The sequence below is a fragment of the Moschus berezovskii genome, chromosome 19 (assembly GCF_049115385.1).
Source record: "Moschus berezovskii isolate FMDL1 chromosome 19, NW_MosBer_1.0, whole genome shotgun sequence".
Taxonomy (NCBI): domain Eukaryota; kingdom Metazoa; phylum Chordata; class Mammalia; order Artiodactyla; family Moschidae; genus Moschus; species Moschus berezovskii.
Window position 1 is genome coordinate 56,172,853 of NC_142478.1, and position 230,319 is coordinate 56,403,171.

A 230,319-nucleotide genomic window follows, 5' to 3' on the forward strand; every position below is an offset into this window, starting at 1 on the left:
GCAATTAGCCTGTGCTATTCAAAGGCAGAGATCTAAAGCAGGGCATTATTGTTTGTTCTTATGCTGGTTGTATTTATAGCTGGAAGACATGGAAAATATAACTGGCTGGTTTTCTTGGGAGGTAGTTTTCTAATGCAGCTTTTTTAAAAGATTTTTTTTTTGATGTGGACCATTTTTAAAGTCTTTATTGAATTTGTTACAATGTAATTTCTGTTTTATGTTTTGGATTTTTTGGTCTGGAGGAATGTGGGATCTTAGTTTCCCATCTAGGGACTCAGCCCACACCCCCTGCATTGGTAGGTAATGTCTTAACCACTGGACTGCCAGCGAATCCCTCTAGTGCAGCTTTTTACAGGCATGAGTAGCTGGAAAGTAAAAGCTGTCTGTTGGGAAGAGATTGTACCTTTTCCTCTTGAGCAATACAAGTTGAACATCTTCATTTGCTCTGTTTTCTTCTTTCTTTTTTTTTTGGCTCTGTTTTCTGAAGGAGATATATGTGAATAAATTCACTTAGATAAAATTGGCCTTATGACTCTGTGCATTTAGGTTTAAAGCCTGTGTGTGTGTGTGTGCGTGTGTGTTTTTTTGTTGTTACTGCTGCTCATGTTTGTAATTTTACTGCCAGACCAGAAGCACTGTAAACAGATTATATAATGGGAAAAAACAAACAAATTTTCTTTCGCACTTAAGTTCCTTGAAATAAACACGGGGAGGAGAATTAACATTAGCAGCTTGAAGCCTTGCTCCATAATGACAAAAGGAACATTCTAAACTAAAATTAACTTTCTCACCAAAGATGCCAATTTTTGCTTTTATGGTTTTCACGTAGTTACAAAGTGAAAACACACTGTGGTACAACACATAGGAAACTAACTTCAGATGCCAAAAAGATTCTATAAGCCTTAGGGCTTGGTGGACATACGGGGAAAATGGATGTGAGGTGATAAGTTGTAACATCAACTTATGGTTTTTCAGAGAGTAATGATAATTTATCCCAAGCTTCCCAGATGGTGCTCATGGTAAAGAACCCATCTGTCATTACAGGAGACATAAGAGACACAGGTTTGGTCCCTGGGTTGGGAAGATCCCCTGGAGAAGGAAATAGCAACCTACTCCAATACTCTTGTCTGGGAAATCCCGTGGACAGAGGAGCCTAGCATGTTATACAGTCTATGGGGTCGCAAAGAGTTGGACATGACAGAAACAACTTAGCATGCAATAATAATCTAATAAATGAAAAGAGATTTTTAATAAGCTTGCTGAATTATGGAATCTTTTCTGGAGGATAACAGCATGAGAATCACTGCCATACAATTATCATCCTTAACATTTTGGAAAGGTTGATTACTCTAACCATTTACTGGTGAGATGATTATTCAAATACAGCAGTTGCTCTTATGATAGCTTTGAACTGGAACACTTAAGTCCTAGAAGGGGAAGTGGACGTTTATTACTTCTTGCTGCATAGGATCCAAAAGATATTCCAATTTGGGGAAACGGGGTAGATTCTGAGTGATTATGAAGTGGGTACTTTGGGGGATATAGGGCAATCTAGGGGTGGGGGAATGGGAGGTACAAACTATTGAATGTAACAGGCTCACAAGGAATATAGTCAATATTTTGTAATAACTTTAAATGGAAAGTAACCTTTAAAACTCTATAAAAAAATTATTTTAAAATGAATAATTTTTGGCTGATTCATGTTGAGGTTTGATAGAAAACAACAAAACTCGGTAAAGCAATTATCCTTCAAATAAAAAATAAATAAATTTTTTGAAAATGAATAATTTATATGCTTGGCAATAGTGTTCAACCTGAGGTCAATCTAGGTATGCAGAAAGTTAAATAAAAATATGATAAACTACCTTATCTGGCAAAGTCCAGAACAATGAGATGATCTGTACGTGAAAATTCTACTTGTGCTTGTATTCATATATGGAACATACATTACTTGCATGGATTACACACATTACTCATATGGATTACATACATTACTTATATGTGGACTATATACATTACAGGGCATGCAAGTGTCATCTGAGGACTCTTCACTAAGGAAAAATTCCTATAAGTAACATTTGATTTCCCCTGAGCCCATGTCTACACTGCAGCCAGATTCAGGACGACAGGGCTTTCCCTTAAAAGCCAATTCAAATTCATGAAAATATACATTTTCTTAAAAAACTGGAGTAAAACACAGCTACACACAGCATATAGTAACAATTAAAATCCCCATCAGTCACTTCTGTTTTCTTCACAAAGTTCCTTTTCAAACAAGTCTGTTAGCCCTCAAGTATTTATTTTCTCGTTCTAAGCAGCTCTATTTTTGTTCTTCTCAAATATTTGCCCCAGTTAAACAGTTCTCTTTCTAGGAGAGGAATTCTGTCCTTTCAATCTTTCTGCTCCGACACTTCGGCCTGCTGGCTTTTGTTTCCATGTTCACTACCTCAGGATGGCAACATAGCTGCTTCGGCTCCGGATAGCAAATCTGTATCTGTCTCCATCTATCGGAGAAGCAAAAGCTTTCCCAGAAGCACCTCTAGCCTAATTTGCTAGGAAACATGTAACTGAAGATTAATTGTTGGGCACGTTGCCATGTCAGATATGACTGGGGTTTGACAAGTCACAGGAGGGGAGAGGATCTCCGGCGGGCAATCAACAACGTCAGCCACAGCTGAGCTCTTTGAGGGCAGCAGTCCTAGTTCTGTGTCCGAGTGTTTGTTTGGAGTCTGTTCTAACATATGCTCTTTCTTGGCTCAGTCAGGACTCGGAGCCTTCTCTTGCTGACTCAGCAGTCCCCTCCTGTTACTGGCACGACTGGCACCTCTGAGTCTCTGCCACAGTGGGTCCTAGAACAGGCACAGAAAGCTCCCAACCAGCCATTCGTGCCTAAGGGAGGCCCAGAAGTGCAAACTGGATCTTGGATCTTGGCTATGCCTGACCTTAACGGGAATCTTCTTAACAACGTTGGCATAGAACTACCACCTTGCCTAAGGGTTTTCTTCCAGACTCTCAAATGTGGAGTAGAGACAAACAGCCTTGTTCTGGAGGTCACCCCCCACTTCCCTTCCCCAGATCTCAGCCTGTGGATCTGCGTTCCTCACCTGTTCTCCTGATCTTTTCCCCTATCAACTCCCAAGCGTGGAAGTACAGCATTCTCTATTTCTTTGATACCATATTCTCTTTCTTCCTGATCTCTTCACATGTAATAAAAATAATACTCAGAAAGACACACATACCCACACAGATGGTGAGGCAAGAAATCAGTTAATTTAGTATTAATGATTTAAATAAACTAGTTAATCTAGTATTTTTTGTTTGAAATCAATTAAAAACTAGTATTTCTTGGATGTCAGAATGAAAAGCATACTAAATCTGCCTATTTATTTATTGAATTTTAGCTGTACTGGGTCTTCGTTGCTGTGAGAGGGCTTTCTATACTTAAGAGTGGCTTCTCTTGTTGGGCAGCACAGACTCTAAAGTATAGGCTCACTAGTTCTGGCACACAGGCTTGGTTGCTCCGAGGGATGTGGAATCTTCCCTGACCAGGGATCAAACCCGTGTCTCCTGCATTAGCAGGCAGATTCCCAACCACTGGACCACCAGGAAAGCCCAAATCTGGCTGTTTGGTTTGAGCCTTTCCTTCTACAAGGTATCTAACTGAGATTTAGTCACTTTATTGGAATACAAGCACTGGCAATGGCTGACAATTCCTGGTACTCATTTCCTTAATTTATAGTTCAAATTTAATTTTCGTCTCTTTTGTACAGTTACTTTCATTTAGTTATGTATGTATTTTTATTGAGATACTATTCACATAAGATAAAATTAATCATTAAAAATATTTATATATTTGACTGTACTGAGTCTTAGTTTCAGCATGTGAGATCTAGTTCCCTGACTAGGAATTGAACCCAGACCCCCTGCATTAGGAGCTCAGAGTCTCAGCCCCTGGACCACCAGGGAAGTCCCCCAAATTAATCATTTTAAAGTATAAAATTCAGTAGCATTTAGTATGCCACAACTGCTTCTATCTAGTTCCAGACTTTTTTTTCACCCCAAAAGGAGACATAAACCCATTAAACAGTTGATTCCAACTTGCCTCTCCCCAACTGCTGCTGCTGCTGCTAAGTCGCTTCAGTCGTGTCCGACTCTGTGCGACCCCATAGACAGCAGCCCACCAGGCTTCCCTGTCCCTGGGATTTCCCAGGCAAGAACACTGGAGTGGGTTGCCATTTCCTTCTCCAATGCATGAAAGTGAAAAGTGAAAGTGAAGTCGCTCAGTCATGTCCGACTCTTAGCAACCCCATGGACTGCAGCCCACCAGGCTCCTCTGTCCATGGGATTTCCCAGGCAAGAGTACTGGAGTGGGGTGCCATTGACCCACTAATCCCCCACTAATCTATTTTCTGTCCCTATGGCTTTAGATATTTCTGGCTATCTCATATAAATATCCTTTCTGCATATATCATATAAATGGAGTCGGACAATACGTGACCTCTTGTGTCTGGCTTCTTTCTCTCAGTATAATGTTTTCGACATTCACCCAGCTTATAGGGTGCTATTCAGTTGCTAAGTCATGTCTGACTCTTTGCACACACCTGGCTTCCCTGTCTCTCATTATCTCCCAGAGTTTGTCCAAGATCATGTCCATTGAGTTGGTGATGCTATCCACCCATTTCATCCTCAGCTGCCCTAGTCTCCTTTTGCCTTCCACCTTTCATGTAGCATGTATCAGTACTTCATTTTTTTTGACTGAGTAATACTACATTGTACATATATATCACAATTTGTTTATCCTTTCATCTACTGATGGACATTTGACTTGCTTCCACCTTTTGGCTATTGTTAATAGTGTTTCTGTGAACCTGTGTGTACATGTATTTGTCTGAGTCTGCTTGATTTTTTATTTTTTATTTTTTGCTGCAGACAGAAACAAGTTTTCATGTACTCAGCAAATATTTGTTGCATTAGATTAAAACTGCTGCAACAACCACTGATTTCACAAATGTTTTGCTTCACTGGATAGAAGTCACAGAATTTTTTAAATGTTTGTGATAGGAACTTCATAATTGATCTTGTTCAACCCCCTCATCGTGAAAGTACATGCTCTCAAAGCAGTAGTCTATTTAGAAGGCCCTAAATACAGTTTACATCATGGTGTGTGGTGCCCTACTGATATTGTTCTTTGTTAACTGAATGGGTACAATACGGCTTTTGTAGTCGCAGATGGTTCTCCTTGAGAATTGCTCTCTGAATTTAAATTTAGCAGCTTGTCATTCTTTCATTGTTTTTCTTTACAAAAAATTCCAAAAACCACCACCATCAGCATTATTTGTATAAAGTAGATATGGCAGACAGTCTTAATTGGGTTCAATGATAAAATTAATTTTCAGTCCAAAATAGTCCAAATGCTTCGTTGTGTTGTGGGATTTATTTTTTGGTTTCTCTTCTTTGAGGTTTAAGACACTGTCTTGCTCTGGATTCGTTGTTGTTGGTTTTTTTAAAGATTTTTTTGTCTTTTTTTGACGTGAATTATTTTTAAAGTTTTTATTGAATTTGTTACAATATTACTTCTGTTTTATGTTTTGGTTTTCTGACTACGAGGCATGTGGGATCTTGGCTCCCCAACCAAGGATCAAACTTGGCTGCCTTGGAAGGGGACGTCTTGACCACTGGATAGTCAAAGAAGTCCCTGGATTAGTTATTTTTTGATTAAATGAACCAGAACCTTGGGCTTCCATGGCGGCTCAGATGGTGAAGAATCTGCCTGCAATCGTGGTGGTTCAGATGGTAAAGTATCCACCTGCAATTCAGGAGACCTGGGATCAATCCTTAGGTCAGGAAGATCCCCTGGAGAAGGGAATGGCTACCCACTTCAGTATTCTTGCCTGGAGAATTCCATGGACAGAGGAGCCTCTTGGGCCACAGTCAAAGGGTTCGCAAAGTGTAGGACATAACTGAGTGATTTTCACCTTGGGGCTTCCCAGGTGGTGCTAGTGATAAAGAGCCCACGTGCCAATGCAGGAGAGGTTTGATCCTTGGGTCAGGAAGATCCCCTGGAGGAGGGAATGCAACCCACTCCAGTATTTTTGCCTGGAAAATCCCATGGACAGAGGAATCTGGAGGGTTACAGTCCATAGGGTCGCAAAGAGTTGAACGCGACTGAAGCTACTTAGCACGTAGTACTGTTGCAAGGAAATATTAATATTTCTTTAAACACCAAGGTTAAACTCTTTTTTGTATACGACATTTTAAATCTTTCTATTTTTATCAATTGAATGAAATTGACAGGGGGTATGGTCTGGTGCATTATATCCACTCTGAACATAAAACCAGTGAAATTCATGGAACAGTGATTATCCCACGTTGATTTAGCAAACCACAGAGCAGTAAAAGTCAAGGTTGAAGGGTAGGGACTTAATCTTCACTGCTGTGCTCCCCTAATACCTGGAACAGTGCCTGGACACAGTAGGAAGTCAGTAAATATTTGATGGATGAGTGAATGAAATTAATTTGACTCTGGTTTTTGAAACAATGCTAATAAAAGTAGATGTGATTTAACAAATAGCATAGTGAAAATGAATTCCTGTGTCTTTATAAATATTATTTTAATTATGGACTATCTCTTAGGAGTTACACTTAGAAATTTTTATTGAGGTATAAGTGACATATAATATTAATTTCAAGTATAAAAATGATTCAATATTTGTATATATTATGACATGATCACCATAATAAGTCTAGTTAACATCTGTCACCAGACACAACTGCAAAAAAACCTTTTTTTCCTTGTGATGAAGACTTTCAAGATTTACTCTCTTAGCAACTTTTGAATATACAGTACAGTATTACTAACTGTAGTCACCATATTGTATGTTATATCCTCATGACTTATTTATTTTATAACTGAAGAATTTACATTTTTAATTGATATCTGTTATAGATCAGGAACTTAGAAAAAGGAAAAAAAGAAAGAAAAAAAATTACTTTTAACTAAAAGAGTATTCTTGTTTTGACAGCTTTTGTTTCATTTCAATTTTAAAAGTTATATAAATCCTCACATCTTTCAGAATTTACAAAGTACTCTTCAACCACTATTTTATATTGAGTATTGTTTCTGAATAGCGATAAGGACTATTTGTGCCTTTAGTGAAATATTTAAAATAGACAGTAATGAATGAATTTAGAACCATTGTTTATAGTAATTTTCTCTGGATGTATGGGATTATAACTGCTTTGTTTTCTTCATTTTGCTTGTTTTAATTTAAATAAGAACACCTATTGTTCTTTAAAAAAATAAAGACAAAATACTGGAAAAATTACGTAGCACCTGAAGTCTTACACTAAATCCTTTAAGAAAACAAACTACTATGAACCAAGTACATTCTGGGGATGCAGCCAGAGCAATCAACCAACAATCCTTGCTCTCTTGGAAGTTACATGCTAGGAGGGGTGGAGTAGGACAGGTAATAAACCTGCTCTACAGCAGAAAGCTGTCAGAGAAAGAGTGACTCTAAAGAGCTGTATACAAAGAAACTATTGACACGCATCACTTTGCAGAGAATATTCTCTATTCATTTGTTTGAGGACCTTACACTCTTAAATTCATTTCTCTGAGGACCTTAAATACTTAAAAACAGAAAGAAAGAAATTAAACTAATACATATCTGAGGTTATTGACATTTCTCCCAGCAATCTTGATTCCAGCTCGTGCTTCAACCAGCCCAGTGTTTCTCATGAAGTACTCTGCATATAAGTTAAATAAGCAGGGTGACAATATACAGCCTGGACATTCTTCTTTTCCTATTTGGAAACAGTCTGTTGTTCCATGTCCAGTTCTGACTGTTGCTTCCTGACCTGCATACAGGTTTCTCAAGAGGCAGGTCAGGTGGTCTGGTATTCCCATCTCTTGCAGAATCTTCCACAGTTTATTGTGATCCAGACAGTCAAAGGCTTTGGCATAGTCAATAAAGCAGAAGTAGATGTTTTTCTGGAACTCTCTTGCTTTCTCCATGATCCAGTGGATGTTGGCAATTTGATCTCTGGTTCCTCTGCCTTTCCTAAAACCAGCTTGAACATCTGGAAGTTCATGGTTCATGCATTGCTGAAGCCTGGCTTGAAGAATTTTAAGCATTACTTTACTAGTGTGTGAGATGAGTGCAACTGTGTGGTAGTTTGAGCATTCTTTGGCATTGCCATTCTTTGGGATTGGAATGAAAACTTACCTTTTCCAGTACTGTGGCCACTTCTGGGTTTTCCAAATTTGCTGGCATATTGAGTGCAGCACTTTCACAGCATCATCTTTCAGGATTTGAAATAGCTCAACTGGAAATCCATCACCTCCGCTAGCTTTGTTCATACTGATGCTTCCTAAGGCCCACTTGACTTCACATTCCAGGATGTCTGGCTCTAGGTGAGTGATCACACCATCGTGATTATCTGGGTTGTGAAGATCTTTTTTGTACAGTTCTTCTGTGTATTCTTGCCACCTCTTCTTAATATCTTCTGCTTCTGTTAGGTCCATACCAATTCTGTCCTTTATTGAGCCCATCTTTGCATGAAATATTCCCTTGGTATCTCTAATTTTCTTGAAGAGATCTTTAGTCTTCCCCATTCTATTGTTTTCCTCTATTTCTTTGCATAGATCACTGAGGAAGGCTTTCTTATCTCTCCTTGCTATTCTTTGGAACTCTGCATTCAAATGGGTATACCTTTCCTTTTCTCCTTTGCTTTTCACTTCCCTTCTTTTCACAGCTATTTGTAAGGCCTCCTCAGAAAGCCAATTTTGCTTTTTTGTATTTCTTTTTCTTGGGGATGGTCTTGATTCCTGTCTCCTGTACAATGTCATGAACCTCTGTCCATAGTTCATCAGGCACTCTATCAGATCTGGTCCCTTAAATTTATTTCTCACTTCCACTGTATTATCATAAGGGATTTGATTTAGGTCATACCTGAATGGTCTAGTGGTTTTCTCCACTGTCTTCAATTTAAGTCTGAATTTGGCAATAAGGAGTTCATGATCTGAGCCACAGTCAGCTCCTGGTCTTGTTTTTGCTGACTGTATAGAGCTTCTCCATCTTTGGCTGCAAAGAATATAATCAATCTGATTTCGGTGTTGACCATCTGGTGATGTCCATGTGTAGAGTCTTCTCTTATGTTGTTGGAAGAGGGTGTTTGCTATGACCAGTGCATTCTCTTGGCAGAACTCTATTAGCCTTTGCCCTGCTTCATTCTGTGCTCCAAGGCCAAATTTGCCTGTTACTCCAGGTGTTTCTTGACTTCCTACTTTTGTATTCCAGTCCCCTATAGAGAAAAGGACATCTTTTTGGGGAGTTAGTTCTAGAAGGTCTTGTAGGTCTTCATAGAACTGTTCAACTTCAGCTTCCTCAGCGTTACTGGTTGGGGCATAGACTTGGATTACCATGATATTGAGTGATTTGCCTTGGAAACAAACAGAGATCATTCTGTCATTTTTTTAGCTGGAATCAAGATTGCAGGAAGTATCAACAACCTCAGATATGCAGATAACACCACCCTGATGGCAGAAAGTGAAGAAGAACTAAAGAGCCTGTTGATGAAAGTGAAAGAGGAGAGTGAAAAAGTTGGCTTAAAGGTCAACATTCAGAAAACTAAGATCATGGCATCTGGTCCCATCCCTTCATGGGAAATAGATGGGGAAACAGTGGCTGACTTTATTTTTCTGGGCTCCAAAATCAGTGCAGATGGTGATTGCAGCCATGAAATTAAAAGATGCTTGCTCCTTGGAAGGAAAGTTATGATCAACCTAGACAGCATATTAAAAAGGAGAGACATTACTTTGTCAACAAAGGTCCGTCTAGTCAAGGCTATGGTTTTTCCAGTAGTCATGTATGGATGTGAGAGTTGGACTACAAAGAAAGCTGAGCGCCGAAAAATTGATGCTTTTGAACTGTGGTGTTGGAGAAGACTCTTTAGAGTCCCTTGGACTGCAAGGAGATCCAACCAGTCCATTCTAAAGGAGATCAGTCCTGGGTATTCATTGGTAGGTCTGATGTTGAAGCTGAAACGCCAATACTTTGGCCATCTGATGCGAACAGCTGACTCATTTGAAAAGACCCTGATGCTGGGAAAGATTGAGGGCAGGAGGAGAAGGGAACGACAGAGAATGAGATGGTTGGATGGTAACACTGACTCAATGGACATGGGTTTGAGTGAACTCCGAGAGTTGGTGATGGACAGGGAGGCCTGGCGTGCTGCAGTTCATAGGGTCACAAAGAGCCGGACATGACTGAGCAACTGAACTGAACTGAAAATAATGCGTGCACATTTTAAAAAATAAAGGACATCAGGGTTTTTAATGAAAGGTAACATTGCTCTGCGAATCCCCCCCAACCCTGTTCCACAGACACCATTGATTTTTTGTCTTCAGTTCTTCAGGCAGTAACTTCCATGTATGTAAAAGTAGCCTTATATTGCTATTTATTTAGCATCTATAGACATTATCTACTGACTTTGTGTTATGACTAAAGTGCTACTACCTCTTTCCCTCCACACAGGTCTACCACTATTTGTGGTTATTCTTATGGGATAATTTAATGATATGTGCTTAGTCACTCAGTTGTGTCCTGCTCTTTTCGACCCCATGGATGGTAGCCTGCCAGGCTCCTCTGTCCATAGGGAGTCTCCAGGCAGGAGTACTGGAGTGGGTTGCCATGCCCTCCTCCAGGGGATCTTTGCAACCCAGGAATCGAACCCATGTCTCTGGCATCGGAAGTGTATTCTTTATTGTCTGAGCCACCAGGGAAGCCCTAATGTTATGAGTAAATAACATTATTTTTTATTTTTATTGTTTTTTACCCAAAAAAAGTATTTAATGATTTCCCCACTTGGTAAAATGAAGGTCTGGGAGCTCCTACTGGCTTTCAACTTCTACCATTTCCCTCCATCTTCCAAACAACTGACAAGAGTCATTTGAGTTGTAATGATTTTACAGCAGACATATATTAAAAAAAACTCACTGGCTAAGCTCTGAAATCTCTGAAAGTGGAATGTGAAAGCTTTTTATGAAACAGAATTGAGAAACTTCTTTTATCCTAACACCAGCCAAATCATGGGATTGAACACAGTCAATGCCTAGGTTGCAGGGCTGGGACTAGGCCTTGGTTACAAAATTTAAGGGGCACCAAAAACTCAGTAGTCAAGACAGTTACTATTTTGATGTAATACTTTAAAAACAAAAATTAATGCAAAAAAGTAAAAAAAAACAGTTGAGAATGAAGAAAATAAAGGCATTTAGAAATAAAGCTAGGCTCAGGAGAATAAGTATGGCAAGCCACTCCAGTACTATTGCCTAGAAAATCCCATGGATGGAGGAGCCTGGTAGGCTGCAATCCATGGGGTCGCTAAGGGTCGGACATGACTGAGCAACTTCACTTTCACTTTTCACTTTCACACATTGGAGAAGGAAATGGCAACCCACTCCAGTGTTCTTGCCTGGAGAATCCCAGGGATGGGGGAGCCTGGTGGGTTTCCATCTATGGGGTCACACAGAGTCGGACACGACTGAAGTGACTTAGCAGCAGCAGCAGCAGGAGAATAAGTAGAGAAGAAAAGAGAAAAACATGTTTTGTTTTTTGCTTTCACTGTGCCACGCGGCATGTGGGATCTAGTTTCCTGACCAGGGTTTGAACCTGCACTCCCTGAAAAGGGAGTACAGTCTTAACCACTGGATGGCCAGGGAAGTCCCCCAAAATGTTTATATTTTTACCCCACAATTAACGGTGTTCTGTGCTTCTTTCTCAGAGAAGGCAATGGCAAGCCACTCCAGTACTATTGCCTAGAAAATCCCATGGATGGAGGAGCCTGGTAGGCTGTAGTCCATGGGGTCGCTAAGGGTCGGACACGACTGAGCGACTTCACTTTCACTTTCACACATTGGAGAAGGAAATGGCAACCCACTCCAGTGTTCTTGCCTGGAGAATCCCAGGGACGGGGGAGCCTGGTGGGCTTACGTCTATGGGGTCACACAGAGTCGGACACGACTGAAGTGACTTAGCAGCAGCAGCAGCAGTGCTTCTTTCTATAGCATCTATGATTACATAGGTTGTGTATTAGAGCTGAAAAATGTTCAGATGAGAGGAAGGTGTGCCTTCCAGATTAGGAATGTGTATTTTGTGTGTGTGTGTTAGTCATTCAGTTGTGTTTGATTCTTTGTGACCCCATGGACTATAACCCACCAGGCTCCTTTATCCATGGAATTTTCCAGGCAACAACACTGGAGTGGGTAGCCATTATTTTCTCCAGGGGATCTTCCCAACCCAGGGATCCTACCCAGGTCTCCTGCATTGCAGGCAGATTCTTTATCATGTGAGCCACCATGGAAGCCACTGCATACTACTGGGGTGCCAGCACACTTTGGCTTCAAGACTTGCAAACTAATGTGATGTTGAATTAAGGGACAGGATTTTTGTGTCTTTAAAGGTGACTGGAGGGGAGGGGCCAGCAGATGAATTTTCTTATTTGTTCACAACTTCATGCATTTTCAATATAGTTTCCTTCCCCTGCTCTGTGCACGCCTGTTGGTCCAGGCAGCACCGGTGCTTTGAATAAGGGTCAGCAAAGGGGTCACCCTCCTGATTATTTCCTTCTAGCAGAGAGGAGGAGGAAGCCCCCGGCCCCCTATCCACCACTGAGTCGCTGCAAAATCCTGGGCTTCCACTGCCAGCTGCAAATTCCTCTCCCAGGAGCCGCCAAGCTTCTGGGGTTGCCATGGTCCATGGGAGTGAAATGCTGGCCGCCCTCCGCTGCACCAGCCCGGAGCAGGCTGCTGCTGCCTTTCCTCCAGTTCCTTTCAAAAGCTTTTAAAGGAGATCCCCGGGGGAAGGGGGGAGGACCAGGACCTCAACCAGGGCTTTAGTGCAAGCGGCGAGGGCGAATTAAAGGCTTTTCTCAAAGTAATGGAGCAAGTGTTGGGCTTCGGTCTTTCCCTGGAGGGAAAGGGAGAGTAGAGATGGTCCTTCCCAAGCTTCACCTGCTGTAGGCAGCGCCTTTCAGCGTTTTCCCCAGGGGTTCCTTATCCCGAGTCTTCCCTGGAGGGCAAGGAGGGCAGAAGAGGGTGCTCCTGAAACTTAGCCAGCTGTTGGCCGCTCCTCCTAGCTTGTTTCAAAGGGTTTCTCACGCTGGGGGTTTGGGGGGGAAAAATCAGCTCTAAAAATCAGCTCTAAACCAACGGGCTGTGTGATCAGGCTGAATGGATCTATCGGGTGTGACTTGCAAATTCTGGGCACACTTTCAGAAAATGGTGAAAGAAGCGAGATGATGAGAAGCCCCTTAGTCCAGGCCTCATGGGTTTCCCCGGTACCTTCCTCCCCGTCCCGGTCGTCTTTGGGATCTGAGGGCGGGACGGCGGGTGCGCCGGGGGTCCCGGGGTTCGCCTCCCGGGAGCCGCGGCGGGTGCAGACAAAGAGGAAGCGGTGCGTGTGCGTGTGGTGGGGAGTTTGGGCCCGACGCGGGCTGCGGGGTGCGGGCCGCGAGGTTCGGGGCGCGGGGCTGGCCGCGGTGGGCGCGGCGGCGGAGCGCGCTGGGAGGAGCCGCCGCGGCGTCTTCTCCCGGCGGCGCGCGCCCTCCCGGCCCCGCGGCGGCGCGTCACGCTCTCCCCCGCCCGGAGCCGACGAGCCGGGAGGCGGGAGGCGGCGGCCGCGCGGCTGCTGCTGCTGCAGTGGGGCAGGTGGTGGCGACTGGCGGCGACCGCGGCGGCGGCGAGCGGTGAGTGGGGCGCGGCGCGGGCCCTCTCCCCGTCCTCGTCCCCGCCTCACCTTCCCCTTCTCTCCCTGCCCGCCCGGCTCGGGGCCGGGGGACCGGGCCCGGCATCCAAGGGGAGGACCGGGTCCCGCGCCCCCGACCATCCCCGTGGGGCCGCGGGGGGCCCCGGAGAGATGGCCCTGGAGGCCAGGGGTCCCTGGGGGTGCTCTCCCCGGAGCCGGAAAGTGGCCGGCCCTGTGAGCGCCGAGCCCGGCCTTCCCTTCCTCCGCCCGCCTCAAGATGGAGCTTGGACTCCTTGCCCCTGCGCCGCCCCAGGCGCCGCTCCCTCCCCGGCGCCCCTCTTCGCTCCCCTCAGTCCTGGGGCGGCGGGCCGGACCCCCGGCGGGCCGAGGCCCAGCGGGACCTGTTGCCCCGGCGGTCACCTAAGCCTTCCTCGGGCCCTTGGCAGCGGTGCCCGCGAGCCGGCATGGAGGGCACCCTGGCCGTGGCCTCCGAGGCGGGCGCCGGCCGGCGGGCTGGCCTGGGGCCCGGCCGGCCGTGGCTTTTGTCCCCCACCCCACCCCCGCGAATGGGACCGTGATTCTTGGAGAAGCTGGATGACAAGATTGACAGGGATTTCCGAAATAACACCGCTGCCCCGCGTAACCCGAACCTTCTGCCTCGTCAGGGGATTGGCTCCGGAGACAGATGACACTTGTTCAGAGGTTATTTTCAAAGCAGAATTTCCTGATTCCCTTCCTTTGGAGATCCTGTGCTTCGGAAATTGTGGTTTTTGATCCGCGGAGAAACCCTGAACTCCGCTGTTGCTCCACTTCATGTGGCTTTTCCATCTGGCAGCGACCGAGCACCACCCCTTCTTCCCTTCCCAGCCCCACCTCTTTGGTATGAAGAAATTACACGTTAAGTCTGTAATCTTTCCTTACCTGTTTTTAGCAAAACCTGGGCGCCAATTAACGTGTTTAAAAAGGAGGGTGGAGAAAAAAAATATGCTTTTTTTGATTGTTGTTGGATTCAGCAGTCTTGCCTTCTTCCTGTTTCATGTTAGGACAGTTCCTGGCCGGTAAGAGCTCAGGACTAGTGTTACTGCTGCTGCTTTTATGGTTGTGGTTCTGGTTGGTGTTTTTTTTTCTTCCTTTAATTACTACTGTTACCTATAGTATGTACAAGTCCAGAGACCAGGTCTGTTAGGATTTGGGGTGTAAGAATCCTCAGGTATATGTTGCTCCTCAGCTTTGGGGCATTTTTCTCTGGAAATATTAATATTTATTGAGGGCTTCCTGTGGTCAAGCTCTGGGCAGGTCTTTTATGTGTTTTGTCTCAATTAACCTAGCCCAATGATGGTGCTATTCAGTGCTATTATCCCATTTTACAGAAGAGGCATAGAAAGGTCAGGAACTTTGTTCAGGGTCACGTAGCCGATAAGTGGTAGTGTCAGGATTTAAGCTCTGGTATTCTGACTCCTGGTGCTTGGTAATTAAATTGGTATAGTGACTCTGCTGCAAGGAGCAAGTCTGCCCTCCTTAAAGCAAAGACAGTGGATGATTACTTGGCCAAGGGCTGGTCCTGAGTTTCAGAGAAAGTGGTAAGGTACAGTTTAGGCTTCTCACTAGGCCTAGTTCAAAAGGGTGAACAACAAACTGGGTGGACCCTGTGAAGGTATTCTGTCTAAAGATAAAGATCGCCCATCCCTCTTTTTTTCCCCCAACAATTGCTTAAGCACTTACTTGTGCTTCAGTGAGAGAGACGTAGGCAGATCTGGTTTCTGTTCTTTGTAAGTTTGGAATTTGGTACTTTTCTCACTTACCTTAAAAATTTTTTTTAACCTATTGTCAAACATTGAGTCTGTCCCATCCCTTGTGATCCTCTTGCTTTTAAGTTCTGTCTCTGTTGGGATTCCAAACCCAAATCATGATGTGTAAGAGGTGGCTTGGTCCTCCTGTGCTCCACAAAAAGGTAGGCACTTTTGAATTTGTCATATATTGGCTGCCTGTTCTTCATTATTTATTACAGATGTATTTCTGTTCTTCCCAGAGTTTGTGTGTATCTATCTTGAACTATTTGTGTGTGTGTGTGTGTATATATATGTGTATGATACATATCTATATGTATATTTCAAGGACCTTGATTTTCAGTTTATAGTACCCTCTACAGAATTCTGCAGAGTACCATGTGTTCAGTCAATATTTATTATTCAGTTAATTGAAAATATGAGGTCCATAAGTTTCAGGATTGTTTTTTATTTTTTAATATTTATTTATTTGGCCGTACCAGGTCTTAGTTGCAGCATGTGGGATCTGGTTCCCTGACCAGGGATCGAACCTGGGTCCCCTGAATTGGGAGCACAGAATTTTAGCCACTGGACCACCAGGGAAGTCCCAGGACTGATTTTATAAAAACCACCAGGGATGTCCCAGGACTGGTTTTATAGAGAAAGACAAAACAAAACTGAAGGTAGTGTAGTAAAGTCATAGGAAGATGGCTTACTATTTGTTAACATGAAGATAAAACTTTACGTACGCAGTGTTAACTAAAATGAGCCTTTCACCTCGTATAATTTTCCACTTTATCTGAATTATCAGCTTCTTTCTCCTCTTCCTTGTACAAATGAGGTGGGATGTCTATTGTTTTTCTCTAATATAAAGAATGGACACTTGTAATCACTGCACACCAATACGTTCTCTTTTTTGGTATTTTTTTGTAGTGTGTGGTAGTCTCCCCAGAGGGAGTTTGTGGGACTGTGGGGCACCTGCACGTGGGCTGTACCGAGGTCTCATTTGGAATTCACTCAGCAGGTATTTATTGAGTGCCTGCTGTGTGCCGGTTGCTGTTCTGGGTGCTGGTGATACAGCAGTAAATAAAACCGAAATCCCGGTTGTTGGAACTCCCTTCAGGCAGGGGAGGCAGACAGTAACCATGTTAATACACTTCACTGTATGTTGGAAAGTGATACACGGTAAGACTAAATACTACAAGTTTTAGAGACAAGAGGTAGGGTAATGGAAATTCTAGATAGGGTGATGAGAGGAGACCTTGCTGAGAAAATGGCTTTTAAATAGAGATCTAGATGAAGTGAGGGAATGTTGATCCCTGAGGGAAGAGCATACCAGAGGAATCAGTTGCAAGGGTCCCGAGGCAGGAGCTTGGGAGGGGCTAGATAATTTAAGACTGTAGGTCATTTAAGGTTGTAGTACTAAATATGTATTAAATACATATGTATTAAAGTATTAGTTTATTTTTAGTATTTGTCTTTGTTTATTTACATATTTGTCTGTGCTGGGTCTTTGTTATGGAATGTGTGATCTAGTTTGCTGACCAGGGCTTGAACCAGGCCCCTGCTCTGCATTGGAAGCTTTGGAGTCTTAGCCACTGGACCACTCGGGAAGTCCCTAAAATATTTTAAAATAGTGAAAGATAAAGAATTTTGTGCCATGATACTAGCGATTTTGTTGAAGAAAAAGTTGAAGATATGGGGGAAGTAAAGCTTAAAGAATTTCACTAACTTGCCTTAAAGGCCACACTGCCAGTGAATAGAGAGCTAGAAATTGAACCTTAGTTTATATTATTTTAAGCAATGCACAGACTATATTGGCAATGAAACCTTAAGTAAGTGGCTGACAGAAAGGCTAGACCAGTACTTGATGTTCAGACTTGCTGTTAAGAATATACTTTCCTGTTTGTATGCAGGATTTTTGCTCAGCCCTGGGAGACCTTGTAACTGACATTTGCATATATTGCTTTTTCCTGGAATTATGCTCCTGGCAGCAAAGCCTTCCTTTTTAGTCTTAAAAGATTCATGATTCAAAACCTGTGTTTGATATAAGCCTTTAAGTGTCTTCAGTCTTAATTGGAAGGCAGTGACGGTATTAGTCTCAATATGAATTTTTTAGATGACTGTTTAGGGAGGTTCTAAACTAATACAGCATCTTATATATGCATTTTAATATACATAATGTATGTTTCCCATGTAAATGGAACTCAAGGAATCCATATTCTTTAAATCAGCACTTGAGTTACAATGCACTTTTAAGGGAAAACATATTGACTGATGGTACTCTACAAGAATTTCAAGAGTGACCTCTTCAGATTTCAAATCGGGAACAGAAGGGCCTTTTTTTTTTTTTTCTGGTGGGTTGGCAGACTGTAATTAACCAACCTTGAATTTGGCTAGGACATCTGGGTTAATATCCTGGCCCTGGCACCAAGTACCAAGGAATCTTGGCCACATTTAGTAAAGAGCTTTTTTTTTTTTTCCAGATCTCCATCTGGCACTTACAGAAAGACAGATTCCACTAGCACTAACTCAATGGGTGGGTCTGTTTTTTTGATTGTCTGTCTTATGGTGTATCAGCAACGCAATCTTAAAAGTAGTCTTTGCAAAATCTTAGAAAAGTAGTAGTCCTATTACAGAATCCCTATTGGGAACCCTTTCCTTTATCTTTCCCTGGGGAAGTGTACTCTCATCTGCCTCTTCTTAGGAATCCTAATGAGACTACAGACAGGCATTTTGCTGCCCTAATGTTTTATATAAGCATAAGGTCTAATATACTTCTGACTTGAATTAAGTAGTTTGGTATTTGTATTCTCCTTTGCTTACTTATGTCTAAGTATAGCTTGGATTAGATCCCAGTTTTAACTCTGCCCATTTTTTACACTTATAATTGCCAAGTGCTTGTTTTACTGTATCTTTTGTGAAGTTAAAGGCCTGAAGATCCAGATGTTCAGGACGTGCAGATCATCCAAAATTTGGGTTTGATGTAAAATGGAAGGCAACTTTAATAGATTTTTTCCCCCTCCCTGGTTCTACAGATCCCTAGTCAAGTAGAACACTAAAATATTTGGCATACTTTTTTTCCCTGTCTTCTCAGGAAAGATGAGATATTAGGGGAATTTTCTTTAAAATATTTCAATCAAATCTTTTGATCTCCTGCCTTCTTTCTTTATCTGGTTTCCTCCATAGAATGATTTCTTACTGGAGACATTACGTTCTAGTAACTTAAGGCAGGAAGGAAGATACATAGACTCTACTTTTCCAGACTATAGACAAATAAACTTTATAGGCAGGGTAATTTTATTTTATTTTTGTACAGCTTGAGTGAAAGAAAACTTTATCGCTAAATGTTTTTTCACACATGGGTGACTGGAAAAAAGTGTATTGCTAATTTCTGTTGTAAGGCATATGTGGCTTGCTTGAGTTTCGACATTGAGAATATGGAATCAGTCAAATTTAGACTTTTAAAAAGCATTTTCTAGTGAAGTGATTACATTTTTGAGGTTCTTGGGTTTATTTTCGCCTTGCATACCAGTTTTACAAGGACCTTTGCATTTTAATAACACATACTAGTCATCCTATGTACTTTCAGTGCATAAGATATAAACACACATATTAAAAGACAGAAAAAAGCAAATTATCCGTAATCCTACTGCCCAGAGAAAATTATTAAAAAAAAAAAATTATTTCAGTGTTTTGGAGTACATCCTTCTAATCTTTTTCTTTATACTTAAAAAATGTCTTTATGGCTGGATCTGTATTTATATATATTTATTTTAATATTCTTATTTATTTAGTTTTGGCTATGCTGAGTCTTTGCTGCTGTGCGGGCTATTCTCCAGTTGTAGTACGCAGACTTCTCATTTTGGTGGCTTCTCTTGTTGTGGAGCACAGGCTCTAGGGTGTGTGGGCTCAGTGGTTGCAGCTCCCCGGGCTCTAGAGCACAGGCTCATTAGTTGTGACACAGGGGCTTAATTGCTCCTCTGCATGTGGGATCTTCCTGGATCAGGGATTGAACCCGTGTCTCCTGCATTGACAGGCAGATTCTTTACCACTGAACCACCAGGGAAGCCCTGTATTTCTGTTTTGATGTAATTAAAAGTGTAATATTTTCATAGGAAATATTCTCAGCGCACCAAGATGGGGGGAATCAGGACTATTTTTAAGTTTGAGGAACTTCCCTGGTGGTCCAGTGGTTAAGAATCCACCTTCAATGCAGGGGATGAGGGTTCTGGCCCTGGTTGGGGAACTAAAATCCCACAAAACTCATAGTGCCAAGTTACTTAGCTATATGCATGCTTTTATATTGGTATAAAGCACTTGCTTTTTCAGTGAAGTTTGAACCTTGGGAATAAAGATTTAAGGAAAAAAAAGATAAGTTTGCGGTCCTGAATTTGCTTCAGCCCCAGCTCTGTGAATCTTGTGAAGTTGGACTAGTTGCTTGACTTATAGTCTCTCATTCTGTAAAGTGGGGGTAACACCTGCCCTGTTCACTTGATGGGGTTTGCTGTCTTAATGTGGGGGTTTGGTGATGATAATAGTGCTAAGGGAGTCACTGGCGCTTTCAAATACCAAAGAGGCCCAGGAAGACAGAGGAAAGACCAGTCTTGTATCATTGATTGACTGTGAGTCACCTGGCATATTTTGCAAATGGCTAGATTTATTATAGTAAAGCTTTACAGATGAGTGTGGCCAATCGAAAGTGTCTTGTGGGGTAGGAGAAAACCCCAGAAATACTGATCTATCAAACATCTCTTGAGAGCTGTGAGGACTCTGTGTTGAGTATAAGCAGCTGTCTCACAGGTGAGGCAGCTAACAGTGGGCCAGTTAGAGGCTAAAGCAGAGGCGTGCTGGGGCCCTGGAAGACAGTCCATTTCACATGGCTTGTTGCTGTTTGGTCCCTAAATCATGTCCAACTCTTTTGTGACTCTATGGACTGTAGCCTGCCAGGCTCCTCTTCCATGGGATTTTTCTGTGTGTGTGTGAGAGAGGATTAAGAAAGCCTCCAACCAGTCAGTCCTTCAGGAAATCAACCCTGAATATTCATTGGAAGGACTGATGCTGAAGCTCCAATACTGTGACCACCTGGTGTGCAGAACTGACTGGGAAAGACCCTGATGCTGGGAAATATTGAGGGCAGGAGGAGAAGGGGGCAACAGGTTGAGATGGTTGGATGGCTTCTTTGACTCAATGGACATGAGTTTGAGCAAACTCTGGGAGATAGTGAAGGACAGGGAAGCCTGGCGTGCTGCAGTCCGTGGGGTTGCAAAGAGCTGGACACGACTGAGCGACTGAACAGTAACAACAAAGTGGGAAGTAGCTCTTGTGTTTGGCGTTGATGGAGATGGAGGGTCTCTAGGCAGGGATGGGTTAGAGAAGACATTCTAGGCTGGATTGGATTGAACAAAGGCATAAAGGGTAGCCTGCTGAGATCATAGCAGATAGATAGTCTCCTGCTCTGTACTTTGAGGGCAGGTAATAGGAAATAAAACTAAGACGTTTGGGTTTGCATCAAGGAGAGGCTTCCCTGCTCTGAGCAGGAGTCCCTTTTATTGGTCTGTAGGTCCATGGGGTTGAAATGAGGCAGACACGACTGAGCACAACACAGCAGCATGGTTTTGTAATCTTTACGTTTTTTTTTTTGCAAGTCTTTCGTATGATGATTGCTCAAAACTATCTGGTTGTAGATGGTAAATAGGAAAACTTCTGGGTATTTGTTGTTATTCAGTCACTCAGTCATGTCTGACTCTTTGTGACTCCATGGACTGCAGCACTCCAGGCCTCCCTGTCCATCACCAACTCCCGGAGCTGTCTCAAATTCATGTCCATCGAGTCGGCGATGCCATCCAACCATCTCATTCTCTGTTGCACCCTCCTCCTCCTGCCCTCAATCTTTCCCAGCATCAGGGTCTTTTCCAATAAGTCAATTCTTCGCATCAGGTGGCCAGAGTATTGGAGTTTCAGCTTCAGCATCAGTCCTTCCAATGAATATTCAGGGTTGATTTCCCTTAGGATTGACTGGTTTGATCTCCTTGCAGTCCTAGGGACTCTGAGGAGTCTTCTCCAGCAGCCAGTCCCAGCTCTGTTATTACTTTGTTACTTTATTCACTTTATGTTAATGCTTTCTGGAAGATCTGGTTCTAACTGATAACCTCTGGAACTTAGTTTTCTCATCTCTGAACTGAGGATAAAAGGAATTTCAAATAGTCGTCATGACGATTAAATGAATGAATATCTGTAAAACAGTATCAAAACTCTTCTTGCCCCTTTGATCCCTTGTGCCTTCCTGCATACCCATTCCTAAAGGAAGTTGGGTTTAGCACCTCAGTTTTCTCTCATGTAAGTTGAATGGGGGAAAACCCACTTCTACTAGTCTGGGAAATGAAAACCTTATTTCCTGCCATGTATGGAAAATTACTTTGAGTCGGAGTGCCTTGCCACTGTCTAAGGGCACATTTTTAGACGGAAGCTTGCACTGATGAACTTTAATTTATGAGGAGCTAAGTATTTCTGGATGGCATCACCGACTCGATGGACATGAGTTTGAGTGAACTCTGGGAGTTGGTGATGGACAGGGAGGCCTGCTGTGATTCATGGGGTCGCAAAGAGTCCGACATGACTGAACGACTGAACTGAACTGAAGTATTTCGCGTGGGGTAGGAACTCGTGCTTCTCATGTCAGAACTTGTGTCTTGCCAAACCTCAGGCCTTTTTTATGTTTGTCAGTTTTATTTCCCCCTGTTTAACTGAAAGGAGTTTCTTTGTAAGATCTGATAGAACTTGCCCTATGTCTGTGTGGAAGATTACCTACAAAGGTAAAAAGTAACCAACAATGAAGCTGGGTTATTAAGATCCAAATGAAACCAATTCCTAGTTTCCATTGACAACATCAGGGGTGGTTGTATGGGAAAAATGTCTCAGGGACATCTGAATAAATTTGACATAGCCAAAAGTGTCCTTCAGGATTGAGCAAACTGAAATTTGGGTATTTTTTCCATTCCCTCTAAAGAAGACCTACAACTATTTTTTTTTCCTTTGGCTTGTGGGATCTTAGTTTCCTGGCCAGGGATTGAAGCCGGGCCCCTATCAGTGAAAGGGTTGAGTCGTAACCACTGAAGTGCCTGGGAATTCCCAGCCTGCAACTATTAAAATTGCTCATTTGCAAAGTAAAAGCCAGAAGGTTTTTATAAAGAGGCAAAAAAAAACACCACAAAACAGTGAGGAAGTCATTGATTCTTCTGTTGTCTGTGTGCCCTTTTCCTATTCAGAACAAACAGTTCGTGAGCGTTTGCATTTGTGTGACTGTTGAAGGGCAAGTGAAAAGTATGCCGATGTTGATTCCTTTGTGAAAGCTGGAGAAGGAAATGAGTTTTAACCTGCCTTGAGATTGACTTACTCATCTCATTGCTGTTTATAACAGACCAGAAAACTTATTCATCTGCATAGATGAAGGTCAGGAGTCTTTAAACTGGAGACTGGGGTTTAAGTCCTGGACCGTTAAGTAACTGTGACCTTGACCAGTGGTTTCACTTTTTAGAATTAGTTTCCTCCATGGTAAAATGAGGAAGTTGAACTAGATTGCAGGTCTCTTCTAAGTCTAAAATTTTATGATGCTATATTAAGCACATTTGCTCCTTTTTACACATTAGTATAATTGACTGCTGCCGACCTATTAAGTAAGTTCTTCTGGGAGATACTAACCAGGCCTAGTCATTTCAGTTCCTTATTTAAGATCTGTCTCTAAGCTGGTGGTATTAGAGATACAGAATTGTAGGAATTTTGTGAAAACTTGTATAAATGAGCAGAATAGCTCAAATTATTCAGCTCTTTGAAAAAAAAAAGTCCTTTGCAGATGGAGGAACTTTGGGAGACTGCTTATTTTCTGCTTATCTAAGTAACAGGAACAGAAAATAAATCTTCGTTCAAACTGAACTGTGCAGAGACACTCATAATTGCAGGCCGATGCGTCATGGCTCAGCGTTCCATCTTAAAAAAATCGTCTAATGCTCCAGCTCTCTTTGCTTGAGTTTTGGCACCCTCCCCCTCCTTTCAAAAACAGCTGTAGACTTTGAAACTCTGGGTATAACTTGTATTTGGTACTGTGTCATATATGCTTCAAAATTTAAAAACATGTAATTTTCGAGCACAGAATAATTTTTCAAGGGGTTATGTCTCTCTGTTGACATCCTGTTCTGACTTTATTTGGCAAGCATCCTTAACTGAGTGTTGAATCATTTAACATTCTACTTCTGACTTTGATGGAAAGATGTAAAACTTTCTGTTTATCTTCAGCATCCTATTGTGTGATATTCTTAAACCAACACTTAAGATTGGTAGACTGACTTTATAGATTGCTCGTTAAGGACTCTACCAGTTGAAGGTACAACTTCCTTGTAGCACCATTTGAATTAAGAGGCCAATTAATTTTCTGATCCTTCCCTGCTTGTGTCAGCCCTTGAGTGTCTAAATGGGTTTTTCACATTGATCCTTTTAGGCAAACAGTGACTACACTATTTTCATCTTCTGTACTTTATCCTTGTCTAGAGATGTGTAGTTTGTGTTTTTAATCTTTGTGTTAATTTTAAGGCTGTTGGAGTCTGACCTGTTTAGAAAATTATATATTGTGTATGAAATATATATATAAATACTTACCTAGATAAGTTTCAGTGAAAATGAATCTTTGTGGTCGTCCAGTACAACAAGGTAGCAAAAGGCTAAAGAAGACCCAGAATTTTGCCTCCTGGACTGTTCATAAACACCAGTATTTCCTCAAGAATCTCCACCCCGGAGTAACCCATCAAAAGTTCCTTGACATCTGGGTGGTCCTGTAGCTGTTGTGACTCTGGATAGCAAGAGTTACTCAGGGGTTGGAAATCTTTGAGGAAATACTGGTGTTTATGAATAATTCTTTTGACAATGGAATTTTAAAAAAAGACATGTCTTTAATACTGGATGAATATTTGTTCAATAATCTACCATGTGAAAGGCACATTGATCTGAAGTCAGCAAGTGAAGACAGTGAGGATCATGTTTTTTATTTTTTTGACAAACCCCCTCCCCGCCCCAGGGATCTTAGTCCTCTGACTAGGGATCGAACCCATACCACCTGCAGTGGGAGCATGGGTTGCCAGGGAAGTCCTGTGAGGACCATGTTTTTGAGGAATAGCTGCTAGTGTACTTATTCAGATACATGTCTGAATATGTATCTGATACATGTCTGGAGTTAGTATAAGTCAACCCTATAAAAACAAGGTGATCAAGTTGGTAGATGTGGGACTGAGTGGAAGTACTGAAAAGCGGCATTACAGTTAAGTTGGTATTTTTTACATTTTAATTTCACTCCTATCTCCCATGTCTCCTTTTCTCTCCCTTTAACTTGCATTATTTGTTTTGTGTCATGCTTTATAATGATTTCTGAAAAGTATAAATTTAGTACTCCATGAATGTAAATTATTACCAGCTCCATCTTCAGCTTGTGGATTAACCATAAACTTATCAAAAGCAGTACCAAAGTAACTTGGATGAACCGTGAGAAAGGCATTAGGCAACTTTAAGTCCTTAGAAGGTTCTGTGTCTTTAGGCAGGTGATCTTTGGAGAATGCTGGTAATCTTCAGGCTAGACTGAGATGCTGTTTTTTCTAATTTATATGAGAAATTAAATGATGAATTGTAGTTTTCTCAATTTCAATTTTTACCTTGTATAGGGCTTCTTAGTTTAAGTCTTAGTCTCCTGCTTCTATTGATGTCTTAAGATGTTTCAGACTCTGTACTGTGTCTCAGTATTTCATGGTATTCTCTTTTAATATTTATTTTGTTTATTATTTATCTGACCATGCTGGGTCTTAGTTACAGCATTTGGGATCTTTGATCTTTGTTGTGGCAAGCAGGATCTTTAGCTGTGGCCTGCAAACTCTTAGTGCTGCATGTGGGATCTAGTTCCTTGACCAGAAATCAAACCTAGGCCCCCTGCATTGGGAGCACAGAGTCTTAGCCACTGGACCACCATGGAAGTCCCTTCATGGAATTCTCTAAGGTGTTTCCAGAGGCTCTGGCCTCCTGAACAATACCAGACACTGCCTCCCCCCACCCCTCGCCCCCACCTTTAGGCATATTGCACGCCAGGACAGTCAGCTCTCTGGAAGATGGATTCTGTCGTTTTTCTCTCATTCTACAAGGGAAAGTGGCAATCTTTCACGTCTTGTGTATGTTTATTTTGGGGAGGGTTGTGTGACTTTTCCCCTGGCTGATCTTCCCCACTAGTCCCTAGTGTTGGAATGCTCTGCTGGAGGTGGTGGAATAAGAAACAGAGGGACCATCCAAATCACCGCCTCTGTCATCACCCAGCCTTAGCAGACTTACCTCTTGCTTTACCATTTAAGTAAGCTAACCACTTAGCTGCTGCTAAAACCAGATGCCTCCAGTTCCCTGCTCACTCTTTATTCTCGTTTATCTCACTTGGTATTGCAGTGATGTGAAGCAGTGGCTCTTTGGTGGCCTGTGCCCTAGACTGTGTCTGGTGACATCACACACATTTTCTCTATGTTCACGGGGCAAGCTTCCAGGAGGCCTGAACCTTAGGATGACCGCAGGTGGCTCCATGACACTCATCACTGTTCCAGCACATAGAACACTTGCCAGATACTCTGTCCCAGAGGAGATGTGCCTCTCTTCATCCCACAAGACATGTTCTGCGTCTTCATTCAGTAGACTGACACGTTTCTCCGGTGTTGATACTTGCCACAGTGCTTTTTCCTCTCTGAGTCTTACATTTTAGCCACTAGACTATCTCTAAATCAAAGCCAACTTACTAAAGTTCACGGGGGAAGAAACAACAGATGAGCAGGAAATGAATAACTGACAGTGCGGTCTCATCCTTCGTCCCTCTTTCTCTCCTATTAGTTTCCCCTCCAGTCTCTGGTCCTTTGTTTCCGCACGTTCTCACTCCACACTTCCCCGAATCTGTGTTGGCTTCCTGCAGTCAGAATGCCAGAAGCAGCTGAGCGTGGAGCCGCCTCAGTAGAAAGATGCTTTCACTCGCCTCTTTGTACTTGAAACGCTGCCTCCTGCTCCATCGCCCTTAAATCTGCCAGGTGCTACCTCTCAGGTTCCCTTCTTGTATCCTGAAACACACTTATTAAATTTTCATCTGTAACTCAGTCTCTGTTCTTTGCTTTGAGTTTTGCGTGGGTGTGTTTTCAAACTGTGTTGAGCCATCAGTTTTACTGGGCAGTGCCTTGTGCTATAAGCAGGGCTTCTTCATGCATCATGTATCCCTGTCAAATAGATATTTCAAAGGTCCTCTTACTGGAAATGTTATTTTTTTTCATCTGTATCTTAAGAACAACTGAATTATTCACAGCTTTACATTCAAGAGCTTATCCATTTTCCCTTTCACACGTGTGTTGTAATGTGATTGTTGTTGCTGTGTTGTGTTAGTTGCTCAGTGGCATTTGACTCTTTGTGACCCTGTGAACTGTAGCCAGTCTCCTATATCCATGGGATTCTCCAGGCAAGAATACTGGAGTGGGTTGCCATTCCCTTCTCCAGGGGATCTTCTGGACCCAGGGATTGAAGCCAGGTCTCCTATATTGCAGGCAGGCTCTTCACTGTGTGATCTACCAGGGAAGCCTGTAATGTGGTAGGAAAGATGAATGTTGCATACCCAGGGTCACTCAGGTATCTGATTGGTAAGTTCATTATCTGTGTCAATGGGGAGAGCATCTTTATAATCTGCCTTACACATAGTTCCAGAGCTGCACTGCCCAGTACAGTAGCCGTAAGCCATGTATGACTGTTGGCAAGTCCAAGTTGAGATGTGAGTATAAAATACATAATTGGACTGTGGAATGTTACTCAGCTGTAAAAAGGGAAAAAAACCTGTCATTTGTAGAGATGTGGATGGACCTAGAGTCTTCATAATAAGTCAGAAAGAAAAAAATACTGTATATTACCGCATACATATGGAATCTAGAAAAATGGTACAGATGAACCTGTTTGCAGGGCAGGAATAGAGACATAGGCATAAAAATGAACTTATGGACGCAGCGGGGAAGGGGAGGGTGGGACAAATTGGAAAAGTGGCATTGACATATATATTCACTACCATGTGTAAAGTAGGTGGCTAGTGGGAAGCTGCTGTATAGCACAGGGAGCTCAGCTTGGTGCTCTGTGATGGCCTAGAGGGGTGGGGTGGGAGAGGGAGGGAGGCTCGAGAGGGAGGGGATATATGTGTACATATAGTTGATTCACAGTGTAAAGCAATTGTCCTCCAGTAATCACATTAGAAAATAACATAGTTGGATTTCGGCCTAATATAAAAAGAATGTATGATTAAAAGTTTTATATTGATTACATTTGAAGTCATATTTTGCATATATTTGGTTAATAAAAATAGGTTATTAATTTCACCTGGTATTTAAAATTTTTAAGTACAATGATTAGAAAGTTCAAAGCTACACATTTGCCTCACATTTTATTTCTGTTGCAAAGAGCGAGTATCTCTGTGTCCACAAAGGAACTCTAATTCGAGACTTCTAGCTCTTACACAGCATTCACTGGGGGTGGTAATTGAATCGTTCGCCTGAAGCCTCACTGGCCTACTTTTTGAAGGTGATCCCAGGGTTGGGAAACCCTCTAATGTTGCTGTCTTCATCAGATGCTTAGAAGGTGAGATACAGGTTGCTTCAGGTTGAAAATCCCAATATTGCATCATTTTAGGGGTTCTTGTTTCATTGAGTCAGTTCAGGACTTTTTAAACTCTTACTGTGTATCAAGTACTTTTTTAGGCTGTTTGGATGCAGAGACCAGTTTCATCCCTAACGAGGAGAAACGTAGTCATCGCACAGTGTACAAACCAAACTGATTCATCACTCAGTTATAGAAGACTCCATGGTGGCTCGGGCAGTCCAGAGAAGGAGGAGACAGGGCAGGACTCACAGTCAGAAGAGACCTCGAGAGGAGATGATGCGTCTGCTTTTATTCTTCTAGAGTCATTTCCTGTGTCCCCTGGAAGTCCTGGCATGAGGGGATGTGCTGTGCGGAGCAGTGGAATATGGGCCTTGGGTGCATGAACTGGCATGACTCTGCATTTGCCATATGAGGACTTTCACCTCAGTTCAGCTGGGTGATGAGAACTGTTTGACTTGGCCCAGGCAACCCCATCAGCTTACTGATTGGGTTTTGATATCCTTCTGTGAAGTTGAAAACACTTGACTTTCCTTGTTTTACTCAGGAATTGAAGAAAATATATAAATGAACTTTAGCTCTAATTGTGTTTTATGTATGTACAGACATATCAGTGTGAGTGAAACTGAAAGATGGAAAAAATTGAGTAACTTTCCTTTCCTTGGTATAAATACGAGTCAATTTGGAAAGTGACTCGAGTGTTGTGTGTTTTCAGTTGGTGAAGCAGGGGAGCTCAGGTTACACAGAGTCTCCCATGGTGGGGGTGGGGGATAGCAAGTGACACAGCAAGCAGCAGACACTTACATAATCATGACTTCAGGGGACAGGATTAGACTGAATGAAGCTCCCAGTCTCCGGAACATGATATTAGAACACAGCTGTGTGAGTTTTTGTCTCTAGCTTGACTTGAAAATCAGCTTCAGAAACATCTTTTCTCTCGACTAGACTTTGCCTTATTCTCAGAACTTCTTTTCCCCTTCCCTTCTAAGTGTATAAACTTTTAACATTTTAGAATTAGATGGGCACTCAGAAGTCTCGGTGTGCAGCTGCCTGCAGCTAAGACACTTAAGCTGCCTGATGCTCCGTCTCTTCCCCAGCACCCAGCAGGACTGAGCAGAAATCCAAGTGCCCAGGTGCCCACTCTGCTGTTGTGGGTGCCTTGTTTTTGGAGGCTCAGTGTTAAACTCCCTCTCCTGGCAGGTTAAATTCATTGCAAATTCTTCAACTCTTCCTTGGCCTCCCAGTAGAATTTCCAAATTTCGTAAATATAGTATTTTTGTTTTGCTGATGGGCTGTGAAGGAGCTGAAGGGAAGTGCAGGAGATCTGATTTGCCTTGGAGGATGCTGGAGAGTGAGAGGAGAGGCAGTGCTTTTCGGAGGCTGATCTTATCAGGTGTGGTTCTTTCTTCCCTGACAGCAGGGTACTCTTAACTCTGGCAAAGTTGAAGTCACGGTAGCTTTCCTTTCACTTTTGAATCCTTGCCCTTTCACTTAGGGAGTTTGTATTTGAATCCAAAACAGTAGAACTACAGAAGGACAGACTTAGAAACTGATCTTATTTAATGAGTTATCCTTAGGAAGTTATCCTTCCAGGAAGGGGTTAAGTGCTAGCTGAAGGTCATCCAGCTGGGACAGAATCCAGCTGTCTCATTTCCCAATCTAACCCTCTTCTCATACTTTTCTTTTTTTAGAGCCACATTTTTTTTTTTTTCACATTGAAAAAAATAACAGTAAACAAAAACAAAACCCACAAAGCAACTGCAAAAGAGGAAACAAGACCTTAGGAAATCAAATAAGAATTATGAAGATGATTATTTCTTTTCACTTGGACTTATAATTTACACCACACTTGTTGTGAGGGACTGCTTGTTTTGAGAAACTTCTCGTTTCTGTAAAGTGCTTAAACTTTTTTTCTTTAGGTTATGAGGGGTGAGGAAAAAGGTAGAGTTTGGATATTACTAAAATATCTTCCATAATAAACACTGTTTACTGTGGACAGTTTCATTCACATTTGTAGACAAGTAGTCCCATCCCCACCCAACTCTTGAACATTTATCATCTCACCATCAGTCTCATCTTACACACAGTCACACTTGTGTTCTTTAAACATATTTCTGCTCCTGCCAGTAACATGTCTTTTTGCTTTTAAATAAACACAGTACTTTTACTTGTCTTTCATATAATCATGCTTTTTATAGTACGAAGCATTTCTGTCTCAGGAGCTTATCCTCAAATTTATTTTGAATTTACTTAGCTGAGATGTTTTCCAAGGTCTCAGCAGGGTTTTGATCTCTTTGTCACTTGGTAAGAAAAGGTAGCTGCTGTCACAAACTCCACTACTTTTAATGACTTAAATGGGTTGAAGTTTATTTTCAGTTATAGAAGAGTCGGGGTTAGGTATTTCATGGTGGGGGAATGAAGAAAAGTGATTCAGGGATTCAGGCTTCTTCGGTGTCCTCCATCGATGCTTTTGAAGTCACCCTGCTCATCTCCGTCAAGCCACGGGAAGGGCCAAGGGTGGGAAGATTTTATGGGGAAGGCCTAAAAGTATACACATTGCAGGCCCTGCTCTCCTTCCATTGGCTGGGACTCAGTCACGTGGTCACACTGAGCTGCAGAGGGAGCTGGGAAATGTGGTCTGTGACTCCGGGAAGAGAAAGAAGTAGGCTTGATGAACACCTAGCCTGTCTGCCTGGGTACCCACTTCTTACTGCTTACACTGGCCTGTTGTGCTGGTTTCTTTTTCCTGTGCACACAGCACACTAGAGTCTGCTTCCTCACTCCCTGGCTGCAACCCATTTTCAGTTCAGTTCAGTTGCTCAGTCGTGTCCAACTCTTTGTGACCCCTTGGACTGTAGCACGCCAGGCTTCCCTGTCCATCACCAACTCCTGGAGTTTATTCAAACTCATGTCCATTGAGGCGGTGATGCCATCCAACCATTTCATCCTCTGTCATCCCCTTCTCCTCCTACCTTCAATCTTTCCCAGCATCAGGGTCTTTTCCAATGAGTCAATTCTTCTAATCAGGTACTGGAATTTCAGCTTCAGTATCAGTCCTTCCAGTGAATATTCAGGACTGATTTCCTTTAGGATGGACTGGTTGGATCTCCTTGCTGTCCACGGGACTCTCAAGAGTCTTCTCCAATACCATAGTTCAAAAGCATCAGTTCTTCGGTGCTCAGCTTTCTTTATAGTCCAACTGTCACATCCATACATGACTACTGGAAAAACCATAGCTTTGACTAGACGGACCTTTGTTGGTGAAGTAGTGTCTGCTTTTTAATATGTTGTCTAGGTTGGTTATAACTTTTCTTCCAACGAGGGCCTTAGGAAGCAATCCGTTTTACTGTGACTCAAAAAAAGTCATTAAAAATCTTTTTCTTGGGACTTCCCTGGTGGTCCAGTGGTTAAGACTCCACACTTCCAGTGGAGAGGGTGTGGGTTCAATCTCTGTTTGAGGAACTAAGATCCCACCTGCTGTGTATCTTGGCCAAAAACACAACAAAAAATTTTTTTTTCCTGCTTAAGTAATTATATCTGTTTATTAAATAAAATTTGATAAATCCAAGAAAATCCAAAGGAGGTATAAATAATTATATTTGTTCATTAAATAAAATTTGAGAAACCCAAGAAAATACAAAGAATGTATTAAAACTACCAGTAATCCCATCACCTGGAGATAATGATTATTAATCCTTTGTTACATTTCCCTCCAATTTAAGAATGTTTAACCACTTAGAAATAACAATAAAATGTCACTAGTTCTTTCTTTGTTCTGGGTTGCAAATTCCAGAATTCCTGGGGTGGTGGGGAACCGCAACAATGACAACAATCTGGCAATTTTGGCTTTTCTTAGCAAAGAGACACTGCAGAACTGTGGTGAGGCTTTGTATTTCTGACATTTTGTTTTCCTTTTTTTTTTTTTTATCTTGTTTATATTAAGGGCTTCCCTGGTGACTCAGATGGTAAAGAATCTGCTTGCAATGTGGGAGACCCGGGTTCGATTCCTGGGTCAGGAAAATCCCCTGGGGAAATTATTTTTAAAAATAATTTTATTTATTTAGGAATTTTTGACTAAGCTGGATCTTCATTGCTGCTCACAAGCTTTCTCTAGTTGCGGCAGGCGTGAGCCACCCTTCCTTGCGGTGCATGGGCTTCTTACTGTGGTGACTTCTCTTGCTGCGGAGCACAGGCTCTAGTGCACTGGCTCGGTTGTTGTGGCATGTGGGCTTAGTTGCTCCTTGACATGTGGAATCATCCTGGACCAGGGATCAAACCCATGCCCCCTGCACTGACAAGCGGATTCTTATTCATTGCACCACCAGGGAAGTCCTGGTGAAATCAACCTGTAGCTTACACATCAGAACCCTCCATCTTCTTAGTAAATAAATATTGGACTTGGTGAAGTTAGTGATATAGTGGAGTGGCGAGACCAAGATGACATTTTAAGTTCATGACTTACTTCCTCCTCGGTTTTCAGAATTCTTAAACATAGCTTAATTTCCCAGGAGAGAATGCTAAGAGAAAGTGTTTGAAACTGAACCGAAATAACAACTTGCAAACTTGAAGTATATAAAAATATGTGCCTGGTAGTGAGCTAAATCCTTAACTTAGGGGGATGTGCTGTTCTCTGCTCACCTGCATTGCCTGTGCTGGTCTGTAGTGGAGAATGAGCTGCTTGATTTTACACAGGACGATACTTTCTTGGGAGAAGGTATGTTTTTTTGAATTATCAGCTCCAGATTCAGGGCTACAGAACCTTCTGGTTTTCCTTTAACATGGTGAGGTGGCATCCTAGAGGCCAACCAGTGTCAGAGTTCCTGTTTGTGATGTCAGCATCATGATCTCACAGCCAGGATTGCTCAAAATATTTGCCCAGCTCCTGCCAAGATATGAGCTGAGGCCTGGCCCGATTCTACAGACACCATGAGGTATCGGTTTGTCTCTTTTTGCTGGATTTGTGTTGACTTTTCTGCAATTTCAGTAGATTAAAAAGTAAAGACATTGATATTGGGCCCTTTCTATTTTATTGAAAAAGAGTGTATAATGGTAAGAAGATCACTGTTTTAAAAGCACTTCTGGCAGGACATTTGAAAACCAAATGCAATAGAAGAGCAGAAATATTTTAACTGTGTGGATGGGTATGTGGTTCACCAGTGGCTCTGTTTGCTATGAAATTTGCTGTCTGCTTTCCCATTCCCTGCAAATAAGCATAACAATTTTTTGTTCTGTGGAAATATAGCTATAGCAGCAGCCAAGTAATAGTTTGAAATGATTAGACTTGTTAGTAGTGTAAATTATTTATGACCCGGAGGCCTGAATTCTGATATATCACAATTGAGAAATTGTCATCATTTGGTTTTGAATGTAAGAATTGTCTTTCTTTAAACAGATAAAAACTTCAGGAACCTGTGTTCCTGTGTGTTGGGTATTAAGCACTTGATAAATTAACCCTTCCTATTTTTTTTAATTGTCTTTTTTTTTTTTTGGTTGCACCCCAGAAATCGAACCTGTGCCCCCTACAGTGGAAGCTCGGAGTCTTAACCACTGGACCTCCAGGGAAGCCCCTCCCCCAGTTATTTTTTATTTAAGTAGAAATTGGACTCTTTCTCTAAGTTTGATTCCATGAGTTTGAATTGAGAGATCATGTGGCCAAAATTCTGCTGCTGTTGTCATTGCTTTTTCTTCCCGCAAAGCATATCAGTATCTGAGAGACTCAACATTCCAGTTTCTGGATTAGACCTCTTTTTAAAGCATTGTTCTCTATTTTTTCCCCCTCTGTCACAGTCACATGGCCCTATTTTCCTAAACACATACGATCTAGAGTCTCAAAACACTTATTCTTTGAGACTAGGAGCCCTTTTTTAGCTTCACTTGATATGTTCCCTTCCAAATGTGCCAGATGAGTCTCTTGGACTGGGATGTCTTTAACACAACTTTTTATTTTTTAATTATTTGACTGATGAATCTTAGTTGTGGCACATGGGATCTAGTTCCCTAATCAGGGATCGAACCCGGGCCTTCTGCATTGGGAACACAAAATCTCAACCACTGGACCACCAGGGAAGTCCCAAGATAGCTTTTTAGAAATGAATTGTCCTGTACATGTAGGTTGTAAACCCCTGAAATCACCAGTTTAAAGTCAGTTTTATCTATATCTATAATATAGAACTCCTGTTTAACTGCTTTAGGTCAGTGTTCATTGTTGAAAAACATTTCTGTGCTTTCAGCATGTATTCTAATGCAGGGAGAACTGAATCTTTAACTATTGAATTTTTGTTTGCTTTGCAAGACCTCTTTCATGGAAGGGTTAACTGGGATGGAGTCTGAATGGTAGTGGGTGTTTGCAGATGGGTGCCAGGGGGTGATCCCAGTGGGTCTTTTTTAAAAATATATTTATTTTTATTTACTTATGGCTGTGCTGGATCTTCGTTGCTGTGTGCAGGCCTTCTCCAGTTGCAGAAAGCAGGGGCTACTTTCTCATTTAGGTGTGAGGGCTTCTCATTGCGGTGGCTTCTCTTGTTGCAGAGCATGGACGCTATGCTCATGGGCTTTGGTAGCTGGGGCGTGTGGACTCAGCAGTTGTGGTGCATGGACCTATCTGTCCCACTACATGTGGGATCTTCCCAAACCAGGGATCGAACCCGTGTCCCCTGTGGCAGTTTCCAGGGACAGTTGGAGCAGTACCAGCTCTCTGTGTCTTGTATAAAGTATTAGATGGCAGCAGAGTCACCTTTAAACTTGGGCTTCATTACTGGGTCTTTTTTGTTTTTTCATTTCCTTTTCAAGGTCCTGATAACTAACCCACTGTCCTTACTATAGTAAAAAAAAAAAATTTATCTGGATGTTTTCAATATTCTTACCTTTACGAGGCAGGTGACAGGTGATTGCTTATTAAATTGCTTACTAAAAGGAAGAACTACAGCAATTCTGTGTTTGGAGAAGGCTATAGTCTTGAACTGTATCTTTAACCTCTGAAAACTTGCTTGTTTAGAATGGAAGACTGATTTGTATGTAATTTCCTGTCCAGTAATGTGCAGTGAGAGAGGTTCTATTTGAGAGGAAAGTGGGGTGCTTGGATTCTTAGAAATAGTAATAGTTGGTATTTGAGATGCTTTCTATGTCCTGGAATTGTTTTCATCTCGTGAAACTTCCACAGTTGCTGATATTTTCCAGTATCTAACACACTAGACAAATGGATAGCAATCCTTGACTTCACAGAGGGTGGAAGACATTTCTTTTTTGTTGGGTGGAAGAACAGTCCTTTGTTCTGAAATCCCACCTTAAGGTAAAGCTGACATTCTCAAGAAATACAATACTACACTTCTTTTTTAGAAATACCAAAGAGGCTAGGTCTTGTAAGGTTATTTGCTTCCCTGAAATAAATATCTTGTCCTTTTGTATTTGTTATCTAGATCAGATCTTGGAGTTAATCACAAACACGCGGTATTAACCTAGTTCAAAATTTTTGCGTATTTCAGGCCTGGCTTTTTTGTCTTCTTAAAGTAAACCTGCAGGTTACACAGAAACAAAACAAAAACTGTTCTTCTGGTGTTGATGTTTGACAAAAAGGATTCCTGTTTTTAGGTGGAAATGTAAGCCTTTCGGTGAGAAGGAGGGAGGCACAAGGGACTGTGCAGCTAAGCCTCCTGTGTCCTGGGGCCCTTCTCCCCGCTGCATAGTTGGTTCTCCGAAGTAGATCTCTCTTCTCTGTCTGGCATTTGAGAAGCATACAAGCAAAACAGTAGCTATTGTTAACTGTTCAGAAGTGAGCTGTTAAGTTCTAGAGACAAACATTTTACAAATGGTTTTTGGCTTGAAAAAATATTAGAACTATGGCATCAGTCAGTGGTATAAATAAAAGGTTCTGGGGGTTGGTGTGTTGTATGTGTTGCAATATTATAGTTTGGAAAGTGGGATAATAAAATAATGTGACAGACTTAAAAATAAATGAAAAAAATACACCAGAACTTCAGTTGTTTCATCTAGGGAGGCGTTGTTCACTTTTTATAGTGATAAGCCGTTCATAAACCCTTTTTGGAACTCTTGGAATTGGCCCATGTGCCTTGGATACATTTTTTTATGTTCAGTAATTGCACATCATTGTATTTTTGAGGTTTTTGGATTCAAGTTTTGGAAACAGCTAGTAGTATTTTTAAGAGCCAAGTCCAGTGAAGAGTATTGAGCCATTGAGATGGTTGCTCACTGTTGCCTTGGGTCACTATCAAGGTGCAACTTAAAAACTGTCTCTGAAGTTATTTCTAAATGAAGAGTTAAAAATATTTTTGACCACAGCAGTATTATTAAAAAAAACTTACCGTTTCCTCAAGTGGTTACTTTGAAGGACACTATTTGGCACATAGATGGTCCCTGGATGGAGGTGGTTTTACAACAGTGCCATCCAGTAGAATTTATATGGCGCTGGAAATTATTCTGTATATTGCATTGAGGCTGTTAAGCACTTGAAATGTGGCTGGCGTGACTGAGGAACTGAATTTTTAACTTGGTTTCATTTTAAAAGAATTTAAACAGTGCAGGTGACTAGTGGCTACTGTACTGGAGAGTGCAGACCTAGAATTTTAGCTTCCTGCTAGACTTATAAACTAGGGTGAATAGCTTATGGTAAGAAACCCAAAGTTATCAAGCCACAGTAGCTTGTGAAATAACTGATCCCCCTCCCCTCCTGCAGTGTGAAGAGTAGTAAAGTCTGGAATTTGTCATTTGTATTCAATGGTATCTAATCTTTATAGCCTCTCCCAAGTTTATCCTGGCTAAGGTGTTATCCGAAGGGTTTTAAATGAGAAGCTTTCTTTGTGTTTGCAGTTTAATCATTGTCTTTTGATGCTCATGGTTCTTCCCTGCTGGTTAAGACCTGTCTCAGCAGCCAGCCCCAATCTGTTACCAGCACCCATGGCTAGAATGAATGAAAATTTGACATGTCCCCGGAAAAGAGGCTGCCAACTGTCAGTTAAAATCTTTGCTTGGTAATGGTGGTTAGGTTAAGATAATGAAAGGAAAAATGAAATAAGTATAAGGCCTGAAGGGAAACTGTAGACATCTTTTCATTTTGGACCAGTAGATTAAAAAAAGAGAATCCCCCACCCACCCACCCCCGCCGCCCACCTTTCCCCACTGCGTGGCTTGTGGGATCTTAGTTCCCCAACCAGGGACTGAACCCAGGCCATAGCAGTGAAATCTCTGAGTCCTAACCACTGGATCACCAAGGAATTCCCTCTAAAACTATTTCAAGTCTCTTTCCTATTTAACTCTCTAAATTGATTTCTTACAAGAATCTTCTAATGGTTGCCATACTGAGCATCTTATTCACATGCTCCATACCTTTCCTCCTCCCTCGTTTCTTTTCTGAAATTTTTTCTCTCTGCATTAAAAAAAAAAAATCCTAACTGCCAACACCTGTCCAACACTGTTGCTGACCCCACCCCCCCAAATTCTGCCTTGCCCCTGAAGTCTTTTCTTTCTGCCTCAGTCCACTCCACCTTTGCATCTTCTAAGACACTTTAAGGACTATCATATCCCATAGTTTGGTATTTCTCATAAGTGGCATTGTATTTTAAATTATTATATATTTGTGGGCCTTTTCTCTCCAACTGCATCATAAATTCTTGAGCTTATGTCTGTGTTATATGTTGTTTTGTCACCGGTAGCAAGCACCAAAGATAGCTTTTTAAAATATTGGGTACATCCCAACTGGTTCGTTAACCCATTTAAACAACTGAGACTAGTTTTCTCATTTTTATGTAGTCAGCTTTGTTTATAAAGTACAACTAGGGATATAAGGATGACTGACATACAGTTTCATCCCCCACCAGGGTGTGTTTAATCTGGTAGAATCTCTAGGGGGCTTCATAGGTGGCTCAGTGGTAAAGAATCCACCTGCCAGTGAAGGAAACGCTGGAGATACAAGTTTGTTGCGTGGTCGGAAAGATCCCCTGGAGTAGGAAATGGCAACCTGCTTCAGTATTCTTGCCTAGAAAATTCCATGGACAGACTCTGGCACCTGTAGTCCATGGGGTCTCAGAGAGTCTAATGACTGAACACACACTCATACACACACAGAATCTATGGCCATATAGACCCAGCTCGGTGTGCCAGGTGATAGGAAAGAGACACAGACTTAGTTCTATGGGAAACTGATGGATGAACACATTTTCATTGGTGAAAGGTTTTGTGAGGCAGCTGCATCCCTAATTGGCCCTTGAGTAGGGTTTCAGCAGATGAAAATAAGTAGGCTTGGAAATGGAGAAAGTAGTGGCAGCCCACTCCAGTGTTCTTGCCTGGGAAATCCCATGGACAGAGGAGCCTAGTGGGCTACGGTCCAAGGGGTTGTTGCAAAGAGTTGGACACCACCTAGCAACTGAACCGCCAAACCGCCAGGCTTGGAAAGGGCTTTCAAGACCGAGTGAAAAAGCTGAAACAAAAACATAGAGTGAAAGCACCAAGACTTCTGTAGGGACGGGTGCCACATCGGTCACGTGGGCGATTCATGTGCGCGTAGTTGAGAAAATGAACCTCTGATCTTATCGGTTGTTCGGCAGTGTTTCTCAAACGTTAGCCTCAGAACTATCTGAAAGGCTGGGAATGCAGATAGCTGGCCCCACCCCTAGAGTTCGTTTCAGTAGGTTTGGGGAAGATCCCAAATAATTTGCATTTCTAGCAAGTTCCCAGGAGATGCTGCTGCTGCTGCGCATTTTGAAAAGTGCTGATAGCTCCGTTCCATCTGATACCTGCCTTCGAGAAATGTCTGTCTTACGTATACAGATAACCCCAATGTCAATGCATCATTGTGTTCACGTTGCTTTCCATACCTACATCTGGTCTTGTATAGATTGTAGGTTCAGGCTTCTTCCATCACTCAGCCCCTTGCACAGTGCTGTAACAATGCAGGTAATACAGTAGTAAACCCTGTACTTGCTAACTTGACTTCCAGATCTAAAAATGATCTGAAACACATGCTTCTGGAAGCCCTTAGGAACTGGGAAGCCCTCTGTGGCTCAAAATGTAAAGCAAAAGTGCTGACAGTAGCAGTTCTCAAATGTTTTTTCCTCAGGACCCCTGTGCATCCTTAAAAATAATTGAGGTCTCCAAAGAATTTTTACTTATCTTTTGACATTTACCATACTAGAAATTGAAACTGAAAATATTTTAAAATATTTATTAATTCATTAGAAATGATAATAATAAGCCCACTGACATGTTATATGTCTTTAATGAAGAATAACTATTTTCTAAAGTAAAAAAAGAATTAATGACTAGATGGCATTGTTTTACGTTCTTGCCAATCTCTCTAAATGACTGGCTTTCACAGAAGAGAAGCTTAGAAAAAGACAACTCCTGCATTTGAACTGTAGTGATACGTTGTTTTGGTTGAAGTCCATGAAGAAAATTGGCCTTACCCAGATTTATAGGAAAGGCAGAGCATTTTCAGATACGTATGGATGTTTTTCTTTTAATACTTCTCCAAAACCTTGATAGGTTGTAGTTTCTTAAAGATGAAATCTCAAACTGTATGAATGAACTTCTATCATTACATAAAAATCCACTGGTCTAATTTGTGCTTTGAATGAATGTGATAAACATTATATATTGTTGGTTGGAAAAAAATTGACTGAGTTATGAGATCTTCCAAATATTGGCACATTTCATTTATACAGTATAATTGTATTTGTTACTATTGTTGCTCTCATGAGAAAAACCTGTAGTATTGAGACACTCTCAGGTTCACAGAGGATGTGTGAATAACTTGAATTTTATTTGTCAACAAATAGTTGTTTTCCTTGAAGTGACAGGCTCACATGATTCATTTTTAAGGAAATAGCTGCGGGATACCAAGTCTGAGTAACCATAGTTCCTGGTTGGGGAACTAGATGCCACGTGCTGCAACAAAGATCCCTCGAGCTGCAACTAAGACCCAGCGCAGCCAAAATAAATAAATTTTTAAAAAAAGAAAATAATTGGGCTTCCCAGGTGCCTCAGCAATAAGGGATCCTCCTGCCCATGCAGGCAATACAGGAGATGAGGGTTTCATCGCTGGTTCAGGAAGACCCCCTGGAGTAGGAAATGGCAACCTGCTCCAGTACTCATGCCTGGAAAATCCCATGTACAGAGGAGCCTCGTGGGCCTGCCGTCCATGGGGTCTCAAAAGAGTGGAACATGACTGAGCACCCTTGCATACACATCATAGTATTATTAGGCTCAACTGGGATAATAAGGATAACATTTGTTTCTAAATGATAATATTCTGGTGTTGTGGTCTTCACATGTTGAGAGGGTGGAGGGGGTCTTACCTTAGATCCAAACTTCTTGATTAAGTGACCATAAGCATCAGAATTTCAAATATTCTCAATGTATTAGTGAGGCAAGTACATCTCTTTTCTTTTTGCATGTGTTTGGAATTGATTCATTTCAATATGACATTGACTGACCTTGAAACATTGTGCAGAGCAGTTATTTCTGGGTCATTACATTTTGTGGGTTCCATGACCAAGAACTTTGATCTTTTGTTTCTCAGTGAATTGATTTTTTTTCCCCCAAAAGCAGGCCTGACATGGCATTCATTAATAATGCATGAAAAAGAAACTTAAATTGGAAGATTTAAAAGCCAACATTGGTGATGTTGCTCCTAATTCTCTTATTGAGACATAGATTTTTCTCCTTCATTAAATCTTGGTCACAGTTCCCATGCTTTGGGATTCAAGTGGCTCAGATGGACTGAGAGCCAGAGGCACAAAGATCAAACAACAGGAGACTTAAAGACCCTGAGTTTATGACCATTCTTAGGTTCCTGATAACAACACGCCTCTGTTTCTTGGGCCGAGGGTTTTAGGGGACAGTGTTTTGTGAGCTTAGAGTGTTGAGCTGCAAGGTTTGAAACTGGCTGAGGCTGACCTAGTCACTTACTGTGGCGGTTTTCAGAATTTCTCTTTAGGGAGGAGCGCTTGACGTGAGCTCAAGAATTCACTGTTGCGCCTGAGTGAAATATTTTAAGGAGTACTTCATCCTCTCTTCTTAACACTATAATAGCTTTTCCAGGACCTTTGTGCCTCCTCCATCTGTTCTGTTGTTTCCTACCTGATCATCATCACTTTATGATGTTGGACCAGGGTGAAGAGTTGGCAAGACATGGACCCCTTGGTACTCTCTGCACTTAGCTTATCCCTATCCTCCTCAAACATTTTTGCACGTGCAAACAACCTTTTTGGCACCAGGGACTGGTTTCACGGAAGAATTTTTCCATGGACCAGGTTGGGGTGGGAGATAGTTTCGGGATGATTTGAGTGCATTATATTTATTGTGCACTTTATTATTATGACATTGTGATATATAATTGAATAATTAGACAGCACACCGTAATGCAGAATCAGTGGGAGCCCTGAGCTTGTTTTCCTAAGCTCAGGAGGTAATATGAACAGTGGGGAGCGGCTGTTAATACAGATGAAGCTTCGCTTGCTCACCAGCTGCTCACCTCCTGTGCAGCCTGGTTCCTGAGAGGAACCAGTCTGTGTCCTGGTGGGTTGGAGACCCCTGGTCTAGAGGAGACTCAGCCAAACCCTTCCATCTGTCTAAGGTGGTAGCAGGAGCAGGTACCTCTGCTTGCATCTGACAGACTGTGGGTGGTGAGGGTCTAGCAGTAAAGCACATGGTTTCAAATCTGAATCAGAACCACCGGACCTGGTGCAGGGACTCCCAGCCCACTGCCACAGTCCTGGCAGTGATGGTGATGGTGGTGAATAGTAAGGAACCCGGGAATTTTGTATTAATAGTCAGAATAGGCAACCACTGTCTTCAGATTCACAGCAGTTCTTTATCTGTTAATCACAGTCTGCTCCCAAACCACACAATTTACCTTTGACTTAAAATAAAAGCCACTTTTGTGACATTTTGAACCCTCTTGAGAACCATGGGAAATCTGCAGAATGAGCCTGATGAAGCTGCTGTCTTGGTTTGATTTCCATTCAGTCTGATTAGCTTTGAATAGAAAAGCGTACGTGGCTGTATTAGTTTCCTGGGTCTGCCATAGCAAGCAACCGCCATCCTGGTGGCTTAGATCTGTTCTGTCACAGCTCTGGAGGCCAAAAGTCTGAAACCATGGTGTCGCCACGGTAGGTTCCTTCTGGAGCTCTGAGGAAGAGTCCATCTCAGGGAATCCATGTCAGGCTTTTCTCTTAGCTTTTGGTGGCTGCTGGCCACCCTTGGCTTAGATACTTGGCTATAATCCCTGCCTCGTCTTCACCTGGCTCTGTCCTCTGTGCTCTTCTCTTCTCATTAGGACACTTGTCCTCAGGTTTAGGGCATGCAGGTCATCCAGGAGGCGCTCACCTCAAGGTCTGTTCACAGATTCCCCATGGATATCTCTTTTGATCTTTAGATTTTTCCTTTTCTTTTTTTTTGCCTCATGGCTTGTGGGATCTTAGTTCCCCAACCAGGGATCAAACCCGGGCCCTCGGCAGTGAGAGCACAGCATCCCACCGTTAATACAGGCTAATATACTTAATATTAGCCTATAGTTAATATAGGCTTGTCCCACTGGACCACCAGGGAATTCCCAGATGGATATATCTTTTGGGGAGGCTGCCATTCAACCCACCACAGAGACCACGGGGCCACATTAGCACCTCTGTCAGCCCTGGCTGTGTTGTTTACTGATGCTCCGCATTGCTTGTAAAAGAGAGAGTGAGGTCTGTGCTTCGTCACACAAACTCGACTAGCAGGAAAAAAAGTAAAAAAGCACAGAATGCAATCTTTTGAGGGAATGTCAGTAAATAGCATTTTTCTCTTTGAATTCTGTTTTTTTTAGGTATTATGTCTAGAAATATTTTTTTCCTATTCCAAAATCCAAAGGTCTTCCTTCTCTCTTAAAGAGCAAATGACAAGGTACAGTTTTGTGTGAGCCCAAAAGTTGCACATTCATACTTGGTCTTGACTAAATCAGATGATTGTGTTTCTGTAAACAGAATAAAGATAATTTTCCTGAAGTTCTTTCTAGATACGGCTTTCTTCTTACAGAGTGCCTTTGAACCCTCTCTCTCATTTAATATATATATGGTTTTATGTTGAGTCATTTTATATTTCTGTGGATTAAGCTATATATATAGTTAATATAGGCTTGTGCTCATAAATCTTAAGTAACATAGAAATGAATGAAGTGAAAACTGAAAGCTAACTCTGTTAAGTCTGGTGGGCATTTTTCTGAACCTCTTTATGGGTTATGTGGTTTTTGGGCAGTGTACTGAACTGGTATTATCAGATGCTATAAAGAAAAGTGAGCATATTGCCAGCCTTAGCTTCTTGTCTTTAGCATAGTAAATTGCTTTTAAACCTATTTCAACAGCATCTTCATTTTTCTAAAAGACTTTAAAAAAATATTTATTCTTGTTTGCCTAGGGATCTTTAGTTGTAGATTGTGAACTCCTAGTTTCAACATGTGAGATCTAGTTCCCTGACCAAGGATTGAACCCACCCCAACCCCTGCATTGAGAGCATGAAGTCTTAGCCACTGAACCACCAGGAAGTTCCAACATCTTCAATCTTTTTGATATATGGAGTTTTCTAGGTTCTTACATTCATTGTGGAGACATAAGGGAGAGTTTAGGTTGTGAAAGCTGCCCATAATTGTTTCTGTTTTCTTTTTCTAAATTCTAAACTCTTTTTCTGTTTATCTCTTTGCAGATTTAACCCAGAGACTGACTTCACTCTAGAATCACCCACAGTTGTATCAATGACTGGGGAAAGATAGTGGCAACAGGCAAAGGAGAAACAGCTCTGACACACAGAAGACAATGAGTATGCTAAAACCAAGTGGGCTTAAGGCCCCCACCAAGATTCTGAAGCCTGGAAGCACAGGCTTGAAGACACCTGCTGCTGGTAATGCTTTATGTTTCTCTTTAACAGCAAGTAAATTTTAATCCTATATGAAGACTTCTATTTGAAAGTCTTGATTTGAAAAATGTAAGAAGACAGTCTTATAGAACTTCATATTCTTGAAAGTACGTGAAAAGGTTTCAATTAAAAGACATAGCATTTTATATCTAGAAGTCTTTTTTAAAAAATATTTATTTGTTTAGTTGTAGTGGGTCTTAGTTGTGGCATGTGGGATCTAGTTCCCTGACCAGGAACTGAACTCCAGCCCCCTGCATTGGGAGCATGGAGTCTTAACCGCTGGACCACCAGGGAAGTCCCAAATTTTCTATCTACAAGTCTTATTCAATGAAGAGTCTATCTTAATTTCATTTCTTCAGTGTGAGGTAGCGGTCCCAACCTTTTTGGCACCAGGGACTGATTTCATGGAGTTTTTCCACACACTTGCGGAGGGGGTGGGTTTGGGGATGATTCAAGTGCATTACGTTTATTGTGCACTTTATTTCTAATTTAATGCTGCTGCTGATCTGACAGGAGGCACTCGTTTATGGCCCAGAGGCTGGAGACCCCTGGTACACCAGTGCTGAAGTAATTGTCGAGTTAACTTCAGTATTTGATCCTGACAGTGTTAAAGTTTTCCTCCCCATGTATCTTCCTGAGCCCATCAGGACCTTTCTCCTCAGGGTTTAGGGATATGTGGAGAAAGCAAAGATTAGTCAGACTTAAAAGATACGATGACAGTCGTTGACCTGAAATTGGCCATTGTCATCGGGGAGCAGGTACTACAGTGACTCAAGTCCGGCTCATGAGAGAAGCCTTTGCCAGTTTATAGATGAACCCGTGCCTTTGATTATCTTTAGCAACCTGTTCCTCATCTGTTCTCCATCTCCTCCTCTACCATTCCCACTTACATCCCATAATGATCAGAGAGGCAGGAGGAGAGGGCATCTGATGCTTGCTTTTGTCATCTTTTTATGTGATTTGTGTACTGCTGCTGCTCAGCTGCTGCTGCTGCTCAGTCACTTCAGTCGTGTCCGACTCTGTGCGACCCCATAGACGGGAGCCCACCAGGCTCCCCCGTCCCTGGAATTCTCCAGGCAAGAACACTGGAGTGGGTTGCCATTTCCTTCTCCAATGTGTGAAAGTGAAAAGTGAAAGTGAAGTCACTCAGTCGTGTCTGACCCTTAGCGACCCCACGGACTGCAGCCTACCAGGCTCCTCCATCCATTGGATTTTCTAGGCAAGAGTACTGGAGTGGTAAATCTAAATCTTAGGTTTTCAGCCATTCTAGACAGGTGCCCACCATAATCTATTAAGCCCAACATTGTTTCTTCAAGTTCTTTCATAAAGACATTCATTGGGCTTCCTTGAGGAAAGGAATCTTTGTGAATCTTTCCACCCCGCCCCCCACTGCTGTATTCCATCTACACACCTAGAAAATTTCCTGGCATGTAACAGGAGCTCAGTAAGTACTGACTGATTAGAGATGGTGAGTTCTTTACATTGTATGTATCAGTATAAAACCTGATTCTTTTCAGAGAGGCCATAAAAAGAAAGCTTTACTAATAAGGCAAAGGATTGTGAAGAAATGGACTTATTTCAGGGCTATTTAGCCTTGTGGAAATCAGTTCTAATTTTGGCATTCCTTTCTTCTCCCCCAAATTTTTCCTCTGTTAAGACCCCTTCAAATGCCAAACCTTCTATGGAGCCATCCACTGTTACACTTAAGCCCTGTTCAGTTCAGTCGCTCAGTCATGTCCGACTCTTTGCAACCACATGAATCACAGCACGCCAGGCCTCCCTATCCATCACCAACTCCCGGAGTTCACTCAAACTCATATCCATCGAGTTGGTGATGCCATCCAGCCATCTCATTCTCTGTCATCCCCTTCTCCTCCCGCCCCCAATCACTCCCAGCATCAGTCTTTTCCAGTGAGTCGACTCGTCGCATGAGGTGGCCAAAGTATTGGAGTTTCAGCTTTAGCATCAGTCCCTCCGATGAACACCCAGGATTTATCTCCTTTAGAATGGACTGGTTGGATCTCCTTGCAGTCCAAGGGACTCTCAAGAGTCTTCTCCAGCACCACAGTTCAAAAGCATCAATTCTTCGGCGATCACCTTTCTTCACAGTCCAACTCTCACATCCATACATGACCACGGGAAAAACCATAGCCTTGACTAGACAGACCTTTGTTGGCAAAGTAATGTCTCTGCTTTTTAATATGCTATCTAGGTTGGTCATAACTTTCTTCTTTTAATTTCATGGCTGCAATCAACATCCGCAGTGATTTTGGAGACCAAAAAAATAAAGTCTGACACGGTTTCCACTGTTTCCCCATCTATTTCCCATGAAGTGATGGGACCAGATGCCATGATCTTTCTTTCTGAATGTTGAGCTTCAAGCCAACCTTTTCACTCTCCTCTTTCACTTTCATCAAGAGGCTTTTGAGTTCCTCTTCACTTTCTGCGATAAGGGTGGTGTCATCTACGTATCTGAGGTTATTGATATTTCTCCCGGCAATCTTGATTCCAGCCTGTGCTTCTTAGAATTGTCTATTTTTTGTGCACACCTTTTAGCATATAGAGTCCTTGAGTCCACGGATCATATGCAATTCAACTTGGTTTCCCCAGCCTTCCTTGGCACACATTATAGATTAAAGTAGCTTATTAAGACTAAAACTTATATGCTTGAAAGGAAGTCATTGCCAAGGAATTCAAGACACTTTTATGAAAATGGTTTTCAGAAATTCATGCTTGCCTCACTCTGAAGAATGATTGTTGACGTGCAAAGTGAAAGTGAAGCCGCTCATTCGTGTCCGACTCTTTGCAACCCCATGGACTGTACCCTACCAGCTCCATGGACACGTTGATGTACAAAGCTAGCACCAACTCTTAAAAAAAAAAAAAAAACTAGTCCCTGTCTTTGGCAGATTATTATCTGTTCTATCTGAGAGCACCCACTGTCTTATTAAAAAAACAACAATAAAAACCCTCCACAAATGGAAACTCCAGTCTCCTTTTCTATGCTGGGTAAAGAGATGCTCAGATGCTCAGCACCCACTCTCAGCCAGCCAGGCCACTCTGCTCCCCAGGCCTTGTGTGATTCACTCCTGCTGATCAGACCTCAGACTAGATGTCACCTCCTCCAGGAGGCCTTCCCTGACTGTTCTACCCAAAGACATTATCTCCTCCACAGTACTTAGACCACCTGAAATGGCTTGGTGTGTCTCTTAACTGTCTGCTTCTCTACCTCTAGACTCTGAGATCTGTGAAGGCATGGATTATACTGTCTTGCTTTGTCTCCCAGTGAAGAACAGTGCCTGGGACTAATTCTGGAGTGGTTGGAACTCAATAAAGATGTATAACATGATAAATACATTATTTCATTTAATTCTCATTTTGGGAGTGGGAGGAACCCATCAAGATAAATATCACTTTCCCCCTTTACAGATTAAAAACAACTCAGGTCATGTAACAGCCTAAGATCAGAATATGCCCGGTAAATGGCAGACATTAAGAATTCAGGCTCTGTTTGCCAGTTCACGCTAAATATTTTATCAGTGGTTGCTGGGTGGGTGTATTTCTAGTGGAAATACCACATTTCTGGCAAAATTTTAACTCTGTCTTTACCATTGGGTAGAGTTTGCAAAGTCATCTTGCTTTCCCAGGGAGTCTGGCTCTCTTTTCTTTCTTGCTGGGACTTCCACCTCTGCTAGCAAAAGAATAGTCTTGGAACAGTGATGGTGGGGACTCCAGCACTAAATCTCCTCCAGTGTCAAGTTAATTGAGAATCTCTGTTGTGACTATTGGCCTAGTCCTGTCATTTTTAGGTGACCTCTCAAATGGGGAAATAGAGTCCATTTCAATGGGTCTGAGTTCACTCATGTTGTGCAAGATACGGGGAAACAATGAAATCAGACCTATGTTATAAATTGTGGGGAAAGGACTACTTCTTTTCCTCCTTGTTTTTGACTTCTTCCAATCTAAATTACAAATAAGGATTAAGTCTTATCAGCTCACTGAGTTTTGATAGAATTGAAAACAGTAGTGATGGATCAAGTATTAATACTTTTTACCTCCTTGTTAAAAAAATAAAAGAAAGATAAACAGAGCATCTCTTGAAGTATTGTGGCTACTTCTTTTGCTTTTGACTCTTCTCTAGTTTATTTTCCTTAACTTAGGAGTTGTCTGCTTAAATATGAAACTGAATCTGCTCTGATCCTTTGTTCTGTTTGCAGTTGCTGCTTCAATAGAAAAAACAATATCCAGTGAAAAAGCATCAAGCACTCCGTCCTCTGAGACACAAGAAGAGTTTGTGGATGACTTTCGAGTTGGGGAGCGAGTTTGGGTGAATGGGAATAAGCCTGGATTTATCCAGTTCCTGGGAGAAACCCAGTTTGCACCAGGCCAGTGGGCTGGGATCGTTTTGGATGAGCCCATAGGCAAGAACGATGGCTCAGTAGCAGGAGTTCGGTACTTTCAGTGTGAGCCTCTAAAGGGGATATTTACCCGACCTTCAAAGTTGACGAGGAAGGTGCAGGCAGACGATGAGGCTGATGGCCCGCAGACAACTCAAGCTTCCAGGGCGACTTCGCCTCTGTCCACCTCGGCAGTCAGCATGGCGTCCTCGTCCCCAGCCACCCCCTCAAATATTTCCCACAAATCGTCCCAACCAACTGCAAAGGAACCGTCAGCTACGTCTCAGATCAGCAACCTTACAAAAACCGCCAGCGAATCTATCTCCAACCTTTCAGAGGCTGGCTCAATCAAGAAAGGAGAGAGAGAACTCAAAATCGGAGACCGAGTATTGGTGAGTGCAGAAACCTTCCAAGGTCGTCGTGTTGACTTGAGAGAGAATCACTGGCAAGGGGATGAAATATGCACGTATGGGCTCAGAACCTGTTCTGTCCACTCATTTCTAGAGAAATTAATCAGGTTTTCTGGTTCTGTTTGTGTCAATATGCCACAGATTAGAAACTGGCTATGTAGTTTGTACATAGTGTAAGCATAGGTTTGCAGTGATCAACCTAGTTTTGTCTTCCAGTTTAGCTAAAAGAATATTGAATTTTTAGCTTGTAAATATTAAGATAGCTTTATTTGACAAACAAGCTGAGAAGTGGACTGAGATGTTTTTTAACAAAGGGTTTTTTTTTTTCCTCTCTGGTTTTTAATTTTTGTTTTAGGAATAGTATGTGGATAAATATGAGATCCTGTCTCCTTGAGTGTCTTGGAAAACTCAGACATCACAGGATGTTATTTCAGAACTTCTGTGCCTTTTAAACTATCAGATTTAGGTCTCGTAAAAGGAAGGAAATTACACTAGGTTCTGTTGTGCTAAAAAAGCAGGAAACAGTGTATAAGGTCTATATGCTGTATATTCGAGAATCCCCGAATTTGACACAATGATTGGTTTATTCTTTTTTTGTTTGTTTTACATAAGAGGCAGTATAGCAGTGCTGAAAACACAAGGTGAGTCTAACTCTGCCTTTATGACATGAGCAAGTTATTTAACTTCTTAGTTTTCTTGTCTGTGAAAACAAGGTTGAATAATAGTGCTATCCTCTAGCATTGTTGTGAGGGTTAAAGTAGATGTTGTTGGTGTTGTTCAGTTGCTAAATCATGTCTGACTCTTTGTGACCCCATGGACTGCAGCATAGTCCCTGATAATCTCCCAGCGTTTGCCCAAGTTCATGTCCATTGAGTCAGTGATGCTGTCCAAACATCTCATCATTAGATGATGCATATATAATTCTTAGCAGTAAACACTCAAGAAGTGGTAGCTCTTTTTCTCACTGAAAATTTAAAGCTTTACTCTCTTACGTTTTCAACACTTTTGTTAAGTTCAAGGCATAATGTTTGTCTAAAGTCTTTGACCCTGTGCTCTTTCAATATCCTTTATATCTGTTCAACTGCTTTAAAAAAAAAAAGGAAAAGAAACATGGCTGTTAGTCTTTGGAGTATCCCATGCATTTCATTTAATGTTTTAGCAGTGGATTCTTTTTTTTTTTGTAATTAAAAAAATTTATTTTTGGCTGGGCTGCACAACCTGTGGGATCTTAGTTCCCTGAACAGGGATCGAACCTGGACCCTCTGCAGGTGAGGAGTCCTAACCGCTGGACCACCAGGGAATTGTGTTTCAGCAGTGAGTGGAGTAGCACCACAGAACTGATGAGAAAATAGGCTTTAAGAAGTATAGTCACTTGCCCAAGTTTGTACAACCTTAAGAGTGATGTTTCTGCAATTCAAGTTTAGGTGTTTTTACTCTTGAACCTGTTATGTAGAGTTGATGACTGATTGCATAATGTCGAAATAGGCAGTTTTTGTGATTATATTGTCCTGCAGACAAGGACATACAGTGCGTTGAAGGCAGGTTTTAGATTTAGAATTCAGGACTTCTGCTTCCCTGTCCTGTAGCATCCACGAGTAGCATCCTGTGAATTCATGAGTCCCCTCGTACTTGTGGCAGCCCTTTATACCTGTTACCTTCAAGGAGTTCCTTCTGGATCTGTTAGTTTCAAGGGTAGTGGTTCCTTCTTCCAGTTATAAAAGTCATGAGTTTTAGCAGTTGATGTTTCAGAATTTAGAGCATCATTTCAGCACATCAGTGCTTACCAAGGCTCAATCTGTAACTTGTTTCACTTCTATGGGGCCTCCCTGGTAGCTCAAATGGTAAAGAATCTGCCTGCAATGTAGGAGGCCCAGATTCGATCCCTGGGTCAGTAAGATCCCCTGGAGGAGGGCATGGCAACCCATTCCAGTATTCTTGCCTGGAGAATCCCATGGACAGAGGAGCCTTGTAGGCTACAATCCATGGGGTCACAAACAATCAGACACAACTGAGTGACTAATACAATTACAGTTCACTTCTATACCTACTTTGAATTTGTCCCAGCTGCAGTTTTGTTGCACTGGAGGTTTTCTGATGCTTGTGTGTTTAGTTGATCAGTGTGTCCAACTCTCTGCGACCCCATGGACTGTAGCTCACCAGGCTCCTCTGTCCATGAAACTTTTCCAGGCAAGAATATTGGAGTGGGTTGTGGTTTCCTGGGGATCTTCCCGACTCAGGTCTCCTGCATAGCAGGCAAATTCTTTATCTGAACCACCAGGGAAGCTCTGGGTTCTCCCTCTGCTGTTAGCAAAAGAGGATTTGGCTCCAAGTTTCCCAAATTCCCCTGCTCAAAAGAGTGGAGCGCCATGATCTGTATGTTTTTAATTTTAGTTATGTGCTGAGCCCATGGATAGGGGCAAATGAGAGTTGGGGCAGTTGGTCAAGGAGGCTGTCTCGAAAATGGTTATGAGTAAGATGAGTCTGCTCCCAAGACCAGAGTCTTTGCTAAACTTTTTTGATCTTAGTGCTCTATAAGAGTGTGATTCTTGCAATTAAATATTCTGCACTTTTATCAATCTCAAGTTCTTCTTCTTTTTTTTTTGGTTCCTATTAAATGTTTAAACAGTTACAAATAGATTTTATTTTTGTTTAAAAAGCATTTATTCATTTGGCTGCACCAGTGCACCAAGTCTTAACTGTGGCCTGTGGCATCTAGTTCCCTGGTCAGGGATCAAACCTGGGCCCCCTGGATTGGGAATGTGGAGTCCTAGTCACTGGACCATCAGGGAAGTCCCTGTCTTTTGTTTTAAAAAGTAAATAAATAAATGCTGTGGGACAGCCACATGGCTGTTTCAGTTTTCTGCGTTGTCAGCCCCTCAGGGAGTCCCTCCCATTCTCGCTGCTCTAACATGTATCCATCACCTCCATCTTAATTTTAAGTTAATCCTCCCTTTTATTTAACTTGTATCTGTTTTGTTCCTTAAGCAGCTGTATGAAGGTGTAACTTATGCATCCAAACATTCAATGATTTTTAATAAATGTACTCAGTTATGCAGTCATTATAATCCAGTTTTAGAATATTTGCATCCCCTGGAAACTTCCTCCTGCCAGTCTGCAAGTCATTCTCCACTGGCACCTCCAGCCCCAGGCAATCAATGATCCATTTTCTGTCTCTGCGCATTTGCCTTTCACGGATATTTCCTATTTTTGGTGTTCAGTCAGTCAGTTGTGTCCAGCTCTTTGCGACCCCCATGGACTGCAGCATGCCAGGCTTCCCTGCCCATCCCCTTCTCTCGGAGCTTGCTCAAACTCAACGTCCACTGAGTCGGTGATGCCATACAACCATCTCATCCCCTGTCGTCCCCTTCTCCTCTTGCCTTCTATCTTTCCCAGGATCAGGGTCTTTTCTAATGAGTCAGCCCTTGGCATCAGGTGACCAAAGTATTGGAGCTTCAGCATCAGTCCTTCTAACGAATATTCAGGATTGATTTCTTTTAGGATCGACTGGTTTGATCTCCTTGCAGTTCAAGGGACTCTCAAGTGTCTTCTCTAACACCACAGCTCAGAACTATCAATTCTTTGGCACTATACAGTCCATGGAATTCTCCAGGCCAAGAATACTGAAATGGGTAGCTGTTCCCTTCTCCATGGGATCTTCCCAACCCAGGGATCAAACCCAGGTCTCCCACATTGCAGGCGGATTCTTTACCAGCTAAGCCACCAGGGAAGCCCAAGAATACTGGAGTGGGTAACCTGTCCCTTCTCCAATGGATCTTCCCATCCCTGGAGTCGAACCAGGGTCTCTTAGATTGTAGGTGGATTCTTTACCAGCTGAGCTACCAGAGAAGCCTATATTTCCTATAAATGCCCCCAAATCTTACGTAGTTTTGTAATGTCTGGTTTCTTTGACTCAGCAGAGTGTTTGAGGTTCATCATGTAGTTCATTGCTTTTTTGGGTTACACCACATCTTATTTATCTCCTCACCTATTTATTTAGTTTTAATTAATTAAAAAATTTTATTGGCGTATAATTGCTTTCCAGTGTAGTGTTAGTTCCTGCTGTACAACAGCGTGACTCAGCCATGTGTATACATATATCCCCTCCCTCTCGAGCCTTCCTCCCATCCCCTGTCCCTCCCCTCTAGGTCATCACAGCACCAAGCTGAGCTCCCTGTGCTAGATAGCAGCTTCCCACTAGCTGTCTCTTTTACACGTGTTAGTGTGTATGTGTCAGTCCTAATCTCCCAGTTCACCCTCCCTTCCTCCTCTGTGTCCACAAGTCTGTTTTATATGTTTGTGTATCTATTTCTGCCCCGCAAATAGACTTGTCTATACCCTTAAACGAATTCTTGCTTATAGTTTAAAATGTCACATTTTTGGTGCTTATAATCTTATATTGAAAAGCAGTTCTGTGCTCACTCTCTGTGGTAACAAGTTAATCTTCTCCCCCTGTACTTCTTTTTTCCTGTTTCTTGATATTTGGGGGGTCCTGAATCCTGAAGGAGTTAATATATTTTTCAGAAGATTAGTTTCAAGAGATAGAAGTGCAAGTCAAGCATAACTTCTAAGTGGTGTCTTCCTCATTGTGCCATCTTTTGCTTACCTGTTTGTTCTAGGGAGAATTAAAGTATAAGAGAATGTCCGTCATCTGCTCTTTTAGTTTTTTAAGAGAACTTCTTCTTCTTCTTAAGTCACTTCAGTCATGTCCGACTCTGTGTGACCCCATAGACGGCAGCCCACCAGGATCCCCCATCCCTGGGATTCTCCAAGCAAGAACACTGGAGTGGGTTGCCATTTCCTTCTCCAATGCATGAGAGTAAAAAGTGAAAGTGAAGTCACTCAGTCGTGTCCGACTCTTAGCGATGGGGCCAGTATTCTGTGTTTTCACATCCCAAGTTCCCTTGGGCTCACTGCAGGGAGCGACCGAAGTCTGCTGGTATTCTTCTTCCTGTGTTCCCTTAGAACACAGGTTCAGGTTGGCAGGCTGCAACTGCTGATGACAATGACAGTCTTATTTACTGATATGGCAGGAAATATTCCATTTCTCATATGGTTATTCTATATGTCACTAGTTTTGTGGCATCTTCTCAGGTGGGTGTGGCTCAACAGTGCTACTTACCGTCATATTTTGTAGATAGGGAGACTCAAAATGATGAAAAGGGAATAGTGAAAGAAAGGGTCTGTTTATTTGGCCTAGAGAAAATAAGATGGCTAAACAGCTGTATTTAACACCCCGCAGTTCATCCAGTGAATACACTGAGTGTCTGCTGTGTGTGTGCCAAGCAGTGTTGTGGGTGCTGTAGACTTAGCAGTGACCAAAACCAGCCCAGTGTTCCCTAATGGATGTCCCACTGCATTAAAATGAGCATCTCAGTCCTTCCAGGGACCCGCAGAGTCTGATGCTGTGGACCCTGCCCACGCTTCCAAGCTAAGCTCTCTCTGCTCGTCTCCTTTTTCACTCCACTCCAGCTTCACTGGCCTCCTGGCTGTCGCTTCAGCACCCTGATTCATTCTCACCTTAGGATTTGCTCTTTCTTCTGTTAGGAATGTTCTGCCCCCAGGTCTTTGCATGACCGGTGTCTCAAAGTCCTTGAGCCTTGACTCAGATGTCACCTCCTTAAGGACCCTTCACAGCACTATCACCTCACCCTGCTGTGTGTTTTTCATAGCCCTCTATGTTATTTGTTCATTGTCCAGTTCCCCAGACCAGAGTTTAGGCTTCGTGAAAGTCTGGAAACTCTGTCTCATTCACTGCTTTATGCTCAGCAGTTTGAACAATGCCTGGCACACAGTAGGTATTCATAAAACTGTCAAAGGAATCAGAGGGTTGGGACTTCCCTGGCAGTCCAGTGGTTAGGACTCCATACTTCCACTGCAAGGGACATGGGTTTGATCCCTGGTCGGGGAACTAAGATCCCACATGTGGCCAAAAAATAGAAAAGAAAAAAAGTGTTTTAAATACTGTTGTCACATGACACCCTTAAAGGGCAGGAGTAACACTGTAAGGTATGATGGGAGATGCAGTTAGGACCCGAGGATGAAGACCGTGCCAGGCGGACCTTACCTTTCTTGTAGGAGTTTGTCGCAGTTGAGCTGCCCAAAGCTGGATTGTTCTCTAGTTGAGGTGACGTAAAATACTGATAGGTCATCTCACAGGTGATTAAGTGTTAAGTCAGGGCTAAATTTGTATTGGTAAATACCAATTAGCCATGTTTACCTTTTTAAATTAAGCTGCTTAACTTAATGACATGGCAGCTGAGCAACCACCTCACAGAATTCTGTTGCTCAGAGCCCTGTGGAACAGTCCTTCGTTGCCACTCATTGGACATTTGATAGCTTTATAAACTGAGGCACAGTGAGGTTAAATGGCTTGTTTGGGACTTGATGATGAATAGATGGGAGGGTTGAAGGAGGATTGAAGGTTTCCCATTTCCTGTTATTGGACCCATTCATTAGCCCTGCAGAATTTATCAAAGTTCTTATTTTTCCTAAGAGTTTACAAGGAGGTTGCCTGTCTCTGGTCCCACAGCATTTTGTAGAAACTTAAAGTACTTATCACTTTTTGCTGGAATTGTTTGTTTGGATTTCTCTCTGTCAGGGTCAACACTTCTTTTGGTTTATTTTGTATCCAAGGGCCCAGGCATGCAAGAAATATATGTTGAATGAATGAATGAGAATTTGAAAATCTGACATTTGCTAAAGCATGAGCACAGGTAGGTTTTCCTTTAGCCAAGTTTCTAGCTTGAGTTAAGAGGTATAGTTTGAATTAATTAGAGGTCTCCAGTGGTGACCTCTAATTTTGACTTAGGTTGACCACAGTATTAGGAGTCATATATATGTGTACATGCAATGTATATGACTCCTAACATGTGTCCATGTGTGTATATATATGTATATATATATGACTCCTAACACACATATATATTCCAAAAGTAAAGAGAATGAATGGTAGTTATTTGTGTTTGCCTATTTTTTCATTTCAGTGTTCTAAAAAAAATTTTTTTTAATAATCTTGTTATCTACCCCTGAAACAGATTTGAAAATTGTGGCTTATGCTTAATGTAAATGCACATACTGTAATACTCTGAGTTCTCTTCAACACATGAGAAATAAAACTTAGCTTTATAAAATCATGTTTAGATTCTTAGAAAAGAAATTATAAAATGATTAAGTAGAAGAGTGAGTGATTAGGTACTTCATGTGACTTTCTGTCTCTGTTGAGGATATTTTGAATAATCACTGAGGATCTTTTATAGGGGAAAGGAAAGCATTTCATCTGTCACTTGAGTCAAGAATTCCAGGTTAGGAAAGAGGGAAAAGGATACGAAAACTGTCCATTCTAGGAACCAGTAATCATCCATTTGAAACAAACTTTGTGGCATTCAGGGTAGACATATAGTCTGTTACCTGCATTTAGAGGAAACATTACTGATGTATTGTTTGTGGTAATTTGCTATAAAGCTTCTGAACTGAGTGAAGCCGTGGTTTGTCTGGAGAGTTTGCTGGTTTGTTTAACAAGCCCACAGCCTGTCCGACGCCTCTCGGAAAAACAGTGGTCATGACAGTAACTTAGACTCACCCCCAAAAAATCCAGCAGATTATCTGGAGAGATTGCCTCATCTTTAACTAATGTGCTGTGTTCCGCTCATGTGATTTTGGTTAGTCTGCTGCTTAGGAAGGTGTGGAATAAGAGGACGGATGAAACATAGGCCAGTTCTATGCAGGTCGCTATTCATACATTCCGTGGTTACCAAGAAGTGTGTTAAAAAGTCCGGTTTGCCAGATCTGGAACTAGTCCTCTCTTTCGCATGGACACACTGGCTGCTAATATATGTCAGACTCCTACCCTATCTGTCAGACATTGCACAAAGCAATTTTATGTGGGTTATTTTATTTAATCCTCACAACAGTCCTATAATTATTCCCATTTTACGTATGAGGAAATTTAAGATTTAGAAATTAAGCGACTTGACTCATCCATAGACAGAGCTGGCATGTGAATCTATCCAACTCGGAGCCCATGCTTACTTAACGTGTGTTAGCATAGCTCTTCCTCTGCTCGCTTCTGAGCCATCAAATTCAACCTCAAGCCACTGCATACCTTTTTCCTTTCATTGGTTTACGTGGGGAAGTGGCCTTTGCTGTGTAGTTCCCTACGGAGAAGTCTCCTTTTATTTCTAAAGCAAGCGTTTGCCGAGCGCTCCTCTGCTGTGCTGTGCGCTGTGGGTGGCAGCGCTGGACACAGCGGCTCCTGCGGGGAGTCTTCTCCAGCCTCGCACTCCCTCTTTCCTCAGTGGCGCCTGTCATGACACCAGGGTGTTTGTGAACTGCCGCCCGCACTCTGTCACTCTTCACACTCCCTGGTATCTTCAACCATAACTGCTTTGGGTCCTCAAATCAGACTCACAAAGAGTTTCTTTTTCAGAGAAAAAGTATACACAAAGGTTAAATAGAGCTGGAAAAAAACGCGTATCATCCCAAACTCTCAGGAAGCTGTGTTTGGAGAAAAACTGGAAACAAATAGCTTTGGTATTAAAAAGCAAATTAGAGAATTCTCTGGTGGTCCAGTGGTTAGGACACTGTGCTTCACTGTCAAGGGTCTGGGTTTGATCCCCCTGGTCAGGGAACTGAGATCCACAAGTCATGGAGTGTAGCCAAAGAAAATTAATTTTTTTTTTTTAAAAAAAGCAAATTAGTATTGATCTTAAGACTTTAGGAAGGGGAGAGTAATAAACCCCAAGGAAGTAAGAAAAAGGAAGTAGTGAGATAAAGAGTGAATTAAATAAAATAAAGAACATTAAAAACAAAAAGGAAAAACTGAAAAACCGGTTCCTTGTGAAGGTTGATTAAATAAGTTATCTTCCCAAGGTAATCTACATTTAACACAGTCCCACTGGACTCTTTTTTTAATTAACCAAAATGACTTTTAAATTTATTAAATAAATAAACCTGCATAACCTAAATGTCTCCCAGTAAGGGCTGATTTAATAAACTGGAGTGAATCCATGCAGTGGGACAACACGCGACTGTAAACACAAGCAGGACGTTCTCTGTGTCTTGATGTGGAATAAAGCAAGGTGCGGGACAGCATGTGTAGTACACTGGCCTTAGTGTAAAAATGAAAGGGAGGAGTAACAATGTGAATTAACATTTGCTTTTAGATCATGAAGAAATGCTGGCCGAAATGCTGGCATGAAGAAATACTGTACATCAATAGCAGAGGTTACCTGTGGTGGGGAGGGGGGACAGGTAGGGGCAGAAATCTAGGAAGAGGTGCATACTTTTAAAAAAATTATTTTTGGCTGCACCCCGAACATGTGGGACCTTAGTTCCCTGACCAGGGATTGAACCTGCGCCCCCTGCATTGGAAGGCAGTCTTAACCACTGGCGCTCCAGGGAAGTCCTGATGTATACTTATTTGAAAGCTTTTGAACCATGAGAATGCATCGTCTATTCAATAATTAATTTACTATAAAGAGTTACTTTTTTAATCAATAAGAAAAAAGGGAATGTCCCAAACAAAAACTTAGTGAAGTCCGTATTGTGATATATCTGTGTTGTGGATACTAAACAGCTACCATAATACAGCGGGAAAGTGAAATGTCAAAATGTCAACAGCAACTGTCCCTGGGTGTTGAGAATACACCAATAACATGTATTTTTTGTTTGTGATGTTCTCAGTGGCCTGCAGTGACTAACCACTTTTATAATTTTTTTTTTTTAATTGAGAAAAAGGTGTCCAGATTCCATCCCTAGTTGGGGAATTAAGATCCTGCAAGCCATGAGGCTCAGCAACAAATTTAGGAAGAAAAAAAGAAGGTTAGTTAAAAGTAAGAAAGATCAGTATTCTGAAGAAGAGTCGTAAGGAAAACCAGCACTAGCAGATACGAAGTATCTGTAATTAAAATGCTATGGCAGTGGCACGGACACCGAATTTCTGAAACTGTGAAAGGCTCAGATCTGTTCTCTGTCTGCGCACATGAGAGAGTGTGTGATGCAAATGAGTGTCTGAAACAAAAATAGTGGCAAAGGAAGGATTAGTAAATGGTGATGGGATAATTTTGGAAATAACGTTTGCATGTTATATCGCCAGCAGCTGGGACAAAGAGACATTTAAAAAGATTCAAAGCTTTGATCAGTTCATGTAAAATAAAATATGAAGAACTGTCATTTTAATAGCTGGGAAGCAATGAAGAGCCTCACAGTAGAAAATATCAATATTTTAAATATTTTGAAGAATTTATATTTCATGTGTGTGGTTGTATGAATATTTGTCCTTAATATGTATATGTCATTGCTTTACAGGGGTAATGATGTAAAGGTAGTTTGAGAAAATGAACACAGCCATTGTTACAGTGGATTATACACAGATTTTGTTTTTCTTTTAGTAATGTAGGGGTTTTATTTTTTTTAGCAGATATTTATTTTGAAGCAGGAAACTCCCTCTGGAGTAACAGTAATTGTGACTATTGGCATGAAGTGATAGTAATAATAGTAATTATTCCCTTTTTCTAAAGAATTCATTATTGGACAATTGCATTATTGGACTATACCAGGTATCAGATCACTCTAGCAACAGAAGTCACCCAGGTGACCTTTGCGGACCTTTGAAGAGAACTCTTTAAACAGTTGGAGAGGAGGTTAAGAGAAGAGCTGCCTACAGAAATGATGGAATACAGTATTAACCATTGGCTCTAACTGCAAAGGATTAAGCTGTGGAATTTTGTTCACCTCTTCCTTTTACTGTTCTCTGCTTCCAGGTTGGTGGCACGAAGGCCGGTGTAGTCCGGTTTCTTGGGGAGACAGACTTTGCCAAGGGAGAGTGGTGTGGCGTGGAGTTGGATGAGCCTCTTGGGAAGAACGACGGGGCTGTTGCTGGAACAAGGTGCGTCTGCTGTTGGAATTTCGTCTCCCTCCTGCGTGTAAAGATGCTCAAGCTAGCCCCACCCAGTGTGTGTAATAAAATGGACATGAGTGTTTTGAAGAGCTGCACTTGTATTTCCTAAGACTCATCTACTGATTTTCCCCTCCACTAGGATTAGTCGTTCTCTCTTAGATGGTCTCTCTTTTTTTTCCCCTTGTTCTATTTTTAAAAATTTCGTGTGTACGTGTGTGCTTTTTAAGAAAACAACTACTTACTTATTTTTTAAATTTTTGGCCACACCCTGCAGCACATGGGATCTGTGGCATGTGGGATCTTGGTTCCTTGACCAGGCATCAAATCCATGCTCCCTCTATTGGAAGGTGGAGCCTTAACCGTTGGGCCACTGGGGAAGTCCCCTGACTCTGGTTTAGTGATATGTGCAGTGCATCTGAGTAGATTCTGAACAAGCATTGGGTTTATGTATCTGTTTATTTTTAAGATTTTATTTTTGTTTTAGACCAATTTTCAGTTCACAGAAGAATTGAGAGGAAGATGCAGATAGCCCTTCTCGATCTCCTGCCCCACCTCATGCACAGGCCTCCCCCCATTGTCAATATCTGGAGGGATGCATTTATTACAGCTGATGATTATAAGTATATAGGTGCTATGCACCAAATACAGTAATAATGCCTTGAGATTTTCAAAAATCTCTTAGTGCTGTGATGATTATGAAGCCATAGCATTTATATTCTTGATATTAAGATGTTAAAATTCACTAGAGTCATAACGTCTCCTAGTGTCAGTCTGATAACTGACTAACCAGCTGATACTTCTCCACCTTTACTTGAGTGAATCTGCCAGCCAGGTGCTTGTTTGATTTCTTTTTCCCTTTGTTTAGCAAGGTTTTATTAAGTGGGATCACTGGGTTGCTGAACTCTTCTTCTGTGTGTTTATCAGATAGTAGAAATGGCTTCCTCTTTACATAGAATCTTAGCAACAGACAAGTGATTCCGTCTCTACATATCACGCTGTTGTTTCCTCGTGTGTCTTTGAAGACATTACTGAAGTTATTTATCAGCCTGCACACCCCGTGAACACTGCAGGCTGGGTGTACTGCCCCAGCCGGTTGGCAGAATTCACAGCAAGCCAGTCACAAGTTAAGAGTCAGGAGAGCCTTTTGGTTATAAGTTTTTCTTTCTTGTCATTAAGCCGCTTTTTGTTCCTGTCCTTAATTGTTGTCCCCTCAAGGTATTTTCAGTGTCAGCCCAAATACGGCCTGTTTGCTCCGGTCCACAAAGTCACCAAGATTGGCTTCCCCTCCACCACGCCAGCCAAAGCCAAGGCTGCCGCAGTGAGGCGAGTGATGGCGACCACGCCCGCCAGCATGAAGCGCAGCCCGTCTGCCTCCTCTCTCAGCTCCATGAGCTCCGTGGCCTCCTCCGTGAGCAGCAAGCCCAGCCGGACAGGACTGGTGAGCCTCCCCTCCCGTCTGTGTGTCTCTGCATCCAAGGCACATCAGATGCCCCCCACCCCCATCAGCCCGCCTGCTTTGCTTTAGGAAAGATTACACCTCCCCTCGCCCTTGTATGAAATGTTCATTCACTTTAGCTTGTGAACGTCCTTACACATTTCGCAACAAGGGAACCCAAACCTCTAGCACGAGTATAAGTTTGAAATAAAGAATTTTTAACAGCTCCTTTCAGACTCCTAAGACTGGGAGATACCACAGTGCTTGGCGAATCGATAGTAACAACTCCCTAGTCTAACATATGGGATAATTGATCATTCAGATATTATTTTGGCATCAGGAAGACAGGAAAATTGGAGGAATACCTTTCCCCACGGACCTGGGTCTCTTTCTCTTTGTTGTCAGACTAGGAACTAAAAGTATTTTGAGCAAAGGCGTGTTCTTAGAATTTTTATGTTGTGTTCATGCAGTCTCGCCCACTGAAAGCAGTTCAGTGGGTGTGGAGTGTTCCTGCCTCAGGCCTGAGGATGCAGAGAAGAACTTAGGCAACTGGAAAAAATGCCTGAAAGGCCCTGTTTTGTGTTGTCTCCTCTCTCCATCTCCCCTTCCCACTCCCTCTCCCTTTCTCCCCCTTTCCTGCTTTGATCAGTAAGATAAAATCATCAGAATCAAAATAGGCAGCATCTTGTTCTGTTTGTTAATGTCATACTTTCTTAGGGCCAAAGCAATGACTTTTTGGCTTTGCTTCCCCACCCCCACCTCCTGCCCTTTAGTTTATTCGCTTGAAGTGAGGCAGATACTGTTCAAATTTGACATGACTGTGTGAGATTACACTCCAGACTGGATTCTGGGTCTCTGGTTCATGACAATGAACTGCAGACAGGAATTAGAATGTGAAGTGGCGCGATCAGGGAGTAAGGCTGCTGGCCCCTGATCTCACTTGGCCTTCTTTCCGTTGACACTGGGCAGGGATGGGACCTTCAGGGACATCTTTCTTTATTGCAGGGGCTACCCTCCTCTGCAGCCATTGGATTTCTTCCCCTTACGTTCAGGTGATACAGGTACCTGCTTGGACTGTGTCATTCTGCATATAAAAGCCTGCATCTATTGAAGATGACAAGTGAACTTGATAAGAAAAGCTTGACAAGAACTCTTAGAATGAATGAGTGAAATGGAGGTGAATGAAACCCTGTATTTGGATGAAGCCTTGTTCAGAGTCAGTCAGCCAGCTCTAATATGGACGTCGAGTTTACATTTCGGGACATGAGTGTACATTTTCAGGACTAATCCAGGACCAGTTCCGTGGACATGTCTACTCTGGATTAGAAATTCTTTCTTGAGTGTTTTTTTTTTTTTTGAAAAGTTTTTATTATGTTACAATTGTGTCCATTTCTTTGGAGATTCCCCAAGCCCTTCCTATCCCCCCAACCTCTCCTCTTACTTTTGAGACCAGTTCTGATTCCTCTTTGAAGAAAACTAGCAAAAGAGAAATGAGTCTCATTGCCTTTTAAAGCAGCTTATTTTTATATCTCTCTATATTGAGTGGTTATGGTTTCTAAACCAGAAATCACCATAAATGAATATGTGAAAAACATGGAATAATCAAATGCATGATTTCCTAAAAATACAGCTCAGCAATATGATCCATTGTACATAAGTAAAAAAAGCTGAAATATTCTTGAATGCAAAATGATCTTCTGACAGTATTTAGCATGGTTCCACAGAACCTTTAGAGTCTTATTTTTTCACAGTGCCCATAGGCCAAAAAAAAAAAGCTAACAGTTCTGTTTATTAAGTATTTCAGTTCAAACAACTTAATATTTATGTCCTCATGGTTTAGTAACTGTTCAAAAAAATGATACTCACTAGCTGAAAGCAAAAATAGTATTTGTAATTCATTCTTAAATAACCGCAATGAGTTACTATTAGGTTGCTCCTCATGGGCATTGCACTTCCTATCAAATCTTGGACTCGCAGTGAACACTGCCACCCGTATTTTCTGTGCTACATTGATTTGGGCTTTTTGTCCTGGCAGTGGCCAAAACCCAGCTTTGGAGAGATATGACTGAAAGGAATGTAGTATCATTGTAAATATAATCCAAGGTTGAAGCTGAATTGCCTGCAGCTAGTAGTTCACATAATGTCCAACAGGTGTCACTGTTTCCCTGCGAGTTAGCTGCAGCACCCTGGGGTGTGTCTCTGTGCAGGGTTTGGGAAGCTCAGATTTAGTGTATTCAGGAAGAAATGTTGGCTAAGACTCTATGCTCCCAATGCAAGGGGCCCAGGGTTCGATTCCTGGTTGGGGAACTAGATCCCATATGCCACAACTAAGGGTTGAAATGCCACGCTAAAGATTCCACGTGCTGAAACAAATGAAGATCCTGCATGCTGCAATGAAGACCTGACACGGCCAAATAAATAATTCTTTTTTTTTAAAGGGAGGAAATATTAGTATGAGAAGTATAACCACATAGTGAAACTGGAAAGTCAAGGTCAGGTGGTTAAAACAGAGAACAGAAAATCTCCCTCCCCCTCATATGTTTAAGTAATTCAAGAAATTTCTCTCAGTAGAAGCAGTGGCATTCTCCTCAAGCCAGCGATCACTCAGTAAATGGCCTTGGACAAACGCTGACCACAAAGGTTTGTAGCCGCTTCTGGAGCCCCTCCCAGCCCCCTAGAGTCCAGCCTGCAAGAGTGTTATTCAGCTTGTCCAAATGACCTCTGAACTCTTTAACAGAAGGTTCTGTTCTCTGTGTTCTCACAGGACAATTAGGCACCTTGAGGAAGTGTCTGCTGTGTGAAACAGCAGAGATGAGAACAGAAACGGGTTTTCTCCACGCCTCCTCCCGCCACTGTCTCTCCCTCAACTCCTGGTCTCCTCCCCCTTCCCCCTCTCATCCGCTTCTACTCTCTCCTTCCTCCCCTAATTCTTTCTCCACAAACTTCTCCTCCCCCCTCCGCCCCGTGCCCTTTTTCTTCCTTTCTCTTACGTGTGTACTTGCACACTCGCCCGTTTATACTTGCTTTGAAGGCACAACACAAGTTTCTTTTTCATCTTATCCTTGTAAATCTTTCTGGGGACTGGAAATCAGGTCCTCATAGCTGGATCCCTGGGTGAAATCACCTCTGCCTTAAATTCTAGAAAAAAGGTGAAGAAAATCTGACAAAGTTCCAAGTATGTAAACTATGTAATCAGTTGAAGGAAGGTTTGTGATTCCGTGGGTGACATTGTGGTCACTTAATGGTATGTAGAAGCTCAAGAAGTTGAAAAAAGTCTCATCCTGAAGTCTGAGGAACAGAAGATTGGCCAAACTGTCTTAATGAGAAAATAACTATTCATGAAGTCCAGGTGGAAATGGAGTCTTGAGAAGCTTGTGACCTGGGTCCTGAGGGATTTTTCCACCCGGCCCCCTCCGCCCAGCTCAGGGCACCTTTGATTTTGAGCCACAAACATCTTCTTAGTATTTCTGTGGCCTCTTTACATCGGTGGGCTCTTTGTGACATTGACAGGCCCGAGGCACATGCCGTCTTGTTTCCACGATGGAAAACCTTTCCTAAGCCTGGGCAAGCCTGCGAGCCAGGGGCAGTGCTTTTACTTTGCCGAGGAGATGCCCACCCTGCATGCACTGCCCCCTCCCTGCATCCCTCTTAGCATTGTCGACCTTCATGTCTTTAACTTTCCTTTGCAGCTGACCGAAACCTCCTCCCGTTACGCCAGGAAGATCTCCGGCACCACCGCCCTCCAGGAGGCCCTGAAGGAGAAGCAGCAGCACATTGAGCAGCTGCTAGCCGAACGGGATCTAGAGAGGGCGGAGGTGGCCAAGGCCACGAGCCACGTGGGGGAGATAGAGCAGGAGCTCGCTCTGGCCCGGGACGGACACGATCAGGTGAAGTCTGGCCCTGATCTTGTTGCAGAGTTGGCGACGGTTTCTAAATTGAGGGAGGAGGCTGGGCAGCATACCTAGCACTCAGAGCCAGGGAGCTGATCTCGAGCATGCTGAAATGAGCATAGATGTGTTTGCTGGGCTTGTTAGAAAGCTGTGCCCTGGGTCCCAGTTTGTATCATCATAAAGATGAAGCTCTGTTCTTCTTGAATCTGCTGCGCTCTTTGGTCTTTACATCCAGGTCTCTTGGCCTGTCTGTTGTCAGATGAACTTATACACTAGGACCTTAGTAGTGGTTGCTGCTGCTGCTGCTGCTAAGTCACTTCAGTCGTGTCCGACTCTGTGTGACCCCATAGACGGAAGCCCACCAGGCTCCCCCGTCCGTGGGATTCTCCAGGCAAGAACATTGGAGTGGGTTGCCATTTCCTTCTCCAATGTGTGAAAGTGAAGTCGCTCAGTCATGTCTGACCCTTAGCGACCCCACGGACTGCAGCCTACCAGGCTCCTCCATCCATGGGATTTTCTAGGCAAGAGTACTGGAGTGGCTTGCCATTGCCTTCTCCTAGTAGTGGTTACAACTCCTGTTTTGTAGATTATGCTTTGTATGAGTTTCAGCTTCAAAAAAGATGAGAGTGGAGACTTCCCTGGTGGCCCAGTGTTTAAGACCTCGCCTTCTAATGCAAGGGGTACAGGTTTAATCCTTTGTTGGGGAGCTAAGATCCTACTTGTGACCGAAAAAAAAAACACACCCAAACCCAAAAAACACCAAAATATAAAATCAATAAAACCAGTATTTTAACAAATTCAATAAAGACTTTAAAAATGGTCCACCTTAAAAAATCTTTTAAAAAGAGATGAGAGTTGTTTTAGCATTACCCCCTTTTGCTTTAATGGTGTGGTTTTTCATCATCTGGCTCCCAGAAGTGCTGCCAAGAATAACCTGTTGTAAGAGATCATAGAAAGCACTTCAACGTGACAAAGTTTTTGACTACTGCCGACCCACAGTTGTACCACTCAGCTGTAGCTCTTTGGAGGCACGTCTGGGCCAGCATCTGGGTCAGGAGGAGGCCACTCACTGACACCCTTGCCTTTCCCAGCACGTCCTAGAATTGGAGGCCAAGATGGACCAGCTGCGAACGATGGTGGAAGCTGCCGACAGGGAGAAGGTGGAACTTCTTAACCAACTTGAAGAGGAGAAAAGGTGATCCCAAAACCTACTTTCCTTTTTAAACCACCTTAGGGAGAGCTTTCCCATCCACAGCCTTGTTGGTGTCAAATCCTTAGAACCAGAGGACTGCCTGTGTGTTCAGTGGAGATGGGATTCCCCATACTGTGTGAGGAGGGTTTGCTTTGACTTGGCTTTCTTGAGAAGTTTGGAACCAGATAAATGTGCCCTGATTAATTGAACAGCTGTTTATTGAGCACCTACTGTGTGCCAGACATCCTCTAGAGGATGGCCCAAGTCAGTTAATTCAAACCCATTTTCCACCTGAGCCATTCCTAGAGAGGGGATTTTTTTTCCCCCTGGGCCCAGTTACCTGGTATTTATGAAACATTGTCCAAGTATCTGAGGAAATTAGGTGTGTTGGGGAGCGGGGTAGTGACAGAGGTGTCTTGACCTTGAGAAACTCACTGCCTTTATAGGAAAACAGAACTCTCAGTTAGAGAACTATCCAGGGCAGGATGAAATCCAGTGCTCAGCTGTGTGAGACAGAGAAAGCAAGCTTGCTTCTCGTAGAAGGTCTTCTGAGGCTGTGAGCAAACAAGATCTCCGGGAAAGGTGTCTACATGGAATCGGTTGACTGTCTCTGGGTTATGGGACGTTTCTCCTCACTTAATGCCATCTGCTGTCATTTCTGATCACAGTGATGTAACTCAGGGGTCTCTGGGATGACCAAGTTCGCAGGAAGGTCTCCACCTGTGGTGGGAGGTACAAGATGGGGGGTCATCCATTCAGTGCTTCACTGAGGAGATGACTAGCCACTGGGGAGAGAAGCACTACAATAGGAAGTTCTCCTTGAATCTCATTCATAAAAACGGCTACAAGTGAACAAGACACACTGATGACCCTTCCAGGCCCTTCTGAGGGCCAAGGCCCATGTACCACTTGCTTGGGTTTTTAAACCAGCTCTTGCTGACCTGACTTCTGGACAGTAGAAATGTTCCCCCAGCTCTTCAGTAAGCTTGAGGGCATCAACCTATGATTATGTTTCTGATTCAACTGAGTAGAATTTTTTTATTCTAAACTTTGTTAGAAATGCTAGTGAAATTTTTTTTTTTTTTTTGCACGTAACTTATGGACTTTGTTCTTCTTTTCACAGTCCGTGCGTTTGCAAAGAGTTGACATGACTGAAGGGACTTAGCATGATGATGGACTTTGTCCTCCTTTTCTTCCTTCTCGTATACCCAATTTTGTAAAGATTCATAGTGTGGGTGTTACCCAGGTTTTGTAAATCTTCCTAATATCTATTTCATTGACTTTGTGATGGCATTGATCAAAACCCACAGCCCTTATCAGAGATGTTTATGATGTGGGTGGGGGGAAAAAGCTCGCGTTTTTAGAAGCAAGAAATAGACTCCTTGATCGCCTCTCTCCCAAATTATTCCCAGCCTTTTTCTCCCAGCTTTGGAACAGGTACGCATGTTGTCCTGGGAATCTCTGTGTGGGTAGCCTGCTGACCTCACCCTGGAATATCTGATGTGGGTGGTATAAAGACAGATTTGTTTTCTGTGCTACTTTCCCCTCTACGTTCTATTACTGGAAAGTGGAAATTATAGACTTCCCTTCTCATACTTGTCTCTCTGGTGGTCAGACCTTTTCCCTCCAGGTAGATCTTGTCTTGATTAGATCCATTTCTGGTGGTTGTGACCTGGTGAACCAGTTGATTTTCTCAACTCTTCCCTTTCTGGGATCCATACCTGGTTAAAACTTTGGCGCATCCTCAGTGGAAAGAGTCTGATGCTAGGAAGGATTGGGGGTGGGAGGAGACGGGGACGACAGAGAATGAGATGGCTGGATGGCATCACCGACTCGATGGACATGAGTTTGAGTGAACTCCGGGAGTTGGTGATGGACAGGGCGGCCTGGCGTGCTGTGATTCATGGGGTCGCAAAGAGTCAGACACGACTGAGCGACTGAACTGAACTGAACTGAAATGGAGAAGAGCTCTTCTCCACTTTGTGGGTTTATAAACCAGAGGCTTGAAAATGCATTTCTTCATTTTCTACGTCTCTAAGGCATTTCTTTCCATCGTCATCTGCTAAATTCATCAGGACATTGATTTTATATATATATTTTGGGGAATAAGGCAGAGGTGTTCCTTAGTTACTTTCTTAAGTATTTTGTTTTTATTTTATTCCACAGGAAGGTTGAGGACCTTCAGTTCCGGGTTGAAGAAGAATCGATTACTAAGGGCGATCTTGAGGTAAAACCCCACCAGCCATCTAAAGCTTCTGCGGGTGTGGTATTCAGAAATTTGGATAAAACCACTGTGGCCAGAACAGACAGCCGAGGGGGTGGCAGGAATCCCCGCCTCTGGGCTGTGGGCTATGGCTGAGGGGCTGCCTGCCCTCCAGCCTGTCACTGTGCATCTCAACTCTGGTAGCCTGGTAAACTTTTCACTACCCTTTCTTCATGCTTCCAAATTCAAAACCTTGCATTGGAGTCAGTCAAGTCATAAATCTGGCAGTGTGTCCTCAGTGGGACTCTACTTAATCCTCCCATGGTCAGAATGGCATTTTAAAGAGCATTTTTTATTTCATCATGATAGTTCAGAACAGTCTCAGCTTTCCTTTTCAATTGAGCAGGATAAATCCTTTATAACCCTATAGAAAATAAACATATGTTATGGTAACTGATTTTTTAAAGTATTAGTAATTACCAGAAAAGAGCAATTTTTATTTCATGACATACTTTAAATTCAGAGATTTTCCTTTAGCATCAAGTTTTCTCATCTCTTAACAGTTATTCAGGACTTCCCAGGAGGTCCAGCAGTAAAGAACACACCTGCCAAAGCAGGAGACACGGGTTCAATCCCTGGGTCTGGAAGATCCTCTGGAGAAGGATGTGGGAACCCACTCCAGTATCATTGCCAGGGAAATCCCATGGACAGAGGAGCCTGGTGGGCTACAGTCCGTGGGGTCTCGAAGAGTCAGACATGAGACTAAACAACAGCAGTGATTCATATGATTTTTTTAATAAGACCCCAGAATTAAGTGGCTTTGACGCTTTTAAAACCACTGCTAGATGTATGACAAATGCAAAGTTAAAAATTTTCAGATTTAGCAGATTTTTGGTACTTTAATCTGTAATATTTTAGTAGAAGTTTCTTGTCTGTGCAGTTCTCAGAATACACATTTTTGCTACCATTGCGATTTTAGAGTCTACTGAATGCCCACACCATGCTTTAATTTCAAAGCCCTTCCAAATAAGAAGGCTGATTTCTTTTGAAATAAATGTATCTTTACAGTCAACAAAGAGTAAGGGAAACATTTTCTGAGGTCTGCTTTTATAAGGCCCAGAATGTAATGGATTATGAGTAATTTTGATAGCTGTCTTCCTCACTCATTTCATATAGAGTCACACTCCTTTAGTTGACTTCTGTGTTGTTCTCATCCATTTTAAAAACACCTCAAAATCTCATTAGAAGTTTCATATCATCATCTAATTCATGTCAAATACAGCCTACAATGTTTTGAGGAGGGGCGAGTTAAAATATTGACATCAGCACTAGATAGGCTAGTGTGTTCGGTAAACTTGAAATTAATCAAAGTTATGCTGAAACCCTAACACATATTGAAACTCTAGTTGAATGTCTCTTTTGTTGTTAATTTTTTTATTTTTTTACTGATAGCAAAAGAGCCAGATTTCTGAAGATCCTGAGAATGTAAGAGGGCACTTAACTGTATGGATACTTCCCTTGTTAACACAGATTGATGACAGATTAAAATGCTTATTGATACACTCAAATACTAACTGCGTAATCTGACCTTGAGACATTGTTCTTAATATTTCTGTGCATGTGGCTTTCAAAGCAGTTACATTTGAATCCTGAAGAAATTGTATGTAATGACTAAATTTTGTAAACCCATTTGTCTAACACACAGGTACATGTTTGTTCTATAAAGAATTTTGGCAAAAAGACAAGAATTATGTCTGGGGGGCCCAACCTACTTCATTTAATTCATAAAGCCTTCTAGTTTTAATAGAATTCTTCCAAAATACATGATAGCTGACCGAAACATAAAACATATTAGATGAAGTTGTTACAGAAATTCTAGGGTAAAATTTCCCCAAGTTTCATTTATTCCCTTAGAATAAAGGAACACGGAGTCCCAGACTGATTGCCTTTTGTGTGAGCGCCCGCTGCCAGCCAATGGCTGCCGGTGCCGCTGACAAGAAATTCAGACTTCAGTTTGTTGGGTCAGTGTTTCTTTCCCCTAGCTGGTGAAGCTGGAGGCAAGCATTCTTCAGTGAAGACATTGTGTATTTTAAATTTATTTTTCTTAAATTAAATGTTTAATTGGAGGATAATTGCTTTACAATGTTGTGCTGGTTTCTGCTGTACAACAAGGTGAATCAGCTCTAAGTATTCATATATCCCCTCCCTCTAAGTTTATTATTCTTGAAGAGAGATTTTTTTTTTCTAGTAGCAGTGCCACAAGGTATGGAGATTTTTTTTTTTCTTCCTACCTCTGTGTAGTATCAAACATCCAATTCAGATCTTACCAGAGTGGCTCAGAAGTGATCTTACCAGAACACTTCAAAGCATGGCTTCATGGCGCACCCTGCCGGCCAAGTTGCCAATTGAAAAAAACCTGAAAGCTTCTTCCTCTTCTGATTTACCACCACAAGAGATTAAAACAGAGGATTTTTCTTCTCAGCAGCTGAAATAGACAACTCAAGACTGAATTTTTTTTCAAAGCCTTCGTTCTGAAGGGTTCCTTTTTGTGCAGCTACTTCAGTGATCTGGGTCTCTTCTCTGCTCCCAAAGCAGGCTCCTTCTGCTGCATCCAGAGTCAGTCTGCATGAGGCCTCCCTCCTGCCTCTCCTGTGCGCTTCTTGCAGAGCCTTGGCTTTCCCTCTCAACTCCCCCACCCTCCATGGCCCCAGGACTCTCCTCTTGGGACACTCTATCCTAGTCTAAGAAAGTAATAATCCTAAAAGCAGGGTGGTCCTATCCAGCCGAGCATTCTGTGACATACAGGGAAGGACAGGGAAGCAGGTTGCTGGTTCCTTTTGCTGATGACTGACCAAGTGCAGTGCAGAGCCCAGATCATCCGTGGGCACTCTCTCACCAGTCAGGAGATAACCAGAGGATCTTGGAATGGGGAGAATATCACGTTCAGTGGGTATTTGCTTTTTATCTGGAAGTAGCAGTGACTTTTTGGATGCGAGAGACCTAGGTTTGATCCCTGGGTCGGGACAATCCCCTGGAGATGGGAACGTTTACCCACTCTGGTATTATTGGGGCTTCCCTAGTGGGAAGTGACCTTTTACCCAGAGGACATTGAACTCCATGTCAAGAGAAGAAAGGTACTGTTGCCTTTGCTTCTTCTTGTTAGTGTTGTATTTCTGTTCTTTCGACTGTGGGACCCCAATTATTAAAAACGTAGATCTGGATGAGTTTCTTTTTTTGTGAAAGCAAGTAAATTGAACAACCTCTATCTAAGGCACATACGGGGCTTCCCAGGTGGCACAGCGGTAAAGAATCCAGCTGCCAGTGCAGGAGATGCAGGTTTGATCCCTGGGTCGGGGAGGTCCTCTGGAGGAGGCAATGGCAACCCACTCCGGTATTCTTACCTGGGAAATCCCATGAACGACTGGTGGGCTCCACATCCATAGGGTCACAAACATTGGAACATGACTCAGCAACAGCATACACACACAAGGCACATATAGATGAAGGGGACTCTCCAAACAATTAAGTTTTTAATTTTTATTTCATTATTTTGTTGAGTGTGAAGAGCTGAAGCACGTGAAGAATTTTTACAGAAATTTTTTTGTTTACTTTTAAAATATTCTATGATGGTTTTTTATACCTGGTTCTTAAGCAAACTGACCCCTTGACTATATTGAAATCCCCAGAGTTCCGCTGGAATGACTAAAGATACTTATAACGTAAAAGATTCTACTTTCTGCTTAAGCTTTGCACTGCTTTCTATCACCTTAGGGTTTGTTGTCTTTTCCCTTAAATTGTCTAGATGGAGAGATCCAACTAGTTAAAACCACAGAATAACCAGAAACTGCCGGGGGCAGCTCTGTCGACAGGTTTTATCTGTTGATTACGTTGCTAACCTCTTTGGTTGGAGAGGTGAGTGGGGAAAGAGGTCCATTCAGAGTGATCTAGATGATTTCACACTGATTAAGATTCTGCCACACTTAAGACTGTTTGAAAGAGATGGCCTTCTGGGTTCTCCATCAGGTTTCATCAAAATCTGAGGTTTTAAAACGTTTGAGGATCTTACTGGCTCTTTTTGCATGGAGTTGAAACTCTTGCCTTTCTGTTGAGTCACCATGTTTCTTGCCTCTGAGCTGAGGCGAAATGATTGTTTTAGGATTAAGAGTATGTTTCCCAGTTCCCGCTAAACTTTTCTCCTGCTTTGAGCTCCAGGGATGGAGGCTCTCAAGCATAACTGTGACTGAATTTTCTCTTTTAGATCTCATCCCCTTCCTCTTGTTCCTGGTGACACTCTTTGGAAAGTCCACTTCAGTGGCTCCTCACCTGTCATGTATGGGATTGTTGCTAAGAATCCCAGACCCTTCTCATTCTTCTCAGCCAGCACCACTGGTGTGGTTTCCTTAGCTCCAGTTCCTAGACTTCCTTCGTTAGGTTTAACACTTGACCCTTGCTCACATCAAATTGTATGCAGAAGTGCAGAGATCTGCGCTAGGAACTTACCAACCAGATGTAGACTTACGACATTAATCTTGTCCATATTTGGGTGATGGATGTTCAGTTTGAGGACCAATCCACTCTTTTAAGTCACTGAGTCAGTTACATACACATTAATGTCAAGTAGCTGTTGCGGGGAGGAGGGAAAATGATAGAGTAGAGGAATATTAACTATTCTAATTTGTGCTGATAAACTTCACTTATCAATATAACTCATACTTGGCTGCATGCATCTGACACTTTTCATCTTGCCTCACATGTTTTCCATTTTTTCTTTCTCAGTAGACTAGCTCATGTCCCCTGCCCACCTCATCCTCTCGTCCATAGTATTCATCATCACCACCACCCCCACCCTCTTTGTCTCAGTCCGCCCTCATCCCTTCTCCATCACCCGTTCTGTTCACCCTTTGGCGGAAGGTACTGGTGGCTCAGCCTGCATGCCGCGCCCTTCTCCTCCTGTGCTGGCATGTCACGGTGGCACTGTTGTGTTTCTTCCTCTTCCTTTTTACTAACAGACGCAGACCAAACTGGAGCATGCCCGCATTAAGGAGCTTGAACAGAGCCTGCTCTTTGAAAAGACCAAAGCTGACAAACTCCAGAGGGAGTTAGAAGACACTAGGGTAATGGTTTTCACTATTTAATGAAGCCGATCCATGTTTGTGAACGATGGACGCCGTGGGTGACGGGCCCTGCAATCGGCCTACAGCCCTGACCCAGTGGTTCGACTTGAGTCTGCTGGTCCTGGTACCGCCCGGGTCCTCATGGGTATAGGCTGATGGGTGGGCCCAGGTGCTTTACGTCGAACCTTTTGTCCAAGGTGAAGATTCATTCCTTTGGTTAACTTAGCCAAAATCATCATCTACACTCTACAGCTATACAGACTGCATGGACATCCACAGCTGCATTTGAGGGTCTTTGTTTGAATACCAGGAAGTAACCCTTCTCCTGTTTGCCACCAGCAGTCAATTGTCCTCTTGTTCTCATATTCCTAGTGGGTTTTCTAAGTAATTTTTTGTTATTGTTTTACTTTAGCTCTCTTTTTCTGCCTTCTTCCCTGACCTCTTGGGTGAAGAGAACGGAAAACATTGGCTCTTTTTCATGAGAGTTAAGGATTTTCACCCCAATTTTTTTTTTACCCTGTGGCACCTGATCTCTTTGTATTTCTGTTACCCAGTAGGTTAAATTCACAGTAGTCAGGAGGGAAAAGTGTGTTGGGAACAGAATGACTTCTGCCAACCCCTAGCTCACAGTGTTTGGCCCTAAGGAGGCAGTGCATTAGTCATGTGTTCACTTGAAAAATGAAAAAAGTGGAATTTATTTATATATTTAAGCACCCATAAGGGCTTTCTTTACACCAGACACTATTCCCAGCATTTTGCAGATGTTGACTTAGTCTCATCACAGTCCCATGAGGGAGGTAGTAGTAGCGTTGTCCCCATTTTACAGATGAGTGACACTGAGGCACCGAGAGGTTAACTAATATGTCCCAGCTCACACAGCTAATAGAGATAGTGGGACCAGGATTTGCATTTGGGCCATTTGACCCCAAAGTCTGTGCTATTAACCACTAGAGGATGGAGTCTGTCTATTACAGAAGTCGTTTTGTGCTAAAAGATTTAAGAACTAATCTGAGTCACATATAAGAAAACATGTATGTATTTATACCTTTTAAATCCTGAATTTGACTGTCAGTAGCTAAATCACTCAGATCCTTAATTTTAAAATTTCAAAAATTATTCTGTCTCTAATCAAATTTGGTATCCTGATTTTTTTTCTTTTGAATTATTAGTGTCTGTAAAAAATTCTCTTCTCAAGAAATCATTAATCTAAAAATATCTAGAAAATCAAGTCATTTTTCTTCTCTAAGTCATGAGTTTTTTATTTTTTAAGAAGAAAAAAAATGTTCTCAGTCGGCCTCAAAACTAAAGATGTCTTCTGTGTATTTGGTAAGGAAAAAAATCCTGGTAATTTGGTGCCATGTCCTTGTTACCTGAGAGTCAGACTTGATCTGGGAAATACAAGGGACTGATAGGAAGACTGAGTTCCTGTGGTGTGGCTGGCTACTGAAGTAAGGATTTTTTTTTTTTTTTTAACTTCTCAAGTGCTCTCCTATACAGCTTTGTCAGCAGTGTTGTTTTTTTTTTTTTAATTTTCTGTGGATAAGAAAGCATCCATTCACAGCACAATTTATTCAAGTATTTCAGATTCAAACTGTTACCTTTCTGTAACAGTCCTGTTGATCCTCACACTCGGTCTGGCAAGTATGGAACTAACGACTGACCCATATAAATTTCCCATCAGCCACATCCCTTTTTGGGAAGTGCTGTAAATTCCTCTAAGCCAGTAAGCCCAGTTTATAAACAGTGTCCTTGGTGTGTTAGAGACACTAGCAAGGATACGAAACAGTAACCTGACTTTTATGGTGGGAAAGGCAGACACATAGATAGTTTCACCTTAGGGCAGATTTGGGGAAATAAAAAATAGAAGTGCTGTGAAAATGCTCCATAATCAAACTATTATTTTCCCTCATTTTTTACTTGGCATTTCCTTAGTTTGACTGTTTTGTTGTGACTGATTAAGAATTAGTGCCATGTTGGGTTGAATTTATTTGTATTATAGACCTCGTAGCAATGGAGTTTAATAATGTACCTTATTTTGTGGTAACAAGCTCTTTGAGTCCTGACCTCCCCACCTCCACCCCAGAAAAAGCTAAGTCAATGAATTACCATCTTTCAAATACCTAAAGTCCTGAAACACAGCAATTAGAGCCAGCTCTGAAATGTTCAGTGACTTGATCATGCTTTATTTATAAACTCTTGGGAGTCCCAAGTGCTTTATTCTCTTGTTCACGGTCAATCCTTTAGTCTTTATCCACCTCATAGCCTGTTGCTGGGCCAAGGGGCTAAAGGAAACATACATCCATTGCCTCCTATCCTGTTAAAGGCAGTAAAGGAGTGAGCCTTCACCCTGCAGGACATTTGATCTGTGAAATTTGGGACTCACTGATGTCTTGAAATCATTCAAGGTCCCCTTCTATTTCCCAGGTTAGCCTAGTAATTAATTTTTATGCCTGAAGCTACTACTTCCCACATTTTTTGTGTAACAAACTGACTGCCTATCAGACAACAGAGGGAAAAAGGTTCCTAGGAATAAAAGGACGGTTAGGAAAATGATTTTCCTCATCCTGGGTTACAAGTTTAAATAACAGTAGATTCACAGGTTCTGTCCCCAAGCTCAGGTAGAATCAGCGTGTGTGGGCCTGCGAACACACATCCCTGGTGACTCATGCGCACACTAAGGTCGGAGAACCACTGGGTTAGGGCAACGACACATGTACGCCAAGATGGTGAACGGTTACAAACTCTAAAAGGGGGAGGGATTCTGTATAAGATTCTTACCTATCATTGCAGGTAAGTAACCATTTTTTCCTTGTCCTTTCTTAAAAAAAAGTCTAGTCAATTTTTTCTTCTTTATCCACTTGAGGCTTTTATTCTCCAGTTGTGGTATTCACTGAAACATTTCCTAGGTATTTTTACGCCGGTGCTACCCAGTAGAATTATGACATGAGCCACAGATGTTTTATCATTTAAAATTTTCTGGTACCCACATTAGCATGCGTAGGTTAAAAGGAACAGGTGAAATTAATAATATTTTATTTAAACCAATCTATCCAAACTATTATCATTTCATCATATAATCAGCATAAGAAATTGTTAACAAGATAATGTTCTATTTTTCCCCAAGTCGTCATTATTTGATGTATATGTGACTCTCACAGCCTCCAAGTGCTGAGTAGCCGTACGTGGCTCATGGCTGCTGTACCGGACAGCACACTTCTGTAAAGTCACTGCCAACAGATAGATAAGTGTTTATACCCCTTGGGTAGAGTAGGCAAAACAGATTCTTCTTCCAGAAGGCAAATATATAAGAACTTTGAAAGGTACTGTTTATATTAACTAACTTAGTTAATGGGTACTCTTCCTGATTTAAGGTTCTTTAGAGAGAAAAGAGCTATTTGGGGGGTGAGTTAAGCTCAATAAAACTCAGTTTTATTTTCCTGTAGCATCTCAAAATGGTGAAAAGTTTGCCAAAGACTGTAACTGGACTATATTTTGAATTGGAGCGTCCAGAACCAGGCTTAAGCCACAGTCACGCCAGGATTGACACATAGACATTCTTGGTGGCCTGACTGCTGCCTGAGATGGGGTAGTCCCTAAAGATCTCCAAGATCTTTTAGAGAAAATCATCAGTGATTCATCATTTAAATGGTCTCTTCTTCTTGACTGCTGCTAACTAGGTGGCCACGGTATCAGAAAAGTCCCGCATCATGGAACTCGAGAAAGACCTCGCGTTGCGAGTGCAGGAGGTAGCTGAGCTGCGGAGGCGGCTGGAGTCCAATAAGCCGGCTGGGGATGTGGACATGTCACTGTCCCTCTTGCAAGAGATCAGCGCTTTGCAGGAGAAGTTAGAAGCCACCCATAGTGACCACCAGAAAGAAGTCGCTTCTCTGAAGGAGCATTTTGGAGCCCGGGAAGAAACGCACCAGAAGGAGTTAAAGGCTCTGCAGGCCGCCACAGAGAAGCTTTCCAAAGAGAATGAATCCCTGAAAAGCAAGCTCGACCACGCCAACAAGGAGAATTCAGACGTGATTGCCCTGTGGAAGTCCAAGCTGGAGACAGCCATCGCGTCCCACCAGCAGGCCATGGAGGAGCTGAAGGTGTCCTTCAGCAAGGGGGTCGGCACCGAGACAGCCGAATTCGCCGAGTTAAAAACGCAGATAGAGAAAATGAGACTGGACTACCAGCAGGAAATAGAAAATCTGCAGAACAAGCAAGACTCAGAAAGGTCCGCTCACACGAAAGAGCTAGAAGCCCTAAGGGCTAAGCTGATGCAAGTCATTAAAGAGAAGGAGAACAGTCTGGAAGCCATCCAGTCGAAGTTGGACAAAGCGGAAGACCAGCACCTCGTGGAAATGGAGGACACCTTAAACAAACTGCAGGAAGCCGAGCTAAAGGTAAAGGAGCTAGAGGTGCTCCAAGCCAAATGCAGTGAGCAAACCGAGGTGATTGATCATTTTACATCACAGCTCAAGGCTGCCCAAGAAAAGCTCTCGGATCTTGATGCACTTCAGAAAGCCAGCTCCGAAGGTAAATCGGAAATTGAGAACCTCAGACAGCAGCTTGAGGCAGCTGAGAAACAGATTAAAAGCTTAGAGATTGAAAAGGATGCTGAAAGCGGCAAGGTTTGTAGCGACATCCTCCATCTTTTTTTTTTCCCCTCCATTTCTTATCTTGCGTTGTACCTTATTTTTCAGTTGAGGTCATTCATCCTCCAAACTTCTGACTTAGTTAAAACTGGTGCTGACCTAATTTCCCACATGAGTGGAGTATCTTCTGAGCATCTTGAGTATGGTTTCATCTGAGGAGATTAGAGAAAATAGTGACTCAAGGGTGTGGAGAGATTCTGGTTTCCTCGTATCAGAATACTTTATTATTGGGTTGGCCAAACCATTCGTGTCTTTCCATTAACATCTTACGGAAAAACTTGAACTAACTTTTTGACCAACCTGATACTTTATCCCTGGACTTGCTGTGATTTCTTGTTTCAGCTTGATTCCAGTCTATAAACTCTTTTGAAAATAGAGAACTCCCCAAAATGATGGTGTTGAGGTAAATGAATTGAATGTATAAGAAGCTTAAAAGATTATCTCATCCTTTCCCATTGCCTGTCTGTTGAGTCATATGTAGGTTTCCCAGGTGGTTCAGTGGTAAAGAATGCGCCTCCCAACACAGGAGACGTGGGTTTGATTCCTGGGTCAGGAAGATCCCCTGTGGAAGGAAATGGCAACCCACTCCCTTATGCTTGCCTGGAAAATCCCGTGGACAGAGGAGCCTGGTGGGCTACAGTCCATGGGTTCGCAAAAGAGTCAGATATGACTGAGCAACTAAATAACAAGAGTCACAGGTAAAACAGAATGTGTACTCTGAGTGCACTTGACTCTTGTAAATTAACATGCTATGATCAATAACATTCACAGCAAAATGAAGGTTAAGAGCCCAGAGCCCCCCACATTGCTACTTATGTCTCATTGCGGTTTTTCCCTATGTCACAGTGAGAGCATGGTCTATTCCTTGCTCTTTGGAGGAAAGACTGGACAAGTGTGCTTTTGACCAAGGCATAGGAAATGATAGGAAGCCTTTGCCAGCTACATTTCTTACTAACTAGACTTGTTAAATGTCATAATCATTTTTAACTATTGTTCAAGGAAGGAATCCTCTTTCCCAGTCCTCCTGCCACTAGTTGAGGAGCTGGTACTGATGCTGAATGTTCTGAGCTTTTTGTGGGAGAAGCTGCTCTGTTGGCAAAGAAGGAAGGGTTGTGATGGTTAAATGGGGAGAGGTGAGGACAGACACATGGCAAAGATTGCTAAGAAACCTTAGCCGAAGATGACAGTCCCAGAACATTTTTCTCCAGTCTCCTCATTTGGTTCCGAACTACCAATCCAAACACAGAAATTAAATTAATAAAGAATATGTAGCTAATGGTTGGTCTACTTTTTTACTTGAAGATTCAGTGAAAGCCAATTTTTCTGTTGGCTGTTATCTAGTACATGTTTAAAGTTTTCTTTTACATGTTGAGAAACCTCAAGCATGTACAAAATACCGAAAATGAAATAGTCACATGACTCTACGACCATTCCTGTCTTATGGTCTTTAAAAATTCAAAAAGTGAAATTGCTCAACTGTCTGATTTAGCAACTAAGCTGCTGGGACTTCCCAGGTGGTCCAGTGGTTAAGAATCTGCCTGCCAATGCAGGAGACATGGATTCGATCCCTGATCTGGGAACTCAAATCCGACATGTTCCAGGGCAGCTAGGCCTGTGTGCCACAAAAAAGAAAAAAACAAACAGTAAACATCTATATTTTCTGTTTTAGATCATGCTGATAGTCCAAATTTAAGTATAGAAAAATACTGTATTTTGATTATTTAAAAATAGCCATGGACAGTCTTATCTAGAACTGATTGACAAGTCATTGGCTTCTTAGTACTAAAAGCAACAACACTGAAATGACTTTTTACCCATGCCTATATTCCTTTCAGTTTTGTTTGGTTGTGTTTGTTTCCCATACATTTTTTTCATATTTGTTTTATGTTTTCTTTCTCATTCCTTTTCGTTTCCTTTGGTCCATTGGCTTCTGTTCCACGTAACTCTGTCTGGTAGGCTAGTAGCGTCACCAAAGAGCTGCAGGGAAAAGAGCTAATGCTTAATAACCTTCAGGAAAACTTGAGTGAAGTCAGTCAAGTGAAAGAGGCTTTGGAAAAAGAACTGCAGACTTTGGTAAGTACCTGTCAGGAATCTGCATATCGGGTTTCTGGCCAATTTGAATTGTTCCTGTTTAAAAAAAAAACAACAGGAAAATTTCTATGAAGAAAGAAGTATGGCACCTATTTCCTTTCTCTTGCAATGTATTGATTGGCTGATAATCAGGGGAATTGGATCAAACCCAACCTAGCAATAAAGGTAAGTATTTCTTTTGTTTAATCTGTCCTTTGCCTCTGGTAACGCATTGACGTTTTGACATGTTGCTGACTACTTAGTTTCACTAAACACGGGGAGCTTCCAAGTTATGTTAGGCTTCATGTGTAGTTCTTGCCCTGTGCCTTGCCCTCCCTGCTCTGAGACAGCAATGCCAGCAAGCTCCCTGGACCATAGGCACCCTCTATTAGCAAGGCAAATTGCTAAAACATTTGCAAGTGTCTGTGTGTGCTCGGTCGTGTCCGACTCTTTGTGACCTTATGGACTGTAGCCCACTGGGCTCCTCTGTCCATGGGATGCTCCAGGCAAGAATACTGGAGTGAGAGGCCTTCCATGTACCCTCTTGCTTTCCACTTTTTATACCTCTGTACTAATATCAGTGGTGAATAAAAGTGTTTTGATATTTCTTGATTTAAATGCCAATATTACATATTTCTACTTTTTAAAATGTTAATATGTAGTTAGCTGCACTATTCATTATGATAGCTACCATCCACTTGGCTCTATAAATTTGAATTGATTAAAATTAAATAAAATGTAAAATTTGAAGCTTTCCTGGTGGTCCAGTGGCTAAGACTCCACATTCCTAATGCAGAGGGCCCAGGTTTGACCCCTGGTCAGGGAACTAGATCCCATGTGCTCCAACTAAGAGTTTGCATGCTGCGACTAAGATCTGGTGCAGCCAAATAAATAAATATTTTAAAAAATACAGAAAATTCAGTTCCTCCATTGCACTAGTCACATTTTAAGTGCTTGGTAACTACAGGTGGCCAGTGGCTGCCAACTGGCCAACACAGTATCATTGTAGAGAGTTCTGATGAACCCCCACAGTTTTGATACATAGTATTTCAGGTACATTTTGAGAAAAGTTGGCCTGGAAATTACCATTTTTTAATATAGTATCCTTTAAGAAAATGCATTTTGGGTTTCACGCCATTTCTCTGCCCGCCTCCCCAAACTTTCAGGATGCCTTACTTTTTTTTTTTTTTCCAAGTTCGAGTATTCCTCTGTGTTCTCTGAAGAGAAAACATGCCTCCTGAAGTTTGGCCTTGGGAATAACACAGGTGGACAACCTGTGGGCTTTGATGGGCTTGTGGCTTGTGAGCCCATTTTTTAAATCAGATATTCATTTAAAAATTCACTTGGTGTCTCTAGCTCAGAATTCATCTCAGGAAAATCAGGAGAGTGGTTTTATTCTGCCCTACTGTCATGTTTACAAAAGATAGTGAGTAAGCGATGGACTTTTTAACGTTAAGTAGTCGACACAGATCTAGTTTCCAGATACTAGGTTCTAATTATTCTTAGATGTAAAACATGTCAGAACTCAGATTCGCAGACATAGAAAACAAACTTTTGGTTACCACAGTGGAAAAGTGGGAGAAAGGGATAAGTTAGGAGCTTGTCATTGTCGTATACATGTGACTATATAAAAAATAGATAACCAACAAGGACCGAGTATAGCACAGGGAGCTATACTCAAATGTTTTTTAATAACCTATAGAAGAGTTTGAAAAAGAGTAGATACTTGTGTATGTATAACAGAATAGCTTTGCTGTACACCTGAAACTAACATAGCATTATAAATCAACTAAACTTCCAAAAAAAAAGAAATATTAAAATTTCTGAACCCTGTTTGCTGTCCCAGGCAGACTTATGGAGAAGTTCTGCTACTCGAGGATAGCAACCTGCAGAAAAAGTATGCACATGGCACCACATGTATATACCCACACACACATATACTGACATGAGTGTGCATATCCATGCACGTATGCAGACATATGTGCGTGCCTAGGCAGGCACACAGACACACCACATTCACGCGTGTGCACACATGCACAGTACGCATGCGGTAGTAATCGACACCTACAGGTTTTAAGCATCAGTTCAGTTCAGTTCAGTCGCTCAGTCGTCTCCGACTCTTTGCGACCCCATGAATCACAGCACGCCAGGCCTCCCTGTCCATCACCAACTCCCAGAGTTCACTCACACTCACGTCCATCGAGTTGGTGATGCCATCCATTTATCTCATTCTCTGTCGTCCCCTTCTCCTCCTGTCCCCAATCCCTCCCAGCATCAGAGTTTTTTCCAGTGAGTCAACTCGTCACGTGAGGTGGCCAAAGTATTGGAGTTTCAGCTTTAGCATCAGTCCTTCCAATAAGTTAGCTTTAATGAAACAAAACTAGCAACAAAAAATAACGTTACAGTTACTGAAACTTTTTCTAATCTGAGATTTGTCTATTCTGAATGTCCAATTGTTTTTCTTTAGAAAGAAAAGTTTGCTGATGCTTCAGAGGAGGCAGTCTCTTTTCAGAGAAGTATGCAAGGTACGTCTCACTGACATAAGAGCACTTTAGAGGAGGTCACGACCTCAAGCGGGAGGCAGTCTTCAGCTCAGATAAATTTCCTGCAGTGCGTCGTAACACTACATTCCCTTGGCTTCTTAAAGCCTCAGACGCCAATTAATTCTTTTTATGTTTTTGTGAGCAGTGTGAAATGTATACGGGTTTATTTATCCTGTATACATTTATCCCCTTCTACATTGTACCTACTGTTAGATGCCAACATGTCTAACACATTAAAATAGTCACACATTAAAAAACAATTTGAAAGTCATCATCACTTCTCTTATTCTATCACCAAGTCAACCGAGTTGTGTCAGCCTTCAATCCATGCCTTCAGCCTCCTTTCCTCACCATCCTGAAGTTCCAACATGTTCTCAGTACTGGAAAGAGCCACCATCACCATCCAGACACAGCTTACCTTCCCAAACTGCTGTCACCTCTGCAGCTTAATCATTTTACCCGAAATCTATCCTGCCTTCTAGAAACATACAGTCCAGTTCCCCAGTTGTATTAAGACTCACCCCTGTCAGATATACCCAAGACACATTGAGTAAAAACAGCAGGTTACAAAATAGTATATACTCTATGTTTCCATTTATACAAACCTATGGGTGCCATTTCCTGTTCCAGGGGATCTTCCTGACTCAGGGGTTGAACTTTCATTAATTACATCCCCTTGGCAGGTGGATTCTTTATAACTAACACCACCAGGGAAGCTCATACAAAACTATATGCACATGTATTCAACACTAACCCCCAACACATATGTTTGAATGGATCACGTCCACGATATTTCTAGTAATGAACTCTGGGTGGTCAGGTTGACTCCCATTAATACTTTCTTCTTTTTGACCTAAAGCTTGACCCATGTTAAAATGTAGATGTACTTGGGTAAAATATCATCTTACTTAAGCTTCAGTCATTGATAGCTTTATTGAGTTTTAAGTGGAAGGAGGCAAGAGATCCCTCGAGAATGGATGTTCAGTGCCTACCTAATAATCTACAGATCTGGGGAGACAGAAAATTGCTTGCTTGCTTCTTTAGGTTCATTATATAGTGGTTTGATTTCTAATGGGTTTCTTTAGTAGTCCCGTGACCCCAAATCTCAAAGTTTTGATTTGATTTGATTATAAGACAATCAAGCTTTAGGTGGCTTATTAACTCTGAGATGTATTAAACTTTTAACTTAATCCCAAATAGAAACTGTAAATAAATTACACCAAAAAGAGGAACAGTTTAACGCACTGTCTTCCGAACTGGAGAAGTTGAAAGAAAATTTAACAGGTAAGAACATGTCTCTGGTTATTATAAACATTAAATATAGTAGGCTTCCTAGGATTTGAGATAATTTTAGTGTGTGGTTACAACATATCTACTGTTCAAGCATCAAGTCTTTACTCATTGTGTTCTCTTGTGATGAAAAGCTTGTTGGAAGTTTGTAAACCTCAGCAAATTCTCTCTGCCTTGTTTTCAAACAAGTCAGAATCCACCATACCTCACCACTCCCAGTGCTACCCTTCCTCCCAGCCAGCCAGCATCTTTAATCTGAGCTGTAGTAACAGCTGGCCACCTGGGCTGCCCACTTCTGTTCTTGCCCGCTTCAGTCTTTTCTTAGCACAGCAGCCAAAGAGATGCTTTCTGCATCAAGTCAGATCATGTCACATCTCTGCTCAAGGTGGCCCCATCTCGCTCAGAGTAAAAGCTGTGGTCCTTAACTCCCATCAGGTCCTGTTATCTTTCTGATTTCATCCCATGCTGTTCTTCCCCAGGTTCCTTCCACTGCAGCCGTATCTGCCTCCTTGGTGATACTCGATTGTGAAGCGTGTTCCTGCCTCAGGGCCTTTGCACCTGCTCTTCTTCTGCCTGCATTCCTCTTCCCTCACTTCCCCTAGGGTTTTACTTAAATGTCACTGTCTCAGAGAGGCTCTTTCTGAGATTTCACACTCCCCAGCTTCCTTCCTGGCTTCTATCTCTGCTTGTATTCTTTTCCCCCTTTTAGCACTTACCACTCTCTAATATATGATTTATTCTCTTTCTTGTTAATTGTCTCTCTTCTTTGCTAGAATATAATTTTCATGAGAGCAGGGATTGCTACGTACAGATATTCCCAGAGCAAGTTTTGGTATACAGGATGTAGTTAATACATTGTTGTTGATTATAACACAACAGCTCTATTTTTTTCTATATATATATATATATTTTCAGATATGGAGGCAAAATTTAGAGAGAGAGATGAAAGGGAAGAGCAGCTGATAAAGGCAAAGGAAAAACTGGAAAATGACATTGCAGCAATAATGAAAATGTCTGGAGACAATTCTTCTCAGCTGACAAAAATTAATGATGAACTACGTCTGAAAGAAAGGTATGTATAAGTATTAATAAGAGTGCCTGCTTTAGGTTAGGCTCTCAAGGAAGGTCTAGATGGGAGGAGAGCCAAACTCTTTTGGAGAGTTATATTTTAAAAGTTGCCTGTCTCTTGTCCTTTATTGTCTCAGTGTATCCTTGAGTCACTTATTTAACCTTCTAAAGTGAAGGTAGTAGTTTACCAATGGCAATAACATCTTAAAAAAAATTTTTTTTTTAATTTATTAATTTGGCTGTACTGGGTCTGAATTGTGGCATGTGAACTGTTGATTGTGGCTTGTGTTATCTAGTTCCCTGACCAGGGATCGAACCCAGACCCCCTGCATTGAGAGCGTGGAGTCTTAGCCACTGGACCACCAGGGAAGTCCCAGGCAGTAACATCTTTTACAGGCAGTTAAAAATATTTTTAACCTATTGTAGTATAATGATAGATAATGATTATGAAGGGCTGACCACATGCCACATCGTATGCTGACCACTTTGTATAGAGTATAATTTTCTGATAATCGCACAAGGTGAGTGTATTATTATTCCCATTTCAAAGAGAAAGAAATCGAGGCATAATGAGGTTAGGCAACTTGCCTGAGGTTTCAGGTCTAGGCAGTCTGGTCCCAGCGCCCTCGCTGCCCTTCATCACTACACTGTACTTCCTCAGCACTAAAGCTTCTTTCATCTAACTCTCTGTTCTTGTCTTTATTCTGAGGCTTTTATTGCTTTGATTTGTTTTAATGGCTGCTGTATAAAAATCAAATGTGTATTTTATAAGGCACATTTTTTAGAAGACATGTTAGCACCATTAGACTTCTGATTCTGAAAGTGTTAACACTTGGCAGTTATGTTTACATCCAGCCATGCGGGGGCTTCCCTGGTGGTCCAGTGGTTAAGACTGTTATTAATGTGCTTCCACTGAAGTGGGCACAGGCTCGATCCCTGGTCCGGGACCTAAGATCCCACATGGCATGAGGTGTGGCCAAAAAATAACAACAACAAAAGCATTCAGCCGAGCTCGCCCACACGGTTCAGCAGTGGTGGGTGATGGGCACCCGGGCCTTGGTTGGCTGGCTTTGGTCATACTTGCCATGAGGCGGTCACAGCTGCCAGGTGGTTGTGGTGCAGAGCCTTTGAGAAATTTCATTTCTGTCAGTGTTTTATCCAGTGTTTCCATCCATGTTTCCCTCCTCTGATCTAAGAGACAGCCTGCTCTCTAAGGCTGATGGCCCTCATACATCTTCAATTGGACCACAAGGTTGTCTTTAAGCTAGAACTTCAAATTCTTTATGGTTATTTTCATATCTGCATTCTGAAGTGGCACCCAAATGAGTCTTGAATATTCTAGTCTGCTGAAATTTGGAAACCTCTAAGTTCTTACTTCCTCTAGTACGTTTCCTTTTTGCTCATCTCCCTGTATTGATCTATGTACTGTGCTGTGCTCAGTCGTGTTTGACTCTTTGGGACTCCATGGACTGTAACCCTCCAGGCTTCTCTGTCCATGGGATTCTCCAGACAAGAATACTGGAGTGGGTTGCCATGCCCTCTTCCAGGGGATCTTCCCGACCCAGGGATTGAACCTCCATCAGAGGAGGATTCATTACCATCTGAGCAGGACACAAAATAATAAACGTTCACACTTAGAGTAGTTGTTACTCTAAAGTATTTATAACCATCACAGTCGTTAAAAAGTATTCTTCAGGACAAGTCAAGTTTTTCTTTTTTTTTGCTAATTCTAGATGTTATTGCTCATAACATTATCATTAAGCCAATTATTATCAATATTATCTTTTAAAGTATAACTCTAGGATTTAAAGTACTCTGGAAAAATCTGACGCTTCGTTTTGAAATTCCTTCTAGAAATGTAGAAGAATTGCAGCTGAAACTCACCAAGGCTAATGAAAACGCAAGCCTTCTGCAGAAAAGTATCGGGGAAGTAACTCTCAAGGCCGAACAGAGTCAGAAAGAAGCAGATAAAAAGCATGAGGAAGAAAAGAAAGAACTGCTGAGAAAACTGTCAGACCTGGTAAGGAGAGAGGGAGTCAGTGGGACTGGTGGCCAGCAGGGCCAGACAGGGTGGCTGGCAGGACAGCTGTGCCCAGGTGATTTCCTCCTGACATGGGGTGTCTGCAGGAAAAGAAGATGGAAATGAGCCACAACGAGTGTCAAGATCTGAAAGCCAGGTACGAGGAAGCCAGTTCCGAGAACAGAGCCAAGCATGAAGAAGTCCTGCAGAACCTCCACAAGCTGCTACGGGACACAGAGGAGCGGCTGAAGGCTGCCCAGGAGGAGAACCGCGAGCTGCTGCAGAAGCTGGAGGAGCTGGGGAAGCAAGCCGACAGAGCCCGAGTATGTGGTGGGGAGGACTGTGTGCCCCGGTACAGTGAGCTTTGTGTCCTGCGCCAAGGTTGGAAGGGTGCTTAGAAAGCAGCAGCGCGTGGAGTGGGCTCAGTGGCCTTCAGTGTGCATGGCAGGAAGGTGACTGACTCTCCTGTGGCTTCAAGTGTTTAGTACCAGCCTGTCTCCCTTCTCAGGGTTGGTTGTAGCTACAGGCCTTTCCACCCTGAATGCACTGTGTAGCCATCACCCCCTGCGCTGCTTCACAAAGAGCCTTCTGTCGTCTGAGCTCTGTCTGCCTGCCTGTAATAGACTCTCTGTCGCGGAAAAGTACGTCCCTCTAGTCTTGGCCGTCTTGCTGCCACCTTGCACCAGGGTTAGGAGAGACATCATGCAGAAAAGCAAGAGACAGAGGCCACACGTGAGGCAGGTGGGCAGGGAATGGAGCCTGGTTGGAAGAACAGACAAAAAAGTCAGAAGGGAGACCTCTGGAGAAGGCTTTTGTATGTCCCCAGGAAGGCACTGAATGCTTATTAACAAGGAAGTTGGATTGAAGGGCTGTGAGAAAACATCCTACTACTGATTAGAACTCGATACATTGAATTTTTTTTTTTGATACATTGAATTTTATTTTATAGTGTCAGGATCGTGTCAGTGTCCCAATATGTTTTCTGACCCTCTTGCTGCTGCTAAGTCACTTCAGTCGTGTCCGACTCTGTGTGACCCCGTAGACGGCAGCCCACCAGGCTCCCCTGTCCCTGGGATTCTCCAGGCAAGAACACTGGAGTGGGTTGCCATTTCCTTCTCCAATGTGCGAAAGTGAAAAGTGAAAGTGAAGTTGCTCACTGCTATTTAAATTGCTCAAAGAAAAGTAAAGTATTGACTTGAATTGTTTTTAATGTGTCAGAGGAATGTTTATATACATGTAGGAGTTGAGTAGAATAAAATACAGAAGAATATATGTAGGACTTAAAGCAGATCCCTGATACTGGGAATGACTGGGGGCAGAAGGAGAAGAGGGTGACAGGATGAGATGGTTGGGTAGCATCACCAACTCAATGGACATGAGTTTGAGCAAGCTCCAGGAGATAGTGAAGGACAGGGAAGCCTGGCATGCTACAGTTTGTGGGTTACCAAGAGTCAGACATGACTCAGCGACTGAACAACAACAAAACAGATCCCTTTTAAATTAAATAGAACACATCATAATATACGTCATGTGTGAAAGATGCTCATTCATGTCCGATTCTTTACAACCCCATGGGCTACACAGTCCATGGAATTCTCCAGGCCAGAATACTGGAGTGGGTAGCCTTTCCCTTCTCCAGGGGATCTTCCCAACCCAGAGATCGAACCCAGGTCTCCTGCGTCGCAGGCAGATTCTTTACCAGCTGAGCTACCAGGGAAGCTACATGCTACCCATCAAGGCTTTCTCTTTTCCCTGTGAAATATCTCCAGTTTTATGAAACATTTAACACTGGATATAATTTCCAGAATTTTGGACTTTGAGGCTCCCTTTATCTTGGTTGCTGCTGCTGCTGAGTTGCTTCAGTTGTGTCCAACTCTGTGTGATCCCATAGATGGCACCCCACCAGGCTCCTCCATCCCTGGGATTCTCCAGGCAAGAATACTGGAGTGGGTTGCCATTTCCTTCTCCAATGCCTGCGTGCATGCTAAGTCGCTTCAGTCCTGTCCCACTCTGCAACCCCATGGACAGCAGCCCACCAGGCTCCTCTGTCCACGGAATTCTCTAGGCAAGAATACTGGAGTGGGTTGTCATTTCCTTTTCCACTTTATCTTGGTAGACACCAGTTTTCTAATGTTTCCCTTAAAATGCTACAGCCTAACCAAACCACAGCATTCTAGAGGTTTGTGTAAAGCCCCGTTAATTTTGTTTGTTGTTTTTGTAAGGATCATTTGGTTAAAATGCCAGAATTGTTTCCCTTCCAAAGTAGTCTGAATATCCGATTTCTGTGAACCTCAGTGTTTGTCAGCAGCAAGGGATCAGCAGACACTTTTGAGAGCTGATGAAACCTTCAGATGTTTTCCCCAGGAAAATTGATATACACATTCAACCAGTTTTGGGTGAAATCTCAGGAAGTTCATGGAGCCCACGATGCTCCCATGTTCCCTAGTTTAATAGCCAGCGAACTATGCCATGCCATCCAGTACAGTAGGCACTGGACGCATGTGGCCATTTGAATTTAAACTAGTTCAAGTTATAAATTCTCCTTCTCAGTCACACGTGCCACACATTTGGCTAGTGGCTACCGCAATGGATAGTGCAGATCAAATCCTTCTACATCATGGCAGAAAGTTCTGGATAGCGCTGGTAGCGACACCGTGGTCAATTTATTTTATAAACCAATACATTTTTTCTAAAGCCCATTTATTTTGGTCATCAAAGCCTAACAAATTAGTCTGCATTTTTTGTAAGTTAGTTACGTGTATCATTGGGACTAAATCAGTCTCAGGCCAGGTTCTTCAGTAAGTAAGGGTCTGTAAGTTAGTTTGAAAGGCAAGAGTTTATAACACCTCCTCCCTCTTCCCTTTTTTGGCTAAAATATACTCACTTTTTGTAGTTCTTTGGATTGTGTTTTTAAAAATTCTTCTATGAATCCCTCCTATGGTAGAAATTACTGGATAATTGGGACAACAGGAAAAGAATCCCATGCCCTGATGTCAAACTACTGTTTATATCTTCTAGTTAACTGTCAGGAGTACTTCAGAGGTTGTTTCAAAGATGAACCAATAGAGTTATCAGCATTTCAAAGCTACAGTTGCTTTGCATTATCCTTTTATGGGCTCTGTTCATCTAGTTTCTTTCCCCTGTTATCCAGATAGTTTCTATGACATTTATCGTAAACTTTTTTTTAACTTCTATGACTCAGGTTATGTTAAGTTACTTGGGCTTGCATTTGTCTGCTTGATTTCATTTTGTTTCCATTCTTTCCATCTTTTGTCTCTGTAGTCGCTAACTTACTTATTAACATCAGCCAAAAGAGAAATTGAACTAATGTCAGAAGAGCTGAGGGGTCTGAAATCAGAGAAGCAGCTTCTTGCCCAGGAGGGGAATGCTTTAAAGTTAGAAAAAGGTTCACTTCTGTCCAAACTTGTAGAGGTGGAGGCCAAAATAACTTTACTTCAGGAGGACCAAGAGAAGCTCTGGTCAGTAAATGAAACTCTTAATTTAGAAAAGGAGAAAGTCTGGGAGGAAAAGCAAGATGCTGAAAAGCTTTATCAGCAGGAACAACTCGATAGAGCAGCTTTGGCAGTGGAGAGAGAGAAATTACTGAAAGAGATCAGTATCGCGCAGGAGGAACTCTTGAAGATAAATACGGAAAATGAGTCTTTGCAGGCTTCCGAAGCAAGCTTGCAGGCACTCACGGAGGAACTGCAGTTCAGCAAAGATATTCTAATGGCCGAGTCTCAGAAGTATCAGGAAGAAAAAGATCGCCTGGAGAATCGTATCAAGAAGCTGGTCACTGAAAACCTCGCGTTGGCTAAAGATAAAGATGAAATTATTCAGAAGCTTCAGAGCTCCTATGAGGAGCTGGTCAAAGATCAGAAGAGCTTGGTGCAGGAGATCGAGGATCTCACAACAGAGAAAAAGTCAACTTTGGAGAAACAGTCAGGGCTTGATAACATGTGTATAACCCTAAAGGTCGAAAGAGATCGTCTTCTTCAGAGCAGCAAAGACCTGCAGTTCGAGAAGGACATGCTGCTTCAAGATCAGGAAAAGCTGAACGCCAGTCTGGAGACTGCCCTCCAGGTCAAACATCTGCTCAGCACGGAAGCCGGCGAGCTCCGCGCACAGCTGGAGGAAGCCAGCAAGGCCCTGAGGAAGGCAGAGCTGGAGATTCTGCAACTGCAGGCCACGAACACGAGCCTCACAAACCTGCTGCAAGAAATTAAGACCAGCCGGGAGATCACAGACTCCGAGTGCATCCAGCTTCTGCACGAAAAAGAGACCTTAACCTCATCCGAGAGAAGGCTCTTGGCTGAGAAAGAAGAACTGCTAAATGAAAATAGGCTCATCAACGAAAAACTCAGCAAATACTCGGAAGAGTCCGCCCACATCGAGATGAACCTGAATGAGAAGATCACGTACCTCACTTCTGAGAAGGAACTGGTTTGTCAGAAAATCACCAAGCTCAAAAAGCAGCAGGATAACCTCGTGAAAGAAAAATCGGTACTGGAGATGAGGAATGGGGATTTACTGGTAGAAAGACAGAACTCCAGGAAGGCCATGGAAGACCTTAAAAAGAAATACGATCAAGAGTCAGCCAACAGAAGAATCGTTGTGCACGAGAAGATGAAACTGCTCAGCAATCTCGATGCACTGAAGAAAGAGCTTCAAGAGAGAGAAAAGGAAAACCAAGAGCTCACAGCCACCAAGTGCGATCTCTCGCTGATGCTAAAAGAGGCCCAAAATGCCAAAAAGATGCTCGAAAAAGAACACACTGACGTACTGCAAGCCAAGGAGAGTTTAAATGCTGAACTCAAGGCCTGCTGTTCTGAAAAGAACACCTTGTTAAGGGAAGGGTTGAATCTGCAAGAAGAATGTCAGAAGTTAAACGAGAAGATCCACACAATGCAACAGTCCCTCGTGCTGGAGAAAGAAGCCAGGTCGCAGGACAAAGAGTCCTCCTTGTACGAGAGCAACAAACTCCACGGGAGGGTGGCGCTTCTGGAACAAGAGGTGGAGAAGCTGAGAACCTGTACCCAGGAGCTCCAGTCCGAAAACTACACGCTCGTCCAAGACAAGGCCAACTCGGAGCAGAAAGTGGCTGACATCATCAAGGAGAAGGAACTCCTGAGTGCAGAGACCGCGCATCTGGCCGCCAACATAGAGACTCTGAAGAGTGACTTTGCTGCCTTGTCCAAGTCTAAGTTGGAACTGCAGGAACTGCATGGCTACCTCACCAAGATGCTGGACGACCTGCAGCTGAACCACGAGGTGACCCTGGCCGAGCAGGCCAAGGCGACGCAGGACAACAGGAACCTCCTGGCCGAGAAAAGAGAGATAATGCTGAAAAAGGATGAGCTCCTGAAGGAGAAGGAGAAGCTGTCCGAAAGCTACTTCCTCCTCCAGAAAGAGATCAGCCAGCTGGCCAAAACCAACAGCCACATCTCAGCCAACCTCCTGGAGTCTCAAAATGAAAACCGTATTTTGAGGAAAGACAAGAGCAAGCTCACTCTAAAAATCAGAGAGCTCGAGACTCTGCAGTCCTTTACGGTAAAGTGGGAGGTTCAGGGATTGGGCCCCTGGCCTTCACCCTGTTCACTAACCCTGTAGTGGCTGAGGGAACGTGCCTTCATTTCCAAAGAAGGAAACGCACCCCATTTAATCACTTGGTCAGATATCTCAAGCTGTTTGTTACCACCTGAAAGGGCAAGTGTTAACAAATGTCTAATTGCTGTCATCTCTCCCCATTAGAAAAGATTGCAAACTGTGAATAAAAAGGATAGATGTTTTTTAATTTAGGGAGAATTTTTCTGAGAAAGGTAACCATAGTTCTTAAAGGCTTAAGAACAATGGTAAAATGGTCACATGTTAAAACTTAGTATCTTCTGTGTGGCTTTAATTGTTTCATAAATCTTCCCTCCAGTTACTGGGAAGGTATAAAGGCAGAATTCTCAGAAGCTGGATTAGATCACATGGAATTGTGATCTAACGCCTTAAAAGACTGTAATTCACTTCTGTGATTTTATTTTCAGTACTGTATCAACTAAGGATTTGTTTCCGTGTGTATATTATCTTTTTTATTCACAGCCATGCTTGTATTCATTGCCTACAGCTTCTCATAGACTTGGTCATTCAGTGCTTCTCATTAAACACTTGAGCCTTAAACACTGTAACCGCCCAAATAATTTCCATTTTTGTTTGAAAAGTTCCCAACTGAAATTCCAAGTGATTTCAAAAGCCCCAAATTCAAGATAGCAAGAAGAGTATTTTAAACTTCTAACAGTAAATATGATTAAGAGAAAATTTGGCCACAGAAGTATGTAAGCCTTTCTTATCAGTGAACATTTCTCTCAAACATAAGTCAGAGTGATGAGCACCATTGTCAGTGCAACTCAGAACTTAGAAGGCGTAGGTTTATAGGGATCTGAAAATACATAAATTGCATATTTCAGTTTGGCTTGTTGAAAAATGGCACAGAAAGTGTCTATAACTTTGTTCTCCTTGTTCATCTTGGTCTGTCTGTCTTGGCATAGGGTTGGTTACCGGCTCACCATCTCTGTGTGATTCCCTTCACCACACAGATCCTGAGCCTTGTGGCCTGGGCGTTAGTCACCCCCTCCCAGGTTGATAAGGGGTACCCTCATTTCTCACACTGCTTTCTCATACTTAGGCCGCTCAAACCGCTGAAGATGCCATGCAGATAATGGAACAGATGACCAAAGAGAAGACCGAAACACTGGCCTCCTTGGAAGATTCCAAGCAAACAAATGAAAAACTGCAGAATGAAGTAATCAGATTTAAATGGCTTTTTGTACAAAGGACAGCCTATCGACTTCATGGAATTCTTGATGACTAACTCAGGATGGTTTACTTTATTTTTTTTTGAAGTGTGGCCTTACACAGGTTTGATCTATGTTAGTGGAGTCGCATGTACACCGGGATGATAATCCTATGAAATAAAGTGTATTACTTCATTACCTATTTAGTAAGATCAGCCTTTAAAAAAGGAGGGGAAAACCCTGGTAGTGTGGGTTTCTGCGATAGTTGTTCACTGACACAGCCACTGAGAGGAGGTACCAATGGCATTCTCTAGCTTTTGTGTTTTTTATCTTAAATCACGTGCATTTTTTTTTCTCCCAACTGCCTCCCAACTTTGAGCCACCGGATTCCATCCCTCAGCCCTGAGTTTGACATAGGCCTTTTTCTTGGCCTATTTCAGTACTGCCTCCCTTATATCTCATTTTGAATCTCATTTTGAATCAGTCACTTCTGGGTCTCAGACAGATTTGTGGTGTCAGGGTAATTTTGATTCTGTCCAAAAGTAGCATTTCTCATCCTTGCACCTCTCTTTTGATTCCCGCCCGCCCCCCTCCCCACACCCCACACCCCATACCAGCCCTTTCTTTCTTTGGAAATCTGTTACGTAAATCCAAAGCAGATTGCTTCGCTGAAATAGTTACGTGAAGTTCTATGGAACTTCAGATGCTTTTTAAAGTGACAGTCAGGTGAGATGCTAAGAAGTTACAGCCAGGGAAGATCCAGACAGGCACACTGAATAGCTGTCGTAAAGATCAGGCCCCCTTCTGATAGCAGAGCAAGGACTGAAATCCATGAAGGCATAAACATTTTGAAATAATTAGATGGGAAATAAAGCTTGACGTAGAAAAGAGTACATTTATGATTGAGTTGACAGTCCTAAGAGAACAAGACTTAAGCTGAAAACATAAATGCATTAAAAATTATGGATGGTACTCGATTGGAAGCTAAAGTAAATAAGATTTTAAGGAATGTCCCTAACCTTTGAAGGCAGATTCAGGGAGAATTCCGTGTTTCAATAATACCCCTTGGTGCCTCGTTACAGCCAGAATACAGATTGGATGAATCATTTTCTGGTCCCACTGTACATTCCATGAATCTGGAATGTTAGGGAACATTAAAAGGAAGATGGTGGTGTTAAAATTTGCAGGACACTTTCCAGGGCTCCTGACTTCCAGGGCTCCTGACCTGTAGCATGTGGTAGGACAGAACGACCTCTGGCTGAAGGAGGTAACTATACAAGTCCTAGAAAGCCAGCATGGCACCAGGAGCACACACTGTATGATGGGTCACCCATGACAAGCTCCCCATCCTTGGGGGCTGCGTACCTAGAACTGCAGCCACCTGCCAGAGCCTGAGGTTGGTCATGTCCCCACTAATTCCAGTAATGTGTCTGCTTTTCCCACCAGAGGCCAGGCCATAGGCTGGCCACATCCCACGTGGGCAGGTGATGGGACTGAATGTGAGTGAGTGCTTTTCAGTCTTGCTATGTGGTCTTTCCCTTTTCAGACTGAAGTTTAGGTGAATAATTAAATCTTTCCCCTTTACAAATATCCCAGGAATTTTTATAATGAGGATTATATAAATTTAAATTTGGCACTGACATTGAAAAATATCATATCCTAAATTACTAGTCTTGCGGGAAGAAAGGTGTTTTCATTACAAAGAATTAGTCCTTGATGTCATGCCTTTGCAATTTATTTCTAATGTTTTTATTTTCTAATGCATGTTTTAAGATGCATCGTACATGAGTAGCAAGCTCAATGATAAATTTTGGAAATTGTATAAAAGTGAAAGAGATCTTTTGCTTTATGTTGCAATTTAGTTTGACCTTTTGGCCAGGTGTACAGGGAATGTCTGACTTAACCTGTGGGGGAGGTTACAGTTTATAATAGATTTGATAATTTGTAATCTCTTCACCCAGGTGATCTTTTTATTTGTTTTTTTGCAAAGGATTTTAATTTCACCTGTCTAATGCACGTTCTCATGAATGATTTGTCTATCCATTCATGTGATTGAAAAATGAAATAATTTCATTAAGTTTTTTTCTCTTGATCTTTAAGTTGGATACACTTAAAGAAAACAACTTGAAAAACGTGGAAGAGCTGAATAAATCAAAAGAGCTTCTGACGGTAGAGAACCAAAAAATAGAAGAATTCAAGAAAGAAATGTAAGTTTACCTGTTATAAAAGAAATTATGGAACTTATTTAAAATTGCAAAAGTAGAAACAGTGCTACTTACTTTTTTCAAGTACTTGACAAGTGTGTATAAAGTCAAAGTAATAGTCTGCGTCCTGCCCCCACTAAATGCCCTTGCAAGCCTTGAGAATTCACCCCTATAACCACTGTGAAGTTGGAACTATAGCTCAGTTACAGGGTCAAAATGAAATATGTGCTGGCTGGTGAGTTACAGTGCTTGGAATTCAAATGTGACTTGATAAAACCTTTTGCAAATACAAGGGGAATTAGGACTTTTTCAAGTAGTATGTTTATATATATGTGGAATCTAGAAAAATGGTAGATGAACCTATTTGCAAGGGCAGGAATAGAGACAGAATGGACACATGGACACAGAGGGCAGGGGAGGGTGGGACAAATTGAAAGATTGGGACTGACTTATATGCACTGCCATGTGTAAAACAGATAGCTAGTGGGAAGCTGCTGTAATGCACAGGGAGCTCAGCTCGGTGCTCTGTGATGGCCTAGAGGGGTGGGATGGGGGTGGGGTGGGAGGGAGTCTCGAAAGGAAGGAATATATGTATAAATCATATATATATGATTCATGTTGTTGTTCAGCAGAAACTAATACAACATTATAAAGCAACTATACCCCAATAAAAGCATTAAAAAAATTAGTATGCTTATGTGGTAGCTAATCTCAACATTAGGAAACATCATACCCTCTATTAATTAATCCCTTAAAATTCTTTCAATAGGGGGTGGGGGAAAGCATGCACTTTGAAGATTATCAAATAGTCTTGATTTTAAGAGTAATCTAATCTTCTGGCATGGACATTAAATGAGCAGAACTTTGAAAGCCTCTTTCTAATCCAAGTTTTCTCATCAGTCTGCTGCCTGTATTTTAGGCAGACAGGCTGCCCATGTTTTCTTTGTCAATACTGCCTTTCAAGTTTGGTTCTTATAACCACTGCAGATGGTTATTTATCTGGCGCTGTAAGTGATAGTTACAGAGTAGATTTCATTTGCTTATCTGTTCTGAGAACTCCTCTGTATCAACTGTGTGAACCGAACATTTAAAGCCAGTTAATCTGGTGGACATTTGAGTAAGCCCTTTCTGCTAGGTACAGTTGAGCTAGGAAGGATCCAAAAATGAATTGTATGTGGACTCTGCCCTTCAAGGGTTTGTATTATTTATTTCCAGTTCTGATCAAACAAATAGATGAGATTCAAACAGAAACAAAAGCATCAATTCCAAACTCCTCTTCCCAAGTTGCCATCCTCAATACTATTTGTTGATCAAGTTTGGGTTAAATTAGTACATTATCTCTAGTTCTTCTGTGAGTTCCTAAAATCCTCCTAAAAGAGGTCTTCTCTGGGCTACTTACCTGAGATGGACAGCTCACAACGCTGACGAGGAATCCTTTTGTCAGTCTTAATTTTAATTATATTTCTCTAGGTGATATTTAAACAGCTCCCAATGGTTCCATTTACACCTATGTATATGTGTAGAGTTGTGGTGGTGGCCACCCGGAGAGGCTTGACTCTTCTGGTCTGCCAAGGCTAAACAGCACAAATAGAAACAACCGTTGCTTTTTCTCTGATGGGGAAAAAATTCAAAGCTGTTCAGAGAAGGGAGGTTCAGCTACAGTTAAGGATCTCCCCCCACCCCGTGACACAGTAGCTCTGCCGGCCTGAGGGTCTGGAGCACTACATTGACTTCAGTTCATTTGTGTCACACAGGCAGCTGGTGAGGGAGGATCTGAGCATCAGGAGAAGATTCCCTCACCAACCTCCCTCAGCCATAATCCCACCTCTGAGCTCCCTGGGCCGTACTAGGTAATGGAGGGGCAGGGCCAGAGCGGGCGTATCACAGAGAGCCCTGGGGAGTCAGATAAAATTCCCCTGTCCTGCAGCACCATGCAGGAGCCTCCTGTAAGGGTCATCACACTGGTCTAGAGTTTATGTGTCCCCGTCCTCACTCAAGTCTTTCTGTTCTGTCTCCACCACTAGTCAGCATGGGGTGGTCTCACTTCTGCCAAGAGAGAAGCTCACTCTGTGTGCCCTTCTTTGAAAGACCCCGTTGAATAACAAAAGCTGAGCCCCGCACCTGTGGGCCCACGGGAGCAAAAACCCACGAGCTGTACTGCCACCCACCTCACCTGGGCCTGCCTTCCTCCCAGGGGCTGGGTTGCCACATCTCCCTTCCCTGGGGGGAATAGTTTATGAGAGGAGGGGCTGCTACTGATAGTCTGCCATTTTTCCTGGCTCGCCAGGGTTATGAGAACCTTGCCTTGTGTCAGTAGCTTGGCACAGCATGGCCAGGACTCAGAGCAGGACACGGGCAGTGGGAGACACAGCGGTGACGTCACGTTCATGAGAAGCCTCGGGAGGGAGGTGTGAGGAGTGGGTTGAAAGCGCCCCCCCAAACACACCCCCAGTGACTCAATGTTCCCTGCCTGAGACTTGGCCACATTTCAGGGACCAGCTGATATAAATGTACTGTGTCATGAGAACAGTGCTGCTCAAAAAGAGACCAGCAGTCATTTTACTGTGCTCTGAGCTAGAGAAGGAGCAGCTCTTTGTGTTTTGCGGTTTACCACATACCCGGGATCTTCATGGCAGCTGGAACTTTTCAGGTGTTTCTCATTACCTGCCAGGACTGGAGTTCCTGGAGGAAAAGGGACACCTCTGCAAACCCAGGAGTTCTAATGGGAACCAGCCATAAGAATCTTGCCCTTGGCCCTGAAAACTCAGACCTTGCAACTAAACGTTCCTTTTCCTCTATGCATTTCCTAAACTGGTTTTAGGAAAACTCTTGATTTTGGCTAGCCATGTCCCATTTTTAGTTGGACTAGTTGGAAAGATAAAAGAATTGTGTATCTCTGGTGTGTGATTTTTGACTCTGAGGGAAAATGATATAAGCAATCTAATTTTTGCCTTTAATTACTCACCTGGCTCAGTAGTAAAACTAGAATATACTAGAACTTCCCTGGTGGTCCAGTGGCTAAGACTAGGTCCTCAATGCATGAGGCCCAGGTTCAATTCCTAGTCAAGGAACTAAATCCCACATGCCACAACTAAGACCTGGTATAACCAAATAAATATTTTTAAAAAGTAGAATATGTTTAGCATGGTAATTATTAAATTTATGGTAAATTCCTCAGTAGAATGTTTGCAAGTCAATATCAACAGTGTTTATTTTGCATCTCAGTTTTAAAACCATGAGTCTTCTTTTGTTTTGCAAGATATCGTTATATAGAAAAAAAAAGCAACTTATAAAATTGTGAGAAATATATTTGTAGGTATTTTCAGAATTATTCCTTAGTGTATGTCCAGGAGTTGGGCTGTTGGAGCCTCCTCCATCTATGAAATGTACATATCTCCTCTGGTCTAAAGAAAAGTTGAAAGGTGTTTCTATATTCAATCACAACTGAGGTCTGTCTGCCAGTTCTACCTCTAGTTCTCTTGATTCTACAACTTGGGGCAAATCTTTTCACTTCCCTGAGCTTCAGTTTTATCATCTTTAAAATATAAATAATAACACGAGCCTCCTTGGGCTTTGAGGATTAAATGAGAAAATATACATGAAATCATACTGTAGATTTTAAAACATTGAACATATATCATTTGTATAAATCTTAGGGCATCTTGGTATTTCCTGACTCCTTGTTTTAATTTTCTTTACTGGGGGCTCTTAAAGGAAACCAAGGTTTTAAACTTTTTTAAAGGATGAAAACCTGTAAGAAAGAACAGGATCAAGAACTTACCACTGACAGGCCACATAAATGCTGAGACCAAATAGCTCCTAATGAAGGTTGTGACCACTTGGGACTAAAAGGTTTGGCTTATGATGATTTCATCATAAGTAAAATCCTCTAATTTATCAAGAATTGATGGACTTTAGCCAAAAGATAAACTTTACTTGTAGTGTGTGTGTGTGTGTGTGTGTGTTGATCCATAATTGAAATCAAGCCTCCCAGCTTTTGAGTCTAAAATTCCTTCTTAGTTTTTCTTCACTTGCTAAATAAACATCTCTGTCAAATGCCAAATTTAATGTGCTAGGAGAATTTTTGTGTCGACGTATTCCCCTATATCTTCACAAGGTCAGCCCCATAGGTATGTTATAGGTACATGGAGAATTAAAAATCAGGAAAACTGCAGGTACCAAGTATTGCCACCCATTAGAAAACTGAGGTTAAAAATAGACGTGTTCATGCATCAGCAGATGGAATCATACCCAGATGACTTGATTCAGAATTCAGCCACGTATGACAGCTCACTAAATGGAGTGTGGCCAGCCCAGACTTAAAATTCATAATTGCATCAAAACCACCTTCTATGGTTTAAAACTAAAATCCAACAATCCAGTAAACTATTTTGAATATCCACATGTAAAGAATAATTTGGGATGTATATTTTCAGTCAAGCTTAATAATGGGAAGAGATTTAATACATACGTCTACTCTGCTCACATTTTATATGCTGATATTCATGATATGTATGGTCAGCAGGCTGTATTTTTATTTGCTTCTTTTAATTACAAGTCAACAGTATGGAAAGAATATAATCAAAATTAAACACTTGTTCTGTAATTAGAAAACTGCATTTCCTTTGGGCATTGCACCTTTAGTCGTCCTGAAAATATACCCAGATTCACGGCAACAATTGATTCTGACAAATACTAGCAAATGGAACTATCAGCTTTACATTTCTTCCTAAAAAAAAAAAAAAAATTACAGATTTGTACAGTTAGAGCAGAATACTGTGGCAACGATGGAAATCACTATCAACGTAGTGATTTTAATTTTCTAATGGAAACAAAGGGAATACCGGCCATTTCGTCTGTCATTTATTTTAGAGAGTAACATTGCTTTTTTGTGTGGGGAGTATTTAGAAGTGGGGTAAATGTGGGTGGTGAGAGAGTAGATGTAGTGTTGATTAGGTTTGGAAAAAAAATGTAATTGTAGGCAGCAGTCCTCCCCCTGAGAGGTTAAAGCCGTTTGGCCCCTCCTGCAGGTAGACAATACTGCCTCCTATTATTACAGATCCTATCAGGCACGTGACCCAGATATATTTTCCCCAGTGCTGTGGAGTTGGTCGTCTCCCACAGTTTCCTTGCCTGTCTTGTTTCTATGGTAACCCCACACTCGCTGTCCTTGCAGAGAAACCCTAAAGCAGGCAGCAGCTCAGAAGTCCCAGCAGCTCTCAGCGCTGCAAGAAGAGAACGTGAAACTTAACGAGGAGCTGGGGAGGAGCAGGGACGAAGTCACCAGTCACCAAAAGGTCAGTGGGCGTCCGTTGGGGTGGGCACCCCCAGCCCTGCCAGGCCAGCATCTGCTGCTGCCTTGGGTAGGGCTCGCGGAGGCTCCTTGGAGACTGTGCTTGATGTGGTTGGGTCATTCCAGTGGGATCTCAAGTCACCTGTGTTTTATGTCCCCTCATTTTCAAGCATGCTGCTATAGCACTTGGGTAGGAGTGAATTGACAGGTCCTTTAAAAAAAGAAAAAACCACCGGCAACTTGCAAGGAGAAAATAAGATTTTTTATCAGATGATCTTATGGCAATGCATTTAAATGGAAAGGGACAGTATGTTTTGCCTTCTGCCTTGGTTTCAGTTTTGTTTTTTTTCTCTAAGGTTTTTTTTTTTTCTTTCATCAAAATTGATTTTAAGAAGAAGGTTCCAAGAAAACAGATTTGGTGTGAAGGTTGGAAGCTGTTTTTAAATAGAACTCTGCTTTTCCTTTAAGTAAAAAACAATGTTTAAACAGCTCCTAAGGGAACTGTGTATACCTGTGTACTGATGCATTGGTTTATGAAATGTGTGTTATACCTGGAATGAACTAGAAGCTAACCACAACCCACTTGTTTCCCTATTTAAATTATAAAGGTTTCTGACAAGTTCATTAAATAGTGAAGCAAAACTGATTTTAAAGAATGCCCTATTCTTTTTTTTTAATTCTCGAATCAAAATGCTAGACTGTTAGCCACATCTGGCCTCAGAGCAGAAACTCAAAAAAAAAAGACATTTTAAAGAGAATTTTACCACGTGGTCATTATTCTTTGCTTTGCATGTCAAGGGGGAGTTTTTTTTCCCCAAGCATACTTTGCAAACATTAATTCTCATTTGGATGGAGTATTCTGGAGTAATTTGTACTGACCGTCCATTGACGTGGCGTCGTTTGTGGTGAAAGCACTCTCTGGAGAGTTGATTTCAGACTTGTAAGTCTTCATTAGAGCTCTCCACAGTGACCCTCCTTCGTGGGAGAAATGGCCCATCCCTCCAGACTCCAGGATGACCAGTGACGCTGTTGGTGATCATAGCTCACACTCAGTGGCTCTTACCTTACCGTGAGACAGGCACAAATACCTGACAGCCGTCCTCCCTATCTTCAAGGTAGTTCCCATGAGCCGGCACTGTCGTCACTCCCATGTGTTAAAGAGGAAACGGAAGCACCAGAAGGTAGTCACGTGCTCAGCCTCATTCAGCCGATAGTGTCGGAGACGCGTGTCAGATTCTGATTTGGGTCAAGGAAAGAATCAGAGTGGGTTGACTTAAATGGGGTCACTTGCACTCTGCTTTGGTCAGTATGTGAGAGAGTGGGGTTCATGAAAAACAGAAGCCCTTGGGCCGGACGAGGTTCTTTTCTTCCTGGCCCAAACCAGTGTGTGAAACCCTGGGCACCTTTGACATCAGCGTGTCTGTAAGGACTCGCAAGGGAAGGATCTCAGCCAAGTGCTGAGTCTGTTTGTCTCCTTTGATCTCATCTCACGGAACATCTTTGGTGGAGAGTGTGGATTCTACCAGTGGGAAGGACACACAGAGATCAGCTTCTCATCTTATGTTGTGACCTTGACTGGACCGTTGATTACATTTCTCTTGTCTGTCATTCAGAACCAGCAAGACTTAGGAGTGACGCCTCACAGTTTCTCAGGCGGAGGTTTTCAGGGCTCCTCTCCATCCACCAGCTCTTCCTCTTTCAAATTTACCTTCCTTTTGAAAAGGTTTTGTGACTAAAAATTTGAAACTCGGAGACTTTGAAGAGTGTTAGGAAATAGCACCTGAAAGAAGCAGCCGGGGCAGTGACTTCGGTTTAAACAGGGGGTGGTTTTGTCCTCTGTGTTTTACTCTGGAGAGAGAAGCAGATGGCTGGAAACCAAACCATGATGGGCTATGACATGAGAGATTGTCCGTGGCGAACACTGAGGAAGAGTGCAGATCACGCTCCACTTGACGTGCGCACGTCTCCAAAAGGTGGAGAGAATCTCCCCATTGAAAGTAACGTAGAAGCACCCTTAGGCCAAAGAAGATTGATTCTTTCATCCACTCTTATTACTCTTACTACATAATCTCCAAGAGTCCGGAGATCTAGACTCCAGCAGTCTACACAAGCCGCTTACTTGTGTAAAATCACGAATTTCCACTTTGTTGCTTGCTGTGGTTGAGCCAAACTGTCCATCAACTTTGTTCAGAAATATACTACGGAGTTGGGCAGAAACCCTATTTCAGAAAAAGAGCTGAGGCGGGGGGGACGTCCCTGGTGGTCAGTGGTTAAGATTCCATGCTCCCAGTGCAGAGGGCCTGGGTTCGATCCCTGGTCAGGGAACTAGATCCTGCATGCTGCAACTGAGACCTAGCGCAGCCAAATAAATTTTTTTTTAAAAAAAGAATTTTAATTGTAGTGCTGTGGGAATATCCAGCATTTCATGCTAAAGTGAAGACAGTAAAGACTGAATGTGGGACAGATAAACACTGACCTGGGCCTCAGTTCCTTCCTGTTCCCTTTGCTCAGCGGCACCACAATTCGCTGACCATGTTTCAGTCGCTGAGCAGATTGCTCTGCTGTTGTTTCATAGAATCATCATACCTACAATAGTGAGGTTACATTATAGGAAGGAAGCTGAGGTTCAAACATGAAGCAATTCACCAAGGACACACAGCCAAGCAGCGGAGGAGCCAAGATCAGAGCTCATGTCTGACTAACTCGTAAGTCTGTTGGCCTGCTACTATCCTTTGCTGAGAATAAAACTTATTTCTTTGTACTTCATCATTAAGTGTTAAGATTAAAAAAAAAAACCCTCTGAGCTAGGAATGGGGTAGGTGGGGTCAAATAATACTATAAAAATGTGCTTTCAATCCTACCATTACGTTTTTTTTCTGCCTTAAATACTTATTTTGCTTAGAAAACCCAAGGGATCCCAGAATCCGTTCTGCATCTTAAGGCTCTCGCTGGGAATATTGGCCAATGGTTTTGATTTCCTCAAGAAGCCCTTCGTGAAGAGAACTATTTCATTTCCTGTGTGTTATTTGGAATTGAGATGATTTGTTGCAATAAAGGAATCCCTGTGTCCCTGTGACAGTGGTTTTGTAGAATGTCCTCTCCTTTTATCATCTTAAAAGCTGATGGTAGGAAGCTCTGAAATCACGAGGGCTGACAGAAAGCAGGACTGGCTGATGGAAGGTAGAGAGATGATCCACTCTGTGCTTCATTAGAACTCACATCTGCCTTGAGTGACACATGGGCTCCATGTTCCCCCTGGAAGAAGTGTTGGAACAGTTGGCAAGCTCACCTGCTCTGGCTCATAGCCCTCGTGAACCTGGCTGACCAAGCCAGAAGCAGAACCCACATGTGCGCATTCTTTGTGGTCTGCTCCATCAGACATTGTCCCTTCCAGTGCAAAATGGGCCTCTTAAGTCCCTTTTCCCAAGCAAGATTTTCATTTTAAGAGGGGAGGGGAGTGACAACCAAGATCAGTTAGGGTTGTGAGAGGCAGAAGTGTTGGCATTAGCTGGCATCACCTGTGACAGAAATCCTTACAAAATGTTATAGAGTGCCTCCTCTTTTTTTCAAAGAGGCTGTGTTAGATTGGACATATGGAATTGCTATTGTTTTGCAATTTCATATGACTCAACCAACTAGATAATATAATTTATCCTTTCTTATGACTGATGGCTTTGAGGATTGTCATTATAATTGCTGTGGACGGTTTGCTCTCACATTGTTTCCCGCCTGATAGCTGACTGGTTTCATGCTGCTTCAGGTTTTGGGTGTGTGCATGTGTTCAAATACACACCGCATAAATGTACTGTTTTAACCAATTTACAGTGTGCAGTTCAGTCGCACTTAGCTGATTTACAGCACTGTGTAACCATCACCTCTATCTTGAACATCATCACCGCCCCCCCCACCAAAGAAAACTCCACATAAGCAGCCACTCTGCATTCCTCCATCCTCCCAGCCCTGCCAACCACTAATCCATTTTTAATCCCTACACATTTGCTTATTCTGGACATTTCCCATAAGTGGCAATAGACAGTACGTGTCCATTTGCATCTGGCTTCTTTCATTGAGCATAGTGTATCGAGGTGCATCCATGCTGTAACCTGTGTGGGAACTTCATTTCTTTTCGTGGCCGAGTTGTATTTTACTGAAGGGATAGACTGCATTTTGTTTGTCTGCTTCAGGTGTCTTAGGCTCCCTCTCCGTTCAGACTGCCTTGCATCCCTCCTGCACTCTCCATCCGTGACAGGAGCTGCTACCTCTCGCCGCCCCTTCGGGTCTTCTGCAGGTTGGGAAAACCTCCTCATTTTCCTAAATGCAGTGCTCAGCCTAGCCACACTGCTGACCCTCGCGGCCCTGTCTTCTCATCTTTGCTTCCAAACGTTGAATAGTCTGTTTTCTGCCTTATTTCTCACCTCCCCCTCTTTTTCCCCAGCCCCTCCAGTCTGCTTCCTGCCGTTCCCAGTGCACTCTGGCGTGAACGTTGGCTTCCCTGTGGTGTCTGCACACTCGGATGGCTCCGTCCACCCTCTGTGGACATTCTGAGTCTCCTCCTTCAGCTTCCTCCACACCATGTGCTCGTGTTTCTCTTGCATCTCCCACCACTCCGCATCACTTGCTATTTGTGTGTCTGCTTTTCCATGTCCTCTCCCTCGTCCCCCACTCGGTGCACTTGGCCTCGCCGCTGGTCGTCATCTCTCCTCTCCAGGTGGCCGTGCCTTCCCTGGTTCGGGTCACAGTCTCCTTCTTGGCTCTCTGTGTGTGGCACTCGGAACTCAGGCTCTCTCCCCACCCAGGACTCCTAGAGCAAGACATGCAGTTTGAGTGAACGAAGGAGTGAACAGGTGATGAAATAAGTTCCTCATTTTCAGCCAGGCCCTTCGGTCCTATTTTGCAGAATAAGATGCAGAGACTGTGAGGCTTGCCCCTTCCACTTTTCTCACACGAGCCCACTCACTTCCAGTCTCCTGACTTTGTTGCAGAGAGTTCATGGTTGCCAAAATCCAAGCACAACATAAGTGGGCCATGCGCCCCGTGTGGATGGTAGATTCGTACAGTGGATTCAGGCAGGGTCACGTGGTTTCAGGATTAAGGAAACCATGCAGTGCATTATTTCTTTTCATAGAGAAAATACTAAAAATAATCCGAGTGATGTGAGTTCTTCTATAGAGGCAGTCACCTTAGGGAGTCAGTTTCGGAATGTCTGATTTATCATTCCCAAACTGCACGTGTTTTCTCCCCCGGGAGGGCTGCAGACACTGAACTGTCACTATGGGAACAATGCTGATTTTTCCCCTCTGGTTATTCGCAGAATGAGGTCACAGTTGGCTTATGGAAACTGGACAGATACTAGATGACTCAGTAACGGTGTTTCATCAGCAGTTCTTCCTCACAGAGGATATGACAGATGCAGTAAGCAAAAGACTTGGGGTTATCATCTCAGTTGATCCGTGAATAATTACCTGCCTTTTACATAAGCCTGCATTCCCAGACCTGAGTGTTTAGAAAGGAAGCACTATTTTTAGCTTGTCATGTTTCATTTTGGAATAGTAGCGATCGTCAGCCATCACATTTTGATCTGGACTGAAGTGGGGGTGCTCATGGGCAAGCAGGGGGTGAGTGAAGGTTGATCACAGAAGCTCTCTCCCTCAATACCTAATGAAAGACACACACTTTTTCAACTATTAAAAGGGGCTCCAGGGGCTTCCCTGGTTAAGAAGCCACTTGCCAATACAAGGGACACGGGTTTGATCCCTGGCCTGGGAAGATCCCACATGTGACAGGCTGACTAAGCCCACGAGTGCCTAGAGCCCATGCTCCACAACCAGAGAAAGCCCACTCGCAGCAACAAAGACCCAGCTCAGCCATAATAAATAAGTAAACGAATAATTTTTTAAAATAATAAAGAATAAATAAATAACAAGAGCTCCAGGAAAATCCAGCAAAGCCAACCAGTTTCCTGTTGTAAACACTGAAATTGACAGTCAGGGAAAGAAACTAAATTGTGACCTCTGTGTTCATAGTGGTAAGAGAAAGGAAAACAGACAGCAAAATTCCCAGAATTTCACTCTAACTCCCCTCACCCCCAGTTTGGAGAAAACTAGACTGAAGGGAGTGAATAGGCAGCCAAGGAAAGATCTTTGAGGCTAAGGAGCCCTCTGCTACCACCCAGGATTCTACCAGACCTGGAAGAAAGTGCTAGTTGTCATTTTCCACAGCTAGTCCAGCCAACAGAATGGCTTAAGTAAGTGAGGGTTGGGTGGGAATGGGTGGCTTTTTTTCCCCTCCTTTCAAATGATGATAAATGCACAGGTAGGTAGTCCCAGTGGGTCCAGCCACTCCAGAACTTCCTCAGGGAAGCCTACCCTCCCTCTTGGCTCTGCTGATGTCCTTAAGCATGTAGTTTTCATCCTCTCAATCTCAATGAGTCTTTTTTTTTTTCAATGACTTATACATGCAGACATTGCAGAACTTTCTGGAAGGAAGCAGGGGGAAGGACAAGCAGAGGGCTTCTCTTCACGGCGTTTATCCCTTCATTTGGAGCGGACCCTCCAGATCTCTGGAATAGTGTCATCAGTTGCAGAGATGAGCCTGGATTCCTGCAGAAAGGGAAGGAAACACAGAGGAGATGAGAGGAGATGTTGAAAGAGCCAACTCATGATGTTGTTCAGTCGCTGAGTTGTGCCTGACTCTTTGCAACCCCTTGGACTGTAGCCCGCCAGGCTTCCCTGCCCTCTCACAGAGCTTGCTCAAACTCATGTCCATTGAGTATGCCACCCAACCATCTCATCCTCGATTGCCCCCTTTTCCTGCCCTCAATCTTTCCCAGCGTCAGGGTCTTTTCCAATGAGTCGGCTCTTCACATCAGGTGGCCAAAGTATTGGAGCTTCAGCTTCAGCATAAGTCCTTCCAACTTGTAATACCTGCCAGGTAATAGAGTTACCTCTATCCCGACACAGTGGGTGAGATGCAGGATCTAGAGGAGAAAGCTCAGAGAGAGACCTATAGCAGACTCTAGGCATCACCTGAATTGCACTCTCCCCATCCTTGCACCAGGCCCTCTGACTACAGAAAGTATAGACCACAGCACCCAATTTTCAGTTGTAGCTTGAACATGAAGATGAAAAGGCTCAGATAAAGTAGGAAGGACATAAAGGACAATTCATTGACATTCAGTTCAGTTCAGTCGCTCAGTCGTGTCCGACTCTTTGCGACCCCATGAATCACAGCACGCCAGGCCTCCCTGTCCATCACCAGCTCCCGGAGTTCACTCAAACTCATGTCCATCGAGTCAGTGATGCCATCCAGCCATCTCATTCTCGGTCGTCCCTGTCTCCTCCCACTCCCAATCCCTCCTAGCATCAGACTCTTTTCCAGTGAGTCAACTCATCGCATGAGGTGGCCAAAGTATTGGAATTTCGGCTTTAGCATCAGTCCTTCCAATGAACACCCAGGATTAATCTTTAGAATGGACTGGTTGGATCTCCTTGCAGGCCAAGGGACTCTCAAGAGTCTTCTCCAGCACCACAGTTCAAAAGCATCAATTCTTCGGCCATCAGCTTTCTTCACAGTCCAACTCTGACATCCATACATGACCACTGGAAAAACCATTAGCCTTGACTAGACGGACCTTTGTTGGCAAAGTAATGTCTCTGCTTTTTAATATACTATCTCAATCAGTCAGTCAGTTCAGTCGCTCAGTCGTGTCCGACTCTTTGCGACCCCATGAATCACAGCACGCCAGGCCTCTCTGTCCATCACCAACTCCCGGAGTTCACTCAAACTCATGTCCATCAAGTCGGTGATACCATCCAGCCATCTCATTCTCTGTCGTCCCCATCTCCTCCCACCCCCAATCCCTCCCATGACCAACCTAGATAGCATATTAAAAAGCAGAGACATTACTTTGCCAACCAAGGTCTGTCTAGTCAAGGCTATGGTTTTTCCTGTGGTCATGTATGGATGTGAGAGTTGAACTGTGAAGAAAGCTGATCGCCGAAGAATTGATGCTTTTGAACTGTGGTGCTGGAGAAGACTCTTGAGAGTCCCTTGGACTGCAAGGAGGTCCAACCAGTCCATTCTAAAGGAGATCAATCCTGGGTGTTCATTGGAAGGACTGATGCTAAAGTAGAAACTCCAATATACTATCTAGGTTGGTCATAACTTTCCTTCCAAGAAGTAAGTGTCTTTTAATTTCATGGCTGCAATCAGCATTCGCAGTGATTTTGGAGCCCAAAAAAATAAAGCCTGACACTGTTTCCCCATCTATTTCCCATGAAGTGATGGGACCAGATGCCATGATCTTTGTTTTCTGAATGTTGAGCTTCAAGCCAACCTTTTCACTCTCCTCTTGCACTTTCATCAAGAGGCATTGTAGTTCCTCTTCACTTTCTGCCATAAGGGTGGTGTCATCTGCATATCTGAGGTTATTGATATTTCTCCCAGCAATCTTGATTCCAGCTTGTGCTTCTTCCAGCCCACATGTGAGCAAATAGAAGGTCTAAGTAGAGCTGCCTATGGTAGGATGAGCAACTGAAAACATACTGTCCCAAAAGAGGAAAAAAGCAAAGAAAGGAACCTAGGAATCCAAAGAGTGATGAGGAATTCAGGCCATGAGAAAGAATTACCCAGAGTAAAATATTGCTCTGTGTTATATAAAAATTTAAATGATGTAGGGACTTCCCTGATGGTCCAGTGGCTAAGACTGGGCGCTCCCAGTGCAGGGGGCCAGGGTTTGATCCCTGGTCAGGGAACTAGATTCCCACACGCAACAACTAAGTGTTCGCATGCCACAACTAAAGACCTTGCATGCTTCAACTAAGATCTGGCACAGCCAGATTTAAAAAAAAAAAAAAAAAACTTTAGTGATGTAAATAAAACAACTGTTTAAAGAGACAATGATGAAATAATACAAGCTGAGTGGACATAAGGAAGAGTTAAGGAAACAAACTGAGGACCAAAGCCATACAGTATCAGAACTGCTAAATATGTCAGAAATAGGGACCTAACAGATGTTTCTGAAAATATACAGAGAATTCTTTAGGTCCCCAGGCAGAAAAAACAGATTCCTTTAAAAAGGAGAAAAAACAGCCAACTGCAGCTGCATTCAATGCCAGAAAAAAAGAAAAACAACATACTGCCTTGTCCCAAGTTCTAATGGACAGAAAATATGATCACGAGCATCATATTCAGGCAGCTCTTATTCAGGTAAGAAGACAGATGTTTCCAAACATGAAAGAACTTGGAAGCTGCAGCATCTGTGAGTCCTTCTGGAAAGTAGCTACTTGCTGATAAAATTGAGCCAAGCAAGACATGATTCAAAATACAGGACTTGGGACTTCTGGTTAACCTACTCTCCAAAGCAGGGGATGCCGGTTCAATCCCTGGTTGGGGACCTAAGATCTCACATATCATGCAGCCAAAACATTAAAGGGGAAAAAAAAAACCAAAAAAAACAAGAAAAAAACCCCAAAGACTTACTAGATTGAGGGAAGCTGGGCAGAGGGACTGGAGGTGAGTACTAAATCCAAGTAAATAGACAGCTAAGCCTGCAGTTTAGGGAACTACAGATGAGGAATGGAGTTGTGATTTCAACTTTTTATTTGGAAATCATTTCACGCTTTGTGGAAAGCTGTGAAAATAAAACACAGAATACTCATATAGGCTAAGGAATTGTTTTTACCTAACCACAGTGTGATTGTCAAATTCACGAAGTGGAACACTACTGTCTAATGTACAGGCCCTATTCCTGCTTAGGCAGTTGGTGGCGGTGTCCTTTATAGTTTTTGTGGGTTTTTTCTTTACCTGATTCAGGATCCAGTTGACTCAGGTCTCTTCAGTCATCTTTATCTGGAATGGTTCTCTGCCTTTGTCTTTTATGACTAAAAAGAAAAAACAGGCCTGTACATATAAAATCTTTCATTTTGATTTTCTCAAGTGTTTCCTCATGATGATATTTGGATCACTCATTTTTAGCAGAAAAATAGCATAAATGATACCCATTATTCTTTATCCCATTATTGGTGATGTCAGCTTTGATCATTTAGTGGAGGTAACTTCAAAATATTTGCAAGACAAAAAAAAAAAGATCAAAGACAAAGGAGAAATAAAAACATACAGAGAATATGACTAACAAAATTTGAGGTGATAGAGTTGAAAGCAAGTGGAAGTATGCAAACTTCCTCATCTTTTACATCAGGATGATGTTTGATATTATTTAAAATTAAAATTTGCTTATATGTAAGAAAATGATATTAACATCTTAGGTTTTTTTAAAAAAAATATTCGATTTAAAAATTTTACAACATAAATATATAGTATAAACCTAGTGGGAGTTCTTAGAAAAGAATATGTCTTTGTGGTAAAGAACATCTTTCTAGGACTTCCATGGTGGTCCAGCGGTTAAAAGACTCCAAGCTGTCAGTGCAGAGAGTGGGGTTCAATCCCTGGTCTGGGAACTAGGATCCCCACATGCCATGTGTCGCAGCCAAAAGATGTTTTGTTTTTTTTTTTAAAACGGACATTTTTCTGCCCTCAATCATTTTTTATATTTACTTTGCTTTTTTGTTTCTTCTGTTAAATTCATATAAAGTTAAATTTGCTTTTTTCTCCTAAATTTGCTTTTTATCTCTCCTCTCTGTCCGTCTTGCTCTGTAGAGAAGTGTGTGTGTGTGTGTGTGTGTGTGTGTGTGTGAGGCAAGACAGTAATATTAATTGTTTTTTCTCTGAAAGGGCTGTTCCACAGAAATTGCCAAATCCTCCTCTTCCTTTCCCCCGCCATTACCTTCTCCACTTCTGAGACCAGGAGTCTGTCTGTGTGGGAGGCTAGACTAGAAATCTTCAGACGCTGGGGCTGGGGCCATGTCTTGTGCTGTCAAGGTAGAGCCGCTATTTTAGGCCTCAGAACACTAGCTTAGAGAAGAGGCTGAAGTCGCCCACGCATGAACCACTTCCCTGGGGAAGTCAGTGACAAAAGCAGCCGCTGAGCCCTGGCTCCCTTGGACTAGCTGAGCAGAGAGTTCCCTCCGGGAGGACCCGGGCTTCTCACTGCCACTGCCAATCACACCCGAGGACAGCGCCAGCTCACTGACTATCTGACACAGTTGTTCACGTGCCACGTAGTTATCGAGTGCCTACCGTGTGCCCATGAGTGTGTGCTTAGTCATGTCTGACTTTTGTGATCCCATGGACTGCAGCCCACCAGGCTCCTCTGTCCGGGGACTTCTTCAGGCAGGAGTACTGGTGTAGGTTGCCCTTTGCTTCTCTGGGGAATCTTCCCAACCCAGGGATTTAACCCACCTCTCCTGGATTGGGAGATGGATTCTTTAGCAGCTGCACCACCTGGGAAGTTATTGAATGCCTACTGTGTGCCTGCCAGTAACAAAGCAGAACATTGCTCCTCCTCCTTGATGGTTTTTAAAAAACATTTGCTTATTTATTTGGCTACACTGGGTCTTGGTTGCAGCATGCAGAATCTTTAGTTAAGGAATGCAAACTATTAGTTGCAGAGTGCAGGATCTTGTTCCCTGACCATGGATTGAACCCTTGGCCCCTGTATTGGGATCCCGGAGTTTTAGCCACTGACCTACCAGGGAAGTCCCTCCAGGAAAACTTTTATTCAAGTAGCTTTTTGTTTTTTTTTAATCCTGAAAATTTACTATTTGGGAGAATTTCAGATACCGATCCTTTGTTTTAGAGCTCATGATTCTAATCACAAAATACACATTTTGAAATGAAATTCAAAAGAAAAGAATAATTACATATAAGACAAATTACAAAGTAGTTTAACTGGACCTGCAGAAGCAGAAGTGTGTGTCTTGACTCTGAACTTCAGCACATCCTTCATGTCACACAAGCTAGTATTTTCTTAAATGATACATTTAAAACAAATTACCCACCATGTTTATCACATTATAGAACAGTTTTGTGGACAGATGAGCTCTTTGAGGTTTTCTGGTTCAGTGTTTCCTCCAGTCATGATCATTTGTATACTATTTTCCCTGCAACATTGTATTCTTAATAGTTTTCTGTAAAATAACCCTTCCTTTTATTTAACCTTTTATTACAAACAAGTTCAGCGATATTCCCAGATATCCAACTCCAAAGGCAGTCAGCTCTTGGTCATTTGTTTTTTGGTAAAGTTTTTTTTTATGATTTTTAAATTAAAAAAATTTTTTTTAATCTTTATTGAATCTTTGTTACAGTATTGGCGTCTGTTTTATGTTTTGGTGTTTTGGTCTCGAGGCATGTGGGATCTTAATTCCCTGACCCAGGGATAGAAACGCCGCCCCCTACATTGGAAGGTGAAGTCTTAACCAATGGACCGCCAGGAAAATCCCTGTTGGTCACTCTTGTTTCAGTTTTACTCTCATTGACCTTCTACTCTTTCATGGATTAATTTGAAGTAAATCCTAGACATACTATCATTTTATCTGTGAACAACTTAATACCTCTAAAAAATAAAATTATTCATTTCTTTTAAATTGTAATGTCATTTTAAAATTAGAAATAATTGGACAGGAGTTTGAGCAAGCTCCAGGAGTTGTTGATGGACAGGGAGGCCTGGCGTGCTACAGTCCATGGGGTAGCAAAGAGTCAGACAGGACTGAGTTACTGAACTGAATTGATACATGTTTGTAACGTGAAACAATACAAATACATACCATTTAAAAGTTATCATTCCTCCTATTTTCGTTTCACTGAGGCAACATTATAAATGGTTGAGTGTTTCTTTGCATAGTGCTCTTCATTTGTGTAGCAGTCTCTGTCTATATAATAATAGTTTTTGTTTTTTACAAAACCTATATTGTATATATTACTCAAATTTGCCTGTTGTTGTTGTTCAGTCGCTAAGTCGTGTCCTCCTCTTTTGTGACCCCATGGCACACCAGGCTTCCCTGTCCTTTTATCTTCTGGAGTTTGCTCAAATTCATGGCCACTGAGTCAGTGATGCCATCCAGCCATCTCATTCTCTGTCGTCCCCTTCTCTTCCCGCCCTCAATCTTTCCCAGCATCAGGGTCTTTTCCAATGAGTCGGCTCTGTGCATCAGGTGGCCAAAGTATTGGAGCTTCAGCATCATTCCCACTGGTGAATATTCAGGGTTGATTTCCTTTAGGGTTGACTGGTTTGATCTCCTTGCAGCCCAAGGAACTCTCAAGAGTCTTCTCCAGCACCACAATTCGAAAGCATCAATTCTTCAGGCTCAGCCTTCTTTATGGTCCAACTCTCACATCCATACATGACTGCTGGAAAAACCATAGCTTTGACTATTTGGACCTTTGTTGGCAAAATGATGTCTCTGATTTTTAATATACTGTCTAGGTTTGCCTCCCCCCCCCCAAAGTTATATTTATTAAGGTGAATTTTATTTGATCTTTCATAGATATATGGTTTGGTGAGTTTTGACATATATATACAGTAATATAATATACCCTTACAATCAAGATTTTCTTCTCCCCAAGAAGTTCTCTCATACTCTTTATAGTCAATCACTTCCTAATTCCTAGACACCCTTTCTCTCTTCTATGGTGCTATAGTTTTGCCTCTCTTTTGGGTTGGCCAAGAAATTCATTTGTGTTGTCAACCCGGTTCAGTCCCTGGTTGGGGAACTAAAATCCTGCAAGCTGTGTGGTGCAGCCAAAAAAAAAAGTCAAGGTCACAAAAGACAAGGAAAGAATGAGGAACCAACTGGACTAAAGAAATATGACTACTAAATGAAACTTGTTATCCTGGATTCGATCCTGGACCAGAAGAAGGAAAAAAAAACCAAACACTGTTTCCAATGAAGAATTGGTACAGGACTTCCCTGGTGGTCCAGTGGTTAAGAATCCCGCCCACCAATGCAGGGGACAGGGGTTCGATCCCTGGTCTGGGAAGATCTCACATGCTGAGGAGCAACTAAGCCTGTACACTGCAACTACTGAGCCCACGAGCCCGTCCTCTGAACCTAGAGAAGCCACTGCAGTGAGAAAGCCACGTATCGCAACAAAGAGTTGCAATAGGAATCGTTGCGATTTTCTCTAGGATTGACAGGTTTAATCCTGTTGCTGTCCAAGGGACTCTCAAGAGTCTTCTCCAGCCCTGCCCTTCACTATCTCCTGGAGTTTGCTCAGATTCATGGCCATTGAGTCAGTAATACCATCCAACCTGCCACAACTAGAGAAAGCCCACACGGCAACGATGACCCAGTGCAGCCAAAAAATAAATAAAAGAGTCAGTACAAGTACCCTAAATTTCGGTTCCACGGAAATTCAGGCACAAGAACTTCATCCTCCAAGAAACAGGCACAATCTCTGCATACTGTTCTTTGCAGTGTTAAATGATTTTCCAAGTGTTTATTGATTGCTTGTATTTTCTCTGCTGTGGGTTACCTGCCATGTCACTTATGTATTTGTATCTGCCTTGTAGTCATTTTGCAGTCTTGTTAATTTTTTTCTTTTGTTTCAGTTTCTATAACTATAAAACAATCTTCCCTGTTTAAAAAATAAATACAAACCATATAAAAGGACTCAGAGGAATGAGGGCCCCTCTTATCTCCATACCCCACTCTCCAGATGTTCTTCTCCATCTCATTTCATTTCTTAAAGTTTGCCTCCCACCCTTTTTCTTGTTTTACTCTTTAAAAGTTTCTAAATATTTCCGTGAAGTGAATTACTCATGCAGCAGAAGGATTTATCTTAATGGACTAGGAAAGGAATATCTTCAGTGGGGAAAAAACCTGTATGTTAACCTCTGTAGATTTTTGATAGACTCATGTTCAAAACGTACATGTTTCTATTTAAGAATTTTTAAAGTATAAAGACCTTTATAGCAAAGCACATACAGAACCGACACGTAATCAGAAATAAGACCACAACTACTTACTGTGAGTAGCAGCTTAAATTCTAGGAACCTAGAATCTTAAATTCTAGAATCCATAATTCTTAAATAAACAACCACTACAGAGTCTTTGCTGTTATCCTTTGATTAAAAAACAATAACAAAAAAATGGACTTCCTTTGTGACCCAGTGGTAAAGAATCTGCCCTGCAATGCAGGGGACCTGGGTTTAATCCCTGATCTGGGAAGATTCCACATGCTGCGGGGCAAGTAAGCCCATGACCACAAGACCCAATACGGCCAAAAAAGAAATAATTTTTTTAACTGTAAGAGGTTTTTCACCTTTTTGTGTTATTAACAGTGTGACTGTATTTGGTTAAACTCTGTGTGGTACAGTTTGGGAGTAGAGGTGTGACTTCTCTCACAAGGTTGACTAGCCGAATCTTGTTTTTTCATCCTTCATAGAAGAACAGAATGTTAGACCTAATGGGCCACTGGAAATTCTTTTGTAATTTTATTTTATAGGTGAGAAAGAAATGCATGGAATATAATAGGCCTAAGATGAGGCACTTGTAGAATAAATTACCTGTTCTTAGCCCTACCCAAGTTAGTGACATTTGCCTTCTATTATTTCAGGAAAGGAACCAGAATGCTAATAGTGAAGCTTCCCCTCATGCATCTAACAAGTGAAGGAAACGTTTATTGAATATTTAAGATATGGCATGTATAGTGTTGTTTAATACTTCAACTCTCAGGTCCCCGAGGAAGAGGAGTTATTCAGGTCCTGATTTGTAAATTAGTAACTGTGGGACTTCCCTGGTGGTCCAGTGGTTGAGACTCCACCCTTCAGATGCAGGGAGGAAGGGTTCAATCCATATGGTGATGTACACTTGGTCTTTTCTCCCTGCCTCTCAGGAAGGCCAGTTGCTTTAGCTTCACTGGAGCGTGGGAATGTGACCTGCAGGATGAGAAATCAGCTCTCTGAGGGCTTGTTATGAACTGAACCTTTTTTTGTGTGTGTGTTTTTTTCCAGCTGGAAGAAGAGAGATCTGTGCTCAATAATCAGTTGTTAGAAATGAAAAAGAGGTAGGCTTTTCTTTTTGTGTATATTATTTTGTGTGTGTGTGTGCGTGTGTTTAATAAGGAAAATGTTGGAACATGCTGTGTGAAGTGACTTGTAGAAAACATACGACCTTCTTATAGTCAGAAAATTGCATCGTGATAGTTTGGTACTCATAATTGACAAATTTGCAACGTTTCAGTATGAATTACTAACAAGATTTTTTATTTTTAAGTTAAGTTGCATTTATTCAGAAGTATCCTAAAGTCAGATTGTCTCATATTACATACTGCTGTACCTCCTAGTTTCAGTAACTAAAAATACTGCCATTTTACCTAGAGTAATTGATCTGCATGTAAATAACGATCTCAGTTATATAAAAAGTTTAATTTTTTCACAATAATGGGAAGCACCATTTTAAACATTTATATTTATTTTCTGAAAAAGAGCTTTGTTATTTGTTATTCTTTGATGATAATCAAATGCTATTCAAATGGAAGTTTTCGGGACTTTTGAGTAAGGATAAATGGGCCCCCAGGAATAATCATTTAGAAGCCTGATGCTTATGCTTTCTGATGGTCTCTGTCTGCTCTTTTAAAATGTGCAGTTTGTGTCTAGAGAAACTCTGCTTTACTCTGCATGCCAAGCAGGTTTAGCGTGCACTGCTGCTAAGACCCACAGCCTGTCCAGCGGTTTGCTATAGAGTACATCACAACAGTGATGTGCTTTTTTCTGTCTTATTAAATGTGAAAAGAAAAATAAACCTTTAGAAGTAGTACAATCAAGAATTCCTGGGGCTTCCCTGACAGTCCAGTGATTAAGACTCTTCGCTTCCACTGCAGGGGCCACGAGTTTGAATTCCACGTGGCGCTTATGCAACATGGCCAAAAATAAAGTTTTTTTGAAAAGAATTCCTGTATACCTCAATTAAAAAACATAAGAAAATAAAATAGGGAAGAAAAATTTCTTCACAGTCTTGCAGAGCACCTTATTCTCGATTGTCAGGGCAGAGGAAGTTTCCCTTACTGACTACTGACAGAGGTGTTTACGCTGACAGTGTTCCTCCTGCCAGCATGGCAGTTGCTGCAGAATCTAGGGTCTTATTTAACCCACAAAGATATTCGGGTTCCATAAGCTACATTCTAAAGGAAATTAGGCCTCAGTCCAGGGGTGCCTTCCTCCTTTCTTTTTTAAAGACATCCTTAAACTCTTTCTTCTTTAAAGTTTCACATCAGACTGCATGTGTGCTTCACAACCACCACACCCCTGGTCCAGTCAGGTGTCCACCAAGTGCCCCTCATGAGCTGTGGTGACTGGCCTGCTATGACTTACCCTGGGCCTGGGTCCGAGCACAGCTCTGCCCTTGGGGGCCTTGGGATATTTAATTTTCCATGAAAAAGGCTTTGTTTCTTTAAAAAGAACCCCGTATATGCAGTTATCAAGGGTATGTGAAAACATAATAGCACTTACTCCTGAGGCATTCTGGTAAGGGAATGTATAAAAGTCAGCAGATGTGAGTACTGATGTAATTAATCCCTTTGCATTTATGTAGCACTTGTAATTCACAGATTTCTCATATCTCTAAACAAACCATTGAAATGTATATTGGGGCTTGCATTTAAAAATGATGAAATCCAAACCCCAAAACTTGGGCAACTTGGCTAAGAACTCAGATGCAGGGACAAGACCCAGGACTTCACATCTTTTTACTCGGGGTCTTTTGTCACTGTACATTTAATATTTGTTTATTTTTACTTTTTAATATTTTTTAAGAAGAAAGATGAGAGGCTTTGTTTGTCCTTTCCTTGTGACTTTGACTAAATTACATGCTTCTCCAAGTGTGATTAGACATATGACTTTTTTTCCCGGCTTTAAAAGATAGAACAAATTTGGATACTTGTCTGTCCCTCTCTCCTCATTTCATTCTGCTTCCATGTTAGGTCCTGGGTATGTTTAAGAGACTCTCGAAAATTATTCTTTTAATTGAAAAACGCAGATAAAGATAATTTTTTCTGGGAGTGAAAAAATTTTAAACATGGTTTCTTATATTTAGAACTTTGGTGGGGGAGGAGTTCAAATTGTTAATTAACCCTTATGGAAAATTAGGTCTATTTGAGAAGTCTGGATGCATATATATTTTAGCTAATTTGGGGGGACCATGAATGCATTCTGAAAGTCAGTTTTGTAAAGGATTTGTGTGTAGATCTAGGTATGTAACAGTTAAGTACATGTAGCATAGAGTACTAAAAGAATTGGATACTGCCTTAATTTAAAAGTCTGGAGTGACTTCTCTGGCAGTCCTGTGGTTAAGTCTTCATCTTCCAGTGCAGAGGGTGGGGTTTCTGTCCCTGGTTGGAGAGCTAAGATCCCACTCATATGCCTTATGGTCAAAAATCCAAAACATTTAAAAAAAAAAAAGCAATATTGTAGAAAGTTCAATCAAGACTTTAAATATGGTCCACATTAAAAAAAAAAAACCTTAAAAAAATGTGGAAAGTACTTAAAAATCACAAAAGATATTTGAAATGTGGTTGTTCAAGCAAGAACTGAGACCTTAGTCAACATACATAGCCAAAAAAGAATATAATTGCTTCATTCAGACTATATTGTTCATTAGTTTGAAGTGCAGTAGTTACTCCTGACATGGGGTGAAACTAAATACTTATCATTCAGACATTAGTATCCCCTTCTTGTATTTGCTCTGTTTTTTTTTTTTTTTGCTATCTAACATTGAATCGCAGGCAACATGCAGTGAAATATTTTCTCTTAGCCTGAAAATGTAATCATTTCTTTGGAAAACCAGACTCCAAGTTAGGCAGACCTCTTTCAAAGCAGTTTCCAAGGCATCCGTAGATGAAGCAGAGCTAACCTTGACTTGCTCTAATTGACAGAAGGAGAGAAACATGTTCCTCTGGCCAGAAAGCCTATGGCAGATTCGGGAACCAGTTTGGCTTCCCTCCCTTCTGTAGGCTTTGTGATGTCAGAGAAGAGAGCCCAGAGCCAAAATCTTAGATGCGGACTGTAGCGTCGGGATTAATTCTGCGGGCGACCCCCACAAGATTCCTGTCAGGAAGGAAGACTGGTGGGCGGTCCCGCCTGCCAGTTCTGAAGAGGTCACTGCCCCTCCAGCTCACTCAGCTCACTGTGGGTTGCTAAGTGTCTGACTGTCTCGAGCTTGCGCTACTTATCAATGCTCATCTCACCCCCTCTCTTTTCCCTTTCCTACACTTGCTTCCTTTGCTCTATCTGTGTGTCTTTAATGGTAAGACTAAAGAAAGTCTATCCACGTTATAATAAATAAATTTCATATATTTTTTAGTAAACCAAGTTGTCGTATATATTTTTTGGCTGCCTTTGTCCCTCTGTGTCTTGCTTTTGTTTTGAAAAATACCCTCAGCAGTACACACACACACACGCACACATATCTTTTTTATATCTCTATATACAGCACAGAACTTCAGTGCAAATTTAGTTCTCCTTGCTGTATTTGCAGTTCTCTTCATGTTCCTAATATTTGGTTCTTGTTATCTTGCGTTTTTAAAGGTTGCCCTGTAACACTTTAAGGTATTTCCTTCATTGCCGGAATTTATTTCTTATGTAAGTAGTAAGGAAAGAATCTGGGTTATACATTCTCTTGGGGGAAAGATTTCTGGCCCCTGAAGCCCTTCTTTCATGTTATGTTTATCTTCCCTCCTTGATATTTTTAGTAAGGCCAAGTCACTTGAGCCAGAGTGGCTTTAAAGTAACACAGGCCCTCTTGTCAATGTGATGTGTGACTCAGGTGTCAGTAATGTTGGCAGAACTAGTTTAGACCATCGTGGTTTGCACAGTGGGATTTGGGCTCAGGAATTGCCTAAGATGCTGACATTGAAGACCTGTCACCAAGAGGAGCTGCCAAGGTCTATTTGTCCCTTCAGAATTTGGTATACAAATCACAGATCAGATCCCTTTCTTAACCACCCATGTTTTGATGACTTTTGTCCAAGAAATATGTTTGCTATCTTCTTAGGAGGCAGCCTCGCTTAGAGGCCATTTGTATGTGGGGATAAGCAGATAAAGACACCTGTGCCTTTTTCTTCTGCCAGCTGATGGCGTCCTTATCCTCCCTAACACAAAGATTTAGAAGAATCTAAATCTGCTAATCCCCCAATCCTGGTATTTCTCAGTAAAAATATTTAAAATCACATTGTTCAAATTTGAGTTGAATTTACAAGTGAATCTCTTGAAATTGTTTGCTTTGGAAATAATTCCTTTATTATTTTACAAAGAAGCAGAAAGTAAAAATGGCCGAATCATGGAAATACAAGCTCTTACTTTTAGTGGCCTTATTACACTTTACCTAATGTGCTGTATATAGCAAAGAATTGAAATAGATTTTACAATAGAATGAACTACCAAATATCCTTTAATAGAAACATAAGGAGCAGAAGATTTATTGAATCTTCAGATAAAAATGTTTACTTTCTAGATAGAAAAAGATGCTTATACATTCCTTTCATTTAAATCTTTGGGTTTTTTTTGTTTTACTTAAACACGATCCTCTTTCCTAATGAGGTATCATGCAGTTAGTAATTTAACAGCACCGAGTGTTCGTATAACACTTGGGTGTTGAATTCAAGACATTTTCTGTAAGTCTCAGATTCTTTTCTTACTACTTATTCTGGGGTATAAGTATAAGCCACACACTGAGATAAATACAACACTTATATTTTCCATCTTTGTGTAGAACTTCAATTTACCATAAACCATGAGAATTCTGTAATTCGTGTGCCGGATATCTTGGGTCTCACTAACCAGACATACATTCTGCCATTTCTAACCTGGGCCTCAGTTTCTGATCCCTCCAGTCTGTTCTAAGACAGACCAAACCACTACACGCTCCATGTTCACCTAGCTCCTCCCAACAGAACCAGGAACAATTTTTCTCTTTGCACCATGAACTGTCAATGATGATTATCCATCTGAAGGCAGTGCCTTAGGTTGTAAGACCCGAGGGCTAGCTAGGAAATTTTCCTCCAGTAATGTTTTTCCCCAAATATTTTTGTGATACAAGGTCTTTTTTCCTCTTGTTTCACACTGCATGTAATTTTTTTAAAAAAACTTATTTCAAAATTTGAGGTTTCCAGGAGCCGCAAATATAGTACACAGAGTCCTACGTTCCCTTCTCTCATCTTCCCCTCACATGCCCATCTTAGCACCCCTGGTCCTTTGATCCAAACCGAGAGAGTGGCCTTGGTCCAGAACTCTTAGCCAAACTCTAGATTTCCCCAGTTTTTCCACTCCATGTCCTTTTTCTCTCCCAGGATCCAATCTAGGAGACCCCATCACCTTTAGTTGTCACATCTCCTTAGTCTCCTCCAATCTGTGACACCTCCTCAGTCTTTCCTTGGCTCTCTTGACACTGGCACTTGTGAATTTTCACCACAAAAATTTAAATAAAAGCACACACATTTATAAACACACAGTAGCCTCCTGCCCTTTGGGGTCGTCTCTGTTGTGTCCCTCCTTCCCTGTCTTCCCTTCATCTCTCCCTTTCTTTTCCCACTTCCCTGACTCCAAGAAACATCTTCCTCTCCTGGAAAGCCTGGTGCCCCTCCCTGTGCTGATAACCAGATGCTGGGTCGGCCTGAGAACAGACTCCCCGTGCACTGACCTGCTCCCCCATCCCCCGCCAGCTTCCATTCTGCAGCTGGAAATCCATCTTCACATTACTGTCCTAGCCTTTTTGTAATTTACCCTTCACTTCTAAGAGCAAGCGAAGGTCCTCCTCAGAGTCTTTATGGACAAAAAGTAATGATCCTTCAGTTTGAATAGTGGTCATAATCTCTACGACTGTTTTGGCCCATAAGATCTCCAAAACACACTCTGGGAACTTGCTCAAAGTTACTGAAATTAGTGAGAACCAATCGATACTTCCAGCATAAAACTGCTCTGCATGATGTCTGTACAATCGCTTTGCATGTGTGTATTTTAACTGTTGTTATTGCCTGGTAATCAAGAAATAACAGAATTCATCTGGGAGGGGGGTTATTTATTTTTTTTAATAATTCTTTGCGGGGTGCAACAGTCTTGTTTTTTTTAATTCGTCTTCCGAAGTTATTAACTTGTTTCTTTAAATTCAAACGGATACAATGATATGCAGATTCTGATATATCTCTGCATAGGTAAACTTTTTCTCCCCTCACAGTAAGTAAAACTTCAAGTAAAATTTCGCCAGCATAATAGCCTTAAACCCCCTGTAAAACTTCCCTGTGATACTTTCTCCCCTTACATTAAGCTAAAGTTAATTGCGTGTTTTTCTCCGATCCTTGTACACTGACCACCCTCTCGGTTGATTTCTGGAATTTTTTTTGAACTCTTTGGTCTTTTAGAGAATCCAAGTTAATAAAAGACGCAGATGAAGAGAAAGCTTCCTTGCAGAAATCCATCAGTATCACTAGTGCCTTACTCACAGAAAAGGATGCCGAGCTGGAAAAACTGAGAAATGAGGTAGAGTACCCTCCTCCGGGAGCCTTCCCGCGGCCTGCCTGCGCCCGGACCCCGAGCCTAAGCCAGCCCGTGTATTTCAGGTCACGGTGCTCAGGGGAGAGAACGCGTCCGCCAAGTCCTTGCATTCAGTTGTTCAGACTCTAGAGTCTGATAAGGTGAAGCTTGAGCTCAAGGTAAAGAACTTGGAGCTTCAACTCAAAGAAAACAAGAGGCAGCTCAGCAGCTCCTCAGGTAACGTGACCACCGCCGCCTCCAGGGAGGAGCCCTTCCTGGGGTAGAGCTGCCCTTGGAAGGAGGCACCTGCGCCGCCCCGCGACGGGGTCCCCCCTGGCCTGGGCTCTGCCGCGCTTTCATCCAGGGAGACCCCACTCAAAGCGGGCGTGCCCTGCCTCTCCGCACTTCCGGACGCTCCCGCGGTCCTGAGCATTGGCAGAAATTTAAGACAGCAGGTGACCGCTGCCATGTCGGGAGCGACCGTGGGTTCTGAAGGTGCACTGCCGGCAGGAGAACATGACGGGCCAGCCCGAGAGAGCGCCGCCGCGCCTCAGGGCGCCAGATACGGGGAGGAACTCCAGACGTGTGCTCAGAGGCGCCTGTGGGGATCCCACACCAGAATGAGTTTCTCCCACTGGCCCTTTCGTTGTAAGAGCACGGAAACAAGATGGGACGGCAATTTTAAAAAATATCCCCCCTCCACTTTTTTTTCTTTTCTTTTTTTAATATAAGGTAATACAGATACTCAGGCAGAAGAGGACGAAAGAGCCCAGGAGAGTCAGGTAATCTGCCTTCTTTTTGCTTTGCTTACTTTTTTTTTTTTTAATCATTTAATCTTTTGACTAGGTAATGTATTCATACGGTCTGAACATTGAACAGTATTAAATATATATACAGTTTAAAAAAAAACTCTCCCTCTAAACACCATCCCTCTCCTGCTCAGTTTCCAACCCCCTAAGGTTGGGGGCGGGAGGAGAAGGGGACGACGGAGAATGAGATGGCTGGATGGCATCACCGACTCTGTGGACATGAGTTTGAGTGTACTCCGGGAGTTGGTGATGGACAGGGAGGCCTGGCGTGCTGTGATTCATGGGGTCGCGGAGAGTCGGACACGACTGAGCGACTGAACTGAACTGACTGAAACAGATAATCAGGGTTATTACTGTCTTTTTAAATGTTTTTGGAGATTTTTAAAAAATGTATGTACAAACCAAGGCTAACACAGTCTTTCCCCGCCTTTGTTACACAAATGGCATATAAACTGATTTCCTCTTATTTTTTACAGGTGTATAGTGTTCCATTATATGGATATATATATATATATATACATGTATGGATATATATATATACATGTATGGATATATATATATATATATATACATAATTTAATCAGTCCTTATTGGTTGACATGACTTTTGGGATATTTCTGATCTTTTAGGTGCATTATAAACAATGCTCTAGTGTACTGTCTTACACATCTATCATGTTACAGCTGTAGTAATACTTCTTTAGGATTAATTCCTAGAAGTAGAATTACTCTGTTAAAGGTTCCTTCCTCATCTTTACCTTAAAAAGACAGTTCTTGAAAACTGTTTCCTAAAGCCAAAATTATCAAAATAGCTTTAGTTGTAAAAGTGGGATTACATGGAAGTAAACTATTCTATTTTTGGAAATGGATGGTATCACTGACTCAATGGACATGAGTTTAAGTAAACTCTGGAAGTTGGTGATGGACAGGGAGGCCTGGCGTACTGCAGTCCATGGGTCGCAAAGAGTTGGACACAACTGAGCGACTGATCTGAACTGATAGCCCAGAAGTAATAAACATGTATTTTCAGTTTTAGTTATATATTTTGGACATATTTATCCCATTCAAAATTCAAAGGTACAAAAGCCATCTTTCACTTTTAAATAAAAGAGAAACTCAGTGAGTTGGTGATTTGTTTCTTATGACATCTCCTTTGAAAGGCATGTAAGAATTCAACCAACAGCCTAACTTTAACCCTGGCTAGCATTGTCTCTGCTTAGTTTGTATGTCTAATGAGCATAAAATTAACAATTTTTTCTCTCCCCCCTCTTCCTTTCTGCTTCCGTTTGTTTCATCTGCCACTGCCAACACTTTTCTTCCCATCAGCAAATGGTTTGTTTTATGTTTCCTAATTTGTGAGCATGTATGTGTGTGTGTGTGTATGTGTGGCTTCCCACTGTACTTCCATTTTATGGCTTTTTTTTCCCCTTCCTGATATGATACGTAGCTCCCAACAGGATGTAGTCTTAGAAAATACAGTTTGAGAAGTGAGATAAGAGTCAGTGGGTCTACCTTCAATGTCAGAAGGGATATTCTGCAGAGAATAACAAAGCCAGTGATTTCTAGCTTTGTTTTGTAACTGCCCGTGGGAGAAAAAGGCCAAATATTTATTTGAAAAATAAATACTGGATGGGCCAAAAAGTTTGTTCAGAGTTTTCATCTTACAGAAAAACCCCAAATGAACTTTTTGGCTAACCCAATATGTATGTATGAACACACACACACACACACATAATATTTTTTTAAATTGTAAAGTAGGATTTTTTTTTCCTGATGGACATTTAGAGAAATGATACCTTTTCATTATTTGTAGAAGAGAGGAGAAACCGTTTTTAAATTAAAGTGCCCTTGCTTTGAAACGTCAGACAAGAGCATTTCCTCCTGGTGGTCAATCATCTCCTTACCCCACTGCCTCGAGTCTGGGCCTTGGGCCCCTGAACACTGCTCTCTCAGTGTGTGCCTGCATCAGTTGAAAGGGAGCTTAATTAAGTCTTCTCTTTAAAATCCTTCTTTTGGGACTTCCCTGGCAGTCCAGTGGTTAAGACTCCTCTCTTCCATTGCAGGGGGCGCGAGTTCAATCCCTGGTCAGGGAACTAAGATCGCACATGCCATGGGGTGTGGCCCAGAACAGAAAAACCCCAAAACAGCTCCTTCCTTTTTCTCTGAAGACCCACTTACCAACCCACCATAACTAATAAGTGAATGTTAAATTGTGGTCTGAGGAGAATTTACATAAGCTTTTTCAAATCTGCAGAACATGAAAGTCCTGGGTTGGTTCTACAGTTTATGTGAACAAGTAACTAGTTGTGCTTTTTGTACAGTTGTGTGTATGTGTGTGTATAAACATGTTTAAAATGGGTTGAGTCACGGCTGTTGCTGGCCCCTGTGACTTCAGCACACTCTGCATCCACAGCCTGAGTATAATTGCTGACTTCTTGATGCTCCAGGGTACATATTTCAGGCATTTTACACATTTTTACCCCCCAAACAAATTAGATTGACTTCCTCAATTCAGTAATAGTGGACCTTCAAAGGAAGAATCAGGACCTCAAGATGAAGGTGGAGATGATGTCAGAAGCAGCCCTGAATGGGAACGGGGACGACCTGAACAATTATGACAGGTATTTCATGATCAGCAATACTGAGTGGAACCTTAGTTCCCTCTAAATACGTGTGTGTTTTTAAAGTTAGGTTCTCCAGACAAAGAAGGACAAATATTGCTTTTATATGGAATCTAAAAGAAAAAAAATAGTACAACTGAACTTATTTGCAAAACAGAAATAGAGTCACAGATGTAGAAAACAGTGTTGTCTTATGGTCCAGGGAGTAAGGGAGGAGGGATAAATTGGGAGACTGGGATTGACATATACACACTACTATATATAAAATAGATGACTAATAATGATCTCCTGTTATAGCACAGGGAACTCTACTCAATACTCTGTGGTGAACTATATGGGAAAAGAATCTATAAAAAGAGGGGTGTATGTGTATGTATGGCTGGTTCACTTTGCTGTACAGCAAAAGGTTACACAACACTGTAAATCAACTATAATCCAACAAAAAGCTTAAAAAAAAGAAAAATATACATATAACTGAGTCACTTTGCTATGCAGCAGAAAATTAATGAAACATTATAAATCAACTGTATTTCAATATTTTTCTTAAAAGTTAGGTTCTCCAGTGGATTGGAGAAACAATTGCTTTGTGATTATTTGGCCATAAACTGACTTCCACAAATCTGGCAAGAGAGTGGAAATGGTTTGATCTGAAGATTTTAAATGCGGACCCTAGTACTTGTACTTGAGGCTCTGCAGACTGCCCCAGGATCCTTGCTTGTGTTTTATTCATTACAAATGATACTGTCTCTTGAATTTCTTCTGAGGGAGATGAGTTTCTGATCATACACATTGGTAACATTTGCAGTGATGACCAGGAGAAACAGTCCAAGAAGAAACCCCGCCTCTTCTGTGACATATGTGACTGCTTTGATCTCCACGACACAGAGGATTGTCCCACCCAGGCCCAGATGTCCGAGGACCCACCCCACTCCACACACCATGGCAGTCGGAGTGAGGAACGCCCCTACTGTGAAATCTGCGAGATGTTTGGGCATTGGGCTACCAACTGCAATGATGACGAGACCTTCTGATGAAGCCTCCCACCCAGAACTGGGCTCTCTCAGATGCACTAGCGTGTAGGCAACTGACCACCAGCATTATGCGTGCAAACTTCAGGAGAACTCACGTTATTTTTGACCCCCATCAACAAATCTAAGAAAATATTTTGATCTTCCACAAAATCGCCCTTTTAGTCTCCCCATATAAGTTTATAAGTTAGAATAATAAATTAGGGGGGTTTTCACCTCTGATTTTTGTCTTCTTGATTTTTAAAAAGTATTCCATTGCACCAGATGCCATTGTCCCTATGAGGGAGACCTCACAGAATGACTCCTACCCTTCCAGTACCTTATTTAAGTTAACTTTAAATTATGCCGTTCCTCTTCATATTTGCACTAAAATATTTCCAGGCTGCATTTGTATATTTAGATGTTTGGGTTAAGCTTTGACACTGGAATGAGTTGAAAAAAAAGTATGCCACTTTGCATTTTCATCTACTCATTTATTTTATTTTTAGTCAAAGAAATAGCTGAGTTCTTTGCACTACCCGATGTCAGTAGTGCCTTTATTTCAGGCTTGATGATACTTTTAGGTGTGATTATAAAATCATGAAACAGGTAAAGGGAGGGGGAAGCCCCCAAACTGCTGTGGGGACGTTTTATTATAATCTCGATGCTGCACCCACTTACTCTACTGTGGTGTTTTGTTTATCAGTTTTGCATAATTTCAGCTTCTATATATTATATGTATATATTTTTGTAAAATCTATATTTTGGGAAAAAAACCTATACAGTATGTCTTTCTTTTCAGATTTTTATCTTTATGAAAAAGGAAACACTTAAAATATTCATCAGGACATATCGGGCTAGGCCAGGATCAGCATCACGTGGCTTCGCAGCTGTGTGTTCTCTGTTTTCATTTTCTTTCTTTATCAGGAATAAACAACTGAGAGAATTTTCTCCAGATTTTGTTTTTCTTCTCCAACAAATATCCCCAGCAGTCAGTTAATTAGATAATAAGCCACTCTAAAACACCTAAATGAACCAATCTACGATCTTTACAAGTTGTTGTTTTTTTTTTTTTAACTGTGTTTTTAGATGAATGTACGATGAGAAATTCAACATTAATAGTTTTGGATTTTCTTATCACAAAAAATAAAATGAAGGACCTCAACCGCGAGTTTAGCAACCAGTTTGAATCTATTTATCTTCATTTGAATGTCTTTTAGAATATGTAAAAAGTAATAAATAAATGTATCTTCCAGGAGACATGTATAATAAGAACTTCTATAATTGTATATATGCCTTTGATGTATTTTCCCCTCCAGATTATCAACTATGTGTTTGACAAGTGAAAAATAAATATGTAATCAGTTGAAATTTGGGATTATAAACAAACATATCATAATAGGAACTGTTTCACAAACACAAAATGTAAAGCAGTATTAAAATCCAAGCAAATAAGTGTTCTGTATCTACTTTAATAAATGGTTATTCTTTTTTGCCAGTGTAGTAGACTGGTATTATTCTCAGGTTTATTTGTCCTAATGGTTTTTCTTTAAATGAGCAAGCACCAGAGGTCCAAATAGCAATTTCTACTGCAGTCTGTTGAGAAACTGCTTTTAAGAAATGATCTCAAAGCATTCTGTGACCCATTCAGTATAAAAAAAAAATACCCAAGGTGGTTATCCATTGCTTTGTCTCACTATATTACCTGACAGAAATGTAAGTGGCACTGTGCAGTACCAACTACCTATTAAAGAATGAAGTTTGGAAAGAAACTCTGTGAAAGCTGCTGTGATATTTACCAAAATGATGACTGAACCAAGCAATCTGGTTTTATGAGCTCTGATTACCCCATAGGTAGATATTTCCAAAGCAGAGGTAACAGTTGAACATGACCAAAAAAGTATCCTGACAGTAGTCCTTGACTTCAGCATTGACAGAACTGATGAAAAGACTCAAACTATTAAACTACACTTACTGTGATCATTTCTCTCTCTCTCTCTATATATATATATATATATATATATCTCAAATCATGTTGTACACCTAAAATGAATGTTAAATGTCAACTATATCTCAATAAGAAATACATTTCAAAAAGAAAAGTTTCTAATACTAAACAATTTATTTTAAAATTAAATATGTTTGGGACTTCATTGGTTGCCCAGTGGTTGAGGCCCAGTACTTTCAATTCAGGAGGCACGGTTCCATCCCTGGTTGGATCCTGATGATACATGGTGAGTCTGAAAATAAAGTATTTTTGAAAGAGTCAAGTTGAGAGTGGAAGTATGTAAATATGTGTAACTGATTATCACCTCCAAATTTCACTCAAAAAAAAAGTGAAAGTGTTAGTTGCTCAGTGGTGGTTGACACTTTGTGTTCCCCCGGAACGTAGCCCACCATGCGCCTCTGTCCATGGGATTCTCCAGGCAAGAATACTGCAGTTCAGTTCAGTTCAGTCGCTCAGTCATGTCCAATTCTTTGCGACGCCATGGACAGCAGTACACCAGGCCTCCCTGTCCATCACCAACTCCCGAAGCTTACTCAAACCCATGTCCATTGAGTCGGTAATGCCATCCAACCATCTCAGCCTCTGTCCTTCCCTTCTCCTCCCACCTTCAAGCACTGCCAGCATCAGGGTCTTTTCAAATGAGTCAGTTCTTTGCATCAGGTGGCCAAAGTATTGGAAGTTTCAGCTTCAGCATCCTTCCAGTCCTTCCAGTGAATATTCAGGACTGATTTCCTTTAGGATGGATTGAGTGTGTAGCTGCTATTCCATTTTCCAAGGGATCTTCCCCACCCAGGGATTGAAACCTCCTCTCTTAAGTCTCCTGCATTAGCAAGTGGATGCTTTAGCATTAGTGCCACCAAGGTAATTGCTTAGTGCATTCTTTCTTCATAACAGTGTATAGAGGATTGAAGGGAACCAGGCAAGACTAAAAGTTTTCAAGCCTCATTCAGTTCAGTCGCTCACTTGTGTCTGACTCTGCGACCCCATGGACTACAGCACACCAGGCCTCCCTTCCTGTCCATAACCAGCTCCCAGAGTTTATTCAAACTCATGTCCATTGAGTTGCTGAAGACACCCAACCATCTCATCCTCTGTTGTTCCCTTCTCCTCCTGGCTTCAGTCTTTCCCAGCATCAGGGTCTTTTCAAATGAGTCAGTTCTTCACATCAGGTGGCCAAAGCATTGGAGTTTCAGCTTCAGCAGCAGTCCTTCTAGGACTGATTTCCTTTAGGATGGACTGGTTGGATTTCCTTGCTGTCCAAGGGATTCTCAAGAGTCTTCTCCAACACTACAGTTCAAAAGCATCAATTCTTCGGCACTCAGCTTTCTTTATAGTCCAACTCTCACATCCATACATGACTACTGAAAAAGCCATAGCTTTGACTAGACAGATCTTTGTTGGTAAAGTAATGAGTCTGCTTTTTAATATGCTGCCTAGGTTGTTCATAACTTTTCTTCCAAGGAGCAACCGTCTTTTAATTTCATGGTTGCAGTCACCATGTACAGTGACTTTAGAGCCCCCCAAAATAAAGTCTGTCACTGTTTCCACTGTTTCCCCATCTATTTGCCATGAAGTGATGGGACCAGATGCCATGATCTTTGTTTTCTGAATGTTGAATTTTAAGCCAGCTTTTTCACTCTCCTCTTTCACTTTCATCAAGAGGCTCTTTAGTTCTTCGGTTTCTGCCATAAGGGTGGTGTCATCTGCATATCTGAGGTGACTGATATTTCTCCTGGCAATCTTGATTCCAGCTTGTGCTTCCTTCAGCCCAGTGTTTCTCATGATGTACTCTGCATATAATTTAAATAAGCAGGGTGACAATATACAGCCTTGACTTACTCCTTTCCCAATTTGGAACCAGTCTGTTGTTCCATGTCCATTTGTAGCTGTTGCTTCCTGATCTGCATACACATTTCTCAAGAAGCAGGTCAGGTGGTCTGGTATTCCCATCTCTTGAAGAATTTTCGTTTCTTGTGATCCACACAGTCAAAGGCTTTGGTGTAGTCAATAAAGCGGATGTTTTTCTGGAACTCTCTTGCTTTTTCTATGTTCCAACGGATGTTGGCAATTTGATCTCTGATTGCTCTGCCTTTTCTAAATCCAGCTTCAACATTTGGAAGTTCACGGTTCATATACCGCTGAAGCCTGGCTTGTAGAGTTTTGAGCATGACTTTACTAGCGTGTGAGATGAGTGCAATTGTGCAGTAGTTTGAACAGTCTTTGGCATTGCCTTTCTTTGGGATTGCAATGAAAACACCTTTTCCAGTCCAGTGGCCACTGCTGAGTTTTCCAAATTTGCTGGCATATTGAGTGCAGCACTTTCACAGCATCATCTTTCAGGATTTGTAATTCCAGCACCTCCACTAGCTTTGTTCGTAGTAATGCTTCCTAAGGCCCACTTGACTTCACATTCCAGGATGTCTGGTGCTAGGTGAGTGATCACACCATCATGATCATCTGGGTCATGAAGATCTTTTTTGTATTGTCCTGTGTATTCTTGCCACCTCTTCTTAATAGCTTCTGCTTTTGTTAGATCCATACCATTTCTGTCCTTTATTGTGCCCATCTTTGTATGAAATATTCCCTTGGTATCTCTAGTTTTCTTGAAGATATCTCTGGTCTTCCCCATTCTATTGTTTTCCTCTCTTTCTTTGCACTGATCACTGAGGAAGGCTTTCTTATCTCTCCTTGCTATTCTTTGGAACTCTGCATTCAGATGGATATATCTTTCCTTTTCTCCTTTGCCTTTCACTCCTATTCTTTACACAGCTATTTGTAAGGTCTCCTCAGACAACCATTTTGCCTTTTTGCATTCCCTTTTCTTGGGGATGGTCTTGATCCCTGCCTTCTGTACAATGTCATGAACCTCCATCCATAGTTCTTCAGGCACTCTATCAGATCTAATCCCTTAAATCTATTTCTCACTTACACTGTATAATTGTAAGGGATTTGATTTAGGTCAGCCTGAATGGTCTAGTGGTTTTCCCTCTTCAATTTAAGTCTGAATTTGGCAGTAAGCCTCTTTCACCAGATCCCAAACAGCCAGTTAAACACTCAAAGTATTGAAACGCATATATCTTTCTAATAAGCTATTTATTGAGTAATTATTAAATTACGAGCACCCTGCTAAGCCTTTTACATAGATTACATGATGTAGATTACATCCTGTTTCATCCTTGCAACTCACCAGGTAACATGCGAATTTTATCCGATAGTTACATGAAATACCATGTGGTTTAAATGTCTGCTAGGAAGAGCTAAACACACAAGTCACTCAAGGTTCCCTCAGCCCTTAGCCATTTTTGTAGATTTTAGCCTACAAACTCAAAAGAGCAAAGTGCAGGACCTTTAGATTGCTATAATTTAAAACACTTATTAAAAGATTTAAAAGATTGCTATAATTTTAAAAAATGGGAAGAAAAGTTATGACCAACCTAGACAGCATATTAAAAAGCAGAGACATTACTTTGCCAACAAAAGTCCTTACTATGGTTTTTCCAGTAGTCATATATGGATGTGAGAGTTGGACTATAAAGAAAGCCTAGCGCCTAAGAATTGATGCTTTTGAACTGTGGTGTTGGAGAAGACTCTTAGAGTCCCTTGGACTGCAAGGAGATCCAATCAGTCCATCCTAAAGGATATCAGTCCTGAATGTTCACTGGAAGGATCAATGCTGAAGCCACCTGATGCGAAGAACTGACTCATCTGAAAAGACCCTGATGCTGGGAAAGATCGAAGGCGGGAGTTGAAGGGGACAACAGAGGATGAGATGGTTGGATGTCTTCAGCGACTCAATGGACATGAGTTTGAGTAAACTCCGGGAGTTGGTGATGGACAGGGAGGCCTGGCGTGCTGCAGTCCATGGGGTCGCAAAGAGTTGGACGCGACTGAGCGATTGAACTGACTGACTGACAAGATTTCCATTCAAATATAGCTTCATTATCATTTTGCAGAGAGTATACTTGCTGCTAAGAAGAAAGCCTCGATTTTTAAATCGGACGTGCAGGATCTAGTCTCTGTCCTTAAACTCAATCAGCGTCCAGCTCAGGTGCCCTGGACTGTGGAGAAGTCTGGATGGGGTCTTGGGACGCCTCAGAACCCACCCGGTCAAGGAAAGAGGCGGGCACTAGGACCCGGAGGGAGAGTGACAGATGCCGCCCATTCAGCCTTTCCGGGTTTGGCGGGCTGTCAGCGGCCCTGGTCACGTGAACCTGTCGTCACGTGACAGCGTCGGTGGGCCTCACGTAGGGGAATGCCGATCTGGTTGGAGAAGGGGGTAAAGGGGGCGGTAGAGCAAGATGGCGGCGCACCTGTCCTACGGACGAGTGAACCTCAATGTGCTGCGCGAGGCAGTGCGTCGCGAGCTGCGCGAGTTCCTGGACAAGTGCGCGGGAAGCAAGGTGAGGGACAGTGCGCGGCGACACCGGCGTCCGGCCTGGCCTCATCAGGTCCCTAACCGCCTGGGCTCCAAGTGTACTAGGTCTCCTAGGGCTTCCAGGGAGGAGAGCTGGCGGGAACGATAAGTCGGGGAGAGGGGCCCGTTGGTGGGGCTTCCATCGCAAAGTACGCGTGGTATCGCTGTTGTTTCGTGGCTGCAAAATAAGCCACCGTGTTGTCTCAGCCCTTCGTGAACCAGCTTGTGTCAGGTGCCCCTGAGGTCCAGAGAGGCGGATCCGGTGGCCCCAGCCCAGTTCCCACCCGAGATACTGGAACTGGGGAGGCGGCCCCGCCCAGGAACGTAGCTGCACCAGTGTCCATTCATTACAAAGATCATACGTGTCGTTACAGATCATGTCCTCAAAAGAATTAACATGAACTATGGGAAATAGATGGGGAAACAGTGGAAACAATGTCACACTTTATTTTTTGGGGCTCCAAGATCGCTGCAGATGGTGACTGCAGCCATGAAATTAAAAGACGCTTGCTCCTTGGAAGGAAAGTTATGATCAACCTAGATAGCATATTAAAAAGCAGAGACATTACTTTGCCAACAAAGGTCCGTCTAGTCAAGGCTATGGTTTTCCCAGTGGTCATGTATGGATGTGAGAGTTGGACTGTGAAGAAAGCTGATCGCCGAAGAATTGATGCTTTTGAACTGTGGTGTTGGAGAAGACTCTTGAGATTCCCTTGGACTGCAAGGATGTCCAACCAGTCCATCCTAAAGGAGATCAGTCCTAGGTGTTCATTGGAAGGACTGATGCTAAAGTTGAAACTCCAGTACTTTGGCCACCTCATGCAAAGAGTTGACACACTGGAAAAAACCTTGATGCTGGGAGGGATTGGGGCCATGAGGAGAAGGGGACCACAGAGGATGAGATGACTGGATGGCATCACCAACTCGATGGACATGAGTTTGAGTGAACTCTGGGAGTTGGTGATGGACAAGGAGGCCTGGCGTGCTGCCATTCATAGGGTCGCAAAGAGTCCCACAGGATTGAGCAACTGAACTGAACTGAATTGAACCAACACCTTGCAAACTGCTGCTCACTTGAATTGTGAGAAGTTATAACTATCTGAGATTTTTAACATCAGCTTACTTAAATAGCATTGTTTTTCTTGTTAGATGTTTATTAGCACCCAACTCACAATGGAATCAGAAACAGTAGATCAGAAACTTCATAGGACTTCTTTTAGCTGGTATTACCTCCCTCCTCTCCCCTTAGGATTTATCCATCTTCCTAAGTAACTGGCAATATAACTCTGAAGAGAAGAGGAAAATTGGGGAAATTCACCAGTCAGTATTAGAAAAAATAGGACCCCACGAGGTGGAGTGAGTGCTAGCAGCCATGGAGAGAAAACAAAAGCAGGCTAAATCCTAGGGGCCCACTTCCAGCTCATTAAATAACTCTGAAATCTGAATGAGATCATGGATTGCATCAGTGTCAGTACCCTGCTTGTAATATCTATTGTACTATAGTTTTGCGAAATGTTTGCATTGGGGGAAACTGGACAAAGCATATTGGGGAGTCTCCCTGTATTGTTTCTTTCAACTGAATATTTATAATTCTACAGATGTCTCAATAAAAATTTCAATTTAAAAAAGAAAGAGAACTGACACGAGTTTAGCAGTAGAAATGCTCAGAGGGTCACAGAGCAATGCCCTGTGAGGTCGTTCAGTCCCAGGCTGGAGACCTGACTTCTCTATGCTGTTTATATTCAATTTCCTAATATGGCCTTGGACATTTTTAAAAAATTAATTAGTCTATTTATTTTTATTTTTGTTTGTGCTGGGTCTTCGTTGTTGCCTGTGAGTTTTCTCTGGTTGCAGAGTTTGGGAGCTACTCTCTAGTTGCGATGTACGGGCTTCCTACTGCCATCGCTTGTCTTCTTGTGGAGCACGGGCTCTCGGTGCACAGGCTTCATTAGTTGCAGCATGCAGGCTCAGTAGTTGTGGCTTGCTGGCTCTAACGTACGTAAGCTTCAGTAGTTTCAGCACGGGGGCTCATTAGTTGTGGTTCAAGGGCCCTTGAGCATGCAGACTTCAGTAGTTGCAGTACTTGAGCTCAGTGGTTGTGGCACATGGGCTTAGCTGTTCCGAGGCATATAGAATCTTCCCAGACCAGAACTCAAACCCATGTCCTGTGCATGGCAGGTGGACTTCCATCCACTGTGCCACCAGGAAGTCCTGGACATGTTACTTAAACTTTCTGAGCCTTTAAAATTTTTCTGTTGTCAAAATAAACTTTGTAATACCTATATCAGAGGTTTTAGTTTTTATAATTAAATTGTATGCTACTTATAAAATTGGCTTCCCTGGTGGCTCAGAGGTTAAAGCTTCTGCCTCCAATGCGGGAGACCCGGGTTCGATCCCTGGGTCGGGAAGATCCCCTGGAGAAGGAAACGGTAACCCACTCCAGTATTCTTGCCTGGAGAATCCCATGGATAGAGAAGCCTGGTAGGCTACAGTCCACGGGTTCGCATAGAGTCGGATACGACTGAGCGACGGAACAGAACAGAACAGAATTATAAAATAGTAGGTTGAACTGTTACATTTGGCAGTTTCCATATGGTTCAGTCTAATAATAATACCATGACACAGATACACAGCAAACTACAATTCCTTGTTTCCTCTAATTGTTCAGTCACTCACTCGTGTCCAACTCTTTGCAACCCCATGGACTTTAGCACTCCAGGCTTCCCTGTCCTTCTCCATCTCCTGGAGCTTGCTCAAACTCATGTCTGTTGAGTCAGTGTTGCCATTCAACCATCTTGTCCTCTGTTGTCCACTTTTCCTCCTGCCTTCAATCTTTCCCAGCATCAGGATCTTTTCAGCTCTTCTCATCAGATGGCCAAAGTCTTGGAGCTTCAGCTTCAGCATCACTTCTTCCAATGTATATTCAGGGTTTATTTCATTTAGGACTGACTGGTTTGATCTCCTTGCAATCCAAGGGACTCTCAAGAGTCTTCTTCAGCACCACAGTTCAAAAGCTTCAGTTTTTCAGTGATTAGCCTTCTTTATAGTCCAACTCTTTCATCTATACATGACTACTGGAAAAACCATAGCTTTGACTAGACTGACCTTTGTTGACAAAGTAGTGTCTCTGCTTTTTAATACACTGTCTAGGTTGGTCATAGCTTTTCTTCCAAGGAGCAAGTGTCTTTTAATTTTTTGGCTGCAGTGATTTTGGAGCACAAGAAAATAAAGTGTCACTGTTTTCATTGTTTCCCCATGTATTAGCCATGAAGTGGTGGAACTATATGCCATGATCTTTGCCTTTTGAATGTTGAGTTTTAAGCCAGCCTTTTCACTCTCTTTCACCTTCATCAAGAGGCTTTTTAGTTCCTCTTCATTTTCTGCTATAAGTGTGGTGTCATCTGCATATTTGAGGTTATTGATATTTCTCCCAGCAATCTTGATTCCATCTTGTGCTTCATCCAGCCCAGCATTTCACATGATGTACTCTGCATATAAGTTAAATAAGCAGGGTGACAATATACAACCTTGACGTACTCCTTTCCCAATTTGGAAGCAGTCTGTTGTTCCATGTCTGGTTCTAACTGTTGCTTCTTGACCTGCACACAGCTTTCTCAGGAGGTAGGTCAGGTGGTCTGGTATTCCCATCTCTTGAAGAATTTTCCAATTTGTTATGATCCACACAAAGCCTTTAGCATAGTCAGTAAAGCCGAGGTAGATGTTTTTCTGGAATTCTCTTGCTTTTTTTATGATCCAGCAGAAGTTGGCAATTTGATCTGTGGTTCCTCTACCTTTTTTGAATCCAGCTTGAACATCTGGAAGTTCACGGTTCACGTATTGTTGAAGCCTCCCTTGGAGAATTTTGAGCATTACTTTGCTAGCATGTCAAATGAGTGCAATTGTGCAGTAGTTTTAACATTCTTTGGCATTGCCTTTCTTTGGGATTGGAATGAAAACTGACCTTTCTCAGTCCTGTGGCCACTGCTGAGTTTTCCATATTTGCTGGCATATTGAGGGCAGCACTTTAACAGTGTCCTCTTTTAGGATTTGAAATAGCTCAGCTGGAATTCATCACCTCCACTAGCTTTGTTCCTAGTGATGCTTCCTAAGGCCCACTTGACTTCGAAGGACAGTTAAATCTTAAGTTTCCTATGACCGCCAGTAATATTACTTGCTATTGTTTTTTTTTTTTTTTTTAAGATCTATACGGTATAAATGTGACCAGAGCCAGTTACAGTCTTTGTTTATTCAGACTTTGAGGGCAATAGTTCTACTATGTATGACTGCCATTTTCTGTTGATATTGTTGAAATTCTTGATATTAACTGTAATGTTCATTTCTTCCCTCTGGTAGGCAATAGTTTGGGATGAATATCTCACTGGACCCTTTGGCCTGATTGCACAGTATTCACTGTTGAAGGTAAGTGAACTGTTTGGGTTTTGTTCAGGAATTAATAGCTTTGTACTTCATCAATAATAGTAAGATTTTACATTTCCTCCTGAGTAATGGCTTACAGGGCTGTTTGGTCTTTATAACATAGATGCTAATGTATGGCTAACATTTTGTGTACAGTGATCCTTTGGTTAATGATTCTATATTGATCCTAATTGCTCTCTTTGTTGTTGTTTAGTCTCTAAGTCGTGTCTGACTTTTCTGTGACCCTTTAGATTGTAGCCCACCAGGCTTCTCTGTCCATGGGATTTCCCTGGCCAGAATACTGGAATGGGTTGCCATTTCCTTCTTCAGGGGATTTTCCTGACCCAGGGATCAAACCTGCATCTCCTGCATCGGGAGTTGGACTCTTTACCGCTGAGCCACCACAGAAGTCTGCATTATATGACTGTTACCTGTTATCTTTGATAGTTTATTGTGTTAGAGTCATTTACACTCAAAGACTGTCACAGTGACTTCATCCTGAAACCTTACTGTTAATATAGCTGGCTTTGGGAAATCTAAATTTTGAGAACAAAGCATTGATGTGCGTTGACTGGGAGTGTTTCTGATGTCCGAGTCTGACTATGATACTTAAAGCTGAGTGATTTTGTTAACCTTTTGTGTATGTATTTTCTTAGGAACATGAAGTGGAAAAAATGTTTACGCTTAAAGGAAGTCGTTTGCCAGCAGCCGATGTCAAGAATATAATTTTTTTTGTCAGACCCAGGCTAGAATTGATGGATATCATTGCTGAAAACGTGCTCAGGTATCTCAGAACTTATGTTTGCGCTAGTAGAAGTTAATCTTTCTAATGGTTTTAACGTCCTGAGCTTTTCATTGTAAACCCCTTCTCTTGCCGGTGCCTTGGATAGTGGTCTTTTGCTTCTTGTTTGTTTGTTTTTAATATTTATTTATCTGGCCATGCTGTGTCTTGGTTGCAGCACTCGGGACCTTTGATCTTTGTTGTGACATGTGGGGTCTTCAGTTGCAGCATGCAAACTCTTTTTCTTTTTTTTTTAATATTTATTTATTGGCTGTGCAGGGTCTTTGTTGCTGCACATGGCTTTTTCCAGTTTCAGAGAGTGAGTTCTACTCTCTAGTTGTGATGTGTGGGCTTCTCTTTGCAGTGGCGGCTCTTGTTGTGGAGCACAGACTCACGGGCACATGGGCCTCAGGCGTTGCCGCTCATGGGCTCCAGAGTGCAGCCTCTGTAGCTGTGCTGGACGGGCTTAGTTGCTCCATGGCATGTGGGATCTTCCCAGACCGGGAATTGAACCAGTGTTTCCTGCATTGCCGGGCAGTTCCTTAACCACTGGACCATCAGGGAAACCCATGCAAACCCTTTGTTGGGATCTAGATTCCTGACCAGGGATCGAACCCGAGCCCCCTGCATTGGGAGAGCAGAGTCTTAGACCCTGGACCACCAAAGACGGCCCAGAAAGTGGTCTTTCAGAAAAACTAGGACAAACATGGAAAAATACAAGAATGGAAATAGGAAACTTGTAGTATTATTCAAACAGTCTGAGAGGGCAGTTATTATAAAACTGCATTCTTTTAGGACAGCTAAAAGTTTGGATATGTATCAGTAGAAAGGACCCTGCTTTTAAAAATGAACAACAACAACAAATAAAGCCTACCTCTAATGGTTATACTGATTACAACGTGCTTGAATTTCATAAGCAAAGTAAGAGCTGATTAAAATTTAATATAGCATCCAGTGTAGAGAGGAAGTTCTCCCAGCTCCATCTGTACTTTGTGATATAATCGATTGATGTGGCCCCTAAAATCTTAAAAGCCATATGGGCTATTTTGAGAAGTCCACTGTCAAGGAGAGGAGAAAGAAGAGTCAGTAGTGAGCTTTCATTTTAAAAGGAGTCTCTGTGGCTGCATTGGTTTGGTTAAAGAACAATTTCTTTTCAATAAGACACAGATACCCCATTTCAGTAAACCTCAGAGCTTTAATGCCCCTGAAAATAGTTAAAGAGAAAGCTAGAAAATGCACATATTGGCTATGAATCAATGCTGGTTTCCTGTCAGGGGCAAAAAAAAAAAAGCAAGAAAGTGACTGTAACTGTTTGGGTCTGAAAGTCAATGTCATATGTTTATCTCACCAGCATTTATTTAGTGTTTTCTGTGTGCGCGGCAGTGGGGATAGAGTAAGTGAAATAGTCGAAGACTCTAGGAGCTCATAAGCTAACAAATGTTCCTTCTTTTTCAGTGAAGACAGACGTGGCCCAGCAAGAGATTTTCACATTTTGTTCGTGCCACGACGTAGCTTATTGTGCGAACAGCGGTTGAAGGATCTGGGTGTTTTGGGATCCTTTATTCATAGGGAGGAATATAGCCTAGATCTCATTCCTTTTGATGGGGATCTCCTATCCATGGAATCGGAGGGTGCATTCAAAGTAAGTTTGGCATTTTCTGTTTTAATGTCAGGTTGTGGTTTTTGCCAAATTTATGAGCTCCATGGTCATTTTCATCTCAGATGTACGGCAGAATGATTCAGTATTTTTGCAGATTATATTCTATTATGGGTTACTATATTAGGTATAGTTTTATGTATTGTACAGTATATCCTTGTAGCTTATTTTTTTTATACTAGTTGGTATCTGTCAGTCCCATACCCTTAATTTGTCCCTCCCCTCTTCCATGCCCCACTAATTTCTTGTCTTGTCTTTTTTTTTGGATGGGGGGCGGTGAAGTAGAAGAGAATAGCTTTATTGCTTTGCCAGGCAAAGGGGGCCACAGTGGGCTAATGCCTTCAAAACTGTGTGTCCCCTCCTGGAGGGAGTAGTGAGAAGTTTTATAGCAATGGTCCAAAGAGGGTGTGATCAGCTTGTGGACACTCTTCTGATTGGTCAGTGGTGAGGTAAGTGGAAGTCAGCTGATGCTGACTTCTGATTCAACCTTCTGATTCCAGTGGGTCTGGAGTCTGCATGCTTAATGAGCAGCATACAGTTAACTTCTGCCACCTGGTCAGGGCGTCCGTATCTGGTGTCTGGACTTACTAAGGCTCAGGTTCTTTGTGTCTCAGCCAGAAGGAATTCAGTGAGAGGCACAGGGATAGGCAAGAAGTAGATTTATTAATATAGGACACTTGTAAGAGATGCAAGCCGGCAGGTGAGGGAGCTCTGCCAGCACTAGTTGGTTTTCTACATCTGTAAGTCTGTTTCTGTTTCGTGTAGACATTCATGGTATTATCTTTTTATTTTTTTTTATTATTTTTTTTTTTACAAAAGTTTATTCTTAAATGTACAATAGGTTCCAAGACAACACTTCATTCTAGCTATAGGTGGCAACATATTATGGCAGGGAATCCAGGTTTTTAAACAGGAATGGAACTAAGGGTCATCATTGCCTCAGGCACAAGGAACAGCTTACTTTTTGCCAGATTTCTTAATTCCACCGGTGGCCAGGGGGCCTTTCCCCGCGGCCTTTGCTTTTAGCTCCTCGAGTTTCTTCTGCTCCTCCTGCTTCTGCTTGAATGCCTTATCTTCCTCGTCCATCTCCTTGGCTTGCTTCTTGGGCTGTTTCAGGGGCTTCTTCTTGCCACCTTCGCGGCCCGACATGGCGCCTGCCGCCCCTTCCCCAGACCCTGCCACCGGAAGCGGACGGTATTATCTTTTTAGATTTCACATATGAGTGATATCACATAGTGTTTGTCTTTTTCTGTCTTATTTCGCTAAGCATAATATTCTTTGGGTCCACCCATGTTGCTACAAATGTCACTGTTTCATTCTTTTTTAATGGGTGAGTAACATTCCATTGTACACTTGCTAAGTTGCTTCAGTTACATCCAACTCTATGTGACCCTTTGGACTGTAGCTCTCCAGGCTCCTCTATCCATGGGATTCTCCAGACAAGAATACTGGAGTGGGTTGCCATGCCCTCCTCCAAGGGATCTTCCCAACCCGGGGATTGAACCCATGTCTCCTGCATTGGCAGGTGGGTTCTTTACCACTAGTGCCACCTGGGAAGCCCAATATTCCATTGTGTGTGTGTATACAGACACATACATTTATATATACACACACACCCCCATATTTTCCTAGTCCATTCGTCTGTTAATGAGCACTTGGGTCGCTTCCATGTCTATTGTAATTAGTACTCTCATGAATGTTAGGGGTACATACAGTATCTTTTCAAATTAGTGTTTTTGTTTTTTCCAGATATATATCCGGGAGTGGGATTGCTATTTCACATGGCAATTCTAGTTTTTTAAGGAACCTTCATACTGTTTTCCATAGTGGCTGCACCAATTTATATTCCCACCAGTAGTGTGGGAGGGTTCCCTTTTCCCTTTTCTCCATATCCCCTCCAGCATTTATTATTTGTAGACTTTTTCATGACGGCCATTCTCATTGGTGTAAGGTGGTACCTCATTGTAGTTTTGATTTGCATTTTTCTAATAATTAGTGACATTGGGCATCTTTTCATGTACCTACTGGCCATCTGTATGTCTTTTTTGTAGAAATGTCCGTTTATACATTATGCTTATTTTTTTTAGTGGGTTGTTTATTTTGAGCTGTTTGTATATTTTGGAAATTAATCCCTTGTCCATTGCTTTGTTTGAAAATAATTTCTCCCAGTTCGTTCGTTGTTTTCATTTTGTTTATAGTTTCCCTTGCTTTGCAAAAGCTTATAAATTTGATTAGGTCCAATTTGTTTATCTTTGTTTTTATTTCTATTGCCTTGGGAGACTGACCTAAGAAAACATTGGTATGATTTATGTCAGAATGTTTTGCCTATATTCTCTTCTAGGAGTTTTATGGTATCACATCTTATATTTAAGTAAACATGGCACTTTTAAAAAAAATTTTATTGGTTGATTTATATTTTTGGCTGCAGTGGGTCTTTGTTGCTGCACTAGGGGGCTAGTTGCAGCAAGCAGGGGCTACTCTCTAGTTGTCTCTTAACTTAGTTTATGATAGTTTTTGCTATGTGTACTTTCTTTTAAAGTATATTCTGTACTCAGAATACAAATCATGAGTATAAAGTTTGATGGATTTTAACAAAGTGAACACACCTGGGACTCTGCTTAAAAAAGAAAACAGAAATGCTGCCAGTATTCCAGAATGCCTCCTTTCCCACTTCCAGTTACTCCCCAACCGTGTGTGTTTTCTTAATGTAATCATGTTTATCTGTGTTTCCTTCTTTGAATTTTGCATATCTGACAGTGATCCTGCTAGTATGGAGACTAGAACTTTTGAGAAGCACTAGTGTTGTGCCCCAAATTATTTGAAACTTTTTTTTCTGTATTATGTTGTTACTGTGATCACCATCTTCAAAGAGTTAACCTAAGGAAGAACTCATTGGCACCCCTGATGAATTTGATAACCAAGAGAGTTTCTTGGCTCTTTTTTTTAAAGTCATGTTCCCCGTTGTTTTGCTTACACCAAACCTCTTCCAGTGGTAGTACAAATTTATCCACCTGCCTCGTGCCCCGCCCCCGACCTAATGTTTTATATGAAACATACAGAAAAGTTGAAAGAATGGTACAGTGAACACCTGTGTACTCATCACCTAGATTCTGGAATTGACATTTTACTGTGTTAACTTTAAATCACGTACCTATAATGGTGTTCAGTTCAGTTCAGTTGCTCAGTCGTGTCTGACTCTCCGCGACCCCATGAATCACAGCACGCCAGGCCTCCCTGTCCATTACCAACTCCCGGAGTTCACTCGGTGATGCCATCCAGCCATCTCATTCTCGGTCGTCCCCTTCTCCTCCCGCCCCCAACCTTTCCCAGCATCAGAGTCTTTTCCAGTGAGTCAACTCGTCGCATGAGGTGGCCAGAGTATTGCAGTTTCAGCTTTAGCATCAGTCCTTCCAAAGAACACCCAGGATTGATCTCCTTTAGAATGGACTGGTTGGATCTCCTTGCAGTAGAAGGGACTCTCAAGAGTCTTCTCCAACACCACAGTTCAAAAGCATCAATTCTTCGGTGATCAGCTTTCTTCACAGTCCAATTCTCACATCCATACATGACCCCGGGAAAAACCATAGCCTTGACTAGACGGACCTTTGTTGGCAAAGTAATGTCTCTGCTTTTTAATGTACTATCTAGGTTGGTCATAACTTTCCTTCCAAGGAGTAAGCGTCTTTTAATTTCATGGCTGCAATCAGCATCTGCAGTGATTTTGGAGCCCAAAAAAATAAAGTCTGACACTGTTTCCACTGTTTTTCCATCTATTTCCCATGAAGTGATGGGACCAGATGCCATGATCTTTGTTTTCTGAATGTTGAGCTTCAAGCCAACCTTTTCACTCTCCTCTTGCACTTTCATCAAGAGGCTTTTGAGTTCCTCTTCACTTTCTGCCATAAGGGTGGTGTCATCGGCATATCTGAGGTTATTGATATTTCTCCCAGCAATCTTGATTCCAGCTTGTGCTTCTTCCAGCGCAGCGTTCCTCATGATGTACTCTGCATATAAGTTAAATAAGCAAGGTGACAATATACAGCCTTGACGTACTCCTTTTCCTATTTGGAACCAGTCTGTTGTTCCATGTCCAGTTCTAACTGTTTCTTCCTGACCTGCATACAGGTTTCTCAAGAGGCAGGTCAGGTGGTCTGGTATTCCCATCTCTTTCAGAATTTTCCACAGTTTATTGTGATCCACACAGTCAAAGGCTTTGGCATAGTCAATGAAGCAGAAATAGATGTTTTTCTGGAACTCTCTTGCTTTCTCCATGATCCAGCGGATGTTGGCAATTTTATAATGGTGTACCCTGGTGTAATTAACTCACATCTGTGTAATTAATGTGACTCGGTAGAAGCTGAGGAAAACTTGCCCCAGCATGACAAAACCTGCCCAGAGGAGAGATTTCCTGTTTATTTAACCGCTGGTTTGCAGGAAAGGACAGAATTCTTTTCTCCCAAGAATTTCAAGCCCTTGACTGTATATGTTCACTGAAGATTCTATTTTAGAAAACAAGCATTTTGCATGGATAATAAAGCTAAGAATTCTACCTAATGTTAAATTCAAGTCTGATTTCTAATAGAGGTGAGGTAATTATACTTATTGGATTTTAAACAGTGAGTATAATTAGGTTTCTTTTTTTTTTTTTGGCATCAGGAGACACACGTGGACCTTTCTGTGCTGTGGGGACATGATTTTGATCGTCTTGAATGTTGTACTGTACAGAATGTGGGAATTAGAGTTCAGTTCAGTTCATTTGAATGCTCAGTCACAGGGATTAAACTGTTTTGGCCTTCATTTGTACATGTAGGAATGAATACGTAGAAAATCTGCCTACCTCCTTTTTAAAATTGGTAAGATGCGCTACTGTATAGGCATGTGGGACTTTAGGGTCAAAAAAAACATGTATATTTAAATGTTAATGGGTATTAGCATTTGTCCCCTTCAAAATTTTGAATTCAAAATTCAAAAATGTCCTCATGACTGAAATACCAGGTGAAATTCCACAAGCACAGAATAGAGGGATATTAGGACAAATCGTCACCCACCACCAGTCATATGAGAGCAAAAATTCAAGATAAATATCTATCCTAAACTTTTAAATCTTCTTTAAGAGAGAGAATTATAAAAGGAATATCTTTATAGTAGTTCAGCTTTCTAAATTTAAACAATTAATACTACTTTGAGAGATGCTCTCTAATTTTTTTTTTTAAATTTTTGTCTTGGCTGTGCTGCAGTAGGGAGTTTTAAGTAATTTTTCCATAAAGTATGGCTCTGGACATTCTTGATTTGGCTGTGTCGTATGCAGTGAAATGTTAGCATTGCCAGGCTTGGAAGAGTCACCAGGCATTACTTTCAGTGAAGACCGAGCATCCTCACAAGGTCCTTCCAGGCACAGCCCCCCTTCCTCCCTGGGGCAGAACAGATGAATTCCTCCCTCTCATCCTGAATCCCTCCAGCGTCCCGTCCCTCCTGGCTTTGGAGGCTACAGACATGTCAGGAGGGTCAGTGATGGGTGTCTGGTTCAGTGTTCCATTCTGACTTATGAGTGGATGATGATTATGAAAAGAAAAAATCCAAATGATTTCTAATTGTTAAATAATAAAATAATAGAAAAATAAAATACTAAAATTATTTGTTAATAATAAGAGCTATATATGAATATAACTAGAAAAGTTAATAATTTATATATTAATAATGTTAAATATTATTAATAATATAAATAATGACAAAAGCTAACATAAGCACTCATATGTTTCAGGTCCTGGGATGAAATGTTTTACGTGTGTTTTCCTGATTTAGTCCATATACTATGTTGAATATACTCCTTCTGCAGACAGTAAGGCATAGAGAGATTATCTAATTGCCCCAAGGCACCAGCTGGGAAGTGACACAGCTGAGGTTCAGAACAGGACAAACAGAGTCAGGAACCTGTGCTCCTACCAGTGTCAAAACTGCTGGAGTCTCTTCTGTCACTTCCTAGCTGTTTTTAATTTATTGACTTTTTAGATTTTCTTCTCTTGAGTTGTCACTTTTGTGTCACTTCTGTATGTTATGTTTCTTTTTATTTCTATGTTTTATTTTCAATTGGAGGATAATTGCTTTACAATGTTGTGTTGGTTTCTGCCGTGGAACAGCGTGAATCAACCATAAGTATACGTATGTCCCCTCCCTCTGGAACCTCCCTCCTACCTCCCCCCAGCTGGTTTTGTTGTGTATTTTTGAGTCCCTTTTTCTGTGCCAAAGAAGTGTAATTTTGCCTACTTTACAAAATATACCCCATATACTTCATAAGGTAGCACATATGTTCTGAAAATGGGATCTCTCTACAGATTGTTCGGCTGCCCCTTTTCCATTTCTCAAGGTTATGGCCTTCAGTTGCCGTCCGTGTGTGTGAAAATCTGTGTCATGTTTGTAAAGACTGCCCATATTCCATTGTGAGGCCACCTGGGATTCTGGGGTTCAGAGAATCTGTGCACTTGTGGGCATCGCCATGTGGCCTCCCACAGTGTCCCCCTAGCCTCTGCACTCACCACTGTGAGTAAGAGAGCCTGGTTCCCTTCTGAGTCTTCCTTCTGAGTCTTTCTTGGTAGTAGCGGTCTAGTCAGTAAGTCACATCCAACTCTTTGTTACCCCTTGGACTGTAGCCCGCCAGGCTCTTCGTCCATGGGATTCTCCAGGCAAGAATACTGGAGTGGATTGCCATTTCCTCCTCCAGGGGATCTTCCCCATCCTGCTTGACAGGCAGATTCTTTACCACTGAGCCATATGGGAAGCCCATAAAATCTTTTCTAATCAGTAGTTTATTCAAGAGCTGATAAACTAGGAGGAGTGCCTTCCAGAAGGCTCTGCCCTGGGAGAATTGCTTCCATAGCTGTCCCCTGATGGCAGAGCTCTTGGGCTCCTGACCCTGGCTGCCAAACAGCAGCTTTGTAAACAGGACCCCAGTCTGCAGCTTCCTGGCAAAGTGGGGAAGTGGAAGCCATCTTACCCAGTGGCTGGCAAGCCCCAACACCAGACAGAGACAGGCGCCCAGGTGACCGCGACAGTAACCGGCCCTTCCTCTCCACAGGAGTGCTATCTGGAGAGTGACCAGACCAGCCTGTACCACGCAGCCAAGGGACTGATGGCCCTGCAAGCTCTGTACGGGACTATCCCCCAGATCTTTGGGAAAGGAGAGTGCGCCCGGGTGAGAAACGGAGATGCTTCTGGTGGGGGGGCAAGGGCCCCCTGGTCCCTGGGAAGGGGAGGAGTGGGAATCTGTTTTGATTTGAAATTTTGCATACTTGCTAAAATTTCTATATAGCTCCCAAATCAGCACAGTGTTTTGCAGATACGCTCAGGGAGGCGGTAATTTGTATCATCCAGTAATTGAAGTTGTGCATGTTCGCAGCTGAGATCACAGCAAGCAACCCTCTGCCTTCAACTCATACCATAAACAAGTGTGATTTTTGCCACTATAGTGCCGTGCAGTATTCATTGCCACTTTTGTGTGTGTGTGTGCATTTTTGTGCTCTTTTTTTTCGGTTGGTGATTTCACTGTTAAAATGGCCCCCAGGGGTGGTGCGGAAGTGCTATCCAGTTTTCCGAATGTAGGAAGGCTATGATGGGCCTTTAGGGAGAAAACTCATATGAGATGAGCTTCATATAGGTGTAAATGATGGTGTTGGAGAATCAACAGCATATATTTAATGTCTTTAAATAGAACACACATAAAACAAGGTTATATATTGATCAGATGATGAAACTGTTGTAACCAGAGACTCAAGGAGCCCTCACCCTAATGGCCCTGCAGAGCAGTGGTTCAGTATTCACTGATTCAGCATTCATGGTGACTTTATAGAATAGAACTTCCGTCAATAATAGAAATAGACTCTGATTTTATGCCTCATTGAGAAATAGCAGGTAAAAATGTAAGTGTTGGAACGGGCATCCAACATGGAGTGGTTTTCTGTTGCTGTTTATTTCTTGTCCATCTCACTCTTCCACCATTTTTCTCCATTTTTTACTTTTTTGATAACTTTCCATTTTTAACTGATTTTTTTTTTTTTTTGGCCGTGCCATGTGGCACGTGGGATATTAGTTCCCCGACCAGGCATCAAACCTGGGCCCCTTGCAGTGGAAGCGCAGAGTCTTAACTACTAGATCACTAGGGAAGTTCTAGCCAACTTTTTTTAGTCCTAGCCAGATTTTTAAATCTGCTTATGCCCAGGCGAGCCCCACCTGATCCCATGTTTTGTTTCCAGCAAGTGGCCAATATGATGATCAGGATGAAGAGAGAGTTTACAGGAAGCCAGAATTCAATATTCCCCGTGTTTGATAATCTCTTGTTGCTTGATCGGAACGTGGATTTGTTATCGCCTCTCGCCACTCAGCTTACTTACGAAGGACTCATTGATGAAATTTATGGCATTCAGAACAGTGAGTAAAGTAACCTTGCCTTTTACCGATAGGTGATCTGATAGGAATATCCAAAAGACCAATTAAAATTTTTTTTTGAAGAAAAACCCATAGTCTAAACAGTATTTGTTATAGTGGACAGAGAAGAAAAAATATGCCGAAATAGTAATTCAGAAGACCTTTTTTTTTTTTTCAGAGGTCAGGGCTATGTGTGCCCCCTGTGAGCAGAGGCCCAGGGCTAAATGCAGGTGGCCCTGCAGTTGGAGAACATAGATTCCAATGTGGGCAGTCATTCGGAAAGCTTGTGGACAAGGTGGCTTTTGTACTGGGTTCGGAAAGATGGGTAGAATTTAGGGGGGTGTTGCTGGTGAGTGGCAGGCAGCATAATACCTGCGGGGAACCGTGGGGCAAATAGCTTGCTGAGGCAGAGGGCACAGTGGGAACATTCTGGGAGAAAGGTGATAGCAGGAGGTTGGAGACACTTGATGATAGACTTGAAGGCCTACTAGAGTTAGACTTAACAGACAGTTGGGGTCAGAGATCACACGTATGTTTTATTTGGTTTTGACTGCATGATTTGTGTCTGTTTCTATCACTGTTTAAAATTGGAGAAGACTCTAATAATGATCTTGATCTATTCCGTGTCTTTAAAAACCTATGAGGCTCTGGCAACCCCATGACCACATTCCTATATGGCAGCTGGTGCCAGTGAAGATCCTTTCTTTAGACAGGCCCTTCTCTCCAGATTACCACAGACTCCACCACTCCTGTCTCATCCAGGCCTCCTTCCCTCATTTACATCAGCCCCAGTCTCTTTTGGCATCCTGAATTATATCACAGGGAGCCAAGGAATAGCCTTGGCTGGTGGAGGCCAGGACTCAGGAAAAGGATGGGGAGTCAATTTCTGTTGGGTACGGGATTTCCTTTGGGTTTTTGTTTTCTAATTTTTTTATTTTTTGGTTGCATCACAAGGCATGTGGTATCTTAGTTTAGCAAGCAGGAATTGAACCCACACCCCCTGAAGTGGAAGCATGGAGTCTTAACCGTTGGACTGCCAGGGAAGTCCCAGGGTTTTCTTTTGGGATAAAAAGAAGTTCTGGAATTAGAGACCAGCTGTGGTTGCAGAAAGTTGTGTATATAATAAATGCTTTTGTAAAATGGTTAAAATGGTAAGTTTTATGTTAGGTGTATTCTACCATGAGAATGCATGGATAGACGGATGGATAGATGGATGGCCCAGGGAATAGATGAAGACACAGCCGTGAAGAGGGATTTCCACAAAGCAGAGTCTTTAATGATAAGGCTGTAAAAAGTCTTATTTTTAAATTATTTGTTCCAAAATTTGGCTTTTTTTTGGGGGGGGGCTGTGTTGAGTTTTTTTTGTGGTGCAGGGGCTCAGTAGTTGCAGTGCATGGGGTTAGCTGCCCTGCAGCATATGGGATCCCAGTTCCCCGACCAGGGATCAAACCCAAGATCCCTGCACTGGAAGGCAGATGCCTAACCACTGGACCACCCAGGGAGGTCACCAAAAGATGGCATCTTGAATACTTCTAAAAACTCCATTTCATGGACAGAGGAGTTCTATGCTAGATAGTAGATGGGAATCAAAGAAACGAGGGAGCCTCTCCTGTCATGGTTGCAGAGAGTAAAACACCTCAGATACCTTCAGAAGGAGCTAGGGGTTAGGGCAGGGAGGTGGCCTGGGGGGTGAGGGGAGGCTGTGTAAGACAGGTGAGAGGTAGGAAGGGATTCTCCAAGAAGAGAAGGAATATGTGTAAATTCAGTTTCTTGGCAGCAAGGTTTTTTTCATAAGTCAAACATTGATTAAGGGAAAATTGAAAAAATAAGGACAACATCCATCTCCCATGATCCCTGAAATCCTGCCCCCAAACTTTGGGACAACCAATGTTAATATTGTGATGTATTTCCTCATAGTCATTTTTTCTATGCAGAGTTTGTTTTCAGTTAACAAAAAGTAGAATCAGCTTGTACGAATTATTCTGAAATTTTTTTGGGGGATGTTGTGGGAGCCCACGTGGCTTGTGGGATATCTTAGTTCCCTGACCAGGTTTTGATTGAACCTGGATTGAACCCAGGTCCTCACAGAGAAAGCGCTGAGTCCTAACCACTGGACTAGGTACAGGGATTCCCTGAACCTCGTTTTTGATTTGGGATAAGATGAGCATTTTCTCAGCATATGTATAATTTTAATAGCTTAATTAAAATCCATAATATATATTATACCATGGTTTGTACAACCCTTCCCCTAATGTTGGGCAGCTTATGTTGTTTGGGTTGTTTTTTTTTTTAATGGTTATAAAGGCATCTGTGTACATAATTTTTTTCAGATACTATATTTCTTCCTCTGCATTCTCTGATGCAGGATTTAGGGGTAAGAAGTATTAATATTATAAGGTCCTTGATTCATACTGCCGAGCTTCTTAGAGTTAAACCAGTTTATGTGCTAAGCATCTCAAAAGAGCATGTGGGATATTTCCAGAAATGGCAGCTAAGTTGGTTTGGACGGAACAGAGGTGGGAGAAGTGGGTTAAGGCTACTTAGAGGAGGAACTGGATGCTGTGCTGAGTAATTTGGGAGCTTCTTCTGGATCGGAGTGGACAGCTTCTGTAAAAGCCAGAAGCAGATATTTTAGGTTATACAGTGCCTCTGTGGAGTCTCAGTTCTTCATTGTAATGTGAAAGCAGTCCCAGATGAGAGAAAGGCTTTGTGCCAATGAAACGTTATAAAAACAGGAAGTGAGCTGAAATTGACTTTCAGGTGATAGCTTTCAAACTATTTTGGACAACAGCAAAATACGTATTATATCATCACCTACTACATACACACATGTGTGTGTATGACACTGAAGCAAAATTTTATTTAAAAAAAAAACCATTCCCCTACTTCATGTGATGCAGTATGGTATTTAATGTTTTGTATGTTTGTTTATAATGCTAATTGCAACCCACCAACTTGATTTCATGATCCACTAACACGACATGACCTGCAGTTTGAAAATCACCATAAGATAATGAGAGAGATCCTTGTAAAATTTTTTTAAGTGAAAATGTAACCCATCCCTGAATAAGTTTAGGAACTAACTAAACATTGCTGTAGTGATTTACATAGGTGACTCCAAAGAAAAGTGGAACCATGATATTAATATTGAAGAGTGACTGCATTCTGTACTGTGATTGTGGAAAAATCAGAACCTCAGTGCCATGCATCATTTTTTCTAAAGCCTGCTTCTACCCTCTTCTGAGTTGGAAAATTCTGTTTAGTGCCTGAGCTAAACTGGTTCTTCCATTAAACGCACGCAGGACCTTGTTCCCTTCCGCTGTTGTTCAGGTTATGTGAAATTACCTCCGGAGAAATTCGCACCTAAAAAACAGGGTGATGGTGGTAAGGACCTTCCCACAGAAGCAAAGAAGCTTCAGCTGAATTCTGCAGAAGAGCTGTATGCTGAGATCAGAGATAAAAACTTCAATGCCGTGGGCTCTGTGCTTAGCAAGAAAGCAAAGGTGATCTCCGCAGCATTCGAGGTGAGATGGTTTGGTTGTTCTCCAGCTTCTGTAGGTTGTAGGCTCAACTGCACACCCCTCTTCGTGAGCAAGGACTGCCCAAAGCGCAGCCACTGAGTGGGGCTGCAGCTCTCCTGAGGAACTGTGGACTCGGCCACTGGAGGACCCACGGTTTTCTTTCTTTTAAATAATGCACCTTTATTCATTCATTCATTCTGCACCTCGTAGCATGCAGGATCTTAGTTCCCCAACCAGGGCTGGAACCCCCGCCCCCTGCACTGGAAGCAAGGAGTTCTAACCACTGGACCACCAGGGAAATCCCCCCCAAGGTTTGCTTTATAAACTTCTTCCCAGACCCATGAGAAAAGGTGTTTTTCTCTTTTAGGGAGAGAAAGGGGTACTATTTTCAGTTTACAAGTGTTCACCATAAATATTTGTTTTACCTTCTTTTTAATTAGTTCCCATCTCTCTTAAGAGGAAGCCAGCTGTACTCCAAATAAAAGATCCTCTATAATAGAAGTTGCAGTGTGGGCCACAAGCTTCCAGTTTAGCCAACATGCCAGCGGCAAGGGAACTCTGTAGATGCAGGAGGTGATAATAAGAGCTAAATCCCAGGAGCCCAGAGCTTTTAAATGGATGGCTTCATTATCACCTTCCTGCCTCCTCTTGCCCAGCCACTGGTTTATTCTTGGTTAAGCTCATTTTTGAAATGGGAATTCAGTAAGATGCTGAACTCTGCATGTTTAGTCTTTTGAAACATGTATTAGGAGAACTTTGAAGACTGATTTGTTTCACTGAGTGTGTATTTCTAGGTTTTATCTTTATTTTTTTTAGTTGTTTTTTTTTTAATGTGGACCATTTTAAAAATCTTTATTGAACTTATTACAATTTTTGCTTCTGTTCTGTTTTTTTGGCCGTGAGGCATGCGTGATTCAACCAGGGATCAAACTCACACCCCGTGCATGGGAAGGTGAAGTCTTAAAACACTGGACACACCTAGGAGGTCCCTGGGTTCATCTTTCTTAGGATTAGTATTCGTTAATTGATTTTCTTCAATTTTCTGAGTTACTTGCTTTGCAGTTACTAAACTTGGCAAAAAAAAAATTTCTCATCACGAAGTAAGGTTCTTTTTATCCATAAACAATATTCAAGATTGAGGTTCAGCAGTAAGAATGGATTTTTTTTCTGTTACAGAGGAAACTTTTTGCTATTTATGTTCCCCTCTTAACATAATGTCTTGATTTTAATTTTTTACTCAGAAATGTTTGTTGATAACCTAATTTCGTCCCCCACAAATACTAATCACAATATTATTTGGTGCCTGGGAAGGAAAAAAACCTTAGGCATTTGCTCCCTAAAAAAGTACTAATGTAGTGAACAGGAACAGTGAGCCTGTCTTTTCTGTTTTTCTATGTCATGTTGAAGATGGGTCTGGCCTGATTTAATTGTATTCCATTCTTTCTTTTGCATTAGTATAAATTGAATGTCCTCCAAGCAATACAAAGAACAGAGCGCTTAAAATATCGTCCCCACTTCCCGCTTCTGCTGTTTTATGCATTTCAGGAAAGGCACAATGCCAAGACAGTTGGGGAGATCAAGCAGTTCGTTTCACAGCTGCCCCACATGCAGGCAGCACGAGGCTCCCTTGCAAATCACACCTCGATTGCAGAGCTGATCAAAGATGTAACTAGTGAGTATCCTTGGGAAGTGATGGAGCTCACCTGGGGCTGACTAGCATGCAGCACGACTGACACCACGGCCGTTGGCACCGCCGTGCTCCCTTGGGAGGGTTAGCTCTGTTTTAATACCATGTGCTATCCTCAGTGTTAATTAAATGTTCCCATGTTTATAGTCAAAATGTTCCCTTTGTGATTAACTCAGTTTTCTTTCATTAATAAGATAATGTTATCATGTGATACAATATTTGAAATGTCAAAAAGAAAAAAAAATTCCTCCCCTAACATGAGGCAGTTAATTTTTTCAGTCTGGTTTTTATCCTGTCATTAAGGATTACTTAGAGCAGCATCCAGTTTCTGTTTTAGTTTTTCCCTTGAAGGCTCCCTAGGTAGAGAGCGTATGTTAAGTATTTTGAAAGAGCTTGGGAAATGTCTATTACACCAAAGATCAATTTACTTGTTAAAACACAGGCTATAAAAGCTGAGTTAGAGATTGTTCAATGCCCGTTTTATAAAGTATACTTTGAATCTTACATAAAAGTGTCAGAAAATCAGTCATTTGTTTTCCTATTGATGGAAGTGGAAATCAGGTGAAACTGGGTTAGATCTGATGATGCAAGTAAAAGGCTCTTGGCAAATTAGCTTTCATTGATACTGAAGAAAAATTCCTAAGATCTTTTTAGAGTCCTAAGGATCTTGAGATTTCATGAGAGTCCTAAGAATAGCAAAAGGGTACAGTGGTTGACTATTTCTGGATGTAACTTAGGAGGTCAGAGTTGTAGTTTTCCATGTTTCTTAGATTCTTTTCAGGTGGTAGTTTGAATTTTTTGTTTGCTTTCTTTTTTGCATGTCATGTTTCTTACACATGCTCTGTGTATAAAAGCATTAACATTTATTGAATTTCTTACTTACAAATGTGCTATTTCCATTTTAGCTTCTGAAGATTTCTTTGATAAATTGACAGTGGAGCAGGAGTTTATGTCTGGAATAGACACTGATAAAGTATGTGAAAATGAAACTGTTCTAACAAATAATTGATACCTTATCAAAACAAAGATTACAGCTAGAAAAGCAATTGCTTTCATTCCCATGCCTTATCTAAATATTTTGAAGAGCAGGTGCAAAATGTGAAAATAGAGATCTTAATCAAGTATTTAAGATTACTGTATTGAAGGCACTTTCTTCAGTGCACAGAGAGGTGAGGTCCCACCCCTAAAATCAAAGATCTCTAAATGAATAGATTTACTCCATAAGAAAATTGGTCTTTTTTTTTTATTAATTAATTTATTTGGCTGCACCAGGTCTTAGTTGCAGCATGTGGGGTCTTTTTGCTGTGGCATGTGGGATCCAGTTCCCTGATGAGGGATCGATCCCAGGCCCCCTGCATTGGGGTTGCTGAGTCTTAGCCACTGGACCACCAGGGAGGTCCCAGCAAATTGGTCTGATAGTTCCTTTACATATCCACCTGTATTACTGAATTTGAAATGATTCAATTTATGAAAATTCCCATCTTCTAGAAAGATTCTTGTTACTTTATGCTGATAAATTGCTGCTGGGGTATCCAGGATCACACACCCGGGACGTGCAGCAGCCTCTGGAGGTTGTCCATCCATGGAGACAGACGAGTCCAGACAGGCTGCTGGGTCCCTTGAGTCTGTCCTTGCTAGCCTGTGCTCCTGATTGCTGGTGTGTCTGCGTGGTGGCGGGGGTATGTGAGCAGGGACCAAGGGAGCTACTCTGGAGGGAGCTGAGGGAAAGTGCAAAAAGAATGAGCCCTTCTCCCACTCATCTCCTTTATTTGACTTTGAAAAATAATAGTAAATATCCAGTTCTGTCAGTCCCCAGACCAGATGCTGGTACCTGTCTACACTTTGTTTTCAGGTCAACAGCTACATTGAGGATTGTATTGCCCAAAAACATCCCTTGATCAAGGTGTTAAGACTAGTTTGCCTCCAATCTGTGTGCAATAGTGGACTCAAACAGAAAGTTCTGGATTATTACAAAAGAGAAATTCTACAGGTCAGTATATCTTGAAAATGACTAATTTGCCAGGGGTAAAAGCGTCTTTCTAAAAAAATACTTCCCAAAGCTGCTATTTGGGTGTAATGTTGCCATTATCTTTTAAATGTTTTAATACCTGGAGGGATTGTCCTTGGTATTTGTCTGCTGTGTTTGCATACTAATAATAGGTAATGTTTATTGAGCTTCTACTACATGCCAGGCTTAGTTAGAAGAGTGTTATGTGTATTCATTTGTTTAATCCTTACAAAGGTGATGATGAGCAAGACAGTCTTATCCCCATTTTATGGATGAGAAAACTAAGGCACAGAATAGTGCTGTAACTTGCCCAAGGTCACCAGCTAGTGTGTGCCAGCTCTTGTTTTTCATTCCCTAAGTTGTGTCCCTTTGAGGTGCCGTGGACTGCAGCACTCCAGGCTCCTCTGTCCTCCACTATCTCTTGGAGTTTGCTTAAATTCATGTCTGTTGAGTTGGTGATGCCATCTAACTATCTCATCCTCTGTCATCCCCTTCTCCTCCTGCCCTCAATCTTTCCCAGCATGAGGATCTTTTCCAGTGAGTTGGCTCTTTGCATCAGGTGGCCAGAGTATTGAACCTTCAGCTTCAGCATCAGTCCTTCCAATGAATATTCAGGTTGATTTCATTTAGAATTGAGTGGCTTGATCTCCTTGCAGTCCAAGGGACTCTCAAGAGCCTTCCCAACACCACAGTTCAAAAGCATCAATTTTTGGTGCTCCGCCTTTATGATCCAACTCTCACATCCATACATGATTCTGGAAAAACCATAGCTTGGACTATGTGGACCTTTGTTGGCAAAGTGATGTCTCTGCATTTTAATACGCTATCTTGGTTTGTCATAGCTTTTCTTCCAAGGAACAAGCATCTTTTGATTTCACAGCTGTAGTCACTGTCTACAGTGATTCTGGAGCCCAAGAAAGTAAAGTCTGTCACTGCTTCCACTTTCTCCTATTTGCCATGAAGTAATGGGACCAGATACCATGAACTTAGTTTTTTTAATACTTAGTTTCAAGCCAGTTCTTCCACTCTCCTCTTTCACCCTCATCAAGAGAGTCTTCAGTTCCTCTTCACTTTCCGCTGTAAGAGTGGTATCATCTGCATATCTGCAGTTGTTGTGTTCTTGCCCAGAGAATCCCATGGATAGTCTGTACTGGAGCCAGGACTAAACCCAGATAGCCGGGGACTAGTGCTCCTGCTCTTTAGCCAGACAGTTCTACAGAGGAAGGGAACTTTCTGATGACGATTCCTTAGCCGACTTAAATCAAGCCTGTTACTTTATAGTAAGGAAAAGCCCACCATTGTTTTTAAAATTCTCCTGTTTAAAAATGTTTCAGGCTGTATATATTTGCTGTTACTATTTACAGTTAAGTACTTTATTGTCAAAACTAAATACTCACTTAGTTTGGATTTTTTGTTTGCTTCGCCTTTGAAAAATTACATGTGCATTCTCATCATATAACATTCAAATGAAGCAGAAGTATATGGTGCAAGGGCTTCCCAGGTAGTTCAGGAGGTAAAGAATCTGCCTGCAATGCAGGAGACCCAAGTTCAATCCCTGGGTCTGGAAAATGCCCTGGAGAAGGGAATGGTAACCCATTCCAGTATTATTATTGCCTGGAGAATTGTATGGACAGAGGAGCCTGGCGGGCTACAGTCCATGGGGTCACAAAGAGTCGGACACAACTGAGCATCTAACACACACACACACATATGGTACAAACTGTGACCCCCTCTGCCTCCCCCTCACCCCCATTCCCCTCCCTGGAGGGGACTTACGTGAGCAGTTTGGTTTGTGTGCTTCCAGATCCCCTTCTTTGCATGTGTGTACAAAGAATGTTTACATATACAGACCATGGGGCGAGACCAACTGGATCTGAGTCCCAGCTCTGTTACTCATTAGCTGTGTGACCTTGGGCAAGTTATTTAAAGTTCTCTGTAAAATGGAGATGGGCTTCCCTGGTGGCTCAGAGGTTAAAGCGTCTGCCTCCAATGCGGGAGACCCGGGTTCGATCCCTGGGTCGGGAAGATCCCCTGGAGAAGGAAATGGTAAGCTACTCCAGTATTCTTGCCTGGAGAATCCCATGGATGGAGAAGCCTGGTAGGCTACAGTCCACGGGGTCGCAAAGAGTTGGACACGACTGAGCGACTGAACGGAACGGAACGGAAAATGGAGATAATAGTATCTACCTCATGGGGTTATAGCAAGAATGATTGAGTTAACATATATAAAGCACTTAAGACATGGAAAGTATCATATAAGCATCAGCTTTTATTACTCATTAGATCTCTTTTAATAGAAATAAAATCCTATTATGTGAAGTAGAGTAAGTCTCCTACACACAAACTTTCCAAAAGTTAAACTTTCAAATATGTGACTGTGCATTCCGTCACTGTGAGGCTTAAGAGAAACTGCAGCTTGCTCTCCAATTGTGTTAGTTGGGTACTCAGGCTAACTTTGCTGGACTTAAAAACACGCGCTCAGAGCAAAACTCTTTCATATCTAGAGGACTTACTATATTCTATTTTTTTGTCCTTAAGAATAAATCCAGAAACTTGTTCTTAATCAGGATGTGTAGGTCTGCCTCATTCTGCTTTTAACAGCTAATTATATTCCATATAAAATTATACTATAATTTTTTTGGGGGGGGGCCACGCTGTGGGGGATCTCAGTTGCCTGACCAGGGATCAGACCCCCACCTCCTGCAGTGGAAACATGGGATCTTAACCACTGGACTGCCAGGAAAGTCCAGAATACTATAATTTATTTGATCCTCACTTAAGTTGGGCCTATAAATTCTCGAAACTTTAAAGTGAAAAGTTTAAATCCTTTGAGTGATTCAGTGAGCTGGATTTGTTGTCATGGGCAAGCAGCTTTAGGCCAGACTTCCATCCTGCCCTGCCCTGCGCCCGTGGACAGTCATCGCCTAGATTTTGGTAAAGTGCCCCAGAGTGCTCACCAGTGGGTTTGTTAGAAGTGCTCCTTTTTGAAAGTCACAGAAACCATTTTCCTGATTTGATTTCTCTTGCAGACCTACGGCTATGAGCACATCCTGACCTTGCACAACCTCGAGAAAGCTGGTCTGTTAAAGCTGCAGACAGGGGGCAGAAACAATTACCCCACTATCCGGAAAACGTTACGCCTTTGGATGGATGATGTAAATGAGCAAGTAAGATGTTCCTCTTCAACTCACTGAGAGCTTCCCAGGTGACTCAGTGGTAAAGAAACCGCCTGCCAATGCAGAAGATAATAGGAGACTCAGGTTTGATCCCTGAGTCAGGAGGATCCCCTGGAGGGGGAAATGGCAACTCTCAGTATTCTTGCCTGAAAAATCCCGTGGCCAAAGGAGCCTGGTGGGCTACAGTCCATGGGGTCGCAAACAGTCAGACACCCCCATACACACTTCAACACCTTTGAGTTCCTGTTGGTGGTTTATTGCCATGACATATGCTACTTGATCTATTCATCCGTTTTGCTTTCTAAAGACAGTTTTCTTTTTTTTTTTTTTTAGTGTGTGGATCCTAGCAGAAAACAGTGTTCTTGTACTAAGTAGTTTGATGGAGTTTTATAAAGATGGGGTGGACCAGGAACAGGCAGTGCAGTAGAGAACCACTCACCCCCTCCCATCTGAGGTCTGAGGCCAGGGGTTCCAGAACCAGGAGAGCAGAGCTGTGTGGTGATAAGCCAAGGGACTCAACCAGCCTCTGGCAGCATTGAGAGGGAGTCCTGTCCTCCGTCCATTTTCCAGCTGGTGTGGAGCCTACGGGGCTGCCTCCTGGGCACAGAGCACCAGGTAGCAGGTGGGGAGGGCCAGGCAGGGATCCAGTACAAAAGGAAAGCAGATGGTGAGAAGCAGGGTTCCTCCCACAGCCAGGCCCAGTCTCCACTCAGAACTGATCACTGTAACCAGTTTGTTATGCATCTTCCCAGAAAGATTCTGTGTATAGACAAATATTTTTTTAAATATTTATTGATTGATTTGGCTGCTCCAGGTCTTAATTGTGGCATGTGGGATCTAGTTCCCTGAACAGAGATCGAACACGGGCCCTCTGCATTGGGAGTACAGAGTCTTAGCCACTGGACCATCAGGCAATCCTAGACAAACATTTTTACATAAATGGTGCATATTCTATACCTTGGGTCTTCAAAGTAGGGTGCACTTTGCTTTATATTTGTTTATTCCCATCTTTCTAAATTTCATTTTTCTTATTTTCTTTTTTTGGTTTTTCTTAAGGGGCTTTATTAGACTGCCTCTTGGCACAAAAGCTAACAATTAAACAATCTCGTCTCTCAGTACTAAAATTGGATTGTTTCTTCCCGGTGGGAATATCAGTTTAGTTCAGTTCAGTCGCTCAGTCATGTCGCTACCCCATGAACCACAGCACGCCAGGCCTCCCTGTCCATCACCAACTCCCAGAGTCCACCCAAACCCATGTCCATTGTGTTGGCGATGCCATCCAACCATCTCATCCTCTGTTGTCCCCCTCTCCTCCTGCCCTCAATCTTTCCCAGCATCAGGGTCTTTTCAAATGAGTCAGCTCTCTGCATCAGGTAGCCAAAGTATTGGAGTTTTAGCTTCAACATCAGTCCCTCCGTTGAACTCCTTTTGGATGAACTGGTTGGATTTCCTTGCAGTCCAAGGGACTCTCAAGAGTCTTCTCCAATACCACAGTTCAAAAGCATCAATTCTTCGGCGCTCAGCTTTCTTTATGGTCCAACTCTCACATCCGTACATGACTACTGGAAAAACCATAGCCTTGACTTCAGTTCAGTTCAGTTCAGTTCAGTCGCTCAGTCGTGTCCAACTCTCCGCGACCCCATGAATCACAGCACGCCAGGCCTCCCTGTCCATCACCAACTCCCGGAGTACACTCAAACTCATGTCCACAGAGTCGGTGATGCCATCCAGCCATCTCATTCTCCGTCGTCCCCTTCTCCTCCCCCCCTCAACCTTTCCCAGCATCAGAGTCTTTTCCAGTGAGTCAACTCGTCGCATGAGGTGGCCAAAGTATTGCAGTTTCAGCTTTAGCATCAGTCCCTCCAATGAACACCCAGGATTGATCTCCTTTAGAATGGACTGGTTGGATCTCCTTGCAGTGTAAGGGACTCTCAAGAGTCTTCTCCAACACCACAGTTCAAAAGCATCGATTCTTCGGCGATCAGCCTTCTTCACAGTTCAACTCTCACATCCATACATGACCACGGGAAAAACCATAGCCTTGACTAGACGGACCTTGGTTGGCAAAGTAATGTCTCTGCTTTTTAATATACTATCTAGGTTGGTCATAACTTTCCTTCCAAGGAGCAAGCGTCTTTTAATTTCATGGCTACAATCAGCATCTGCAGTGATTTTGGAGCCCAGAAAAATAAAGTCTGACACTGTTTCCACTGTTTTCCCATCTATTTCCCATGAAGTGATGGGACCAGATGCCATGATCTTTGTTTTCTGAATGTTGAGCTTTAAGCCAACTTTTTCACTCTCCTCTTTCACTTTCATCAAGAGGCTTTTGAGTTCCTCTTCACTTTCTGCCATAAGGGTGGTGTCATCTGCATATCTGAGGTTATTGATATTTCTCCCAGCAATCTTGATTCCAGCTTGTGCTTCCTCCAGCCCAGCGTTCCTCATGATGTACTCTGCATATAAGTTAAATAAGCAGGGTGACAATATAGAGCCTTGACGTACTCCTTTCCCTATTTGGAACCAGTTTGTTGTTCCATGTCCAGTTCTAACTGTTTCTTCCTGACCTGCATACAGATTTCTCAGGAGGCAGGTCAGGTGGTCTGGTATTCCCATCTCTTTCAGAATTTTCCAGTTTATTGTGATCCACACAGTCAAAGGCTTTGGCATGTCAATAAAGCAGAAATAGATGTTTTTCTGGAACTCTCTTGCTTTTTCGATGATCCAGGGATGCTGGCAATTTTATCTCTGGTTCCTCTGCCTTTTCTAAAACCAGCTTGAACATCTGGAATTTCACAGTTCATGTATTGCTGAAGCCTGGCTTGGAGAATTTTGAGCATTACTTCACTAGTGTGTGAGATGAGTGCAATTGTACAGTAGTTTGAGCATTCTTTGGCATTGCCTTTCTTTTGGATTGGAATGACAGCCATAATTCCTGTGTTGTACAATGTAAATCATGTATTAGTTTGGCTCTTCACTACCCTGACCGGCCTGTACCTACCTCACCCATCTACCTCTTACCCTCTCAGCACTCAGGATCTTACTTCCCCGAGCAGGGATGGAACCTGTGCTTCCTGCAGTGGAAGTACAGAGTCTTAATCAATGGATCACCAGGGAAGTCCTCTCCTTCATTCTTTTATATATGTATTTGACTGCATTAGGTGTTAGTTGCTGCATGTGGGATCTTTTACTGTGATGCGTGGGTTTAGTGCCCTGCAGCCTGTGACATCTTAGTTCCCCAGCTAGGAAATAGAACCTGCATCTGCTGCATTGGGAGGTGGATTCTTAACCACTGGATCACCAGAGAAGTCCCCCCTCCTTCATTCAAGTTCTTTTTAATTGCTCCATAGTGGTTTTTCAGTTATATCTTGTTTTATGACTTATTAGAAATTCAAGTCATTTGCAGTCTTTCACTAGTCATACAGTGTTGCATTAATATGTTTGTGCTTTGGTCTTTTCTCCTCTGGAGTACAAGCCCCTCTGTGGGATAAATGCCTGAAAGTAGAATTGACAGGTCCAAGGGTTCTGTTTCTCAGCTAAAGAGTTCCACTTTACCTGCCAAGAAGTTTCTTGCCAAACCAAGTAACAACTTTCCATCTTCAGTACCTAGAGATCCTTTGAGTGACTTTTGAAGGTTTGAGTCGAAAGTGAACCTTTGGAGGGAGTAGTATGGAAACATGTACATTACCATATGGGAGTTGGTGATGGACAGGGAGGCCTGGCGTGCTGTGATTCATGGGGTCGCAAAGAGACAGACACGACTGAGCGACTGAACTGAACTGAAATACATAGCCAGCGGGAATTTGCTATGTGACGCACGGAGCTCAAATCCAATGCTCTGTGACAAATTAGAGGGGTGGGATGGGGTAGGAGAGAGGCTCAAGAGGGAGGAGATGTATGTATACCTATCCAGGTGGTGCTAGTGGTAAAGAACCCACCTGCTAATACAGGAGACTCGGGTTTGATCCCTGGGCCGGGAAGATCCCCTGGAGGAGGAAATGGCAATGCACTCCAGTATTTTTGCCTGGAAAATTCCATGGACAGAGGAGCCTGGCGGGCTCCAGTCCATGGGGTCTCTGAGAGTCAGACTCGACTGAGCATATGCACACTTGGCTGATTCATATTGATGTGTGGCAGAAACACAGTATTGTAAAGCAATTATCCTCCAATTAAAAATACATTACAAAAAAGAAGAAAGTGACCCCTGGGCTGCTAAGAACAGAGCCCAAGCATGAGTAGACTGGAGAAGAATATTTTGATATTAGAGAAAGATATTTCAATATTGCTACCAGATATTTCAGCATTGGAGCAGACTATTTTGGGGCTTTGTGTTTCTACCTTCAAAGCCAAATCAAATAATTTTGCATTACCCCAAAAGCCACAGTTAGGTGGCTCCACTTCTCTGTCTCTTGCTGTACAAGCTTTTTTCTCTTCAATTATTTAACAGAATCCCACGGACATATCATACGTATACAGTGGTTACGCCCCGCTCAGTGTGCGACTGGCCCAGCTGCTTTCCCGGCCTGGCTGGCGGAGTATTGAGGAAGTTCTGCGCATCCTCCCAGGGCCCCACTTTGAGGAACGGCAGCCATTGCCCACAGGACTACAAAAGAAACGTAAGTCCAGGACCCGTATCTACAGATACTCATGCACTGTTTCTGTGGTTTTCACGTTTTAACACACTTGCTTTGTAAAATACATTTGTAAAGGACTTAGGAGTCAGAGTCCAATATGCCGCTTTTGTTAGTTGTAAATTACATTGTAAGCACTGGAACTCATTGCTCCCTCAGGATTAGCAGATTTCAACCTCTGAGTTGAAGATCTCCAAAGTTAGAAAAAACATTGAGATCAAAATCATGGTTCCTGAGTTTCTTGTGAACCGTCTGTACCAAGACATATACGACTTTTCTTAGGAATGATGCAGTTTTTTTAAGAGGTGGGAAGAGAAGCATCAATAATAAATAGTTCTTCCCTGGCAGTCCAGGGGTTAAGACTCTGTGCTTTCCAATGCTGGGGGCGAGAGTTTGATCCCTGGTCAGGAAACTGTGATCCCACATGCTGCACAGCCAAAAATAAATACTAATTTTTAAAAATAATGATAATGATTCTTCATTCTGAAATGTTCAAATTTTAGGTCAACCAGGAGAAAACCGAGTCACTCTGATCTTTTTCCTCGGGGGTGTAACCTTTGCTGAAATTGCTGCCCTGCGATTTCTCTCCCAGCTGGAAGATGGAGGTACAGAATATGTCATCGCCACCACTAAACTAATCAACGGGGCCAGCTGGATAGAGTCACTAATGGAAAAACCTTTCTAGGGCGTTCCAAGTAGACGTACCAATGAACTGCAGAATAAACTGCTCCTTTGAAGAAGTTACTAGAACGGCAGTGCTGTTCCATGGAGAAATAACAACAGGAATGCAGAATTTACTTTGGGGTCAGCTTCTTAAATTAGGCTGTTTTCTCCTTTCAGTTTCTCTTTTTGTGTTCTTAAATTTCTTAAAGAAGAATGGAAGAGACTCAGTGTGTGTAAAAGAAATCCCAGTTTTTAATGTTCTGAGCCCAGGATCTCCATTAGAGACCCCTGGAAATATGAAGGTTGGTGGGGATGGATAATCTATTCAGCCACATAAATGGGGCCAGTTCTTAAGAACGCAGGGACCAACCAGGTAAAAATGAAAATAAAAGTGGAAGTCCAACCCCTAACAAATAGTGCTGAATTTCTTGGAGGTACATCATGCCTAGGGCACTGGCCAAGTGTTAGGGGCCTGGGGCTGGTATCTCAAATCCCTGAGTTTGAGATTGTTTTTTCCTGTAGAACACGGCACCTTACATCCAGTGTCACCAGTCTCTATGTTACCTGGTCAACAGGGCAAGTTTTGGTTCCTTCTGTTTTTGATTCCTCTGCTTCTAAAAAAGCAAAAGGTTTGGAAGAGCTTCTTGCCCCAGAACAGAGTTTATGCTGTCTGTGATCAGCTGAATTGCTGTGGGTCCCCTCCTTATCAAGGGCTTTTTACATTGAGGAAGAATCAGCTTTCTGAGAATGTATTTGAAGATGTGTTCTTAGTGCATGTGTTATTAACTCTTAAGAAATTTCAGTGGTAGGTGCCTTCAGTTTTCTTCCCTGCTCATCGTGAGCCCCACCATCCAGCTGGTTTCCCCACCCCCATCCCGTGAGCAGTGCCAGCTTTGCTTCTTCAGCCTCTGGCAGCTCCCCCTCCCAGGTAAGTGCCACACCTGCTGCCCCAGCAGTCTGCAGCCACTCCTTACACGGCCTCTGGTGTTTGTTTTGCTAGGAAACACCCAGCTCCCTGGTCTGGTGACGTCATCCCCCTCCGGTTCAGCTTGTTGGTGATCCAGGCATCCGGCTGCTACCGTTCCCAGTGGGGACTGCTAGGCTGTGGAAGGGAGGAGGGAAGATGCTGGCGGAGAAGTTGGAAATCTCCCTCCTGCTCTGTCCCAGCATCTGAAAGAGTTAAGGCCAAGAACGGGACTAAATTAATGGTTTTACAGCCCTTGCCCAAGTCTCCAGCAAGATTAGTTGACCGCTCCCCTCTTTGCTGGGCTCCAAAGTCAGTGTCTCTCCCCAGGTGTCATTCTTTTCTCTTAAAAAAAAAATTATTTGGTTCCACTGGGTCTCAGTTGCAGCACTTGGGATCTTCTTCGCTGCAGCATGTGGGATCTAGTTCCCTGACCAGGGATCAAACCCAGGCCCCCTGCATTGAGAGCGCAGAGTCTTAGCCAGCAGATCACCAGGGAAGTCCCCTGAGGTGTCATTTCTGTTGTTAATTAGTACCTGTACATGTTTTCATCTCTTTTTTCTCTAGTGAAATTCTGTTAGCATACGCCATGTTATGAGTGAAGGAGAAATTCTGCATTAAAAAAAAAATCTCTTTTAATGTAAAAATGAGGGGTAGAAGAGGGAATATTTAAAAGATTAACTTCTTGTGAATTTAACTTGGCTTTAACATTCAGTATTTGGAAAGGTCTTAAAGAAAGCAATTCCTGCTTTAGGAATCCTTTCTCGACTCCTTGTTAGCCCAAGGAGATTAGTTTATACCTTCCAGCCCCAGTGGCTCTCAGTCTCAGCTGGTGCAGAGAATAAAATGCACCTTGTCCATCAGTGGTTTTGGCTCCTGGGATTCAATTCAAGTCCAGTCAAGTCCCCTTGGCTGGGGTTTTGTCGTGTGAACAGATGCTCAGTTGTGTCTCATGTGTCTGCATTCACTCATGACTCTCCACTCTCTTGCTCTGAGTATAGTTAGGTCAGCTCCTAAAAATGCATTCAGCATAAGACTTCAAAACCTCAATTGCTTCATTTGTATGCAAATAGAAAGTGGGGGATAATTATATATTATACGCCTTTGTGTAAGTTCACTTAATACTTGAAGCAGTCTTTGTCCCAAAGAAGTGTGCCCTTACTGAGAAAAAGGGTACGTGAATGGTACATTTATTCTTGGAAAGGGTGGATTGTTTACATCATGTCTGGACTTTTTGTCTAGTTGGGTAGACGGTTCTGCAACACCAGCAGTCCTACAAAAAGAAGTCTCCGTAGATAAAGAAGCCTATATAGGCACTATTTTGTGTCCTGCTGTACACTTTTGAATTGTAGCCAAAGAGAAATATTTGAACTGTAGTTTAACTGTGGAGCAAGAGACTAATGGTTAAACGAGGTTTAAAATAGCGCACTTTAAAGTTTTTCTTGTATATTGGAGTATAGCTGATTAACAGTGTTGTGATAGTTTCAGGTGGACAGCAAAGGGACTCAGCCATACATGTATCCATTCTCCCCAAATCCAGGTAACATCACATTTAATTCTTGAAGAGAACTGGGAAGGGAGATTTCCATGTGTTCAGCCACTGTAGCTCTGTCCTCATGACAGGTGGATTATAATTAATCTGACATGCAGTCTGTCTCTTGTTCTCAGTTGTACTGTTTATATTCAGCAGAGCTGAACTCAAAAAAAGGAAATACTTCTTTAAAAAACAAAATACCAGAACAAACTGAGTGCCTAAAGCAGCCAGTAAGAGGGGCTGTGATAAAGATGGCAAGGCAGAGAAATACAGGCACTGCATAGACTATGAATGATAAACAGAATGAATTATACTTCAGAACCTTGTATATATTTCAGTCCTATGGTTTAACAATGACATACTGTAGAAAATAGAGGATGCTTTTTGTCATCCAGCAATCAAAGACAGTACTGTAAAATTTCTGACTCTCTTATTTCTAAATGGATGCATGTGAACTTCAAGCTACATAATGTGTCTCAGCTTCAGTTACTCCATTGCGACATTATTTAGTTGCTAAGTCAGGTCTGACTCTTTGTGACCCCATGGACTGTAGCCCACTAAGCTCCTCTATCCATGGGCTTTTCCCAGGCAAGAATACTGGGTGGCCATTTCCTTCTCCAGGGGTTCTTCCTGACCCAGAGATCAAACCCGTGTCTTCTGCAGTGGCAAGCAGAGTCTATACCGCTGAGCCACCTGGGAAGGCCACTCCGTTGGTATAAAATACCCCAAATTGGGTGGTGACTAGAGTCTACAAAGGCCGGAACACAAAACTGCCTTAAGATATCCATTTGAAGGATGTGCGAGTTAAAGGGAAACAGAATCAGGTCTATTTTAGTAACTTTTTGCATGTTACTTTGGTGTGGGATTAGAATATAAATCTCAGCCATACTTGCCTGTGACTCGGCAGGACACAGCCCTCCAGATGACCAGGTCTCTGTGGGGAGTAATTACTCACTGGCTTCCTGCACGCAGCTTGATAATGTTCCGCTCCTGTTTTCAACCCTGCTGCAGCGGGGCAATGATTTGATAATAAGAGATCCTGATCAAATTAGAGAGCCATTTGGCTTCTGGATGATGATGTTGATAAAAGGGTTGATGTCCACACTGCCTGTTTTTTTTAAAGGTCAAAACATAGTCTTAACTACAAACTACTACAAAAAACAGAGGAATGGGGAGCAGCATAAAGTTTGTACTTTCTTTTCCCTTCATTGTTACATCTGGGAAAGGGTCTGTTCTTCATTGGCTGAAATCCTGACTGGTTCTTTTTACCATACATTTGGCGGAGTTGACATTGGAAGTGGGTACATTGCGAAGGTGTCTATATAATGAATCTCTGAACTGCAACTCTGAATTAGAATCGAGCACTTGAGAGCTCTTGGTTTTCTGAGCTAGTTCTCACACAAATGCTTGAAATTGCATGTTTTAAGACAAAGTTAAAGTTTTTGCTTTAGTTGGGCAGTCATAAGTGAATGTTGTATGTACAGTGGTTCTTCTTGTCTGAGACTCAAGGATGGGGCTGCTCTTTGTTGAAGTTTGTTAGAAAAGAATCTGGACTGTATCCCACCCACAGTGTTTAGAAAAGCCAGGCAGGAGGGCCATGAAATCCCGCCTGTGTACCACTTGCTCAGTGCCTCTAAGTCAGGAGCTTTTGCAGGCAATCTCCAGAGCTGTGTGGGCTGTGATGGTGACACAGGCAGAGGGTGGGCAAGCCTGCCAGCGCCCCGCCTGGTCTGAACTTGCCTGTGCACAGCTCCATGAGAGCTCGGGGACCACGTGGAGATTGTGATTGGTCTCTAGACCACACCTAGTTGGTGAGTGCAGCTGCTGCCTGAAAGTCCCTCAGCTCTGCTGACATCGCTGGAGCGCACACAAGCCTACCTTCACACAGCAGACCGGAGAGGGACTGCGGAGCTGCCACAGTGGAGGATTCGTGGAAACTTTGCTGAGTGAGTGAAATGGGGAGACAGGGAAGTCGGTGGCTGGCACTGAGGGGTGTTGCTGGGCAGGGCAGCAGTGGAGGTAAAGAAGGTTTGTGATTGTTACCATCTGATTCCATCCATGGTGGAAGATAGAGGGCTGGAGTGGATGCCAAGAGCACGATGGGCAAAGAGATAAGTCCAGAGTCAAACTGATACCCACCTCTTGGCCCTCCTTCAATCCTGGCTGGCCAGAAGGGCAAGCATGCCTGGCCACAAAGCAGCGGTCCTCAAACTCTTGTAAATTGATAAGCCTTGGGGCCAGAGAAATTGCAGAAGGGCTGCAGTGAGGGCCCGCTGCTTTCCCCCTACTCAAAAGGATCTCTTTTCCTCTCCCAAGCAGTGCTGACAGCTGGGGCTGCAGCTTGAATGATGGCAAAAAGCAAGCTTTACTCCATCAGCCCATTAGCAACACTCACAACATTAAAAATGCAGGAGGTGGATGGGAGGAGAGGGCTGGAGATGAAGACCAGTGTAGCAGCGGGAGCTGGGAACTCTCCTCTCCAGGCTTCCCTCCTCCGAGCTCAGCTCCATATCAGGAGCCAAAGAATGAGAACGTTCAGTTTAAAAGAACTATATAATGTAAATGCAGACAGTGTCCACGTGGTTGTTACGGAGAAAATCAGCACTTTGGGCTTCCTTAGCCTTAGGGTGTGTTTACTTTTTAGAGGTCCTGGTCTAGCCCCGTGTCCACACTGCCTCTAACAGTGCCGGACTCGGTTGCGCTTGCTTAGTGTCCAGCGGAGGTTGGTCTAGAGAGAGAACCGTCTTCTTGGCGTGCTCAGGGTCTCATGGGCGCCCCCACCCCGCAGGTCCTCGGGCCTCCCGTGTAGGGCGATGCCGACCTCGTCCACCATCCACGTGCTGCAGCTACTGCGAGAGCTGCTGGCCTTCGTGCTCCTCAGCTACACGGTGCTCATCGGGGCGCTGCTGCTGGCCGGTTGGACCACCTACTTCCTGGTGCTGAAGTGACAGCGCCGCCGGCCCGGCTCCCTGCCCCTCCCACCTCCCGCTCCGCACCCGGCCCCAACCACCTGCCCTCCCGGGCGCTGCTTCGCCTCCGACCTCTGTCCTGACCGACCCGCACGGCCAGCCAACGAGAGAACTCTCCACAGGCGAGGACCCGAGACCCTGTCCAATCACCCCTCCCGACGCCCGACTTCACTCGGCTCCCTGTAGTCCAGGGTCCGGTCCGCCCCGCCCCGCCCCACGAGGAAGTTCCGGCGGTTAGGTGTCTGGCAACACGGTTTCTGCCGTTACCTTCAGCCCCGCCCCTTTTATCGTCTGTCCAATCCCGACTGCGCTCTCAGGCGGGGGCGTGGTCATGGGACTGAGCCCTCTCAAGTGGCCGCCGCTCCCCGCCCCCTGCTCGCGAAGTGCCATCACTTCCGGCGTGTGCGCCTGGCGTCCTGCCGCCGCGGAATGGCGGCTCTACGGAGTTGGCTTTCTCGGAGCGTATCCTCGCTTTTCAGGTACCGCTGCGGTCGTGGAGGAGGTCAGGGTCGGACGGAGGGTGGGAACGCTGAGAGCGCCGTAACCAGACTGCGGCCCCAGCGTTGCGGGCTCGCGCTTCGCTTCTCGGCCGAGCGGGTCACGGCGTCCCGCCCCTCCCGGAGGTTTGAGGACGCCCCGCCCTCACTCCAGGTCTGAGGCCTCCAGCCTCCCGGGACAAGCCCGGACTTCGCTTTTTTCTTTGTTCACCTGACAAAAGAGCATTCCCCCACGTCGGGTTGTCTTTTGGGGGCGTCTCGGTCTGCTCGCGAAATGACTTCGGTTGGCCTCTTGAAGTCACAGGGGAGAATTAAGGGCAGAGGCCTGGGCTGGCGGTGTCCTGCCGGAGGGAGTTTTCCCTGAGGGCCGAGGAGTTCCGGAAGTGTTCGGCTTCCAAGCCGGCCTGGTTCCCCTCGCAGCGCCTGCGGGCTCCACGTCGTGTCGCAGGGACCATCAGACCCCTTGCAGCCTAGGCCGGAGGAGGACCAGCGCCAAATCCTGCCTGCAGCAGCGTTTTTATTTGGGCCTTAGTTTTTAAAACGCTTTGAGACCACTATTTACACGTCTACACCTGGTACCTCTTAAACTCCACCACCATCCGCCCTCATTCCCGCGCGGGGGGAGCCGAGTAGCGATGCCTGTTTGTGCGAGTCCAGGCCTTTCTAGTCCGCCGCGCTGCCCACTGCGTCCCATCCCGACTCCCATCCCATGCCTGAAAAGGCACCCTACGTCTTCATTTGGGTTCCAGCCTGGCCCCACTTTGAGTCTCCAACCCCTCCACGTAAATTGAAGAGGTTCTTACAGATGGGTGCTTGTGCCTTATTAAACATATTAAACTTTGTTTCTAGGTACAGACAGTGTGTTCCAGTCGTGGCTAACTTTAAGAAGCGCTGTTTCTCGGAATTGATAAGACCATGGCACAAAACGGTGGCTGTGGGATTTGGGGTCACTCTGTGTGCAGTCCCTATTGCCCAGGTGAGGTACCGTCCTGTCACACTCCGTGTTTTTGGTCTTTGTGTGCTGTGTCCTCTGAAGTCTCAAATAGGCGATGAAGTACCTGACAAGCTCTAATGGTTTTCATCCAGCGCTCTCCCCAGCCCCAGGTGATGGTATGCTGTATCAGCATCGTTTCATGGCTGAGCAGGTATATTAATATCCTCATTTTGATGGTCTCATTTGGTAGAAACTGGTATGTCAAGTTGGTCAAATTGTATAAAGAGGGAAGAAAAGAATGTATTACAGAATAATCTTTTCATTCAAAAAAACTTTATGGAACAACTTATGTGTCATATACAAGAGACAGAGTAAATCAAGATTTCTGCATTTGTAAATCTCACATTCTGGAGAGGAGGAGGAAGAAAAAGTGAAATGAGAAAAACAGATGAGCTCACAGATAGCGGAGGGTCAAAATGTACTTCGACATTTGTACTTTGTGGGCCCTTGTAAGCATTGGAATTTATTATGATAAAGAAGCCACAGGGGATTTTAACATAAGATTGTTATGGTCTGACATGTTTTTTTTTTTAATTTATGTTTAATTGGAGGATAGTTGCTTTACACTGTTGTGTTGGTTTCTCCCATACAACAGTGTGAATCAGCTATAAGTATAGATATATACCTTCCTTCTTCAGCCTCTCTCCCACCTCTGACATAAGTTTTTAAACGTTGTGTGGAACTAAAAAGACCAGTTGGGGTCAAGGCATGAGATGATCGTGGACCTGAATCAGGTGGGGAGAAGCGGGCTGATGGTCAGCAGGTGTTGCTGTTGGGTTAAATGCAAAGTATATAACTTAATTTCCAGTGGTTTTAAAAGGCCTCAGCAACTGAAAGAATGGTGTTGCCAGATACTGGGATGGAGAGGAGTGGGTTTTAGGAGGAAGAAATCTAAGAGTTTGGTTTTGGAAATGAGGTCTAGGTGGAGCTGTCAACTAGACAGCTGATAGGGAAGCGATATCTTATTTTAAAACCATTGGTTATATACTTTTATCAGGAAGAACTAAATAGGAAACCAACAAACATTTTGGCAAAATGTACTTGATACTTAAATATGTGTTTAATCATGACAGCAAGATTAATTCCCTTTTTCATAAGTATTTTCAGCATCTTCTGAGGCTCTCTCTTGAGCCGTTTTCTTTCTGTGCCTTACTCGGCCCTCCTCTCTGCAGACTGGTGAATCTTTAACCTAAAAATGCTTACTTGGACACCAAGTCATTTTCAGTCATAATTAGGACAGCCTTTTCTTTCTTCCTCCAAAAGATTTTTTTGTTTATCCTTTCTAGTTCGTATATTGTTTTTAAACCCTAGTTACCTCACTTAGTTCTAGGTCAGATGCCAGGAGCCTTTGGTTGACAGGAGCCTCAACTCACTCTCCTACAGGAATAGCATTACCACTTCCGTTCTTCAGAGCCTACAGTGGCTCTCTATTCTGTGTCACAAAACTAAAATCCAGAGAACTTCCTCACAGTTCAGCACCAGGCTAGATTCCCAGATAACCCCTGCTTGCATCATATGTATTCTCCTCGTTTCATCTAACCCAGGATACCTGTCCATTCTAATCCTACTTGTCTTCAGACTCAAATCCCAACCCCATGTGTGTGTTTTTTTTTTAACGTATTTATTCATTTTGGCTGTGCTGGGTCTTCGTTGCTGCACTTGGTTTTTCTAGTTTCGGTGAGCAGGGGCTACCCTAGTTGTGTGTAGGCTTCTCACTGCAGTGGCTTCTCATGGAGCACAGGCTCTAGAGCGCAGACTCAGTAGTTGTGACACAGGGGCTTAGTTGCCTCACTGGAATGTGGTTTCTTCCCCAACCAGAGACTGAACTTATGTCCCCTACATTGGCCGGCTGATTCTTAACCACTGGACCACAAGGGAACTGCCCCACCTCTTTTTAAAGCCTTCCTAGTTACTTGTCAGCAATGATCTCCCTTACCTGACCACTTAGGTTGTATATTTTGATATTTGGTGATAACCCATTTGACTCTGCGGAGAAGGCAGTGGCAAGCCACTCCAGTACTCTTGCTTAGAAAATCCCACGGATGGAGGAGCCTGGTAGGCTGCAGTCCGTGGGGTCGCTAAGGGTCAGACACGACTGAGCGACTATACTTTCACTTTTCACTTTCACACATTGGAGAAGGAAATGGCAACCCACTCCAGTGTTCTTGCCTGGAGAATCCCAGGGACGGGGGAGCCTGGTGGGCTTCCGTCTATGGGGTCACACAGAGTCGGACACGACTGAAGTGACTTAGCAGCAGCAGCAGCATTTGGCTCTGAGTCAGCAAAACACAAAGGAAACTGGAGTGAGGAGGTTTGGTTTGGGAAGAGTTACACAACTATTCTGAGCTTCCATTTTCTCATCTTAAAAAAAGACATAATAATACCTGGACTGTTGTGAGGGACAAGTAAATAAGCATTGTAAAATGGAAGGCATTTGATGAAGCCAAAAATAAATAGGCTTTCCTGATGGCTCGGCAGGTAAAGAATCGCCTGCAATGCAGGAGACACAGGAGAACCGGGGTTTGATCCCTGGGTTGGGAAGGTCCCCTGGAGGAGGAAATGGCAACACACTCCAGTATTCTTGCCTAGGAAATCCTGTGGACAGAAGAGTCTGGTGGGCTATAGTCCATGGGGTTGCAAAGAGTCAGACACAACTGAGTATGGTGTAAAAATTTTTTTTTTTTTAATGGAGGGTTTTATGAAGACTCAACTTACCAGAATAAGTCAAAATTAGCTTTTCATGAGCAGAGAGAATATCATTCTTTGCTCTCTAGCTCCTCAATGCAAGTTACGTAATAAATTCTTATGTATTTGATCGAATGAAATATAAGTGTGATAAATATAATTCATGATTTATTCATGTATCTTTTTTTGGCTGCATCAGGTCTTAGTGGTAACACATGAGATCTTTGATCTTTATGGTGGCATGTGAACTCTTAGTTGCCACATGTCGGATCTAGTTCCTGGATCAGGGATCAAAAACCCAGGTCCCCTCCATGTGTTTATGCTCTAAATAGTAAAAAGGAGATAACAGATGATAGAGGGATTGGTTTGTTAGTTCTGGTACAATAAGTCCTCTGCTGAGAGAGAAAAGGGGAGAGTCATCACAGTTGCCAGTATTTAATCAGGGTGGTCACAGCCCCCTTAACTCATGAGCTGGTTATACTGGTTTTTGTTTTTTTCAAATATAACAGCCAAGGTCAGAGGAAAGAGTCTCCCTGCTCACCCCAACCAAGACTGTACAGCTCAATCAAGAGGGATTCGCCCTCTCCAACAGCCGTTTACTTTCTTAAGTGCAGCTTGACTCCTCATCAACTCTGTGAAACCTTTTCTAAACTATTCTTATTTAACATAGATGTGATTGCTCCCTTATGTGCACCCCTCCAGACTTCTTCCATGCCTCCCATGGTACTTGATTGTATTAATTTTCTAGTTCACTCTTAGCTCCAACTCCTCCTCCTCCATCTGAATTCTTTTTAAGATTCTTATCTTTATATCCCAAGCATCTAGCACTGTGGTAATGAATCATAACTTTGTGAAATTTGTGATTATAAGTACTAGTCTTTTATAAAAAGGAATACTTTGCTCTTCGGAGCGGAGAATGATGAATAAAAAAAGTAGGTAGAAAGCATACTGTAGAATCATTTTCATATGTTGTCTTTAATAGCACAAATAAAGCTTTAAAAGAAAAAGTTAACACAGAAGCAGCAGAGTGTAGTTGCAGTGTGGGAATTACATTTTTCCTTTGGCTGTGATCTCAGCTTGGTTAAAAGTATAAATGTTTGTGTCTTTCAGAAACCGGAGCCTCATTCTCTTAGTAACGATACATTAATAAGGAGGGCTGTGTCTTTGGTAACAGATAGCACCTCTACCTTTCTCTCTCAGACCACATATGCATTGATTGAAGCAATCACTGAATATACTAAGGTAAGTGTCTCCTCATTAAGTTTTGATCATCTAAATCCATCGTTAGCAAACTATGGCTCACAGATCAAATGCAGTCTTGCCTGTGTTTGTAGTTTGATTGGAACATGGCCAGGTTCATTTGTTTGTGTGTTGTCTATGACAGCTTTCATGAGTTGAATAGTTGCAAACAGACCACTCTCTGGCCCTTGACCAAAAAAAGTTGCTTTGCAAATCAGTTTACCTGTACCATTTTTCTAGATTGCACATATAAGCAATATTAGGCGATTTTTTTTTTCTCCTTCTGACTTACTTCATTCTGTATGACACCCTCTAGATCCATCCATATCCCTGCAAATGGTGCTATTTCATTCCTTTTTATGTATTCTATTGTATGTATGTACCACATCTTTTTAATCTGTTTCTCCGTTGATGGACATTTAGATTGCTTCCATGTCCTGGCTATTGTAAATAGCGCTGCAGTGAACATTGAGGTGTATGCCTTCTTTTAAATTACGGTTTTCTCTGGATATAGGCCTAAGAGTGGGATTGTTGGGTCATACGGTAGTTCTAGTTTTAGTTTTTTAAGGCACCTCCGTATTGTTCTCCATAGTGGTTGCACCAGTTTATGTTCCCACCATCAGTGTAGGAGGGTTCCCTTTTCTCCACACCCTCTCCAGAGTTTGTTTATAGATTTTTTAAATGCTGGCCATTCTGACAATGAGGTGATACCTCATTGTAGTTTGCATTTCTCTAATTAGTAATGTTGAGCATCTTTTCATGTTCTTCTTGGCCATCTGTATGTCTTTTTGGGAGAAATGTCTATTTAGGTCTGTTGTCCATTTTTTGATGGGGTTGTTTTTTTGATATTGAGCTGCATGAGCCATTTGTATACTTTGGAGATTAATCTCTCGTCAGTTGCTTTGTTTGCAAATATTTTCTCCACGCTGAGGGTTGTCTTTTAGTTTTGTTTATGGTTTCCTTTGCTGTGTAAAAGCTTTAATTAGACCCTATTTATTTTCATTACTCTAGGCAGTGGATCGAGAAAGATCTTGCTGTGATGTATGTCAAAGACTGTTCTGCCTATGTTTTCCTCTGAGCAATTTATAGTATATGGCTTCACATTTAGGTCTTTAATCCATTTTGAGTTTATTTTTTGTGTATGGTGTTAGGGAGTGTTCTCATTCTTTTGCATGTAGCTGTCCTGTTTTCCCAGCTCCAGTTATTAAAGAGACTGTCTTTGTTCCATTGTATATTCTTGTCTTCTTTGTCATAGATTAGGTGGTCATAGTTTTGTGGGCTTATCTCTGAACTTTCTAATCCTATTCCATTAACTATATTTCTGTACCATATTATTTTGATTACTCTAACTGTAGTGCAGTCTGAGGTCAGGGAGCCTGGTTCCTCCAGCCCCATTCTTGTTTCTCAAGATTGCTTTCACTATTTGGGGTTTTTGTGTTTCCATATAAAATGTAAAATTTTTGTTCTAGTTCTGTGAAAATGCTCTTGGCAGTTTGATTGGGATTGCATTGAATCTGGAGGTTGCTTTGGATAGTATGGTCATTTCCACAATACTGATTTTTCCAATCCAGGAACATGGTGTATGTCTGTTATCTGTTTGTGTCATCTTTGATTTCTTTCGTATCTTACATTTTCTGAGTACGGGTCTTTTGCCTTCTTAGGTTTATTGCTAGCTATTTTATTCTTTTTGTTGCAGTGGTAAATGTGATTGTTTCCTTAAATTTTTCTGATCTTGTGTTGTTAGTATATAGGAATGCAAGGGATTTCTGTGTATTAATTTTATATCCTGCAACTTTACCAAATTTATGGATGAGCTCTGATAGTTTTCTGGTAGCACCTTTAGGATTTTCTATGTATAGTATCATGTCATCTGCAAACAGTGACAGTTTTACTTCTTTTCCAATTTGGATTCCTTTTCTTTTTCTTCTCCGATAGCTGTGACTAGGACTTCCAAAACTATGTTGAGTAAATGTGACGAGAATGGACATTCTTGTCTTGTTCCTGATCTCAGAGGAAATGCTTTCAGCTTTTCATCGAGTATGATGTTAGCTGTAGGTTTGTCATATTTGGCCTAATTATTTATTCATTTTAGTTTTATTGAAGTATAGTTGATTTAGTGTTAATTACTGCTGTATAGCAAAGTGATTTAGTTTATATATATATATACACACACATTTAGCATATATATATGTATATACACACATACATTTTTCATTTTCTTTTCCATTATGACTTATCACAGGATAGTGAATTTAGTTCCCTGTGCTATATATAGTAGGACTCTGTTGTTTATCCATTCTCTATATAATGGTTTGCTTCTGCTAATCCCAAACTCCCAATCCATCCCTCACCCACCCATCCTGTCCCCATTGGCAACCAGAAATCTGTTCTCCATATCTGAGTCTGTTCCTTTTTGTAAATAAGTTCATTTGTATCACTTTTTTTTTAGACTCCACGTATATGTGATATATGTCTTTCTCTTTCTAGGTTATTTCACTTAGTATGATCATCCATGTTACTGCAAATGGCATTATTCCATTCTTTTTTGTGGCTGAGTAATATTGTATATCCACATCCTCGTTATCCATTTATCTGTCAGTGGATATTTAGGTTGCTTCCATACGTTTGATACTGTAAATAGGACTGCTGTAGACATAGGGATGCATATATCTTTTTAAATTAGTTTTGCTGATCCTCATTCAATGTAGGGTCCCTGCAGATGGGACACTTACCCTCAGAGAAGGGGCTGTGGTTGGCCTCACTGTCCAGGAACCCTTTTTAAAAGAAAAATATTAAATATAGCAGCTCATTATATAAGACAGGGGGAGCATACTAATCTGGTTCAGATGGGGCTACCAGCAACACCAGGGGCTTCTGGGTGAGGATAGTTTGGAAGGCACTGATCTAATAGAGTATATGGATTATCAGACTCATTTAAAGTAATATATAGGTTTCTTTACCTTCAGAGTTTTCCATCTGCATTTTGTTCTCTTTATCTGTCTGAATTACTAACAAGATTTTAAAACACAAAAGTTAACAAGAGATATTGATATCCTAAAGATAACACCTTTACTTCATACATTGATGAGGTTCAATGAGACAGAAGGACTGAACAGCCAGTTTGCAGCAGTGGGACTTCCATCACATTGAGATGTAAGTCTCACCCTAATACGCCTCACTTATTTTACTAATTTGTTCTGTATTTGTAGGCTGTTTATACCTTAATTTCTCTGTACCGACAATACACAAGTTTACTTGGGAAAATGAATTCACAGGAGGAAGATGAAGTGTGGCAGGTGATCATAGGAGCCAGAGTTGAGGTAAGCAGAGAGTTACTTGGATTATTCTGTGTTAGTGCTCCTACCTCATTGTGGTATCTAAATTATTAAATGAAGGTGTTTTACCAGTAACTGTTCTCTCAAACTGCTATTGAACTGAAGAAGTCCATTTAAATGTACTTAATACTAATGAAGAGTCATGTTGTCTGAAGCACTTTTGTTTAATTTATAGATGACTTCAAAACAGCAAGAGTACCTGAAGCTGGAAACCACCTGGATGACTGCAATTAGTCTTTCAGAGATGGCAGCAGAAGCTGCCTACCAAACTGGTAGGTTAAAGTTTTTACTGTAGAGGTGCTGTTGGCGTTTTCATCTAGCCGAAAAATGAGGGATACTGTGGCTCTTACTTTGTGAGAAAATGTTCACATTTCCAGCATATTAATCAATATTGTTTTCATTTACACAAAGAAAAAATTAATACCCCTGTAGACCAGACCAATAGAAGGTGGTATCTAGAAAATGAAAAATAATAAAACTGTCAGTTGGAAATTTTGATTGCTTCCAAATAGTTAAGGATTTTACTTTTTAGTAACCCAGATAATCTGAATATTATCTGTATCTCAGGCTTTGTGGTAAACATTTTATAGATACTTTTAATCCCTGCAGTTCTGTTAAAGTAGGAGTTGTTATCATTCCCACTTTACAGATGAAGAAACTGGCAGATAGAGGGGGTTAAATAATTCACCGAGCATGCTGTGCTACCCAGTAAGTAAGCAAACTGGGATTCAGCAAGTTAGGTCAAATCCTAAAGCCTTTGTCCCTGGTAGCCAGGGCATCATCGTCTCTGCCTTGATGCCTCCCAGTATAGAGTGGTGCCCCATTCACCGTTCATTCGGGGGTTTTTTAACCATCACTGTCCATCCAGTGGGCTTGAGGTTGAATGATTTTCTAATGTATTTTGAGGGAAATCTTCATTTGACATCTTACCTGAATGGTCCCAAACTATGTCAACATAAAAATTCTTAAACTGGTTTGTTAAAATGTTTTTGTTTTCTGAAATCTTAAAGATGTAAAAGATGTTTTAAGTAAATACAGAAAGAATTCTTAGTTAACTAATGCCCAAGGAATCAAGAGAGTCTGCAAACAGGACTGGAATGAAGAACAAAACAACAGAAGCATAAAACAGCATTAGTGACACACCAGAGATGGGAGCAGGGTTTCCAGGTACAATGAAGAGGGAGACTTGCTGAGAACATCGCCAGGCAGCTTTCACCACTCACTAGGCCAGCTTAAGATCTAGCAGGAAAAAGAGGGAAAGTAAACTACAAGCATCATCTAAGAAAAAGACATTTTCCCAGAACTGACTGAAAGGGCTCACAAAGGTTCTGAACAGAATTTAAAATATAAGTGTATCTCACATGGCAAAAAAATATTCAGAATGTAAAATGTACAAAGAAAAATCCTAAAAACTATAAGAAAAAATAGAATACTTATAAAGGAAGTATATGTGTGTGTGTGTTAGTTTTTCAGTTGTGTGCAACTCTTTGTGACCCCATGGACTGTAACCCACCATGCTCTGTCCATGGAATTCTCCAGGCAAGAATGCTGGGTGGGTAGCCATTCTTCTCCAGGCGATTTTCCCAATCCAGGGGTCAAACCCATTGGTCTCTTGCATTGCAGGCAGATTCTTTACCTTCTGAGCCATAAGATAAGCCCCAGAGGAAGGACATCTGCAACCCCTAAGATACAAGGTGATAATAACCATTCAAATATCATTAAAATGTAAGAGTGAAAGACCTTTCTACAAAGACTCAAGGTTTACCGGCTGCATATACTTTCTGGAAAAAGTGTTTTTCAAAAAATTAGAAGCACCTGAGATACAAAAATAATGAACAGAATTTAGTGCAACTTGTCAGAAGCTCTGAATGTTGAATTTTTAAGTAATCAAATCAGTTTGGGAAAGCAGTGAAAGCATGGTAAGCTTCATTGTTTGTTTGGCTTAACATTAGACATTGTTAAACACGTCAAGAAGAAGTGTTGGGGGAAGGGACAAAGAATAAATTCAGTTAAGGCTAACGGTTGAAGAAATAAAGCCTGTTAGTTAGAAAATGAAAAAGGAACACATTCAACCATCAGTAATCTCAATAAAGAATAAATTTACTTATTAAATGATACTTTGTATTAAAAAATAATTCTAGCTAAAACTGTTTACAGAGGCACATCTAAAATAACACATAGGAAGATTGGGTATTTTAAGAAGATAAATTTATCAAAAAGCTGAGCAAAAAGGTGACAGAGCAGTGTTAGAAGAGGGATTCAAGACAGAAAGCATTAAAAGGGACAGAAGAGTTTATCAAGACATCACTCTTGAAATGTGTGCCTAATAAGGCAAATCTGATTTACACGAAATTGAGCTTGATACCTATCTCAGGCTCACAGGTCAAAACGTAAAAAAAGCGATTAGGTGTTGGAACAGGATGATTTTTTTTTAAAGCCTAACCAAATACATATACTGAATACAAAATGTTGCCTTCCCCTCCCCCCAAAAAAACTCTTCAAATAGTATATAAACATGTACAAAAATTGATTTTTATGTCAAGTGACAAAGACTCAGAAAGTTACTTGATATCCCCTTGCTCACCAAAAATAAAAATGGAAATTTAACTTGCACAACTCAAATATTAAAAAAAAAACCCTGATTTAAAAATGGACAGAAGACCTGAACAATTTTCCAAAGACGTATAGATGGCCAACAGGTGCATGAAATGATACACAATGTTGCTAAGCATCAGGGAAATGCAAATCAAAACTATGAGATATCACCTCACACCTGTCAGCATGGCTATTATCAAAAAGGATCATAAATAACAAATGTTGGTGAGAATGTGGAAAAAAGGGAATTGATTCATGGGGTCGCGGAGAGTCGGACACAACTGAGCGACTGAACTGAATACACTGTTGGATATGATGTAAAACAGTGTACCAACTGTGGTAAACAGTGTTGTGGTTCCTCAAAAATAAACCTACACACCTATGGTCAACTAATCTATGACAAAGGGGGCAAGAATATGCAGTGGAGAAAAGACAGTCACTTCAAGAAGTGGTGCTGGGAAAATGACATCTACAAGTAAATGAATGAAATTAGAACAATCCCTAACACCATACTCAAAAATAACCTCAAAATGGATTTAAAGACCTAAATGTAAGGCTGGATATGATAGAACTCTTATAGGAAAACACAGAACACACTCTGACATAAATTGTAGCAATGTCTTTTTTGATCCACCTCCTAGAATAATGAAAATAAAAACAAATGGGACCTAATTAGACATAAAAGCTTTTGCATAGCAAAGGAACTCATAAACAAAAAGAAAACCCTCAGTGTGGGAGAAAATACTTGCAAATGAAGCAACCCACAAAGGATTAATCTCCGAAATATACAAACAACTCATACAACAACAAAAAAACTCAATCAAAAAATGGGCAGAACAGTCAAATAGATATTTCTCCAAAGAAGAAATACATAGGGCCAATAGCACATGAAAAGATGCTCAGCTTCACTAATTAGAGAAATACAAATCAAAACTGCAGTGAGAGGTCACTTCACACCAGCCATCATCAAAAAATTACAAACAATAAATGCTGAAAGGGTAAAGGGAACCCTCCTACACTGTTGGTGGGAAAGAAAAATTGTTACAACCACTGTGGAGAATAGTATGGCGGTTCCTTAAAAAACTAAAAATAGGACTACCATATGATCCAGCAATCCCACTCTTGGGTATATATCCTAAGAAAACCATAATTCAAAAAAATACAGGCACACCAATATTGACTATAGCACCACTTATAATAGGTAAGGTGTTGAAGCAACCAAACTATCCGTCAACAGGAGTGGATAAAGAAGATGTGGTACATACTGGGCTTCCCTGGTGGCTCAGTGGTAGAGAATCTGCTTGTATTACTGAATCACGTTGCTGTGCAGCAGTATTTAAGACATTGTAAATCAACTATACTTCAATAAAAATAAATTTTAAAATCTTATGTACATATAGTGAAAAAAACCAAAAACCTATCAACATTTAATTCACTACTTAAGGTTATCTACAGTAGATTTAAGGAGAAAAGCCACCTCTGTAATCATATCAATGTATGCCCCAAGAAGCTTCAGTAAAATGTAGTGTCCATTTGTGATTTAAATCTAAATTAAGTACAATTATAGTTTTCCTAACATGATAAAAGTAGCCGTACATCATAGTGAAATATGAGAAACATTTCCATCAATATCAGAAATGAGGGTGCCTGCTGTTCTCCACTACCTTTCAGCATTGTACTAAAGGTTCTTTTCAATGCAGTAAGATAGAAAAGAACTGCTCAAGTGTTCTGTAGGTGAATTAAATATGCACATCTATATGGGCTTCTTTGGTGGCTCAGCTGGTAAAGAATCCACCTGCAATTCAGGAGACCTGGATTCTATCCCTGAGTTGGGAAGATCCCCTGGAGAAGGGAACGGCTACCCACTCCAGTATTCTGGCCTGGAGAGTTCCATGGACTGTGTAGTCCATGTGGTCACAGAGAGGCATACACGACTGAGCGACTTTCAGTTTCATATGACGAAATACACTAGCAACAGGCATCAATAAAATTACAGCACTCAAAAATAAAACTGCAAAACATGTTCAGTAAATACCATTTGTGCCATTATGTCAATTTAGAGTCAGTTTTTTCCAGTGTATTCCATGTGAATACAGTAACTTTTAAAAGATTAATTGGCCTTAGTGGTTCATGAATTGAACAGCAGCCCATCTAGTATTAATTAGTAGATGAAATGTTACTTTATAGTAACATTTTAAAGGATGGAAAGATGCTCTTTAAATTTCCAAAAGATAAAGCTTTGACAGTTTTGTCAGTGATATCTTCATTTGTCAAGTAGAAATGTGTTACTTGAATACAGTTTAAAAAATTAAAATCTTAAAACACCTATACTAAGAGCTGCGCAGCTATAAAGATTGTGGGAATTACATTTGATAATTATGACGACTGCTGATAGCTGGAGGAAAATGCCAGGGTTTTGACAATAGGAAAACAGACCTGCATATGGAGGTAGAAGGTTCTCTACTCTGCGGGGAGGGCTCAGGTACAAACCCCAGGCTTTCCTTGTGTCCACTCAGCATCAATGGCCCATCTCCCGGCAGGCGCAGACCAGGCCTCTATAACGGCCAGGAGTCACATTCAGCTGGTGAAATCGCAGGTGCAGGAGGTTCGCCAGCTTTCCCAGAAGGCGGAAACCAAGTTGGCAGAGGCACAGACAGAAGAACTCCGACAGAAAACCCAGGAGGATGGGAACGAGAGGGCCGAGCCAGAGGAGCAGGAGGCGTACCTGCGTGAGGATTGAGGGCCCACACTGCTGCCGGCTCAGCCTGGGGAAGGCAAGGGCAGATGCCACCCGGCCCCGGGTTAGCACAGCTTCCTCTGCACAGAGGGGCAGTGGCAAGTCCTGCCCGGGCCCATCAGACCAGAGGTCGTCGTGAGCTGTGAGTGCCTGACCCCTGTCCCCACCGTCTCAGGCTTGTACTGGACCTGGGTCTTAGCCCATGGGCACTGCACCCTATTTTAACATTTCAACTCACTCAGCAAAGTTGCCCTCTCACCCACCCATGGATCTTTTCACCTCCCACCCAGAGCATTTCACCAACCTGGCCAGAGAGAGGGGGCCTTCTCTGTCATATCCACAAGTTCAGTAGCTGTTTAACCTCAGTTTTCCCATCTTATTTACATTTTCTAATATGATTCAGTATTTGCTCCCTCCATAGGGGCATGAGTTTGGGGGGAAAGGGGAGACTGTCCTGTTTATAAGATTTCTTTGTGTTGAGTGTTTCAAACGCCTTCTGTGACCTGGCCCCAGTGCCCTGTAAGGATATCTCAGGCTGAGGAGCCAAAAATCCATTGTTCTTAAGGGACTGAATATGGAGTGTTTACCTGGTGCTCACAACGGGACTTACTCCAACACACACTTCTCATTTCCTTTTTTGCTTGGAGTTTCTCTATTGTATCTGAAGGAAAATAATTTCTTTTGCATTTAAAAAAGAAAATGTTTCTTTGTGTCTTTTGGAGTCCTGTGCAGTGGCCCTCCTTTGCCCGCTGTCCTCCCGCCCCCCACCAGACTACAAGAGCCCTAAGGGCTCCAGGATGCCCGGTGCCTCATGGAGTTCTGGCAACATTTGCCATGCTTTGTCCATTTAACACATATTGGTACAAGTTAGCCAGATTTCAGTGTTTTAATCAAAGTCAGCAAGGTTTGGGAGGGGTTTACAAAAACAAAGTCAGTGTTGCCTGTAGCCTGTCAAGGGCCAGGTTGCAGGATTCTTGATTTCTCATCATGATTGAAAAATAAACAAAAAATAAAAAAAAACAGTCCCCTCGCTCAGCCCACCCCAGGAAGCTGGGACAAGGGGGCAGCTGCACACGCGAGCCTCTCGTCTGTTACCAGTGCCCACATGGTCCACATCTCCAGGGGGCTGAGGCGGTGGACCAGAAGGAGCCCTTGGTAAAGACAGGGGTCTAGGCGGTCCAGGGGCCACCGGATTCCGAAAGTCTTAAAGCCAGCGTGGTGCATGGGGCTCACCCCCAGCTTTCTCAGGCACATCCCCACAAAGACGTCATCAATGGGGAAGAGTTCAGCCTCTTCCACAGCCGCCTGGAGGCGCTGCACGGTGGCTCTGGACATGACATACCCCCCACCCCCAGCATAGGGCGGGTAGTGGCGGGCCCTGTACATGGAGGGTGGGATGAAATATTTGACCTTGGTGTTCCTGTTGGGCAGGGCCTGGCGGATGACGTCCCCCACCAGGAGGTCCTGGGCTGGGTCCCAGCCATCCAGGAACTCCAGCACGTTGGGCACATGGACAAAGACATCATCATCTCCTTTTAGTACAAAATGGGCCTGGGGACAGGCAGCAGCCACCCAGCGCTGCAGGTGCAGCTCTTTGAGTGTCAGGTTGAAGAAGTCCTCAGCAAAGTCCCACTGCAGGATGTCATCAAACTCGCGACTCTCGTAGGCCAGCAGCTGGGCTGGGGGAACAGGCCCTGCCAACCCCAGGAGGAACACCAGCTTCAGCTGCCGGTCCTTAGCCCAGCTTCCCGCCCGGCCCCACGTGCTGCGGATGGCCGCGCGCCGCTCCACATGGCTGGGCTGTGACTTGATAGCCAGGAGCAGAAAGGTGTTCTCGGCACAGCCCGAAGGCTCCAGCAGGATGGAGAAGTTGCGGCAGTGGCGGTAGGTCAAGAAGAGGCGGTGACGGGTGGGCAGGAACAGGGAGGCGTTAGCCACCGTGTGGTTGGGAAGACATGGGCTGCGCTGGAGCCCTGGGGGAGCCCAGAAAGACTGTCGGGCCACAGGCCCCCCCACTGGCTGGGCCTCCTTCTTCAGGAAGAACAGGCAGCTGAGCAGCAACACTGCAAGGCTGTACGGGACCAGCCACCCTACTCTGCGGAACATGGTGGTCCTGTAAGGAGAGCGCTGGTGAGCAGACGCAGTCCTGGCCCGGCCTCCTCCTCCTCCATCCAAGAGCAACCCACCATCCTGCGTGCGTGCTAAGTTGCTGTCATGTCCGATTGTGACCCCATGTACTGTAGCCCACCAGGCTCCTCTGTCCATGGGATTCTCCAGGCAAGAATACTGGAGTGGGTTGCCATTTCCTCCTCCAAGGATTCTTCCCCACCCAGGGATCAAACCTATGTCTCTGGCATCTCTGCTTCCCTGGTGGCTCAACGGTAAAGAATCCACCTGCCAGTGCAGGAGATATGGGTTTGATCCCTGATTCAGGAAGTTCCCACATACCTCAGAGCAACTAAGCCTGTGCATCACAACCATTGAGCCTCCCAGCAACTAGGTCTTTTTATTTTCTTCAGTGTGTTCTCTGGCTCTTTCCTGAGCCCCCTCTCCCTTAGAACAGATCAAGCACACCTGCCGTGCCAGCCCTTGCTTCCCTTCTGCTGTCATTAGAGAACTTGGCTCAACTTTTTCTCCAAAAAGACTTGAAGCCACTTTAGATAACTGAGACACCAGAAGTGTTTTCAATATTTCCCAAGAAACTCAAGTACCTAATGAGTTTCAGTGAAAATGACACAGCTTATTCCCAGAAAGAAACTCAAGAGTGGACTGTTGATGGAAGACCCAGTCTCAGAGATGACAGCCCCAGACACTGTCCTTAGGGAGTCTGGTCCACTGGGGAGTGTGGAGGGAACCACTGTAGGGCAGCAGCAGGTGACAGAGGCCACAGAACACACCCGTCACACCTGCTCCACGTCGCCTGGGTTTGCTGGGAAGTCAGTTAAACAGGGCTTTAGGAAAAACACAAAACATGCACAGGAAGAGCATGAAACAAACGGGGAAGCCACAGACGTGTATCAGGCTCCCCTGCAGCCGCCTCTTGCCAGTTCCTACTGCTTACTGAGTTCTGGTTTTCTCTTAGCAAGTCTCCCGGTGATCCAAAGAGAAGGGTTCTGGTTTCCTCTTAGCAAGTCTCCCAGTGATCCAAAGAGAAGGCTGAGAAATGGTAACAGCACAGTGACCTACCCACAGCTCACAGTAGCCAAGCCAGGCCTCAGTCTCCCTCCTTGTCACCTCCCTGCTATGTCCTGGACCAGCTAGCCGTCACTTCGATCCAGTCTACCTGCATTAAGCTATCCCTGTTGTCTCTGCTGCCACTCCCCCAAAAGCATCTCTTAGAGCTGCCAGAACTGTGCTTTTGAACTGTGGTGTGGGAGAAGACTCTTGAGAGTCCCTTGGACTGCAAGATCAAACCAGTCAATCCTAAAGGAAATCAGTACTGAATATTCATTGGAAGGACTGATGCTGAAGCTGAAACTCCAATACTTTGGCCACCTGATGCAAAGAACTGACATTGGAAAAGACCCGGATTCTGGGAAAGATTGAAGGCAGGAAGAGAAGGGGACGACAGAGGATGAGATGGTTGGATGGCATCACCGACTCGATGGACACGAGTTTAAGCAAGCTCCAGGAGCTGGTAATGAACAGGGAAACCTGGTGTGCTGCAGTCCATGGGGTCACAAAGAGTCTGATACAACTGAGGGACTGAACTGAACTGATAGCTGCCAGGGCTGCCGTAGCAGGCAAAACCTGCAGGGTCCCAGCTCTCACAGTCCAAAAAGCCAGTACAAACCTCAGAGTAGTGAGAAGAAATTAAAGCAGCGTGATGGAATCCAGTGGCCTGGAAGGCTGTCTTAGCCAACAGTAGTTTAGAAAGACTTCCCTGAAAAAGAACACCTGAGCAAGAACTGAACAAAGTAAGGATCCAAACCACATAAAAGTCTGGGGGAGGGGGAGACTTCCCTGGTGGTTCAGTGGTTAAGAATCCACCTGCCAATGCGGGGGACATGGGTTCCATTCCTGGTCCGGGAAGATTCCACTTGCTGTGGGGCAGCTACACCCATATGCCTAGAGCCTGTGACCCACAACAAGAGAAGTCACTGCGATGAGAAGCCCGAGCACCACAACTAGAGAGTGGCCCCTGCTCACTGCAACCAGAGAAAGCAAGCGAGCAGCAGTGAAGACCCCGTGCAGCCAGAAGTAAACTTGTTATTAAAGATCTGGAGAGGAGGAGTGGAGACAGGAGGGGAGAGCATGGTCTGGGCCAGAGGGAACAGTTGAGTGCAGAGCTCCTGACAGAGGACAGGAGCTGTGCAGTGTGGCTGGAGTGTGAAGAACGCGGAGGAAAGTGGTAGGTAGTGAAGCAGAAGTAAAAGCCTGAGGAAGGTCACGTACAAGATCCATAGTGAAGTTCCCGGGAAGGATCTTGGCTTTTATTGTAAGCACTGCGGAGATCCCTTAGAGGATTTAGCAGAGGCAGTAAAAGAATTTACAGTTTGAAAGGTCACTGCTGCTGATGCTTAGATGATGGTTTATGGGAGGGCAAGAATGGAAACACAAAAGCAGCTAGCAAACTCTTGCATTAGTAAAGGGAGCGCAGCTGAGACTAGGGTGGAGGCCGCGGGGCGCCTAAGGGCCAGATGGATTGCAGTCATGGAAAACGGCTTTCAGGTGTGGGAGATACGCTGGCTGCGGGAGAGGACGCCGGGGGAGGGGGAGAGAGTGGGGGCAGATTGGTGGCGCCATTTACCGAGAAGGGCGCAAAGCCAGCAGTTTGGTTTTGACTTGTGCGTTTCAGAGGCGCTGTGGCCCCGATTGCCCCTTTGCCCACAGCGCTCCCAGTGCGCCCAATTCCTCGGCGCTCCACTGCGGGAGCTAACCCCCGAATCCCCACCGCAAGAACGGGGCCGTTCCTTTGCTCCCCACTCCACTGCACTTACTGTGAATCCAATTCAGAACCTGCTAAACATAAGCCTCCCTCCATTCTGTGAGCCCCCAAGCCTGGTCCCGAACCGGCACGAGCTTCGGTGAGTGCACGCCCTCCCCGCAAGTGGGTGCTGAGCCCGAAGTGTCTGAAATTGCTTCTGGGATCCTCACTGGTCTCGGTGACCTGGTATGCTTCGATGAGGGAAAGGGTCAAGGGCTAGTTCATTCTCCACACGACAGTCCGTAAAGGACTGTTGTGGGGGCGCAAAGTCCCGCGGGGTCGCCAGAACAGGGACCAGAGCCCCGCGGTGGGCACCCCTCTCCGGACCGGAGCTCAGCGAGCAGCACTGCACGACGGGGAATCCGGAGCAAGCGCCCCCAGGTTGCCCCCGGCCAAACCCCCAGCTCCGGCCATTCGGCATTCTTGCCCCAGTGGGGCGAACAGAAGCCTAGAGGTATCAGGAGACCCCCGCGGCCCCGACGGGTCACTGGGGGCAGGAAGCGGCTCCCGCCGGGCAGGGCGACCACGACCCCAGTGCAACCAGGTCGGCGCATTGCCCCTCTGCCCACAGTGGGACAGGCTCCTACCAGCAGAGGGGCTCCAGGCGCCCCACACCCGACACCCGTCCGCCCGCCCCTCGCCGACCTACCTGAGCCGTGACGCCGTCAGGGCACAGGCGAGGAGCTCGCGCAGCGGCACCAGGTGAACACAGTTTGCTCTTCTGGGTTCGGGCGGGGGGCGGGGCTCCGCGGCGCCCCCGAGCGCTGGCCACGCCCGCGCACCGCCGCCTCTCCAATCCGCGGACGTCGGGCTTGAGGGCGGGGCCCCTCCCACCCCTCCCACCCCTCCCACCCCACGCACCAGCAGGCCAAGAGGTCCTCCCCGGCTCTCCCTGGCTCTCCCCGGCCAGGCACCCGCTTCCTCCGGCCAGTTCCCGGCTCCTCCCTGCCAGCCCCACCCCAACTCCCCCAACCAGCAACCCCCTCCTCCTCTCCCCTAGGCCAACCCCTACCCCTCAACGCCGTTCCTCCCTGGCCAGCGCCCCCAACCCCGCTGCTAGCCTCCTGCTCCTCCCTAGCCAGGCATTCCCCGCTCCCCGGACGCACGGCGGCGGGCGCACAGACCGGTGTCAGAACCAGGCAGGCCGGACAGTCGCGGGGTCAGAACTGGACCAGCCGGACACCCACGGTGTCAGAACCACCTTTAATCACGCCCTGTGACGAGCCCCCGGAGCGCCTCCTCCGTCGAGCGCCACTGGATCAGCTGGATCTGGATTTCCACCGTCAGAGGCTCGGGCTGGTAGTCACTTTCGTACACTGAAACCAAAGATTTTATTTCTGAGGGAATATGAAAATGTGAATCCGGAGCGATGAGCGGGTTGGCGGTGCACGGCCGACCGGGGCGACTCCGTCCCCAAAATGCAAACCTGACCTGGGTCCCCAGCCCAGCACGGTTTCAGAATCGCCCTGGGGTCTTAACCATAATAAGGCATAAATCACATCTAATCAAGTCATTCAACAAGCTTCAGTTTGAGTTACAGGATGAACTAGCTGCTTTTTCTTGGGATATATTTTTCACTTGAAAGAAGGCTGACAAAATATGGTTATTTCTGCACTTCTTTGGCGGGCCCAGTGGCTAGGACCCCACACTCCCCATGCAAGAGGCCAGGTCCATTCCTGCTCAGGGAACTAAATCCCACATGACCCAGGGTAGCCAAATAAATACGTATTTTTTTTTAATATGGTTATTTCAGCGTGAATATTTGGCAAATATTTTCTCAAAAACGAATGAAGCAAGCATGGCACTCCAGGCAAAACATCTGAAACCATTTGGATAAATACATTTATAACATATGCACTTTCAAGTAGAACTTTGTAACATTGTATCTGCCACCATGAACTTAACAGTTTTCCAATACTAGAAGACTTTTCCAATGATAGGTTTGATGATATAAAAGGTGATTTGGAGATAATGGATAAAGAAACATGTGAACAGTTGGAAAATATGTGTAACTCAGTGAACCAGTATTTCACAAAAAACAATGACCAGATGTTAGCAATTGTTCATTCGTAAGACAGATGTTCAAAATGCAGTTTTTGGGTTTTTTTTAAAAAAGGCACTGTAGATTAATTTAACATAACTTACTATGAAAAACTTCATCCATATAGATTGTTTCCACGTTGTAACAACCTTCTTTTAAAAACTACTGGTTGTCAAGCCTGATGTAATGTCAAAGAATATCCACAATTATTTAAAAGTCTATTAAGGTATTTCCCTCTTTTCCAGTTGCATGTCCATGTGAGAATAGATTTTCTTCATACACTTTAACTACAGCAAATGTCACACAGACTGACTGCAGAAGCACCTCCACTTATGTGGCTTTCTCAGTTAAGCCAGACGTTAAAGAAATTAGCAAAAATGTAAAAAGTAAGCTTTCTCTAAGCTCATTTTAATCCCAGGGCTTAATGATAAAATTACTTAAAATCAGTGATAAAGAGAAAACTTTTAAAGCTTAAAGAGAGAAAGAAAAAAAGGACACATTATATACAGAGGAACAAAGATAAAGATGACATCAGATTTATCATCAGAAAAAAAAATGCAAACCAGAGGATAGCAGCAGAACAGTGGACATTTAAACACTTAAACTTAAATTTGAAAACTATCAATTTAAATTTCTCTCTTCCCTCCCCACTCTCCTTTGGGGGCTCCAACTCTGTGGATGTGATTTTATTTGAATTTATAAGTCACTGATCACTAATGCTCTGTTCATTTTTTTTCCAGCCATTTTTCTAACTCTGGATAGTTTCTGCTGCTTCAAGTTAGTTTCCTCAGTTTTCCTTCTGCATTGTCTAATCTGTCATTAATCCCACTGAGTACATTTTTCAAGTGATACTGTGGTTTTCATCTCTAAAATTCTGATTTATCTTCCATGTCACTATGTACCATGGTCAATCTTTCCTCGAGCTTCTTGGCTATATGGAATATAATGATAAAGATGGCTTTAATGTCCTTGTCTATGAATTCTATCATATATGTCATTTCTAGGTCAATTATAATTGATTCAATTTCATTATATCCTGAATTGTCTTGCTTTTTTACATGCCTGGTAATTTCTCACTGGGTGGCAGACATTGTGAACTTACCTTGAGTGGCTGGCTACCTCACCTTGGCTTGGCTATTTCTGTACTCCTATCAATATCCTTGGGTTTTGTTTTAGGACACAGTTAAGTCTGACCCTTTCAGGTCTTGCTTTCCCTTCCTGCTCTGAATCTGTAGCATTGCCCAGGGTACTGGGCTCAACCCTTTTCTATCAACAAACTCATATTTTCATGGCTTTAAACACCATCTATAAGTGATTCATTCATTCAATCGATGTGCTGGGAGCTGGAGATTGTGTGGCTTTAAGGAATACAAGCATAGCTCCTGCCCTACTAGAGCTTACTCGTGTGTACATACATATGTGTGTGTGTTAGTCCCTCAGTTGTGTCCGACTCTTTGCGACCCCAAGGACTCTCTGCGTCCACCAGGCTCCTCTATCCATGGGTTCTCCAGGCAAGAATATAGGAGTGAGTTGTCATGCCCTCCTCCAAGGAATCTTCCTAACCCAGGAATCAAACTCAGGTCTCCCACATTGCAGGCAGATTCTTTACCATCTGATCCACCAGGGAAGCCCAAGATCTTACATACTGTGGGACAACTAAGCCCGTGTGCTGCAACTACTGAGCCCGCACTCTAGAACCTGTGCTCTGCAGCGAGAAGCCACTAAAGTGAGAAGCCCTTGCACTGCAGCTAGAGAGTAGCCCCCATTCACCGCCACTAGAGAAAGCCTGCATGCAGCAATGAAGACCCAGTGCAGCCATAAACAAATAAATTTTTAAAAATTAAGCACCTACACAGATTCACATCTATGTGGGTATCATTGTGACACCTGTGATCATTGTGATTTCCTGTAAAGGAAAACACAGGAGGCTGTGAAGAAGATAAAGAGCCTAACCCCAACCAGGCGATCGGCTTCCCCGGAGAAGGGCCGCTGAAGCTGACTGACCCGAGCAGCAGCAGCGGAGTGAGTGGGAAGTGTAAAGTACTCTGGGTAGACTCCCCCGTGCAGACTAAGGAACCCACAGTCGTTCTGAGTGAAGACCACTAGGTGGTCTGACAGGGCAGAGGAGATGGAGTCAGAGAAGAGGCAACTCAGCAGCACTGTCGACCATGGCGACTCTGGATGCACCACTCGATTCAACTTCTCAACTTCATGTCCCCAAAGCTGAGCTCATCTTCCCCTCGGGGCTCCAGTCACTGCCAGGCAGAAGTCCCGCCTGCGCCTGCTCCCCAGTCACCAGGTCGGCCTGTTTCATCTTCCCTATGGCTCTCTGCTCCGTCTTCTCCACACCATCCCCACCACCCATTCCTAAGCCCAGGCTCTGATTCTTGCCTAAAGTGCTTCGTTTTTTTTCTTAAGGTGACTTTTCTTTTTCCAGCGAGAGAAAATTCTCATAAAATTCAAAACATTTAAACCATTTAAAAGCATACAGTTCGGTGACTTTTAGTAAATTTACAATGTTGTGCAACCATCACCACTAATTCCAGAACATTTTCATCACCCCAAATGGAAACCCATTAAGCAGTCACACCCCTTTCCCCTCCCCTACTTCCAGGCAACCACTGATCTACTCTCTGTCTCTATGGATTTGGCTAATCTCGACATTTCATACAAAATGGAATCATACACTATGCAGTCTTTTGTGTCTGACTTCTTTCCCTTAGCACTGAGTTTTCAAGCTTTACCCATGAAGTTGGATGTGTTAGGGCTTCATTCCTTTTCATGATGGAATAATTCCCCATTGTATGGGGACTTCCCTGGTGGTCCAGTGGCTAAGACAAGTCTCAATGCAGGGGGCCCAGGTTCGATCCCTGGTCAGGGAACTGGATCTCACAAGCCACAACTAAAAGGTCTCAAGTCCCACAGCTAAAGACCATGCATGCTGCAACTAAAGAACTGGCTTGCAAATAATTTTTTTCTTTAAAAAACCTCACTGTATGGGTAGATCACATTTTGCTTATCCAGTTCATCCAATGATGGTCATCTGGGCTGTTTCCACATTGCCTACTGCTAACAGCACTGCTGTGATCTTACCTTAGACTTTCGCAGCAGTCTCCCAACTAAGCAATGTCCTCCATCTCTCCCCGTAAGCCAAACAGTTCTAAAAATAAAATCTAAAACTTACCTATTTCAATGCTGCCACTGCCCACACAACAAGCCCGAGATCGTCATACAGCAAAGAAGAGCTAATGCCCTGCAGGAGCTTCCCAGGTGGGGCTCACATGGGAAAAGAACCTGCCTGCCAATGCAGGAGACATAAGACACCAGTTCAATCCCTGGGTGGGGAAGATCCCTTGGAGGAGGGTCAGGTATTCTTGCCTGGAGAATCCCCATGGACAGAGGAGCTTGGCGGGGCACAGTCCATGGGGTCGCAAAGAGTCAGAGACTTAGCGACTTAGCATGCCCTGCAGGAGCAGGACTACCGCTGAGCCGGAAGGACACTGGGCACCCCAAACCCGAGCCTCCCCTCCCCTCTCCATCCTGCCCCTCCCCAGGACGCCTGTGCTGCCCAGGTCCTGACCGAGACAGGGCCCTGTGCACAGGGCCACAGGGAAGACTCAGGGTTTGGTCCTCAGGGTAGGCGTGGCCCTCCCATCGGCTGGAAGATACGACTCTCCATCCCCCCATCCCTTCAGTCCGCAGTCATGCTGACCCCTCAGGGAGTCCTGCTATATTTGTGCCCTTCCCCAAATTCCTGTGTGAAAATCCCAGCCCCCCAGGGTGATGCTGTTGGGAGGTGGGGCCTTTGGAAGGTGATTATGTCATGAAGGCAGGGTGGGGGGTCGTTGGTGCTGGCCCCTCTCCCACCAGGTGAGGACCCAGGGAGAAGGTGACAACCAGGAAAAGGACTGTCACCTGGTGCTGCTGGCATCTTGGTCTTGGACTTCACCTCCAGAGCAGCTGGAAATCAATGTCTGGTGTTTATTCGCCACCCACCCTGGGGCAACTTACAGCAACCCTAACGGACCAGGGCTGGTCCCCGGTAAGCCCTCCCTGCCCTCTGCCCCTCATCAGCACCTACCTTTTTTACCTTTCTTATTCTTCTTTGCATCCTGAGAGAGAACCACAGAATAAGTTCCTCACTGGAGTGGGGGGGGGGTGCTGGGGGAGGGGTGGGTACAGACCCTAGTGGGTGAGAGCTCCCTGGCCAGGGTTCCTCTTAGACCAGGGAGGTTGAGGCAGGGTCTCCTCCGGAGGAGCTGCCCAGCCTGCCTGCTTGCCTGGCCCCTCGAACTTGAGAAGGCCACCCATCAGGTAGGTGACCCTTGTTGCATGCCCCCACCCCCACCCTCTTGTGGTTCTGCTCCCCCTTCCCCATCCCACCTCCCCCTCCCTCCCCTCTCCCTGGCATGACCAGGCATCTGTGGGCGGGGGAGGCCGTTATACCCTGTTAAGTGTCAGCCGGTCAGCTTCCAAGGTCCGGATCACCCCAAAGTTGCACACGGTAGACACGAACGGCTCCCCTGCCAGCAGGGGCTCTAGGACCATAGGGCTGCTGCCCAGCACCCGCAGGATGGGCGGGTCCTGGTGCAGCTCCTTAGGAAGCTCCTTCTGCTTCTTGCTCCCCTTTTGCGCCTGTGGGGAGAGGCCAGGTAGGTAGACAGGGTGGGCAGGAGGCCGGGAGCATCCTCCCACCACCCAGGCCACCGCCCCCACCTGGAGGTACCTTGGGGGGTTCTTTCTCCCCTTTGCCTGCCTTGTCTTTGCCCTTCTTGTCCTTCTCCTTCTTGTCCTTCTCTCCTTTGTCCCTCTTAGCAGCCAAGGGACTGTCTGAGGAAGACGGCCGCTCCACAGGCCAGGAGAGAATCTAGGGGGCGGAGGCGGGGAGGGGGCTAGCCGGGATCTTTCTGGAAAAGCACAGAGACCTTGCCAATGGGGGAGCAGGGCTACAGATGCCCGACAGAAAAGCAGAGCACAGGAGACAGCGTATGAACCCTGGAGCACGCTGGAGCCCACCTTCTCCTCCACGACGGTGACCACGGTCCCTGAGAGCAGGAAGGCCTTGAGCGGCACCAGGTCCTTCAGCGTGTGCTGCATCTCGTAGTTGCAGGGGATGACGTCTAACCAGGGCTTGGGGACCGTGCTGAAGAGCACTGTCCTTGGGAGGAGAGAGGCCACATGGTGGGGGGCTGTGCCATCCGGGGAGGGCTTTGAGAAGATCAGCAGTATGCGGCCACAGCCAGGGACAGAAGGCCAGGAGGGATGGGGGCACAGAAAACGATAAACACCCGGTGTGGTCTGGGCCCGGCCCCCAGCCACATGAGCATCCTTACCCCGGGGATGGGCAGAGCCGGGGATCCAGGAGCGGCCGCAGCTTGGCCAGCTCTTCTGCAGAGTCTATGGACCGTGGCAATGGCTCAGAAGCGCCAGAGACAATGGACTCCTCCAGCTCCCCCGACTCGGACAGGGAGGCCAGCCCTGATTCCAAGGACTCTTCTATGTCTTCGATGATTTCTTCCAGAATGTCCTCACCCAGCTGTTCCATGCTGGGAGGGGGCTTGATGATCTGTCAAAGAGGTGAAAATACATCCAAGACTGCCGGCCTCAGAGCTCATGCCCGACACGACGAGCACATGGTGCGAAGGGCACCTGTGCTTGATGGATGTGGAGCAAAGAAATGCACGGACTTAGAGGGCAGGAAGTTAAAAACCAACCAACCAACCAAACAAAACACCCAGTCTTGATTCTTCTGAAAGTTCTATGTTAAGAGTAAAGAAAGGGACTTCCCTGGATGTTCAGTGGCTAAGACTCCGAGCTCCCAACACAGAGGGCCTGGCTTCCATCCCTGGTCAGGGAACTAGATCCCACATGCCACAACTAAAGATCCTGCATGCCACAACAAAGATGGAAGATCCAACATTCTGCAACTAAGACCCGGCACAGACAAATAAATAAATGAATAATAATAATAAAGAGTAAAAATAGTAACAGTTTCTTCACAAGTTAGGAAACCCTCGCATTTCTCCTAGCCGGATGACACTGTTGGGTTTTCTTGTGATGGGAAGGGAGCGGGAGGTATAGAGGGAGTTGGAGAACAGGGTTGGGAGGCCAGCAGCCTAGTCCTGAGAATCTGGGCTGCTCCCTTGTTAGGTCCTTTGCTTCTGTTTCAAGGGGGATTAGGAAGGGGTGAGCATGACTGAGAATCACTCCAGCTTCAAGGGGCTTCCCAGGTGGTGCTAGTGGTAAAAAACCCACTTGCCAATACAGGAGACATAAGAGATGTGGGTTCGATCCCTGGGTTGGGAAGATCCCCTGGAGGAGGAGATGGCAACCCACTCCAGTATTCTTGCTTGGACAATCCCATGGACAGAGGAGCCCGGAGGCTACAGTCCAGGGGATTGCAAAGAGCTGGACACGATTGAAGCGACTGAGCACAGCAGCAACACCAGCTTCAAGAAAGGGGCTGAGCAGAAGCTGCCTTCCTGTTCAGAGGAGAGTATGAATTGGAAAGATCCATGTTAAGGGGTTTCCTGGTTTCCCTAAAGCCATCCTGTCTGCACAGGGGGCCCTGAGAACCCGAGAGCAGCGCTGCCCCAGGCACCCACCTCAGCCAGGACACCGCCATACTGACTTCCTTCGCCTTCTTCATCTTCTACAAAGTCGTATGTCACATAGTAGTTGTACGTGATGAAAGGGCCTTGGGGCCCTGGTTCTGGGTCCAAGACCGAGGAGTCCAGCACCCCTCGGAGGTTTCCAATAGTCACCAATAACTGTGCCTCGGGCGCCAGGAGATCTGCAGGAGGGAACAGGCAGGGGTGAGGGGAACCGAGGGGTGAGATGGACAGACAGAGAGCAAAGGCGGGCGGGCGAGCACGCTTCCTGCCTCCTGCTCTGAGCCAGGCTGTGCCTCACTTTGCAGACTTGGGTTCATGTCCCAGCACTGCCAAGTTCAACACGCAGTGAATTGGGGTAAGTCTCAGGGGCTTCCCTGGTGGCTCAGACAGTAAAGAATATGCCATGCAATGCGGGAGACCCGGGTTCGATCCCTGGGTCAGGAAAATCCCCTGGAGAAGGGAATGGCTACCCACTCCAGTATCCTTGCCTGGAGAAGTCCAAGGACAGATGTTACAGTCCATGGGGTCACAAAGAGTCAAGACACGACTGAGTGACTAACACTTTCCCTTTCCTTTGGGCAAGACACCCCTCTTCAGCCTTGTTGTCCTGATCTGTATCATGGAAACAGCAGGAGCTGCTTTGCAGGATGCTTGCAGATGGAGACTATGTGACTTAAGCTGGTGCCTGACATGCAGAAGGCGGAGCTATTATTACCCATGTTTCATCACCCTGACCTTGAGAAGACTCTGGTACAGCCACAAGGGGGTGATCTCAAGCCACCAGCAAGCCAAGAAGCTGATTTAAAGAATGTTTCCCATTTGTCTCAGAAGGAAGGGAGGGGACTGCGATGGTCCCGACCCCCTACCATTTCTGTCCCCAGATCTCAATCACGTGGATCAAAATCTGGGAGAGAACTCTGCCCAAGAAAGTGAGTTACACCAGACCAGGGTGTGAGTCAGCCGGGGAGCGGGGTGACAAACAAGACATGTGCACCCAGTAGGGTGGTGGGTGGGCGGGGGGGGGCCCTCAACAATTCCCCCACACCCTGTGCCTTGGCCCCCTCACCCTCGCTGTGGCTGAGCCCGCGGAAGAGATGCTTCTCGCTGGACGCCACGGTGATGTCATCCAGCACGCAGAGCCTGGCCAGACTGTCGATGGTGAAGCCCCGGTAGTGGGGCACCAGGGCCAGCGGATTGCCCTGGAGGAGCAGCAGCCTCAGGTGCAGCAGTGTCTGCAGGCTGGCCACCAGGCTCTGCAGGTCCGTCAGGTTGTTGAAGCTCAGGTCCAGGGAGACGAGGTTGGGCCTGAAAGGCGAGTGGCACGGCCCAGGAGCACGAGGCCAGGTGAGCAGAGCAGTGGGGACAGGCAGCCGTGGTCACTGCGCCTGCATCCTCCAGCACCCCCAGCACCCCGAGTCCCGGCTGGACAAGGCCTGGTGCTGAGGGCAGGATGGGAGACTGTGGCCCTCCCTGACACTCAGGCCTCGGGCTGCTCTTGACCTGGGTCAGCCCCCTGTCTGGATGGAGCCCCCGTTCCCCCAACCCCCTCGCTCTTGCTGTGCACAGAGGTGGCTGTCACATCCTGCCTCCACTCCACTTGTATGTGTATAGACCTCTTCTCAGCTAACCATCTGGCTATCTCCCATCCATCTAGAAGGTTCTCAGCAGAGATGGACAGACTGGTGAGGAAGGTGGAGAAAGGACTCTGTATGGAGGGGCCGTGGGGGTGGGGTAGCAGAGCCCGACAAACGGGGGGCCTGGGAAGAGGAGGTGTGAAGCCTGAAAGGTCTAGAAGCTGGAAGAGGTGCCCCAGAGTCAGACCGGGCCACGACCGTGGGAAGCAGTCTGGTTCACGACCGTGGGAAGCAGCCTGGTTCGTTCCTTTTTTTTTTAATATTTACTTATTTATTTGACTGCACCAGGTCTCAGTGGTGGATGTGGAATCTAGTTCCCTGACCAGGAATCAAACCCAGGCCCCCTGCTTTGGGAGCGTGGAGTCTTAGCCACTGGACCGCCAGGGAAGTCCCTGGTTTGTTTCATGGGGCACGTGGATGAAGAAGAACCAGCCGCTAGGGACAGAGGAGGCGCCCCGCCCCTTCCACCTGGTGGCAGGCCTCCCTGCTGTGCAAACCAGAAAGTGAACGGATTCCAGCTCTGAGAGCAGAGGCAACAACAACAGTTCACAAGGGGACACCTCATCGCACAATCCCGCCGTCACACATGACCGTCTCCCAGCCACACCTGCCCTTCTTCCCTCCTCTCTTCCTGCCCTGATGTTGACCAGCCAGTCACAGAAATCCCCGAGAAGAACACTTCGTTTGGACCAGCACACAGATTTTGCCCAATACCAGCCTCCTTCAGGAGAACCGGTAGAAGCATCAGAAAGATGGATTCGCAGCACGTGTACCCTCCTTTTAAATTCAAAATGGCAAAAGATGGAGCTTTCACACAGACGTGTTTCTAGGAAATCCACACTCAGCATCAAGCAGGTGATGTTATCATAAGCCTGTTTTCCAAATCAAAGACCAAAACACTTAAGGGACGTCCCTGGAGGTCCAGTGGTTAAGACTCCGAGCTTCCACAGCAGGGAGCACGGGTTTGGTCCCTGGTTGGGGAACTAAGATCCTACATGCCATGCGGCCAAAAATTTTAAATGAATAAATTAATAAAAAATAACTGGAATGCTTAGAACTCTGGCAGAGTTCTGAACTGTCACACACAGCCTGAAGTGTGTGTTCTCTTCCTGTGCCTCGCAGCTTCCCTGACGGTTGAGGTCAGCAGAAGGCAGGGATCTGGAATCGTGTGTGGTCAAGGCTGTGCAGAGGCAGCTTGGCCAAGATAGAGAAAGAGGAGGAAGGAGAAAATTTAGGGTCAGAGACAGGCCTTCCACGAGCACGTTCCCAGGCCACCTGGGAAAGCTGCCCTGCTCCTCGAGGCCTTCCTGCTCTGTGAGGAAAGAACTGTCATAAACCTCAGTCCAGGGAGGTCTGCCCGGGATGCTGAGCGCTGGGAATCCTCACAGAGGCTTTGACAGGCCTCTCTGGCCCAGCTTCCTCTGAGGGAGGGTCTTTTTTGTTTTTCTAATGTGGATCATTTTTAAAGTCTTTATTGAATATGTTACAATGTTGTTTCTGTTTTATGTTTTAGGAGTTATCGGCCCCAAGGCATGTGGAATCTTAGCTCCCCGACCAGGCATCGAACCTGCAACGCCCCGCATTGGAAGACAAAGTCCTAACCACTGGACTTCCAGGGAAGTCCCTCCTCTGATAGGCTTTCACAGGTGGTCTCTGCTGCCCTCAGATGTCTCAGATTGACCACTGCTCACCCACCAAGGAGAGAAAGTCAAAACAGACTTGTCTGTAGGGCAGCGGTTCTCAGGTGGGGGTGGCTTTGCCCCCCAGTGGCCATGTGGCACTTTGGGTTGTCACAGCGGGTCTGGGGTGGATGCTCCTGGCCTCTCCTGGGTGGAGGCCAGGGAGCTGCAGGATGGCCCTCAGAACCGAGAATTCACTGGCCCAAATGGCAGTAGGAATCCTGAAGCATGTCCTCAAAGCAAATCTCTCATTGGCTCTTGGTGCCCTTCTCTGGGCCTCAGTGGGATTTTTGGTTTATGGGGTCAGAGAAAAAAACCCTAGGTCTGGACTTAGCAGCCAACCAGGAGTTATTATAGAAAAGAAGAGCAAAGCTGAGTCCTCCAAGTCACCAGCTTAGAAGGGCCCACATGGCACACTCAGTCCCCTCCTCCCTCTTCCCACGGGAAGCTCCTGAGTTACCAGTGGTTGCTGGTGACGTACAGACTCTCCAGGGGGCCCAGGAGCTTGTTGTGGCCCAGCCCCAAGTGCTGGAGCCGCGGGGGTGGTTGATGGCACAGACACTCCATGCTGGTTATCTTGTTGCCATACAGCTCCAGGACCTGAGACGAGCAGACAGACAGCCTGTGAGCCCAGGGAGAACAGACTGCGCCCCCTTCTTCACCCCTGGGCAACTCAGGAAGGGAGCTGCGAAGTACTCAGGCTTTGTCTCTCTGTGCCCTCCTGGACTCCCTTCTAAGGATCCAGGAAGAGGAACTTCCCTGGTGGTCCAGTGGCTAAGACTCCATGCTCTCAGTGCAGGGGGTCCAGGTTCAATTCCTGGTCAGGGAACTAGATCCCATATGCTGCTACTAAGATTAAGTGCAGCCAAGTTAATAAATATTAAAATATAAAGTAAAAATATAATAATAAAGTAAATACAGCCTTTGGGTTGGTGATTTTAAAAAAAGGGTTCGGGAAGAAAATATTCCTGCAGTAGCTGTCAGAAAGCTTCTTTTCCTTTTGCAAAGGAAACTTTAAAATATGGAGTGGATGTGAAGTCAGAGAGCGTGAGAGGGGACATCTGTAATATTTTGGCAACTTCCCAATCCATGGCAGTTGTCCCTGGGGAAGCCAAAGGGCCCCTGGGCCAAAGGAATAAACCCAAAGACAACAGAATTCCTGTGTTTCTCCTCCCAGGTCTTCCTCATTTTCTTTTTGAGCCCGGCACTGAGACAGCTGAGCCTCTTCTGCCATCAAATTAACTAGTCTCAGCATTTAATTTAAAATTGAGACCATTTTGATATACTTCGCTGAAGACTCATAATATTGTCTGGCCTACCATTTTTCTATTGTGGTTTTATATATATTAAAACATAATTTGTGATTTCAACCCTTTTTAAGTGGACAATTCGGCAGCATTAAGTACACTCACTCAGGGTACAACCATCCATCACTATCCATTTCCAAAACTTTTCATCGGCCCTCACAGAAACTCTGCCCACTGAACATCTCCCCAGTCCCTCCCTGCTCCCCCTAGAACCTCTAATGTACTTTCTTCCTCTCTGGATTTGCTTCTTCTACGTATTTCATGTCATCATCTAATATGTGGCTTTTTGTGTCCGACCTCTTTCATTCAGCATCACATTTTCAAGAGCATGCACGTTGTTCGTTTCTTTTTTTTTCTTGCCACACTGTGTGGCATGAGGGATCTTAATTCCCCAACCAGGGGTAGATCCCATGCCCACTTAGGTGGAAGCAAGGAGTCTTACACACTGGACTGCCAGGGAAGTTCCTGCCATGCCTTTTCATGACTGTGTAGACAGACCACATTTTGCTGCTCCATTCATCTGCTGAAAACACACAAACTGTCTTCACCTTTTGGCAACTCTGAACAGTGAACACTGGCGTACAGGAATCTAAGTCCCTGCCTTCGAGGCTTTGGGGTGTATACCCAGGAAGGGAATTTCTGGGCCACATGGAAATCCTGTGTTTCACTTTTTAAGGGATCTGGCCAATCTTTCAAAAGCCTTGGACCTGCCCTTAGCACACAGACATGATGGTCAAACCTCTTGGGGAGTGGGCAAGGAAGGGGCAGGGTCTCTGGGCAGCTCTGGCTCCAAGACCCAGAATGGAACCTGGGCTCCTTTACCTTGAGAGTTGGGGGCAGATTGGTGGTGTCAACTTCCTTGATTTGATTAGCACTCAGCACCAACTCTTCAAGCTTCACAAATTTCAGGAGCTCTTTGTCCACCAGGCTCACCTGGAAGGGAGGAAAGGGAGATCAGAGCTGCAGTGGTCAGGGTGGCCCTGGAGTCTACCTGAGGACAGCAACGGCGCATCCAGCCTCAGAGAGTGACCGCCCCACACCCAATCCCCTCCCTGTCCTGTGCGCCTTTCCTGCAGCCTTCTGCCAGGCCTGCAGCGGCCTCTCACCTCTCAAGCCTCACCCCTCCTCTGACACCCTTCCAGCTTCCCTGTCTTGTATCCCTTGCTGGACTGTCAGGTCCCGAGGGCAGGGATCAGTGCCATGGTGAACCCTGTGGTCTTAAGGGACCACTCTAGTTTACATCCTGCAGGGTCAGGCCAGAAACTTCAGGGACCTGTCTGTGAATCGTCACTTGACTTTGGATTCAAGGACATTACGGGCCATCCTGGCTGGGCCTCCCTTCCCTGGGGCGACAAACTGAGGGAGTTTGCTGGGCTTGGTAGCCCTGCTCTGAGGACAGGCTGGTGAGATTAATCAGGAGGAGGGCAGAGCTGGGTCTTACCACCCAGTCCCGTAAGGGGAACAGCTCCCCTCTCACCATCCCTGTCCCTGAGGCTCACTCCCAGCACTCACATCCTTGTCCACCACCCGGAGCGACCTGAAGTAGGTGTAGAAGAAGCTGTCTTTGAGCATCAGTGGATTCTGGATGGCCAGCTCTTTCAGGAAAAGGTCCTCTGCGCTTGAGCCCTCCACCAGAGCCCAGGGTGAGTGGGTGCTGCGAACCAGGCCCAGCAGATCCTCTATTGTCTCCTCCCTGGGGCTCAGGGCCTTCTCCTCTCTGGGGATCAGCTCCTGCCATACTCGGCTAGTTTGAGGAAGAAATCGTGACTTATTCTGCAGTAAGGGGTGGGAGGAGGGAGGAACAGAATTTCTCTCTTTATGACTCACCCCCTCTCAAGGATTCAAAACTCTCAAAATGGAATAGACTATAAGACAGGACGATCAGGGTGAGCTTAGAAGCCAGGAGGTGTAAAAGGCAATCTGTGGGAGGTAATTAGCCAAGAAAAGGTTTCTGAAGCAGAGGTGGCAAAGGCTGAACATCTGACCCTTTAGATGTCATTAGTGGAAGATGAAAGATTTTGGTCCTTGAGTTTACTGTCTTCCACCCCTTCGTCTTGAGAGACATCTGTCTATGAAACCCCAAACACAGCACACAGTAGAGGCCCAGTCAATGTTTGTTCATGAAACAAGTTAATTAGTTCCTTGATTAGCATCTCAGTTTTCTCTTCTATGAAAATGGGGACGAGCCCGACAAGGGAATGTGGGGTCCCAGCTTCCCACTAGTCAATCCTAAAGGAAATCAGCCCTGAATATTCATTGGAAAGACTGATGCTGAAGCTGAAGCGCCAATACTTTGGCCACCTGATGCAAAGAGCCGACTCACCGGAAAAGACCCTGATGCTGGGAAAGACTGAGGGCAGGAGAAGAAGGGGACGACAGGATGAGATGGTTGGATGGCATCACCGACTTATTGGACATGATGTGAGCAAACTCTGGGAGCGAGTGAAGGACAGGGAAGCCTGGTGTGCTGCAATCCATGGGGGTCTCAGAGAGTCGGACAGGAACACCAAAAAGCTTCCTACCAAGCCCATGGGAACCACTCAGGGCTCAGGACTTCCTGGCACACTTGGGAAGCCCCTGGTTCTAAAGGTCATGCTCCTCCTGCACTTAGCTGGTGAGGACAGCCCCTTTGGCCACATCGCAGCAGGGTCCTAACTGTAAACCTGCTCTCAGGACGATATTTCACCCCTAAAGGAGGCTGGTGTCTTTAGGAGAGCCTGCCCCTGGGTCCCGCTCTGCTCGAGGCGGGGTCCCTGCCCTCTACCCTAGGTCAGCGCCCACAGGCCACAGGTGGGGGCCTATCTCGTCCACCCCTGCAGCGTCCCTGTTCCCACAGTGCACCCCCATCCCCACCCCCTGGTCAGGACGCTCCCTAAACGCCCAGATCCAAACATCCTCTCCTGGCTTCTGGCTGGTGGCGCCCTCAGCACCCGGCGGCAGCCCTTCCCCAGCCCTCTCTGCGTCCCTAGGCCCTGGCCTGGCCCCTGGTCGGTCACCTCCGTTTCCCAGACCCCCCAGCCCCTCCGCAGGCCGCCCCGCCAGCGCCCGCACCCAGCTGCCGGTGCCGCACGGGAACTCGTGCAGACACAGCTGGCGCAGGTGCTCCCGGACCGCGGCGCTCAGGGTCCGGGTCTCCCGCTCCATGCTCGCGCGTTCGCCACGCCAGCTGGTTGCTAGGCAACCGCCGGGACGCTCCAGGCGGCGGAGGCGCGGTTGCGAAGGCGCTCCTGGAACCCACTGTTCTCGCTTGGGGACAAACTTTTCCCGCAGCCAGGAATCAGAGACCCAACTGCGCCGGGTTAGCAATACTCTTCCAACCACCGCCTGGGGGTGATTACTGTGGTGGCCCCGACAGGTACTGAGCGCTTCCCAGCTGCTAATCTGTTTCTTCTCTGGAGCACCCTCGGAATAAAGTATTAATTCTTATCCCCCTTTGGCGGAACTGGGGAGGAGAAATGAATCCAAGGACAAACAGTCCTCTCTAATCAGTGGATTCCAAGGTTCAGTTCAGTCAGTTCAGTTCAGTTGCTCAGTCGTGTCCGACTCTCTGCCACCCCGTGAATCACAGCACGCCATGCCTCCCTGTCCATCACCAACTCCCGGAGTTCACTCAAACTCATGTCCACAGAGTCAGTGATGCCATCCAGCCATCTCATTCTCTGTCGTCCCCGTCTCCTCCCGCCCCCAATCCCTCCCAGCATCAGAGTCTTTTCCAGTGAGTCAACTCGTCGCATGGAGTTTCAGCTTTAGCTCCAAGGTGGATCTCTTTAATCCCCGCGTCAGAAGTTTTAATCACTGTCCACCCAGATAACAGATTTAGCACCAAGGCCCCTTTAGACTGGTCCAATCTCATTCATCTTTCCATCCTCAGCATCTAGTCCGCTGCCCGGCTGGCAACGGACTCCTGGGAACCTGTTTGTGAAATTAACGGGATAAGATGATGAGAGTGGGGGCTTACCTGGTTGTCCAGTGGCTAAGATTCCACAGTCCTAATGCAGGGGGCCTGTGTTCCATCCCTGATCAGGGAACTAGATCCCATATGCTGCAGCTAAGACTTCACATGCTGCAACTAAGACGTGGTGCAGCCAAATAAATAAAAATCAATAGATAAAAAGAGATGGTTCTGGTTCCTATAATTTGAAAATGCAACATCTTGACTGAGATCTAATGTATGTAACTAAAATTCACCTGTTTAAAGTGCACAATTCTTAAGTATATTCATAGTGCCACTATATCCATCGTGCAGCTCTCACTGTAATCTAATTTTCAACTTTTTCTTCATTCCAAAAGGACACACAGCATAATAGTTTCAAGGTTCAGATATGTTGCAGCACATCAGTACTTCCTTCCTTCTTATGGCTGAATAATATTCTATATATGGGTAGAACGCATTTTTCTTTATCCATTCATCAGTTGAAGGACATCTGAGTTGTTTCTACTTTTTTATTCTGATGAATAATGCAGCTATGAACATTCATGTAGTTTTGTATGAACCTAAGTTTTCATTTCTCTTGGGCAGATACTTAGGAATAAAATTTTTGTGTAGCCTATGCCCCAACCAGTAACGCTGAAGAAGCTGAAGTTGAACGGTTCTATGAAGACCTACAAGACCTTTTAGAACTAACACCCAAAAAAGATGTCCTTTTCATTATAGGGTACTGGAATACAAAAGTAGGAAGTCAAGAAACACCTGGAGTAACAGGCAAATTTGGCCTTGGAGCACGGAATGAAGCAGGGCAAAGGCTAATAGAATTTTGCCAAGAGAATGCACTGGTCATAGCAAACACCCTCTTCCAACAACACAAGAGAAGGCTCTACACATGGACATCACCAGATGGCCAACACCGAAATCAGATTGATTATATTCTTTGCAGCCAAAGATGGAGAAGTTCTATACAGTTAGCAAAAACAAGACCAGGAGCTGACTGTGGCTCAGATCTTGAACTCCTTATTGCCAAATTCAGACTTAAATTGAAGAAAGTAGGGAAAACCACTAGACCATTCAGATATGACCTAAATCAAATCCCTTATGATTATATAGTGGAAGTGAGAAATAGATTTAAGGGACTAGATCTGATAGAGTGCCTGATGAACTCTGGACGGAGGTTTGTGACATTGTACAGGAGACAGGGACCAAGACCATTCCCATGAAAAGGAAATGCAAAAAAGCAAAATGGCTGTCTGGGGAGGCCTTACAAATAGCTGTGAAAAGAAGAGAAGCAAAAGAAAAGGAGAAAAGTAAAGATATAAGCCTCTGAATGCATAGTTCCAAAGAATAGCAAGCAAGGAGAGATAATAAAGCCTTCCTCAGTGATCACTGCAAAGAAATAGAGGAAAACAACAGAATAGGAAAGACAAGAGATCTCTTTAAGAAAATTAGAGATACCAAGGGAACATTTCATGCAAAGATGGGCTCGATAAAGGACAGAAATGGTATGGACCTAACAGAAGCAGAAGATATTAAGAAGAGGTGGCAAGAATACACAGAAGAACTGTACAAAAAAGATCTTCACGACCAAGATAGTCACGACGGTGTGATCACTGACCTAGAGCCAGACATCCTGGACTGTGAAGTCAAGTGGGCCTTAGAGAGCATCACTACGAACAAAGCTAGTGGAGGTGATGGAATTCCAGTTGAGCTATTTCAAATCCTGAAAGATGATGCTGTGAAAGTGCTGCACTCAATATGCCAGCAAATTTGGAAAACTCAGCAGTGGCCACAAGACTGGAAAATGTCAGTCTTCATTCCAATCCCAAAGAAAGGCAATGCCAAAGAATGCTCAAACTACCGCACAATTGCACTCATCTCACATGCTAGTAAAGTCATGCTCAAAACTCTCCAAGCCAGGCTTCAGAAATACATGAACTGTGAAATTCCAGATGTTCAAGCTGGTTTTAGAAAAGGCAGAGGCACCAGAGATCAAATTGCCAACATCTGCTGGATCATGGAGAAAGCAAGAGAGTTCCAGAAAAACATCTATTTCTGCTTCATTGACTATGCCAAAGCCTTTGACTGTGTGGATCGCAACAAACTGTGGAAGATTCTGAAAGAGATGGGAATACCAGACCACCTGACCTGCCTCCTGAGAAACCTGTATGCAGGTCAGGAAACAACAGTTAGAACTGGACATGGAACAACAGACTGGTTCCAAATAGGAAAAGGAATACGTCAAGGTTGTATATTGTCACCCTGCTTATTTAACTTATATGCAGAGTACATCATGAAGAACACTGGGCTGGATGAAGCACAGGCTGGAATCAAGATTGCCGGGAGAAATATCAATAACCTCAGATATGCAGATGACACCACCCTTATGGCAGAAAGTGAAGAGGAACTAAAAAGCCTCTTGAGGAAAGTGAAAGAGGAGAGTGAAAAAGTTGGCTTAAAATTCAACATTCAGAAAACGAAGATCATGGCATCTGGTCCCATCACTTCATGGGAAATAGATGGGGAAACAGTGGAAACAGTGTCAGACTTTATTTTTTTGGGCTCCAAAATCACTGCGGATGCTGATTGCAGCCATGAAATTAAAAGACACTTACTCCTTGGAAGGAAAGTCATGACCAACCTAGATAGCATATTAAAAAGCAGAGACATTACTTTGCCAACAAAGGTCCGTCTAGTTAAGGCTATGGTTTTTCCAGTGGTCATGTATGGATGTGAGAATTGGACTATGAAGAAAGCTGATCACTGAAGAATTGATGCTTTTGAACTGTGGTGCTGGAGAAGACTCTTGAGAGTCCCTTGGACTGCAAGGAGATCCAACCAGTCCATTCTAAAGGAGATCAATCCTGGGTGTTCACTGGAAGGACTGATGCTGAAGCTGAAACTCCAATACTTTGGCCACCTCATGCGACGAGTTGACTCACTGGAAAAGACTCTGATGCTGGGAGGGATTGGGGGCAGGAGGAGAAGGGGACGGCAGAGAATGAGATGGCTGGATGGCATCACCGACTCGATGGAGGTGGGTTTGAGTAAACTCCGGGAGTTGGTGATGGACAGGGAGGCCTGGTGTGCTGCGGTTCATGGGGTCGCAAAGAGTCGGACACGACTGAGCGACTGAACTGAACTGATGGTAACTCAACGTTTCACGTTTTGAGGACCTGCTAAACTATTTTACACAGAACCTGCACCATTCATTTTACATTTCAACCAGCAATATATGAGAGTTCCTTTTTTCATATCCTCACCAGCACCAATTATTTTACATTTACAAAAACTATAGCCATCTTAATAGGTATGAAGTGGTATCTCACTGTGGTTTTCATTTGCATTTTCCTAATGCCTGACAAAGAGATGGGAATGCCAGACCACCTGTCCTGCCTCCTGAGAAATCTGTATGCAAGTCAAGAAGCAACAGTTAGAACTGGACATGGAACAACAGACTGGTTCCAAATCGGAAAAGGTAGTACAGTTCAGTTCAGTCTGACATGACTGAGGGACTGAACTGAACTGAATGCCTGCCTGGGCTCCCTTGGTGGCTCAGTGGTAAAGAATACTCCTGCCAATGCAGGAGACATGGGTTTCATCCCTGAGTTGAGAAGGTCTCTTGGAGAAGGAAATGGCAACCCACTCCAGTGTCTTGCCTGGAGAATTCCATGGACAGAGGAGCCTGGCGGGCTACAGTCCATGGGGTCCCAAAAGAATGGGACATGACTGAGTGACTAAATAACAACAACAATGCCTGACTAATGATGCTGAACATCTTTTCACGCGCTTGTTGGCCATGTGTATCTTCTTTGGAGAAATGTCTAGTCAAATACTTTGGTCATTTTAAAATTGGGTTTGTTTGTTTTTTATCGTTGAGTTCTAAGAGCTTCTATATGTTCTGGATGCTAGCCCCCTGTCTTGCTTATGATTTTCTCCCATTCTGGGGGTTGTCTTTCACTTTCTTGGTAGTTTCCCTTGACAAGCAAAAGGTTTTAATTTTGCTGAGATGTAATTTATCTGTTTCTTCCCCCCTTTGGTTGTTTGTGCCTTTGGTGTCGTTTTAAGAAACCACTGCCTAATCCATAAAACTGAGTTTTGAGCATTCTTTCTATATTCTGCTCAGAATTCCTTTGTTGGATTTGCATTTGGCTAACATTTTTTTCCTAGTCTTGGCTTGTCTTTTCATCCTCTCAACAGGGTTCTTAGAAGAGAATTATTATTTTTTTTAACTTTGAGGAAGTCCGATTTACTGGCTGTGATCCCAAAAAACCCACTCTTGTGGACGTCTGTCATTCTTTTTGATTGTCCTATATTAGAACAGCTTTACTGCTGCTGTTGCTGCTAAATCGCTTCAGTCGTGACCGACTCTGTGCGACCCCATAAACAGCAGCCCACCAGGCTCCGCCGTCCCTGGGATTCTCCAGGCAAGAACACTGGAGTGGGTTGCCATTTCCTTCTCCAACGCATGAAAGTGAAAAGTGAAAGTGAAAAATGAAAGTGAAGTCGCTCAGTCGTGTCCGACTCTTAGCGACCCCATGGACTGCAGCCCACCAGGCTCCTCCGCCCATGGGATTCTCCTGCCTAGAGAATCCCATGGACAGAGGAGTCTGGTGGGCTTCAGTCACTACTGTCAGAAAAATTTCCCAGGACTTGGAAATAAGACAAAAATGGAGCCATACATCTTTTTAAAGAATAAAACAAATATCCAAGAGTCTACAGTGATATAAACACATCAAAGAGATGAACCAGGGAGGATGCCTGGGATTCCAGTGACATGACTGAGTGGTTTTACTTTTTCCTCCATTCCAAAACCACAGTATGGCTTCCCCTTGCCCAACAATTTATTCAACCCCTACTAGCAAACTTCCCAGTGACCTCATGTTCTCAAACCTACTGTATCTCTTTAGCCTTTATCTTATTTGACCTCTCTGTGCCTTTTGATGGTGCCAATCATTTCCTCCTTCTTGAAACCGCTTCTTATCTTGTTCTATGACCACATGTTTTTCTAGTACATTTCTTTCCCTCTTGAGGATGTCTTCTTGGTGTTTTAGACTAAATCCTCTTCCTGTACCTGTTCCATTAATGGAGATGTGTCCCAGGACTCCACCCTTGATTCACAACTCACATTAGTCCTCTCTCTTAGACGTCCAGTTTCATCAACACAGTACACAGGTGGTACCCAATATATGTCTCCGGTTCCCTCCTTCAAGCTCCAAGTCCAAATGCCCAGTGGCCTTCTGTACACTTCCACCTTACCACATCAATAAATAAATTCTTTATGTCATCTGAGCCCCGTAATCCTCTCCCAGGAGGGACCAACGCCATCTATCCAGTTTCCCAAACAAGACACCTGGAAGTCATCCTCAGTTCCTCCCTTTCCATTATCCCCAGATTCAATCAATCACCTCCAAAAGACAGGATTCTATCTCCTACAGATTTTGCCAATCCATCCACAGGTCTTCACTGCCATTCTCACTATCGCCTGGTTCACAGGGTATGAACCTCCGATCTGGCTATGTTGAATGTGAGGTCCAGGTGGGCCATTCAGGTGGAGATGTCCATAGGGCAGCTGGACATTTAGGTAAAAGGAGAGAGACATTAACGTGTGAGAACATAGGCCAAGCACTGGGCCCTCTGAGGCGTGTCCATTAAAGAGCGAAGCAGGAAGATGATTCGGCCTCAGAAGGCACTGTGAGAGGCTGACACCCAAAATGTATCCGGATAATGCTTTCAGAGGGGAAAAATGTTCGCAAGAAGAGGAAGTAATTGATACTATTGCATGTCATGAAAGGATGAAGTCAAATGATAGCTGAAAAGAACCCAGTAAGGTTGGCGGTATTAGGTCCCTAGAGACTATATGGGTTCTCACCAAAGTCAGAAACCGAACAGCTTAAAACCACCAAGTTTGCTATTGCTGTTCAGTCCCTAAGTCCTGTCTGACTCTGTGCAGCCCCATGGACTGCAGCACGCCAGGCCTCCCTGTCCTTCACTGACTCCCAGAGTTTGCTCACACTCATGTCCATTGAGTCAGTGATGCCATCCAATCATCTCATCCTCTGTCATCCCCTTCTCCTCCTGCCCTGAATCTTTCCCAGCATCACGGTCTTTTCAAATGAGTCAACTCTTTGCATCAGGTGGCCAAAGTATTGGAGCTTCAGCATCAGTCCTTCCAAAGAATATTCCGGGTTGATTCCCTTTAGGATTGACGGGTTTGATTTCCTTCAGAGTCTCCAAGGGACTCTCAAGAATCTTCTCCAGCACCACAGTTCAAAAACATCAATTCTTTTGTACTCAGCCTTCTTTTTGAACTCTCACATCTGTACGTGACTACTGGAAAAACCATAGCTTTGACTAGACAGACCTCTGTTGGCAAAGTGATGTTTCTGCAGGTCAGGAATCCAGTGTGGTGTAACTGGATTCTGTTCTGCGCTTGTTCTCTGTTCTCTCTTTAGTTCTTTACCAGGCTAAAGTCAAGGTATCAGCTGGGGCTGCAGTTCTCACCTGGGGTCCATGGGCCTCTTCCCAACTCACTGGTTGTTGGTCAAACTCATTCTCTTCTCATGCTTTCCACCTGGACCCTCCACCTTCAAGCTAGCAATGGAAGCTGGGTCATTCTCATGCTTTGAGTCTGTCTCACTTCTTTTTCCTTCCTCTTTAAGTCTCATGTGATGACACTGGGCCCACCTGGTAATCAGCCTACCTTAGGGTCAATTGATTAATAACCTGATTACATCTGCAAAGTCCCCTCTGCCATGCAATGTAACATCACTGTGGGAGTAAACACCAGAGGGTGTAAGTCATGGGGGCAAAATGTTACCTAGTGTGGACTTTTCTAGAGGGTTTTGAATAAATCATTGGAGTGAAAACTATATTGTGAGGTAAAAGTGAGTAGATCTCTCCGAAGCTTGGATAAGAGGAGGAAAGAGGGGACTTCCCTGGTGGTCCAGTGGCTAAGACTCTGTGCTCCCAATACAGTTGGCCTGGCTATGATCCCTGGTCAGGGAACTGGATCCCACATTTTGCAACTAAGACCCAGTGTAGACAAATAAATAAATAGAAATAAATATTTTTTAAAAGAAGAGGAAAGAGACAGAAATGACTAGAGGAGGACTTGGGCTTAAGGGTGGAAGGGGGTTGCCAACTGTCTCTTCTGGTGTACACTGGGTTCTATCAACCACCCAGGTCTGACCTCATCCCTGAGCTTGTGACTTTTACCCAGTGGCAGACCTGACATTAAATAGATGCCCAGCGGGCATCTCAAACTTAACTCACTCCAAATAGGACTCTTGATTTCTCTTCTCCAGACTTTTCCCCCTATGGCACACAAACCATTCAATGGCTTTATTTAAATCCCTGGAGTCACCCTTGACTCCTCTCTTCAGTCCAACTCTGCACCAGTCCACCAGCCGTCCCGTCGATCTTCAGCTAGTCCATCCTGGTCCAAGTCACATCACCGCTTGCCTGCATGGCTGCATAACCCAACTGGGCCCTCTGCTTCCACCCTGGATCACACGATCCATTGTCCACTCAGCAGCCTATCTCTCTCATTCTCTAAAGGTCTCCAGAGCCTATGTTTCCCCACCTACAGTCATGCAGCAGTGCCTCATCACACTTAGAATTAAACCCAAATTCTTTTTTTTTTCTTTTGGTTGCACCACACGTGACATGTGGGATCTTAATTCCCCAACCAGGGATCGAACGCATGCCCCCTGCAGTAGAGGAACTGGAAGCTCGGAGTCTTAACCACTGCACTGCCAGGGAAGTCCTAACCCTAAGTCCCTTAAAGCCCTCTGTGACCTGGCCTCCGCCCAGCTCCCCACCACCTTCTCCTTCTCTCAGTTCACTCCAGCCTCCGTGACCTGTGACATCAAGATCATTTTTGCACTGTGGGGCCCCCTGCTTGGAGCACCCATTTGCCAGATCTTCCCACAGCAGACTCCTACTCATCTTTTAGGTCTCAGCTTCAGTGATATCTCATTAGAGAGACGTTTCCTGCTCCCCTGACTACGTATGTCATCAATCACTCTCTGCCTATCTCTCTCTGATCCACTCTTGTTTGTTAATGGTGTTTGTTGTCAGCTCCTTGCCCACGAGAACACCAGATTCCTGAAGGCAGAGACCTCATCTAACTTTCTGGCCATCATTTTTGAGAGCTGAGAAGAACGTCAAGTCAGAGTTGGCACTCAAAATACGAGTAAGTGATTTCAATAAATAACTCCGGGACTTCCCTGGTGGTGTGGTGGTTAAGACTTTGCGCTTCCCTTGCACTGGGCCTGGTTATGGAACTTAGATCCCACATGCTGCGAGCAGCCTGGCCAAAATATATAAAAACTAAAAATTAAAAAACTAGTTGACAAGAACCAGGTATCTCTGGAACATGGATTCTGGCTTGAGGCCTGCGGTTGCAAAGATGCTGTGGAGGATCCAATGCTGTTCAAGGCCAAGCAGAGTCAACGTCTTTGACTCACTCAAGTTCACATTGGTTATCAGGGCTGTCCCCGGACTCTGGCATGGGCATGCTTCAGAAATTTCCAGAGATAATGCATTTTACAAGCTTTGTGCCAGCTTTACACCTACACAAGCTCACCACGACCCTCCCCAGAAATTTCCTGTGGGGCATTGACCCTCAACTCCAGTTAGTCATACGTTTCTTGGGGGTTCTGCCTGTCAACCCCAGGGGCTTCGAAATTTCTTCTAGTCAAATCACCAAGCTCTTTCCAAGAAGAAATGGCAAAGACGTGTATGCCTTCCTGTGGGCGCCTTGTGTGTGTCTGCACTGAGTCAGGCATCTGCCCACCTTGAGGGTAACCTCAGCATTTCCTTCCAGCCTTGCTTTCACCCAGACTCAGATGGCAGAAATTTGAAAGTGTTTTCTGGAGAAAAGCTGAGTAATGATTTTGCCATGGGTGGGACCTTTAGTGTCCCTCTTCCTTGCAACTGGCCCTTTATATATATATACCCGCCTAAGAGTATGGCGAGCACATCTCACTCCAGCAGCTGTTGCCAAAGCAGCCTCGCTCTCTCCTGCCATGGGCCCCCCCTCAGGTATCACTGGGTCCTGCGGCCACTGATGCTGGGGGGCACGGTCGGGTCTCCCCAGATGGAGAGGAAGACAGGAGGGGCCCAGCCCAGCACAGCTCCAGTGGTGGAAGTGGGGCGGGTGGGGGTGTGCGGTCCGCGCGCCTCACAGTATCACTCTCTTTTTCCAGGATCCTCCGGGCTTGCCCTGTTCCTGCTCTGCTGTTCGGGAGCCCTGCTCTCCTCCCATAGTCGTCCACTACCACGAGACGCACAATCAGCTGTAATCATAGAATTGCAGTTCTCATTCTCGAAACTCATGGAAGAATACGTAAGTGCCCACCAGATTTCTTTTCTAAGCCGTTTATTTAAAATGCCCTCCTTGGCCCCCAGAAGAAGCCTACTCTCCTTCAGACCATTAGCGAGGGCTGTGGACATTCCCGGAAGGGACGGGAGCAACTAGACAGGCCTTTGCCGCTCTTGTTCAGTCGCTCAGTTGTATCCAACTCTTTGTGATCCCATGGACTGGAGCACACCAGGCTCCTCTGTCCTCCACTATCTCCTGGAGCTTGCTCAAATTCATGTCCATTGAGTGGGTGATACTATCTAACCATCTCATCCTCTGTCGTCCACTTCTCCTCCTGCCTTCAGTCTTTCCCAGCATCAGGCTCTTTTCCAGTGAGTCGGCTTTTCACGTCAGGTAGCCAGAGTATTGGATCTTCAGCTTCAGCACAGATAGGCTAGGATGGAATTTTTGTGAGATTGGTGGTGGGGGTCAGAGACAGAGATTAGCCCAGAGAGCCCCAAGCTCAACAATTTCTCACGCACCCCTACTTCTGTGGGCTTGTTCATCCCTGACACATTCGGCTCACAGGCAAATTCGTTTTTCTCCATCCCTGCTCTTCAAAGAGCAGCCAATCTCAGCCTACGCTGTACATGATAGCCCAGAAAATACAGGATACTAAAATCCTCCTGTGGGTCACAAGGAGCATCTCTTACGGAAGATAAGGGCGGTTAACACATTAGATGTCTGTGTGCGTGTTACTTATGAATTAGGGCTCCATCAGCTTCTAGCAGAGGCCCGGCTGAGCCTGACCCACGGCAGGGAAAGTGTGAGGCTGAGTACATGAAAATACTCTTTCAGTTTCTCAGGGTTGTGGTCAAGACAGGAGCTGTTACACAGCTTTGAGTAAACAGAAAGCAACACGCGGAAGTGATTCGTAAGACTGGCCTTGCTCTTCCCTTCCATCCTGGCATTTAAACTTCAGCCTTGGCTTTTTTGTTTGTTTGTTTAATTTATTTATTTAACTTTGTCTGGGCCGGGTCTTCATTGTTGCACATGGGCTTTCTCTAGTTGCGAAGAGTGGGGCTACTCCCTAGTTGCGGTGTGCAGGCTTCATGGCAGTGGCTTCTCTTGTGGAGTGCAGGATCTAGAGCAAGAGTTCAGAAGTTGCAGCTTCCACGCATAGTTGCTCCGCAGCTTGTGGGATCTTCCCGGACCAGAGATGGAACCTGTGTTCCCGCATTGGCAGGAGGATTCTTAACCACTGAGCCATCTTCTACAGATGCAAAGGCAGAGGCTGTTGGCTCTGGTGATCAGGCAGCTTCAGGTTGATGCGATGCTTCTAGTCCCCAGGAAGAGAGATGGGGAAGGGCGTGGCCTGGAGTCCATGGTGTGTTGGAGTAAAACGTCTCTGGCATCTTGGAGACCTTTCCAGCCAAATATAACCACCACCTCCCACCCTGGTTAGGAGAGCGGGGTATTTTTTGATTATTTTAATTGGAGGCTAATTACTTTACAATATTGTGGTGGGTTTTGCCATACATTGACAGGAATCAGCCATGGGTGTGCATGTGTCCCCCATCCTGAACTCCCCCCACACACCTCCCTCCCCATCCCATCAGGGTTGTCCCCAGTGCACCGGCTTTGAGTGCCCTGCTTCATACATCGAACACGGACTGGTGATCTATTTCACATGTGGTAATATACATGTTTCAGTGCTATTGAGAGGGGGATATATTGACTTTACACAGAGTCACAGAGAACCAGGAGCAGCATAGAAACCCAGACATCTTCCCCTTCCCCACCTCTCTGGGCCCCTAAGCAGCTGAGAGTGGATTCCAGAAGGTTGCGTGGTCCTTAGAGGAGAGGAGGCAGAGATGGTGCAGAAGAGGCAGGAGGGAGCCATGGTTAGCAGTACAGGCTAGGGGAGTGCTGCCTGATGTGGGCTGGAGTGCCACTCCACCACCTGAGCTCGCACCAGGTCCACAAACCAGCTGAGCTTTAGTTTCTTCTGGGAGAGGGGACAGTGACCATCACAGCCTTGCAGGCTTGTGGCACGGGTTAGAAGAGCCACTGAAGAGAAAGCACTGCCCAGGCCCCTCGACTTGTCGTTGATGTTTAGTCGCTCATTCACATCTGACTCTTCGCAACCCCTTGGACTGTTGCCCGCCAGGGATTCAGACTGTAGTCCATGGGACTCTCTAGGCTAGAATACTGGAGTGGGTGGTCATTTTCTTCTCCAGGAGATCTTCCCGACCCAGGAGCTATCGGGATTTCTGGCTGCTTTGCAAAACTAATGCTCACTCATTTCCCCTCCTCCTTCCACAGGAGCTGAAAGAGAAGGGCGTGCCAAAATCCTGCGTGTGCCCCATGCAGTGTTTCTCTGTGAGCCCCCAACCGCCACACAACGTCAACAGCTCAGCCATCCTGCCTTATTTCAGAGCCATCGAACCATTTTTCAATGACAAAAATAATTTTCCTGATGTCATGGACCATCTCAAAAAACTTGAATTGCAACGTGCACCAGACATTTCTGTGCCTACAGACAACTTTCAACGTAAAATGTTCATCAAGTGTGTTTTAGAGATGTTTTCAAAGTGCCTGAAATTAGTGGGCATGGAAGCCCCGAAGGTCACTGAAGACCATCTGGTTGATGCTGTCAACCAGGAATGCAAGGAGTCTTAGAAAAAAAAAAAAAGATGAGTGACAGCTGTGTGCGAGAATTCTACTGTGAGTTAAGTAAATCATTCTAGTTATCATCTCAATGAAGCCTCAAAATTGCGAGTTCTGGGAAGACTGAGATATCCATGTCTGAGCTAACTTGAAAATGATTTCAAGTTATGTCATTGTTCTTTGTCTTATAATTTATAGAATGTTTTTCTTCGGAAGACTTAAATTGTATTATACCCTTGTGAGGGCAGGAGGTGACAGCTATTTTAATTTATTGATATTTATCATACTGAGATTGTTAATGCTCCTTGGAGGAGCCCTTGGAAACTATTTAATAAATTATGCTGAATTTTTCTCATAACCTGTTTTGGATTTTGTGCATGGGTGAACAGTGTGACTGAGTGGGTAGACGGGGTATCCAGGTTAGGTGGTGCTGGGGCTTAGGGTGATTGAGACGTGTGTAGAAATAAATAATATCTGTCACTGCTGTTTCTCCTCATTGGAAAGGTTTAGTGGCAAAGGATGATAATTTTAGCAGTCGTAAGCGTTCATTGGGCATCTTCTTGCCAGATGCTGAAAGTTTCACTCTCTCCTCTCTGTATAGGTGGGGAAACTGAAGCGAGAAGTTATTTAGTCACTTGCCCAAGGCTACATAGCTGTTAAGTGTGTGTGGCGAAGGGGACAGATTCAAGCCTCTTTAAAAACTGGGTTTATTTAGGCTGCGCCGTCTTCACTGCCGCCCTCAGGCTCTCTCTAGTCTTGGCGAGTGGGGGCTCCCCTTCCTTTCAGTGGCTGGCACACGGTTGCTTGTCGTGGGGCCCCTCTTGTCTCGGGGCACAGGCTCTAGCACGAGGGCTCAGTAAGTTGTGGAGCACAGGCTTAGTTGCTCCATGACACGTGGGATCTTCCTGAATCAGGGATCAAACCAGTGCGCCCTGTGTTGGCAGGTGGATTCTTAACCACTGGACCACCAGGGAAGACCCTCAAGCCTACTCCTTACCACTCTGCCAACCTCTGTCCCTCCCTGGGCAGCAACTGGGTCTTCGAGGCATTTAACGCCATGCCTGGCACAGAGCAATCATTCATGTGCCTACTGCCTAGCTCCCCACTGGATCCCCAGTGTCCCGGCTCCTGCAAAGGTCTGTTCCATCATTTCAGCAGTGACATAGCCAGAGCCAAGGATTTCCTCATGTCAAGAGATACGTCCATAGCTCTCCACAGTACTCAGCGATCATCTGGACGAATGGTTCTCCAAGTGTGGTCTCTGGATCAACAGCATCGGCATCGCCTGACAATTTGTGAGAAACGCAAAGCTCCGAGCCCCACCCCAGACCTAACCAGGCCTACTGAATCTGACACTCTGGGGGTGCAGCCAGCAACCTGTGTTTGAACAAAACCTCCACATGTTTGCTCCAGCCTGAGAACCACTGTTGATCAGTGCCTTCATCTTCACCTTAATGGGGGGAAACTGAAGCCTAGAGAGATAGTATAATTTGCCCAAGTTCTCGTGTAAATGGAACGAGTTTACGACTCTGAGATATGCAGTCCAGCCTTGGCTTCTTCTTGTTCTTAGTTTGGTGGGTGTTTTCTTCTTTTTCTTCTTATTCTTTGTTGGTTCTGTTGCTTGCCTTGCAGGATCTTAGTTCCCCAACCAGAGATTGAACCTGGGCCACCACAGTGTAAGCACTGAGTCCTAACCACTGGACCTCCAGGGAATTCCCTCTGGTGGGTATTTCTACTCCAGTCCCACACCAGGCTTTTAAAGTCCCCGAATATCCTAGCCTCCAATGACAGTGTTTTGATCAATCCTTCCAGAAACACCCATATGCTTGGACATCTACTATTCTTTTTGGCTGTCCTATATTGGAACACTCTTACTGTTAGAAAAACCATCCAAAACGGGAATATAAGGCAGAAAGATGACCATGTGTCCTTTCAAAGAATAAAGTTAACGTGGAGTACTCTGTGGAGATATAAATAAATAAACAGGAGGAAAGGGACAAATGTTCCTTGCATAATTCTAGTTAATAAACATAAAAGAAGAAAATAGAAAATCACCATTAAGCACCACAGTAGTAGCTGCTAAAGACAAGATCAAGAGAAGAAGGCTGAAATTAACGGGGGAAATGAAGGAGAAACAAAAAGTGCACAGGCTTCCAGCACCTGTCTCCCAGTTTTCACTAATCACTGTGGTGGTTTTACCTTGCATCCACAAAACCTCCAGGAGTTGCTCCGGCTGGACTCCCCTCCCCTTGACAGTAGGCTGGACAGTGACTTGCTTCTAAAGCAGAGTAGGGACTTCCCTGCTGGTCCAATGGTTAAAAGACTTCACCTTCTTAAAGACCAGGCACAGGTTTGACCCCTGGTCATGGAACTAAGATCCCACATGGCTCCTGGCCAAAAAAAAACCAAAAACCTAAAACAGAAACAATATTGTAACAAATTCAATAAAGACATTAAAAAATGGTCCACATCCAAAAAAATCTTTAAAAAATAAAAAATAAATCACAGAGTAGGGATGGGAAAGACAGCAACCCACTGGAGGATAAACATGGCAGACACCTCCCTGAGCAAAGAAGGCCTGGTTAATACCACCTGCAGTGACAGGACACCTGCAGTCAGGGTTCTTGGGGGCCCCAGGTGGATCGAGATGGGAAGGGCACGCCCTCACTTTGGGGGCCTCTTCTCCGAAGTCCACAAGCCCAGTCTCCTCCTGAAAAAATATCAGACACACCCACTTCTGCAAACTGTGGGATGTTCTCTTCAAAAGCGTGAGAGTCAGGAAAATCATGGAAGACTAAGAAATTGTCACATAGCGGAGACCAAGAGGGGATGATCATTGGATAGAGCCTTGGAAGGGATTTGAAAAGGGCATTACTGAAAAAAAAAAAACTAGTGGATGCCCAAATTGAGCCTGTTTCAGTGTTAATTTCTTAGTTTTGTTTTTTCAGGCGTGCTGCACAGCATGCGGGCTTTTAGTTCCCTGACCAGGCATCGAACCTGTGCCCCTTGCAGTGGAAGTGTGGAATTTTAACCACTGGGCCATGGGGAAATCCCATTTTCTTATTTTTGATAGATGTGCCATGATTACCAAAGATGTTTGCATTTAGAAGAAACTGGAGCAGGGTGTATGAGAACTCTGTACTATCTATAACTTTGCTGTATGTCTGAATGTATTTCAAAATAAAACATTAAAAATGAAATCCTGTTCCTCAGTCACGCTGGCTGCATTTTAAGTGCTCAAAGGCTACATGTGGCTGAGGCTCCTCCTATATGGGACAGCTCAGAACATCTCCACCACCGCAGAAAGTTCTGCACAGCACTGCTTTCAGGAAATGGGACTCCGGCACAATTTATCATTGATTAGGTCCCCAAGTCTATGAATGTGGAGAAAGTTGCTAAGATTATTTCTGTCCAGTAGAGAAGACAACCGCCGGGTGATGGCTTTATTGACTACAGAGCATTAACGAGGTTCACATCCACCTGTGCACTGTCTTCCAATTTTCATTTTCTTCACGTATGGTGGAGAAACAGAGGGTTGGTCCTTTCTTGTACTGGCCGTGGAGTCAGTCGTGCTGGACTCATTGACTTGTTCGTGGATGAGGTAAGGAAAATCTTGGCATGTGCTCACTCTTTGTATAAGATTTAAGTTTAATCAGCCCGAGACTTATGTTTGGTGGACATTGGAGCCTGCCTCCTGCTACTGAAGCTGGAAGGGGAAGAGATTGGCAGCTGGGGTGTGGGTGCATCAAGGAAAACTGCTTCCCCCTCCTAGAATGATTCTCCCTGCAAAGTGTGTATTTTCCCCTCCAGGCAAGTCTTCAGTACTCCATGGGCACCATCTGGGTGTCCCACAAGTCAATTCAATTCTGACACTAACTTTGTGGGGTTAGCACAGACCCTACAGTCAAAAGCTCAGTCCCACAAGACGGCTTCCCTCTACTTGAGATGCCAACCACAGCAAGTGGGTCCCAAGTTACTCATATTTCTGTCTCAGCTACAAACCAGGGGTTACCACAACCCACTGCTGAGGCTCAGTGATTTGCTAGAATGGCTCCCAGAACTCAGGGAACACTCTGCTTATGTTTATTGATTTATATAAAGGATGCTATAAAGGATATGAACGAACAGCCAGAGGGAGATGTCCAAAGGGCGAAATCAACAAGGGTCCTGAGCATAGGAGCTTCTGGCCCCATGGAACTGGAGTCTGTCCTCCTCTGGCACATGATGTGTTCACCAACCCCTGCAATTCAGATTTACACAGAGGTTTTATCCTGCGAAATGCTGGGCTGGATGAAGCACAAGCTGGAATCAAGATTACTGGGAGAGATATCAGTTACCTCAGACATGCAGATGACACCATCCTTATGGCAGAAAGCGAAGAAGAACTAAAAAGCCTCTTGATGAAAGTCAAAGAGGAGAGTGAAAAAGCTGGCTTAAAACTCAACATTCAAAAAACGAAGATCATGGCATCCGGTCCCATCACTTCATGGCAAATAGATGGGGAGACAATGGAAACAGTGACAGTCTTTATTTTCTTGGTCTCCAAAATCACTGCAAATGTTGACTGCAGCCATGAAATTAAAAGACGCTTGCTCCTTGGAAGAAAAGCTATGACCCATTTAGACAGCATATTAAAAAGCAAAGACATTACTTTGCCAACAAAGGTCTGTCTAGTCAAAGCTGTGGTTTGTCCAGTAGTCATGTATGGATGTAAGAGTTGGACTATAAAGAAAGCTGAGTGCCAAAGAACTGATGCTTTTGAACTGTGGTGCTGGAGAAGACTCTTGAGAGTCCCTTGGACTGTGAGGGGATCCAACCAGTCCATCCTAAAGGAGATCAGTCCTGGGTGTTCACTGGAAGGACTGATGCTGAAGCTTAAACTCTAATACTTTGGCCACCTGATGCGAAGAACTGACTTGTAATCATGGCTTGGTCTTTCTGACAAGCATCCTGAAGATGTCCAGGAACATACCCAGAGTTCCTTCATTAGAACCAAGACCTCCTACCACAGAGGAACTCCCCAGGGATTTAGGAGCTCTGTGTCAGATACTCCCAGCATTCCCATAAACTCAGGAAATTACAAGAGGAATTGGGGGCAGAGACTGAATATATATTTCTACTCTTTCTCTGCAGGTGATCAGGGCAGTTCAGACTTTACTATTTTTGTTGTTGTTTCTTAGATTTTTTTTTAATGTGGACCTTTTTCTGTTCTTTTTTAAATTTATTTTTAATTGGAGGATAATTGCTTTGCAGTGTTGTGTTTGTTTCTGCCATACAGCAGCGTAAATCAGCCATAAGTGTACCTATGTCCTCTCCCTCTGGAACCCCCCTCCCACCCCCCAGAAGTAGACCATTTTTAAAGTCTTCATAGAATCTGTTACAATATCCTTTCCGTTGTTTTATGTTCTGGCTTTTCGGCCATGAGGCACGTGGGATCCTAATGTCCCGACCAGGGATTTAACCCGCTCCCCCTGCATTGGAAGGTGAAGTCCTAACCGCTGGACCACCAGGGAAGTTCCAGTTCCATCAGATTTTGGATCAGGAGGCAGGGGGGATGCTCTACTCAAAGGCAGGAGGGAACTCCGTGGAATTCCAAACTGCTGGAAGGTTGATGGTCTCAAGGAAAGGAGGCAGTTGCAATAAGATCCAGACTATGGGCCACAGGGGCTGAGACATTAGTGGCTACTAAGCCCCCCACCCTGCCCCAGAGAGGTCTCTCACCTGTTTTCTTACTGTTCAGGTTGAACCAGTCAATGTTCAGTTGATGGGACCTCTGAGAGATCTGGCAACAACCCCAGTCTTTCTCCCTTTTTTTCCCTGAAAGCCCACAGTTTTGGGGATGACTCACCCATGGGCTGGGGACTCCACCGTGGTCTTCTAACTAAAACCAACTTGTGGCTCTTGGAAGGAGAGGAAAGGTGCTCTTGAATTTTGTGGTGTCTCCTCTCGGACTTCCAGCCCCTCCACCTACATCTTCTCTGACCAAGAGACAGAGGATCTGCTCACTGAATTCCCTCTTGCCTTTGGGTGGACCATCCTTAACTTGAGTCTGGGCTGCAGGGCTGGATTCGGAGGCCTGCAACCTGGGCAGCGGCCCAGGACCCTCTTAGAAGGGCCCCATGCTTGTTTTCAATACTGTGTGGCCGCTGTCTCGAAATTCTGAATGATTTTCTTTTGAACAAGGGGCCCCACGCTTTCATTTTGCACTGAGCCTACAAATTACATAGTTGGTCCTGCTGGGGTGTTTCTGGATTTTACACCAAGATTCTGACTGAGCAGGTCTGGTTTGGGCCTTAGACTCGGTATTATTAACAGCTTCACCGATATGTAACTTACCTGCCTTGAAGTTCACCCGTTTCGTGTATAATTCAATGTATTTTAAGTATAGTCAGAGTTCTGCAACCATCACCACTATCTCATTCCAGAAAATTCTCACGCCCCCCCAAAAAACTCCCCATTTCCCCCTCCCCCCAGCCTCCAGGAAATCTTGGTCTCTCTGCTGTGGCTATGTTTTTGTCTTTTCTCTACGTTTCCCATACACAGAATCAGACGATATGTCTCCATTTTTGTCTGGCTTCTTTCATTCAGCGTCACGTTTTCAAGGTTAGTCCATGTGATAGCCTGTGCCAGTGTTTCTTTCCTTTTTACTCTTGAACATTATGGGATCAGCATGTTTTAAACAAGCCGTCAAGGTCTGAGGTAGTTGGTTCACCTGTACAGAGACGTCTGCCTTGAAGCCTACTTTCCCCATTTCACAGAAACAAGAAGAATTTGGAGGGAAAATGAGGGAGGAGATTAGGGGGAGAAATTTGTCACTAAATCAAGACCACCTACCACAACACTACGCAAGAGGAAGAAAAAATCCAATTCATCTTTGTCTTTCCTGATAGCACGAATCTAGGACAGAGACGACCACGGTGGAAAGAATGATGAATCCTAAGTTATCTGGAACTCAGCTAACAAGAACTCTCAAATAATTAGAATTTCTTTTGGTGATAACCTGCCAAAACCTAGAAAGAGGCCAAAAGATGATCAGATCTTAACATTCTGGTGACAAATCTAATATCTCCTCCACCAAATGGTTTCCAGGGTCTGTCTTGTGAATCAGGATTCCACATGGATTAACCCTGAAAACATGACGCTGAATGAAAGAAGCCGGCCAAAAGTGGAGACATATTGTCGGATTCTGTTGTTACACTCCAAAGTAAAAACATTTAAAAATCACGTGCCGCTGATTTACAGAGGAAAGGAAAACAAACACACCATCAAGGGTCACAGAGAAGAAAACACTAATATGGTCATAGGTCTCAGTGTTTTCAGAGGGAATTTTTTGGACTGAGCTTAAACATAAAGGCTTAAAACTTGCTCAGCTTATACAAGAAGAGTCAATAATATAAAACTGCAAGAAAAACACTTTTAAGCAATGTCATTTTCTTATTCTGGAGATTCAAGATGTGAGAAGAAAAATCAAAAGGAAATAGAAAAGGCAATCAGATAATGAGAAAATGAAGAGAGGAGGAGGAAAAAAGCAGAGAGAACAGGAGAGAGAAATGCGTAAACGCGGAGACAAGAAAACAAACGTCCAGTAAATGTGAAACTTGGGGGAGCCCCACTAAGCAACCGAGAAAGGCAAATAAACAGAAGGCTCTCTTTCCTACCCGTCCGATCAGCTCGGCCCGGTGGTGAGGCTGTGAAAGGCCTCCTCAGCCACTTCTGGAAAAAGGTACCCATCTTATAAAAGGATTCTACCCCTCACCGGGAACCCTCCCTTGGTATCCTATCCTCATGGACCCGCCTAAGGAGATGCTCATAGCTGGGACAGGATATACACACACTGACAGGTTCATAACAGCATTAATGAGAATATCCGAAATAAACAGGGAGGGACTTCCCTGATGTCCAGTGGTTAAGAATCTGCCTGCCAATGCAGGGGACACGGTTTGAGCCCTGATCTGGGAAGATCCCACATACCATGGAGCAACTAAGTCCTTGCACCTAGAGCACTGCCCTGCAACAGAGTAGCCCCTGCTCCCCACAACTAGAGAAAGCCCACGTGCAGCAACAAAGACTCAGCACAGCCAATAATGAATTAAAATAAAAAAAAGACTTTGCCTTCCAATGCAGGGGCCACGGGTTCTATCCCTGGTTGGTGAGCTAAGATCCCACAGGCCTTGTGGCCAAAAACAAAACAAAACATAGAACAAACGCAACATTGTAACAAATTTAATAAATGGTCCACATTAAAAAAAAAAACCCTCAAAATTTTTTTAAATAAAACCAATTAAAAAAGAAAATGAATAGAGAAACAAGAGTGGAAGCAACCTGTGTTAGTCCAGGCCCCCCGAGGTGCGTACACCTAGCTGGGATTTGCTGTGAAAAAAAGGTTGCTCTGCAGACAAACCTGTGAGGGCAAGGGGAGGAGGAAGGAGAGGAGATAGAGGAGAAAGAGGCGGGTCTGGCCCCTGCAGAAGGGACCAGAGAAGGAAGGAGGGTAGGGAGTAGCTTCTCACCTGTCAGGAAATCCTCCGAGTCTCTTTTCAGAGGGATATATGTGTATTATTTTAGAAATCAGTACATTAAATGCACCTCAGATTTTGAAAGACATAGCTGCCAGAGAAAAAAGGATGAAGAACGGAGAGGTTTGAAGGGTTTTACACATATCAGTAAAAAGGTAAAATTCTTTGGCTGTCCCAAGGCTGTTCACCATAGGAGTGGGTTGTGAAATTTGTAGTTTCTTCTCTCTGAACTTTGAAATTAGGCTGGAGTCCCCTGTTCACAGCTCTTCAGACTCCTGGTTGAATGACACAAGCAAAGCAGAGCATCAGGGCCAATCTTTGCTTGCATAGTATAACTGATTTCTCAGTGTATCTGATATTGCTTCTCTCAGTCTTTCTATGGGCTACCCAAAACTGTAGTACTTTATCACGAGAAGGAATATTCAAAATGACAATTCTGAGGTTCTGTGAGATCCAACCTTTATTAATTTACTTATTCGAGGGCCTTGGAACAATTCTTCCTCCAACAGTTTTGGTGTCAAAGCAGATATTCTTGGATTTTAGTTTCTGGTCTCTCTACTTAGGACCAGATATAACCTTCAATAAGCCACTTCAGTTCTCAAAAGTATGCGATTTAGTTGTGTGTGTGGTGTGTGTATATGTGCATATATGTATATTCACAGAGTTGTGTAACCATCACCACCACCTCGTTCCAGAACATTTTTATCACCCCCAAAGAAACTTTGTACCCCATAGCAGTCACTTTTCATTCTCCCTTTTCTTCAGCTCCTGGCAACCCCACTAACTTTCATTTTGTTTATGGATTTGCTTATTCTGGACACTTCACATAAATGGAATCATACAATACGTGGCCTTTTTAGTCTGGCTTGTTTTACACAGCATAATGTTTTCAAGATCCATTCATGTTGTAACTACTTTACCTGTCAGTACTTTATCCCTTTTTATGGCTGAATAATGTTCCATTGTATGGATATGCCACATTTGGTTTATATATTCATCAGTTCAAGGGCATTTGGGCTATTTTCGCATTGACCATTATGCGTAATGCTGCTATGGATATTTGCACACAACTGTCTGCTTGCATCAGTTTCCATTTCTTTGGGGCACATGCCGAGGAAAGGAACTGCTGAACCCCCACAGTAACTCTAACTTTTGGAGGAACTACCAAACTCATCCACAACGGCCACACCTTTTTACATTCTTGCCAGCCTTGTGCAAGGATTCTAGTGTCACCACATCTCAAGAACACTTATTTTCCATTTATTTTTGTTTTTATTATCACCATCTTGGTAGGTGTGAAGTGATTGCTCACGGTGATTTTTAACACGAATCTCCCTGTCCTTAGTCGCTCAATCGTGTCCATCTCTTTGCAACCCCATGGATTGCAGCCTGCCAGGCTCCTCTGTCCATGGAATTCTCCAGGCAAGAATACTGGAATCTGTTGCCATTTTCTACTCCATGGGATTTTCCCAACCCAGAGATTGAACCTGAGTCTCCTGAGTCTCCCACATTGGCAGGCAGATTCTCACTGGCGTGAGCCACCTGGGAAGCCCATGCATTTCCCTAATGACTAACTAGTGATGTTGAGCATCTTTTCTTGTGATTGTTAGCCATTTATATACCATTCAAGTCCTTTGTCTATTTTTAAATTGTCTATAAAGGTCCATTCAAATCGTCATCTTTTTATTATTGAGTTGTAAGAGTTTTTTTATATGTTCTGAATACAAGTCCATTGCCTTATATCAGTTCTGTTCAGTTCAGTCGCTCAGTGGTGTCCGACTCTCCACGACCCCATGAATCACAGAACGCCAGGCCTCCCTGTCCATCACCAACTCCCGGAGTTCACTCAAACTCATGTCCATCGAGTCGGTGATGCCATCCAGCCATCTCATTCTCGGTCGTCCCCTTCTCCTCCTGCCCCCAACCTTTCCCAGCATCAGAGTCTTTTCCAGTGAGTCAACTCATCGCATGAGGTGGCCAAAGTATTGCAGCTTCAGCTTTAGCATCAGTCCTTCCAATGAACACCCAGGATTGATCTCCCTTAGAATGGACTGGTTGGACCTCCTTGCAGTCCAAGGGACTCTCAAGAGTCTTCTCCAACATCACAGTTCAAAAGCATCAATTCTTCGGCGATCAGCTTTCTTCACAGTCCAACTCTCACACCCATACATGACCACAGGAAAAACCATAGCCTTGACTAGATGGACCTTTGTTGGTAAAGTAATGTCTCTGCTTTTCAATATATTATCAAGGTTGGTCATAACTTTCCTTCCAAGGAGTAAGCGTCTTTTAATTTCATGGCTGCAATCAGCATCTGCAGTGATTTTGGAGCCCAAAAAAATAAAGTCTGACACTGTTTCCACTGTTTCCCCATCTATTTCCCATGAAGTGATGGGACCAGATGCCATGATCTTTGTTTTCTGAATGT

General features: G+C 43.6%; 6 protein-coding genes and 1 pseudogene across 20 annotated transcripts; 4 read left to right on the top strand and 3 right to left on the bottom strand.

Moving 5' to 3' along the window:
• The first annotated feature begins 13,606 nt into the window (after nucleotides 1-13,606).
• On the top strand, nucleotides 13,607-130,111 carry CLIP1 (CAP-Gly domain containing linker protein 1). Of its 7 annotated transcripts, none has more exons than XM_088828146.1 (27): nucleotides 13,607-13,746; nucleotides 43,883-44,077; nucleotides 48,310-48,881; nucleotides 59,660-59,784; nucleotides 61,012-61,234; nucleotides 64,921-65,118; nucleotides 66,213-66,316; nucleotides 68,480-68,540; nucleotides 69,969-70,001; nucleotides 73,526-73,630; nucleotides 77,308-78,252; nucleotides 80,233-80,349; nucleotides 82,814-82,871; nucleotides 84,090-84,173; nucleotides 85,095-85,251; nucleotides 87,102-87,267; nucleotides 87,375-87,590; nucleotides 90,550-92,817; nucleotides 93,938-94,054; nucleotides 96,147-96,253; nucleotides 101,427-101,547; nucleotides 117,394-117,446; nucleotides 123,792-123,909; nucleotides 123,990-124,140; nucleotides 124,636-124,685; nucleotides 127,208-127,332; nucleotides 128,138-130,111. In XM_088828146.1, exons 2-27 carry the CDS (start codon nucleotides 43,993-43,995, stop codon nucleotides 128,361-128,363), a joined length of 6,585 nt encoding a protein of 2,194 aa, XP_088684272.1. In that variant the 5' UTR covers nucleotides 13,607-13,746; nucleotides 43,883-43,992; the 3' UTR covers nucleotides 128,364-130,111. The 7 variants fall into 7 exon arrangements, with proteins under 7 accessions (XP_088684272.1, XP_088684266.1, XP_088684270.1 ...); XM_088828142.1 differs by lacking the exons at nucleotides 13,607-13,746; nucleotides 90,550-92,817 and adding exons at nucleotides 14,459-14,625; nucleotides 15,620-15,696; XM_088828140.1 differs by lacking the exon at nucleotides 90,550-92,817.
• A 4,461-nt stretch (nucleotides 130,112-134,572) lies between these two features.
• VPS33A (VPS33A core subunit of CORVET and HOPS complexes) lies at nucleotides 134,573-168,690 on the top strand. The gene is made up of 13 exons (XM_055404527.2): nucleotides 134,573-134,747; nucleotides 139,115-139,180; nucleotides 139,834-139,961; nucleotides 141,414-141,600; nucleotides 148,688-148,804; nucleotides 149,862-150,036; nucleotides 153,364-153,557; nucleotides 155,100-155,226; nucleotides 156,147-156,214; nucleotides 157,094-157,231; nucleotides 160,279-160,416; nucleotides 164,873-165,041; nucleotides 165,560-168,690. Exons 1-13 carry the CDS (start codon nucleotides 134,646-134,648, stop codon nucleotides 165,739-165,741), a joined length of 1,791 nt encoding a protein of 596 aa, XP_055260502.1. The 5' UTR covers nucleotides 134,573-134,645; the 3' UTR covers nucleotides 165,742-168,690.
• LOC148774874 (translation machinery-associated protein 7 pseudogene) lies at nucleotides 142,459-142,794 on the bottom strand (annotated as a pseudogene).
• Nucleotides 168,691-170,985: 2,295 nt separating the features above from the next.
• Nucleotides 170,986-171,312, top strand: LOC148774875 (uncharacterized). The gene has a single exon (XM_088828153.1). It carries the CDS (start codon nucleotides 171,031-171,033, stop codon nucleotides 171,163-171,165), a length of 135 nt encoding a protein of 44 aa, XP_088684279.1. The 5' UTR covers nucleotides 170,986-171,030; the 3' UTR covers nucleotides 171,166-171,312.
• A 182-nt stretch (nucleotides 171,313-171,494) lies between these two features.
• Nucleotides 171,495-185,982, top strand: DIABLO (diablo IAP-binding mitochondrial protein). 7 transcript variants are annotated; one of them, XR_016035338.1, is made up of 7 exons: nucleotides 171,495-171,665; nucleotides 172,533-172,659; nucleotides 176,473-176,604; nucleotides 179,811-179,921; nucleotides 180,112-180,208; nucleotides 181,560-181,630; nucleotides 185,072-185,202. XR_016035338.1 is itself a non-coding variant. In XM_088828149.1 (7 exons), exons 2-7 carry the CDS (start codon nucleotides 172,599-172,601, stop codon nucleotides 185,269-185,271), a joined length of 684 nt encoding a protein of 227 aa, XP_088684275.1. In that variant the 5' UTR covers nucleotides 171,699-172,258; nucleotides 172,533-172,598; the 3' UTR covers nucleotides 185,272-185,982. The 7 variants fall into 7 exon arrangements, 6 of the variants coding, with proteins under 6 accessions (XP_088684274.1, XP_088684276.1, XP_088684277.1 ...); XM_088828149.1 differs by lacking the exons at nucleotides 171,495-171,665; nucleotides 181,560-181,630 and adding exons at nucleotides 171,699-172,258; nucleotides 172,770-172,828 and having other exon boundaries at nucleotides 185,048-185,982; XM_088828148.1 differs by lacking the exon at nucleotides 181,560-181,630 and having other exon boundaries at nucleotides 185,048-185,982.
• Nucleotides 185,983-186,140: 158 nt separating this feature from the next.
• On the bottom strand, nucleotides 186,141-190,982 carry B3GNT4 (UDP-GlcNAc:betaGal beta-1,3-N-acetylglucosaminyltransferase 4). The gene is made up of 2 exons (XM_055404528.2): nucleotides 190,845-190,982; nucleotides 186,141-187,381 (listed from the first exon to the last, which is right to left on the bottom strand). Exon 2 carries the CDS (start codon nucleotides 187,372-187,374, stop codon nucleotides 186,301-186,303), a length of 1,074 nt encoding a protein of 357 aa, XP_055260503.2. The 5' UTR covers nucleotides 187,375-187,381; nucleotides 190,845-190,982; the 3' UTR covers nucleotides 186,141-186,300.
• Nucleotides 190,983-191,235: 253 nt separating this feature from the next.
• Nucleotides 191,236-206,615, bottom strand: LRRC43 (leucine rich repeat containing 43). 3 transcript variants are annotated; one of them, XM_055405105.2, is made up of 13 exons: nucleotides 206,522-206,615; nucleotides 204,983-205,243; nucleotides 204,293-204,403; nucleotides 202,624-202,763; nucleotides 199,917-200,155; nucleotides 198,842-199,029; nucleotides 197,570-197,802; nucleotides 197,253-197,394; nucleotides 196,963-197,103; nucleotides 196,683-196,871; nucleotides 196,318-196,348; nucleotides 196,152-196,196; nucleotides 191,236-191,511 (listed from the first exon to the last, which is right to left on the bottom strand). In XM_055405105.2, the coding sequence occupies exons 1-13, from the start codon at nucleotides 206,612-206,614 to the stop codon at nucleotides 191,399-191,401; spliced, it is 1,926 nt and encodes a 641-aa protein (XP_055261080.2). In that variant the 5' UTR covers nucleotide 206,615; the 3' UTR covers nucleotides 191,236-191,398. The 3 variants fall into 3 exon arrangements, with proteins under 3 accessions (XP_055261080.2, XP_055261081.1, XP_088684273.1); XM_055405106.2 differs by lacking the exon at nucleotides 204,983-205,243; XM_088828147.1 differs by lacking the exon at nucleotides 191,236-191,511 and having other exon boundaries at nucleotides 195,952-196,196.
• Between the last annotated feature and the right edge of the window lie 23,704 nt (nucleotides 206,616-230,319).

Excerpts from the sequence above, each read along its gene's own strand:
- CLIP1 (XM_088828146.1), top strand. The coding sequence starts at position 43,993 with ATGAGTATGCTAAAACCAAGTGGGCTTAAGGCCCCCACCAAGATTCTG. Across the intron at positions 117,447-123,791 it reads TTGTTAGAAATGAAAAAGAG|AGAATCCAAGTTAATAAAAG; the intron begins GTAGGCTTTTCT and ends TTGGTCTTTTAG. Across the intron at positions 124,686-127,207 it reads AAAGAGCCCAGGAGAGTCAG|ATTGACTTCCTCAATTCAGT; the intron begins GTAATCTGCCTT and ends CAAACAAATTAG.
- DIABLO (XM_088828148.1), top strand. The coding sequence starts at position 171,616 with ATGGCGGCTCTACGGAGTTGGCTTTCTCGGAGCGTATCCTCGCTTTTC. Across the intron at positions 179,922-180,111 it reads TCATAGGAGCCAGAGTTGAG|ATGACTTCAAAACAGCAAGA; the intron begins GTAAGCAGAGAG and ends TTTAATTTATAG. Across the intron at positions 180,209-185,047 it reads AGAAGCTGCCTACCAAACTG|CATCAATGGCCCATCTCCCG; the intron begins GTAGGTTAAAGT and ends GTGTCCACTCAG.
- B3GNT4 (XM_055404528.2), bottom strand. The coding sequence starts at position 187,374 with ATGTTCCGCAGAGTAGGGTGGCTGGTCCCGTACAGCCTTGCAGTGTTG.
- VPS33A (XM_055404527.2), top strand. The coding sequence starts at position 134,646 with ATGGCGGCGCACCTGTCCTACGGACGAGTGAACCTCAATGTGCTGCGC. Across the intron at positions 139,962-141,413 it reads ATTGCTGAAAACGTGCTCAG|TGAAGACAGACGTGGCCCAG; the intron begins GTATCTCAGAAC and ends CTTCTTTTTCAG. Across the intron at positions 153,558-155,099 it reads TGATCTCCGCAGCATTCGAG|GAAAGGCACAATGCCAAGAC; the intron begins GTGAGATGGTTT and ends TATGCATTTCAG.
- LOC148774875 (XM_088828153.1), top strand. The coding sequence starts at position 171,031 with ATGCCGACCTCGTCCACCATCCACGTGCTGCAGCTACTGCGAGAGCTG.
- LRRC43 (XM_088828147.1), bottom strand. The coding sequence starts at position 206,614 with ATGGAGCGGGAGACCCGGACCCTGAGCGCCGCGGTCCGGGAGCACCTG. Across the intron at positions 205,244-206,521 it reads CGTGCGGCACCGGCAGCTGG|AATAAGTCACGATTTCTTCC; the intron begins GTGCGGGCGCTG and ends CCCTTACTGCAG. Across the intron at positions 197,803-198,841 it reads ATGGCGGTGTCCTGGCTGAG|ATCATCAAGCCCCCTCCCAG; the intron begins GTGGGTGCCTGG and ends CCTCTTTGACAG.